Consider the following 249,067-nt stretch of genomic DNA (forward strand, 5'->3'; position numbering starts at 1 on the left):
TGCGATTTGTACTGCTTTCACAGTTCTTTCTGTGTGACTGAATGCTTTTTCTGCTTGTGTGTACAAGTGAGATTTAATTGAAATAGGTACCTTTTCTCCCTCATTAGAGGTTAGGTACGTGAATCCGCATCTTCCTGGGATGACTCGGATTACAAGATCGATCGTGTTGTCACGTGTATCTAATTTTGTTTTTGCTAACATGTCTGTTTGCAGTGATCTCAAAATTTCTGTGTGTTTTTGAGTCCAATTGATTTGTTTTAAATCAGGTTTAATTAGTTCGTAGAGAGGTTTAACCCTCTCTGCGTAATTTAGAATATAAGTTCTTCCGAAATTCAGAAAACCTAGTATTGATTGTAAATTCTTCAGCGTTTTTGGAGCTTGGAGTACAGCGCACTTCTCTAAGAAGTTGTCCGCTAGGCTTTTTCCTTCACTTGATAATTCGTACCCTAAGAACAGTACTGTCAGATGGGCAATTCGGGACTTTTTAAAGTTGAATTTGTAACCCTCTGCTGCGAACCCAAGTATAATGGTGTTCACTCTTTTTAAGTGAGTATCCAAGTCGTCATCTGTGAGATAAATATCATCTACGTAAGATAATGCTTCATCATCATAGATTTGTAGTAACTCTGTTACCCTAGCTGAGAATAGTCCTGGGCTGTTCTTGAACCCCTGTGGGAGTCGACAGAATTTTTCTGCGACCCAAATGCGGAGAAAGCGGTCAAATATCTGCTTTCTGGTGCAATGTTTTGACAAAAGAAACCATTAGAAATGTCTAATGTCGTTTTATATTTTTTCCTAACTATGTTATTCATTAGGGCTGCACTATGCGAGTTTTGTACTGCAAAAGTTTTGCAACATGTATTAAGGTGTCTGTAGTCCAAAACTAGACGATATGAATTGTCTGGCTTGGAGACAGGAAACAAAGGATTGTTCATTTGTGAGGTGCATGTTTCAATCACCCCCTGGTACTCAAGTTGATCTAAGATCTCCCTGACTTGTTTTTTAGCTTCTTGCTTTATGGGATACTGCCGTTGGGCAGTTGGTTCACTTTTTAGTTGGATTTTGTGAGGAGGTGAATCCTCATCCCATCCTACATGATTTTTATACAATGCAGGTGCCTGGGCTACTGCCCATTTCCTTGCATATGTGTATTTTTTGTGAATCGGTATGTGATTCGAGAAGGCAGGCATAATCACTTCTTCGCCACGAGGGCACTCCCTGACAAACTCCGGGGGCCAATCTTTTTCAGCTAACAGAATATCATAGCCTTTTGAGAGCTTATCCCAAAATAGACCCTTAATTTTCCTAGTCTTATCACCCTCTATACGCAATGTTATTTCGTATATTTTATGGGGCTCGCTAAGTCTGGCGTCGGCAGTTTCAACCTGAATGTATTCATTCGTGTCCACTGTCTCCAGATGACTCATCAAGATCTTGCGCGCTATACTGATCTCTGCTGCACTGTCCAACATTGTCAATGCCCACTCCCCGTTTTTCAACTGTGTCCTCAGTATTCTCGGCATGGTTGATTACTCTAATACTGGCTACCTTCTTTTTAGGAAATTGAGATTTCTTATTTTGAGCAGGTTCCTTGTCTTTGGACTTGGTGTGCTCTCCTGGGTCTGACCGTCCTCTTCTTTCCGAATTCTGTGGAAAAGATCGAGAGGGACGTGTATCAATACTTTGATATCTATCAGGTTTTTTCAGATTATCCCTATTTCTAAGGTTATATCTTTTCTCAGAGTGCTCCCGTTGGGGAGACTGGCGTTCTCGAGTCGGAGTTCTTTCCCTCCGTCGAGGAGACCTTCCTCTGGACTGGAAAACTTTTTCCTTGGGAGTGGATTGTTTATTTCCATCCCAGCTCTTTTTAGGAGTGTTTGAATTATTTTTAATAAATAATTTTTCTGGATTTTCGAGCAGTTGGGGCTTAACTGGTTTCCCACCCAAGCTGTCTCTACCTAATTCTTCATAGCATTTTTCTATGATTTTTGCAAGCTCAACAGGATCTTTTATATCTGTTTCCCTCAACTTCTGGCGAATCGCCACAGATGCTGCTTCTCCCTTTACATTGGCTAATAATATAGCCGTGACCTGCTTGAAGTCTTTCAGTAATTTCATACCTAGATTTAAAGCGGGTTCTGGACCGAATTCATTTTGAATCTGTTTTAGCACGTCTGGTATTACCGCCATAGACGGAACACCGTGTGTTTTTGTGTAAATGGAAGCAAAGACTGTACCCCAAGTGTCGCAGTCCTCCACGTGTGGTGCGATTCCCATAGGAAGGCAGATGGTCAAGATTCTGTGTTTCTCAATAGGGGTAGTATCAGGAAATACTGCCTCTATTTGAGTGATTTTCTGGGCTAACCAGAAAGGAATTTGTTCCCGTTTTACGGGTGTTTTACCAAGACATGACTGTATGTTCTGTGGTGTAATTTTATTTGTGTTCCCCTGATGAGGGGTCAGCTGTGGTGTATTAACAGCTGGCTGGACTGTTGCAGTCCGCATTACATATTGGACTAATTGCCTATGTATTTTTATTAATGTGTTTAGCTGTGTTAACAGCTCTTCTCTAGACATTCTTGTAATGTCAGGATGTGGTGTGTAGCTGGCTAGAACCGGCCACGTGGCTCCTGGTCTACCTAGTGGACCGAGCCTGGTTATGTGATCATTGTGTTTTAGGGCGCCATTAAACCAGAGCAGGTGCTCTTGAAATTTAAGTGGGATTTCAATCTCCTCGAAAGGAGCGTACTCTCCCGGAGGTTCCTCTATTTTGTAATAGTGAAACTCTTGTGTTATAGCGTTTACCGCTGGAAAGTTTATCCATGAATAGAATACCTCTGTCTGCCGATACTCGTGAGCCTCTATCACGAAAATTACTGTACCACCTTGAGGTGGCAGTCCGTTTTCTATAAGTTTTAAAGTTATAGATCTTCTTAACTGGACCGGGATGATAATAGCATCCGGGTCTGTGTATTCGGGACCTTGCTGAGTCGCATCTACTGCGGCCCTAGGGGCTCCGTTTTCTGGCATTGTAAAAATGCGAGGTTTGCAGAGTAGGTCTCCAAGGAGACAAAGATTAGATGCACAATATTTTGGAACACTGTATCCTTCAACGTTGAATAAACCAGAGCTTTACATAGGAATCTCTTCCTACTAAGGTCGGGCGGATTTTAACCTTTCACCCACTCCAGACGTCTATTGGAGTATTTACGGGAGAAAGGGGTGTGAAATATGCACGACTGAGTTACTCTATAAGTCTTGCGTTAGTTTATCGCCTTACCAAACGTTAGGGCGCCATGTAGTGTAGTTCCTAGTTTCCCACTAGGCCCTGCGCATTGGAATAACATAAACAGTAGTATCGACGTGGAACTGCTTATATTCCAGGCCTCCACTGACTATGCTAAACTTAATTGGGTTGTGTTACCAACTAGCTCAGAGGTCACTGGAAACTTTCTTCTCTGCATAGGAAGTGATCAGCTTCCTTGGCACAGACAAGAAGGGATTCAGCTTTCCAACAACCGTGCAACATGACAACTTTGCTCCTCAGATCAAGAGTCGATCTCTAGGGTCGTGTGAAACAATAGACATAGATTTCACTCAGTCAGTCTAGTGCAGTTTACTTTCACAGTATGTAGAGAATAGAGAGACGGGCGTGTATCAATAAAGGTTAACATTTATTGAACAGTCTTTCTTCTCGTACAAGAGAAATGTATTGCCACAATTGCAATAATTGTTATTATAAAAAGTACGTACAGTAAGATAAGTATTGCGAAATAGAACTGTAAAAGCATTGATATGGTTTCTTAGCCATACAATGGTTTAAAAGTAATAAAACATATATACAGTCATATATACATTAGGCTACCATACTCAACTGGTGCTTCTAACTAAGCCTACCCCAGTGTGCCTGACCTAAGCCTAACACGTGAGAAGGGGAGTAAGTAAGTAGCTTAAGTTAAGTTGGTTTTGCCAAGGTTTGTTTCAAGAATTCTCGTCTAAGGGTTTAGTCAACACCATACCTCTGAATAGAATGATGGAGGATTGGTATCTCCTTCAGGGGTATCTCTCGATATCCCAGTCACCTGCGAGGGTAAACTGGAAGCGCCGGGACTGGATTTCTCTGCACGAGAAAGGCAGCGGCTTCTCTCAGCGCGTCGAGGAAGGAGGGGTGACAGCGTCCGCGGGCAGCTGGGCTGGATGTCTTCGCAGAGGACGGCTGCACGGCTCCTCAAGCGTACTGCACCATAGGTCGCGCTGTAGCGGCGATAATGGTAATCAGTAGCTTCACCACCACAGGATAGCAGGCTGCAGCGACAGAGTGCTAGTTTTTACCAACACGGGGTCATGCAGGCAGCTGGCATCAGCAACATGTTCGCTCATTGCTTAAGGCAACGTTGGTAATATTTATACCTGACAGGTGCCGGGTTTGACGCAAGTTTGCTGGACATAAGACGTCAATTAAAGATGTCACTAGGAAGTGACAGTTATCAGTTGCTCATTAGAGTTCCATTACTAATCAAAACATAGCAAGCGGGGATTTCCAGGTTTGCTAAGTTTTTATCTTGTTGAAGAACTCGGAGTGTTATCTAGGAATATCAGATAGTGACTGCTGCTCTGTCATTGCACTAATTGGTCGCAAAGGAAGTAGCAGAGAGTCATGCTGGAATGTGGCTCTGTGGCTCTGCTCGTGTGAGGCCAGAGATGACTTTACAGAAAATCGCACTTGAACGGTTATGCCAATATAGGGAATAAATGGATTTATAGCCGAATAGGGGCATAAGGTCACAGTATCGATCAGGAACCTAGATAAGCACATGACAGGTTGACAGAATCGCAAAGCGTCATCCACGTGCATTCACATCTGTTTAACATTGAATTTATATCACCCCCCCTGGAGGGGACTGTGACCTGTTCAACCACTTGCCACTTAATGTCAGTGTCCCTGTGATTCTCCTCTCGATAATGAGGGACAAGTGGGGCCGTCGTCACTTTGCAATTTATCCTGCTTTTGAGCTGGGTGATCCTATTTTTGATAGGCCGGGTAGTTTGGCCTATGTAGACCAAGGTGCAGGGGCATTCAATGGCATAGATCCCATTGTGTGATCTCCAGTTGGTGTGGGATCTCAGGGTACGAGTTCTGTTGCTGAAGACAAATACTTTGGTATTGGTGGTAATGTCGCAGACAGAGCAGTTTTGGCATTTGAAGTGGCCCGCTACAGGAGGAAGTCCCCATGCAGCAGTGATCGTGTGGTTCTCTGTATTTTGTTCAGGCCGGGTGATGGCATGCACCAGGTGAGATGCTAAGTTGTCTCCACGTTGGTAGGAGAAGAGAGGTTCTTCCTTGAAAGCATCAAATGGACGTAGTATGGACCAGTTTTTTCAAATGATTTTGGCCACTTTGTTGCTACTTGGGCTGAATCGTGAGACGAATGGAATCCTCTTCATTGGTTGTTTGTTATGAGGCGTCAGTAGATGTTCTCTGTGGCTGTCCAAGCTCTCTTGCGAGCTCTCGAGATCAGGCTTTTGGGGTATCCTCTGTTGATTAGTTTATTGGACAGTACTTCAGCTTCTCGGAAGTAGTCGTTCTTCCACTTGCAATTCCTCCTGATACGGAGGAATTGGCCGTACGGTAATCCATCCCTCAACCCACGCGGGTGGTAGCTAGAGTATTGTAGCAGTGTGTTCCTTTCAGTGGGCTTTCTGAAGAGGCAAGTTCCCAGTTTGCCGTCCTCGGCATGTATCGTTATGTAAAAGGGTAGGTCGTTGTTTCTGTCGTCACATGTGAAGCGTAGGTGTTCTTGCGAATGGTTTAGACAGTGTATGAAGGAGGCAAGGTCCTCTTGGGTTCCTTTCCATAGCAATAGAATGTCGTCTATGTAGCGACGCCACAAAGTGATGTGGTTGAAGAAAGGGTTCAAGGTGTGAAGGATTAGTGTTTGTTCCATATTGTGGACAAAGAGCATCGCAAAGTTTGGGGCAAAACAAGCGCCCATGGATACCCCCTTGACCTGTAGGTTGAAAGTTTTGCGATAAAGGAAATAGTTGTTTTGTAGGGCAATCTCGAGAAGATCCATGATGAACTCAGTGGGTATCTTGGCCGGTGTAGGTCTTTCAAGTAGAAGGGATTTGATCACCTGTAGGCCTTCTGCGTGGGGAATGTTGGTATATAAGGATTCGATGTCCAGTCCTGCCATAAGTTCTGTTTCAATGTCAAATGGTTGGTCCTCGATGGTATTGATGAGGTCTGTGGTGTCTTTGATGAAAGTATCAGTTAGAGGGACACATTCTTTTAGAATAGCGTCAATGTATTTCCCATGTCAATGTTACTACTAACCATATTGCATTCTTTATTATGTGGTCTCCAATCGTCCCTAGTGTGATTTTATGCACCTGTTTTTTGATAATGACTATACTGTGATCAGACAAATTGGACGCTTATGTTTAGCCAGCAATGTTCCTGTTGTTCTATTTTCCACCACCGTGCTCATCGGCCCGATTGAGGCTTTTATTTCTACTGTATTTAGAACCATCCAGATCCGCCTCCCTTTCCTTCATCCCTCCCTCTCCCTGTCGACCAACCAGATTACCTGATTCATGGCTGACACACCCGCGTCATCCCCCTCCTCCGCCCTGCCCAATCGCATTTACTCTTCCGGTTTGTTCTGCAGTCCCCTAGGCAACACAAACTCAGACTCAGTCGCCGGCAGATACCTTGCCGCTTGGAGGTACGTCCTTTGCAAGCATTCTATCTTCCCCCCACCCCCGGTACGCCTATACCGACTCAGTTGTTTATTCAGGCTCCCTTTGCTTTTTTAGATTCATTCCCTGATGGCAGCTTGTCGATCCCACAGTGGATCGATATAGCAAAACCCTATTCCGGATTCATTACCCGGTCTCCTTCCCCGCCGCGTGGATTCTCACCGTCATTGGTAAGTCCGTAGATTTCCCTAGTGCCATACCTCCCCCCCTCCCCTTTGGCCTCGCGACCGGTTCTTAATTCTTCCCCCCTTCCTTTGTCATCCCTCCCCCAGGCTTCCAATCGTTGGATTCTAACCAACTCCGGACCCCCCCAGGCTCCTGATCGTTGGATTCATACCTACCCCGGACCTGACGCTAGACCCGCGCAGCTCAAGGTATGTCCGGTATGCCCTCCAGCCCGTCCCTTATCCATCACCCTTCCTCCCCATCTCCCACCCTTCTCTCCTTTTCCGGGTACACTTCCCACCCTACGCACTGGCTCGCTTCTTTACCCAGTCCCCACGTGGTCCTTCACTCGCGTTCCCCTGAGGTCCGCATGGTTCAACATCACTTCAGGACTCACCGGACTGAATTAAGGTTGCTCGCCGCTTCTCTACACAGGCCCATTCCACTCGGTTAAATATCACTGCCTTTCTCACTACCTTCCCCACCCCTGTTCTTTTATCACTGCATGACCATGATCCACTCTCCTTGACGTCCCTGTATGACTCTGCCTGACCTACGCATCTATGGGACACCTACGCAACTGCATATACCAGCACCATTACAGACTAGTTCGGTCTTGCCTAACTATCCTGCCCGGTCTGCATAATTATTTGACCCCTTCACCATTCTCACCACGTTACTTCCCGCTCCACCCCGCCCCACACGAATTCCTCCCTGAAGAGGCGACTCCATCTCTGCCAGTCCATCCTCTACCTGTACGTTGCCCCTCCCGTGCTCCCTGGCTAACACCCTTTCCTTGCCCCTTCCTGCAGCACTGCACCCTACCCAAGTCCTGATGATGATCCTGATTTGGAAAGGATCGAAACACCGTCGACCGTCCAGCGCGAACATAGGCGCCCCAGACCATATGGTTCCTAATACAATAACTGTATCACTGAAGTTTATTTCAAACAAATGAGGAACCATTTTTTGCTGTCTTTTACTCACTGTACATAAGAATCACCAGTCACCTGCGCCGCCGTCGCTGATTATGTCACTTGTGTTGCTACCGTGTCGTTCACTCACTTGCACTGAGCACCAAGTACAATTTGGGACTCCTTATCTTCTTTTGATAATGTTTTATACATATCCTCTCTAACTGTCTCTAAGTTAGACCAGTTGGGATACTGTATGTTAATTGCATACTCTCGACCCCAATCCCAACGTGGTTGAAGGGTTCACTCCTGTTGCTTTCACTTCGATTGGAACAACGCCTCATGTCTGATCCCCAGGAGGACACCTTCCAGGTGGAGAAGTGTGGCTCAGGGGTTAGAGGCGGCAGACCCGGAATCTGAGATCAGCCCTGGACCAGGGTTCAATTCCCCGCCTCGGCGGGTCTTGGGCTCAAAAATTCCACGGACTCGATAATTCTCACTCCGGTGCCTCCCCGACTCACGGGTTCACACTCTGCGACTCTGGGCAATAGCTTGCTTAATCTCCACAACGGCCCCTCGCGGCGGGATGCCTGGCTTTCACCTTGTGGATACCCTGCCAGGGTTATCTCACAGGGGAATACCAGGACGGGTTCCCTAAGCAAGCGCCGGGAAACCCACTGCGGGTAGCTGTGCGCTATATAAGCTCAACTACATTTACATTTACATTCCATCAATTTGGTTTCCTTCACAGAGAAATCCATCAGCACTCCCTTGACGCTGCCAACACCTTTGGGTGGACCGCAGCGGCCAAGGTTTATGGCTGTGGAGACAAAAACAGGGAGATGGTATATTGGCTGGGCTCCTACCAGCAGTGAACAGGATTGTACCCAAAATTACAGATGAAAATGGTCGCCCAAAGCATACTCTCCCTGAGATTGCGCACATTTTTGCCAACCTTTGTAAAAAATTGTATAAGGCCTCTGTAGGTGGGGACATGGCTTCCCTTATGCAGTCCCTCTCCCTAGCTCTCGTATCTCGTATGCTTGATGAACCCTTCACAGCGGAAGAGGTTGGGGAGGCGCTGACTGGATTGGCGGCTGGAAAGAGTCCCAGCCCGGATGGTTTGCCTACGGAGTGTTATACCACGTTCAATGACACACTAACACCATATCTTCTGTCTTTGTATAGGGAAACATGTTTAGTTTTGCGCCTTTCCCCAGGAACTGGACCTGACCACTATAGTGATAATCCCTAAGACATAACCCCCTCCACATCATGTTCTGACTATCGTCCAATATCACTCCTTAATGCAGAAGTCAACATTTTTGCCACTATACTGGCTAACCACCTCGAACACGTCCTTACCACATTGATATGGCCAGATCAGTGTAGCTTTATGCAGTCTTGTAGTGCGAAGCATTACCTCCAGTGGCTCCATGTGGCCCTAGCCACTGTCATCGATTGCCTCATTATTTAGTACTGCTTTTTATTCATTTTGAAAATGCGTTTGACTCGGTAGAAGGAGGCTATCTTCGATTGGTGCTGGGCCGGGCTGGCTTTGGACCTCGGTTATGTGACATGGTTCATGCCCTCAATTCTAATCCCATGGCTAACGTTCACAACTTTTCCCACATGAAGAGGAACTAGACAGGGTTGTCCCCTATCCCCACTCTTCCTTGCGCTGGCAATTGAGCCATTGGCTCAGTTTGTCCATACAGATGTTCAGGTGGTGGGGTCGAATTGGGGTAATGGCCGATTAGACAGCATAGCTTTGTATGCGGATGATGTCCTTCATTGTCTTGCAAATCCCACCATAGGTGGTCCCTGGTGTCTTCAATTGCTGAAATACTTCAAGGCTGCCTCACGTCTTAGGATGAATCCCTCTGATCTGTACTGGTTCTCCTAGCCCCATCTAGAGACTGTTTTGATGTGCAGATGAATATTCCTAATCGGCGGCTGAGTTTCAGATACTTAGGCATATGGGTCACGTTACATCCGGAACTCACCTGGGCTCTCAATCTCCAGCCTTTCAATCAATGAATCAGGGTTTTGCACAGTGCACTACTCACCCGTCAGGGTCTCAAGGCGCTGAGGGGTGGGTGTGAGCAGCTCAGTTGGGGTCATTCGAATAGCCAGGTCTTGAGATCCTTTCTGAATTGGTGCAGTGTCAGGCTTTGCCGAAGGTGAAGGGGGAGATCGCTGCAGGTCTTAGCCGAAGGTGAAGGGGAGATCGCTGCAGGTCTTGAGGTCCTTCCTGAATCGGTGCAGTGTCAGGCTTTGCCGAAGGTGAGGGGGGAGATCGCTGCAGGTCTTGGCCGAAGGTGAAGGGGAGATCGCTGCAGGTCTTGAGGTCCTTCCTGAATCGGTGCAGTGTCAGGCTTTGCCGAAGGTGAGGGGGGAGATCGCTGCAGGTCTTGGCCGAAGGTGAAGGGGAGATCGCTGCAGGTCTTGAGATCCTTCCTGAATTGGTGCAGTCTCAGGCTTTGCCGAAGGTGAAGGGGAGATCGCTGCAGGTCTTGGCCGAAGGTGAAGGGGGAGATCGCTGCAGGTCTTTGCCGAAGGTGAAGGGGAGATCGCTGCAGGTCTTTGCCGAAGGTGAAGGGGGAGATCGCTGCAGGTCTTTGCCGAAGGTGAAGGGGAGATTGCTGCAGGTCTTTGCCGAAGGTGAAGGGGAGATCGCTGCAGGTCTTTGCCGAAGGTGAAGGGGGAGATCGCTGCAGGTCTTTGCCGAAGGTGAAGGGGGAGATCGCTGCAGGTCTTGGCTGTGCAGTAGGAGAAGGACCTTCCACCTGCTCTCGTCCTGTGGAAGCATGGGATGGTGGCTAGGGAGAGGTCGGCTGAGCGGAGGCTTCCCATGGGAGCATGGAAGGAGAGGCAGTCGTTGAGGTATTGGGGTCCGGTGTTGTGAAGGGCCTTGCAGGCATGCGTGAGCAGCTTGAGAGTTATTCTTGTTTTCATAGTGAGACAGTGGAGGTCGCATAGGTGTTGGGTGATGTGGTTTTGTTGTGGGATGTCAAGGATGAGTCTGGCTGCAGCGTTCTGGACAGTCTGAAGATTGCAGTGGAGTTTTTTGTTGATTCCGGCATAGAGGGCATTGCCATAATCCAGGGGGATCCACTTGAATGTCTTGCACAGTATGCAGAGGGTGTTGAAACATGCGGAGCAGACAACATTGATCTGGTGATTCATGGTGAGTGATGAGTCTAGTATGATGCCAAAATTACGTGCATGGTCCATTAGGGGATACGTTCCAGAGGGTGGGGGGGCCACCGGATGTCATCCCATGCGGAGGGGGTGGATCCGAGGATGATAACTTCTGTTTTCTCTGAGTTGAGTTTCAGTCTGCTGTTCCTCATTCAGGTTGCAACAGCCTTTATCCCTTCTTGGAAATTGTGCCTGGTGATGTTGGGTTCCTAGGTGAGGGAGAGGATGAGCTGGGTGCCATCGGCATAGTAATCGATGTTGAGTCCGTGATTTCTGATGATGGTTGCGAGGGGGGCCATGTAGATGTTGAAGAGGGTGAGGCTGAGGGAGGATCCTTGGGGAACTCCGCAGCTGATCTCTGTTGGTTCAGAGAGGAAGGGTAGGAGTCTTATACTCTGTGTTCTGCCTGTGACGAAAGATCATAACCAGTCTAGGGCCTTTCCTTGGATGCCGGCGTTGTGGAGTCTAGTGGCTAGTGTGGGATGGGAGACAGTGTTGAAGGCTGTTGATAGGTCCAGGAGGATGAGGGCTGCCGTTTGGCCTTGGTCGAGAAGGGCACAGATGTCCTCTGTGGCAGTGAGGAGGGCGGTCTTGGTGCTGTAGTTGCTGTGGGATCCAGATTGACAGGTGTGTAGGATTATGTTGGTTTCGATGAAGTGTGCTGGGTGGGTGTTGACGGCCTTTTCGATGACCTTGGCTGCGAAAGGGTGCAGTAAGATGGGCCTGAAGTTCTTGAGGTTTGTCGGGTCTGCGGAGAGCCTCTTTAGGAGGAAGTTGATTTTGGCACGCTTCCAGTTGGCATGAAATGTGGCATCTTGAGGGACCAGTTGATGGTTCGACGTACCTAGTCGATGTGCGGCGGGCAGGGGTCAGAAGGTGCTCCGGAGTGGATGCTCTTCATGGTCTGTCGTGAATGGGGTCCAAGTAAGAAGGGTCTGTTAGGTGGCATCACTGGGGGTGGAGGTTGGGGTGATGCAGCGTTCATGGTCATCGAAGTTGTCGTAGAGCGTCTTGATCTTGAGGTGAAAGAAGGAGCTGAGCCTGTTGCAGAGGTCTTGGAAGGGAAGGAAGTCAGCTGTCTCACTGTTGGGTTTGGCAAATTCCTGTTGGATGGTGAAGATTTCCTTGGAGTTATGGGCTTTGAAGAGGATTCTGTCTTGGAGGAAGTTTTTCTTTGTGGATTTGATGAGATGGTGGTGTGCTGTGGTGGCTATTTTGTAGGCGGAGCGTGCTTCCAGAGTTTTGCTGTTTCTAAACATCTTTTCTAATTGTCAGTAGGAGCGCTTGGATTCTTGGAGTACAGTGTGCAACCAGTTAGCTTTCTTGATGTGTTGTCTTGTGGTGTTCTGCGTGGGAGGCGGCACAGTGCTTGTGAGCGGTGCGCTTAGTAAAGGAGAAATGGATGCAGTGGTGGTCAGCCCAAAGCAGTTCCGTGGAGTGGCTGAAGATGTTGTTAACTCCTGCAAGGCTGATGGGGTTTAGTGTGTGTCCTGCTGTGTGAGTGGAGGCGGAGACAAGTTGCTTCAGCCCTATGTTGGTGAGGTTCTCTAGAAGGGCAGTGGTGTTGGAGTCAATGTGGTTGTCCAGCTGGAAGTGCTATGTCTCCGAGTAGTATGCAGTCTGTGGAGGCAAGGGTGTGGTGTGGTGTGCGATGAGGTCGGAGATGACGTTGGTGAACAGGGTGCAGGGGCCAGGTGGTCTGTAGGCGAGTGTTCCACAGTGCATCGTGCTGGATTTGGTCTGGATCTGGGAGTGGAAGTGTTCCATGGGGGCGAGGCGTCGTCCAAGTCGGTGGTTGTAAATCGGAGGGGGCTTTTGTGGATGATGGAGAGGTTTCCTACTTGGTAGATGGGCGGTCTTTTCTCAGGATCTTGTATCCGTCGGGATGGCATTTGCGATGTCGGGTGTGGAGCTGGCATTGGTCCAGGTCTCTGTGAGGAGGGCGATGTCTGGCATGTGAGTTTTGAGGAGGTCCCAGATTTCTATGGTGTGTCTGTGCAAGGAGCGCAGTTGTGGAGGATGCAGGTCAGTGGTTTGTTTGTGCTGGGGTCCAGAGGTGGGTGAAGGTGCGATGGCAGTGTCGACAGGAGATAGGGCCATGGGTGTTGCTCGGCGTCAAGACCTGGCAGTCATGGCATCTGGGATTGAGGGCTTGGAGACTGCTGGGGTTGTAGCGGCGGGGATCAGGGGACCAGGGACCCTGGCGCTGGTTGCAGTCGGGTCAAGGATGGGCGCAGGCATGCTTCCCTTTGTTGCGCCTTCAGTGCGGCTGCACAGCGGCCACCTTCAGTAGGGGTCAAGGGGAGGGCAATCATCTGGGAGGTGGGAGTGACAAGCTGGAGGGGAGGAGCCATGGGGGCAGCAGTGGCTGGAGCGAGGTAAGAGGGAGCAAGGAGGGCAAGAGGAAAAAGAGGCAAAAAGAGAAAAGGCAAAGAGAAAGAAGCAAAGAGAAAAAGGCAAAGAGAAAGAGGTAAAGAGAAAGAGGCAAAAATGACACAGGACAGAGAGTAATAGCAGAAGAGCAGGGTGCTATTCCACTAGACCACCAGGGATGGGCGCCGGCAGGAGCCTTTGGGTGGGGGAGGGCCTCAAGCATCTGCCTGTAAGGAGCTCGGGCTCAAGGGCAGAGCCTCAACGGTGGAGCTGTGTGGGGGAGAGCGGTGACACTGACCAAGACGGCCAGAGGTCTTGCTCTTTAGTCCGGAAAGCTAAAACTGATTACTTACAGATGACTTACTTACTAGATGGCAGTCCCTTCCCTTAAATGTTTTGAGTTGCATTGCTCTATACAAGATGATGATTCTCCCAGGGTTGCTCTACATTATTCCGAATGTACCACTCTACTTACCCAGGACGTGGTTTTGTGATCGGAATTGAATTGTCACATCATTTCTGTGGAATGGATCTTGACTGTGTTTGGCCATCACGCCTGTTCAACGAGGTCCCTATGATGGTGACCTGGACCTGGGCATGACTAATCTTTATCTTTACTGCTGAGCTTCTCGCCTACTTGTTACTCATGAGTGGTTTAATGGGCAGGGGGGGGCTGCTTACTGGCTAGAACTGTCGCTGTTGGGGTTTCCTCCCTTGCAGGCCGTGCTTTAAGATCCCCAGTTTCTACCTCCTACCTCAGGTAACTAGAGTGGTCTTCCTAGTTTGGCGGGCTTCGCGTTTGACATGTGCAATGGGATGCTAAGCTCACACAACGGCCCATTCTGGTATGGCACCTGGTTGAAGGAAGTGCCAACACTTTGACGTTTTAAGGCCTGGGAGCTTATTGACATTACACAGTTGGGAGATGTTTGGACAGAGGCACATGTACACTCCTTACAAGACTTGCAGAACCCCTATGTGCTTGCAAATACCCAATTCTATAAGCATCTTCAACTGTGGCATACTCTCAACGCTCACGTACTGACATACAGAACTCTACCAGAGTTTAGTCTTCGAGAAGCCGAACTTCTTATGGAAAATATTGGTCGTGGAGGAATTCCCCAGATCTATTGTACCCTAAACCTCAATTCACCCAGCACTCTGCAACATCTCAGACCCCTGTGGGTGAGTTGGACGGGTTCCAACGAAGACGAAGATTGGCGTGATGCTTTCATGGCCCATCGGGAGCTTAGTAATTCCTCTCGACAGGGGATTGTTCAAACATATTATCTTTATTGCGCCTACCTTTCTCTGACTGAAATGTATTGGGCGGGCCTTCGCCCCATCCTCTCCTGCCCCCGGTATGGGCTTGACCAGGAAGATTTCTACCATGAGGTACGGTCTTGACCTGTGGTGGCGAATTATTGGAGCACAGTGACTCAGGGTTTGTCAGACAAACTTGGGTGGGAGGTTCCTCTGTCCCCCTTGTTGATATTGCTTGGTGTATTTGAAGGTTTTGGAGACATGAGGTCGAGTGGTCGTTCCTGGGTATGGCTCTGCTGGTTGCTATACGGGACATGGCTGCACGGTGGATGTCCTCTGGTCCCCCTACCCTGTCGGGATGCAGCCGAGGAGTGGATTTGTGTGCAACAGGGGCTGCCAGGGCCATAGAGTGCATTCTGCGTTTCCCTGGGGCTGAGGGCGGCTTTGGAACAGTGGGGGGGCGGCTTTGTTACTGGTTCCAGTTTTACAGCGGTGATGCAATATCGGCCCCCGGTAACACTTGCCGGCACCCCCTCCACCCTCGACTGGGACCTGGTCTGACAAATTGCCAGGGTACTTAGGGTTCCCAGAGCTGCCCTGGGCGCCCCACATACATGGGAGGGTTTGGGAGGTGGGTGGGTGAATTTGTTTGAGATTGTGATGGACATAGAATCTTGGGCAGTGTCTGCCAGGATGGAGCTGCCCTGCTTGAGAGCTGGTGGTCTACATACAGCTCTAGTCCCTTCTTTTGCATTAATTGTCACCTGGGCCAATTACTGTGGTTTAAAATCAATGCAAATGTGTTTATAAACCCCTGGCCTCTGACCTCTGCAGTGAGGTGAGAGGTGAGACGGCCTTACAAGCTATCATTGTAATGCTTAGGTAAGTACAATGTTTATAGCATAATCCACCCTCGGTTGGAGCAGAGCAAAGGAAGGATTGCAGCGCCCTCTACCGGGCAGAAACGTTAAGGAGCGCATGGCGGGGCGCGTGCCTTCGCGTCATTAGTCGGCCGCTTCCGCCCGGTCAGATCAGTGCGCAGGCGCAGCTGGGGCATCCAGCCGATCAGATCAGTGCGCATGCGCCGTGCTGGGCTTCTGACCGACGAGATCAGTGCGCACTGCAGGCTTGTGTCTGATTAAATAATACGCATGCGCACTGCTGACGGTTTGATCTGGTTGGACCACTACTGGGGCTGCCTCCTGGTTAGATCCGGGCGCACGCGCACTGCTGGAGCTTCGTCCTGTTAGATCAGTGCGCATGCGCCGTGCTGGGGCGTCCAGCCAATCAGATCAGTACGCACCCGCACTACTGGGGCTTCCGTAAGGTTAGATCAGTGCGCATGCGCCGTGCTGGGCTTCTGACTGATGACGCACTGACCCCGGCCCGGAGATATTTTGCATATATCTATAGCGCGAACTGGACCCGAAGGTCTCGGAGCGCTTTACATTCAGGCGGATGCAGTGATTTGCAAAGGATCACAGGGTGCGTTTCGGACCCGCACTCATCTCTCATGTTCTGCTTATATCCCAACATTCTAATTGTGACGTCATTCTCACTGTTTTTTGTTTTATTTTATTGAAATATCATGAAAAATGTGTATGAGGCAGATACGAGTTCAGATTCACTGCTGGCTCAGGCTCCATCCACAGTTCGAAGGACAACACACGAGCAAAGCCTCACGCGCATCCTTTCCCTGCACAGCTCTGGGGATGCACGTGTGCAAAGCAAGCCACTCACGTGCATCCTTTCACTGCACAGCTCTGGGGATGCACGTGTGCAAAGCAAGCCACTCACGTGCATCCTTTCCCTGCACAGCTCTGGGGATGCAGCAAACCTCTCACGTGCATCCTTTCCCTGCACAGCTCTGGGGATGCAGCAAACCTCTCACGTGCATCCTTTCCCTGCACAGCTCTGGGGATGCAGCAAACCTCTCACGTGCATCCTTTCCCTGCACAGCTCTGGGGATGCAGCAAACCTCTCACGTGCATCCTTTCCCTGCACAGCTCTGGGGATGCAGCAAACCTCTCACGTGCATCCTTTCACTGCACAGCTCTGGGGATGCAGCAAACCTCTCACGTGCATCCTTTCACTGCACAGCTCTGGGGATGCAGCAAACCTCTCACGTGCATCCTTTCACTGCACAGCTCTGGGGATGCAGCAAACCACTCACGCGCATCCTTTCCCTGCACAGCTCTGGGGATGCAGCAAACCTCTCACGTGCATCCTTTCCCTGCACAGCTCTGGGGATGCAGCAAACCTCTCACGTGCATCCTTTCCCTGCACAGCTCTGGGGATGCAGCAAACCTCTCACGCGCATCCTTTCCCTGCACAGCTTTGGGGATGCAGCAAACCTCTCACGTGCATCCTTTCCCTGCACAGCTTTGGGGATGCAGCAAACCTCTCACGTGCATCCTTTCCCTGCACGGCTCTGGGGATGCAGCAAACCTCTCACGCGCATCCTTTCCCTGCACAGCTTTGGGGATGCAGCAAACCTCTCACGTGCATCCTTTCCCTGCACAGCTTTGGGGATGCAGCAAACCTCTCACGTGCATCCTTTCCCTGCACGGCTCTGGGGATGCAGCAAACCTCTCACGTCCCTGCACAGCTCTGGGGATGCAGCAAACCTCTCACGTGCATCCTTTCCCTGCACAGCTCTGGGGATGCAGCAAACCTCTCACGTGCATCCTTTCCCTGCACAGCTCTGGGGATGCAGCAAACCTCTAACGTGCATCCTTTCCCTGCACAGCTCTGCGGCTGCACGTGTGCAAAGCAAGCCACGCATGTGCATCCTTTCCCTGCACAGCTCTGGTGATGCAGCAAACCACTCACGTGCATCCTTTCCCTGTACAGCTCTGCGGCTGCACGTGTGCAAAGCAAGCCACTCATGTGCATCCTTTCCCTGCACAGCTCTGGGGATGCAGCAAGCCTCTCACGTGCATCCTTTCACTGCACAGCTCTGCGGCTGCACGTGTGCAAAGCAAGCCTCTCACGTGCATCCTTTCCCTGCACAGCTCTGGGGATGCAGCAAACCTCTCACGTGCATCCTTTCCCTGGACAGCTCTGGGGATGCAGCAAACCTCTCACGTGCATCCTTTCCCTGGACAGCTCTGGGGATGCAGCAAACCTCTCACGTGCATCCTTTCCCTGCACAGCTCTGGGGATGCAGCAAACCTCTCACGTGCATCCTTTCCCTGCACAGCTCTGGGGATGCAGCAAACCTCTCACGTGCATCCTTTCCCTGCACAGCTCTGGGGATGCAGCAAACCTCTAACGTGCATCCTTTCCCTGCACAGCTCTGCGGCTGCACGTGTGCAAAGCAAGCCACGCATGTGCATCCTTTCCCTGCACAGCTCTGGTGATGCAGCAAACCACTCACGTGCATCCTTTCCCTGTACAGCTCTGCGGCTGCACGTGTGCAAAGCAAGCCACTCATGTGCATCCTTTCCCTGCACAGCTCTGGGGATGCAGCAAGCCTCTCACGTGCATCCTTTCACTGCACAGCTCTGCGGCTGCACGTGTGCAAAGCAAGCCTCTCACGTGCATCCTTTCCCTGCACAGCTCTGGGGATGCAGCAAGCCTCTTCCGTGCATCCTTTCCCTGCACAGCTCTGGGGATGCAGCAAACCTCTCACGTGCATCCTTTCCCTGGACAGCTCTGGGGATGCAGCAAACCTCTCACGTGCATCCTTTCCCTGGACAGCTCTGGGGATGCAGCAAACCTCTCACGTGCATCCTTTCCCTGCACAGCTCTGGGGATGCAGCAAACCTCTCACGTGCATCCTTTCCCTGGACAGCTCTGGGGATGCAGCAAACCTCTCACGTGCATCCTTTCCCTGCACAGCTCTGCGGCTGCACGTGTGCAAAGCGAGCCTCTCACGTGCATCCTTTCCCTGTACAGCTCTGGGGATGCAGCAAACCTCTCACGCGCATCCTTTCCCTGCACAGCTCTGGGGATGCAGCAAACCTCTCACGTGCATCCTTTCCCTGCACAGCTCTGGGGATGCAGCAAACCTCTCACGTGCATCCTTTCCCTGCACAGCTCTGGGGATGCAGCAAACCTCTCACGTGCATCCTTTCCCTGCACAGCTCTGGGGATGCAGCAAACCTCTCACGTGCATCCTTTCCCTGCACAGCTCTGCGGCTGCACGTGTGCAAAGCGAGCCTCTCACGTGCATCCTTTCCCTGTACAGCTCTGGGGATGCAGCAAACCTCTCACGCGCATCCTTTCCCTGCACAGCTCTGGGGATGCAGCAAACCTCTCACGTGCATCCTTTCCCTGCACAGCTCTGGGGATGCAGCAAACCTCTCACGCGCATCCTTTCCCTGCACAGCTCTGCGGCTGCACGTGTGCAAAGCAAGCCTCTCACGTGCATCCTTTCACTGCACAGCTCTGCGGCTGCACGTGTGCAAAGCAAGCCTCTCACGTGCATCCTTTCCCTGCACAGCTCTGGGGATGCAGCAAGCCTCTCCCTTGCATCCTTTCCCTGCACGACTCTGGGGATGCAGCAAACCTCTCACGTGCATTCTTTCCCTGCACAGCTCTGGGGATGCAGCAAGCCTCTCCCTTGCATCCTTTCCCTGCACGACTCTGGGGATGCAGCAAACCTCTCACGTGCATCCTTTCCCTGCACAGCTCTGGGGATGCACGTGTGCAAAGCATGCATCCTTTCCCGGCACAGCTTTGCGGCTGCACGTGTGCAAAGCGAGCCTCTCACGTGCATTCTTTCCCTGCACAGCTCTGGGGATGCAGCAAGCTTCTTCCGTGCATCCTTTCCCTGCACAGCTCTGGGGATGCAGCAAGCCTCTCCCTTGCATCCTTTCCCTGCACGACTCTGGGGATGCAGCAAACCTCTCACATGCATCCTTTCCCTGCACAGCTCTGGGGATGCAGCAAACCTCTCACGTGCATCCTTTCCCTGCACAGCTCTGGGGATGCAGCAAACCTCTCACGTGCATCCTTTCCCTGCACAGCTCTGGGGATGCAGCAAACCTCTCACGTGCATCCTTTCCCTGCACAGCTCTGGGGATGCAGCAAACCTCTCACGTGCATCCTTTCCCTGCACAGCTCTGGGGATGCAGCAAACCTCTCACGTGCATCCTTTCCCTGCACAGCTCTGGGGATGCAGCAAACCTCTCACGTGCATCCTTTCCCTGCACAGCTCTGGGGATGCAGCAAACCTCTCACGTGCATCCTTTCCCTGCACAGCTCTGGGGATGCAGCAAACCTCTCACGTGCATCCTTTCCCTGCACAGCTCTGGGGATGCAGCAAACCTCTCACGTGCATCCTTTCCCTGCACAGCTCTGGGGATGCAGCAAACCTCTCACGTGCATCCTTTCCCTGCACAGCTCTGGGGATGCAGCAAACCTCTCACGTGCATCCTTTCCCTGCACAGCTCTGGGGATGCAGCAAGCCTCTTCCGTGCATCCTTTCCCTGCACAGCTCTGGGGATGCAGCAAACCTCTCACGTGCATCCTTTCCCTGCACAGCTCTGGGGATGCAGCAAACCTCTCACGTGCATCCTTTCCCTGCACAGCTTTGGGGATGCAGCAAACCTCTCACATGCATCCTTTCCCTGCACGGCTCTGGGGATGCAGCAAACCTCTCACGTGCATCCTTTCCCTGCACGGCTCTGGGGATGCAGCAAACCTCTCACGTCCCTGCACAGCTCTGGGGATGCAGCAAACCTCTCACGTGCATCCTTTCCCTGCACAGCTCTGGGGATGCAGCAAACCTCTCACGTGCATCCTTTCCCTGCACAGCTTTGGGGATGCAGCAAACCTCTCACGTGCATCCTTTCCCTACACAGCTCTGGGGATGCAGCAAACCTCTCACGTGCATCCTTTATCCTGCGCAGCTCTGCGGCTGCACGTGTGCAAAGCGAGCCTCTCACGTGCATCCTTTCCCTGTACAGCTCTGGGGATGCAGCAAACCTCTCACGCGCATCCTTTCCCTGCACGGCTCTGGGGATGCAGCAAACCTCTCACGTGCATCCTTTCCCTGCACGGCTCTGGGGATGCAGCAAACCTCTCACGTGCATCCTTTCCCTGCACGGCTCTGGGGATGCAGCAAACCTCTCACGTGCATCCTTTCCCTGCACAGCTCTGGGGATGCAGCAAACCTCTCACATGCATCCTTTCCCTACACAGCTCTGGGGATGCAGCAAACCTCTCACGTGCATCCTTTCCCTGCACAGCTCTGGGGATGCAGCAAACCTCTCACGTCCCTGCACAGCTCTGGGGATGCAGCAAACCTCTCACGTCCCTGCACAGCTCTGGGGATGCAGCAAACCTCTCACGTCCCTGCACAGCTCTGGGGATGCAGCAAACCTCTCACGTCCCTGCACGGCTCTGGGGATGCAGCAAACCTCTCACGTCCCTGCACAGCTCTGGGGATGCAGCAAACCTCTCACGTGCATCCTTTATCCTGCGCAGCTCTGGGGATGCAGCAAACCTCTCACGTGCATTCTTTACCATCGCAGCTCTGGGGATGCAGCAAGCCTCTCACGTGCATCCTTTCCCTGCACAGCTCTGCGGCTGCCGTGTGTTCAAAGCAGCCTTTCAGGCACATACATGTCTGGTCCAGCGTGTTCACTGTTCAGAGGTTCAAATTCACCAAATAATTGCACTCAAGTCGTCAAGAGGACCTGAAAATAAATAACTAAAACACTCCGCGTCTGACACACCTCCAGACGTGCCCCGTGCTCTGTGACCACCGCCCTCCAGTCCCCGCCCCACCACTCCTGAGCCAATCCTTGCGCTGCTCCCTTGACGTCTATGTTACAGAGCAGCATGGGTGTAAGACTGTGCGATGCAGTCTAGTGTTTAGGGGGCGGAGTAAAGACAGGAAAGGGAACAGGAGGGGTCAGAGACACAAAGGAAGTTAGTAAGGATAAGGACAGGGTAAGGAGCAGATGTGCAGAATAAAGGCTCCGTAATAAAAGTGATAAGTGTCTGTCGTAATTCCACAGAGGATACTACAGCTGGCGACGAGAGTGGGATGGCACACTATGCCACTTCCCAAACCCATGGAGACGAGCGACCCTGTCCTGTGAACACGTGAAAGAAATCGCCGTCGCGACGCGTGTCTGGAAGAAACATCGCCGCCTAGATTACAACGGCCAGTGGTGAATGTCGGCAGCTCCGCAGTTAGTCTGCTGCGTGGAGCAGAATCGCAAAGTTGCCGCTGAGTTCATAGCGGCCAGTGAGGAACGACCGCAGCTCCGTGGCTGGCCGGTCGCGTGGAGCAGAACTGCAGCAGCGCCGTCGAGCGCTAAGATCGAATGCTCACCCTGGATGCGTGAGTGAAATCATTGTCGGGAGCCCACCCCGATCTTACCTTTCGCCGCGGAGAATGGTGATGTCTGGAGCATAGTCTGCAGAGAAGACTGGCTTGTCGGTGAGTGTTTGAAGACTGCCGTTAGTTGAGTTTCATTAGAGGGAGCCAAATCTCGTGAGAAGCGAGATTTCAAGTGCGGCGGCCATCTTGAGGTCAGGCTGTTCCCACCACTTCCCTGTTAAGGCCAAGGAGCGGCCATTTTGAAGTCAGGCAACCTCCAGTTTTGCTATCAAGCACAAGCAAGTGCAAGAGTTCATAATAAACAAGCACGAGTAAATGCAAAAGGGACATATGCACAAGCCAATGCAAGAGGCTGAACAAGTAAACAAGCACATGCAAAGGGAAGGGTGAAAGCACGAGCAAGCACAAGAGCCAACATAAGCAAGCACGAGTAAATGCAAGAAGTGCAATATATAAGCAAGCACAAGAGCTGAAACAAGTAACCAGGCATAAGCAAGGACAACAGTAAGCACAACAAGCATTGGTAAAGGCAAGAAACACAAATGAAACAAGCACGAGCAAGCACCAGTAACATAGACGACCTTGAGCACAATCAAGCACTGATACAAGCAACAAGAAGTGTGATGAATCGAAGTGACTTTAGCAACAAGCAAAAGCCAATTCCACGATAAACACAACAAGCACAAGCCAGTACAAATCTCGAATGCGACAAACACAAGCAAATGTAGAGCCAGAACGTAACAAGCACGAGCAAAGGCAGGTACAAAAGTAAACATTAGCACCATGTGAAAACAAATGATCCAGAAGCAGGAGTAAACAAATATCAAAGAAGCCTTCCCTCATCAACTAAGTGACTGGATAACCTGCACTAGTCTGAAACGAAACGCAAGAAGAAGATGTCAACGTTGCCACGTATCATTGCGGAAGCGCCACCGACCACCTGCAGTTAGCAAGCAACACCAAAGAAAGCGGGAATTCGCAGAGCCACGAATCACGCATGGTACAGCTGAATAGTGGCCATTTGAACTCAGGAAATCCAAGCTTAACTCACTGATGCATACTGAGACAGTCGCGCCAAGGGTGGACAACATACAGTAGTCACCCGGGAGCGGCGAATCTTACCAAAATCAAAGGAAACGACCAAACAAAGGCTCTCGGCCGAGGAGGGTCAGCAAAAGAAGACAGGAAGCAAAGTGAACAGTCCTGTGACATTGTCATACTAGCACATTCCACCATCATGTCAGTGAGAAAAGAAACACACAAATCTAACCCCTGCATTGGAGTACCACCCCCAGTGGCACAGACCAGCAACCAGAGTTTGGGTCCCAAATGGAACCGGTGGTTGAAATCACTGGATGCATTTCTTGACACAACCGGAGAGCAAAGAGATAGCAAATGTCTACTACTACTACTTTAACTGGTGGGTCACGAAGGCCGACGCCTAATCAGAACATTTTCAGCAAAGGACACAGAGACATATAGAAAACTCAAAGAGACGATACACGCCCATTTCACCACAAAGGAAGACGTAGATCATGAACGCATTGTCTTCAACGCAGCACGACGGGAACCAGGGGAATCATTACCAAACTTTATAATGAGGTTACAAAAGTTGGTACGGTACTGCCAATTCAATACATTCACAAATGAGGAAGCGATTCGTCTCCGGGCAATTGAGAGCTGTTCAAAACCAGACACACAGCGCAGGATACTTCGAAGGCAATTCTCGTTAAAGTAAATCATCATGAGGGCTGAAGCTGGAGAGCGAGGCAAAGCAAGAGAATTGTCAAGGGAATTGCATTTCAATGCAAGAAAGAAAGACCAGAGAACGGAGACATCACTTATGTCAGAGCATAAAACCCAGGAGGTAAACGAAACCAGAAAGAGGGAGGGCAAAGGCAAACTAGAGACAAGACAGCAGGAGAGACAAAGTGACATGAAATACTCTGGGTCAACAACGCGAAGACAAAAGACTGGGATGATCCAGGATTACGACAGCTCCACTGACATAACCTCAAGGAGTCACTCAACCTCAAGGAGTCACTCAACCTCAAGGAGTCATTCAACCTCAAGGAGTCACTCAACCTCAAGGAGTCACTCAACCTCAAGGAGTCATTCAACCTCAAGGAGTCACTCAACCTCAAGGAGTCATTCAACCTCAAGGAGTCATTCAACTTCAAGGAGTCACTCAACCTCAAGGAGTCATTCAACCTCAAGGAGTCACTCAACCTCAAGGAGTCATTCAACCTCAAGGAGTAACTCAACCTCAAGGAGTCACTCAACCTCAAGGAGTCACTCAACCTCAATGAGTCACTCAACCTCAAGGAGTCATTCAACCTCAAGGAGTCACTCAACCTCAAGGAGTCACTCAACCTCAAGGAGTCATTCAACCTCAAGGAGTAACTCAACCTCAAGGAGTCACTCAACCTCAATGAGTCACTCAACCTCAAGGAGTCACTCAACCTCAAGGAGTCATTCAACCTCAAGGAGTCATTCAACCTCAAGGAGTCATTCAACCTCAAGGAGTCACTCAACCTCAAGGAGTCACTCAACCTCAAGGAGTCACTCAACCTCAAGGAGTCACTCAACAAATGGTACAAACTATTCTGAAGAAGAGTCAAGTGGGACAGATCGCACGGATGGAACCGATGACAGCCTACTCAACAAATATGAAGGAAAGACAAGCTACAGAAGACCGGACCAGTCATGTCAACTCTGGAAGCCGGTACACAAACACACCCGAGCAACCCGCGGTTCACCAATCTTCATAGACGAGTCAGAAGAAATATGCAGCCGTGGAAAACACCACTCCCATGACACAGACACCAGGGCCTCCAACAAGCGAGAAGAAGAAACAAGCCGCATAAGACGGGGTGATTCACTCAGACACCAGAAAGGCATAGGTAAATACAATAAGGACACCTGTGACAACGAGGAGACTCAGAGGAGACAATTAACTTCATACGAGTGGGGCAGCGAAAGGCCTTGGGGTCGAACAAAAGAAATAAACGCTTGGCTGTCAGAAAACCTTTCCACTGAAGCAGCGCGGAAGACATGGCGCGAGACGTACCCCAAGAAATATCCCAAAGACAGCTCCAACTCTAAGAGCAGTTCGTCACGGACTACCAGTTCAAGAAAGGTATCAGTCAAAACACACTTGAAAGGAGGGTCCCAAAGGAAATCAGCAAGAGACTCCCCTGATTCAGAAGGCATGTCGGTACGATCACTCGGGTCAATAGACTCAAGTTCACGACAACGCCCATGGTATCAATCTCCTGAACGGACATTGGACGCAGAACATTCGATCACCCCATCAAGCAACTTGTCCCGTCAGTTGCCGTCATATCCAGACCTGCGTAGGGTACCGTCACCCCTGACTGGGTCTGCGAGGTTGACTCCAAGGGTTTTCAGAAGAAAAACAAACATATGGGATGCTACACATTGGTTTGGGAAAGGACTGTTCCATCACTCTGTCAGGAAGGTAGAACATGGTGACACAGATAGATCTTCATCAAGAAGACAAAAGGGGATGAGAGCGGAGATTGCACATACCCGAGTGGTCAAAGAGTTCAACAATCCTGAGCGCGAGTGGGAGCTGTTAAGACAAATAGAGCCAGCAAATGAGTCTCAGAATCGAACTAGGACCCTCAGTTCGGATAATGCCTTACTGTGTTACTACCTTACGATGGAGTGCAAACGTGAGGACATTATTGCTCTTGACCGGAAAGACAACAGAAGCGAAACTACAAGCGGATGCTCAGAAATCAGTTCAGATAGTGCCTTACTGTCTGATGCGATGGAGTGCGAGCATGAGGACATTGTTGCTCCTGACCGAAAGGACCAAAGAAGCGAAACTACAAGTGGATGTTTAGGAAACAATCGCCACAAAGGAAGACAGACTGCTACCACCGAGCCGAGCCATTAGCAGCCACACTTCAAGAAGGAATCGTGATGACTGAGGAATCTGAGAATAAGAGGCTCACACGCAACGTCTCGCATTCTCAAAGGTCCACTCCCGCGGGCAAGGACGTTTGTGTTAAGACAACAGAAAGATCGGCCGAAGACGGGCCCACCACCGACTCTACACTATTGAAGCTTGAAGAACGAACTGAACCTGAGCTCATACCTAGAGACGTATCTTTGTGGCCTGAACAGACTGTCCGCCAACTGGTGCGACTGACTGAAGAATTACGAACACAGTGGAAATTAAGTTCATGTTGTCAAGAAAGGGGGAGATGCAAGACTGTGCGATGCAGTCTAGTGTTTGGGGGCGGAGTAAAGACAGGAAAGGGAACAGGAGGGGTCAGAGACACAAAGGAAGTTAGTTAGGATAAGGACAGGGTAAGGAGCAGATGTGCAGAATAAAGGCTCTGTAATAAAAGTGATAAGTGTCTGTCGTAATTCCACCGAGGACACTACAATGGGGATTGGCTGGGGCAGGCACTGCCAGCACCCACCAGGAGCCTTGGGGGTGTGGCAGCAATCTCCAGGGCTCCTGCATTGCGCAGGTAGCTCTGGTCAGAGCAAGGCACCCGCCCACCCTGACATGAGCGTTTCACCCGAGGAGGCCAGGTGGCTGACCTGTGTAACTGTCAATTATTCAAGGAGACCCAGGAGGTTGCCCTGTGCAACTGTCAATCATTCAAGGAGGCCCAGGCGGCTGCCCTGTGCAGCTGTCAATCATTCAAGGAGGCTCCACCCACGTCAGCCGCCCTCTGTCACTGACTTCCTTTGCCTTATAGAAAGGCAAACTTTGCCTAAGCCATACCGCGCACTGCAGCAAAAAAAAATGGAATCGCCCTGGGGCAACAAAACAAACATAGAGGCAACACCCCTGTGCCCTAATGAAGGCACCACCGCTGCCTCACACTCAGGGGGCCTCTGCCCTCATGCTCAGAGGCATGTGCCCTCACACTCAGGGGACCTATGCTCTCACGTTCATGGAACCTGAGCCTTCACTCTCAGGGCAACTCTGCTCTCACACTCAGGGGGCCTGTGCCCTCATGCACTGGGGACCTCTGCCCGCAGGCTCACAGGAGCAGTGCCCACAGGGTTAGGGGACCTCTGCCCTCACACTCAGGGGACCTCTGGCCTTATGCTTAGGGGACCTGGGGGCTCAAGGAAGCAGTGTCATCATGCTTAGGGGACCTCTGTACTCAGGTTCAGGGGACCTCTGCCCTCACTCTCAGGGCACCTCTGCCCTCACACTCAGGAGGCCTGTGCCCTCACGCTCAGGTGACCTCTGCCCTCATGCTCAGGGCACCTCTGCCCTCACACTCAGGGCACCTCTGCCCTCACGCTCAGGAGGCCTGTGCCCTCACGCTCAGGTGACCTCTGCCCTCATGCTCAGGGCACCTCTGCTCTCACACTCATCTCAGGGCACCTCTGCCCTCACGCTCAGGGGACCTCACACTAAGAAGGCCTGTGCCCTCACACTCAAGGCACCTATGCCCTCACGCTCAGGGGACCTCACACTAAGAAGGCCTGTGCCCTCACACTCAGGGCACCTCTGCCCTCACGCTCAGGGGACCTCACACTAAGAAGGCCTGTGCCCTCACACTCAGGGCACCTCTGCCCTCCCGCTCAGGAGGCCTGTGCCCTCACACTCAGGGCACCTCTGCCCTCACGCTCAGGGGACCTCACACCAAGAAGGCCTGTGCCCTCACACTCAGGGCACCTCTGCCCTCACGCTCAGGGGACCTCACACTAAGAAGGCCTGTGCCCTCACACTCAGGGCACCTCTGCCCTCACGCTCAGGGGACCTCACACTAAGAAGGCCTGTGCCCTCACACTCAGGGCACCTCTGCCCTCCCGCTCAGGAGGCCTGTGCCCTCACACTCAGGGCACCTCTGCCCTCCCGCTCAGGAGGCCTGTGCCCTCATGCTCTGTGGACCTGTGCCCTCGCGCTCAGGGTACCACTGCCCTCACCATCTCTGGTGCACGCCAATGGCATGGCTAAGATGTTTAACAAAAGATACAAGAGGCAGCAGGTATTGTAAAACAGTTTATAAAGGTCACATATTGTGCTGGTGACGATCCAAAGACACTTTACTTCATAAATAATGATTTGTCATTACATTCTGAGCGCCCTGAAGCTTCCGTAACAGAGAAAAGCACTGGGCAGCAGTGAGGATGCCGTATAATGAGTAACTGGGAGGAACGGGTAAGCATGGAGAAGTGAGTACTTGGATTAGGAGGGCACAGGAGGGTATGATGTACTGAGTACAGGGAGAGCATGGGAGGGCACGATGCAATGAGTGCTGGAAGATATGGGGAGGGTGTGATGCCATGAGTGCTGGAAGAGATGGGCAGGGTACGATACACCGAGTGCTGGAAGAGATGGGGAGGGTACGATACACCGATTGCTGGAATAGATGGGGAGGGTACGATACACCGAGTGCTGGAAGAGATTGGGAGTGTATGATACACTGAGTGCTGGAAGAGATGGGAAGGGTACGATACAATGAGTGCTGGAAGAGATGGGGAGGGTACGATGCAATGAGTGCTGGAAGAGATCGGGAGGGTACGATACACTGAGTGCTGGAAGAGATGGGGAGGGTACGATACACTGAGTGCTGGAAGAGATGGGGAGGGTACGATACACCGAGTGCTGGAAGAGATGGGGAGGGTACGATACACCGAGTGCTGGAAGAGATGGGCAGGGTACGATACACTGAGTGCTGGAAGAGATGGGGAGGGTACGATACACCGAGTGCTGGAAGAGATGGGCTAGGTACGATACACCGAGTGCTGGAAGAGATGGGAAGGGTACGATACACTGAGTGCTGGAAGAGATGGGGAGGGTACGATGCAATGAGTGCTGGAAGAGATTGGGAGGGTACGATACACTGAGTGCTGGAAGAGATGGGGAGGGTACGATACACTGAGTGCTGGAAGAGATGGGGAGGGTACGATACACCGAGTGCTGGAAGAGATGGGGAGGGTACGATACACCGAGTGCTGGAAGAGATGGGCAGGGTACGATACACTGAGTGCTGGAAGAGATGGGGACGGTACGATACACCGAGTGCTGGAAGAGATGGGCTAGGTACGATACACTGAGTGCTGGAAGAGATGGGCTAGGTATGATACACTGAGTGCTGGAAGAGATGGGGAGGGTACGATACACTGAGTGCTGGAAGACATGGGGAGGGTACGATACACTGAGTGCTGGAAGAGATGGGAAGGGTACGATACACTGAGTGCTGGAAGAGATGGGGAGGGTACGATGCAATGAGTGCTGGAAGAGATGGGAAGGGTATGATACAATGAGTGCTGGAAGAGATGGGGAGGGTACGATACACCGAGTGCTGGAAGAGATTGGGAGGGTACGATACACCGAGTGCTGGAAGAGATGGGGAGGGTACGATGCAATGAGTGCTGGAAGAGATGGGGAGGGTACGATGCAATGAGTGCTGGAAGAGATGGGGAGGGTACGATACACTGAGTGCTGGAAGAGATGGGCTAGGCACGATACACTGAGTGCTGGAAGAGATGGGGGGGTATGATACAATGAGTGCTGGAAGAGATGGGGAGGGTACGATACACCGAGTGCTGGAAGAGACGGGGAGGGTACGATACACCGAGTGCTGGAAGAGATTGGGAGGGTACGATACACCGAGTGCTGGAAGAGATGGGGAGGGTACGATACACCGAGTGCTGGAAGAGATGGGGACGGTACGATACACCGAGTGCTGGAAGAGATGGGCTAGGTACGATACACTGAGTGCTGGAAGAGATGGGCTAGGTATGATACACTGAGTGCTGGAAGAGATGGGGAGGGTACGATACACCGAGTGCTGGAAGAGATGGGGAGGGTACGATACACCGAGTGCTGGAAGAGATTGGGAGGGTACGATACACCGAGTGTTGGAAGAGATGGGGAGTGTATGATACACCGAGTGCTGGAAGAGATGGGCTAGGTACGATATACTGGGTACTGAGGGAGCTGGGCAGGATCTGAGCAGCAGGAGCAGGGGGAGAATACATTAGAGAAATACTGGGAGGCGAAGGGGTGAGATGCATTGAATCGCAGTCTAGTGGTTCATAACAGGGTATTTCAGTGAATACCTTTCAGTTTAAGTCCCGAGTCTAGACGAACATATCTCACATTCTGACCGAATACAATGAAAGTGGTCAAGAGCTCAGGGGCTGATGGAGACACCGCAGAGGCTCCCGCCATGGCAATGGATAAAAGATACATAGATAAGTTGAGAACCAGGAAGACAAGTTGTAAGATCTTGACGATGGTGCACGCCAAATCGCTGGAGGACTCTGAGTAAAGGCAGTGCTGACAGAAGACCCCTAAACACCGCAGACCTCCAGCACTCGAAGAATTGAGGTCTCCGTTGAAGAGACAGTTTGAAGAGTCTTCAGTTTAGTGGTTATTTTTGACAATAAAGTTGCATTTGTGGTGGGGCAGGTGCAGGGCAAGTGCGCTGTATTCTTTGTTTCTAAGCTGCTCCCTTGATATCCGGCTCCAAACAGGACCACTCTTGTGGCCCTGGACCTGGTGGCGGACATCCCTGCAGGCGTTTACCTCCCCCAGAAGGTCCAAAGACACCGGTGGAAGTGATCTCCGAAGGGCACCACTGCATCAGGTCCGTCAGTCGTGACCTCAAGCTGGTGCACAAACGTGAGGAAGACTGTGAAGAATTGATGGTGGGCACTGTGCCTCGGTCTCCAGAGAGTACTCGGGAGGCCATGGTCTCTCTCCGTTCTTCGGAAACTTATAATGAAGCATTTGTTGAGGTAGAGACAAAATGTTCCTGATTCATCTATTACTCTTCAATTATTAGAATTGTTGATATTTCTTCTATCGACTTTAGTCAAAATCCTAACGTCTTGAAAAAGTGTGTGATTCTGGGTGCTAAATAATAACAGATGCACAAAAGTAGAGTTCAAACGGGAGAGAGCCACACATATAATATATCTCCAGAGAGAGAGAGAGCTGACCGCCAAAGCCCGCAGCAGCAAGGGAGAGTAAGGGGAAGGATCTCGACTCTGGGACCGCAGAGAGATGGGACCAACAGACTCTTGATCCCAGAGAGAAGAGACCGACAGACTTTGGGATCCCAGGTAGAAGGGACCAGTAGACTCTGGGATCCCACAGAGAAGAGACCGACAGACTCTGGGATCCCACAGAGAAGAGACCGACAGACTCTGGGATCCCACAGAGAAAAGACAGACAGACTCTGGGATCCCACAGAGAAGAGACAGACAGACTCTGGGATCCCACAGAGAAAAGACAGACAGACTCTGGGATCCCAGGGAGAAGGGACCAACAGACTCTGCAATCCCAGGGAGAAGGAACAAACAGACTCTGGGATCCCAGGGAGAAGAGACCGACAGACTCTGGGATCCCACAGATAAGAGACCGACAGACTCTGGGATCCCACAGAGAAGAGACAGACAGACTCTGGGATCCCACAGAGAAAAGACAGACAGACTCTGGGATCCCAGGGAGAAGGGACCAACAGACTCTGCAATCCCAGAAAGAAGGAACCAACAGACTCTGGGATCCCACAAAGAAGAGACCGACAGACTCTGGGATCCCACAGAGAAGAGACCAACAGACTCTGGGATCCCAGGGAGAAGGGACCGACAGACTCTGGGATCCCAGAGAGAAGGAACCGACAGACTCTGGGATCCCAGAGAGAAGAGACCAACAGACTCTGGGATCCCAGAGAGAAGGGACCGACAGACTCTGGGATCCCAGAGAGAAGGGACCGACAGACTCTGGGATCCCAGAGAGAAGGGACCGACAGACTCTGGGATCCCACGGAGAAGGGACCAACAGACTTTGGGATCCAAGGGTGAAGGGACCGACAGACTCTGCAATCCCAGAGAGAAGATACCGACAGACTCTGGGATCCCAGGGAGAAGGGACCAACAGACTCTGGGATCCCAGGGAGAAGGGACCACAGACTCTGGGATCCCAGGGAGAAGGGACCGACAGACTCTGGGATCTCAGAGAGAAGGGACCAACAGACTCTGGGATCCCAGGGAGAAGGGACCAACATCTTTAGGATCCAAGGGAGAAGGGACCAGTAGACTTTGGGATCCCACAGAGAAGAGACCGACAGACTCTGGGATCCCAGAGAGAAAGAACCGACAGACAGACTCTGGGATCCCAGGGAGAAGAGACCGACAGACTCTGGGATCCCACAGAGAAGAGACCGATAGACTCTGGGATCCCACAGAGAAGAGACCGACAGACTCTGGGATCCCACGGAGAAGAGACCGACAGACTCTGGGATCCCAGGGAGAAGGGACCAACAGACTCTGGGATCCCAGAGAGAAGAGACCGACAGACTCTGGGATCCCAGAGAGAAGAGACCGACAGACTCTGGGATCCCAGAGAGAAGAGACCGACAGACTCTGGGATCCCACGGAGAAGAGACCGACAGACTCTGGGATCCCAGGGAGAAGGGACCGACAGACTCTGGGATCTCAGAGAGAAGGGACCAACAGACTCTGGGATCCCAGGGAGAAGGGACCAACATCTTTAGGATCCAAGGGAGAAGGGACCAGTAGACTCTGGGATCCCACAGAGAAGAGACCGACAGACTCTGGGATCCCAGAGAGAAAGAACCGACAGACAGACTCTGGGATCCCAGGGAGAAGAGACCGACAGACTCTGGGATCCCACAGAGAAGAGACCGACAGACTCTGGGATCCCACGGAGAAGAGACCGACAGACTCTGGGATCCCAGGGAGAAGGGACCGACAGACTCTGGGATCCCAGGATCCCAGAGTGAAAGGGTCACCAGATTCCACCTTGCAAAAGAGATCCCTTCTCCCAGATTGCAAGGTGGGATGAATCGTGACCTACAACCAAACATGCTGCCAGCAGAGATCCCCCAAATCTCAGAATCATGGGATGAAGAGTGCACCAGATTCCAGGATCCAGTAGTGATCGCTTGAACCAAATCAAAGAGGGGATTGAATACAGCTTGTGATCTACCGCAAAGCGCGCTGCCAGCAGAGATCCCTCAAGCCCCAGGATCCCAGAGAGATCCCTCAAGCCCCAGGATCCCAGAGAGATCCCTCAAGCCCCAGGATCCCAGAGAGATCCCTCAAGCCCCAGGATCCCAGAGTGAAGGGATCCCTCAAGCCCCAGGATTCCAGAGTGAAGGGATCGCCGGCCACTAGGATCCAATGAGAGGGAAGATTTCTAACTCACGGAAAAGACACTTCTGGCATCGAGGCACTGGGGTCTCCATTTCGAGCAGACCGCCTCTCTAAACCTTAGCTCAAGTACAGTAGCACCTGGGTTGTAGCGGTGTGACAGGAGAGGTCAGGGCAGGGTTCATCGGGGTGTGTGGTTGCTACTAGGACTTGGGGGTAGGAACAATTGTAGGGTCGTATTGGAAACTTATTGTTACTGTCACAGTGTGAAGAAGGGAAGCGTTTCAGATAAAGGGTTGGGACATATTTGAGAGGTGGTTTGGGAGGGGGCTAGTGAATGTAGGGTTATGGTAAAGTGTAGGGTTTTGGAGAGGGCACTTATGGCCAAGAAAAGAACCTCACGCAGCCAGTCCTGGTGGCCAGAAAGTGGCCAGCATCCCTCACGACGCTGGCCCAGTCTGACATCTAATGACTACGTGCCAATCTCGGCTGACGCCCAGTGCTCCCACTCACCGGCTCCTATCAGCCCTGTCCCTACATGATTGCACTGCCGAGTGTTATTCAAGGTTCAGCCAAGCGCTTAATAAAATTGATTCGGAAAATTGACCTGATTATATGACTGATCGACTAACATGCGATTTGTAAAAAAATACTGTTAAAAAGTGTCCTCCATGCAACCATTTCCATATATTTAAGCCACATATGTCCGTGGCCTTATTTTCTCCTGAGCTTTTGCCAGTGAAGATGTTTACAGCTGTGTGTGTCAAAGACATTATAGGCCACACTGTAACCTAAAATAAAACATATTAGTCAAACCCCACCCCATCAGAAATTGCTTAACAATCACTGACATGAAAGTAAAAATACTAAAAGTTGGAGAGCGGCCAGGATCTCAGGGCAACAACGGGTGAAAAGACAATCCCTTCTGGCACAAGCGGTCTCCTTCGATGAAGGTCCAAGGCTCATCGCCTGAAGGTGCCCAGACTGTGTGTCTGCACAGAGAGAGAGAGAGAGAGAGAGAGAGAGAGAGAGAGAGAGAGAGAGAGAGAGAGAGAGAGAGAGAGAGGGGGGGGAGAGAGAGAGAGAGAGGGGGGGGGGAAAGGGAGGGCGAGAGAGAGGGAGAGAGGGAAAGGGACGGGGAGAGAGAGAGAGAGGGAGAGGGGGGGAAAGGGACGGGAGACAGAGAAAGGGAGAGAAAGAGAGAGAGTGTCCCTGATTCCATAAAGGTGTCCCGTCCACACCATGACTCTGTGCAGAGAGCGAGAGAGAGAGAGAGTCCTTGATTCCACGAGGTGTCCAGACTGTGGCTCTGTGCAGAGAGGGAGGGGTGTCCTTAAGTCCATGTCATCACCCACAAAAGTTCACCCATTGCACCAAGACTGAGGCACTTTGCAGTAGGAGCCGCCGGGGCTGGCTCAAGCTCCTTCTAGTCATTCTTCCAGGACGGATGAGTAAAAACAATGTTCCTCTTCTTGGCCCACTTGGAGAACACAGCCTTCTCGGTGATGAAGCGATGGGCCCCGCGGGGGGCTCTCTCGTGCACCAGGTACATGCTGCACTCCGTCATCTTCCCCTTCTCAAAGTAGTGATAAGGCACTGGCTGCTGGCTCTTGTCCCTGAGGGAAACAGGAAGACGACAACCAAGAGCAAGATGTGAGCAAACTCTGCCACAAGTACAAGGGAGCGGAGAGGAGAAAGACAAGAAAGAGCGACCGCGCTGCAGAAAAGGAAAAGAAAGCGATAAAAAATGGGAGACTCAACATTTGAAAGAAAGAAAGAAAGAAAGAAAGAAAGAAAGAAAGAAAGAAAGAAAGAAAGAGAAAGAAAGAAAGAAAGAAAGAAAGAAAGAAAGAAAGAAAGAAAGAGAGGAAAGAAAGAAGGAAAGAGAGGAAAGAAAGAAGGAAAGAGAGGAAAGAAAGAAGGAAAGAAAGAGAGGAAAGAAAGAAGGAAAGAAAGAAAGAAAGGCTGTAAAAAAAAGAAAGAAAGAAAGAAAAAAGGAAGAAGGAAAGAAAAAAGAAAGAAAGAAAGAAAAAGGAAGAAAATAGAAAGAACAAAGACAGAAAGAAAGGAAGGAAGGAAGAAGGGAGGAAGAAAGAAAGAAAGAAAGAAAGAATAAAGACATAAAGAAAAAAGAAAGAAAGAAAGAAAGAAAAAAGAAAGAAAGAAAGAAAGAAAAAAGAAAGAAAGAAAGAAAGAAAGAAAAAAAGGAAGAAGGAAAGAAGGAAAGAAAAAAAGGCTGTAAGAAAAAAGAAAGAAAGAAAGAAAAAAGAAAGAAAGAAAGAAAAAGGAAGAAAATAGAAAGAACAAAGACAGAAAGAAAGGAAGGAAGGAAGAAGGGAGGAAGAAAGAAAGAAAGAAAGAAAGAATAAAGACATAAAGAAAAAAGAAAGAAAGAAAGAAAGAAAAAAGAAAGAAAGAAAGAAAGAAAAAAGAAAGAAAGAAAGAAAGAAAGAAAAAAAGGAAGAAGGAAAGAAGGAAAGAAAAAAAGGCTGTAAGAAAAAAGAAAGAAAGAAAGAAAAAAGAAAGAAAGAAAGAAAAAGGAAGAAAATAGAAAGAACAAAGACAGAAAGAAAGGAAGGAAGGAAGAAGGGAGGAAGAAAGAAAGAAAGAAAGAAAGAATAAAGACATAAAGAAAAAAGAAAGAAAGAAAGAAAGAAAAAAGAAAGAAAGAAAGAAAGAAAAAAGAAAGAAAGAAAGAAAGAAAGAAAAAAAGGAAGAAGGAAAGAAGGAAAGAAAAAAAGGCTGTAAGAAAAAAGAAAGAAAGAAAGAAAAAAGAAAGAAAGAAAGAAAAAGGAAGAAAATAGAAAGAACAAAGACAGAAAGAAAGGAAGGAAGGAAGAAGGGAGGAAGAAAGAAAGAAAGAAAGAAAGAATAAAGACATAAAGAAAAAAGAAAGAAAGAAAGAAAGAAAAAAGAAAGAAAGAAAAAAGAAAAAAGAAAGAAAGAAAGAAAGAAAGAAAAAAAGGAAGAAGGAAAGAAGGAAAGAAAAAAAGGCTGTAAGAAAAAAGAAAGAAAGAAAGAAAAAAGAAAGAAAGAAAGAAAGAAAGAAAAAAGAAAGAAAGAAAGAAAGAACGAAAGAAAGAAAGAAAAAAGAAAGAAAAGAGGAGGTATCTAGCCACAAAAATGAGAAAGCAAGAAAATACACAAATGCTGGGAAGGACTGAGGGGCATATTATCAAGAACGGCATTAAAATTATCACCGGTTTAGCGGCAGAAAACTGCTACTAAAGCGGCAATAATGGGCAGAACCTGGGCTTCTATGGGAATTCACAAGGGCCTATTATCAAGCCCATTATCGCCGCTTTAGATGCAGTTTCCTGCAGATAAAAGCGGCGATAATGTATCACCCTTTCTTGATAATATGGCCCAGCGTCCTTTATCCCTCTAGATGATCTCAAGACGGTGGAACCTGCCTTCGAGCAGCTATTGTGGAAAGCCCTCTGCAGCTCGCCTTAGCCCTGCCACAAAATGATCAGACCCCTTATCCCCAATGAGAACTGAACGGACTCACGTGGAGGAGAGCGGCTTGTTGCACTGGCCTGCTTGGGGCCCAGGTCTAGTCACACAGACCCCCCTAAAGAGATCATACCAAGAAGCTGGTAAACTCAGGGGGTTCACGCTCACTTCCAAGTGCAGATCCCTCCCCTCCCCCGGAAACGCCACCATTACCCCCTCGTAGGAGCCCCTGGTCCCAGTCTTTAGTGTATCACCTCCCAACCGGTCCCTTGTTATGTTTTTCTGTAAACGCCCCTCCGACCGCCTCCATGACCGCTGGCTTCTTGTCCCTCGTCAGGCGAGAGGACTCTCTATGGCGGCCAGTCACACATTATGTGTTGCTATAATGTTCTGGGTGTGAATGTCTTTGGTGTTTGTTTATGGGGTGGGCGCTCCATTAACACGGTACTGTTCCTGGCGGTAGGTCAGGTATGCCCCATTTTTCTCTGCTCGCAGCCGCACGCCCCGCACATTTGCTGGGCTGGGGCGGGGAGCGTTGTTGGTGGTCAGAGGTGGCCTGGACAAGTGGTGGGAGGTCCTGGCAGTCGGGTGACCAACTGGCATGGGTGCGCGTTCAGGACGGTGAGCGTACAAATTCAGGACAAAAATTCAGGACAGAAGGTAAAAACTCAGGACAAAACTTTGGAACAAAAGGTACGTTTTACAGACACATCAGAGGAAGCGCTGCAATAGTATATAAGTAAGTAAATAGACAAGCACTTAGGAACAAGTCAAAATAAGTTTATATTTGGTTGAGACAATTGTGCACTCCACGGTTTTTCAGAATGCGTGCAGCTTCGAGCAACTGTGCAGGTCTTTTCATGGTATTTCATATGAACACAATCTATTTATATGGTTACTGCACTGGGTTGTCCAGCCTGATATTTTGTTTACAACTCACGGTCCTGAGCAGGCGTGTTTGCTGAGAGAAGGTCTGCTCGGATAGACTTTGTTACTAGCATCTCATATCAGAGCGCCATTGTGAGATGTAACACGGCATACATAGCTGAACTAAAGGGAGGATTGCTGTGATGAACCCACTGTAGGGAACGCACTACGGGTGTTTAAGCAAGTGGAACTTAAAATATGGAATCTGACTTTTCTTATGGGGGCTTCGCAGAGAGTTGCACTGGCTGTCGGAAGTCACAAAGGGGCTTTTCCCTGCAGCTTCCTTAAGGAAGGCACTGTCGATACACTATTACATCGTTTATTTTTGATGCCTTGCCTATTGTTTTTTTTGTAATTTTTTTTTATTGCAGAGTTCAATGTAAGGATCACAACATATATGCATTACCTTGTTGCGGGACCTTCGGTCCATAGACTCCATCCGGTTATCATGTACACAGCCGTACAACCCACATCCCAAAGGCCGGGCAGCGTTTCTCGTATAAATAGCATCTTCCAAACCCCGTTGGTCTGTGCAGTCATCTCTAGAGGTCTACCGCTCTCTGCTTTTAATTTTTCACCCCCCCACCCCAACAACCCTGGGATGTTTACTGTGTCGTCTATTGGTACCGAGAATCACTTCACCCTTCACCCCCCCCTCCCCTCCCCCCTGGTGTCTGTACCCGTGCCTGGTGTCGGGAGATCCGGTTGCAATGGGAGTACCAGGAGTTTTAAGTCGACTGATGTGGTTGTGTGTCCTGTGTTGGTGATGGAGCAAGGATTCGCATGTAAAGCGACTTGCTCACATTCATGAACCTCGTCTAACCTTTAATAAGCATTAACCAATCCTGTCCGTCTTAAATTTTCACCTTTTCCAATACACGCGGGTGCCCGAGAGAAGCTCGCATCTATGTTTATTAATTGTAATGATGCTTGCACTACTGAATGGCCGCTTCGCAGAAATCCAGTCTGCGCATGCGTCGGTCATACCCACGTGATGTGACGCACTCGCAATTTGGAGGGATATTGTTGCTCATGCGCATTGTCGCTAAATATGGCCGCTTGTCTTTAACCATGCTCTCTGCTAGCTCATGCCGCTTTTGCATATCTGTCTTTTCCGCATTAACCCTCAATGCTATAGATATTACGCAGTAAGGGGTGCAGTGAAGCTTATTCATGGTAGACAGTGTATTCATTTTTTCTGTGTTTCTAATTTGTTTTCGCTTACTTTTCATGTACCGCGTATTTGGGGCCTGGGAGTGGGGAGCGACGCCATCTTTGAAACCTCCCACAACCCTGTCACGTGATGAGGGAAAAGCCGAACCGCGCAGAAGCAAAACCAAGCCAGCTGGCTCCTGAAGCTGAGATGCGCCTGAGAACCTCTTCCATGCACTGGGAAGAGAATTCGGCTGTACCTAAATTTGATACAAATGTATAAGTCTTATGTGTGTTCTATTGTTTTACACCTTTCTCATACCCTGGGAACTGGAATGTAAGGGGTGGGTACTGAAAAATGAATATTAATTATGAGAACATAGAATTTAGGGGGTGACTATGACCTAACCACCTCTCTCGACCAATCATAAGTTTGGACCTTGTCACTTGCAACATTTGTGGGTAGTCTAGGGGTCCCAAAACAGTATAACTAGTCTAGTTTAGCTTAGAGAAATTGTCCGACTTGTCCGAGTAGCTGACCTGTCACTGACCCTACGAACTCTATAGGTAATTGATACAGAGCGCTGCGGAGCACTCTGTCCGTATTTTCCACAAACTCCAAGGGGTGGAAATAGTCTTAAGTGCTGGCGAAGCACTTTGCTGGGCGATTCGAAAACCCAATCGGGGTTACTGGCGGATTCCGTGCAGCGGGGGAGTAACGCAGGCCTTGCATCCGAAGCTGCAGGTGTTGGTCGTGCCCTTTGATGAGCCCAGTCCTGACCCACAACCTGAGGGGTATCCTGTCCTGACTGTCCTGAGCTGTACCTGCTCGCCTACTGGCATTCCGAATCCTTGAGGGTCCTTGTCCCCATCTGTTCCCAAACTGACCCGTGGCCAGGGTTAGTCCTCATTCTGTCCTAGGTAAATATATATGTGGGTGTCTGTCTAACTATACTCTTACGTTTCCTTTTTCCTTAATAAAGCACTCTTGCCTGTGAATATTTTCCTATCACCTTTTCGAAGTAACTTTATGAAACGGTTTATGTAGTAATGTTCCATTTTTCCCCCTACCTATAGGATATTATTAAAACTGACTGCATATTTTAGCTTGTTCCAATATCCCTTCCCTTTAGTATGGTTGATGTGATTTTAGTAAGAATAGCATAAGGTTTAGGAATTAGTTTAAGAATAAGTACACATATTAGGTCTGTTCCACGCCCCTGCCTTAGTATAAATTCGTACTGAATAGCATGTTCCCAAATGCATACCCAGTAGTTTTTCTTAGTAATCTATGGTGCTTGCCTTAATCCATAGCTATATTTTTGTAATGATCTTTATCATTGATGTTCTAATTTGTATCTGCCGGTTACTTATGGCATATGTATTCTGAAAAAAACTAACTTCCTATATAAACCCTTTAAACTCCATCAGGTGTCTGTGGTCATTACATATCACTAAGTGCCAATAAATATACTGAATGTGTAAGGTATTTCTACTCTGATAGGAAACTTGTTGCCTGTCCACTGCTAGCTCCTGATCCATCAGGAGTAATGTGCCTGTGGTAAGTCAGGTACATGAATAGTAAGTGGTGAAAGAGTCACCCCCTGAATTACTCATAGTAGCGTGTGGAAAATCACCCGGTTTACGCAAAACACTGTCATTCGTATGCACGCCAGAGCCCAGTGCGTGGAAATTGGTAAAAAGGTGACCCGGGTGAACTGCGCGCTCTATCATTGGTGCCGGGCTCGGGTCTGCTCCCCCCAGGGTCTCTGGTACTACAGCCTCTTCCTCCTCTTCACTACCCACTGCACTATCTCTGAGAGCCTGAACCAGGACCTCCCACGCCATTGCTGCTTCCTGAGCTTTCTCATCTGATCTACGTCGGGCCAGTTGGTATCTAATTGTACTCTCCGCCGCAGCCCATTTCAGGAATTCATTCAGCCATCTTCTGTGTGTCGGCGCCACCTTTGATTTCCACCCCCTAGTCAGTTCTCTCTTTGCAATAAGTAAGCCCATGTCAATGAATTTGCTTGATAGTTTGTTTTTGCGTGTGTGCGGAAACCAGTGTAAGATTGCAACCGCGCCGTCATATTGCAGTTCCCTGTCTGCCACCTCATTCAGGGTGTCGCCCACTTCCCTCCAGTAGTCCTGCAAATGGGGACAGTCCCTAAGCATATGTAGGAGGTCTGCACTTAGTGGCGCAAATCTGGGGCATGCTGCGTCCTCCGCGCCGAAATACGTTGCTATTTTAAGTGGGGTGAGGTAGGCCCTATGGATAATGTATAGATGTATTAACTGGAAGCGGGCATTTCTGGTGCTTTTCCTGGCCCTCTGAACCAGTTGGGACCACGTTGTGTCTGGGATTTCTTTCTGTAGATCAGCCTCCCATTGAGTCTTGAGGCACGTAAGAGGTTGCATATTCTCCGTATGCATTCTGGAGTAAAGGCATGTGACCGCCTTGACTGTCCCCGCGGCCATCATCGTGTATTGGCACGCTGATGTTGTCTTGGGTTCCATCAGTCCCTCCCTCCAGTGAGCCTGTACAGCCCTCACCGCGGCTGCGTGTAATAAATAGTCTCCTCTGGGGAGGTCGTAGCGCTCCTGCAGGGTCTGGTAGGGTGTTAGAACTCCGTCGTCAAAGAGGTCCCCCACCATCTGCAGACCAGCGTCCTCCCAAAGTTGGAGTCTTGACCAGTCACCACCATGCGGTAGTGCTGTTAACATGCCTATCGGGATTTCGGGCGCATAGGGGTGTTCAGGACCGGCTCGCTTTTGCATTCGGTTCCAACATAATCTCATCGTCCGTTCTTCTTGGGACAGCCCTCCAAGTACTAACCTTTGTTGTAAGGTTATATATGCCAGTACGTGGCGGGGGGTGCCAATGTCCCTCTCCTGCTCAGGGCCCCGGTACACTCTCGCTACCTCCTGCGTGAAGAACTGTAGTTGTGCTGCCAAGTAATATAACTCGAAGTCAGGGACTGCCAGTCCCCCCTCGTTTTTGGAGTGGGTCAGAGTCGTCAGCGCTATTCTCCGCCTGCCTGTTCCCCACAGGAAGGACACTATCTGGGATTTTAGGCGTTTAAAGATCGCTCCCGGTATCCACATGGGAAGGGTCCTAAAGAAATATAACAAACGTGGTAGGGCTATCATTTTGAGCAATGACACTCGGCCTGTCATGGATAAAGGGAGGGTGGCCCAGAAGGACATGTTGCCTTGCAGCGCTCGGATACAGCGGCCTATATTGCCATCCAATAGGTCTGCGGGCTCATGATAGATATATACCCCGAGGTAGTGCAGGCAGTCAGCCTCCCAGCATAGTCTGGGGCAGACCAGGGAACACCGTTCCGTTTTTCGGATGGGGAAGAGGCAAGATTTCGCCCAATTTACCCTTAAACCCGAGACTTCCCTGAATCGCAGTAGGAGCTCTTCCGCCCCAGTCACTGCCTCCTCAGCGTTGTCTAGAAACAACAGGAGGTCGTCTGCGTATAGGGATATTTAGTGGCGGGCCCCTCCAACCTCCAAACCGCGGTAGTATTCACCACTTCTAGCCAGTGCCGCTAAGGGCTCCACCGCTAGAGCGAACAATAGGGGGGAAAGTGCACATCCCTGTCTAGTGCCCCTGTGTACCTCATACCGATCCGATATCAGAGCTCCCACTTTTACTCTAGCACCCGCTGATGCATAGAGTATCTTCGTCCATCGTATGTAACCCTCACCCAAGCCGAAACTTTGCATCACCTTATATAAGTAGCTCCACTCCAGGCTATCGAAGGCTTTCTCTATATCGCTAATACCATGGGGGCTCTCGCAGTCGGTGGAGGTTCCGCTATTAACCGGAGCAGTCTGCGGATGTTGTGCGATGTTTTCCTGGTAGGGATGAATCCCGACTGGTCTCTATGGATCAGGCCTTGCATGTGGGCTACCAGTCTAGTGGCTAGGATTGTGTTTAAGATTTTATAATTCGTCGTCAACATTGACAACGGTCGGTACGAAGCCGGGTCAGTGCTTTCCCGACGAGGTTTTAAGAGGGGGATCATGATCGCCTCGCGCATCGATTGGGGCAACGTGCCCTTCGCTTTGGCTTCGGTATACATTATTTGGAGTCTTGGGGCTAGTAGATCTATAAATTTCCCATAAAACTCGATGGGCAGTCCGTCCATTCCTGGCGTTTTATTGTGCGCCATTCCTTTTATTGCTCCCCTGATTTCTGTCAAGCTGATCGGGCCTCAAATGGCATCAGTTTGCTCCTGGTCTAGGTGAGGTAGCTGCACCTCGGCCAACAAGGCCTCTATCGCCTCGTGTCGGTTACCCAAGTCCCTCCTATATAGCCGTTCATAATATGCCCTAAAACAATTTAATATGTCCGGTTGAGTGTTATAAACTTCGCCATTCGATCCCTTTAGGGACAGGATCAGGGTATTGCCCCTGCAAGGGCTGGCCAGCCAGGCCAGGAGAGTCCCCGTTTTGTCCCCCTCAGCTAGTGTTTTAGTCAGGTACGTTTTGTAATCAAAGCTACGGAGGCGTTCCACCTCCACAGCTACCGCCTCCCGTGCTGTTCGTACCCTTTCCTGGAGTTCGGGGTGGTTAGGCCGTTCTTTTTCTGCCACTCTCAGTTTCCGCTCTGCTTTATCCAAATCGTCTATTAATGTCCTCCTCGCGCCCGCAAACTTCCCTATACAGTGTCCCCTCACCACTATCTTGAGCGCGTCCCATTCTGTAGCTCTGGAGGAAGCAGTGCCTTCATTCTCCGCAAAGTATTGGGAGATCCTGTCCTCTAGTGCTGCACGGAACGGTGGGTCATCCAACGTGTCAGGCCGAAGCCGCCACGTCGGGATCTGCGTAATTACGTTCATCCAATCTAGTGTTAGGAGCAAGGGATTGTGATCCGATATCGTGCGTGCTAGATATTCAGTCTGGGCTACCATCGACAGTACCGGTTGGGAGCACAGGAAAGCATCTAAGCAGACGTGGAGGTCATGTAAGCTGGAGTAGAAGGAATAGTCCCTCTCAGTTGGGTGTTGTAGTCGCCATATATCTGTCAGGCCCCACTGCCCTTGCCAGTCTGTTCTATGTTTCGCTAGACGGTGTATAGGGGATGTGTGCAGTAGTGGGTGCGACCTATCCAACGTGGTGTCCTCGATAGAGTTGAAGTCTCCTCCCATCAGTACCGGCCCTGTGAAATAGCTAGCCAATATCCCGGATAGTCTAGTGAAATATGCTGCCTGCTCTACGTTTGGTGCATAAGTGCTGCAGAGTGCTATATGGCGACCTCTGAGTAAGCCCTCGACCGCTACAAATCTCCCATCCGGATCTACCGAGTGCCTAGTGACCTGGAAGGGAGCTCCCGCTCGAACCCAAATCAGCACTCCCCTAGCGAACGCTGAGTATGAGGTGTAGAACAGGTGACCCCTCCACCTCCTTTGCAAAGCTATACCTTCCTTTTTGGTTAGATGGGTTTCTTGTAAAAAGGCTATATGAACCCCCCTGCGGACCAGGTAGGAGTGTATTTTGTATCTCTTTGCCATCAAATTCAGACCCCGCACATTCCAGGACACACATTTTAAAGATCCCCCATTATCCATTGTCCCGCAGCATTTGGATCCAGTTCATCTCCTTTTGTGACCAGACTACAGGTTTGACACCAACCCGCTCATCCCCAACAAAACTTCAAAACCCCTTCCCTGAGCCTTATTTCCCCTCAGCCCAGTTCTTCCCCCCTCCCCTCCTGCCACGCCCTGAGACACCCCAACCTCTCCGGGTCCCCCCCCCACCCCAGAACAGGACCTAACTGCGAAAGAGTTATCCCTGTGAGAAGGTGGCCTGATATGCAGTGCTCACTATTCTAGTGAACACTATGTATCAGTCCAGCAACCCTTATTGATGATTGGTTGTAAGTCAACCTTATAGACCAGCTATCCTAGTAGCGTGGATACGAGCAGTCTAAGGCTAAAGACTCGAGAGGGCGTGTTAAGCCAGCTGTTTACCACACATATACCCCTTGAATACCAAGTGAAAGGACACCACACAAGTGTTATGAAAATAAACAGTTATTTATTTAAAGATCACAACAGCCCTGTACTCTTTATGAGGACAGGGTACTAAGCCCAAACCAAAACTCTTACGAAAATACTTAAGTTAGCACAGTATATACAAATGCCCGAGGGGCACGGAAAACCATATACTCTGAAAGTGGAATGCGAAATTCCTAGCAGGTAAGTACAGTACTAATAGCTTTTGGAATCGCTAGGACTTGACTAGGGAATCGTTAGATTACTTCTAGGAGGCCTAGGGGACTCGGGTGCAGTGTGTGCACTCTCACGCGAGATGCGGGACAAAAGTCTATGGTAGCTAGGAATTAGAAAGTTAGTGTTCTCGGGCGAACCCGACCTGGTAGGGAGAAAACGAAAGTAGATTCTGACCCTTGGATAGTGAGGCTATGCTGGGGCACCGAAATGCCGAAGTTACCTAGCCCAGGGGCTGCAGCTGCATAGGTCTGAAAAGACGTCGGGAATCCTCGTAGACGGACCAGGAGCCGGAAGAAAAGATGCTGGCCGGTGACCAGTGAAGAAAGTTCAGTTGGATCCAAGCCTGGATCTCGAAGACAGATGACACCTGAAAGCAGAGGGGACCAAGTTCGAGACTACTAGCCAGTAGTCAGTGGGCACCAGGAGGGCACCGGATGGTAGCCACCTCGACAAGGTGAGTGGGTGACGCTTGACTCGAAGATCTCACGGACCAGGAGGCGTTGTCGGCGACCAGGATGGAGGATCGAGCTGTCCCACGAAGATGGAAGCTGTCGGCGTCGCTGGACCCAGGATTGGGCAACAAAGCCTTGGCAAATTCAAGCCCACGCGGTGGACCTAAAATGGCGTCTGGGGTGGACCAGGAGGGTCCGAGGTGCCTCTCTTGAACAAGGAAGCAAGGGCCAGCCTGGAGCAACCAGACCAGCAGTCGTGAAGTCGTTGGGCGTCGTTCAGAAGGCCACAAGCCAGCCGGCTAGTAGCCAAACAACGCGGTGCACAGCAAACAGCAGAAGGGCCCCACGCCGATCGTGGAGATGCAGGGAGGCTGATCTTGGATGCTGGAGCTGCGCAGGGTCGGGGCTTCTCGGACCCCAAAGCACTCACCAGTGGAGGACACGGTGGGCTTGCAGTAAAGATGTCGTGCAGTCTTGGCGATCGTCGGTCCCTTGAGGTCTCGTCGCACTCACGGTTCTCAGCTTGGCTGTAGAGGTGAGTAGAGGTCAGAGGTGCCAGGGAAGCCGGGTCTCGTCGAGCTGGGTCGTCGGATTCGTGATGAAGGACTTGCAGCAGACCGCAGTGTTCTTTAGGATGGTGCCCGCTTGATGCAGGGTGACTACTCCTTAGCCACAAGGGAGAATCTTGAAGAAGAAATCGTGAAGTCCTTTCGAAGAAAGTGGTATCTTGATTCCAAAGATGATCTAATTTGAACAGGGGGCCCGCTCCTATCTTTATACTAAAAAAGGGGGCTGACCCGGTGACTAGGTCCTGCCTATGGGTGGGACTAGGTGGGGGGTGGTTACACCCCTCTGCCATGCCGGACTTCCCCAGGCCAGGGGCTGGTGTGCCCCTGGAACTGGTTCAGACCGGCCTATGCGTAGTGAGCACCGGGGTGCCACTCAGCAGTCACCTTCCTGTAAAGCCCTGCCTACCCAGGATACACAAAACCATGTCTGGGACGGTGCTAGCACCGCCCCTGACAGGAAACCCTTTGTCCAGGCTCCCCTCACTGGGAGGACTCCCAGCTGCAAGGGGTCAGACTCGTGTCTGTGGTGGCAGCATCCATTTTGTGGAGCTGAGGCTTCAGTTAACTTTAACCGGGGTTCACAGTTACATACATGTCGTGTCCCTCTAGAAGGGTGGAATGCTAACCCCGTCGCCAGAATTGGCGAGGGGTTAGTATTCCAATTCGTATGACACCTTACTCGACATGTTTTGATAAAGCAATACCAAAGTTAGCATTTAACCGCGAGGATTATAATGCACTTAAGAGTATATGGTATGCGTTATCATGGAACAGCTATTAGGACTTGATTCCGCAAGCTGCAGACAGGCTCAGCTCATGCCAGAGCACCATCTCACACGATTCCAAGCACTCTGCCTTCAGGATTGTCAAGGCCTGCCATAGGAGTGACTGATAGGAATCTGTGTGTCCATTTTAGGGTTAGGTATAGGTATACTACACCTACAGCAAAGGGTGATTACACGACTTTGCCCCAGCTGTCATGCAGCCAGTTGTGTCAAATTTAAGAGGCCAGCCAGGGGTGGCATAATACATGCTGCAGCCCCTGGCAGCCCTGGGTACACCCATGCCCTGAGTTACAGGGTCTGATAGGGTGGCCCAGTACCAATTGGAAATGTACCTAGGGTACATGGAATCCATTTTAAAGAGAGAGCAGTAGGCCTGGGGTCCTGATTGGCAGGGCCCCAGGTCGACTATGTCAAAAACCAGCTAAAACACAGGGCAAAAAGTTGGGGGCAACCATAGTCAGGATGTACCTTCCTACACAACCCCCCCCCAAACGAAAGGAGATAAGGCTATCCTTGTCCAGGTAAGCCTCTATTACCTAAGTGGCCATATAAGGAAGGACCAGCTCTGGCTTGGTTTCCCCCTGTGTCATGGTCCACTAGGCAACCCCTCACCCTAAGGGTATCTGAGGGTCTCCACCATAGGGAATCTCTGTCTCTGGTGTGTCTTGGGAAAGTAAAAGGCTGATGCTGGGATGGAGTACTGAAGTGAGGCTCCTCTACCTTTGGGCTCAACTTCCTCCAATCACCATCCATCATATGTGCCTTTCTTTCTTTAGCTGAGATGCACTGAGCTCTCAGGGTCAGCCTCTGGCTACCTAAAGCTGGAGGCTGAGTCCCTCTGTTTGGCTTACTGGAGGGACAGGTCAGGTCTGGGGTTTTTAGGCCCCATGTTTGGCTGTGCCCAACAGTGTCCAGCTGTGGGAGTTCCCTAACTACTTTTAAGGGGGATCCCTCAGGGGTCTGTTCTATTTTCACTTGGCTAGGTTTACCAGCTTCAGTGATCCTAATCTGCTGATTAAGGGGTTCTTTTGGACAGGGGGCCCTTTGGGGTCCACCACTGGCCTCCCTGGTCTCTTCAGCCCTGGGCTGACTGAGGCAGGGTAGAGAGGTGCAGGTTACCTGCTCCAGACTGGGTCCCACCTGGGAAGGGTCCACTGCCATCAGGGGCTCTGCCAGGCTAGGCCTGACTACCTCTGGGGCAGTTCCTTCAACAGGGGTAGAGTCAGTTCCCTGAGGAGGCTGGCTCTCACCTAGTGTCTGGGAGGGGGAAGACTCTTCTTCCTCCTCAATGCTCTCTGTTTGAGTGGAGTGATCCATTGTTTCAGGCTTCACAACCTCACTATCTGTCTGAGTAGAGGCTGAGACCATTTCAACCTTGCCAACCTTTTCAGGAGGGCACTCAGTTTGTGTTTGGGCTGTGACTGTCACAGCCCTCCTATCCTGTTCTGGAAAGTCTGTCTGAGCCTGGGCAGTGGCTACCACTGCCCTTCCAACCTTTTCAGGGAGGACTGGTGCTTGGACTGGGGCTGTAGCTATTACTGCCCCACTAACCTGTCTGGATAGGCCTATCATTCTGGAATGAGTTTCTTGTTCCACCTCAGCCCATGCTGAGAGTTCTAGGTCATTCCCCAGTAAGCAATCTACAGGTAGGTTATCTGTCACTGCCACTCTCATGGGCCCTGTGACATTACCCCAGCTGAGCTTGACTACTGCCATGGGATGCCTTCTCTTCATTCCATGAATGTCTGTCACCTGATAAGTAAAACCAGGGGTCAGTTGAGCAGAGGGGACCAGATGGTCACTCACCATGGTGAGGCTGGCCCCTGTGTCTCTGAATGCCTCAACTTTCTGACCATTCACTAAAACTTCTTGTCTATACTTGCCCAAAATGTGGGGTCCAGTAGTGAAGTTGGCAAACCCCATGCCAGTCTCACAGACAAGAGTGTGGTCAGGGAACCTGGCTAAGCCATAGTCCTCCTGATTGCCCAAAGTAATGCCCACCACATTCTTGGGGGCACTCCCACCACCTGGGGGATTACCACTAGTGGTAACAGGAGGTTTAGGAGTATTACCTGGGGGTATATTTCCCTTATTACCATTTTTAGGGCAACTGGCATCACTTTTGTAATGGCCCACCTGTTTACAGGTATGGCAATAAGGTTTCTTTTGTTCAGAAGGAGTGATCTGGGACCCACCACCCTTGTTGGAGTTTTGGGGCCCTTGGGAAGTCTTCTCTGTGGATTTATCCCCACCCTTCTCTTGAGGCTTGGTTGATTCCTTTTTCTGGTCACCACCCTGGTTTTTAGGCCTAACCCTGGTTCTGACCCATTTGTCTGCCCTCTTACCCAATTCCTGTGGAGAGGTCAACTCAGAGTCTACCAGGTGCTGATGTAATAGCTGGTTCTGACAATTATTTAAGATTTGCTCCCTCATAATTAGATTATACAATCCTTTAAAATCAGTAACCTTACTACCCAGTAGCCAGCCTTCAAAAGCCTTAGTGGCACAATCAACAAAGTCAGTCCAATCTTGAGACTGAGTTTTCTGGGTGTCTCTGAACAGCATCCTGTATTGTTCAGTGGTTAAACCAAACCCATCAACCAGTACATTCTTCAAGACTTGGTAATTGTTAGCATCCTCCACCCTTGTGGTGAGGAGCTTATCTCTACCTTTACCATCAAAGGAGAGCCACAAGATAGCTGCCCACTGACTTTGGGGAACACCCTGCACAGTGCAGGCTCTCTCCAAAGCAGTAATCCATTTGTGGATGTCATCCCCTTCCCTAAAGGGGGGCACTATCTTATTCAGGTGCTTTTTATCAAAACTCCTTTCCCTATTGCTAGGTTTATTGCTGCCACCAGTGGGAACTAGCCCACATAATTCTTGCTCTCTAGCAAGGGCAAGTCTCTCTTTGGCCAGGGCAAGTTCTTCCCTTTCAATCCTCAGTTTGACTGCCCTTTCTTCAGCTTCATACACTCTCCTCTTAGGGGAAGACATTCCTCTGTGAGAAGAGTTGAGAGAGCCATTGGTTCGAAAGGATCTGCTAGAGCCTCTTGATAGAGACCTAACTCGTCCATTCCCAATGTTAAGCTGACCTGAGAGTGGGCCCAGGAGTCCCCCAGTACCAAGCTCATGTCTGCTTAAGTTGGACCTGCTTAGTCTACTGACTTCTAGCTGTCCCTTATCTGCCTCATCCCCAGACAACTCATCCTCCTCCTCAGCATCATCTGCCTCATGGAGGGGATGGATATCAAAGGGACCCTGTAAGGAGGGCATACTTCCTTCTGGATTAGAAGGGTCTGGGTTACCAGCCCTACTGGCATCATAGGCCTCTAAGAGACCAATCAGAAAGGAAGTGGTGGGGTTAGACCCCTGTTTTAGTTTCCTGAGAGTACACACTTGTCTCATCTCATGGAAGCTAAGAGCAGTATATTTTGAAGGTATGACCTGTGGGGGGTCAACTGACACAAGGGGAGACTCAGTGTTTCCTCCTGTGACCGACATACTGCTTCTAGTGTGGTGTAAGTGATGCACCTACCTACACTATGTGTTACCTACTGGTCCCTTGCTAGAGTTGTAGCCAAGGTGTGCTAAGCCTTGAGGAGCTACAACAGCTGGTTCAGTAGAACTCAGAGTATTCTAAGCTTTAGTTATATGTACCTAACAGTACTTATGTGATCTTTCAACAAGATATTCTTAGGATACGTGTGGTAAAACAACAGCAAGCTCAAATCCCAACCGCTGCTCACCAATGTGAGAAGGTGGCCTGATATGCAGTGCTCACTATTCTAGTGAACACTATGTATCAGTCCAGCAACCCTTATTGATGATTGGTTGTAAGTCAACCTTATAGACCAGCTATCCTAGTAGCGTGGATACGAGCAGTCTAAGGCTAAAGACTCGAGAGGGCGTGTTAAGCCAGCTGTTTACCACACATATACCCCTTGAATACCAAGTGAAAGGACACCACACAAGTGTTATGAAAATAAACAGTTATTTATTTAAAGATCACAACAGCCCTGTACTCTTTATGAGGACAGGGTACTAAGCCCAAACCAAAACTCTTACGAAAATACTTAAGTTAGCACAGTATATACAAATGCCCGAGGGGCACGGAAAACCATATACTCTGAAAGTGGAATGCGAAATTCCTAGCAGGTAAGTACAGTACTAATAGCTTTTGGAATCGCTAGGACTTGACTAGGGAATCGTTAGATTACTTCTAGGAGGCCTAGGGGACTCGGGTGCAGTGTGTGCACTCTCACGCGAGATGCGGGACAAAAGTCTATGGTAGCTAGGAATTAGAAAGTTAGTGTTCTCGGGCGAACCCGACCTGGTAGGGAGAAAACGAAAGTAGATTCTGACCCTTGGATAGTGAGGCTATGCTGGGGCACCGAAATGCCGAAGTTACCTAGCCCAGGGGCTGCAGCTGCATAGGTCTGAAAAGACGTCGGGAATCCTCGTAGACGGACCAGGAGCCGGAAGAAAAGATGCTGGCCGGTGACCAGTGAAGAAAGTTCAGTTGGATCCAAGCCTGGATCTCGAAGACAGATGACACCTGAAAGCAGAGGGGACCAAGTTCGAGACTACTAGCCAGTAGTCAGTGGGCACCAGGAGGGCACCGGATGGTAGCCACCTCGACAAGGTGAGTGGGTGACGCTTGACTCGAAGATCTCACGGACCAGGAGGCGTTGTCGGCGACCAGGATGGAGGATCGAGCTGTCCCACGAAGATGGAAGCTGTCGGCGTCGCTGGACCCAGGATTGGGCAACAAAGCCTTGGCAAATTCAAGCCCACGCGGTGGACCTAAAATGGCGTCTGGGGTGGACCAGGAGGGTCCGAGGTGCCTCTCTTGAACAAGGAAGCAAGGGCCAGCCTGGAGCAACCAGACCAGCAGTCGTGAAGTCGTTGGGCGTCGTTCAGAAGGCCACAAGCCAGCCGGCTAGTAGCCAAACAACGCGGTGCACAGCAAACAGCAGAAGGGCCCCACGCCGATCGTGGAGATGCAGGGAGGCTGATCTTGGATGCTGGAGCTGCGCAGGGTCGGGGCTTCTCGGACCCCAAAGCACTCACCAGTGGAGGACACGGTGGGCTTGCAGTAAAGATGTCGTGCAGTCTTGGCGATCGTCGGTCCCTTGAGGTCTCGTCGCACTCACGGTTCTCAGCTTGGCTGTAGAGGTGAGTAGAGGTCAGAGGTGCCAGGGAAGCCGGGTCTCGTCGAGCTGGGTCGTCGGATTCGTGATGAAGGACTTGCAGCAGACCGCAGTGTTCTTTAGGATGGTGCCCGCTTGATGCAGGGTGACTACTCCTTAGCCACAAGGGAGAATCTTGAAGAAGAAATCGTGAAGTCCTTTCGAAGAAAGTGGTATCTTGATTCCAAAGATGATCTAATTTGAACAGGGGGCCCGCTCCTATCTTTATACTAAAAAAGGGGGCTGACCCGGTGACTAGGTCCTGCCTATGGGTGGGACTAGGTGGGGGGTGGTTACACCCCTCTGCCATGCCGGACTTCCCCAGGCCAGGGGCTGGTGTGCCCCTGGAACTGGTTCAGACCGGCCTATGCGTAGTGAGCACCGGGGTGCCACTCAGCAGTCACCTTCCTGTAAAGCCCTGCCTACCCAGGATACACAAAACCATGTCTGGGACGGTGCTAGCACCGCCCCTGACAGGAAACCCTTTGTCCAGGCTCCCCTCACTGGGAGGACTCCCAGCTGCAGGGGGTCAGACTCGTGTCTGTGGTGGCAGCATCCATTTTGTGGAGCTGAGGCTTCAGTTAACTTTAACCGGGGTTCACAGTTACATACATGTCGTGTCCCTCTAGAAGGGTGGAATGCTAACCCCGTCGCCAGAATTGGCGAGGGGTTAGTATTCCAATTCGTATGACACCTTACTCGACATGTTTTGATAAAGCAATACCAAAGTTAGCATTTAACCGCGAGGATTATAATGCACTTAAGAGTATATGGTATGCGTTATCATGGAACAGCTATTAGGACTTGATTCCGCAAGCTGCAGACAGGCTCAGCTCATGCCAGAGCACCATCTCACACGATTCCAAGCACTCTGCCTTCAGGATTGTCAAGGCCTGCCATAGGAGTGACTGATAGGAATCTGTGTGTCCATTTTAGGGTTAGGTATAGGTATACTACACCTACAGCAAAGGGTGATTACACGACTTTGCCCCAGCTGTCATGCAGCCAGTTGTGTCAAATTTAAGAGGCCAGCCAGGGGTGGCATAATACATGCTGCAGCCCCTGGCAGCCCTGGGTACACCCATGCCCTGAGTTACAGGGTCTGATAGGGTGGCCCAGTACCAATTGGAAATGTACCTAGGGTACATGGAATCCATTTTAAAGAGAGAGCAGTAGGCCTGGGGTCCTGATTGGCAGGGCCCCAGGTCGACTATGTCAAAAACCAGCTAAAACACAGGGCAAAAAGTTGGGGGCAACCATAGTCAGGATGTACCTTCCTACAATCCCCATCCAAACCAGAGAGCAACGAGCTCTCAAATCTTCCTACTCCGCAGTCTGTACTACGGTGACCTTATGGGCCTCTGGGTACGTGTGCTAGCTACTACTACGGTCAGTTGCCTACTCCGTTCCCTCGCCCTGTACTGTACATCAAGACTCACGTAGTTCAGTCTTACAGCCTCCTGCTCAATTGTTCGTGCGCGCCGCAGCAGCCATGTTCGTCATTGCCAGACCTTTATGTTCCATATTCAGCAGCTGAAGATTTCCTCCGTCGTTTGTGGCGTGACGTTCGGACCCTTTGCGCTGCCCACCTCCGACAATTCAGTCTCCAAGCCCGTTCGCAGCTCCTCGGAGTCAGATTCCCTCTCCAGTGGCGCCGATGTTGTGCCAGAAACCTCCTTCACTGCTTGCAGTGCCGCTTTCCGCTCCTCTCCTGTCTGAGATTCCGTCGGTTTTTTCGATTCTCGTCTATACCTCCGGAGTCTCTTGGATTGTCTTGCTGGGCGTTGTTGGAGTTCGCTCTCGGCTCTGAAGCGGGCCCCGTCCGTCCCAGCTTTGTAAGTGTCCCACCAGGCCCACGCCTCTGCTGATGTCGTAAAGAATAAAGCCTTCTCATCCACTATTATCCGGAGTTTGGCCGGGAATAAAAGCGAGTATTGCAGACCCTCCGTGCGTAGTTCTTTTTTAAGGGACAGGAATGAGGCACGTAGTTTTTGAGTTTCAAAGGTGTAATCCGGGAACAGTGTGACATTTTTATTGTCGACTTGGAAGGGACCCACTTCTCTCGCTCGCTGTAGCAACCAGTCTCTGTCCTTGTAATGGAGCAGTTTGATCACCACTGGGCGAGGGGGCAGACCCGGCTTCGGGGGCCTGGCTGGGACTCGGTTCGCCCGTTCTATGGTGAAGAAGGGGGACAGGCCCTCCGGGGCCACCACTGTTCTCAGCCAGTCGTCCAGGAAACCTATCATGTCCGCCCCCTCCTTTTTCTCCGGAAGGCCTACTAGGCGCACATTATTCCGCCGACTGCGATTTTCGGCGTCTTCCGCCCGTCTCTCCAGTGCTTGTATGCGGTCCAGTGCTTCGGCAAGTTTCCCTTTCGTTGCTTTATGTTCCGGCACAATGTCCTTCAGAGTGATTTCTGCCTCCTTGACCCTGTCTGCCAGTTTCCCATGGTCAGCTCTCAGGAGCCCCAGCCCTGTCGATACCTGGGCGATGTCCTGGTGTAAGGCGTCTTTTGTGGCTGCGATGGCGTCGAGGATCCTGTCCTGCATCAGCTGCAACTCCGACGGGGGCTGCTGAGTGTTCTCCGGAGGCTCCGTGGACGGGCCCCCTTCTCCCTTTGGTCCTCGCGGCTTCCCCATTTCGCCCCTGCAGGATCCACTGGTCTCACCGAGGTAGGCGTTGGCAGCCGTTCTCCCAGCAGGCGGCCGGCTCGCGCTCCGCAGGGATGTGCGCGTTGACTAGGTGGCGGCGTTTCTTGTTTCGCGGATGCCGGCGCCCCCCTTCTGGCGGTGCCCGTCGGGTCCCCGGGATCTTGCCGCAACAGCAGTGCGTTCACCTCTCAGGGAGGCAGCAGGGGTTTCTGTGGGTGCTCTTTTCAGCGACAAGGCCTAACTGCGCCCGGCTCCTTCTCCCTGCTCGGCTCGGGGGTCTCGGTCACCTATTTTGGACACCCCACCTCCAGGTGGTTTCATACCTCGGTCGTATGACACAGTGGTTGCTGCACTGGACCCCCGGCCGTATTCCTGTGCGCATGGGGGGGGGAATAGCAGGCCCCAAAGCCGGGGAGTCTAGTTACCGTCTCCGGGGCGGGCAGCCCTTCCCCTCTGCTGCCAATCCTCTGGGTTTCACTCCGGGCAGTGCAGGGGCTCCACACCGGTGGCGTCACCAGCAGCTTGAAGCGTTTGTGTGGGTCTTTGTAGTTTACCCCCACTGTTCTGCCAGGTGCATAGTCCGATGTCCCCCCCCCCGCCGGCAGGAGGTCTCGAAGTCGGGGTCTGGGCACAACGTTCGTGGGTGAGGTGGGGTCCCCGTTTGTCCGTGCTCCCCACGCCCTATGCTCAGTTCTCGTCACCCGGCCACCGCTCCGGCCGCCTCAAGGACCAGGGTGTATGTGCAGGGCGAACGGTCCCAGCTCCGGGGCACACAGTGCAGCTCCCAGCCGAGCAGGGCCCCGCAGATGATGTCCAGTCTTCCCACCAGCTGTCCCCGAGTAGGCCAGGCGGGTCCCCAGGCAATCCCTGCGTGTTTTCCCAGCTGCTCCCTCACCTCTCGGTCACTGGGCCTCAGGGCCGGAGCCACCAGCAGCCGCCGATCGTCGCGGTGTCTGCCAATTATCGGTCTTGCAGCAAACCCCCCGCTGGTGTTGCGGGTTCTGCTGCCAGTGTCCCCTGCACTCGCGGCTCCTTTCCTGCTGCTCGCTCACTCGGTGGGGCTCCGCCGTCAGGGCCGCTGGCCCCGAAGCCGGAGTGTACATTTTGGTCGCTCTGGGCTGGGGGCTCCGCTAGGCCGCCTGAGCCCCTCACTGCCGCATCCGAAGTCCGGACCCACCGGAGTGCCAAGGCGGGTGGAGATCTTTGCCCGTTCGTTCGGAGGGCTGCGATCACTGGTCAGCTGGGCACTGGAAGAGTTCCGCCGTCCGTCGGTAGCTGCCGACGATTCTCAGGCCGCCATTTTGCACACCTCCGACCTGGGCACTTTCTGCGGCTCGTTCTGCTCCTTACGGGTGTTCCGCCAGCTCGCCACTCGACCTGAGCAGGCACTGACAGTAGTCGTGGGATCGACCCGAGTTTCACGGGGATCCCACGCCTGGTTCCGGATACAATCAGGATAAACGGGCTGAGGGTCGGGAGCCTATCTAGGCTGCGTCCGTCCCCATCGGCTGCTAGCCACGCCTATTGTTACAAACACAATATACATCTCACGCACAGCTCGTGGCACTGTGAGGCTCTCCCTAAAACCTTATACCTAAAACAAAACGTGCAAACATTTACAATTACTAGAATAATACTCAGGTAGCAGTGGCTGGCACTCAACATGTCACATGCATGATCTATAGAAGAGCTCTCTTGTCCAAAGAGCTAGCCATTCATCCTCCCATCAAACCCCTAATATCCACCATTTCAAATGTATATTCTGTCATCCATTCATTTTTCATCCATCATTCAGTCTTTCACCATTCATTCTGTCCTTCCATCTGTGTGCCCATCCATATCGAAACCTTTTCAACCATTTGCAAACCTATCCATCACCTATCCTTCCATCTACCCTTTTGCTCATCCATCCATCCTCCATCCATCCACCTTTTCACCCAATCCATCTGTTTACTTATCCATTCACTCTTCCACCTATCCATCCATTCACTCATCCATCCAAACAGTTACCCTTTCACCCATACAGCCATCCTTTCCCTTACTCATGCATCCACCCAGTCACTCATCCGTTCACCCATTCACCCTTTTACTCATCCAACCATCCATCCATCCTTTCTCCAGCTCTCCACCCTCCCTTTCACTCATGTATGCATTTTTTCACTCATCCATCTTTACATTCTTCTTTTCACTCGTACATGCACCCATTTGTCCATGCATTCTGCCAATTATTCATTCATGCTTTCACTCATCCATCCAATCTCCCTTTTTCTTTCTATTCCCATTTCAGTTAGCCATCCATCCTTCCATCCACCCTCCACCCATCCACCCACCCATTAATTTACTCATCAACTCATGAATCGATCCATCAACACTATCACTCATCCATCCTTTCACTCATCCATCCATCATTTCTTTCATCCATCCACCCATTCACTCGCTCATCATTCACCCTTTCAATAATTCAGCCATCCTTCCACTGATCCATCCTCCCTTTTACCCATCCATCTACCCTTCCACCCATGCATCCCTCTTTTTACCCTCATCCATCCTTCCACTCACTCATCCATCCATGCTTTCTCACATTATTCATCCATTCTTCCTTTCACTAATCCATCCATGTACCCATTCCTTCACTTACTCACTCACACAGCTTTTCACATTAATTATGAGCCGAGCCTTTGTCTGCTGAGTTGCAGACAGAAGAGGCCTATGAAGGACTTCACCCTCGCTGTAGTTCCTAAAGCAAGTGGTAGGTGTCAGGATCTGAACATTCATGGGCCACTGATCGGCATCGGCGAGGACACAAACCATCGTAAACTACAGTTCCCGGCATGCCCGGGGAGAACGTTGCGTGCTTGACGTAAGGCACGCAATATCGGAAGTAAAACTATGCACCTTAGGTGATGGCGGAGGCTGTGGTTTGTACGTTGCTGCTTTGCGGGTGAGCGCTACATCTGTGTATGGTATATAGTCTCCGGTGAACCCTGCACCGGGTCTGGGCTCAAGTCCTTTGGGAGGCGAGGCGAATCCCGCCTCGTGCAAGTAACGCAACCTGGGGTTGCTCTCTCGGCAGACAGACACTCTGCTGTTTTGCTACGGGGAGCAACAAGGCATCGTCTGCACTCCGTGTATTCGGGAGACCTGAGCCGAGCCAGTATTAAGACAGTTCATTTGGTGTTCCAGTGAGTGGATTGAGGATTGGTGGGGGCTCCAGCCATACTCATTTGTCTACTTGTTTCCTAACCTGGGAGTGCGGTTTGGGGAGCTTTGAAACGCCAGACCTTTCAGGGCTGTTTTCTACAGCTGGCAAGGTTAAGAATCGATGAACCCAGGCTTGATATATTTTCTTTCGCTGTCTTCCTTTGCTGTTCATCTTTATGTTCTAAATACAGGGGAGCAGGGGAGCCGTACTGGGGGAGACTCAGAGGGATTTATCTATCTACAAGACGTGAACTCATGTATGTATAGGTATGTTGTGGTTATGCTAACAGGAATTGTTTTGCACCAAAGAATAGGAGAATCACAAACACCTGCCTTATGTCTTTCTGTTACAGTGGATGAATCTCTGATCTCACCTCATTCCTCATCCCTGGTTCACGCCTTCAATATTTGTCTTTACAGGTAGCGAAGAGGATTGTGCAGAGGTTCGAAGTAGAGTGTTCTTGCTGATGTTAAACTGAGTGCTGGCTGGAGATATATACTTGGTGTCGGCTCTGATCGTTTCAGGTCTCCTTCCCCGCCGTCCCCTTCCTTTCCTTCCCTCGCCTGACTATCCTAGTAGTCTGTGCATTTGCTCCTGACTCTTGGGGACGTCGTGTGGGGGAAGCCAGAGGAAAGGCAGCACAATCCTGAAGAAGCAAGTGGTGGAGCCTGACAGTAGGGTGGGGGCGGAGAAGGTTTCCTATACCCCTACACATAGGCAATCTGGAAAGTTGGGAATCATGACTCATGCGTGATGCACAGTGCCAGAACCTGAGGTGACTGAGACATGGTATTGTTTTCAGGGCTTTAAGTGGGATGAAAATAACTGGGGGTCTCTCCAGGGGGCGTGTGTGATGTAATTGACAGACCAGACAGTGCTTCATGAACGTATTGAGGGAGGCTCATGTAGCCGCCTGACCAGGACAGGACCTCTGCATGTGCTGAAGCAGTGGTAGCAGCTCGAGCTCTGGTGCAGTGAGCACTGTCCCTCCGGAGGCTGCGGATTGGCCAATGCGTAGCAGATCTTAATACAGAACGCGATTCAGCAGGAGATGGTCCGCTTCTGACAGCCGTGCCTTTTTGCGCTTGAGCGAAACCGACAAAGAGCTGATTGCCCACCTTGTGGTCTTTGGTGCAACTTATGTAGGTCTCCGCTTTCTCTTGGGGTTGAAGCAATGAAGCCTCTCCTCCTTAAAGGGGTAAGCGGAGCTTAGACCACTGGCAGGGTGATACTCTGACCAATGTGAAACAGCAAACACAACAAAATAGTCAAGGTGTGGCTACAACTCCCACACTGGTTGGGAGGAGCTCTTCGGATATTTTAGTACGCCCCTATGAAGTAAATTGAGTAGTAAGTAATGTAGAGAGCATTGAGTGCTGACGTGTAGCAAAAGAAGCAAAAAGTAAGGTAAAATCTAACGCCGAAACAGAAGTTAGGCTTTACTGTTGTGTGTGCGGGTCAGGATTAAAACTACACATAAGTGAATACGCAGGGAGGGTTTTATCTAACCCTGACAATGTTCACTATATTGGTGAACATGTTTCGGCCCTCGCAATAACCCTTATCCAAGGTCTGTGAGCATTCACCAGAACCTACATGAATTCACTAATGCACATAATAATTGAAAGTGCCACCATCAACCAGTGTGGGGGAGAACGGGTCCCTCCTGTGAGGTGTCCGCGTGCCGTCCAGTGATCGCGATGAAGCCCACTGACTAGGCTTACCCGTAAAAGTCGAGAATAGAAACTGAGACAGGATCCTAGAAAGGATGCATTCTTAACCACCGCAGACCGTTTGCAGTCTCCTCTGATATCTGAACATGTTCAGAGAGACCTCCTTGATATTGAGCTCACTGAGACTTCAGACCGGTCTGCAGACCCCGCGTACGCCACTGGCCGCGCTTGACCAGCAGGATGCAGGAGGCCATCAGTCCCAGCAGCATTGGAGCGGACCTCACTGAAACCCACGACCCACTCTGAACATCAGTATGTTAGACTAAATGCCCTACACTCTCTGTCCTTGTGAAAGCCACAGAACCGAACTGTGCCGAGAATGACTGCGATAGAGGGAGGCATCTAGATGCAAAGGACATGGGTGCTTTCGAGACTGTTGCCGTACCTGCAGAAGTGCCTGCTCATTGTGCTCCTGTCCAGGGCACACCCTGTCCTCTGGTACAGTAATGCTCCTGTCTGCAGCACACCCTGTCCTATGGAACAGTAATGCTCCTGTCCGCAGGCACAGCCTCCCCTCTGGTACAGTAATGCTCCTGTCTGCAGGCACACCCTCCCCTCTGGTACAGTAATGCTCCTGTCCGCAAGCACACCATGTCCTCTGGTACAGTAATGCTCCTGTCCGCAGGCACACCCTCCCCTCTGGTACAGTAATGCTCCTGTCCGCAGGCACACCCTGTCCTCTGGTACAGTAATGCTCCTGTCCTCAGGCACACCATGTCCTCTGGTACAGTAATGCTCCTGTCCGCAGGCACACCCTGTCCTCTGGTACAGTAATGCTCCTGTCCGCAGGCACAGCCTCCCCTCTGGTACAGTAATGCTCCTGTCTGCAGGCACACCCTCCCCTCTGGTACAGTAATGCTCCTGTCCGCAGGCACACCCTGTCCTCTGGTACAGTAATGCTCCTGTCCGCAGGCACACCATGTCCTCTGGTACAGTAATGCTCCTGTCCGCAGGCACACCCTGTCCTCTGGTACAGTAATGCTCCTGTCCGCAGGCACACCCTGTCCTCTGGTACAGTAATGCTCCTGTCCGCAGGCACACCCTGTCCTCTGGTACAGTAATGCTCCTGTCCGCAGGCACAGCCTCCCCTCTGGTACAGTAATGCTCCTGTCCGCAGGCACACCCTGTCCTCTGGTACAGTAATGCTCCTGTCCGCAGGCACACCATGTCCTCTGGTACAGTAATGCTCCTGTCCGCAGGCACACCCTGTCCTCTGGTACAGTAATGCTCCTGTCCGCAGGCACAGCCTCCCCTCTGGTACAGTAATGCTCCTGTCCGCAGGCACACCCTCCCCTCTGGTACAGTAATGCTCCTGTCCGCAGGAACACCCTCCCCTCTGGTACAGTAATGCTCCTGTCCGCAGGCACATCCTCCCCTCTGGTACAGTAATGCTCCTGTCCACAGGCACACCCTGTCCTCTGGTACAGTAATGCTCCTGTCCGCAGGCACACCCTCCCCTCTGGTACAGTAATGCTCCTGTCCGCAGGCACACCCTGTGCTCTGGTACAGTAATGCTCCTGTCCGCAGGCACACCCTCCCCTCTGGTACAGTAATGCTCCTGTCCGCAGGCACACCCTGTCCTCTGGTACAGTAATGCTCCTGTCCACAGGCACACCCTGTCCTCTGGTACAGTAATGCTCCTGTCCACAGGTACACCCTCCCCTCTGGTACAGGAATGCTCCTGTCCGCAGGCACACCATAACCTCTGATGCAGTAATGCTCCTGTCCACATGCAAACCCTGTCCTTTGGTACAGTAAAGCTCCTGTACGCATGCACACCCTCCCCTCTGGTACAGTAATGGTGCTGTCCGCAGGCACACCCTGTCCTCTGGTAAAGTAATGCTCCTGTCCGCAGGCACACCCTGTCCTCTGGTACAGTAATGCTCCTGTCCGCAGGCACACCCTGTCCTCTGGTACAGTAATGCTCCTGTCCGCAGGCACACCCTCCCCTCTGGTACAGTAATTCTACTGTCCGCAGGCGCACCCTGTCCTCTGGTACAATAATTCTCCTGTCCACAGGCACACCCTGTCCTCTGGTACAGTAATGCTCCTGTCCACAGGCACAGCCTGTCCTCTGGTACAGTAATGCTCCTGTCCGCAGGCACACCCTGTCCTCTGGTACAGTAATGCTCCTGTCCACAGGTACACCCTCTCCTCTGGTACAGTAATGCTCCCGTCCGCTGGTACACCCTCCCCTCTGGTACAGTAATGCTCCTGTCCGCAGGCACACCCTGTCCACTGGTACAGTAATGCTCCTGTCCACATGTACACCCTGTCCTTTGGTACAGTAGTGCTCCTGTCCGCAGGCAGACCCTGTCCTCTGGTACAGTAATGCTCCTGTCTGCAGGCACACCCTCCCCTCTGGTACAGTAATTCTCCTGTCCACAGGTACACCCTACCCTCTGGTACAGGAATGCTCCTGTCCGCAGGCACACCATAACCTCTGATACAGTAATGCTCCTGTCCACATGCAAACCCTGTCCTTTGGTACAGTAAAGCTCCTGTACGCATGCACACCCTCCCCTCTGGTACAGTAATGGTGCTGTCCGCAGGCACACCCTGTCCTCTGGTAAAGTAATGCTCCTGTCCGCAGGCACACCCTGTCCTCTGGTACAGTAATGCTCCTGTCCGCAGGCACACCCTGTCCTCTGGTACAGTAATGCTCCTGTCTGCAGGCACACCCTCCCCTCTGGTACAGTAATGCTTCTGTCCACATGCAAACCCTGTCCTTTGGTACAGTAGTGCTCCTGTCCGCAGGCACACCCTGTCCTCTGGTACAGTAATGCTCCTCTCCACAGGCACACTCTCTCCTTTGGTACAGTAATGCCCCAGTCTACATGCAAACCCTGTCCTTTGGTACAGTAGTGCTCCTGTCCGCAGGCACAGCCTGTCCTCTGGTACAGTAATGCTCCTGTCTGCAGGCACACCCTCCCCTCTGGTACAGTAATGCTCCTGTCCACAGGCACACCCTCTCCTTTGGTACAGTAATGCTCCTGTCCACAGGCACACCCTGTCCTCTGGTACAGTAATGCTCCTGTCCACAGGCACACCCTCTCCTTTGGTACAGTAATGCTCCTGTCCACAGGCACACCCTGTCCTCTGGTACAGTAATGCTCCTGTCTGCAGGCACAGCCTGTCCTCTGGTACAGTAATGCTCCTGTCCACAGGCACACCCTCCCCTCTGGTACAGTAATGCTCCTTCCACATGCAAACCCTGTCCTTTGGTACAGTAATGCTCCTGTCCGCAGGCACACCCTGTCCTCTGGTACAGTAATGCTCCTGTCCACATGCAAACCCTGTCCTCTGGTACAGTAATGCTCCTGTCCACAGGCACACCCTGTCCTCTGGTACAGTAATGCTCCTGTCTGCAGGCACAGCCTGTCCTCTGGTACAGTAATGCTCCTGTCCACAGGCACACCCTCCCCTCTGGTACAGTAATGCTCCTGTCCACAGGCACACCCTGTCCTCTGGTACAGTAATGCTCCTGTCTGCAGGCACAGCCTGTCCTCTGGTACAGTAATGCTCCTGTCCACAGGCACACCCTCCCCTCTGGTACAGTAATGCTCCTGTCCACATGCAAACCCTGTCCTTTGGTACAGTAGTGCTCCTGTCCGCAGGCACACCCTGTCCTCTGGTACAGTAATGCTCCTGTCCACAGGCACACCCTCCCCTCTGGTACAGTAATGCTCCTGTCCACATGCAAACCCTGTCCTTTGGTACAGTAGTGCTCCTGTCCGCAGGCACAGCCTGTCCTCTGGTACAGTAATGCTCCTGTCTGCAGGCACACCCTCCCCTCTGGTACAGTAATGCTCCTGTCCACAGGCACACCCTCTCCTTTGGTACAGTAATGCTCCTGTCCACAGGCACACCCTGTCCTCTGGTACAGTAATGCTCCTGTCCACAGGCACACCCTGTCCTCTGGTACAGTAAGGCTCCTCTCCACAGGCACACCCTCTCCTTTGGTACAGTAATGCTCCTGTCCACAGGCACACCCTGTCCTCTGGTACAGTAATGCTCCTGTCTGCAGGCACGCCCTGTCCTCTGGTACAGTAATGCTCCTGTCCACAGGCACACTCTGTCCTCTGGTACAGTAATGCTCCTCTCCACAGGCACACCCTCTCCTTTGGTACAGTAATGCTCCTGTCCACAGGCACACCCTGTCCTCTGGTACAGTAATGCTCCTGTCTGCAGGCACGCCCTGTCCTCTGGTACAGTAATGCTCCTGTCCACAGGCACACCCTGTCCTCTGGTACAGTAATGCTCCTGTCCGCAGGCACACCCTGTCCTCTGGTTTAGTAATGCTGCTGTCCACATGCACACCCTGTCCTCTGGTACAGTAATGCTGCTGTTCACAGGCACGCCCTGTCCTCTGGTACAGTAGTCCTCCTGTCCGCTGGCACACCCTGTCCTCTGGTACAGTAATGCTGCTGTTCACAGGCACGCCCTGTCCTCTGGTACAGTAATGCTCCTGTCCACAGGCACACCCTGTCCTCTGGTACAGTAATGCTCCTGTCCACAGGCACACCCTGTCCTCTGGTACAGTAATGCTGCTGTTTACAGGCACGCCCTGTCCTCTGGTACAGTAATTCTCCTGTCCACGGGCACGTCCTGTCCTCTGGTATAGTAATGCTCCTGTCTGCAGGCACACCCTGTCCTCTGGTACAGTAATGCTCCTGCCCGCAGGCACACCCTGTCCTCTGGTACAGTAATGCTGCTGTCTGCAGGCACACCCTGTCCTCTATTACAGTAATGCTCCTGTCCGCAGGCACACCCTGTCATCTGGTACAGTAATGCTCCTGTCCACAGGCACACCCTGTCCTCTGGTACAGTAATGCTCCTGCCCGCAGGCACACCCTGTCCTCTGGTACAGTAATGCTGCTGTCTGCAGGCACACCCTGTCCTCTGGTACAGTAATGCTCCTGTCCGCAGGCACACCCTGTCCTCTGGTACAGTAATGCTCCTGTCCGCAGGCACACCCTGTCCTCTGGTACAGTAATGCTCCTGTCCGCAGGCAAACCCTCCCTGTTGGACTTGGCCTTTTCTGCAGGGTCATCCCTAAACTTTTTGCCTTCCTCCAATACTCTCTCTGACCTATTTTGTTTGGTTTAATGACTCTGGGCACTTTACCACTGCTGACCAGTGCTAAAGTGCATATGCTCTCCCTATGTAAAGTGTAACTGTGATTGGTATACCTGATTGGTTCATTGGATTTACTGTCAGTCCCTAGTAAAGTGCACCAGGAGTGCCAGGGCTTGTAAATACAAATGCTGCTGGTGGGCCTGCAGCGCTGGTTGCGCCACCCACAGAATCAGCCTTAAAATGTGTCTAAGGTCTGCCATTGCAGACCCTGCGTGCAGTCTGGTACTGTCATGCTGATTCCGCAAGTGCACACACTTGCCAGCCCCTAAACCTTCCCTTAACTTCATATTAGTCACCCCTATGGTAGGCCCAAGGGCAGGGTGCATTGTAAGTGTAAGGTAGGACATGCTCTGATGTGTGTGGCATGTCCTAATAGTGAATTACTGCCAAATTCGTTTTTCACTATTGTAAGGCTACCTGCTCCCTTTAGGCCAGAATGGGCTGCTGGAATTATTACGCTCTATAATCCTAGCAGGCTCAGGGAACATGGTAGAAAATAATGTTTAGTATGCCTGAACTCAGAATAATAAAATAAATCTTTTAGTAAAGTTTATTTTAATATCCTGTGTTTGCAAATGCTACTTTTAGAAAGTTAGCATTTGCTTGCCTAACCATTGCAGCCCGCCTCTGCTTGGATGTGTATCTGACTGTCTGGGTTGTGTGAGTGACAGGGCTGGGGGATGACAGGTGGTGAATGCAAGGATTACACCTTAGTGGGAGGTAGGAGTGGCCCTGGACTTCTAATCTGGCTGTGCTCTGCCACCACAATGCTGGCTCCGCCCCCTGGGGAGCGACTGATGACTCAGCCGGCACCTGGCCCAGGAAGGGCGAAGCACCATCATCAAGGTACTCCTGGCTGCCCCTGTCCACACAATGCTGGCTCCACCTCCTGTGGAGCGTCTGATGTGCCTGCCCCTCACACTGAAAGAAGACACCAGAGTACACCCAACAAGTGCTCATAGACTGAATGGAGTTATGCAAAGGCCCCCCTGGTCTGGGAGAACAAAGAAAACTCTGTATAAAAGTAGGAGCCCTACTCCTTGTAAATTAGATCCTGTTTGCGCAAAGAAGAAGCTCTGCCTGAAGAGGAGGACCCTGGAAGCTGCATTGAGAAGTACTGACTCTGACCCCAAGAGACTGGCCTGTGGTGGGTGCCTTGCTGCTGAAGGAGAGCAGGAGAAGAAAGACTTTGCTTTTATTCAACTTGTGCCAAACTTTTACCAAGATCTCCAAGGGCTTGCTGTGGAACTTACCCCCTGAACTGCGCCCCAGGAACAGTGGGCACTACCCCCCTGGAAGAGGATCTGCTGCTGAGGATTGTGTCCCTGCATCGCTGCCCCTGGAAAGCTGAGTGCGCTTTGCCCCATCGTGCCCTCTGACAAGCCTGCGCTGCCCCTGTCCTGCCAAGCACCGTGAGCTCCTGCCGCCGAGCCGCAGCTCGCACAGCAAAGGTCAGCGCCGCCTGACCCCAGCACCGTGACTGCCTCCCTGGGCCGAAGCTCCCAACGCAAAGCAGAGGACTCGTCCGGTCCAATCACCACGATCTGCTGGCCCCCGCCGGTGGAAAGTACAGAAAAGACGGACCAGAAGGGTGGGCTCGCCTGCCTTCCGTGAGAAGCCCTGCTGTAAGCGATCATCCAATCTGCTGCACCCCTCTCCAGGACCCCAGGACTCTGCCCTTGTGAGCCTGTGTCCCCCGGAGCACCGCCAGCCTGAAGACAAGCGACCCCATGGCCCCCGCGTCACCCCGCCCTCCAGGACAGCACCGCCCCGCCGGACGACAGCCTAGAGCCGTCCGCACCGAACCAACATCAAGATAAGGTACTGTGCGCCTCGCTTAAGGACGTGTACATCATTGAGTGCACCTCACATTGCCCCCTTGAAAGGAGAAAGTCTGGTGCGCTGCGCTTCGAGGCCCGGACTGTGCGCCGCGTACACCGGCTGCTGAAGTGAACTGTTCCCTTCCTGAGAACGTCTTGCATCGCCAGAAGCGTGAGGCGTAGTGGGGCTCTCCCCGTGTATCAAGAAGAACTGTGCGCTGGTGGTACGACTCGAACCCCCCATCAGGAAGTCCAGGTACCTTGGTTCGCTGCCCCATAGACTGCGCGCACAAGCTTGGTACGGCTCGTACCACTGTTAGCATTGCAGGAAGAGTACGCATCTCACGCGAGATGCGCGAGAGTTGGTAGGGTCGGGGCTAAGAATCGTACAGAATGCACCGGAGCGTTCTAAGAGGCCCCGACTTGGGAAATCACGGTACCGGGCTCCTAAAAACAGTACCTGACGTCAGAGCAGGGGTTCGGAAGACACTTAACCCTTTAGTAAAATGAACATTGCATAATAAGAACTGTGGCATATTTACAAGCAACTGGAACCTTGCATTCAAAGTAACAAGACTGTATTTACAAGCCTGATATAAAGATATATATAAAGAAGATTTTTTTTAGAAATACAGTCTAGTGTCATTGTGTGGTGGGTTGATGATTATTGTGTGTGATACTGCAAGTGTTTAACCCTATGTACTCCAGAGTTTAGCCTAGACTGCTTGCGCCACACTACCTAGAGGGTGAGCAGGGGTTATTTCTGGGAATAATCCTTTGCCCTGACTTAGAGGAGAGGGTCCCTGCTTGTCGCCAGTGTTGCACTGCGCCAACCAGAGACCCCCAATTCTAACACTCCCCTTTGGTAAAGTAATGCTCCTGTCCACAGGCACACCCTGTCCTCTGGTACAGTAATTCTCCTGTCCACGGGCATGCCCTGTCCTCTGGTATAGTAATGCTCCTGTCTGCAGGCACACCCTGTCCTCTGGTACAGTAATGCTCCTGTCCGCAGGCACACCATGTCCTCTGGTACAGTAATGCTCCTGTCCGCAGGCACACCCTGTCCTCTGGTACAGTAATGCTCCTGTCCGCAGGCACAGCCTCCCCTCTGGTACAGTAATGCTCCTGTCCGCAGGCACACCCTCCCCTCTGGTACAGTAATGCTCCTGTCCGCAGGAACACCCTCCCCTCTGGTACAGTAATGCTCCTGTCCGCAGGCACATCCTCCCCTCTGGTACAGTAATTCTCCTGTCCACGGGCATGCCCTGTCCTCTGGTATAGTAATGCTCCTGTCTGCAGGCACGCCCTGTCCTCTGGTACAGTAATGCTCCTGTCCGCAGGCACACCCTGTCCTCTGGTTTAGTAATGCTGCTGTCCACATGCACACCCTGTCCTCTGGTACTGTAATGCTGCTGTTCGCAGGCACGCCCTGTCCTCTGGTACAATAATAATGCTGTCTGCAGGCATGCCCTGTCCTCTGGTACAGTAATGCTCCTGTCCGCAGGCACACCCTGTCCTCTGGTACAGTAATGCTCCTGTCTACAGGCACACCCTGTCCTCTGGTACAGTAATGCTCCTGTCCGCAAGCATATCCTATCCTCTGGTACAGTAATGCTCCTGTCCACAGGCACACCCTGTCCTCTGGTACAGTAATGCTCCTGTCCACAGGCACACCCTGTCCTCTGGTACAGTAATGCTCCTGTCCACAGGCACACCCTCCCCTCTGGTACAGTATGCTCCTTTTCCCCAGGCACACCCTGTCCTCTGGTACAGTAATACTCCTGTCCGCATGCATACCCTATCCTCTGGTACAGTAATGCTCCAGTCCACAGACACACCCTGTCCTCTCGTACAGTAATGCTCCTGTCCGCAGGCACACCCTGTCCTCTGGTACAGTAATGCTCCTGTCCGCAGGCACACCCTCCCCTCTGGTACAGTAATGCTCCTGTCTGCAGGCACACCCTGTCCTCTGGTACAGTAATGCTCCTGTCCACAGGCACACCCTGTCCTCTGGTACAGTAATGCTCCTGTCCACAGGCACACCCTGTCCTCTGGTACAGTAATTCTCCTGTCCACGGGCACGTCCTGTCCTCTGGTATAGTAATGCTCCTGTCTGCAGGCACACCCTGTCCTCTGGTACAGTAATGCTCCTGTCCGCAGGCACACCCTGTCCTCTGGTACAGTAATGCTCCTATCCACAGGCACACGCTCCCCTCTGGTACAGTAATGCTCCTGTCCGCAATCTGCTGCACCCCTCTCCAGGACCCCAGGACTCTGCCCTTGTGAGCCTGTGTCCCCCGGAGCACCGCCAGCCTGAAGACAAGCGACCCCATGGCCCCCGCGTCACCCCGCCCTCCAGGACAGCACCGCCCCGCCGGACGACAGCCTAGAGCCGTCCGCACCGAACCAACATCAAGATAAGGTACTGTGCGCCTCGCTTAAGGACGTGTACATCATTGAGTGCACCTCACATTGCCCCCTTGAAAGGAGAAAGTCTGGTGCGCTGCGCTTCGAGGCCCGGACTGTGCGCCGCGTACACCGGCTGCTGAAGTGAACTGTTCCCTTCCTGAGAACGTCTTGCATCGCCAGAAGCGTGAGGCGTAGTGGGGCTCTCCCCGTGTATCAAGAAGAACTGTGCGCTGGTGGTACGACTCGAACCCCCCATCAGGAAGTCCAGGTACCTTGGTTCGCTGCCCCATAGACTGCGCGCACAAGCTTGGTACGGCTCGTACCACTGTTAGCATTGCAGGAAGAGTACGCATCTCACGCGAGATGCGCGAGAATTGGTAGGGTCGGGGCTAAGAATCGTACGGAATGCACCGGAGCGTTCTAAGAGGCCCCGACTTGGGAAATCACGGTACCGGGCTCCTAAAAACAGTACCTGACGTCAGAGCAGGGGTTCGGAAGACACTTAACCCTTTAGTAAAATGAACATTGCATAATAAGAACTGTGGCATATTTACAAGCAACTGGAACCTTGCATTCAAAGTAACAAGACTGTATTTACAAGCCTGATATAAAGATATATATAAAGAAGATATTTTTTTAGAAATACAGTCTAGTGTCATTGTGTGGTGGGTTGATGATTATTGTGTGTGATACTGCAAGTGTTTAACCCTATGTACTCCAGAGTTTAGCCTAGACTGCTTGCGCCACACTACCTAGAGGGTGAGCAGGGGTTATTTCTGGGAATAATCCTTTGCCCTGACTTAGAGGAGAGGGTCCCTGCTTGTCTCCAGTGTTGCACTGCGCCAACCAGAGACCCCCAATTCTAACACTCCCCTTTGGTAAAGTAATGCTCCTGTCCACAGGCACACCCTGTCCTCTGGTACAGTAATTCTCCTGTCCACGGGCACGCCCTGTCCTCTGGTATAGTAATGCTCCTGTCTGCAGGCACACCCTGTCCTCTGGTACAGTAATGCTCCTGTCCGCAGGCACACCATGTCCTCTGGTACAGTAATGCTCCTGTCCGCAGGCACACCCTGTCCTCTGGTACAGTAATGCTCCTGTCCGCAGGCACAGCCTCCCCTCTGGTACAGTAATGCTCCTGTCCGCAGGCACACCCTCCCCTCTGGTACAGTAATGCTCCTGTCCGCAGGAACACCCTCCCCTCTGGTACAGTAATGCTCCTGTCCGCAGGCACATCCTCCCCTCTGCTACAGTAATTCTCCTGTCCACGGGCATGCCCTGTCCTCTGGTATAGTAATGCTCCTGTCTGCAGGCACGCCCTGTCCTCTGGTACAGTAATGCTCCTGTCCGCAGGCACACCCTGTCCTCTGGTTTAGTAATGCTGCTGTCCACATGCACACCCTGTCCTCTGGTACTGTAATGCTGCTGTTCGCAGGCACGCCCTGTCCTCTGGTACAATAATAATGCTGTCTGCAGGCATGCCCTGTCCTCTGGTACAGTAATGCTCCTGTCCGCAGGCACACCGTGTCCTCTGGTACAGTAATGCTCCTGTCTACAGGCACACCCTGTCCTCTGGTACAGTAATGCTCCTGTCCGCAAGCATATCCTATCCTCTGGTACAGTAATGCTCCTGTCCACAGGCACACCCTGTCCTCTGGTACAGTAATGCTCCTGTCCACAGGCACACCCTGTCCTCTGGTATAGTAATGCTCCTGTCCACAGGCACACCCTCCCCTCTGGTACAGTAATGCTCCTTTTCCCCAGGCACACCCTGTCCTCTGGTACAGTAATACTCCTGTCCGCATGCATACCCTATCCTCTGGTACAGTAATGCTCCAGTCCACAGACACACCCTGTCCTCTGGTACAGTAATGCTCCTGTCCGCAGGCACACCCTGTCCTCTGGTACAGTAATGCTCCTGTCCGCAGGCACACCCTCCCCTCTGGTACAGTAATGCTCCTGTCTGCAGGCACACCCTGTCCTCTGGTACAGTAATGCTCCTGTCCACAGGCACACCCTGTCCTCTGGTACAGTAATGCTCCTGTCCACAGGCACACCCTGTCCTCTGGTACAGTAATTCTCCTGTCCACGGGCACGTCCTGTCCTCTGGTATAGTAATGCTCCTGTCTGCAGGCACACCCTGTCCTCTGGTACAGTAATGCTCCTGTCCGCAGGCACACCCTGTCCTCTGGTACAGTAATGCTCCTATCCACAGGCACACGCTCCCCTCTGGTACAGTAATGCTCCTGTCCGCAGGCACACCCTCCCCTCTGGTACAGTAATTCTCCTGTCCACGGGCACGCCCTGTCCTCTGGTACAGTAATGCTCCTGTCCGCAGGCATACCCTGTCCTCTGGTACAGTAATGCTCCTGTCCGCAGGCACACCATGTCCTCTGGTACAGTAATGCTCCTGTCCGCAGGCACACCCTGTCCTCTGGTATAGTAATGCTCCTGTCTGCAGGCACGCCCTGTCCTCTGGTACAGTAATGCTCCTGTCCGCAGGCACACCCTGTCCTCTGGTTTAGTAATGCTGCTGTCCACATGCACACCCTGTCCTCTGGTACTGTAATGCTGCTGTTCGCAGGCACGCCCTGTCCTCTGGTACAATAATAATGCTGTCTGCAGGCATGCCCTGTCCTCTGGTACAGTAATGCTCCTGTCCGCAGGCACACCCTGTCCTCTGGTACAGTAATGCTCCTGTCTACAGGCACACCCTGTCCTCTGGTACAGTAATGCTCCTGTCCGCAAGCATATCCTATCCTCTGGTACAGTAATGCTCCTGTCCACAGGCACACCCTGTCCTCTGGTACAGTAATGCTCCTGTCCACAGGCACACCCTGTCCTCTGGTATAGTAATGCTCCTGTCCACAGGCACACCCTCCCCTCTGGTACAGTAATGCTCCTTTTCCCCAGGCACACCCTGTCCTCTGGTACAGTAATACTCCTGTCCGCATGCATACCCTATCCTCTGGTACAGTAATGCTCCAGTCCACAGACACACCCTGTCCTCTGGTACAGTAATGCTCCTGTCCGCAGGCACACCCTGTCCTCTGGTACAGTAATGCTCCTGTCCGCAGGCACACCCTCCCCTCTGGTACAGTAATGCTCCTGTCTGCAGGCACACCCTGTCCTCTGGTACAGTAATGCTCCTGTCCACAGGCACACCCTGTCCTCTGGTACAGTAATGCTCCTGTCCACAGGCACACCCTGTCCTCTGGTACAGTAATTCTCCTGTCCACGGGCACGTCCTGTCCTCTGGTATAGTAATGCTCCTGTCTGCAGGCACACCCTGTCCTCTGGTACAGTAATGCTCCTGTCCGCAGGCACACCCTGTCCTCTGGTACAGTAATGCTCCTATCCACAGGCACACGCTCCCCTCTGGTACAGTAATGCTCCTGTCCGCAGGCACACCCTCCCCTCTGGTACAGTAATTCTCCTGTCCACGGGCACGCCCTGTCCTCTGGTACAGTAATGCTCCTGTCCGCAGGCATACCCTGTCCTCTGGTACAGTAATGCTCCTGTCCGCAGGCACACCATGTCCTCTGGTACAGTAATGCTCCTGTCCGCAGGCACACCCTGTCCTCTGGTACAGTAATGCTCCTGTCTGCAGGCACAGCCTCCCCTCTGGTACAGTAATGCTCCTGTCCGCAGGCACACCCTCCCCTCTGGTACAGTAATGCTCCTGTCCGCAGGAACACCCTCCCCTCTGGTACAGTAATGCTCCTGTCCGCAGGCACATCCTCCCCTCTGGTACAGTAATTCTCCTGTCCACGGGCACGCCCTGTCCTCTGGTATAGTAATGCTCCTGTCTGCAGGCACGCCCTGTCCTCTGGCACAGTAATGCTCCTGTCCGCAGGCACACCCTGTCCTCTGGTTTAGTAATGCTGCTGTCCACATGCACACCCTGTCCTCTGGTACTGTAATGCTGCTGTTCGCAGGCACGCCCTGTCCTCTGGTACAATAATGCTGCTGTCTGCAGGCATGCCCTGTCTTCTGGTACAGTAATGCTCCTGTCCGCAGGCACACCCTGTCCTCTGGTACAGTAATGCTCCTGTCCACAGGCACACCCTGTCCTCTGGTACAGTAATGCTCCTGTCCGCAAGCATATCCTATCCTCTGGTACAGTAATGCTCCTGTCTGCAGGCACACCCTGTCCACTGGTACAGTAATGCTCCTGTCCACAGGCACACCCTGTCCTCTGGTACAGTAATGCTCCTGTCCACAGGCACACCCTCCCCTCTGGTACAGTAATGCTCCTTTTCCACAGGCACACCCTGTCCTCTGGTACAGTAATACTCCTGTCCGCATGCATACCCTATCCTCTGGTACAGTAATGCTCCAGTCCACAGACACACCCTGTCCTCTGGTACAGTAATGCTCCTGTACGCATACACACCCTCCCCTCTGGTACAGTAATGCTCCTGTCTGCAGGCACACCCTGTCCTCTGGTACAGTAATGCTCCTGTCCACAGGCACACCCTGTCCTCTGGTACAGTAATTCTCCTGTCCACGGGCACGTCCTGTCCTCTGGTATAGTAATGCTCCTGTCTGCAGGCACACCCTGTCCTCTGGTACAGTAATGCTCCTGTCCGCAGGCACACCCTGTCCTCTGGTACAGTAATGCTCCTATCCGCAGGCACACGCTCCCCTCTGGTACAGTAATGCTCCTGTCCGCAGGCACACCCTCCCCTCTGGTACAGTAATTCTCCTGTCCACGGGCACGCCCTGTCCTCTGGTACAGTAATGCTCCTGTCCGCAGGCATACCCTGTCCTCTGGTACGGTATGCTGCTGTTCGCAGGCACGCCCTGTCCTCTGGTACAGTAATGCTGCTGTCCGCAGGCACACCCTGTCCTCTGGTACAGTAATGCTCCTGTCCGCATGCATACCCTATCCTGTGGTACAGTAATGCTCCTGCCCACAGGCACACCATTCCCTCTGGTACAGTAATGCTCCTGTACGCATGCACACCCTCCCACCTGGTACAGTAATGCACCTGTCCACATGCACACCCTGTCCTCTGGTACAGTAATGCTGCTGTCCACATGCACACCCTGTCCTCTGGTACGGTATGCTGCTGTTCGCAGGCACGCCCTGTCCTCTGGTACAGTAATGCTGCTGTCCGCAGGCACACCCTGTTCTCTGGTACAGTAATGCTCCTGTCCACATGTACACCCTGTCCTCTGGTACAGTAATGCTCCTGTCCGCAGGCATACCCTGTCCTCTGGTACGGTATGCTGCTGTTCGCAGGCACGCCCTGTCCTCTGGTACAGTAATGCTGCTGTCTGCAGGCATGCCCTGTCCTCTGGTACAGTAATGCTCCTGTCCGCAGGCACACCCTGTCCTCTGGTACAGTAATGCTCCTGTCCACAGGCACACCCTGTCCTCTGGTACAGTAATGCTCCTGTCCGCAAGCATATCCTATCCTCTGGTACAGTAATGCTCCTGTCCACAGGCACACCCTGTCCTCTGGTACAGTAATGCTCCTGTCCACAGGCACACCCTGTCCTCTGGTACAGTAATGCTCCTGTCCACAGGCACACCCTCCCCTCTGGTACAGTAATGCTCCTTTTCCACAGGCACACCCTGTCCTCTGGTACAGTAATACTCCTGTCCGCATGCATACCCTATCCTCTGGTACAGTAATGCTCCAGTCCACAGACACACCCTGTCCTCTGGTACAGTAATGCTCCTGTCCGCAGGCACACCCTGTCCTCTGGTACAGTAATGCTCCTGTCCGCAGGCACACCCTCCCCTCTGGTACAGTAATGCTCCTGTCTGCAGGCACACCCTGTCCTCTGGTACAGTAATGCTCCTGTCCACAGGCACACCCTGTCCTCTGGTACAGTAATGCTCCTGTCCACAGGCACACCCTGTCCTCTGGTACAGTAATTCTCCTGTCCACGGGCACGTCCTGTCCTCTGGTATAGTAATGCTCCTGTCTGCAGGCACACCCTGTCCTCTGGTACAGTAATGCTCCTGTCCGCAGGCACACCCTGTCCTCTGGTACAGTAATGCTCCTATCCGCAGGCACACGCTCCCCTCTGGTACAGTAATGCTCCTTTCCGCAGGCACACCCTCCCCTCTGGTACAGTAATTCTCCTGTCCACGGGCACGCCCTGTCCTCTGGTACAGTAATGCTCCTGTCCGCAGGCATACCCTGTCCTCTGGTACAGTAATGCTCCTGTCCGCAGGCACACCATGTCCTCTGGTACAGTAATGCTCCTGTCCGCAGGCACACCCTGTCCTCTGGTACAGTAATGCTCCTGTCCGCAGGCACAGCCTCCCCTCTGGTACAGTAATGCTCCTGTCCGCAGGCACACCCTCCCCTCTGGTACAGTAATGCTCCTGTCCGCAGGAACACCCTCCCCTCTGGTACAGTAATGCTCCTGTCCGCAGGCACATCCTCCCCTCTGGTACAGTAATTCTCCTGTCCACGGGCACGCCCTGTCCTCTGGTATAGTAATGCTCCTGTCTGCAGGCACGCCCTGTCCTCTGGTACAGTAATGCTCCTGTCCGCAGGCACACCCTGTCTTCTGGTTTAGTAATGCTGCTGTCCACATGCACACCCTGTCCTCTGGTACAGTAATGCTCCTGTCCGCAAGCATATCCTATCCTCTGGTACAGTAATGCTCCTGTCCACAGGCACACCCTGTCCTCTGGTACAGTAATGCTCCTGTCCACAGGCACACCCTGTCCTCTGGTACAGTAATGCTCCTGTCCACAGGCACACCCTCCCCTCTGGTACAGTAATGCTCCTTTTCCACAGGCACACCCTGTCCTCTGGTACAGTAATACTCCTGTCCGCATGCATACCCTATCCTCTGGTACAGTAATGCTCCAGTCCACAGACACACCCTGTCCTCTGGTACAGTAATGCTCCTGTACGCATACACACCCTCCCCTCTGGTACAGTAATGCTCCTGTCCACAGGCACACCCTGTCCTCTGGTACAGTAATTCTCCTGTCCACGGGCACGTCCTGTCCTCTGGTATAGTAATGCTCCTGTCTGCAGGCACACCCTGTCCTCTGGTACAGTAATGCTCCTGTCCGCAGGCACACCCTGTCCTCTGGTACAGTAATGCTCCTATCCGCAGGCACACGCTCCCCTCTGGTACAGTAATGCTCCTGTCCGCAGGCACACCCTCCCCTCTGGTACAGTAATTCTCCTGTCCACGGGCACGCCCTGTCCTCTGGTACAGTAATGCTCCTGTCCGCAGGCATACCCTGTCCTCTGGTACGGTATGCTGCTGTTCGCAGGCACGCCCTGTCCTCTGGTACAGTAATGCTGCTGTCCGCAGGCACACCCTGTCCTCTGGTACAGTAATGCTCCTGTCCGCATGCATACCCTATCCTGTGGTACAGTAATGCTCCTGCCCACAGGCACACCATTCTCTCTGGTACAGTAATGCTCCTGTACGCATGCACACCCTCCCACCTGGTACAGTAATGCACCTGTCCACAGGCACACCCGGTCCTCTGGTACAGTAATGCTGCTGTCCACATGCACACCCTGTCCTCTGGTACGGTATGCTGCTGTTCGCAGGCACGCCCTGTCCTCTGGTACAGTAATGCTGCTGTCCGCAGGCACACCCTGTCCTCTGGTACAGTAATGCTCCTGTCCGCATGCATACCCTATCCTGTGGTACAGTAATGCTCCTGCCCACAGGCACACCATTCCCTCTGGTACAGTAATGCTCCTGTACGCATGCACACCCTCCCACCTGGTACAGTAATGCACCTGTCCACAGGCACACCCTGTCCTCTGGTACAGTAATGCTCCTGTACGCATGCACACCCTCCCACCTGGTACAGTAATGCACCTGTCCACAGGCACACCCTGTCCTCTGGTACGGTATGCTGATGTTCGCAGGCACGCCCTGTCCTCTGGTACAGTAATGCTGCTGTCCGCAGGCACACCCTGTCCTCTGGTACAGTAATGCTCCTGTCCACATGTACACCCTGTCCTCTGGTACAGTAATCCTCCTGTCCGCAGGCACGCCCTGTTCTCTGGTATAGTAATGCTCCCGTCCACAGGTACACCCTCCCCTCTGGTACAATAATCCTTTTGTTCACGTCACACATGTATCCACGTGCACCAGGCATAGGTGCTTGTGCAATGCGGCCATACCTGCAGTAGCTCTCGCTCACCATGCCGTACACCGAGATCTTCTCACACAGCTCCATGGCGAGGATCATGGTGAACCAGCCGGTGCTCAGGAAGGAGCCGGACTTCATCCTAAGAGTACAGAAGAACAGAACCCATCAGCCACCTCTGTCCACCTCTGTCCGCCTCTGTCCGCCTCTGTCCGCCTCTGTCCACCACTGTCCAGCATGCATATGAGCACCCCTGACGGTGTGACGGTTCCAGCACAGACCCCCTCTGCTCCAATGCTGTAATGCACAAATCATATGACCCCCCTTATGACTTAATATGCCCCTAGCAGGTGCAAACATCACTTTAATACCATATTCCACCCAAGCACGTGCTACCACCCCTCTGATGCAGTAATGCACCCCCGCACATGCACCCCAGACCTCTGCTACCACAGTAAAACTACAACATGTGCACCCGCGTCTAATGTCATAACCCACCTGTTGGACTTGGCCCTTCTGGCAGGTTCACCCCTGAACTTTTTGCCTTTTAATATTACACAATTATAGTGACTTCTGGTCTTGGCGCACTTTGACACTGTGTCCCAGTGTAAAGTGTGTGCGTATGTGAGATTGGCCTGCCCTCCCATAGGAATGCATGGTGAATGTGTGTGTCCATGGTAGTTCCTGATGTGTGGGGAGTGCAGGCTCGAGTTTGGTATGTGTGGACTCGTGTGATTAAATAATGCGCAATGATGTGCATGGATTTATTGTGCCTAGTGTGGAAGTACCACTTCTAGAAGTTGGCATGTCTGTGCAGTACATGTGAATTGACTGTCTGGCTTGTGATTGGCTGGAGCTAGCTGGTGTGCCTGGCTCCAGGAGTCAGGATGGGTCTGCCCCGATGGTGAATGGAGATATCTGCATGTTGATGGCAGGGAGGAGTGCATCTGGGACCTGAATAGGGCTAGGCCTTTCCTCCACAATGCTGGCTCCACCCCCTGTGGTGTGTCTGATATCCCTGGCCTGTCCTGTGAATAGGGAGAGGGGCTGAGCAAAACAAAGTGCTCAGGAACCAGTTGCATCTGGTTCGCCCCTTGCCTGCACCGATGACAGCAAAGGAAATGTGTGTATAAAAAGAGGCTGTGACCTCATGAAAAATATTCTTGTTTCCTGACTTGACTCCACCAGGGGTGTGTGCCGCTGGGGCCCAGTGGAAGTCTTGCCTCCCTGGGCCCTGCCCAGCCCCTGGATACCTGGAGTTCCTGCTTGGGTCCTAACTGGAGGGGGCTTGCTGCTAGTGGGGCCCAGGAGGGACCGCGATGGGGGCTGTCTCCTGGCTGGAGTGCCCTGTGTACTGGCCCCTGGGCCCTGCATTGCCCCTCCTGATGCTCAGGACTGCTGGGACCCTTTGCTCTGGGGGATCCTTCTTTGGGGGCTTTGTAGTTGCTGTCCCCAGCGCCAGGTGAGCGCTTTATCTTTCATTTAGGGGCAGAGCGCTTTCGTTTTCCCTTGGGGGGAAGCGCTCCTGCCCTCTGGTGGCTATCATGGGTGCCCACCTCACTTATTTAAATAATTCCAGAGCGGGTGCCCACCCCGCTTATTTGTGTGCCTTAGCGGGTGCCCACCCTGCTTCTACGTTTTATTTTGCGTACCGGGGGTGCCCACCCCTCCTTTATGCCCGAAAAATCACTGTCGCGGCCCTCACGGCGAAAACAGGAAGTCAGGCACCGTAGTGTCTCTATCGCTGGGTGGGACGTCCGGTTTTGAAGGGAAGTCCCGCCCGCCGCCGCGCTGGTATTGGCTAGAGTGTCGGCGCCATGCCGGAGAAGGAGAAAAGCCGGCCAGGGCTCTTGTGATTAATGGAGAACCCCGGGGCCACCAGCAGAACGCAGCACCAGTGTCGCGGGGCTCCCATGCGGTGGAGGGAGCCCCGGCCGAGGAGTCAGCCCGGAGCCGCGAGGGCTCCGCCTCCCAAAGTCCCGGTCCCGAGATGGGGGACCGGGTGAAGTATGGTGCATGCCCCTGCCGCCCCCGGAGAAGCAGCCGGTGAGTGGAGCATGCCCAGAGGGTGGGGGGGAGAGAGAGAGCCAAGTGAGTCTCACCCAGAGCGGGGGTGGGCCGGATGGGTGCCCCACCATTTGTACAGAGCCAGATGGCTCCAACGATGGCCCTAATTATCTCGAAAGCCCCAGTGGGGGCTCCCGAGGGCCAGAGAGGGGCCCATGTTCTTGCCCCTGAAGGCCCCAGTTATTCCTAGAGCCAGAGGGCTCCACCGTTGGGGCATTTATTTCTTTGAGGAGCCAGAGTGCTCCAGAGGGCACATGTGTGTTCAGAGCCTAGAGGGCTCCACCGTACGCACAATAGGTATTTCTAGAGCCAGAGGGCTCCAGCAATTGGCGCATGTTTTACTCCTAAGGGCCAGTGAGGGCCCCTGTCGCAGTTTGCATCACAGCTGCCCAGCAGGTAGTGGGCAGCTTCACTGTTTAGGTTTTTCTTTCTAGGGACATGTCTTTGGACTCAGGAGTGAGTAGCACTCCTTTGCCCCTACTTTGGCCTTCCCCAGCTGAGCAGCACTTAGTGCCAGCTGCATCGTTTAGGCCCCTTGCTATTGTCCCCAGCTGCCCAGCAGGTAGTGGGCAGCTTCACTGTTTAGGTTTTTCTTTCTAGGGACATGTCTTTGGACTCAGGAGTGAGTAGCACTCCTTTGCCCCTACTTTGGCCTTCCCCAGCTGAGCAGCACTTAGTGCCAGCTGCAGCGTTTAGGCCCCTTGCTATTGTCCCCAGCTGCCCAGCAAGTAGTGGGCAGCTGCTACGTTTAGGTTTTGGCGCAGTGGTGCAACCTGGACCTTGATGTGAATTATGTGCTAATGCTCTGGGTGTTAGGAAGTGTGCTGTGGGTAGTATGTTTTGCGCATCCTGTGTATGATGACCTACTTTACTTGTATGTTTTAGTTCACAGTTACCAAGTTCCCTTTGTGATGATCCTGGCAGTGGTCCATGTGGCCCTGTCGGGTGTACATAATCCCTTGTAAATATTGCCTGTGCCAGTTGGCACAATGTACATCCTGTGATTATTATTCTGATGTGTTTTTGATAATACAAAGGCTATTTTTGATATAACCTTGTGTGGAGTTCCTTTTGTGGGGGGCCTGGGATGTTGTTGTTGCTGGGTGCGTGTGCAAATGCTTTACACGTTGCCTCTGGGATCAGTCTTACTGCTCGTGTCACGTTGCCAAGGGGGTGAGCAGGGGTTATCTTTGAAGTGTAACTCCCTTGTCCTAACTAGAGTGGTGGGTTTTGCCTGGCTTTGGCACAAGCCTCAGCCAACCAGAATTCCCTTTTCTAACACCACCCAAATGTGCATTCCACCCCACCTCTCTAATGGCGTAACACACCCAATGCTGTAATGAACGTGCAGATATAAACCAGCATGCACGTAGCCCCTCTCATGCAGTAGTGCACCAGCACGCACACAGGCCCCTCTTGTGCCGTAGTACACCAGCACGCACACAGACCCCTCTCATGGCGTAGTGCACCAGCACGCACACAGGCCCCTCTCGTGCTGTAGTGCACCAGCACGCACTCAGGCCCCTCTCGTGCCGTAGTGCACCAGGGTGAAAATTGCAAAAAACACAGTTGATGGACAGAATGTAGAACAATGTCATACATTCACCCCAGTACAAGGATCTGGGCCTAAATCCATCGTTTTTTTGCACTCCACACCACCCCGGGTTAGACACTGGCTATATGCAAATCAGCTCTGACCCTGTGCCTCATGGGAACAGTCCAGTCCGAACTACCAAGCCATGTCTTTCCCAGACCGGAATCAAGCATCCAAGGACCGGTTTCCGGCTATCAGCCTTCATCAGCCTGGATAGCTTGACTCCAGTGGTGTGGAGAGCCCCTCTTGTGCCGTAGTACACCAGCACGCACACAGACCCCTCTCATGGCGTAGTGCACCAGCACGCACTCAGGCCCCTCTCGTGCCGTAGTGCACCAGCACGCTCACAGGCTACTCTCATGCAGTAGTGCACCATACACACAGGCCCCTCTGGTGCCGTAGTGCACCAGCATGCACGCAGCCCCTCTCGTGCCATAGTGCAGCAGCACGCGCACAGGCCCCTCTCGTGCCGTAGTGCATCAGCACGCGCACAGGCCCCTCTCGTGCCGTAGTGCACCAGCACGCGCACAGGCCTCTCTCGTGCAGTAGTGCACCACCATGCACACTAGCCCCACTTGTGCAGTCAGTCACACTCTGCTTTTCACGGGCAGTTCCCAGGAGCAGTATTGTTGTCTTTTCTGGGGAGGCTCACCTGTCCTTTCCGGTTTCGTTTTTGAAGATCTGGTCACAGCGCTCCATCATGGCCTCGGTGAGCGTGTACACCTGCGTCCGGGGGTACATGTCTTTCACCTTGAGCAGTCTCCGGTAGGTGCCCCCCTTGTCATGGTTCAGCACCTTCTCTGGCCCCCAGATGACGTACAGGGTGTCCGGGGACTGCTGGAAGAAGTAAGTGGCGTTGCGGACCAGGAGTGGGACGCTGGTGTGGGACACCACCCGCACAGAGCTCCTGCTGCCCACATCCGCCTCGAAGCCCCAGGTGGGCGCTTGGTTCATGCGCAGCACGCACTCCGCAGAGTCGATCTCCGGCCCCTTCTGGGCCCCCAGCATCTGGCCCGAGCTGGACACCACCGCGCAGTGCTGGCACCGCGCCCTGGACAGCGCCTGGTGAGACAAGAGGGGGAGAAGCATGAGTAGGGGCTACAGTCCCCTTCCCACTGAGAACCTCAGAAAACAAACCCAAGCAGCGCACACTACACAAGAATCTGGATGTCAGACACAAGGAGTCCTGGTGGTGAGCGAGGACACCAGAAAGGGGTGAGTGGTCTTCACAGTGATTAAAAAGCACAGCATCCCCCACCAGGGGCTTCATGGCGCTGAAAACTCCACTAAAGGCACAGTACGAACTGAATGAGGAGTGCGTGAGTCCGGTCGCTGCACTTAGTGGAAAAGTAAGGACAGAGGTTAAAGCTCCAAAAGAGTAAGATTCTAAAAGCAAGAAAGCAGTAAAATACATTTCTAAGGCCATTAAAATGAAAAGGCTACCTCAGAACTCATTAAAATTAAACCTGGGCGGAGTTCGCAGAGTCCTGCTATGAGGAACTCCGCGAAGTGCAAACAAAACTCTGCTGAGCTACTCGGAGCTCCGCAAGTGGTGGAGTGTGTTAGATAAATGCTGTTTGCAATGATTTTCAGTGCCGGATGCATATGCACACTGTGCAATCATCGCAAACAGCGCCATGCACAGGGGAAGCTTTCTCAACGCGAACGTTGTCGTTTCTGAATGCGAGTGGACTCGAGCATACGCGGCAACTCAAAATGAGAAATCTGACCGCCCGGGTTGAGAAATCTCGCCAGGAGGTTAATTTTCCACGCTGGCGATTGCCAACTTGATGTCGACAATTGCGAACGAGGAAAAATCTTGCTGGGAAGTGGATGTTCCTCTCTTACACTCGACAACTTGACGTTGACGAACACAGGCGAGGAAAAAAACTGCGCTCCGCTACGTGAAGCGGAGTTTTTCGGAACTCCACAAGCTCCGCATAACACTGTGTGCAGAAAACTCTGCAAACTCTGCGAGCGGAGTCGACCGCCCAGACTTAATTAAAATTCAGCATTCTGCATATTCGTACAACTTGAGAGTGAATAAATTAAAGTCAGCAGAAAGATTTTAGTGTGATTTGATCATTGCGGAAGTGCGGAGAATCCCAGACTTTTCTGGGAATCAATTGGAAATGTTTTAGAAACTAACACAGTCTAACAGCTCAGGAGCGGGTTTTGCACCTTTGAAAACATGTCCCGGTTTTAAAAATTTTAAACCCTCTGGGAAAAAGCAGGGTGAGCCAGCTAAGCACTGGATCCAGGGAATCCGGTGCGATCCAGAGAATCCAGAGGCATCAGGGAATCTGGAAGGATCAGGGAATTTGGTAGGATCCAGGGAATCCGGCGGGAACAGGGAATCCGACGGGGTGTACAACGACTGTCGTGGTCTGGCGCCGATGTGTGACGCAGTGGCAATGATTCGCACGCAGTATCTTAAAAAGAACTGCAACATTGTGAGGGTATTTCAACCAGTCATTGCACTGAGTGAGGAAATCAGTATTTGGTAACCAACCCCCGCTCCCCTTCCCAGGCCCAGCTAAGCTTTCCTAGCACCAAAGGTGCCTTTTTAAGCTCCTGGCATGGCCCCCGCCTGCGTACCTTAGCTCAGCAGTTTAGTATTTCTTCATTTTGCTTCTGTAGGAGAAGGAGCCACCCAATTCAGGAGGAATCTGAAGACTGGCTCTTTGTCTGAACCCCAGCGGCAGGGCTTTAAGTGGGCCGGGTCCTGCCTGTGCTCAGCACCAGCATTTCTAAAAAGCAGGTACTGAGATGGGTTCCTATTGGACTCTCCATTTTTGCCTTCACCCTCGGGGTGAAAAATAAATCTTACCTCTGCAGCAGCGCCACCCTTCACTGCCTTTGAGGTAACTTCAAAGAGACTCGTTATGGTTCTTTCACAGTCTCATCATTTCAGAACAGAATTATTTTCAATTATTAGTTAGCATTTGTTAAGCGCACAGCTACCCGCAGGCATCCCAGTGCTAGTGACAGCAAGCAGACAGAGTCAGGGGATCTAAGACATATTCTGGTGTAGCCAGGTCTCCGATTGCTTTCGAAAGGATAGATGAGGGGCCGTTGATCGAAGAGGACTAAGAAGGGTGTTCCATAGTCTAGAGGCGTTGTAAGAGAAAGAGCGGCCCCCGGGCGGGCTCCCTTTGTAGATCTGCATCTGCCTGATGGTGAGGAAAGAGAAGGAAGCTCACTTCTGGCGATACACCATGCCTGCATCAGGCCACGGGAGCCCTTCTTGTCACTCATAATTCAGGGTCAATGACCTCGGGTAGTGGCAATCCACAGTATCATGGAACGTTTAACAGCATTATATACGCAACGGAGCTATAGTTGTTGATTATACATCTTACGCAACTAACAGCCCTTGGCAAAGCCAACAGTCCTGGCTTGTTGTAGGTAATCTTACTTGTGTATTATATATCTGGATGCAATCACAGAAGCAGCAGAATGCCAGTCGAGCGGCGCACTGTGCTCTGCACAGATTTTTAGCTTTCACATTTTAAGCCACGCCCTTAACTGCATCGACCACGCCCCTTTGAGAGACCCCCACTTTTTTCATCCCACTTAAAGCCCTGCCCAGCGCAGCCCTTCCTCCTCCTCAGCGCCTTGAGACCCTCAGGGGTGAGTAGCCGTGCTATACAAACCCCGATCGAGTGTCTCCGTCCTGATGCTCCTGAAGGGTAAGGACGCGGCTTTGAGGAGCGATCAATATGTGTCCCTAACAGACTTAAGTGCACGTGTCTGATTAATCTATTAAAGAGCTGACCTTGTGATGATGTAACATGCGAGGATTAGAATACCAATTCTGTTGTTTCTTCACTAAAGGCGATCCTACAATGAAAACAAATCAAGACATATATATATAGTTAGTATCCCGACAAGGTTTTCCCTGGTGTGACATCAATATGTAGAAAAAATGTCACAGGTTGTCATATGCTACTATAGCAGCAACATATTGTACATTTATGATGATGTTTTTATGTATGATTTTTTAAATTATTTATCATATGTATTTATTTGGGGAAATGCTTTTAACTTTTTTTTAAAAAAGTCCATTCAATGCTGTTTTTTAAAGTGTATGACTCAATGACGCTAGGAAAGTATTTTGTCTATATTGGTTAGGACGTGGATTACCCAATTGTGCACTGCCGCTTTAAATTTCGTTCTATCACTCCAAGGCGCTGTCATGTGATCAAGGGTCGAGGAAGAGCCGAAACGCGTCATGGCTATGGTGCGGGGGCGCTTTTGCACTAAATAAAACTTTGCACCTTAAATTCCTGGGTCCGCTGTCGTCCTTCTGCATGCTACAAGGTTGCGACTTCCTGAGTTATATATATATATATATATATATGTATTGATTTGTTTTCATTGTAGGATATATATATGAATAATTGACTCGCTATTAAACTAGAATAAAGCAAATGTTATATGCTGTACACGTGCAATCAATACTAAATGTAGCGCACATTCATGAATGAAGCACGCGTCCAGGTGCACGACTCTACGAAATGCAGGGGGTGCATAAGCAGACGAACGCAGGGAGCCTGGGGGCTCCACCAGGGCCTGGAAAGGGGTGGGTCCGATATGAAACTGAGATGAATACATCAAACAGAAATGGTGGACAGGATGCCCCCTTGGCCTGAGGATCCGGATTAATGAAGGTAGAAGAAATACAGCTGCTTGGGTCCAGGCCTGACATCCATCCGGTCCGCGCCTGAGGGTCGTGGGTGCACTTATGCAACACTCCACACCCTGACCCGTGCACAGGAAGGACCAGAGGTCCAGCCAATAACAAGCATTTGCAATGCAACAGGTATTGTATTTGTCAGGGTTAGAGCTACTGGCGTTATACATGATAATGTCTTTTAATCTATCTGTTTTGGTTTAGAGCGGAGTGGATTTATGAACAGAGACATGGCTGCAGCACTGACGAGAGGTCAAAGAATGAGGAATAACCACTGGGAACAGAGACGCAGCTGCAGCACTGACGAGAGGTCAAAGAATGAGGAATAACCACTGGGAACAGAGACGCAGCTGCAGCACTGACGAGAGGTCTAAGAATGAGGAATAACCACTGGGAACAGAGACGCAGCTGCAGCACTGACGAGAGGTCAAAGAATGAGGAATAACCACTGGGAACAGAGACACAGCTGCAGCACTGACTAGAGGTCTAAGAATGAGGAATAACCAATGGGAACGGGGACACAGCTGCAGCAGTGACTAGACTAAGAATGAGGAATAACCACTGGGAACAGAGACACAGCTGCAGCACTGACTAAGGTCTAAGAATGAGGAATAACCAATGGGAACAGGGACACAGCTGCAGCACTGACTAAAGGTCTAAGAATTGGGAATTAGCAATGGGAACAGGGACACCGCTGCAGCACTGACTAGAGGTCAAAGAATGAGGAATTACCAATGGGAACAGGGACACAGCTGCAGCACTGACGAGAGGTCAAAGAATGAAAAATTACCAATGGGAACAGAGACGCAGCTGCAGCACTGACGAGAGGTCAAAGAATGAGGAATAACCACTGGGAACAGAGACGCAGCTGCAGCACTGACAAGCGGTCAAAGAATGAGGAATAACCACTGGGAACAGAGACGCAGCTGCAGCACTGACTAAAGGTCTAAGAATTGGGAATTAGCAATGGGAACAGGGACACCGCTGCAGCACTGACTAGAGGTCTAAGAATGAGGAATAACCACTGGGAACAGAGACGCAGCTGCAGCACTGATGAGAGGTCAAAGAATGAGGAATAACCACTAGGAACAGAGACGCAGTTGCAGCACAGACGAGAGGTCAAAGAATGAGGAATAACCACTGGGAACAGAGACGCAGCTGCAGCACTGACGAGGTCAAAGAATGAGGAATTACCAATGGGAACAGGGACACAGCTGCAGCACTGACGAGAGGTCAAAGAATGAGGAATTACCAATGGGAACAGGGACACAGCTGCACCAATGGGGACAGGGACACAGCTGCAGCACTGACGAGAGGTCAAAGAATGAGGAATTACCAATGGGAACAGGGACACAGCTGCACCAATGGGGACAGGGACACAACTGCAGCACTGACTAGCGGTCTAAGAATGAGGAATAACCACTGGGAACAGAGACGCAGCTGCAGAACTGACTAGAGGTCTAAGAATGGGGAATTACCACTGAGAACAGAGAAGTAGCTGCAGCACTGACAAGAGGTCAAAGTATGAGAAATTACCAATGGGAACAGGGACACAGCTGCAGCACTGACTAGAGGTCTAAGAATGGGGAATTACCACTGAGAACAGAGAAGCAGCTGCAGCACTGACAAGAGGTCAAAGAATGAGGAAATACCAATGGGAACAGGGACAAAGCTGCAGCACTGACTAGAGGTCTAAGAATGAGGAATTACCAATGGGAACAGGGACACAGCTGCAGCACTGACTAGCGGTCTAAGAATGAGGAATAACCACTGGGAACAGAGACGCAGCTGCAGCACTGACTAGAGGTCTAAGAATGGGGAATTACCACTGAGAACAGAGAAGCAGCTGCAGCACTGACGAGAGGTCAAAGTATGAGAAATTACCAATGGGAACAGGGACACAGCTGCAGCACTGACTAGAGGTCTAAGAATGGGGAATTACCACTGAGAACAGAGAAGCAGCTGCAGCACTGACGAGAGGTCAAAGAATGAGGAATTACCAGTGGGAACAGGGACACAGCTGAAGCACTGACTAGAGGTCTAAGAATGAGGATTAACCACTGAGAACAGAGACGCAGCTGCAGCACTGACTAGAGGTCTAAGAATGGGGAATTACCACTGAGAACAGAGACGCAGCTGCAGCACTGACTAGAGGTCTAAGAATCGGGAATTACCACTGAGAACAGAGAAGCAGCTGCAGCACTGACGAGAGGTCAAAGAATGAGGAATTACCAATGGGAACAGGGACACAGCTGCAGCACTGACTAGAGGTCTAAGAATGAGGAATAACCACTGGGAACAGAGACGCAGCTGCAGCACTGACTAGAGGTCTAAGAATGGGGAATAACCAATGGGAACGGGGACACAGCTGCAGCACTGACGAGAGGTCAAAGAATGAGGAATAACCAATGAGAACAGGGACGCAGCTGCAGCACTGACGAGAGGTCAAAGAATGAGGAATTACCAATGGGAACAGGGACGCAGCTGCAGCACTGACGAGAGGTCAAAGAATGAGGAATAACCACTGGGCACAGAGACGCAGCTGCAGCACTGACTAGAGGTCTAAGAATGAGGAATAACCACTGGGAACAGAGACGCAGCTGCAGCACTGACTAGAGGTCTAAGAATGGGGAATTACCATTGAGAACAGAGACGCAACTGCAGCACTGCCTAGAGGTCAAAGAATGAGGAATTACCCTTGGGAACAGAGACACAACTGCCGCACTATCTAGAGGAGTACAAATGTGGAATTATCACTGGGAACAAAGAAGCTGCTGCAGCACTGCCTACAGGTCTAAGAATGGGGAATTACCACTGCAAACAGAGAAGCAGCTGTAGCACTGGCTAGAGGTCTAAGAATGGGGAATTACCACTGGGAACAGAGACACAGCTGCAGCACTGATGAGAGGTCAAAGAATGAGGAATTACCAACGGGAACAGGGACACAGCTGAAGCACTGACTAGAGGTCTAAGAATGAGGATTAACCACTGAGAACAGAGACGCAGCTGCAGCACTGACTAGAGGTCTAAGAATGGGGAATTACCACTGAGAACAGAGACGCAGCTGCAGCACTGACTAGAGGTCTAAGAATCGGGAATTACCACTGAGAACAGAGAAGCAGCTGCAGCACTGACGAGAGGTCAAAGAATGAGGAATAACCACTGGGAACAGAGACGCAGATGCAGCACTGACTAGAGGTCTAAGAATGAGGAACAACCACTGGGAACAGAGACGCAGCTGCAGAACTGACTAGAGGTCTTAGAATGGGGAATTACCACTGAGAACAGAGCCTAGAGGTCAAAGGATGAGGAATTACCCTTGGGAACAGAGACACAACTGCAGCACTATCTAGAGGAGTACAAATGTGGAATTATCACTGGGAACAAAGATGCAGCTGCAGCACTGCCTAGAGGTCTAAGAATGGGGAATTACCTCTGGGAACAGAGACACAGCTGCAACACTGATAAGAGGTCAAAGAATGAGGAATTACCAATGGGAACAGGGACACAACTGTAGCACTGTCTAGTAGTCTAAGAATGGGGAATTGCCACTGGGAATAGAGACACAGCTGCAGCCCTGACGAGAGGAGTAAGAATGTGGAATTACCACTGCAAACAGAGAAGCAGCTGCAGCAATGCCTAGAGGTCTAAGAATGGGGAATTACCACTGGCAACAGAGACACAGTTGCAGCACTGTCTAGAGGTCTAAGAATGGGGAATTACCACTGGGAACAGAGACACAGCTGCAGCACTGTCTAGAGGAGTAAGAATGGGGAATTACCACTGGGAACAGAGAAGCAGCTGCAGCACCGTCTAGAGGAGTAAGAATGGGGAATTACCACTGGGAACAGAGACACAGTTGCAGCACTGTCTAGAGGTCTAAGAATGGGGAATTACCACTGGGAACAGAGATACAGCTGCAGCACTGTCTAGAGGTCTAAGAATGGGGAATTACCACTGGGAACAGAGAAGCAGCTGCAGCACCATCTAGAGGAGTAAGAATGGGGAATTACCACTGGGACCAGAGAGGCAGCTGCAGCACTGTTTAGAGGAGTAAGAATGGGGAATTACCACTGGGACCAGAGAGGCAGCTGCAGCACTGTCTAGAGGTCTAAGAATGGGGAATTACCACTGGGACCAGAGAGGCAGCTGCAGCACTGTCTATGTTAGACGGATCATGTAAGGCGCACAGCTACTCCATTGACTGTCCCGGCGCTGGGCGTGATGACAGTTTATCGCTGTGCAGTAGTGACCCCCGAACTGAGCGTTAAAGCTGAAACAACCAAGTTTTCAGTGATTTCCTGAATGCCAGAATATCCTGCATCATCCTCAATTCCACCGTCAAGGTATTCCACAGTTGCGCCGCCTGAACGTGGAAGCAGCGCCCCCCAATCCCTGCTCAGAGGTATCTGCGGGTTCCTGCCAGTTGAAGTGCTGAAGACCTTAGTGTGCGGTGAGGGTGGCAGTATTGGACTCTCTTTGCAATGTACCCGGCGCTAATGCCGTGGAGGGCTTTAAAAGCAAGAACCATGGCCTTAAATGGGTTCCTCTTTCGGACTGGGAGTTCAACTGTGTGGACATACGAGCTCTGGGGCCGAGCATGAGTACTGCTCTGGCTGCTGCATTCTGGGCCCCCTGCAGCCTTGCCAATTCATACAACCCCAGGTACAGTACATTCACGTAGTCCAACCTGAAGACTATCAGTGCTTGGACCACCGGTTTTCTGTGGCAGATAGGCACGAGAGGCAGAAACTGCTTCAGCATCTTCAGCATGCCAAAGCAGGGCCCAGCCACCGTCTGGACCTGTGCCTGCATGGAGAGGTTTTCATCCAGCTTCACCCCCAGATTTTTCACTGACTTTACGGATGTTGTAGGGGGACATGTCGACTGGCCACCAACTGCGCCAGGCATTGCTGGGACGGTGGCCCAAGAAGATGATCTCCGACTTACCAGGATTGCATTTTAGCTGGTTGCACTGGAGCCAGGAGAACACTTCTGTTAGACAGCTGCCGATCATGTCTCCATTAAAATCCATATCTTTTTTGCAGGTGAAGAGCAACTGCATATCGTCCGCGTATGATAAAATTTTTGCTCCATGGCCCTTGGCCAGAGTCGCTAAGGGTGCCACATATATTTTAAAAAGGGTAGGGCTCAGGATGGACCCCTGAGGCACACCCACCTCTAGGGGAGGGATAGGGACGGCGAAAGGTGGAGACCATGATTCTAGGACTCTAGTAAATATTCCCGATTTCATGCCCTTATGTGGTTATATCAAATCATATCCTTATATAGGCATAAGAATCATACCCATATTAAGACATAGCCAATGCATTCCAAATACGGCAAGGCTACTCCCATAGACTCCTAGAAAGCACAACGCGTTCTTAAACAAACCAAGCCTCCAGCAGCCCGGGAATTCCCCCTGCTTCTGTATTGATTTGTCCTAGAACTCCTGGAGTCCTGAAAGAACTGCGAGTTCTTTGTGACGTCTTATGTCCAACCTTACGTCAAACTCGGCACCTTCCAGGTATAAATATACCAGCATCTGCCTTAAGCAACACACGGTGGTTTGGAGCAGATCAACTATCTACTTGCCCGACGCCCTGCTGATACGAGTGCCGAAGGAAGCCGACCCTCCCACTGACGCACTGAGAGAGACGCTGTCTTTTCTCCTGCCGAGAAATCCAGCTCCAGTGTTTCCCTGTCACCCTTGCGGGTTGCTGGGAGATCGAGTCCTGAGAAAGAGATACAGGACCTCCTTCATTCTATAACCAAGGTACGGAGTTGATTAGACCCTTCGAGAATTCTTGATTCAGATTCTTGGCAAAACTGTAACTCATCTACTCCTTCCCTGTACTAAGCTTAGGTTAGGTACACTGGGGTAGGAGTATCTTAGAAACACCAGTTGAGTACGTTTAGTCATTATTTTATCATTGTATGTATTTTATCCATTTTAAGTATCTTATGGCTTAGAAACCATATAAATGCTTTAACAGTATTATTTCATAATACTGTTTTACTGTACGCACTTTACTTTATGACAAGTATTGCAATTGTGGCATTTCACTTCTCTTGCATGAGAAAGTAGACTGCTCAATAAATAACCAGTTTTATTGAAAACGCCCGTCTCTCTATTTCTCTGAACACCTGTTGAAACTAAGCATGCACGATTAACTAGGTGAAATAGCTATCTATTGTTTCCGCGACTCTGGAGATATACTCCTTATTCTGGGGGAGCAAAGTTGTCATGTTTATGCGGTTTTCAGAAACTAATCCCTTCTTGTCTATTCAGGAAAGTTAGCACCTTCTTGTTTACTCGATAAAGTTTCTAGTGACCTCTGAGCTAGCTGGCATTTCATAATTAAGTCTAACATATTCAATAGAGACCTAGTCAACCTCAGTCTACGTCTACACTGTTGTTTATGTTATTCCAATGCTCAGAGCCTATTGGGAATATCAGAACTACACTACAACATACTATTTACTGGTGGTCCTTGAAAAAGGAGGCAAACCAGTTTAATACCGTGCCCCCAACCCCACACTCCGGAAGTCTCAACAGGAGTCGGTCGTGGGGGACGGTATCAAAGGCTGCAGATAAATCCAGCAATATGAGTACGGCCTTGCCGCCCTTATCCACAACCTCTTTTATGGCTTCCGATACTTCCAGCAACGTCATCTCTGTTCTGAAATTTGCCCTGAATCCAGACCGACTCTGGTGAAGTAGTGCATTAGTCTATAGGAGTAAGAATGGGGAATCACCACTGGGGAATGGGGAATTACCACTGGGAACAGAGCTACGGCTGCAACACTGCCTAGATGTCTTAGAATAAGGAATTACCACTGGAACCAGAGAAGCAGCACTGCCTAGAGGTATAAGAATGAGGAATTACCACTAAGACCAGAGAAGGAGCTGCAGCAGTGTCTAGAGGACTTAGAATGAGGAATTACCACCGGGGCCAGACAAGCAGCTGCAGCACTGTCTAAAGGTGTTAGAATGAGGAATTACCACTGGGAACAGAGACACAGCGGCAGGAGTATCTAGAGGTCTTAGAATGAGGAATTACCACTGAAACCAGAGAAGGAGCTGCAGCAGTGTGTAGAGGTCTTAGAATGAGGAATTACCACTGGGAACAGAGTAGCAGTTGCAGCACTGTCTAGAGGTCTTAGAATTAGGAATTACCACTGGGAACAGAGTAGCAGCTGCAGCACTGTCTAGAGGTCTTAGAATGAGGAATTACCACTGGGAACAGAGACACAGCGGCAGCAGTATCTAGAGGTCTAAGAATGAGGAATTACCACTGAAACCAGAGAAGGAGCTGCAGCAGTATCTAGAGGTCTTAGAATGAGTAATTACCACTGAGACCAGAGAAGCAGCTGCAGCACTGTCTAGAGGTGTTAGAATAAGGAATTACCACTGGGAACAGAGACGTAGTTGCAGCAGAATCTAGATTTCTTAGAATGAGGAATTACCACAGGGAACTGAGATGCAGCGCCAGCACCATCTAGAAGACTAAGAATGAGGAATTACCACTGGGGCCAGACAAGCAGCTGCAGCACTGTCTAAAGGTGTTAGAATAAGGAATTACCACTGGGAATAGAGTAGCAGATGCAGCACTATCTAGAGGTGTTAGAATAAGGAATTACCTCAGGGACCAGAGATGCTGCGGCAGCACTGCACAAGGAGGGACCACAAAGTGGAGGGCACACCACCCTTGACGACTGTGTGACTACAGGGGTCACCCGCTTCCGTTGTGCCAGTTGTAGCGATGTACACAGTGAAATTCAATCCTAATAGTAGTGTGTGTACTGGACCATGCCACATAACACAGGTGCAGTAATCGTGAGTGTATTGATATAGGCTGGGAGAGAGACGGATTCTGGCAGAAACATGTCGACCATTATGCAGAACGGAGGTGTGATGGGTTCCTAGTACACTCACCTCACCACACCACCATCCTAGGATATGAGTTACCTTTGCAATCCAGACAGGGGAGTCCAGGAATGAAACTATTGTTAGGATATCCCTTAGTTAGTTTTAGATTTGTTATCTGCACCTTTCCTTCTTGGATCCTTTTTTCCTTTTCTGTGTGTTTGTATTGTCTCCCCCACCCTTTTCCTCCACCTGAGGCGTCACAGCACCCTATGATGAAGTATGCCACAATGCGTTGTGGGTGAAGGCAGTTTTTACAAAGTATTTTACTTTGTCATACATTTATTTTAGATTAACACTGAATAAAAGTTGCGACTACAGTAACCTTACTTCTTTCTGTGTGTTGATACTTACCCTGAGGAAGTCAAAGTAAGGTGTTATCCTCCCCCCTTCTTTTTGTGTAAAGTCACTCACCTGTCTATCAGGCATCCCTGCCTGCCCCTCACCTGTCCATCAGGCATCCCTGGCATCACTCACCTGTCCATCAGGCATCCCTGCCCGCCACTCAGCTGTCCATCAGGCATCCCTGCCTGCCACTCACCTGTCCATCAAGCATCCCTGGCGTCACTCACCTGTCCATCAGGCATCCCTGCCTGCCACTCAGCTGTCCATCAGGCATCCCTGCCTGCCACTCACCTGTCCATCAGGCATCCCTGCGTCACTCACTTGTCCATCAGGCATCCCTGCCTGCCACTCAGCTGTCCATCAGGCATCCCTGCCTGCCACTCACCTGTCCATCAGGCATGCCTGGTGTCACTCACCTGTCCATCATGCATCCCTAACGGTCACTCACCTGTCCATCATGCATCCCTGACCGTCACTCACCTGTCCATCAGGCATCCCTGGTGTCACTCACCTGTCCATCATGCATCCCTGACAATCACTCATCTGCCCATCAGGCATCACTGCCTGTAAATCACCTGTTCATCAGTTGTACCTAACTGTCACTCACCTGCCCATAATGCATCCCTGACTATCACTCACCTGTCCATCCCTGCCCATCACTCACCTGTTCATCAGGCATCCCTGACCATCAGTCACATGTCCATCCCTGACCATCACTCACCTGTCCATCAGGCATTTCTGACCATCACTCACCTGTCCATCATGCATCCCTGACCATCACTCACCTGTCCATCATGCATCCCTGACCATCACTCACCTGTCCATCATGCATCCCTGACCATCACTCACCTGTCCATCATGCATCCCTGGTGTCACTCACCTGTCCATCCCTGACCATCACTCACCTGTCCATCATGCATCCCATTGCTGTTTGATTCTCCTCCTGAGGCGGAAAGCCGGGAGGTGTGCTGTGAGAACTGGCAGACTTGTGTGTGTAAACCCCTTATGTAGTGTTGTGCCACGGATTTATCGCGGCGCTTTCTCCTTTTTTAATACATAAAAAATGTATTCACTGGTAATTTTACCTTGCACTCTGCTCTAATTTAGGCAGTAGTTTTAAACCTGCATTTCCCCGCTCTCCGGGCGGTACTCAGCCGAGTTAGGTGCGGAGTCCCTTGGTCCCGGGCTGTGCATTTCGGCAGCCGTCATCTTGGGTAGGAGGTATTACACTCTGCACTGTAGTCGTCAGTACTTAAGTAGACGGCTATGTCTCCGCGCAGCAGACGCGGTCAGCGGACGCGCCGTATTAGCGCCGGAGTCATGCCAGAGTCCAGCCCGTCTGCGCCCGTCCGTGCACCGGCCGGGCATAGGGCCAGAAATGCTGCCTGTTTAGCTAATACCAGGAATTTCAGTAGGGAGGAGCTCCTATCTTTACAGTCTGGCTCCCACATCTGTAGGCATCGACTCGATATATCACGATGGAAGGGCCCTGCGAGCTGCCGGGGATGAAAGAAAACCTTTCTCTGGACACAAATTGCGGCACTCACGGTTTGGAAAAATGAACTAAAGGGGCGGTTGATTAATGCGAGATCACTGCCCAAACACGCGCTACATATTTATGATTTAATAATTGAAGAGAATTTAGATTGTCTTTTTGTCACGGAAACATGGCTCAAATTATGCACCCCCGATATAGTACACGCCCTACCACCAGGATACTGTATACAAAGGGCAGACAGAGGGGAACAACGGGGGGGAGGGGTGGCCCTTATTTACAGGGACTCACTTAACTGCACCGTGGTTGAATTACAAGAGCTGAAGGAGGCCGAAGGGATGGGCTTTCACATCAAGATCAATGATACTTTTTCGTTAGCGGGTGCTTTGATATATCGCCCCCGGGCCCGTGCAAGGGCTTCCTTGAGAGTATTGGGGAGGCTCCGAGCACCCTGGCACTCCGGGTCTCTAATTTCACGATACTCGGGGACGTTAACATCCACCTGGAGTCTCCTACAGATGCGGCAGCAATTTCTTTTAGGGACACTATGGATGTGCTGAGGCTAGAGATTCTTACCACACAGCCGACCCATGAGGCCGGCCACACTATTGACTGTATTTCTACCAATCTTTATGCACTTAAGGCCAAATACCCCATGGTCCAAACATGGACAGACCATGCTGCTACCCTTTACCCTATCAGTAGAAGGGACTAGGAAGGGCAAGCAGTCGGGAAAAAGCACTCAGGGTAGACAGGAGGAATGGAAAGCCGTGATGGGCCATGCGGATTTGGCGGGGATGGCTAGGGATTGTAGGCCCCAACTTACAGGACATCCGGACACGGATAACAATATTTTTTGTGAATGGATGTCCAAACTTAAAGACATAGTAGGCCCCATGAGAATCAGAAATAGGCTACGCCAAAAGAGACAATCAGCTTCATGGTTCGACCGGTTGCTTAAACCCAAACAGGGTGGCCAGAGAAGGCAGAAATACCGCCTCACACCACCGACTTGGCTCGTAATTTGGGGATCAACTTTGACACCGCCCTGTCATTCAAGCGACAGGCTCTGAAAGTAGCAGGGACATGTTTCAGTATCATCAAGGGACTATGGAAGTTTTTCGATCTACTTCCATTGGAGGCGAGGAAAACGGTAACAGTTGCCCTGGTGACATCAAGGATCGACTATTGTAATAGTCTATATGCAGGTACTAACAAAATGGTCACCCATAAACTTCAGATGGTGCAACACGCAGCAGCAAGGCTGGTGCTGAAATGGCCGCAGAGGTCATCAGCAACTGCGGCATTAAACACTCTCCACTGGCCACCAATAATCAAAAGGGTCCTTTTTAAGATACTGATCATTACCTTCAGAGCCATCCACTCCCTAGGGCCCAAGTACCTACGGAGGAAGTTCTCTAGGTATCACCCAACACGCACCCTACGTTCCTCAAATGCTAATCTGCTGTCTGTGCCGGCTTTCAGACTCAGTTCGAGAGGAGGTAAATCATTACCAGTTTTAGAGTCAGAAGTCTGGAATACCCTTCCCCCCCAACTTCGGGCATTAGAGAGGGAAACTGAGTTTCGAAAGGCACTTAAAACCTGAATTTTTAAGCTACAGGACACCCACGCTAGAGCACTAGTGTGAAAGTCGGACCAGTTGACATAAGCAGCCTGACCGCTTTATACATCTCTGGGTCATTCAGTGGCGCCTAGATGCTCCTTGCAGCGACAGTTGTGCGGTATAAAAAATGCATTACATTACATCCCTGAACGTCACTCACCTGCCCATTAGGCTTTCCTGATGTCACTCACCTATCCATCAGGCATCCCTGACCATCGCCTCACCTGTTCATCCCTGACAATCGCCTCACCTGTCCATCATGCATCCCTGACCATCACTCACCTATCCATCACGCATCCCTGACCATCACTCACCTGTACATCAGGCATTCCTGATGTCACTCACCTATCCATCAGGCATCCCTGACCATCGCCTCACCTATTCATCCCTGACTATCACTCACCTGTCCATCCCTGATGTCACTCACCTGTCCATCAGGCATCCCTACCCATCACTCACCTGTCCATCAAGCTTCCCCGACTGTCACTCACCTGTCTATCCCTGGCCTTCACTCACTTAACAGTTCATCCCTGACCATCACTCACATGTCCATCCCTGACCGTTGCTCACCTGTCCATCAGGCATCCCTGACCATCACTCACCTGCTGATAATGCATCCCTGCCATCACTCACCTGCCCATCCCAGACCGTCACTCACCTGTCCATCAGGCATCACTACCCATCACTCACCTGTGCATCCCTGACCATCACTCACCTGTCCATCCTTGACCATCACTCACCTGTTCATCCATGACCATCACGCACCTGTCCAGCCCTGCCTGTCATTCACCTGTCCATTCCTGCCCATCACTCACCTGTCCATCAGGCATCCCTGACCATCACTCACCTGTCCATCCCAGCAGGTCCCTCACCTGTCAATCCTTGACCTTCACTCACCTATACATCCCTGCCTGTCACTCACCTGTCCATCCCTGCCTGTCACTCAGCTATCCATCTTTGACCATCACTCACCGGTCCATTCCTGCCTGTCACTTACCTATCCATCCCTGATCATCACTCACCTGTGCATCCCCGACCATCACTCACCTGTGCATCCTTGACCATCACTCACCTGTCCATCCCTGCCCTTTACTCACTCACCTGTCCATCCCTGACTGTCGCTCACATGTCCATCCCTGATCATCACTCACCTGTCCATCCCTGACCATCACTCACCTATCCATCACTGGCCATCAATCACCTGTCCATTCCTGACCTTCACTCACCTGTCCATCCTTGACCATCACTCACCTGTCCAGCCCTGCCTGTCACTCACCTGTGCATCCCTGCCCTTCACTCACTCACCTGTCCATCTCTGACTGTCACTCACATGTCCATTCTTGACCATCACTCACCTGTCCATCCCAGCACATCCCTCACCTGTCAATCCCTGACCTTCACTCACCTGTCCATCCCTGCCTGTCACTCACCTGTTCATCATCCATTCCTGACTGTCACTCACCTGTCCATCCCTGACCATCCCTCACCTGTCTATCCTTGACCATAACTTACCTGTCCATCCCTGACCATCCCTCACCTGTCCATCCTTAACCATAACTTACCTGTCCATCCCTGACCGTCACTCACCTGTCCATCCTTGACCATAACTTACCTGTCCATCCCTGACTGTCACTCACCTGTCCATCCTTGACCATAACTTACCTGTTCATTCCTGACCGTCACTCACCTGTCCATCCCTGACCATCACTCACCTGGCCATCAGGTACGCTGCTGTATCCAGTCAGGCGGACAATGGGGGGCACCGATGGCCCCTGGTTGGGTGTCTCCGGCCACTGGTCGCACTGGGCCCAGCACAGCTTCCAGCAGTAGGAGCAGGACAGGCGGAAGAGAAGCGAGCAGAGGCCGAGGAGCAGACACAGCAGGGACAGGCGGATCTGTGGAGGAGACAAGAGCGCACGGGTCATCCCTCGGAGTGGGGTGCTGTCGAATGTTCACAACTACTCACTAGCAGACCAAGTCCCATCTGAGGAGCTTCAGAAGCCATGAAGACCACTAGATCCAAGCCAGGACCACTAGCCGGCAACCAGATCATACTAAGAGGATCTGAGCTACATCTGCGGGACACATCTGCCCATGGAGAGGTAGTGGTGGATCATCGCACTGGGATCCCCAATGATCTCCAAAGAGAAGGGACACAAGGCTTTCCCAGACCTCCAGAGCCACCAGGGCTTCTCTTGCAGCCACTCAGAGCACTCTAGGTGGGCACACAAGGCTCTCCAGACCTCTGGGAGCCCCTGGGCTTCTCTTGCAGCCACTCAGAGCACTCTAGGTGGGCACACAAGGCTTCACAGACCTCTGAGAGCCCCAGGGCTTCTCTTGTAGTCACTCAGAGCACTCTAGGTGGGGACACAAGGCCTTCCAGACCTCAGGGACCACCAGGGCTTCTCCTGCAGCCACTCAGAGCACTCTAGGTGGGCACACAAGGCTCTCCAGACCTCTGGGAGCCCCAGGGCTTCTCTTGCAGTCACTCAGAGCACTCTAGGTGGGGACACAAGGCTCTCCAGACCTCTGGGAGCCCCAGGGCTTCTCTTGCAGTCACTCAGAGCACTCTAGGTGGGGACACAAGGCTCCCCAGACCTCTGGGAGCCCCTGGGCTTCTCTTGCAGTCACTCAGAGCACTCTAGGTGGAGACACAAGGCTCCCCAGACCTCTGGGAGCCCCTGGGCTTCTCTTGCAGTCACTCAGAGCACTCTAGGTGGAGACATAAGGCTCCCCAGACCTCTGGGAGCCCCAGGGCTTCTCTTGCAGTCACTCAGAGCACTCTAGGTGGGGACACAAGGCTCTCCAGACCTCCAAAGCCACCAGGGCTTCTCTTGCAGTCACTCAGAGCACTCTAGGTGGGTACATAAGGCTCCCCAGACCTCTGGGGGCCCCTGGGCTTCTCTTGCAGTCACTCAGAGCACTCTAGGTGGGTACATAAGGCTCCCCAGACCTCTGGGGGCCACCAGGGCTTCTTCTGCAGTCACTCAGAGCACTCTAGGTGGGCACACAAGGCTTCACAGACCTCTGGGAGCCCCAGGGCTTCTCTTGCAGTCACTCAGAGCACTCTAGGTGGGCACACAAGGCTTCACAGACCTCTGGGAGCCCCAGGGCTTCTCTTGCAGCCACTCAGAGCACTCTAGGTGGGCACACAAGGCTTCGCAGACCTCTGAGAGCCCCAGGGCTTCTCTTGTAGTCACTCAGAGCACTCTAGGTGGGGACACAAGGCCTTCCAGACCTCGGGGAGCCCCAGGGCTTCTCCTGCAGCCACTCAGAGCACTCTAGGTGGGGACACAAGGCCTTCCAGACCTCAGGGACCCCCAGGGCTTCTCTTGCAGTCACTCAGGGCACTCTAGGTGGGGACACAAGGCCTTCCAGACCCCAGGGACCCCCAGGGCTTCTCTTGCAGTCACTCAGAGCACTCTAGGTGGGGACACAAGGCTGCACAGACATCTGAGAGCCCCAGGGCTTCTCTTGCAGCCACTCAGGGCACTCTAGGTGGGGACACAAGGCTTCACAGACCTCTGGGGGCCACCAGGGCTTCTCTTGCAGTCACTCAGAGCACTCTAGGTGGGCACACAAGGCTCCCCAGACCTCTGGGAGCCCCTGGGCTTCTCTTGCAGTCACTCAGAGCACTCTAGGTGGGGACACAAGGCTCTCCAGACCTCTGGGAGCCCCTGGGCTTCTCTTGCAGTCACTCAGAGCACTCTAGGTGGGCACACAAGGCTCACCAGACCTCTGGGAGCCCCAGGGCTTCTCTTGCAGTCACTCAGAGCACTCTAGGTGGGTACATAAGGCTCCCCAGACCTCTGGGAGCCCCAGGGCTTCTTTTGCAGTCACTCAGAGCACTCTAGGTGGGCACACAAGGCTCTCCAGACCTCTGGGAGCCCCTGGGCTTCTCTTGCAGTCACTCAGAGCACTCTAGGTGGGCACACAAGGCTCTCCAGACCTCTGGGAGCCCCAGGGCTTCTCTTGCAGTCACTCAGAGCACTCTAGGTGGGGACACAAGGCTCTCCAGACCTCTGGGAGCCCCAGGGCTTCCCTTGCAGTCACTCAGAGCACTCTAGGTGGGGACACAAGGCTCCCCAGACCTCTGGGAGCCCCTGGGCTTCTCTTGCAGTCACTCAGAGCACTCTAGGTGGGCACACAAGGCTCTCCAGACCTCTGGGAGCCCCAGGGCTTCCCTTGCAGTCACTCAGAGCACTCTAGGTGGGCACACAAGGCTTCCCAGACCTCGGGGAGCCCCAGGGCTTCTTTTGCAGTCACTCAGAGCACTCTAGGTGGGGACACAAGGCCTTCCAGACCCCAGGGACCCCCAGGGCTTCACTTGCAGCCACTCAGGGCACCCTAGGTGGGCACAAAAGGCTCTCCAGACCTCCAGAGCCACCAGGGCTTCTCCTGCAGTCACTCAGAGCACTCTAGGTGGGCACACGAGGCTTTCCCAGACCTCAGGGAGCCACCAGGGAGGGCTTCTCCTGCAGTCACTCAGAGCACTCTAGGTGGGTACACAAGGCTCTCCAGTCCTCTGGAAGTGACCAGGGAGGGCTTCTCCTGCAGTCACTCAGAGCACTCTAGGAGGGCACACGAGGCTTTCCCAGACCTCAGGGACCCCCAGGGCTTCTCTTGCAGTCACTCAGATCACTCTAGGTGGGCACACAAGGCTCTCCAGACCTCTGGGGGCCCCTGGGCTTCTCTTGCAGTCACTCAGAGCACTCTAGGTGGGTACATAAGGCTCCCCAGACCTCTGGGGGCCACCAGGGCTTCTTCTGCAGTCACTCAGAGCACTCTAGGTGGGGACACAAGGCTCTCCAGACCTCCAGAGCCACCAGGGCTTCTTTTGCAGTCACTCAGAGCACTCTAGGTGGGCACACAAGGCTTCACAGACCTCTGGGGGCCACCAGGGCTTCTTTTGCAGTCACTCAGAGCACTCTAGGTGGGCACACAAGGCTTCGCAGACCTCCAGAGCCACCAGGGCTTCTCTTGCAGTCACTCAGAGCACTCTAGGTGGGGACACAAGGCTCTCCAGACCTCCAGAGCCACCAGGGCTTCTCTTGCAGCCACTCAGGGCACTCTAGGTGGGGTGGGGTGGAAGCCCTAATGTGCCCATCTGGAAGTAAGAAAAGGAAGGCCATGGAGAGGAGAGATGGTGCACCACAGAGGGAGGGCAACCAGTGTAAGGAGGCCAAGGAGGAGACAGATGGTCTCCCTGCTTCTCCTGTTGAGCGAGGAGGGGGGCCAGGCTGGTCTGTACATGGATCAGGGGCGCTCACAACTGTTCGGTGGTACCCTTCTCCAATGTCTAATTTATCCATTAGTACCAGCTCCTCGAAGAGCTTTAGGGAAGACCCCACCAGTACTCAGACATTTGTAAATTTAGAGGACCCCACCAGTACTCACAGACATTTGTACAATTAGAGGACGGCCACCACTACTCACAGACATATGTAAATTTACAGGATCCCACCAGTATTCGAAGACATTTGTAAATTTAGAGGACCCCATCAGGACTCAAAGACATTTGTAAATTTAGAAGACCCCACCAGTACTCACAGTCATTTGTATATTTAGAGGACCCACACCAGTACTCACAGACACTAGTACATTTAAAGGACCCCCACAAGTACTCACAGGAATATGAAAATTCAGAGGACCCCCACCAGTACTCACAGACATTTGTACATTTAGAGGACCCCCACCAGTACTCACAGACATTTGTAAATTTAGTGGACCCCCACCAGTACTCACAGACATTTGTAAATTTTGAGGACCCCCACCAGTACTCACAGACATTTGTAAATTTAGTGGACCCACCAGTACTCACAGACATTTGTACAATTAGAGGACGGCCACCAGTACTAAGAGACATATGTACATTTAGAGGACCCACACCCGTACTCACAGACATATGTACATTTACAGGATCTCACCAGCACTCACGGACATATGTACATTTAGTGGACCCCCACCAGTACTCAGACACTTGTAAATTTAGAGGACCCCACCAGTACTCACAGACACTAGTAAATTTAGAGGACCCTCACCAGTACTCACAGGCATTAGTAAATTTTGAGGACACCCACCAGTAGTCACAGGCATTTGTAAATGTAGAAGACCCCACCAGTACTCACAGACATTTGTAAATTTAGAGGACCCCACCAGTTCTCGCAAACATTTGTACATTTAGAGGACCCCACCAGGACTCACAGACATTTGTAAATTTTGAGGACACCCACCAGTACTCACAGTCATTTGTAAATTTAGAGGACCCACACCAGTACTCTCAGCCATTTGTACATTTAGATGACCCCCCACCAGTACTCACAGACACTAGTAAATTTAAAAGACCCCCACAAGTACTCACAGGAATATGTAAATTCAGAGGACTCCCACCAGTACTCACAGACATTTGTACATTTAGAGGACCCCCACCTGTACTCAGACATTTGTAAATTTAGAGGACCCCCACCAGTACTCAAACATTTGTAAATTTAGAGCACCCCCACCAGTACTCACAGACATTTGTAAATTTAGAAGACCTCCAACAATACTCACAGACGTTTGTGAATTTAGACGACCCCACCAGTAGTCACAGACATTAGTAAATTTTGAGGACCCCCTAAAGTACTCGCAGACATTTGTAAATTTAGAGGACCCACACCAATACTCTCAGCCATTTGTAAATTTAGAGGACACCCACCAGTACTCACAGACATTTGTAAATTTAGAAGACCCCATAAGTACTCACAGGCATTTGTAAATTTACAGGACCCCCAAAAGTACTCACAGACATTTGTAAATTTAGAGGACCCACACCCGTACTCACAGACATAGGTAAATTTAGAGGATCCCATCAGTACTTGCAGACGTTTATAAATTTAGAGGACACCCACCAGTACTCACAGGCATTTGTAAATTTAGAAGACCCCACCAGTACTCACAGGCATTTGTAAATTTAGAAGACCCCACCAGTACTCACAGACATTTGTCCATTTAGAAGACCCTCACCAGTACTCGCAGACATTTGTAAATTTAGAGGACCCCACCAGTACTCACAGACATTTGTAAATTTAGAGGACCCCATAAGTTCTTGCAGACATTTGTCCATTTAGAGGACCCCCACCAGTACTCGCAGACATTTGTAAATTTAGAGGACCCCCACCAGTACTCACAGTCATTTGTAAATTTAGAGGACCCCCACGAGCACTCTCAGCCATTTGTACATTTAGAGGACCCCCACCAGTACTCACAGACACTAGTAACTTTAAAGGACCCCCACAAGTACTCAAAGGAATATGTAAATGCAGAGGACTCTCACCAGTACTCACAGACATTTGTCCATTTAGAGGACCCCCACCAGTACTCAGACATTTGTAAATTTAGAGGACCCCCACCAGTACTAACAGACATTTGTAAATTTAGAGGACCCCCACCAGTACTAACAGACATTTGTAAATTTAGAGAACACCCAACAGTACTCACAGTCATTTGTGAATTTAGACGACCCCACCAGTACTCGCAGACACGAGTAAATTTAGAGGACCCCCAAAAGTACTCGCAGACATTTGTAAATTTAAAGGATCCTCAGCAGTACTCGCAGACATTTGTAAATTTAGAGGACCCCACCAGTACTCACAGACATTTGTCCATTTAGAAGACCCTCACCAGTACTCGCAGACATTTGTAAATTTAGAAGACCCCACCAGTACTCACAGACATTTGTAAATTTAGAGGACCCCATAAGTTCTTGCAGACATTTGTCCATTTAGAGGACCCTCACCAGTACTCACAGACATTTGTAAATTTAGAGGACCCCCACGAGCACTCTCAGCCATTTGTACATTTAGAGGACCCCCACCAGTACTCACAGACACTAGTAACTTTAAAGGACCCCCACAAGTACTCAAAGGAATATGTAAATGCAGAGGACTCTCACCAGTACTCACAGACATTTGTCCATTTAGAGGACCCCCACCAGTACTCAGACATTTGTAAATTTAGAGGACCCCCACCAGTACTAACAGACATTTGTAAATTTAGAGGACCCCCACCAGTACTCACAGACATATGTAAATTTAGAGGACCCCACCAGTATTCACAGACATTTGTAAATTAAGAAGACCCCCACCAGTACTCGCAGACACGAGTAAATTTAGAGGACCCCCAAAAGTACTCGCAGACATTTGTAAATTTAAAGGATCCTCAGCAGTACTCACAGACATATGTAAATTTAGAGGACCCCACCAGTATTCACAGACATTTGTAAATTAAGAAGACCCCCACCAGTACTCGCAGACACGAGTAAATTTAGAGGACCCCCACCAGTACTCGCAGACATTTGTAAATTTAGCGGACCCCCACCAGTACTCGCAGACATTTGTAAATTTAGAGGACCCCCACCAGTACTCGCAGACATTTGTAAATTTAGAGGACCCCCACCAGTACTCGCAGACATTTGTAAATTTAGAGGACCCCCACCAGTACTCACAGGCATTTGAAAATTTAGAGGACCCCCACCAGTACTCACAGGCATTTGAAAATTTAGAGGACCCCATCAGTACTCACAGACATTTGTAAATTTAGAGGACCCCCAAAAGTACTCGCAGACATTTGTAAATTTAAAGGATCCTCAGCAGTACTCGCAGACATATGTAAATTTAGAGGACCCCCACCAGTACTCACAGGCATTTGAACATTTAGAGGACCCCCACCAGTACTCACAGGCATTTGAAAATTTAGAGGACCCCATCAGTACTCACAGACATTTGTAAATTTAGAGGACCCCCACCAGTACTCACAGGCATTTGAAAATTTAGAGGACCCCATCAGTACTCGCAGACATTTGTAAATTAAGAAGATCCCACCCATCCCACAGACATATGTAAATTTAGAAGACCCCACCAGTACTCACAGGCATTTGTAAATTTAGAAGACCCCAACAGTGCTCGCAGACATTTGTAAATTTAGAGGACCCCACCAGGACTCACAGACATTTGTAAATAAAGAAGACTCCACCAGTACTCGCAGACATTTGTAAATTTAGAGGACCCCCACCAGTACTCACAGACATATGTAATTTAAGAAGACTCCACCAGTACTCACAGACATTTGTAAATTAAGAAGACTCCACCAGTACTCACAGGCATTTGTAAATTTATAGGACCCCCACCAGTACTCACAGACATTTGTAAATTTATAGGACCCCCACCAGTACTCGCAGACATTTGTAAATTTAGAGGACCCCCACCAGTACTCGCAGACATTTGTAAATTTAGAGGACCCCCACCAGTACTCACAGACATTTGTAAATTTATAGGACCCCCACCAGTACTCGCAGACATTTGTAAATTTAGAGGACCCCCACCAGTACTCGCAGACATTTTTAAATTTAGAGGACATCCACCAGTACTCGCAGACATTTGTAAATTAAGAAGACTCCACCAGTAGTCACAGACATTTGTAAATTTAGAGGACCCCACCAGTACTCGCAGACATTTGTAAATTTAGAGGACACCCACCAGTAGTCACAGACATTTGTAAATTTAGAGGACCCCACCAGTACTCACAGACATTTGTAAATTTAGAGGACCCCCACCAGTACTCGCAGACATTTGTAAATTTAGAGGACCCCCACCAGTACTCACAGACATTTGTAAATTTATAGGACCCCCACCAGTACTCGCAGACATTTGTAAATTTAGAGGACCCCCACCAGTACTCGCAGACATTTGTAAATTTAGAGGACACCCACCAGTACTCGCAGACATTTGTAAATTAAGAAGACTCCACCAGTAGTCACAGACATTTGTAAATTTAGAGGACCCCACCAGTACTCGCAGACATTTGTAAATTTAGAGGACACCCACCAGTAGTCACAGACATTTGTAAATTTAGAGGACCCCACCAGTACTCGCAGACATTTGTAAATTTAGAGGACCCCACCAGTACTCGCAGACATTTGTAAATTTAGAGGACCCCCACCAGTACTCGCAGACATTTGTAAATTTAGAGGACCCCACCAGTACTCACAGACATTTGTAAATTTAGAGGACCCCACCAGTACTCACAGACATATGTAAATTTAGAAGACCCCACCGTACTCACAGACATTTGTAAATTTAAAGGACCCCCACCAGTACTCACAGTAATTTATAAATTTAGGGGACCCCCACCAGTACTCACAGTCATTTTTAAATTTAGGGGACCCTCACCAGTACAACACAGTCATTTTTAAATTTAGGGAACCCTCACCAGTACTCACAGACATTTATAAATTTAAAGGACCCCCACCAGTACTCGCAGTCATTTATAAATTTAGGGGACCCTCACCAGTACTCACAGACATTTATAAATTTAAAGGACCCCCACCAGTACTCGCAGTCATTTATAAATTTAGGGGACCCTCACCAGTACTCACAGTCATTTATTAATTTAGGGGACCCCCCTCCAGTACTAGAAGACATTTGTACTTACAAGAATTTTCATTCTCTGAGCTCCGCACATTGGACTATTCTCCCCTCTGCAGGTCTGGAGTCGAGGCCTGAGGGAATCAAACAGAGAGATTACCCAGAATTCAACACTAGGCGCATACTCTGTTTATGTACAGGAATCTTATTGCCTGAGAGCAAAAATCAAAAGCTGGGCCTACTTCCCAGTGCACCTGGAAACATGCCTGCAACCACGCCTGCAACAATACCTGAACCCATAATGCAAACACGCCTGCGACCGCACCTGAAGCCACACTTTCAACCATGCCTGTAATCATGTCTACAGTAACGTCTGCAACCTCACCTGCACTTGCATAGAATCCTATGGGAAAGGTAGGCCTCACAGTAGTGATAAACAAAACTGTGTGAGTTTTTCACCACCGGGACATGTAAAACTTAAAAGTACATTTCTAACTCTTTAATTATAATGCACACTGATTCTGGGCTGTCTAGGCTCTACCGTAGGGGTGACTTACATGTAATAAAAGGGCGTTTGAGACTTGGCAAGGGGTTTATTTTGCCAACATGAATTTGTAGTTTAAAACTGCATACAGGCTGCAGTGGCAGACCTGGGGCATGTTGTAAGGAGATGTTTAAGTGGGTGGCACAATAAGTGCTGCAGGCCCACTCGTAGAATTTAATTTACCAGCCATGGGTGTATGATATACCACTTTAGTAGGGAATTGTAAGTTAATTAAATATGCCAAGCAGGTGTAAGCCAATGTTACCATGTTTTAGGGCGTGAGCACAAGCACGTAACAACTGGTTATCAGTGGTAAAGTGCACAGAATCCTAAGGCCAACAAAAACTAAATCCAACAAAAAGTGGAGGTAAGAAGGCAAAACGTTTAGGGGAGACCACCCTAAGGCTGACGGGGCTAAGAAAAAGCAACAACATTTTGATGGATTTGATCCGTTCTGTGTAGGAGGCTTCAGAATAGAATTGAACGCACGGGTGTTGTTAATATTTTTTTAACACATCTTCTCGGCATTTAACATTACCATGGTGCAGCAAGAACAGAATGACAGGGTATCGCTCCCAAGTAGCTGATCCAAGCTCAAGAGAACCTATAGTATAGCACACACTGCTAACTCACAGGCCATAAGAACGATGTTGCACCTGACCTGCTCCACGTCCCGCCACCTCTACCCCCTCCAACCCATCAACGCTTGGAAGTGCACACTTTGTCCAAAGGCCAGGGTCATGTGTCGCGAGGCTCAAGTTGAGTCCTCTACTGAGCTCAATCACTGCAGACAATGCCAGGCATATGTGGGAAGTGCCTAACGATATCATCTTTGGTGGCCACCACCAATCCAATCCACCAGAGGGCTCCCCGGTACCCGTTGCCTTCTGCTGTGCTGGTGAGGTGCAGAAGGACTGATTTGGGATCAGTGGGGAGGAACCAATCTAGTAACCCCCGAGGCGTGTCAAAACCCCTCCCAAAAGGAAGTGAGGACTCGGCAGCCCCAAACAGCATGTAAATGTAAATGTAAATGTATTTGAGCTTATATAGCGCACAGCTACCCGCAGTGGGTTTCCCGGCGCTTGCTTAGGGAACCCGTCCTGGTATTCCCCTGTGAGATAACCCCGGCAGGGTATCCACAAGGTGAAAGCCAGGCATCCCGCCGCGAGGGGCCGTTGTGGAGATTAAGCAAGCTATTGCCCAGAGTCGCAGAATGTGAACCCGTGAGTCGAGAAGGCACCGGAGCGAGAATTATCGAGTCCGTGGAATTTTTGGCCCAAGACCCGCCAAGGCGGGGAATTGAACCCTGGTCCAGGGCCGATCTCAGCTTCCGGGTCTGCCGTCTCTAACCCCTGAGCCACACTTCTCCACACTAACCAGCATGGAGAAAGTCTCCCCGATGGTTAGTGCAGACAAAGCTATGAAGTGATCACATCCATTTTGCACAACTTGTACCTCATGCAATGGAACAGTATAAAGCAGATCTGGGCCGTAAGAGCCTCCTGTGGGACCCCAAGGCTTCCCGCCAATCATCGTCCATCCGTTGGCAAGGTTGTGGGCCTAAGCGGTGCGCAGTCTAAGGAAGGAATTGGGGATATGTGTGACAGGAGATTTATATATGTATGAAAGTTTGTTCGCTAAGTAATACCTGTGCCTCGAGTGGACTGAACTCCGGAAGCTTCTCCAAACCAGAAACAGAGGGCAGGAGCGCATGTCGGAGTTGCAAATATCGATATGATCAGTTCCCTTTCGCGGCAGCACTCTCTTTGCAACTTTGCGGCATATTTATGAGCCCCTTAGTGTCACTCGTACGTCACACAACGTGGTGCAAGAGCGACTCAAATGAAAAATGTGATTTATGAAGCTACGCGAGCCCTATGTGGCGTCATCGATCTCGAGTAAAATGACTCGAGATTCACTGCGTTGCGCCAGGGAGGGATTTCCATGGTGCTGCTTGGGAGCCGCCATGCAACATCCATGGAGATTGACGCATTCACACATTTACAGGAGCAAGTAAAACTGGGAACGTGCCGAAAAGATAGACCTCCCCACTCGAGGTGTAACCAGGGAAAACAGCTTTGTTTCTCCTTGTTTGTTTCTCTTTCTATGCGAGCTGCATTCTGCATCACACTTCCAAAGCGGACAAATCCTCGCAGGATCGGTTTCGAGCAGGAAGGTGTCCCCTCCTGCACTGCAGCAGTCCTGCATGTAACGCCCCGGTGCAAGGGAACTGCGCGGGCACGAGCCAGCCCATAGTCGCCAGCGCACGGGAAAGGACGGGAATGCGCTGTTTCCATAAATACGCCGCAATCCAGCCCTTTCCCAAGTGACGCAGCGCACAGGTTGACGCGCTGCACGACTCCTTCATAAATATGGCCCTTAATTGTTATAATTCCATCTCCTATGAAGAACCTCATCTTCTCTTTCTTTTCGCTTAATTCTCCGAGGGCATCGCACATCAGACACACATTCTTTATGTTCCGAAGCTTCAAGGAATACTTTCACCCTTTGTATGAATGAACACAATTGATTGCAAAGTTATTTCAAGGAAACTCGATTTTACGTCAGTTCTTCAGGCCTTGTGGGTTCGTGTGTGACTTTGGGTTCCTCATTCCATACGAGAGCTTCTCCGCGTGGCGAGCTAACATCAGCTCTTTATTTTGGAAAGTGCAGATTCCTGGCAGAGAAATGTGTAGGTGGTAACATTGCCAACGGATTTTCACTCACTTATTCAGTCTCAGAAAGAAATCAAAAGCATCATACAAGCTCACTGCCATTTCACAGAAGGAACTGGAAAAGGTTGTCTTGAAATGTTATATTATGTTAATATAAATCTATAAAGCGCATTATCACCCAGGGGTCTCTAAGCGCCATCAACGGACGTCCAATACTAGTCGAGTACGAAGAGACCTGCTCAGAGTGATCCCCACGCCTCTAAAAACAGTACCGTTGTCAAACTCTTCCTGAATTGAAGGAGATTCGTTCCCTTACGTAGTTCGACAGGGAGGCGGGTCCATGCCTGGGGGACTATGGTCGAGAAAGCTCTACCGCCCAGGGTCGAGCGATTAAACTGGGCGCAGGGCAGGTAGCAGGCACCAGCCGACCAGAGAGCCCTCCTCGGGCTGTAATTGGTCAGTCGGTCTTTAATGTAGCTGGGAGCTAAGCCATGAACGGCCTTATGCGCAATACAGAGGCTTTTAAATGTAGTTCTCTTACGATCGGAAGCCAATGTAGGGCCTGCAGTAAGGGGGTAGCATGTGCATGTCTAGGTTTTTTAAAGATTAATCTCGCCGCGTCATTCATTACCACCTGGAGCCTGGCCCGAAGGTTCTTTGGTAGGCCACGATATAAAGAGTTACGATAATCGAGACGCAACAGGATCAGGGCTGAACCTGCCAGTCAAAGGGTGGCAAAGGACAACCGTGGAGACCGTTTCCGAAGCTGACGCAATAGGCCCACAGTGGTTCCGACCACAGCCGACACTTGCTCTGACATGGATAGCAAGGCATCAATCTGGATACTGATGGAGCGAGATATTGAATAAGATTTTGTTCAAACTCGCAAAGTTAAACTTCCATAATAAAAATAATAGTACTAATGGCATGGGTTGAAATAAATAATCAATCTAGTTTTAAAATTGCAGACACTACACGCGGGACTAATGTGCTTTTATGTTGCACTTGCAAGTACGTGGAAAAATAATAAATTAACCTTGTCTTTTGTTTTTGTCAGTATTAAATGCGGCTGTTTAATTAATGGCATGGGCTTTATTATTTATGTGCAATGTGTTTTGTCGTGTCTTTTCTGTGGCAAAAGCTCGTGGAGAATCCTTATGGCCTGAAAGAAGAAGGTTTTTATAAAGCCGCTTTTTGTGCTTTGGCTAGATAACATAATTAACTTGGTTAATATTTAGAAGAGGGGGTGGGTAACAGAATGGGTCTCAATTCTCTAATTAATTACTGTCTTGTGTTTGTTTAAATCCTAGTTTCCTGAGAGGCCTTTTGGGCCTATAAAAGATGGCGCTTTGAAACCTGTCCAGAGAAGAGCCTTGCACACACGAGAAGTGGAAAGTTTTACCACGTTGACAGAAAATATTGTTGAATAAAAGACGTGCATATTGTGCTCATGGAGTTATGTCCAAAGACAGGAAGCGGCAGGATTGCCAATGTGAGGAAGCTGAGAAATGTAACTCGAACCAACTCAATTTTGTAACATTCTCGAGGAAGCGAAATATCATGAACAATAGGGCTAAAGAAGAGCCCGTTCTTGGTTTGAAAGCGATGATGACATGGATGGTCTGACATAAGTCAGCCAATGAAAACACTGATGGTAACGAAAGAAGACACTTTTTAAGGAGATTAGCTAGTTAGAAAGGTTTAAAAACGGGCCCTACAGGCAGGAGGGGGCTCTTGCTCCCCGATTCCTGAATGCCGTGCTGATGGACTTCTGGTGCACGTAAGGACAGCTGTCTTTGTTAATTATTTCTTTAGGTGAAGTGAGTTTTAGGCAGGGAAATAGAATTTAGGGAATGGAAACTTTATTTTGCTTTAATTCATGCTGATTGATTTACCTTTTAAAATGTCAGACTAATGTTTCTTTCCTTGATCGATGCTTTCAAAATTGCTAATAAAATAAGGATCGCTCTTTCCTTGCATAAAATAAAGTTAATAAAAATAGATGTTTGAAATAACAAGCCGGTCTTGTTTATTTATGGTCTAGTTATCATTATTAGATCCATTCGCCTTAGTGACTTAATTAAATGACGTATGATTAAAATCATGATGAGGTATAATAAACTGCAGTTGTATATATCCTTGTAAATAATTTATGAATAGTGTGTTTAATTAGGTCACATGATTCAGTCGCTCAAAATTGTCTCTTCAGTTTATGGGCCTTAGTAGTGATCCATGATTAATGGTGAGTATTGTGAAGATGAGTAGTGGTATTGAGACAGTTTTTCATTAGGAGCGCTGGATCAATACCAAGTTTTTTTACGGCCACGGCAGATTCGGGAAAGGGCCCCAGTTCTGAAGGCCAGAACAGATCATTCCAAGGGTTTGAGACTGTGGTGACCGCTAGGACTTCCGTTTTATCAGGGTTGATTTTTAGCAAATTGGCCGATATCCAGGTAATGGTGAACTTGAGAATATCTTGCATTCGCAGGTGAGCCCTAGGTGTATGGTCAATCTGGATTATAATTTGAGTGTCGTCGGCATAGTTATAAACCCTGCAATCCAACTGGTTCAGTGCTGCAATCAATGGCTGTAGATAGGCATTGAAAAGCAGAGGAGATAAAGCTGAACCCTGAGGCCCCCGGCGTACCAGCGTGGCTGGATGGGACTCGCTGGGAGCGGTCCCCAAGGAATGAGGTCAGCCAGGCCAGAGCCGTGCCCTGGATGCCTAGAGCCCTGATCCGCGATGGTAATTGGCCATGATCAACAGTATCAAACGCCACGGATAGGTCCAGAAGAACCAGAGCACACGGCACTTTATATTCAGCCTTAAGTCTCGTCCAGTATGGAAAGCATGACCAATTCCGTACTGTGATGGGCTCTGAACCCAGCCTGATTAGACTCGAGAAGCTGGTTTGATTCCAGGTGACGAGTGAGGGAGGGTAGTAAATGTTGTTCAAGGAATTTAGCCAAAAAAGGCAACTGGGAGATTGGCCTGAAATTCTTAAGGTTTTTAGGATCGTCACCTGGTTTCTTTAAGAGTGGGATGACCTGTGCTTCCTTAAAATCAGACGGAACAAGCCCTGTTACTAAGGAGCGATTCAGAAGGGAGAGCACTTTGTCCTCGATGCCCGGCCAAGCCATCCTGAAGATTATAGGGGGGCATGGGTCAGCTGGGGAGCCTGATTTCACACGACCCACTAAGATGGACAGAAGCTCCTTGGTGAGTAAGGGCCGGGTAGTCAGTACATTTGTTGGCCTAGGGGAGGGGTAAGGGGGCTCCAATGAGCAGTGCAGGGTAGGGGTGCGATGGATTTCTGTCATCAGATCTTTTATCTTACCCAGAAAAAAAGATTGGAAATCACAGCAGTCCTTTTGACTGAAAGTAGTTTCTAGCCACCTAACCTTCCTTAACTCGTTTAGGACCCTGAAGACCTCTTTCTGAGGGTTACCGCCGGTGCGATGGCAGCCTCATAGAATTCGGCCTTCCGTAATTGGATGGCTTTTTTGTAGGGGCAAACTTCAGTACATAGGCAGAGTGGGCACTGGGTTCATGGGATTTGCGCCATGCTCTCTCACACTGAGGAAGTGCTTGTTTTAATTCCCTCAGTGCTGGGTTGAACCAAGGTGATCCCTTACCCTTGTCTACTAGTCTAATCTTGCGGGCCGGTGCCACAACCTCAATGGCTTCCCTGAGTTTGGACAATAGGGTGGCGCACTCCGACTCCAGACTATCTTAACCGAGTGAGGCATTATCTGCATGTGGTAGGATGGCTGTCAGGTTAGTCACGTTGACCTGCTTCCAACAGCGCAGTGTTTTCCATTCAGGCATGGCGGTGATCTTTTTTGTAGAAAGGGGATATTGGCCGGCAATTAGATAGTGATCCGACCAGTAACACAAAGAGATAACTATAGGGCCAATTAGCGGGCAGGAAGACCAGACCAAATCTAATATGTGACCTTTCTCATGAGTGGACTCACCCACCATTTGGCCAAGTCCTACTGAGTTTAAAACCTCTTCTAACTGCTTAGCCTGGCCGTCCTTTGGGATTGCTTCCCAGTGAAAATTGAAATCTCCGAGTACCATCATTCCTTGGTAACGTGCACGGAGAACATGAACTAGTTCCAGGAAGGGCTCCTTAAACCTAGTTGCGGTAAGTGGCAGGCGGTATACTACGAGAAACACAGCACAGTCTGTAGGGGAGCAGAATTTCACTCCCAATACATCGGCGACTTCTATATTTTCAGAGCAAAGAGTTTCAGTTTTCAGGGTATAATTAAAGAGGAAAGCTATACCCCCCCTCCTATCATTAGGTCGGTTAAAATGAATAGCAGCGAAGTTAGGGGGCATCACCGCAACCAGATCCGGCACAGCCGACTCTTTAAGCCACGTTTCTTTGACACATGGGAGATCCAGGCTGTCTTCTTGAAGGAGTGAAAAGACCTCAAGGCAGTGCCTTTGTAGTGAACGGGCATTCAACGGTGCGAACCTGCACCCATGATGGCTCCCCTGCTGAACCGGCTTTACCGATAGTGGGGCGTTATTTGACTTCCTTGGGTTTATGTGTCAATGCAGCAAGCCCTCGCGCCCAAGTTTTGCTAATAATCTATCAGGCAATAAGTGAACTCCATTCTTCAGGGAGAGCAGACAATAAGGGGGCCAGGGGTCGTGGCCCCTGGTCCCGGCCGGGCGCGGACAGGCGTAGACGGGCTTGCAATGGGTACGCCGGTGTCGGAGCCGGCATTCCCCTAGAATAGAGGGTGACAGAGGGAAGGCCCGTCTTCGCTGTCCCTGGAAGTGCGTCACACCGAGGGGAGCCCCAGGCTATTGGTCAATGAAAGCCCTCCACTCAAGCTGCACAAGCCGCCGTGGACCGAATCGATCTGCGAAAACTAGTGTTAAAGTTCTTCATATTGACATCCCTTGTTCCCCTTTTATAGAAAGAGCTCCGGGCCGGATTTATATTTTGGTGGCTGGACCATTTCTCTGCCAGGGCAACGGAGTAAGTTACCCCATCACCCTGAATGCACCGTATGCCAGATTTAGGAACGCCTGCCAAGCTGGTGGTCATTTCTAAAGCATTGCCAGGAACTGTCGTCACAGCGGTCGCGGGCACAGCTTCTTGCAGTTTGGTGCAGGGCTCTATCAACACAACAGTGCCTGGCACCAAACTCTTTTTTATTTTTGAAAAGAAAATGCCCCCCGTGCCCTGGGGGTCATCTCCCATGTCGAGGGGCATTCGTTGTTTTTACGGTTCTTTACCACCAGGGTTTGCCTAGTGGGGACTGACAGTAAGAACGGTATATGTCTGCCCGCTTCAATTGGGCAGACAAACACATCGCCAGTTCTACGATGGCCCTCACTCCACGGGCCATGAAAGGCGGTTGTCTACGTCAGTGATGGAGTAGCCACCGCTGTAGCCAAACCTATGGTCTGCCTGCATTTAAAGCAGATAGGGGGGGGGACACTTTTTTTTTTTTTGCATAGTTATATATAGAGCGAACTAGACCTGAACCGAATCAGGTATCAGAGCGCTTTACATATCACCAGTTACGTTACATGAGGACACACATTCATTTTAGGCACGGGGAGATTACGTGATTTGCCCAGAATCACAGGAGGTTTTGGCGTCGTTACCGAGACTCGAACCCAGATCCCCAGGTCCGAGGTCGAGCGCTGGAGAACCCTCACCATGGAGAACCCTCACCACAGCATCGAACCCCAGCGGCACCGCGATGGAAAACCCTCACCACAGCATCGAACCCCAGCAGCACCGCGATGGAGAACCCTCACCACAGCATCGACACCCCAGCGGCACTGCGATGGAGACCCCCATCACAGCATCGAACCCCAGCGGCACCGCGATGGAGACCCCCATCACAGCATCGAACCCCAGCGGCACCGCGATGGAGAACCCTCACCACAGCATCGAACCCAAGCGGCACCGCCATGGAGAACCCTCACGACAGCATCGAACCCCAGCGGCACCGCGATGGAGAACCCTCACCACAGCATCGACACCCCAGCGGCACCGCGATGGAGAACCCTCACCACAGCATCGACACCCCAGCGGCACTGCGATGGAGAACCCTCACCACAGCATCGAACCCCAGCGGCACCGCGATGGAGAACCCTCACCACAGCATCGAACCCCAGCGACACTGTGATGGAGAACCCTCACCACAGCATCGAACCCCAGCGGCACTGTGATGGAGAACCCTCACCACAGCATCGAACCCCCGCGGCACCGCGATGGAGAATCCTCACCACAGCATCGAACCCCAGCGGCACCGCGATGGAGAACCCTCACCACAGCATCGAACCCCAGCGGCAACGCGATGGAGAACCCTCACCACAGCATCGAACCCCAGCGGCACCGCGATGGAGAACCCTCACCATGGCATCGAACCCCAGCGACACTGTGATGTAGACCCCCATCACAGCATCGAACCCCAGCGGCACCGCGATGGAGAATCCTCACCACAGCATCGAACCCCAGTGGCACTGCGATGGAGAACCCTCACCACAGCATCGAGCCCCAGTGGCACCGCGATGGAGAACCGTCACCACAGCATCGAACCCCAGCGACACTGTGATGGAGAACCCTCACCACAGCATCGAACCCCAGCGACACTGCGATGGAGAACCCTCACCACAGCATTGAACCCCAGCGGCACGGCGATGGAGAACCCTCACCACAGCATCGAACCCCAGCGGCACCGCGAGGGAGAACCCTTACCACAGCATCGACACCCCAGCGGCACCGCGATGGAGAACCCTCACCACAGCATCGAACCCCAGTGGCACCGCGATGGAGAACCCTCACCACAGCATCGAACCCCAGCGGCACCGCGATAGAGAACCCTCACCACAGCATCGAACCACAGCGACACTGTGATGGAGAACCCTCACCACAGCATCAAACCCAAGCGGCACTGCGATGGAGACCCCCATCACAGCATCGACACCCAGCTCCGTCAGGGGAGGATTGTCAAATGCATGAGAACGTTTGTTGTACTCGGTTTGACAAGAAGTTTAAAATGCGCGGTTTACCACTCTCCTTTCTAATAGGGGCTCTAAGGATAGCTGGGCCCACAGTTTGAAGTGTTAGCTCCATCTCCATTGGTTAAGATGTTAGACCCCTTCCCCCCACCCTCCTGCCCCCCGATGTTCAACACCTGGGTCCATCTACTTTATCCGCACCCGGTCCCTCTCCCAGTAGCCCCTGGCAGGGTAAAAGCAATTCTTTGTAAGAAAACCCGTTCTCCTGGGAGGTTCTACATCACTCCAACAACCGACGTCATCACCTCAAATGCTTCTGATATTTACACCGACTGCAAGTCGAGAAAATTGGTCACATATTGTAGTATGATTGCATTTATATATATCAGAAGGCTTTGAAGCACTATAGGGAAATTCAGTGGCAACTCGAGCAACATTCCATGCCACACAATGTCACTCCGCTCCACACCATGCAACACATTGCCACTCCGCACTGTGCCACACTCCACTCCATCCCACACAATGCCACGCCACACAATACCACTCCGCACTGTGCCACACTCCACTCCATCCCACACAATGCCACGCCACACAATAACACACCACAAAGTGCCACTCCATCCCACACAATGCCACACCACACAATACGACACCACACAGTGCCACTCCACTCCATCCCACACAATGCCACGCCACACAATAACACACCACAAAGTGCCACTCCATCCCACACAATGCCACACCACACAATACGACACCACACAGTGCCACTCCACTCCATCCCACACAATGCCACACCACACAATAACACACCACACAGTGCCACTCCACTCCATCCCACACAATGCCACACCACACAATAACACACCACACAGTGCCACACTCCACTCCATCCCACACAATGCCACGCCACACAATAACACACCACACAGTGCCACTCCACTCCATCCCACACAATGCCACGCCACACAATAACACACCACAAAGTGCCACTCCACTTCATCCCACACAATGCCACGCCACACAATAGCACACCACAAAGTGCCACTCCACTTCATCCCACACAATGCCACGCCACACAATAGCACACCTCAAAGTGTCACTCCACTTCATCCCACACAATGCCACACCACACAAAACCACACCACACAGCACCACTCCACTCATCCCACACAATGCCATGCCACACAATACGACACCACACAGTGCCACTCCATCCCACACAATGCCACACCACACAATACGACACCACACAGCGCCACTCCACTCCATCCCACACAATGCCACGCCACACAATAGCACACCACAAAGTGCCACTCCACTTCATCCCACACAATGCCACACCACACAATACGACACCACACAGTGCCACTCCACTCCATCCCACACAATGCCACGCCACACAATAACACACCACACAGCACCACTCCACTCCATCCCACACAATGCCACGCCACACAATACGACACCACACAGTGCCACTCCATCCCACACAATGCCACGCCACACAATAACACACCACACAGCACCACTCCGCTCCATCCCACACAATGCCACGCCACACAATAGCACACCACAAAGTGCCACTCCACTTCATCCCACACAATGCCACACCACACAAAACCACACCACACAGCACCACTCCACTCATCCCACACAATGCCACGCCACACAATAACACACCACACAGCACCACTCCACTCATCCCACACAATGCCATGCCACACAATACGACACCACACAGTGCCACTCCATCCCACACAATGCCACACCACACAATACGACACCACACAGTGCCACTCCACTTCATCTCACACAATACGACACCACACAGTGCCACTCCACTTCATCTCACACAATGCCGTGCCACACAATACTATGCCACACAGTGGCACTCCAACGCAATCGTTACGTCCATGGGACACCAACACAGTATCTCTCTTCTGTTTTCATATAGGGATTTCCTTTTTTTTTGGCCTTGGGAGGTGGGGAAGAACTTCGTCAACCGCCAGAGGCATTTATTTCCATATGAAATGACGATCGCGCGCATGTCGCTCTGACGTCATTACATATGAAACTGAAATGAGCCGATCGGCACATTTGACTTTCACTGCTTCGGTGCTCGCGAGACTATCTCAGCCCCTCGAGCACTGAAACACACGGGCGAGGTATCGTTGCAAAGGGGAGACTCTCCCTTTTCCATTGGTACCCCTCCCTGGTGCATCCCTGCTTGGGCATCACCCCAGGAGGACGACCCCCAAGCACAGTAAATTGGGCAAAGTCAGTCTTTCTGCCCTCCCTGGGAGGCAGATGGGGGCAGTAGCCCCAATCTGCCCCATGAAGGGCAAGAAGCACAATAGACACCAGGGATTTATTTTTTTTCTTTAACGCCTACTTATTGTGCCCTAAATGGGCACAATAATGCCCCACCCCTCCCAAAAACTAGCAACTGTCTTTCTGCCCCCCAGGGTGCAGATGGGGGCAAAATCCCCTGAACTGCCCCCAATAGGCATCCTAATGCTCCCACGCCCAACACAAAAGGGGCAGTCTTTCTTCCCCCTGGAGGCAGATAGGGGTTATTACCTCTGATCTGCCCCTTAGGGGAGCAGAAAGCCCACTACACATCAGGGACTTAAGGGTGGAGGCTGCCCTGAATGGCACTATAATGCCCCCCCCCCCCCCGGATGCAGATAGTGGGGGTGGCCCCCATCTCCCCTACCGGGGGCAGAAAGCACACTAGACTTCACCAGGGATTTATTTAATTATTTATTATGAAAGAGGGGTTGGACTGTCCGCAAAGGACACACCAGGGCCCCTACCCCAACATTTTTATTGGGAGACCAAGGGGAACACTGCATGGTAGGAAATTTGTCTTGGCGTGTTTATCCCAGACAGAAATGTAAGGAAAATATGATAGTTGGGGGATCCACGCAAGCCATACCTCTCTGGAGTCCCTCGGGTGTCTAGCTTTCAAAAATATCTGGGTTTGTAGCAGGTGTGGCCGGCATGACTCGCGGGGGTGTCACACAGGTTCATGCAGGGGTTATTAAACAAATATAAACGTACCCTACTGGGTCCTGCACCGCCTCAGCTCCTGGCCGGACCCAATGTTTTCAAGCCGAGTGGCTATGGGGAGGCCTTTTTCTCAATATAGAAAACTCAGAGTGCGCATGACAGGTTTGGTCCGCCCCAGAGGGCCGACCAAACAGTCACTCCCCACAGCATTGGGCAAGCCACTCCTCCCCGACTCGCCCACCCGCCCGCCCTGAACCAGGCATACCCAAGTATTTTGAAATACCATTTTATGTTTCTGCTTCTTGCACTGCGAGAAAGCAGGCGCTCCTCCGTGCTAATGGAGGAGCCGCCCCGGGTTCGTAAGTTTCCCTAGACGGCTGCCTTGCCCGGTGCCAAAAAAGCAGGTGACCCCCTTGAAAATCCAGGTCGTTTTGTGATACATAATTTTGATGTCTCCACAATACGTTTTGAGCCCTCCACTATCGTGGGTACTTGGCCCGCCCATGTGAGTGAGGCACCATTTGTATTGGGAGACCTGTGGGAATGCTGAGTAGTAGGAAATTTGTGTCGGCCCGGTGATGCCACAACTTTACCAAGAAGAAATGTGAGGAACATGTGATTTTTTAAAGATTAATTTGAGGTTTGCAGGGAATTATGGGTAAGAAAACATTGGGGGATCCACACAAGCTACACCTCCCTGGACTCCCGAGAGTATCTAGTTTTCAGAAATATCTGGGTTTGGCACATTTCCCTGGATTGCCGTCGAACCCGGGACCAAAAACTCGGATTACTCCCTCAAAAACCAGGTGGTCTCATGATAAATAATTTTGATGTCTCCACAATATGTTTTGGGCCATTTCCTGCTGCAGGCACTAGGCTTACCCATTTTCATCGACAAACTTGGGGGAATTCTGGGTAGGTAGAAGTTTGTGGCTTCACACTGATTCCAGAACTTTCAATCACAGAAATGTGAGGAAAACATGTCTTTTTTTCACATAATTTGAGGTTTGCAAGGAATTCTGAGTAACAGACCCAGATGAAAGCCACACAAGTCGCCCCATCCTGGATTCCCCTGGGTGTCTAGTTTTTAAAAATGTACAGGTTTTCTAGGTTTCTGTCGGTGTCGGCTGAGCTAGGGTTCAAAATCTACAACTAGGCACTTTGCAGAAAAAGGCTCAGTTTTCACTGGAAAAGTTGGGTGAGTCCATGTCGCATTTTGGGCTGTTTCCTGTCGCGGACATGAGGCCTACCCACAACAAGTGAGGTACCATTTTTATCGGGGGTCTTAGAGAAACACATAATAGTAAATGTTACTACTGATTGTCTTTCTATGTATTTCTGTCTTCCAAATGTAAGACAGAGCGGAAAAGGAAGTACATTTGAACAATACCCTCTAATTCACCTGCTAAGACGGGTGCCCACAAATCCAGAGATGCACAAATGACCGTGGCTTCTGAACTCCACATCTTCATCCATTTTAGAAATACATGGGGTGACTTGATATTGATTTTTCACTCTTTATATTTTACCAAATTAATATCTGTTTACCAAAAAAACATTGCAAGGTGCAACTCAGTTATTGACTCTGGGTCCCTCGGGATCTTGGTGAAGCTGCGAGCCTCATATAACACCGCAACCAGAAGGGTCCGGCAGGACGTAATGATATAACGCTTTAAAAAATCTACCATAGTTAGAAGTTGTTTAATGTTAAAATGTAGGCACAAATGGCTAATTTTTCAACTGAATTTCAATATTCTTTTATTTCAACTGTTACTTTTCATAGGAAAACCTTGAAGGATAAACATAAATGACCCCTTTTTGAATTCAGAATTTTGTCTACTTTTCAGAAATGTATAGCTTTGCAGGATCCATTATTGGTTTCACACCCATTCCTATCGCTAACTGGAAGGAGGTTGATAGGATAAATAGGCCGCATCCCAGTAAAATGCCAAAACTGTGTAGAAAGTTTTGGTTTTCTGTCGAAAGTCGGCCTGTTCCCGATAGCTGGGAATTTGGTGATTTTAGCATCGCAAACCCTCCTTTGATACCATTTGTAGGGAAAAAACAGATGCTTTCTTCTGCAGCACTTTTATCCCATTTTCCCCCCAAAAAAACAAATGTTGCTGTATTTTTCCTAGTTTCTCAGTCCCCTCCAAGGGAACCCACGGTACCTTTATGATCCTCAGGATGATGGAAGAAAGGGACGCAACGTTGGCGTGGATACCTTATGTGGTCAAAAAGTTATGGGGGCCTAAGCGCAAAATACCCCAAATAATCAAAAAAGGGCGTGGCACAAGGGGGGGGCTGGCATCGAAGGGGTTAAGCATGTATTGCACTCACTCAATGAGGGACTGATTACACACATTCAGAGACAGAATCCAGACTAATTGGGTAAGTATAGAAAAAGGTATACCTATAGCTTATTTCTAGAACCGAACAGGACTTGAGACAGGTAGGCAATGGTGGAGGAATGAATGAAACAGCACTTATTAAGCGCGTAGCTACCCGGAGGCATCCTGGCACTGGGGCGCCGCTCGAGATTGCAATTGCCAACTTTGGAGGATTCCATTACCGTGTGGAGTCGCTGGAGGTCCCCGTTTCCTCAGGACCCTGTTGCTTTGTGGAGAGCCTGTGCTGCGTGGCTCTGAGAGGAGAGAGAAGCCGAGACCGGGACTGCGAGGACCAGCATTCAGCTGAACACCCGCAGCTGGTTCCTCTTCCCGGACGTGCCGCGCCCTCTCTCAGTGACTCGCGGCCCCTGCTTCGCGGGAGCCGCTCGAGATTGCAATTGCCGACTTTGGAGGATTCCATTACCGTGTGGAGTAGCCGGAGGTCCCCGTTTCCTCAGGACCCTGTTGCTTTGTGGAGAGCCTGTGCTGCGTGACTCTGAGAGGAGAGAGAAGCGGAGACCGGGACTGCGAGGACCAGCATTCAGCTGAACACCCACAGCTGGTTCCTCTTCCCGGCCGTGCCGCGCCCCCTATTACGTATATGATTGGCTGCCCATCGCGCAACGCGGGACGCGCACGGGACTCAGCCCGTAGATAAGCCCGGGCAAAGGGCGGGCCGTTTGAGGCCGTTAGAGACCGGACCGGGCCACCCCCTTTCACCCTTTTTCCTGGAATTCATTGCTTCTTATCGTGCCCAAGGATGACTACGATGGAAACAAGGAGCAAAAGTACGCAGGCGGCTACTGGAGCCAATAAAGGTACTTTGGACAATTATTTTGTTAAAGCGGGGTCACTATTGATCGACGAAATTACAATACTTGAAAGGCGCATTTCCAAAGAAATTGACTGGGTGAGAAGGCCTTCTATGGGCCCCCTTGCACAAGCCAAGACCCCAACCAACATACCCAATTGTACTGAGCCAACTGGCACTACCAATGGGGCAACTAGGAATAGCGAGCACAATATGGATTTAGACGTGTCCATCTCTAGCTCCCACACTAGTCTAAAGGAAGTAAGTGACTTTGATGACCTGAGCCTGTTAAACCTCCCACTAGTCCAACTCCAGCCAGCCCAAATTTCCAACCCCGAACATGACCTAGCCGTGGTAAATACGAATGACAGAGTTACACCGCAGGGGTTAAGGGAAGGAGCAGTGCCTAAAGTGAAAAATAGGGCACAGAAAAGTGGTGGGAGGAAGACAAAAACAACAAAGAAAAATCCCAACCCGAAGACAAACAGTCTTGGATCAAGCATGATGGGGACTACGCCTACCGAGGGAGCTGAGGCAATCCCACCAGAGACTCAGACCGCTGTGTCTTTAGATCATACCACTATTAATCCCCATGACACCTCGGGCGAAGACATTACTTTGGCCGACATAGGATCACTTCTGAGAACCTTATTGTGCCCTTTAGAAGCACGGCTTATTAAAATGGAAGCCAGGCTAGTGAACATTGAGAAATGTACGCCCCTATTAGCCAAAAATCCCAAAACTGACAGTAAAATAGAGGACAAGGGCGGCAGATCAGGGACAGTGACTAAGACTAATACTAAGAGCGGTGCCCCAGCCAACAGCAAGACGGGGAAAAGCACAGGTCCTTTAGCACCCCAGGATAAATCAACTGCCCCCCCAAATAAGATCACGCAGTCTAGTACTGGCATAGCAACTCCCAACCACCCACAGGTCCCCCCTCCCAAAACCATTCCTAACCAGTCTAAGGCTAACCTTCCTGCCTCTAGCTTACCCCAAAAAGCAGCTACACTGACAGATGGGGCTCAAGTGAACAAAAAAAAGCCAAGAGTGGTGCACTTGCCGCCGGAGGCCAGCCAGTACACAGTAATCTTAACGGGGGTGCCAGAGCTAAAAACAACGCTGATAGAATCCACCGCCTCTCTCAAGAACAAGGCCTTGGACTGGCTATCCAAGTATAGACCTTTACCGCAGGGTATAACTAGTGATGTCCTTATGGTAAGAAGGGTCCCATGGGTGGGCACTACTAGAAAAACTATCAAAGGCGATTGTGTCCTAGTCAGCTTCAGAGACCCCATGACCGTTTCTCATATCTGTGGCTGGCATTATGAGGATCAGGGAACCAACATTCAGCCCATCTTTTTTCTATCCCCGGCCGCCGTATACCTATGAGGAAGAGGGATGGGGGAGTCCCCCTGAGGCAGGTGGGAGAGGAGACTTTTACTATCCAAGTCGCCACCAACAGGTGTATTATCCTCCAAACACCGAAGAAGAGGGATGGGAAATTTGTCAAAGAGGCGGAGGCGGTTGGAGGAGAAGAGAGAGAGTTGATTTTTGCCACCCCAGATTACAGCACCATACATGTCCCCCCCTGTCTAATAGGTACAGCTACTTGGATATGATAGATTGACAGTCCAGGCAGAATGTCACCGGGGATAGCTCGTATCTCAGGGAGAGTGCGGAGACAGATTTTATTCTCCCTGGACACACATCTGCCCCAATGTTAGATTTGGGCCAGTCTGTCGAGAAAAGTCGAACTAATGCAGACACCCCCCTATAAACTCAGAGATAAGGGTTCCAAGGGACACTCAGTCCCCTAGCGGTGATCAGACTCCCTTGGTAACATTTGTGGTCAATTCAAGTAATAACGATAGGTCCCCAAAACTGGTCCCGACTTCAAAACCACCACTCTTGAAGCTAATTTCGTGGAATGTGGCTGGCCTAGGCAATAAGCTAGATCTACAGGAATGGACCGCCTTTGTGGATACCGGGGATGTATGTATGTTCCAGGAGACCTGGGCGAGGGAAGAATATTCCCAACGGGGTTACCTGGCATTTTCCATTCCCGCAAAGTGGGTGGGAAGGGGCTGTCCCTCTGGCGGACTCACAACGTGGGTGGCGACCCATTTGGGCTGTCAGGCAGTATGTCTCCCACTGGCATCTGAGGACATACTAGTGGTTTTGTTGTTATGGCCTAACTCAGCCAGACTTGCCGTGATAAATGTTTATTCAAGGCCGGTCAACATTACACGTGAATCACCCACCATTGAGGAATTATCGTCTTACCTCAGTGAAATTCCGAGGGGCACCCCATTTTTGGTTGGAGGGGACTTGAATTCACATTTTGAGCCCCTAGCAGGCCTCTTGGATGGTTTTTCCATGGAAGAGGATGGAAGGTGGGCGGTTCCCCCCGCAGTGGCACCTCCTCCCTGAGCTTGGACACCTCTAGCCTTACAGATCACTGCCCTGACCCTTAACCACGGAGTTAGAGACTGCAACGGGCGTATCAAATCTGACATACCGAGCAGACACACCTGCAACAGAGTGGGAAGGGAGTCCCGCTTGGACTACGTCCTTGGACAACTCTCTGAATGGTCGCATATCATTGACTTTAGAGTGGCAGAAAGAGCTGACAGCGACCACAATGCCCTAGAACTCGATTTTGCCCACCCTGGTATGGAGGGTGATCAAAGCATGGCGGCGACCAAACCTGAGCTCCTCCTTGAAAACAACAGGAGAATCAGGTGGGAAAAACTAGTTGCTAGCCGAGAGAAGCTCCCAAAGCTCTATGCTGGAATAATCCCAATCTTGGAAAAAGTGGGCGACTTAACTGATGAAATCTGCAATGAGGACACCCGCAAAGTAATATATCTGGCTCATGAGGATCTTATTAGGACCATGGCAGATGACCTCTCTACCAAAACCCAATGCAAAAGGGGGGGACCACATTGCAAGTCCTCATGGTACAACGCCGCATGGCGCAAGGCAAAGGGAGAACTCCCCTTATGTATTAAGGAGGGCAAAGGCAGAGGGGAGATACAGGCCAGTAGACGGACATATAAGAAACTGGTCGCCCGGGCCAAGATTGAATGGGAGGAGGGCCAGTGGGAGGAACTCTCTAGTTCCCTAGCTACCAGGGATTATCGCACGTTTTGGCGAATTGTCAATGGGGGCTCTGGGCTCTTTCAGCAATTGAACCAAACATTGCAGCAGGGTTGTGGCAGGCGCACTTTCAGTCGCTCTACACCTCGGATGCTGGGGATACTTGTAACCCACTCCCAAGTACGCCCATCCACTGTAGGGGTGACTTGTTTACACTAAAGGAGGTGCGAGCAGCCATTGTGGGACTGGCATCTGGTAAGGCCCCCGGATTGGACGGTGTTAGAATTGGGAGTCTCTGGTTGGCGCAAGTATGCACTTGTGACAAGCAGGGACCCTCTCCTCTAAGTCAGGGCGAAGGATGACCCCTTAGAATTACCCTTGCTCACCCTCTAGGTGCGTGGCGTGAGCAGCCAAGGCTATTCTTCAGGCGTTAGTTAGTTAAGCATTTGTAATCACACACACAGTAAAATACACCAATCCCCCCACAAATGGACACCAGCAAAAACAGCAAAACATCTGAGGCACATCAGCAAAAAGTGGAAGGGAAACTCACGCCAAGGTGCCAGGTCTAACAGACGGTCTCCCAGGTGACCTGTTTAAACAGGAGCCTGATGTTTGGGCCCCCTATCTCGTCACAATATTTAATGCTGTTCTGTTGGGCATGGAGATTCCTAGTACTTGGCTGGGGGCAGAGGTGGTTCCTATATTCAAGAAGGGCTCGCCTCTGCTCCCAGTCAACTACAGGCCCATCAGCTTAATAGACGTGTCCCAGAAGCTTTTTGGCAGGCTTGTGTTGGATCGCTTCAGGCCTGGTTGGAAGAAACTGACACTCTCAGTCCGTACCAGGCTGGATTTAGAAAGGGGGTGTCCAAAATAGATCAGATTTTCCGCCTAAACCTCATCTATTGGAGGACGGCGCTATTCGAGGGGGGCAGCTTGTACACGGTTTTCATGGACTTGCGAGCCGCCTTCGACTTGGTGCCCAGAATGAAACTGTGGAGTGTGCTTGCTGAGATGGGGGTTCCACCTGATATCCTTGTAATCCTACAGAGACTCCATCGGAACAACTTTGCACGTGTCAGGTGCGGCAGAAATGGCGAATTAACAGACAGATTCCCCGTTGACAGAGGGGTGAGACAGGGCTGTGTGCTCGCACCGACCCTGTTCTGCCTCTTTGTCAACGGGGTAATCGCCCACCTGAATGGGACTGAACACACCGATGCCCCCAAATTGAATGGCAGCAGGGTGCCCGCAAGCAATGCCCGGCATGTGCTCTTGCTGTGGAAAGTGATTTACACGTGGTTCTATTTTGTAAGGCCTACCAAGTCATCAGAAAATACTGACTTGTCCCCCTTATCAGAAACTTTGGTTGCAGACAGTTCTCCCCCATGTACAGAATTTTAAAAACTGATGTTTCACCTCCAACTGTCTTTGCACTGGCGAAATACCTCACAGCCATGTGGTTTATCCGCACCCGCATCTTGAATGCGGAGCTGGGCCCATAACAGTTTCATTACATTTTATTCATCTTTCTCAGCTTATTGCTGATGGACTATTTTCATATTGTCAGGCCTAATTTTTAACCAATATCTATTTGAATATCGTTGATGATCTAATTGATCTTAATAAAGATTGAAACTGGAACTTGGTTAAACAGAAGCAGGAATAGCTGTGGGGCAGGAGTGGCTGTGGGGCCGGAGTGACTGTGGGGTAGGAGTGAGGAGTGACTGTGGGGCAGGAGTGACTGTGGGGCAGGAGTGAGGAGTGACTGTGGGACAGCAGTGACTGTGGGACAGCAGTGACTGTGGGACAAGAGTGAGGAGTGGCTGTGGGGCAGGAGTGGCTGTGGGGCAGGGGTGACTGTGCGGCAGAGTGACTGTGAGACAGCAGTTACTGTGGGACAGGAGTGGCTGTGGGGCAGGAGTGACTGTGGGGCAGGAGTGAGGAGTGACTATGGGGCAGGAGTGGCTGTGTGGCAGGAGTGGCTGTGGGGCAGGAGTGGCTGTGGGGCCGGAGTGACTGTGGGGTAGGAGTGAGGAGTGACTGTGGGGCAGGAGTGACTGTGGGGCAGGAGTGAGGAGTGACTGTGGGGCAGGAGTGGCTGTGGGGCCAGAGTAGCTGTGGGGCAGGGGTGACTGTGCGGCAGAGTGACTGTGAGACAGCAGTTACTGTGGGACAGGAGTGGCTGTGGGGCAGGAGTGACTGTGGGGCAGGAGTGAGGAGTGACTATGGGGCAGGAGTGGCTGTGTGGCAGGAGTGGCTGTGGGGCAGGAGTGGCTGTGGGGCAGGAGTGAGGAGTGACTGTGGGGCATGATGGACTGTGGAGCATTAGTGAGGAGTGACTGTGGGACAGGAGTGACTGTGGGACAGGAGTGGCTGTGGGGCAGGAGTGACTGTGGGGCAGGAGTGACTGTGGGGCAGGTGTGACTGTGGGGCAGAGTGACTGTGGGGCAGATTGACTGTGGGACAGCAGTGACTGTGGGACAGCAGTGACTGTGGGACAGGAGTGGCTGTGGGGTAGGAGTGAGGAGTGACTGTGGGGCAGGAGTGGCTGTGTGGCAGGAGTGACTGTGGGGCAGGAGTGAGGATTGACTGTGGGGCAGGAGTGACTGTGGGGCAGGATGGATGTGGGGAAGGAGTGACTGTGGGGTAGGAGTGAGGAGTGACTGTGGGTCAGGAGTGACGGTGGGACAGGAGTGACTGTGGGACAGGAGGGACTGTGGGACAGGAGGGACTGTTGGACAGGAGTGGCTGTGGGGCAGGAGTGGCTCTGGGGCAGGAGTGAGGAGTGACTGTGGGGCAGGGTGGACTGTGGAGCATTAGTGAGGAGTGACTGTGGGACAGAAGTGACTGTGGGACAGGAGTGACTGTGGGGCAGAGTGACTGTGGGACAGCAGTGACTGTGGGACAGGAGTGACTGTGGGGCAGAGTGACTGTGGGACAGGAGTGACTGTGGGGCAGGAGTGCCTGTGTGGCAGGAGTGGCTGTGTGGCAGGAGTGACTGTGGGGCAGGAGTGAGGAGTGACTGTGGGGCAGGATGGATGTGGGGCAGGAGTGGCTGTGGGGCAGGAGTGAGGAGTGACTTTGGGGCAGGATGGACTGTGGAGCATTAGTGAGGAGTGACTGTGGGACAGGAGTGACTGTGGGACAGGAGGGACTGTTGGGCAGGAGTGGCTGTGGGGTAGGAGTGAGAAGTGACTGTGGGGCAGGAGTGAGGAGTGACTGTGGGACAGGAGGGACTGTGGGGCAGGATGGACTGTGGAGCATTAGTGAGAAGTGACTGTGGGACAGGAGTGACTGTGGGACAGGAGTGGCTGTGTGGCAGGAGTGACTGTGGGGCAGGAGTGAGGAGTGACTGTGGGGCAGGAGTGGCTGTGTGGCAGGAGTGACTGTGGGGCAGGAGTGAGGAGTGACTGTGGGGCAGGAGTGTCTGTGGGGCAGGAGTGAGGAGTGACTGTGGGGCAGGAGTGACTGTGGGGCAGGATGGCTGTGGGGCAGGAGTGGCTGTGGGGCAGGAGTGAGGAGTGGCTGTGGGGCAGGATGGACTGTGGAGCATTAGTGAGGAGTGACTGTGGGACAGGAGTGACTGTGGGGCAGGAGTGACTGTGGGGCAGGAGTGACTGTGGGGCAGAGTGACTGTGGGGCAGGAGTGAGGAGTGACTGTGGGGCAGGATGGACTGTGGAGCATTAGTGAGGAGTGACTGTGGGACAGGAGTGACTGTGGGACAGCAGTGACTGTGGGACAGGAGTGACTGTGGGGTAGGAGTGAGGAGTGACTGTGGGTGAGGAAGCGTGGAACACAACCCCGGTAGTGAGCACCTTCTAGGCGCTCCTCCCTGAGGGAGCTGTTGCAGTTATCAATGAACAGCGTTTATTAATGAGTGACACCACTCAGCATCCGAGCGGACTCGTCTCTCTCTTGACATTCAAGGGTAGTTGGTGACTGGCCTCTGTTAGCCTCCTCGGGGCAGATCAACAAGCCGTTGCGATAAAATTATTGCCGCTTTAGCGTCTGTTTTTGGCCGTAAATCGGCGATAATGAAAAATTTCCTAGCTAACGTAACGGAAAGTTTCAATTCTATTAAGGACAAGGAGGCGAGGATTATGCAGTCCTCTTTCTTCTCTGCTCGTCAGATAAGTGACATTTATTTTTCTGACGTGTTTATTTATTGTGGCCTTATTGATTGTTAGCAGGGGACGTTGGCAGGACGGACGCCTTTCGGCGGACGCTGAGGACCTCATCCTTAGAGCCTGGGCTCCAGGAACTGTCAAGAGGTACCGCTCGGCTTGGCAGCGGTGGCGTCGTTGGTGTCTGGGAAGACACGCCGATCCCGTGGGGGCGGACGTTAGCCACATCCTAAATTTCTTGGCTGAATTGCATCGGTCGGGTATGGCCTACCGGTCTATTAACTCTTTCAGATCCGCCATTTCGGCGGGGCATGCCCACTTCGATGGGAAACCGGCGGGCGAGCACCCCTGGGTCTGCAAACTGATGAGAGGTGTTAGACTTTCCAAACCCCCGGAACCCAGGTATGAAGGTCTCTGGGATGTTAACATTGTTCTGCATTTCCTCTCCTCCTGGGGGGATAACCAGTATCTTTCTAGGAAGGAACTGTCAGCCAAACTGGCGATCCTTTTGTGTCTGGTTTCGTGCAAGCGCGTCTCGGATGTGAGGGCGCTGGATGTCACAACTCGAATGTTTACTCCGGAAGGGGTCACGTTTACGGTGACAAGAAGGACCAAGACCAATATCAGATCTGTGTCGTATCCCTTTTTCCCGGACCAGCCCAAGCTCTGCGTGGTACGGTGTCTCAAAACTTACGAGGACATGACGTTGGAGTATCGCCCTCCTGGAGAGCGTCAACTCCTTATTGCCTTGCAGAAACCCTTTAAAACGGATTCCTCTCCAACCATCGAGAAGCGGCGCCCCACAGAGCCGGGAAAGAGCGCGAAGCGCTCCTGACACGGTCCGCGATATGCGGGAGAACGCGCAGGCAGAGCCTGTCGCGTGTCAATTCGGCCGCGCGAAGAAGCGCGCGTACAGAGCAGGGAAAAGCACGGGCAAAACCAGGCTAACAATCAATAAGGCCACAATAAATAAACACGTCAGAAAAATAAATGTCACTTATCTGACGAGCAGAGAAGAAAGAGGACTGCATAATCCTCGCCTCCGTCCTGACATAGAATTGTATCGCACTATTAGGAAGGTCACGCTTTCGCGTGAATCCTTGATTCAGCGCCCTTTCCCTTAACACCCAAAAAAACACATTCTGCTTTGCAAAGCAGGCCATGGCCCCAGAGTGCAGGCAGCAGAAAGACTCCGGGTCCCCACAGGCAGACTCCAGAGCAGGCGAAGACTCAGGTTCCCCCACAGGCAGACTCCAGAGCAGGCGAAGACTCAGGTTCCCCCACAGGCAGACTCCAGAGCAGGCGAAGACTCCGGGCCCCCACAGGCAGACTCCAGAGCAGGCGAAGACTCAGGGTCCCCCCAGACAGACTCCAGAGCAGGCAAAGACTCAGGGTCCCCCACAGACAGACTCCAGAGCAGGCAAAGACTCAGGGTCCCCCACAGACAGACTCCAGAGCAGGTGAAGACTCAGGGTCCCCCCCCGACAGACTCCAGAGCAGGCGAAGACTCAGGGTCCCCCCAGACAGACTCCAGAGCAGGCAAAGACTCAGGGTCCCCCACAGACAGACTCCAGAGCAGGCGAAGACTCAGGGTCCCCCCCAGACAGACTCCAGAGCAGGCGAAGACTCAGGGTCCCTCACAGACAGACTCCAGAGCAGGTGACGACTCAGGGTCCCCCCCAGACAGAATCCAGAGCAGGCGAAGACTCGGGGTCCCTCACAGGCAGACTCCAGAGCAGGCGAAGACTCAGGGTCCCCCACAGGCAGACTCCAGAGCAGGCGAAGACTCCGGGCCCCCACAGGCAGACTCCAGAGCAGGCAAAGACTCCGGGCCCCCACAGGCAGACTCCAGAGCAGGCGAAGACTCAGGGTCCCCCCAGACAGACTCCAGAGCAGGCGAAGACTCAGGGTCCCCCACAGGCAGACTCCAGAGCAGGCAAAGACTCAGGGTCCCCCACAGGCGGACTCCAGAGCAGGCCAAGACTCAGGGTCCCCCCCAGACAGACTCCAGAGCAGGCGAAGACTCAGGGTCCCTCACAGACAGACTCCAGAGCAGGTGAAGACTCAGGGTCCCTCATAGACAGACTCCAGAGCAGGTGAAGACTCAGGGTCCCCCCCAGACAGACTCCAGAGCAGGCGAAGACTCGGGGTCCCCCCCAGACAGACTCCAGAGCAGGCGAAGACTCAGGGTCCCCCCCAGACAGACTCCAGAGCAGGCGAAGACTCAGGGTCCCTCACAGGCAGACTCCAGAGCAGGCGAAGACTCAGGGTCCCCCACAGGCAGACTCCAGAGCAGGCGAAGACTCAGGGTCCCCCACAGGCAGACTCCAGAGCAGGCGAAGACTCCGGGCCCCCACAGGCAGACTCCAGAGCAGGCGAAGACTCTGGGCCCCCACAGGCAGACTCCAGAGCAGGCGAAGACTCAGGGTCCCCCACAGGCAGACTCCAGAGCAGGCGAAGACTCCGGGCCCCCACAGGCAGACTCCAGAGCAGGCGAAGACTCCGGGCCCCTACAGGCAGACTCCAGAGCAGGCGAAGACTCAGGGTCCCCCCAGACAGACTCCAGAGCAGGCGAAGACTCAGGGTCCCCCACAGGCAAACTCCAGAGCAGGCAAAGACTCAGGGTCCCCCACAGGCAGACTCCAGAGCAGGCCAAGACTCAGGGTCCCCCACAGACAGACTCCAGAGCAGGTGAAGACTCGGGGTCCCCCCCAGACAGACTCCAGAGCAGGCGAAGACTCGGGGTCCCCCCCAGACAGACTCCAGAGCAGGCGAAGACTCAGGGTCCCTCACAGACAGACTCCAGAGCAGGTGAAGACTCGGGGTACCCCCCAGACAGACTCCAGAGCAGGCGAAGACTCAGGATCCCCCACAGGCAGACTCCAGAGCAGGCGAAGACTCCGGGCCCCCACAGGCAGACTCCAGAGCAGGCGAAGACTCCGGGCCCCCACAGGCAGACTCCAGAGCAGGCGAAGACTAAGGGCCCCCCAGACAGACTCCAGAGCAGGCGAAGACTCAGGGTCCCCCACAGACAGACTCCAGAGCAGGTGAAGACTCAGGGTCCCCCCCAGACAGACTCCAGAGCAGGCGAAGACTCGGGGTCCCCCCCAGACAGACTCCAGAGCAGGCGAAGACTCAGGGCCCCCCAGACAGACTCCAGAGCAGGCGAAGACTCAGGGTCCCCCCAGACAGACTCCAGAGCAGGCGAAGACTCAGGGTCCCTCACAGACAGACTCCAGAGCAGGCAAAGACTCCGGGCCCCCCAGACAGACTCCAGAGCAGGCGAAGACTCCGGGCCCCCCAGACAGACTCCAGAGCAGGCGAAGACTCAGGGCCCCCCACAGGCAGACTCCAGAGCAGACGAAGACTCGGGGTCCCTCACAGACAGACTCCAGAGCAGGCGAAGACTCCGCCCCCCCCCCCCAGGCAGACTCCAGAGCAGGCGAAGACTCGGGGTCCCCCACAGGCAGACTCCAGAGCAGGCGAAGACTCGGGGTCCCCCACAGGCAGACTCCAGAGCAGGCGAAGACTCGGGGTCCCCCACAGGCAGACTCCAGAGCAGGCGAAGACTCCGGGCTCCCACAGGCAGACTCCAGAGCAGGCGAAGACTCAGGGTCCCCCCCAGACAGACTCCAAAGCAGGCGAAGACTCAGGGTCCCCCCCAGACAGACTCCAGAGCAGGCGAAGACTCGGGGTCCCCCCCAGACAGACTCCAGAGCAGGCGAAGACTCAGGGTCCCTCACAGACAGACTCCAGAGCAGGTGAAGACTCAGGGTCCCCCCCCCCGACAGACTCCAGAGCAGGCGAAGACTCGGGGTCCCCCACAGGTAGACTCCAGAGCAGGCGAAGACTCGGGGTCCCCCACAGGTAGACTCCAGAGCAGGCGAAGACTCGGGGTCCCTCACAGACAGACTCCAGAGCAGGCAAAGACTCAGGGTCCCCCACAGACAGACACCAGAGCAGGCAAAGACTCGAGGTCCCTCACAGGCAGACTCCAGAGCAGGCAAAGACTCAGGGTCCCCCACAGGCAGACTCCAGAGCAGGCCAAGACTCAGGGTCCCCCACAGACAGACTCCAGAGCAGGTGAAGACTCGGGTCCCCCCCAGACAGACTCCAGAGCAGGCGAAGACTCGGGGTCCCCCCCAGACAGACTCCAGAGCAGGCGAAGACTCAGGGTCCCTCACAGACAGACTCCAGAGCAGGTGAAGACTCGGGGTCCCCCCCAGACGGACTCCAGAGCAGGCGAAGACTCAGGATCCCCCACAGGCAGACTCCAGAGCAGGCGAAGACTCCGGGCCCCCACAGGCAGACTCCAGAGCAGGCGAAGACTCCGGGCCCCCACAGGCAGACTCCAGAGCAGGCGAAGACTCCGCCCCCCCCCCCCCAGGCAGACTCCAGAGCAGGCGAAGACTCGGGGTCCCTCACAGACAGACTCTCCAGAGCAGGTGAAGGCTCCGGGCCCCCCCCCCCCCAGGCAGACTCCAGAGCAGGGGAAGACTCGGGGTCCCCCACAGACAGACTCCAGAGCAGGCGAAGACTCAGGGTCCCCCACAGGCAGACTCCAGAGCAGGCGAAGACTCAGGGTCCCTCACAGACAGACTCCAGAGCAGGCGAAGACTCAGGGTCCCCCCAGACAGACTCCAGAGCAGGCAAAGACTCAGGGTCCCCCACAGACAGACTCCAGAGCAGGCGAAGACTCAGGGTCCCCCACAGACAGACTCCAGAGCAGGTGAAGACTCGGGGTCCCCCACAGGCAGACTCCAGAGCAGGCGAAGACTCAGGGTCCCCCACAGGCAGACTCCAGAGCAGGCGAAGACTTCGGGCCCCCCAGACAGACTCCAGAGCAGGCGAAGACTCAGGGTCCCCCACAGGCAGACTCCAGAGCAGGCGAAGACTCAGGGTCCCCCACAGGCAGACTCCAGAGCAGACGAAGACTCGGGGTCCCTCACAGACAGACTCCAGAGCAGGTGAAGACTCAGGGTCCCCCCCAGACAGACTCCAGAGCAGGTGAAGACTCAGGGTCCCCCCCAGACAGACTCCAGAGCAGGCGAAGACTTCGGGCCCCCCAGACAGACTCCAGAGCAGGCGAAGACTCAGGGTCCCCCACAGGCAGACTCCAGAGCAGGCGAAGACTTCGGGCCCCCCAGACAGACTCCAGAGCAGGCGAAGACTCAGGGTCCCCCACAGGCAGACTCCAGAGCAGGCGAAGACTCAGGGTCCCTCACAGACAGACTCCAGAGCAGGCAAAGACTCAGGGTCCCCCCAGACAGACTCCAGAGCAGGCAAAGACTCAGGGTCCCCCACAGACAGACTCCAGAGCAGGTGAAGACTCAGGGTCCCCCCCAGACAGACTCCAGAGCAGGCGAAGACTCAGGGTCCCCCACAGGCAGACTCCAGAGCAGGCGAAGACTTCGGGCCCCCCAGACAGACTCCAGAGCAGGCGAAGACTCAGGGTCCCCCACAGGCAGACTCCAGAGCAGGCGAAGACTCAGGGTCCCCCACAGGCAGACTCCAGAGCAGACGAAGACTCGGGGTCCCTCACAGACAGACTCCAGAGCAGGTGAAGACTCAGGGTCCCCCCCAGACAGACTCCAGAGCAGGTGAAGACTCAGGGTCCCTCACAGACAGACTCCAGAGCAGGTGAAGACTCAGGGTCCCCCACAGGCAGACTCCAGAGCAGGCGAAGACTTCGGGCCCCCCAGACAGACTCCAGAGCAGGCGAAGACTCAGGGTCCCCCACAGGCAGACTCCAGAGCAGGCGAAGACTCAGGGTCCCCCACAGGCAGACTCCAGAGCAGACGAAGACTCGGGGTCCCTCACAGACAGACTCCAGAGCAGGTGAAGACTCAGGGTCCCCCCCAGACAGACTCCAGAGCAGGTGAAGACTCAGGGTCCCCCCCAGACAGACTCCAGAGCAGGCGAAGACTTCGGGCCCCCCAGACAGACTCCAGAGCAGGCGAAGACTCAGGGTCCCCCACAGACAGACTCCAGAGCAGGTGAAGACTCAGGGTCCCCCACAGGCAGACTCCAGAGCAGGCGAAGACTTTGGGCCCCCCAGACAGACTCCAGAGCAGGCGAAGACTTGGGGTCCCCCCCAGACAGATTCCAGAGCAGGCGAAGACTCAGGGTCCCTCACAGACAGACTCCAGAGCAGGTGAAGACTCAGGGTCCCCCCCAGACAGACTCCAGAGCAGGTGAAGACTCAGGGTCCCCCCCAGACAGACTCCAGAGCAGGCGAAGACTTCGGGCCCCCCAGACAGACTCCAGAGCAGGCGAAGACTCAGGGCCCCCCACAGGCAGACTCCAGAGCAGGCGAAGACTCAGGGTCCCCCACAGGCAGACTCCAGAGCAGACGAAGACTCGGGGTCCCTCACAGACAGACTCCAGAGCAGGTGAAGACTCAGGGTCCCCCCCAGACAGACTCCAGAGCAGGTGAAGACTCAGGGTCCCTCACAGACAGACTCCAGAGCAGGTGAAGACTCAGGGTCCCCCACAGGCAGACTCCAGAGCAGGCGAAGACTTCGGGCCCCCCAGACAGACTCCAGAGCAGGCGAAGACTCAGGGTCCCCCACAGGCAGACTCCAGAGCAGGCGAAGACTCAGGGTCCCCCACAGGCAGACTCCAGAGCAGACGAAGACTCGGGGTCCCTCACAGACAGACTCCAGAGCAGGTGAAGACTCAGGGTCCCCCCCAGACAGACTCCAGAGCAGGTGAAGACTCAGGGTCCCCCCCAGACAGACTCCAGAGCAGGCGAAGACTTCGGGCCCCCCAGACAGACTCCAGAGCAGGCGAAGACTCAGGGTCCCCCACAGACAGACTCCAGAGCAGGTGAAGACTCAGGGTCCCCCACAGGCAGACTTCAGAGCAGGCGAAGACTTCGGGCCCCCCAGACAGACTCCAGAGCAGGCGAAGACTTGGGGTCCCCCCCAGACACGCTCCAGAGCAGGCGAAGACTCAGGGTCCCTCACAGACAGACTCCAGAGCAGGTGAAGACTCAGGGTCCCCCCCAGACAGACTCCAGAGCAGGTGAAGACTCAGGGTCCCCCCCAGACAGACTCCAGAGCAGGCGAAGACTTCGGGCCCCCCAGACAGACTCCAGAGCAGGCGAAGACTCAGGGTCCCCCACAGGCAGACTCCAGAGCAGGCGAAGACTCAGGGTCCCTCACAGACAGACTCCAGAGCAGGCAAAGACTCAGGGTCCCCCCAGACAGACTCCAGAGCAGGCAAAGACTCAGGGTCCCCCACAGACAGACTCCAGAGCAGGCGAAGACTCAGGGTCCCCCACAGACAGACTCCAGAGCAGGTGAAGACTCAGGGTCCCCCCCAGACAGACTCCAGAGCAGGCGAAGACTTGGGGTCCCCCCCAGACAGACTCCAGAGCAGGCGAAGACTCAGGGTCCCTCACAGACAGACTCCAGAGCAGGTGAAGACTCAGGGTCCCCCCCAGACAGACTCCAGAGCAGGCGAAGACTCAGGGTCCCTCACAGACAGACTCCAGAGCAGGCAAAGACTCAGGGTCCCCCCCAGACAGACTCCAGAGCAGGCGAAGACTCAGGGTCCCCCACAGGCAGACTCCAGAGCAGGCAAAGACTCAGGGTCCCCCACAGGCAGACTCCAGAGCAGGCAAAGACTCAGGGTCCCCCCCAGACAGACTCCAGAGCAGGCGAAGACTTGGGGTCCCCCCCAGACAGACTCCAGAGCAGGCGAAGACTCAGGGTCCCTCACAGACAGACTCCAGAGCAGGCAAAGACTCAGGGTCCCCCCCAGACAGAATCCAGAGCAGGCGAAGACTCAGGGTCCCCCCCCAGACAGACTCCAGAGCAGGCGAAGACTCAGGGTCCCTCACAGGCAGACTCCAGAGCAGGCGAAGACTCAGGGTCCCCCACAGGCAGACTCCAGAGCAGGCGAAGACTCAGGGTCCCCCACAGGCAGACTCCAGAGCAGGCGAAGACTCCGGGCCCCCACAGGCAGACTCCAGAGCAGGCGAAGACTCTGGTCCCCCACAGGCAGACTCCAGAGCAGGCGAAGACTTGGGGTCCCCCCCAGACAGACTCCAGAGCAGGCGAAGACTCAGGGTCCCTCACAGGCAGACTCCAGAGCAGGCGAAGACTCAGGGTCCCTCACAGACAGACTCCAGAGCAGGCGAAGACTCGGGGTCCCTCACAGGCAGACTCCAGAGCAGGCGAAGACTCAGGGTCCCTCACAGACAGACTCCAGAGCAGGTGAAGACTCGGGGTCCCTCACAGGCAGACTCCAGAGCAGGCGAAGACTCAGGGTCCCCCACAGACAGACTCCAGAGCAGGCGAAGACTCAGGGTCCCCCCCAGACAGACTCCAGAGCAGGCGAAGACTCAGGGTCCCCCCAGACAGACTCCGGAGCAGGCGAAGACTCAGGGTCCCTCACAGGCAGACTCCAGAGCAGGCGAAGACTCAGGGCCCCCCACAGACAGACTCAGGGTCCCTCACGGGCAGACTCCAGAGCAGGCAAAGACTCGGGGCCCCCCAGACAGACTCCGGAGCAGGCGAAGACTCAGGGTCCCTCACAGGCAGACTCCAGAGCAGGCAAAGACTCAGGGCCCCCCCCAGACAGACTCAGGGTCCCTCACGGGCAGACTCCAGAGCAGGCAGAGCCGCCTCGGGGCGATTGGCAACAGGTGACTTTAGTCCCTCATTTCTGTTCTGCCTCAATTCTCATTGGGTGCAATCAGCAAATCTCATCAAACTGCTCAACACCGTGGACTTTCTCCTTCCTTTGATCTTCTCGCGTTCTGTACTTGCAAGACAGACCTGGTATTCATAGCGTCTACAAATGAAAACGTGAGGTATAAGGCGCTATATATTCACATTAGTTGAACAGCATCATGAAGAAGCAGAAGTCTGCGACCAGTGTCACGCTCTGGGGTGCATCCACGCGACAGGTCATTGCAAACGGCGCGTCATCCGTGGAAAGTGTTCAACCGACTTCAGAACAAGTGTGGCTGGAACGAGGGCGATTACGTCACAACACATTGAGGTATTGTGTAACAAAATCTACACACAGGGAAAATAACGCTACCGTGAAAGAGAAAACACACAGGACAAGGAGGAATCGACTTAAGAGGGCGAGAGACAGACCATTTAAAGGCATGACTGACAGCGGCACCCCCCCCCTCCCCTGTTTGAAATGCGGGTGTGGCCGAATCAAAGAGGGGACTCATGTGGAACTCATCCGCTGCCTCCACCGGTCCGTGGCTTTGCTGAAAACCAGGAATGAGGCGCAGGCACGTGATAATCAGAACATGCCCTCTCAGCGCTGCCTCCGTTCACAGAGAGCGCCTCGATGTCCTCTCAGCGCTGCCTCCGGTCACAGAGAGCGCCTCGATGCCCTCTCAGCGCTGCCTCCAGAGAGCGCCTCGATGCCCTCTCAGTGCTGCCTCCGGTCACAGAGAGCGCCTCGATGCCCGCTCAGCGCTGCCTCCGTTCACAGAGAGCGCCTCGATGCCCTCTCAGCGCTGCCTCCGTTCACAGAGGCGCCTCGATGCCCGCTCAGCGCTGCCTCCGTTCACAAAGAGCGCCTCGATGCCCTCTCAGCGCTGCCTCCAGAGAGCGCCTCGATGCCCGCTCAGCGCTGCCTCCATTCACAGAGAGCGCCTCCGTTCACAGAGAGCGCCTCGATGCCCTCTCAGCGCTGCCTCCGTTCACAGAGAGCGCCTCGATGCCCTCTCAGTGCTGCCTCCGGTCACAGAGAGCGCCTCGATGCCCTCTCAGCGCTGCCTCCGGTCACAGAGAGCGCCTCGATGCCCTCTCAGCGCTGCCTCCAGAGAGCGCCTCGATGCCCTCTCAGTGCTGCCTCCGGTCACAGAGAGCGCCTCGATGCCCGCTCAGCGCTGCCTCCGTTCACAGAGAGCGCCTCGATGTCCTCTCAGCGCTGCCTCCGTTCACAGAGAGCGCCTCGATGTCCTCTCAGCGCTGCCTCCGGTCACAGAGAGCGCCTCGATGCCCTCTCAGCGCTGCCTCCAGAGAGCGCCTCGATGCCCTCTCAGTGCTGCCTCCGGTCACAGAGAGCGCCTCGATGTCCTCTCAGCGCTGCCTCCGGTCACAGAGAGCGCATCGATGCCCTCTCAGCGCTGCCTCCAGAGAGCGCCTCGATGCCCTCTCAGTGCTGCCTCCGGTCACAGAGAGCGCCTCGATGCCCGCTCAGCGCTGCCTCCGTTCACAGAGAGCGCCTCGATGCCCTCTCAGCGCTGCCTCCGTTCACAGAGGCGCCTCGATGCCCGCTCAGCGCTGCCTCCGTTCACAAAGAGCGCCTCGATGCCCTCTCAGCGCTGCCTCCAGAGAGCGCCTCGATGCCCGCTCAGCGCTGCCTCCATTCACAGAGAGCGCCTCCGTTCACAGAGAGCGCCTCGATGCCCTCTCAGCGCTGCCTCCGTTCACAGAGAGCGCCTCGATGACCTCTCAGCGCTGCCTTCGGCCACAGAGAGCGCCTCGATGCCCTCTCAGTGCTGCCTCCGGTCACAGAGAGCGCCTCGATGCCCTCTCAGCGCTGCCTCCGGTCACAGAGAGCGCCTCGATGCCCCACAGTGCTGCCTCCGTTCACAGAGAGCGCCTCGATGCCCCACGGCGCTGCCTCCGTTCACAGAGAGCGCCTCGATGCCCTCTCAGCGCTGCCTCCGGTCACAGAGAGCGCCTCGATGCCCGCTCAGCGCTGCCTCCGTTCACAGAGAGCGCCTCGATGCCCGCTCAGCGCTGCCTCCGTTCACAGAGAGCGCCTTGATGCCCTCTCAGCGCTGCCTCCGGTCACAGAGAGCGCCTCGATGCCCCACAGCGCTGCCTCCGTTCACAGAGAGCGCCTCGATGCCCGCTCAGCGCCGCCTCCGGTCACAGAGAGCGCCTCGATGCCCGCTCAGCACTGCCTCCGTTCACAGAGAGCGCCTCGATGCCCTCTCAGCGCTGCCTCCAGAGAGCGCCTCGATGCCCTCGCAGCGCTGCCTCCAGAGAGCGCCTCGATGCCCTCACAGCGCTGCCTCCGGTCACAGAGAGCGCCTCGATGCCCCACAGTGCTGCCTTCGTTCACAGAGAGCGCCTTGATGCCCTCTCAGCGCTGCCTCCGGTCACAGAGAGCGCCTCGATGCCCCACAGTGCTGCCTCCGTTCACAGAGAGCGCCTCGATGCCCCACGGCGCTGCCTCCGTTCACAGAGAGCGCCTCGATGCCCTCTCAGCGCTGCCTCCGGTCACAGAGAGCGCCTCGATGCCCGCTCAGCGCTGCCTCCGTTCACAGAGAGCGCCTCGATGCCCGCTCAGCGCTGCCTCCGTTCACAGAGAGCGCCTCGATGCCCGCTCAGCGCTGCCTCCGTTCACAGAGAGCGCCTTGATGCCCTCTCAGCGCTGACTCCGGTCACAGAGAGCGCCTCGATGCCCCACAGCGCTGCCTCCGTTCACAGAGAGCGCCTCAATGCCCTCTCAGCGCTGCCTCCATTCACAGTGCCGCCCCGCACTTTATTTAAGTGCCCGTCCTCGGTACTGCACGGGTCGTGTATAAATGCCCCTCTGCAGTAAAAACAACCCCCCCTTTAGATTCTTAAAAGCGCCTCTCACTTCTCTTTTGCCTCCCCTTCTTAAAGCGCCTCGTTCGTTGCCATGGCCACGCGCAGTGTGCAGACGCAGCGCCTCTGCCTTCCGATGGCGCTAGAGGAGCGACCTTGAACGCAGCGCCTGAGGGTGCAGGAGGCGCCAACTGTGGAAATTGGAGACTGACCTCAAACCCGAGGACTGGCCTCAAAGTTGGAGACTGGCCTCAAACCAGGAGACTGACCTCAAACCCGGGGACTGGCTTCAAACCAGGAGACTGACCTCAAACCTGGGGACTGACCTCAAACCCAGGGACTGGCCTCAAACCGTGGGACTGACCTCAAACCCAGGGACTGGCCTCAAACCGTGGGACTGGCCTCAAACCGTGGGACTGGCCTCAAACCGTGGGACTCGCCTCAAACAGGAGACTGGCCTCAAACCCAAAGACTGGATTCAAACCAGGAGACTGACCTCAAACCTGGGGACTGACCTCAAACCCAGGGACTGGCCTCAAACCGTGGGACTCGCCTCAAACCAGGAGACTGGCCTCAAACCCAAAGACTGGCTCAAACCTGGGGCCTGACCTTAAACCTGGGGACTGGCCTGAAAGCTGGGGACTGGTCTGGAAGCCACGGACTAGCCTCAAGCACCGGGACTAGTGGTACAAGCCGAGGCCACTTGTACTGAGGGTCCTTGTGGTACAAGGGGTTCCAGTCTGAGTCTATGGTAATTCTTCACTTCACCACCACAGCCACAACAATGCACAGTACCAGCCAACACCCCCCACAGGGAATAGCTAAATCCAGAGAAGTGCACCAGTCTTCAGCCAATTGGATCGCTGCATTAGGGAACTCTTGGGATGGCAAACATTCCTCTGTGCCCTGTGATGTAATCACCCCAAAACCCCCCAAGATGACCAGCCGGCCCTGAGTACCACTCTCCACAGTGCACACCCCTACAAGGCTCAGCCTCTTCGTCATCTCACCACATACCTGCTCCACCCCCACAATTGCCCCAAGCACCCCGTCTTACCTCCAACTTGTTCACAGACGACCCCCCCAAACAAAATGGTGGTTAAATATCGGATCTTTCCAGCTGCTGAGAACCCGCAAATGGTCCACCTCCCAAACCCCACCAGAGCAGCCCCCCCAGATCCAACTAAACTCTCAGTGTCTAACGCTGCACCCTGAGCTTGACTCACTGATGTAAACACGCAGAGGGGACTGTTTCTGGGAAGTGTCCTCATCATGTGTGTGTGTGTGTGTAGTCAGCAGTACCACCGTCGTGACGTAATATATCAAGATTCTGTACCCACATCTGTAACTCAAAGGGGTGCACATGTACTATCAACTTCAGACACCTTGTACGTTCTGTCTGTTGTGGCTATGTGCACAGCTTCTCACACCAGGAGTCCTTACAAAGGAACCCAATAAGGATACTTACAAGAACATGGGGTAGACCTGCTGCCACTGCATCCACTGACCGTCTCTTCAGTGCCGCTGCATTCGTTGTTTACCATCTTCCTTATTTTAACCCGGTATCTGCAGGCTGGAGGAGAGTCTGTACCTCGCAACAGACTTCACAATGCCTACACTACAGACAGAAACACCCTTCCAGTGAAACGACCCGACTCATACTTATAGGGTCCACAAAACACGGCCTCCCCTTTAATCCCAAAGGTAAGTAAGCATAATCGAAGCCTGGACTTTGGCCTCTGTCATGGAATGAGGAAATAAGAGTCAGACATAATGGGATTAACAATAATCAAAGCATTATGTTACCTTCTTTATCCCAGTCCAGTCTTAACAAGAAACTAAAGAATCTGATACCTGCTTCACCTCAAAACACTCTGAAATATGAGACCACAACTCACACCCCGCCTGAAGGTCTCTGCCCCACCCTATCCCGATAGTGACCCAGTCACTTGTATTCACTCCAGACACTCTGAAGCAGGGATTCACCCTGGACACTCTGGGGCAGGGATTCACCCCGGACACTCTGGGGCAGGGATTCTCCCAGGACACTATGGGGCAGGGATTCACCCAGGACACTCTGGGGCTGGGATTCACCCCGGCCACTCTGAGGCAAGGGTTTCACCCAGGACACTCTGAGGCAGGGATTCACCCAGGACACTCTGGGGTGGGATTCACCCAGGACACTCTGGGGTGGGATTCATCCCAGGACACTCTGGGGCAGGGATTCACCCAGGACACTCTGGGGCTTGGACTCACCCCGGACACTCTGAGGCAGGGATTCACCCAGGACACTCTGGGGCAGGGATTCACCCAGGACACTCTGGGGGTTGGACTCACCCCAGACACTCTGGGGCTGGGATTCACCCCGGACACTCTGGGGCAGGGATTCATCCCAGGACACTCTGGGGCAGGGATTCACCCAGGACACTCTGGGGGTTGGACTCACCCCAGACACTCTGGGGCTGGGATTCACCCCGGACACTCTGGGGCAGGGATTCACCCCGGACACTCTGATGCAGGGATTCACCCAGGACCCTCTGAGGCAGGGATTCACCCCCGACACTCAGGGGCTGGGATTCACCCCGGACACTCTGGGGCTGGGATTAACCCTGGACACTCTGGGGTGGGATTCACCCCAGACACTCTGGGGCAGGGATTCACCCCAGACACTCTGGGGCAGGGATTCACCCCGGACACTCTGGGGTGGGATTCACCCCGGACACTCAGGGGCAGGGATTCACCCCGGACACTCTGGGGTGGGATTCACCCCGGAAACTCAGGGGCAGGGATTCACCCCGGACACTCTGAGGCAGGGATTCACCCCCGACACTCTGGGGCTGGGATTCACCCCGGACACTCTGGGGCTGGGGTTCACCCCGGACACTCTGGGGTGGGATTCACCCCGGACACTCTGGGGTGGGATTCACCCCGGACACTCTGGGGTGGGATTCACCCCGGACACTCTGGGGCAGGGATTCACCCAGGACCCTCTGAGGCAGGGATTCACCCTGGACACTCTGGGGCAGGGATTGACCCCGGACACTCTGGGGCAAGGATTCACCCCGGACACTCTGGGGCTGGATTCACCCGGGACACTCTGGGGCAGGGATTCCACCCAGACACTCTGGGGCAGGGATTCACCCAGGAGACTCTGGGGCAGGATTCACCCCCGACACTCTGAGGCAGGGATTCACCCAGGACACTCTGAGGCAGGGATTTACCCTGGACACTCTGGGGCAGGGATTTACCCAGGACACTCTGGGGCAGGATTCACCCCGGACACTCTGGGGCAGGATTCACCCCGGACACTCTGGGGCTGAGATTCACCCCGGACACTCTGGGGCTGGGATTCACCCCGGACACTCTGGGGCTGGGATTCACCCCGGACACTCTGGGGCTGGGATTCACCCAGGACACTCTGGGACAGGGATTCACCCCGGACACTCTGGGATTCACCCTGGACACTCTGGGACAGGGATTCACTCCGGACACTCTGGGGCAGGGATTCACCCCGGACACTCTGGGGCAGGGATTCACCCCGGACACTCTGGGGCTGAGATTCACCCCGGACACTCTGGGGCTGGGATTCACCCCGGACACTCTGGGGCTGGGATTCACCCCGGACACTCTGGGGTGGGATTCACCCAGGACACTCTGGGACAGGGATTCACCCCCGACACTCTGGGGCTGGGATTCACCCCGGACACTCTGGGGCTGGGGTTCACCCCGGACACTCTGGGGTGGGATTCACCCCGGACACTCTGGGGTGGGATTCACCCCGGACACTCTGGGGCAGGGATTCACCCAGGACCCTCTGGGACAGGGATTCACCCCGGACACTCTGGGGCTGGGATTCACCCTGGACACTCTGGGACAGGGATTCACTCCGGACACTCTGGGGCAGGGATTCACCCCGGACACTCTGGGGCTGGGATTCACCCCGGACCCTCTGGGGCAGGGATTCACCCCGGACACTCTGGGGCTGGGATTCACCCCGGACACTCTGGGGCTGGGATTCACCCCGGACACTCTGGGGCAGGGATTCACCCCGGACACTCTGGGGCAGGGATTCACCCCGGACACTCTGGGGCAGGGATTCACCCTGGACACTCTGGGGCTGAGATTCACCCCGGACACTCTGGGGCTGGGATTCACCCCGGACACTCTGGGGCTGGGATTCACCCCGGACACTCTGGGGTGGGATTCACCCAGGACACTCTGGGACAGGGATTCACCCAGGACACTCTGGGACTGGGATTCACCCCGGACACTCTGGGGCTGGGATTCACCCCGGACACTCTGGGGCTGGGATTCACCCCGGACACTCTGGGACAGGGATTCACTCCGGACACTCTGGGGCAGGGATTCACCCCGGACACTCTGGGGCAGGGATTCACCCCGGACACTCTGGGGCTGGGACTCACCCCGGACACTTTGGGGCAAGGATTCACCCCGGACACTCTGGGGCAGGGATTCACCCTGGACACTCTGGGGCTGAGATTCACCCCGGACACTCTGGGGCTGGGATTCACCCCGGACACTCTGGGGCTGGGATTCACCCCGGACACTCTGGGGCTGGGATTCACCCCGGACACTCTGGGGCTTGGACTCACCCCGGACACTTTGGGGCAAGGATTCACCCCGGACACTCTGGGGCTGGGATTCACCCTGGACACTCTGGGGCTGAGATTCACCCCGGACACTCTGGGGCTGGGATTCACCCCGGACACTCTGGGGCTGGGATTCACCCCGGACACTCTGGGGTGGGATTCACCCAGGACACTCTGGGACAGGGATTCACCCCGGACACTCTGGGGCTGGGATTCACCCTGGACACTCTGGGACAGGGATTCACTCCGGACACTCTGGGGCAGGGATTCACCCCGGACACTCTGGGGCTGGGATTCACCCCGGACCCTCTGGGACAGGGATTCACCCCGGACACTCTGGGGCTGGGATTCACCCCGGACACTCTGGGGCTGGGATTCACCCCGGACACTCTGGGGCAGGGATTCACCCCGGACACTCTGGGGCAGGGATTCATTCTGGACACTCTGGGGCAGGGATTCGCCCTGGACACTCTGGGGCAGGGATTCACCCCGGACACTCTGGGGCAGGGATTCACCCAGGACACTCTGGGGCAGGGATTCACCCCGGACACTCTGGGGCAAGGATTCACCCGGACACTCTGGGGCAAGGATTCACCCCGGACACTCTGGGGCAAGGATTCACCCTGGACACTCTGGGGTTGGGATTCACCCCGGACACTCTGGGGCTAGGATTCACCCCAGACACTCTGGGGCAGGGATTCACCCAGGACACTCTGATGCAGGATTCACCCAGGACACTCAGAGGCAAGGATTCACTCAGGACACTTTGGGGCAGGATTCACCTCGGACACTCGGGCAAGGATTCACCCCGGACACTCTGGGGCAGGATTCACCCCTGACACTCTGGGGCAGGGATTCACCCCGGACACTCCGAGGCAGGGATTCACCCAGGACACTCTGGTGCCGGGATTCACCCAGGACACTCTGGGGCAGGGATTCACCCTGGACACTCTGGGGCTGAGATTCACCCTGGACACTCTGGGGCTGGGATTCACCCCGGACACTCTGAGGCAGGGATTCACCCAGGACACTCTGGGGTGGGATTCACCCCGGACACTCTGAGGCAGGGATTCACCCAGGACACTCTGGGGTGGGATTCACCCCGGACACTCTGGGGCTGGGATTCACCCCACACACTCTGGGGCTGGGATTCACCCAGGACACTTTGGGGCTGGGATTCACCCCGGACACTCTGGGGTGGGATTCACCCCGGGCACTCTGGGGTGGGATTCACCCCGGACACTCTGGGGTGGGATTCACCCAGGACACTCTGGGGTGGGATTCACCCAGGACACTCTGGGGTGGGATTCACCCAGGACACTCTGGGGTGGGATTCACACAGGACACTCTGGGGTGGGATTCACCCAGGACACTCTGGGGTGGGATTCATCCCGGACACTCTGGGGTGGGATTCATCCCGGACACTCTGGGACAGGGATTCACCCAGGACACTCTGAGGCAGGATTCACCCCGGACACTCAGAGGCAAGGATTCACCCAGGACACTTTGGGGCAGGATTCACCTCGGACACTGGGGCAAGGATTCAACCCGGACACTCTGGGGCAGGATTCACCCCTGACACTCTGGGGCAGGGATTCACCCCGGACACTCTGAGGCAGGGATTCACCCAGGACACTCTGGGGCCGGGATTCACCCAGGACACTCTGGGGCAGGGAATTCACCCTGGACACTCTGGGGCAGGGATTCACCCTGGACACTCTGGGGCTCAGATTCACCCTAAACACTCTGGGGCTGGGATTCACCCCGGACACTCTGGGGTGGGATTCACCCCGGACACTCTGGGGCTGGGATTCACCCCGGACACTCTGGGGCTGGGATTCACCCAGGACACTTTGGGGCTGGGATTCACCCAATACACTTTGGGGCTGGGATTCACCCCGGACACTCTGGGGTGAGATTCACCCAGGACACTCTGGGGTGGGATTCACCCAGGACACTCTGGGGTGGGATTCATCCCGGACACTCTGGGGCAGGGATTCACCCAGGACACTCTGGGGCAGGGATTCACCCCGGACACTCTGAGGCAGGGATTCACCCAGGACACTCTGGGGCAGGGATTCACCCAGGACACTCTGGGGCAGGATTCACCCCAGACACTCTGGGGCAGGGATTCACCCAGGACACTCTGGGGCAGGGATTCACCCAGGACACTCTGGGGCAGGGATTCACCCAGGACACTCTGGGGCAGGGATTCACCCAGGACACTCTGGGGCTTGGACTCACCCCGGACACTCTGGGGCTGGGATTCACCCCGGACACTCTGGGGCTGGGATTCACCCCAAACACTCTGGGGCTGGGATTCACCCCGGACACTCTGGGGCTTGGACTCACCCCGGACACTCTGGGGCTTGGACTCACCCCGGACACTCTGGGGCAAGGATTCACCCCGGACACTCTGGGGCTGGGATTCACCCCGGACACTCTGGGGTGGGATTCACCCAGGACACTCTGGGGCTGAGATTCACCCCAGACACTCTGGGGCTGGGATTCACACAGGACATTCTTGGGCTGGGATTCACCCCGACACTCTGGGGCAGGGATTCACGCAGGACACTCTGAGGCAGGATTCACCCAGGACACTCTGAGGCCGGGATTCACCCAGGACACTCTGGGGCAGGATTCACCCAGGACACTCTGAGGCAGGGATTCACTCAGGACACTCTGGGGCAGGGATTTACCGAGGACACGCTGGGGCTTGGACTCACCCCGGACACTCTGGGGCAGGGATTCACCCAGGACACTCTGGGGCAGGGATTCAACCAGGACACTCTGGGGCAGGGATTTACCCAGGTCACTCTGGGGCTTGGACTCACCCCGGACACTCTGGGGCAGGGATTCACCCAGGACACTCTGGGGCAGGGATTCACCCAGGACACTCTGGGGCAGGGATTCACCCAGGACACTCTGGGGCTTGGACTCACCCCGGACACTCTGAGGCAGGGATTCACCCAGGACACTCTGGGGCAGGGATTCACCCAGGACACTCTGGGGGTTGGACTCACCCCAGACACTCTGGGGCTGGGATTCACCCCGGACACTCTGGGGCAGGGATTCACCCCGGACACTCTGATGCAGGGATTCACCCAGGACCCTCTGAGGCAGGGATTCACCCCCGACACTCAGGGGCTGGGATTCACCCCGGACACTCTGGGGCTGGGATTAACCCTGGACACTCTGGGGTGGGATTCACCCCAGACACTCTGGGGCAGGGATTCACCCCAGACACTCTGGGGCAGGGATTCACCCCGGACACTCTGGGGTGGGATTCACCCCGGACACTCAGGGGCAGGGATTCACCCCGGACACTCTGGGGTGGGATTCACCCCGGACACTCAGGGGCAGGGATTCACCCCGGACACTCTGAGGCAGGGATTCACCCCCGACACTCTGGGGCTGGGATTCACCCCGGACACTCTGGGGCTGGGGTTCACCCCGGACACTCTGGGGTGGGATTCACCCCGGACACTCTGGGGTGGGATTCACCCCGGACACTCTGGGGCAGGGATTCACCCAGGACCCTCTGAGGCAGGGATTCACCCTGGACACTCTGGGGCAGGGATTCACACCGAACACTCTGGGGCAAGGATTCACCCCGGACACTCTGGGGCTGGATTCACCCGGGACACTCTGGGGCAGGGATTCCACCCAGACACTCTGGGGCAGGGATTCCACCCAGGAGACTCTGGGGCAGGATTCACCCCGACACTCTGAGGCAGGGATTCACCCAGGACACTCTGAGGCAGGGATTTACCCTGGACACTCTGGGGCAGGGATTCACCCAGGACACTCTGGGGCAGGATTCACCCCGGACACTCTGGGGCTGAGATTCACCCCGGACACTCTGGGGCTGGGATTCACCCCGGACACTCTGGGGCTGGGATTCACCCCGGACACTCTGGGGTGGGATTCACCCAGGACACTCTGGGACAGGGATTCACTCCGGACACTCTGGGGCTGGGATTCACCCCGGACACTCTGGGACAGGGATTCACTCTGGACACTCTGGGACAGGGATTCACCCCGGACACTCTGGGGCTGGGATTCACCCCGGACACTCTGGGGCTGGGATTCACCCCGGACACTCTGGGGCTGAGATTCACCCCGGACACTCTGGGGCTGGGATTCACCCCGGACACTCTGGGGCTGGGATTCACCCTGGACACTCTGGGGTGGGATTCACCCAGGACACTCTGGGGTGGGATTCACCCAGGACACTCTGGGACAGGGATTCACCCCCGACACTCTGGGGCTGGGATTCACCCCGGACACTCTGGGGCTGGGGTTCACCCCGGACACTCTGGGGTGGGATTCACCCCGGACACTCTGGGGTGGGATTCACCCCGGACACTCTGGGGCAGGGATTCACCCCGGACCCTCTGAGGCAGGGATTCACCCTGGACACTCTGGGGCAGGGATTCACCCCGGACACTCTGGGGCAAGGATTCACCCCGGACACTCTGGGGCTGGATTCACCCGGGACACTCTGGGGCAGGGATTCCACCCAGACACTCTGGGGCAGGGATTCACCCAGGAGACTCTGGGGCAGGATTCACCCCCGACACTCTGAGGCAGGGATTCACCCAGGACACTCTGAGGCAGGGATTTACCCTGGACACTCTGGGGCAGGGATTCACCCAGGACACTCTGGGGCAGGATTCACCCCGGACACTCTGGGGCAGGATTCACCCCGGACACTCTGGGGCAGGATTCACCCCGGACACTCTGGGGCTGAGATTCACCCCGGACACTCTGGGGCTGAGATTCACCCCGGACACTCTGGGGCTGGGATTCACCCCGGACACTCTGGGGCTGGGATTCACCCCGGACACTCTGGGGTGGGATTCACCCAGGACACTCTGGGACAGGGATTCACCCCGGACACTCTGGGGCTGGGATTCACCCTGGACACTCTGGGGCTGGGATTCACCCTGGACACTCCGGGACAGGGATTCACTCCGGACACTCTGGGGCAGGGATTCACCCCGGACACTCTGGGGCTGGGATTCACCCCGGACACTCTGGGGCTGAGATTCACCCCGGACACTCTGGGGCTGGGATTCACCCCGGACACTCTGGGGCTGGGATTCACCCCGGACACTCTGGGGCTGGGATTCACCCCGGACACTCTGGGGTGGGATTCACCCAGGACACTCTGGGACAGGGATTCACCCCCGACACTCTGGGGCTGGGATTCACCCCGGACACTCTGGGGCTGGGGTTCACCCCGGACACTCTGGGGTGGGATTCACCCCGGACACTCTGGGGCTGGGGTTCACCCCGGACACTCTGGGGTGGGATTCACCCCGGACACTCTGGGGTGGGATTCACCCCGGACACTCTGGGGCAGGGATTCACCCAGGACCCTCTGGGACAGGGATTCACCCCGGACGCTCTGGGGCTGGGATTCACCCTGGACACTCTGGGACAGGGATTCACTCCGGACACTCTGGGGCAGGGATTCACCCGGACACTCTGGGGCTGGGATTCACCCCGGACCCTCTGGGACAGGGATTCACCCTGGACACTCTGGGGCTGGGATTCACCCCGGACACTCTGGGGCTGGGATTCACCCCGGACACTCTGGGGCAGGGATTCACCCCGGACACTCTGGGGCAGGGATTCACCCCGGACACTCTGGGGCAGGGATTCACCCTGGACACTCTGGGGCTGAGATTCACCCCGGACACTCTGGGGCTGGGATTCACCCCGGACACTCTGGGGCTGGGATTCACCCCGGACACTCTGGGGTGGGATTCACCCAGGACACTCTGGGACAGGGATTCACCCCGGACACTCTGGGACAGGGATTCACCCCGGACACTCTGGGGCTGGGATTCACCCCGGACACTCTGGGACAGGGATTCACTCCGGACACTCTGGGGCAGGGATTCACCCCGGACACTTTGGGGCAGGGATTCACCCCGGACACTCTGGGGCAGGGATTCACCCTGGACACTCTGGGGCTGAGATTCACCCCGGACACTCTGGGGCTGGGATTCACCCCGGACACTCTGGGGCTGGGATTCACCCCGGACACTCTGGGGCTTGGACTCACCCCGGACACTTTGGGGCAAGGATTCACCCCGGACACTTTGGGGCAAGGATTCACCCCGGACACTCTGGGGCTGGGATTCACCCTGGACACTCTGGGGCTGAGATTCACCCCGGACACTCTGGGGCTGGGATTCACCCCGGACACTCTGGGGCTGGGATTCACCCCGGACACTCTGGGACAGGGATTCACCCCGGACACTCTGGGACAGGGATTCACCCCGGACACTCTGGGGCTGGGATTCACCCTGGACACTCTGGGACAGGGATTCACTCCGGACACTCTGGGGCAGGGATTCACCCCGGACACTCTGGGGCTGGGATTCACCCCGGACCCTCTGGGACAGGGATTCACCCTGGACACTCTGGGGCTGGGATTCACCCCGGACACTCTGGGGCTGAGATTCACCCCGGACACTCTGGGGCAGGGATTCAGTCTGGACACTCTGGGGCAGGGATTCGCCCTGGACACTCTGGGGCAGGGATTCACCCCGGACACTCTGGGGCAGGGATTCCCCCAGGACACTCTGGGGCAGGGATTCACCCCGGACACTCTGGGGCAAGGATTCACCCGGACACTCTGGGGCAAGGATTCACCCCGGACACTCTGGGGCAAGGATTCACCCTGGACACTCTGGGGTTGGGATTCACCCCGGACACTCTGGGTCTAGGATTCACCCCAGACACTCTGGGGCAGGGATTCACCCAGGACACTCTGATGCAGGATTCACCCAGGACACTCAGAGGCAAGGATTCACTCAGGACACTTTGGGGCAGGATTCACCTCGGACACTGGGGCAAGGATTCACCCCGGACACTCTGGGGCAGGATTCACCCCTGACACTCTGGGGCAGGGATTCACCCCGGACACTCCCGAGGCAGGGATTCACCCAGGACACTCTGGTGCCGGGATTCACCCAGGACACTCTGGGGCAGGGATTCACCCTGGACACTCTGGGGCTGAGATTCACCCTGGACACTCTGGGGCTGGGATTCACCCCGGACACTCTGAGGCAGGGATTCACCCAGGACACTCTGGGGTGGGATTCACCCCGGACACTCTGAGGCAGGGATTCACCCAGGACACTCTGGGGTGGGATTCACCCCGGACACTCTGGGGCTGGGATTCACCCCACACACTCTGGGGCTGGGATTCACCCAGGACACTTTGGGGCTGGGATTCACCCCGGACACTCTGGGGTGGGATTCACCCCGGGCACTCTGGGGTGGGATTCACCCCGGACACTCTGGGGTGGAATTCACCCAGGACACTCTGGGGTGGGATTCACCCAGGACACTCTGGGGTGGGATTCACCCAGGACACTCTGGGGTGGGATTCACCCAGGACACTCTGGGGTGTGATTCACACAGGACACTCTGGGGTGGGATTCACCCAGGACACTCTGGGGTGGGATTCATCCCGGACACTCTGGGGTGGGATTCACCCCGGACACTCTGGGGCTGGGATTCACCCCGGACCCTCTGGGACAGGGATTCACCCTGGACACTCTGGGGCTGGGATTCACCCCGGACACTCTGGGGCTGGGATTCACCCCGGACACTCTGGAGCAGGGATTCACCCCGAACACTCTGGGGCAGGGATTCACCCCGGACACTCTGGGGCAGGGATTCAGTCTGGACACTCTGGGGCAGGGATTCGCCCTGGACACTCTGGGGCAGGGATTCACCCCGGACACTCTGGGGCAGGGATTCCCCCAGGACACTCTGGGGCAGGGATTCACCCCAGACACTCTGGGGCAAGGATTCACCCGGACACTCTGGGGCAAGGATTCACCCTGGACACTCTGGGGTTGGGATTCACCCCGGACACTCTGGGGCTAGGATTCACCCCAGACACTCTGGGGCAGGGATTCACCCAGGACACTCTGATGCAGGATTCACCCAGGACACTCAGAGGCAAGGATTCACTCAGGACACTTTGGGGCAGGATTCACCTCGGACACTGGGGCAAGGATTCACCCCGGACACTCTGGGGCAGGATTCACCCCTGACACTCTGGGGCAGGGATTCACCCCGGACACTCCCGAGGCAGGGATTCACCCAGGACACTCTGGTGCCGGGATTCACCCAGGACACTCTGGGGCAGGGATTCACCCTGGACACTCTGGGGCTGGGATTCACCCCGGACACTCTGAGGCAGGGATTCACCCAGGACACTCTGGGGTGGGATTCACCCCGGACACTCTGAGGCAGGGATTCACCCAGGACACTCTGGGGTGGGATTCACCCCGGACACTCTGGGGCTGGGATTCACCCCACACACTCTGGGGCTGGGATTCACCCAGGACACTTTGGGGCTGGGATTCACCCCGGACACTCTGGGGTGGGATTCACCCCGGGCACTCTGGGGTGGGATTCACCCCGGACACTCTGGGGTGGAATTCACCCAGGACACTCTGGGGTGGGATTCACCCAGGACACTCTGGGGTGGGATTCACCCAGGACACTCTGGGGTGTGATTCACACAGGACACTCTGGGGTGGGATTCACCCAGGACACTCTGGGGTGGGATTCATCCCGGACACTCTGGGGTGGGATTCATCCCGGACACTCTGGGACAGGGATTCACCCAGGACACTCTGAGGCAGGATTCACCCCGGACACTCAGAGGCAAGGATTCACCCAGGACACTGGGGCAAGGATTCACCCCGGACACTCTGGGGCAGGATTCACCCCTGACACTCTGGGGCAGGGATTCACCCCGGACACTCTGGGGCAGGGATTCACCCCGGACACTCTGGGGCAGGGATTCACCCCGGACACTCTGGGGCAGGGATTCACCCCGGACACTCTGGGGCCGGGATTCACCCAGGACACTCTGGGGCAGGGATTCACCCTGGACACTCTGGGGCTCAGATTCACCCTGGACACTCTGGGGCTGGGATTCACCCCGGACACTCTGGGGTGGGATTCACCCCGGACACTCTGGGGCTGGGATTCACCCCGGACACTCTGGGGCTGGGATTCACCCAGGACACTTTGGGGCTGGGATTCACCCAGGACACTTTGGGGCTGGGATTCACCCCGGACCCTCTGGGACAGGGATTCACCCTGGACACTCTGGGGCTGGGATTCACCCCGGACACTCTGGGGCTGGGATTCACCCCGGACACTCTGGGGCAGGGATTCACCCTGGACACTCTGGGGCAGGGATTCACCCTGGACACTCTGGGGCAGGGATTCACCCCGGACACTCTGGGGCAGGGATTCACCCTGGACACTCTGGGGCTGAGATTCACCCCGGACACTCTGGGGCTGGGATTCACCCCGGACACTCTGGGGCTGGGATTCACCCCGGACACTCTGGGGTGGGATTCACCCAGGACACTCTGGGACAGGGATTCACCCCGGACACTCTGGGGCTGGGATTCACCCTGGACACTCTGGGACAGGGATTCACTCCGGACACTCTGGGGCAGGGATTCACCCCGGACACTCTGGGGCTGGGATTCACCCCGGACACTCTGGGACAGGGATTCACTCCGGACACTCTGGGGCAGGGATTCACCCCGGACACTCTGGGGCTGGGACTCACCCCGGACACTTTGGGGCAAGGATTCACCCCGGACACTCTGGGGCAGGGATTCACCCTGGACACTCTGGGGCTGAGATTCACCCCGGACACTCTGGGGCTGGGATTCACCCCGGACACTCTGGGGCTGGGATTCACCCCGGACACTCTGGGGCTTGGACTCACCCCGGACACTTTGGGGCAAGGATTCACCCCGGACACTTTGGGGCAAGGATTCACCCCGGACACTCTGGGGCTGGGATTCACCCTGGACACTCTGGGGCTGAGATTCACCCCGGACACTCTGGGGCTGGGATTCACCCCGGACACTCTGGGGCTGGGATTCACCCCGGACACTCTGGGGTGGGATTCACCCAGGACACTCTGGGACAGGGATTCACCCCGGACACTCTGGGGCTGGGATTCACCCTGGACACTCTGGGACAGGGATTCGCTCCGGACACTCTGGGGCAGGGATTCACCCCGGACACTCTGGGGCTGGGATTCACCCCGGACCCTCTGGGACAGGGATTCACCCTGGACACTCTGGGGCTGGGATTCACCCCGGACACTCTGGGGCTGGGATTCACCCCGGACACTCTGGGGCAGGGATTCACCCCGGACACTCTGGGGCAGGGATTCAGTCTGGACACTCTGGGGCAGGGATTCGCCCTGGACACTCTGGGGCAGGGATTCACCCCGGACACTCTGGGGCAGGGATTCCCCCAGGACACTCTGGGGCAGGGATTCACCCCGGACACTCTGGGGCAAGGATTCACCCGGACACTCTGGGGCAAGGATTCACCCCGGACACTCTGGGGCAAGGATTCACCCTGGACACTCTGGGGTTGGGATTCACCCCGGACACTCTGGGGCTAGGATTCACCCCAGACACTCTGGGGCAGGGATTCACCCAGGACACTCTGATGCAGGATTCACCCAGGACACTCTGGGGCCGGGATTCACCCAGGACACTCTGGGGCAGGGATTCACCCTGGACACTCTGGGGCTCAGATTCACCCTGGACACTCTGGGGCTGGGATTCACCCCGGACACTCTGGGGTGGGATTCACCCCGGACACTCTGGGGCTGGGATTCACCCCGGACACTCTGGGGCTGGGATTCACCCAGGACACTTTGGGGCTGGGATTCACCCAGGACACTTTGGGGCTGGGATTCACCCCGGACACTCTGGGGTGGGATTCACCCCGGACACTCTGGGGTGGGATTCACCCAGGACACTCTGGGGTGGGATTCACCCAGGACACTCTGGGGTGGGATTCATCCCGGACACTCTGGGGCAGGGATTCACCCAGGACACTCTGGGGCAGGATTCACCCCGGACACTCTGGGGCAGGGATTCACCCAGGACACTCAGGGGCAGGGATTCACCCCGGACACTTTGAGGCAGGGATTCACCCAAGACACTCTGGGGCAGGAATTCACCCAGGACACTCTGGGGCAGGAATTCACCCAGGACACTCTGGGGCAGGGATTCACTCAGGACACTCGCGGGCAGGGATTCACCCCAGACACTCTGGGGCTTGGATTCACCCAGGACACTCTGGGGCAGGGATTCGCCCAGGACAGTCTGTGGCAGGGATTCACCCAGGACACTCTGGGGCTGGGATTCACCCAGGACACTCTGAGGCAGGGATTCACCCAGGACACTCTGGGGCTGGGATTCACCCCGGACACTCTGGGGCTGGGATTCACCCCGGACACTCTGGGGCAAGGATTCACCCCGGACACTCTGGGGCTGGATTCACCCGGGACACTCTGGGGCAGGGATTCCACCCAGACACTCTGGGGCAGGGATTCACCCAGGAGACTCTGGGGCAGGATTCACCCCCAACACTCTGAGCCAGGGATTCACCCAGGACACTCTGAGGCAGGGATTTACCCTGGACACTCTGGGGCAGGGATTCACCCAGGACACTCTGGGGCAGGATTCACCCCGGACACTCTGGGGCAGGATTCACCCCGGACACTCTGGGGCAGGATTCACCCCGGACATTCTGGGGCTTGGACTCACCCCGGACACTTTGGGGCAAGGATTCACCCCGGACACTCTGGGGCTGGGATTCACCCTGGACACTCTGGGGCTGAGATTCACCCCGGACACTCTGGGGCTGAGATTCACCCCGGACACTCTGGGGCTGGGATTCACCCCGGACACTCTGGGGCTGGGATTCACCCCGGACACTCTGGGGTGGGATTCACCCAGGACACTCTGGGACAGGGATTCACCCCGGACACTCTGGGGCTGGGATTCACCCTGGACACTCTGGGACAGGGATTCACTCCGGACACTCTGGGGCAGGGATTCACCCCGGACACTCTGGGGCTGGGATTCACCCCGGACCCTCTGGGACAGGGATTCACCCTGGACACTCTGGGGCTGGGATTCACCCCGGACACTCTGGGGCTGGGATTCACCCCGGACACTCTGGGGCAGGGATTCACCCCGGACACTCTGGGGCTGGGATTCACCCCGGACACTCTGGCGCTGGGATTCACCCCGGACACTCTGGAGCTGGGATTCACCCCGGACACTCTGGGGTGGGATTCACCCCGGACACTCTGGGGTGGGATTCACCCCGGACACTCTTGGGCTGGGATTCACCCCCAACACTCTGGGGCAGGGATTCACCCAGGACACTCTGGGGCAGGGATTCACCCAGGACACTCTGGGGCAGGATTCACCCCGGACACTCTGGGGCAGGGATTCACCCAGGACACTCAGGGGCAGGGATTCACCCCGGACACTTTGAGGCAGGGATTCACCCAGGACACTCTGAGGCAGGGATTCACCCAGGACACTCTGAGGCAGGGATTCACCCAGGACACTCTGGGGCTGGGATTCACCAAGGACACTCTGGGGCAGGGATTCACCGAGGACACAAGGGAACGTGATAAAACACACAGGAGCATGCCTATGCGAGATTGGTGGGCATTTGATGGTGGTGGGGTGATGGGGTGTGTTGGACTTGGCCCTTCTGGCAGGTTCACCCCTAGACTTTTTGCTTGTAATGGTGACCTGGTGATGGTGATTTTTGGGTTCTGCGCACTTTCACTGTGTCCCAGTGGAAAGTGCGTGCGCACTCTGAGTGCATGTGATGAGATAGGCCTGCCCTCCCATAGGAATGCATGGGGAATGTATGTGTCCCTGGTAGTTCCTGATGCGTGGGGTGTACAGGTTCGAATTTGATATGTGCGAACTCGTGAGGTGAATGCTTCGCAGTGATGTATGTGGCATGAGTGTGTCTTGTGTACAAATGCCACTTCTAGGAGTTAGCATATTAGTGTAAAATATGCTTAGCGTGTGATTGGCTGGAGCTGGCTGGTGAGCCTGGCTCCAGGAAGGCTGGATGGGTCTGCCCGGTGGTGAGTGGGAGATTAGCATGCTGATGGCTGGGGAGGAGTGTAACTGTGTACTGAATGAGGCTGGGTTTTCCCCAGACAATGCTGGCTCCGCCCCCACTGATGACCCTAGCACTGCCAGTGAATGAAATGGGTGGTTGAGCCATCAAGAGTGCTCCAAAACCAGCTGCGACTGGTTTCTCCCCCACCCTGCACCCTTAGACAAAGGAATGTGGTGTATAAAAATGGGGCTGTGTCCCCACAGAGGTTGTTCTCTTCCAGGATCCTGCCTGAGGGGGCTGCTGCTGTTGCTGGGCCAGAGGACCGCCACTTGGATTGTCTCCCTGCCTGGAGACCCAGTGAGCTGGCCTAGCTTTGCCCCCCCCCGCCTACCTAAGGACTTGCTGGAACTCTGCCCTGCTGAGGGCACCTGGGAGCGCTTTGGTCTTTCCCTGTAGCGCCTGGAAGCGCTGGATTTCCCCTGTAGCGCTTGGGAGCGCTGTATTCCTTTGCCTAGCGCTGGGAGCGTTTTGTTTGCCCCTCTAGCGCTGGGAGCGCTTTATTTGCCGTTGTAGCGCTTGGGAGCGCTTTTTGCACAGCCGGTGCCCACCCGGCATTTGCCCGTCTAATTTGCCGATTTCGAAGCCCCTGGCGAGTGCCCACCTCGCCAGGGACCGTGCCGCTATTGTCGTGGCTATAGCGAGAGCCCACCTTGCCTTATATTTAAATTAGAGGGTTCACCGCCGCAGCCCAGAGTGTTTATAAAACGTTGCCGGGCCGCTGCCAAGTGCGACCCGGAAGTGCCCGCCTCCCTGCTCGGGGCCGCGCTGTCATTGGCGGACACCCGAGGCAGGAAGCCAGGCAAGCTGCAGCAGGACGTGGCCAGGTCTGTGGCAACCCGGAAGTCCCGCCCCGGCAGCCCGAGAGAGGAAGCCGGGAGCTGCTGTCTGCCAGGGCTCCCATGTGAAGGGAGAGCCCCGGGGAGAAGAAGAGCCCCGCAGAGAAGGACCCCAACGCCTGCAGAGTCCCCCGAGGATAGCCCGGTGAGTGTAGAAGAGCTGGGGACTCCCGCGGGGTATTTTGCTGTCTCGAGTCCGGGAGGGACTCCAAGCAAGGCGGCATTTGTTTTTGGGGCCACGAGGCTCAGGGGCCATTGCTGATTAAGAGCCCGGAGAGGCTCCAGAGACGGCCGCATTTTGTGTTGGAGCCTGAAAGGCTCAAGGGGGCATTTTGATCAACTGAGAGCCCACGAGAGGCTCCAGGCGCCACATCTATTCCTGAGAGCCCCGAGAGGCTCAAGAAGGCGCCCCAGTTGTTGGCAGAGCCACAGAGGCTCTAGAGGGCATTTCTTTGTTCAGGAGCCCAGCGAGGCTCAAATGGGGCCAGTCATTTGTTTAGAGCCCTGAGAGGCTCAGGGGGACATTTTATTTCTACAGAACCTGCGAGGCTCCAACGTTGGCCCCAGCAGCTTCACACAGCTGCCCAGCACTTCGTGGGCAGCTGCAACGTTTAGGCCCTGACACTGGGACGCAGGGCATCCTAGCCCTAGAGAGGCCAGTTGGCCTAGGGACAGTCACAGGTGGTGACTAATGTGAGTTCTGGCGCATTTATGATTTATGTACCAATGTGATTACTGCGCAATTGTTATTGCTACACCTCTGAATGTTTTAGGCATCATGTGTTTTCCTCCCCTGCACCTCTGAATGTGTTTTTATACGTCATGTGCCTGGTTCTACACCGCTGAATGTTTTTATGCATCATGTGCCTTGTTTCTTACACCTCTGAATGTATGTTATGCATCATGTGTTATATGTTTACACCCCTACAGGTATTGTGATACTTAGGTGGTTGTTCTCCTAGTACAGGCGGTGCTAGTGAGGTCTTGGTTACCAGTAGTTACTGGTTGTGTACACTATGTTCTAAGTTCTAGGTCTACAAGTATTGTATTCTAAGATCTAAAAGTGCTTATTCCTGATAATGGTCCATGTGGCCCTGTCTTGTACATATCCCCTGTAAATTCTGCCCGTGCCTGTTGGCACATTGTAAAGTGTGTGTTTTTATCTAATGTGTTTTGGTAATACAAAGGCTATTTTTATATAGAACCTTGTGTGGAGTTTCCTTTGTGGTGGGCCTTGGGTGTTGTTGCTGGGGTGCGTGCGCAAATACTTAACTCACATCGCCTCCAAGTTTAGCCTTGCTGCTCGCGCCACGTTACCTAGAGGGTGAGCAGGGGTTATCTTGGCGTGTAACTCCCTTGCCCTGACTTGGGAGTGGTGGTCTCTGACTGACTTTGGCGCAAGCCCTGGCCAGCCAGGGATCCCATTTCTAACAGGGTGGAACCATGAGAGAGTGGTGGGGGTGGCACAGATGGTGAGGACGTGTTAGAGCTGCCTCATGGGAAGAGGGTGAAGGGAGAGAGAGAGAGCGGTGAGGAGATGAAATAAGAACGCAGGCAAAGGGAAAATATGGAGGAGAAAAAGAAGAGTGTCGGTGAATTTCAGAAGTCACGAGGGGGCAGGAACAGCACCATTGGTTGTGGCGGAACAGACAGAAGGTGCTGGTCTAAGGGCAGAAACGTGGCCACCGGGCAGGTGTCGAAGCTGCAGAAAGGTAGGGGGCAGTAGTCATTGGTTGGAGAGGCTGTAATTGACCTCGAAAAGAAAGACAAAGCAGCATCAAAGGAGAACCTGGCAAAGGAAGAACGTAAGATGGGGATAATGTAAAAAAAAGGCAAAACAATGTTTGATAAGGAAATGCAAAGCAAGGACAGGAACCGCAAAGAGAAAAGAGAGGGTAAAGAGGATGACGAGGAGGTGATGTCATAGGAAAACATTGCCATATATGCGGTTTGCAATGCCATTGGGGTCACATTTATCGTGCAAAAAACGAAAACTTCGGAAGCATGAATATGTGGATGTTTTTAGGTCTCGGAGTAGCGTACACTGCGCAAGCATTGTCTCGCAACCGAGAAATTTTGTTTTACAGTACAGGCCTTTATCCCGCCTCTCTCTTCCATTGGCTAGCTCCATAAATGGAGGCTAGCCATTGGAAGAGAGATGTGTCAATCTTAGCGGGAGCAGGTTCGTGGGCGTTTCTGTCGTTTTTTTAAGTCCCGCCCCTTTTCTCTCCGTCATTCGGAGGTGGGCGTTTACTTTTTTTTTTTTTGCCGGCGCTTTTGGTTTCCATTTCCCCCGACCGCCGCCGTAAGAAGTCTTCCTCGGGTGAGTGCTTGTTTGTTTGTGGTAGGTAAAAAAGATAGGTGCTCTGGAAAATGCATTATAACTAACTACAGTTAACTAGCTTGGCTTTCAGCAGAGCTCTCTGAGTGAGGTGCACGTACATTTTGTTCCAATTCACAGGTTGTAATTTTATTGTGCGGTGCAGGGCCCACAGTGCAAGCGAAGGCAGAGGCAGGCCTCAGCAGCTGACGCACAGCGGCGGGGGGGCGGGGGAGGCTCACCGTACTCGCAATGCCGGCTTCAGTCTGTGAGACTCCCGCGGCTCTTCGCGGCTCATGGCGGCGGCAAAGGCAGGCCCCCAGCGGGGCTCTCCCAGTAGCAGAGGCAGAGGCACCCCCGGCGAGGCTCAACAGCTGACAACACAGCGCAAGCGGCGGGGCGGCTCGCGGCGACTGCGGCAGCTTGCTATGCAGTGGTGGCCCAGGCAGTAAACACTGAATATAGAGCAGCCGTTTTATTAGCCCCACTTGCGGGCCATCTACTCCTCAAGAGAAAAGTTAATCAAAGCAAGTCAAGGAGCTACCGGAGCAGAGCTGGTATTTATTGCACGTTTAGGGCGGAGAGGCGGTGAGAGCAAAACGGGTGCAATGAAAAACAATTGACGCCTCATCAGCTGGGCACTCAGTATGGACAAATTAGACTAACAAACCAGAAGAAGGCAGCTGGAGAATCACAGACTGAACACAAACTAAGGAAGCCAGTACCCTAAGGCACGAGGCACCATACCAGGGAGGACAGCATTTGCAGAACTGCACAAGCTCTTGTCGAGCACTGACTTCCATATGGAACTTTGGCCCGGTCGAGGCAGTGTCCCGTAGGGCCGTGTTACCAAGGGAACTTGTTGCAGGTGCTTGAGAGGCAAGGGGGAGTGACACCTACTCAGCAGTAGCGGACATCTGAGCATGCGCACTACGGAACGCATGGCAGAGTAGCTTATGCTTACTCTGAACACCGTGGCCTAAAGGAGGTACGCCAGCGGTGACATCTTCCAAAAATCACCCTGAGAGCTGCAGTGTTCATAGCCTTACAGGTTTCTTGTGAGCCCGGTGGCTTCCTAGAAATGCAGTCACTCCAGAGTCCAGCCCAGTGTGTGTGCGTTCTCCCGGCTCCTCAGGCCATGGTGCTGCTCGCCTTTGACCCTGGTGCTGCTCGCCTTGAGACCCTGGTGCTGTGGTCACACAGGGACAGTGGAATGTACCCAGCTGTGGTCTTTCCCATATCGTGCTGTAGTCTCACGAGAACCACTGGTATCAGACTCTGCAGTGGACACGTTTGGAAGGTAAGACCCTGGCCTAGACTACCAAAATGGTTGTACAATGCCACAGTCAAGGCTTTAGTGGATTGAAAAAACTGGGGGGGCTCTCAAAGGGGCGTGGCCAGTGTAATTAGGGGCGTGGCTTGAAAACACTTACGCTAAAAATCTGTGTTTAGCATAGTGTGCCGCCCGGCTTGTATTTTGTTGTTTCTGTCATTGCATCCAGATATGTGTTACCAGTAACATCACACCTCCAACAAGTCAGGACTATTGGCTTTGTCAATGGTTTTTAGTTGCTTAAGATAAATGAGCTGCAACTATGGCTTCTTCTATGTTGTTTGCAATTCACACTTCTAGGAGCGCTTCAATGCGCTGTAAGTAAACAGCTGCACCTCGCTGTCATCGCAAAGTGACAGAAACCTTTTTAAAGTAGCATCAGCTGCAAACACAAACAACGTGCTCCTTCCAGCGACTCCATGTTTTCAGGATGGAACTGGAAATATATATAACTTAACCTTGCAAGCTACTGATCTCGCTTGAGAAACCGAACACACTTTTTCTGCGGCTTGTTTTTCTTCTTAGCAATAAACTTGCTGGATAATTAAACCAAATTAAGGAAACCACTGTGTTTGCATTTTGACTTCCTGACTGTCGTGGATGTGTTGCCAACATTTCTTATGAAGCACATCCGGGTGTGACTAAGAAAGGCCACAGCCTCCGAAGCAGGATGTTTCCTCCTTCCGACGATCAGCTGAGCTGCACTGAAATGCCACGAACCTGTTGTCTCCTCAGCCGACGGGGCTGGAGCTTTAACAGATTCAGAAAAGGGGGGTGGTGATGGACAGATTATCTGAATTAAGCAGAAAGCTCTCACCCAGTCAACAGATCAGGGCTTGATCCATCACCGTTTTTTAGCTCAATGCACCATCCCAGCTCAGAACCTGGCTACATGCAAATTAGTCTGTCCCTGGCCCAGTGCATCATGGGAACAGGGCAGACCAAACTACAAAGCCAATTCTTATACTGAGAAGGAAACAAGCTTCCGGGGACCGGTTTCTGGCATTACAGCCGTCTTCGGCCCGGCTTGCTTGAATCCTGATAGTGTAGTGAGCAAGGGACTCACGTCTGAGTATACCCTCCCACACTCAGTGTGGATAGAATCAATTTTGGAAAAGGTGATGGACAGAGTTTCTGAATGATGCAGAATACTCCTACCCAGTCAAGAGATCAGGGCTTGATCCATCACCGTTTTTTAGCTCACTGCACCATCCCAGCTCAGAACCTGGCTACATGCAAATTAGTCTGACCCTTTCTCAGTGCATCATGGGAACAGGGCAGACCAAACTACCAAGCCAATTCTTATACTGGAAAGGAAACAAGCTTCCGGGGACCGGTTTCTGGCATTACAGCCGTCTTCGGGCCGACTTGCTTGAATCCTGATGGTGCAGTGAGCAAGGGACTCATGTCTGAGTATATCTTTCCACGCTTATGGTGGACAAAACGATTCAGGTGGGTCTGTGTGGGTGGCTCTGTGTGTGTGTAGGTGGGTCTGTGTGAGGGTGGCTCTGTTTGTGTGAAGGTGGCTCTGTGTGTGTGTAGGTGGCTCTGTATGAGGGTGGCTCTGTGTGTGTGTAGGTGGGTCTGTGTGAGGGTGGCTTTGTGTGTGTGAAGGTGGCTCTGTGTGGGTGGCTCTGTGTGTGTGAAGGTGGCTCTGTGTGGGTGGCTCTGTGTGTGTGTAGGTGGGTCTGTATGAGGGTGGCTCTGTGTGTGTGTAGGTGGGTCTGTGTGAGGGTGGCTCTGTGTGTGTGAAGGTGGCTCTGTGTGTGTGTGTAGGTGGGTCTGTATGAGGGTGGCTCTGTGTGTGTGTAGGTGGGTCTGTGTGAGGGTGGCTCTGTGTGTGTGAAGGTGGCTCTGTGTGGGTGGCTCTGTGTGTGTGAAGGTGGGTCTGTATGAGGGTGGCTCTGTGTGTGTGAAGGTGGCTCTGTGTGAGGGTGGCTCTGTGTGTGTGTAGGTGGATCTGTATGAGGGTGGCTCTGTGTGTGTGTAGGTGGCTCTGTGTGGGTGGCTCTGTGTGTGTGAAGGTGGCTCTGTGTGGGTGGCTCTGTGTGTATGTAGGTGGGTCTGTATGAGGGTGGCTCTGTGTGTGTGTAGGTGGGTCTGTGTGAGGGTGGCTCTGTGTGTGTGAAGGTGGCTCTGTGTGGGTGGCTCTGTGTGTGTGAAGGTGGCTCTGTGTGTGATGTAAATAATTAATTTACTCTCTTAATTTCTATGCAGGTAAGTACTTAATCAATAATAACTCAATCGAAATGAAGGAAAACAGAGTCCGTGGTGTAAGAGTTTCTAAGGGTTTTATTCCTCATAAAGGAATCAGGATATCATGTTCTGACCACCACACAGGATGTCAGAAGGGATAGATGAGCGCGCCGTCGTTTATTGACAATACATAGCTTATATACTTGATTTACATCATAATGTTCAATGTAAGAGGCGTAACAGCTGAGAGAAGACAAGATAACAGTATACACGTGGTGCTAGTACATCATCAAGAGGCGTAAACTAGGCGTGTGTGCTAGAAACGTCACTGATAGGTGACGCAAGTGGGTGGCACCAAGGGGTGGTGCTAACAGAATGTTGCAATGTCAGCGGAAATCGGAAGCTTGGTTGCGCGCGCAGCTGCATGACGTGTGATAGACGGGGTGCAGGGGACTTGACATTTACACTGGCGGAAAGAGACAGAAGTCTGGCATGTCAGATCAACTTGTGCTTCTATCATATCCGATATCTGATGTTTAGGAACTAAGCTATCTGGGCAGAAAGGTCTCTAGAGCAGAAGCTATTCTATACTTGCTGTGAGTGCGTGTATAAGCGCCTGAGTGTCTGTATGAGAAGCGTGGGGGCATGGGGCCTTCCATGGAAGCATGGCAACAGAGGCTATGAATTACTTGCATAAAGACAGGTCGGCCCTTTAGCCCTGTAGCTGAGGAAGGATGTTTACTGAAGCTAGCAGGCCGGAATGTCTCTTCGGGGAGGAAAACAGATAACTCGAAGGTTATAGTCAATCTTGGCAGGCAGCAGGCCGAGCTGAGCACGGAGGGCCGCGCTAGAAGTAAGTCAGAGTTCACGGGTACGGGGGCTGCTTGGGCAGAGGCCCTCGCAGTCAGAAGCCAGAAAAGAGGCTCGGTGGCAGAGATTCAGGGCCTACTTTCAGCCAGGCTGAAAAACGTAGGAGTACACTTCAAAAAGACGTTGGCATAGCATACTTAGGAACGGACCATCAAACCCATTCATGGTGGGTCTGAAAGAGGACAAGTTAACGTTGGACGCAAATGTATTTGCGTCTTCATAGCTGGTACAGGAGGGAAGTTACATGCACTTTTAACTCGTACATGGAGTCGGTGGGGTACTCGCTAGGGAACACAACATGACCATAAAATTTATATTACCTCATTCCCTCCTTGTTCCCTACGGACCCTTCATGATATATCGATCCTCATAAATCGATCAGTTTGTTCTTGTAACATTATATGTTCGTCTTTCTTTCTTTGACTGTTTGAGAGGCAACTGGAATGCTCAATGCAGGATGTGGCACACAGTCCACATATCGCTGGCCCACACTGCAGGCACAGGCAACAACTGAATACTATAACAAGGCCAATGCCTAGGAACGATAAGATCTTCCATCCCCAAGCTGTCAACGTAGTCCAGAACCAACCGGACCAAGTCCAGGTGCCTGGATTCTGATGTATCTGATTTGCAATTTTATGTAAACGGGTGATAGCTTGATAGACAGATGGTGCGTTTTGTGGAATGAAAACACAGCAACTTGACCCGATGACCTTACAAGCTCCACCTCTATCTGCCAAGATGACGTCAATCACAAGACGATTTTGAAGGACAACAGTCCGTATAGCAGACTGCTCCTCTGTTAAGTTACCTAGAGCGGAGGCAGTTTCGTTCACTACTGCTTCGAGTGTTCTCGTTAATCTGCGTATTAATTTACTGTTTTGGACAGGTCCTAGGAAGAAAAAGAATCCTTTATTGAAATCAGTGTACTGTTCCCATGCCGTTTCTGTGTAGTCGACAAGGGGAATATCTCTTTTGGGTCTATTCGGTGCTAGATTCGTATTTCTATGGTAATCAGGAGGAGCTAGGAAAACAGGTGGCAGAAGGAAGGCAATGTAACAGGTACCATCCCAATCTGGAGGCAAACGTATGTATGCGGTATGACCACAAACAAAGTAGGAATGACTGATAGCTTTAAAGGACGATTTACCATGGTCACTGAACTCGACCACAGTAGTGCATTTACTATGACCTACGTGTACTGAACCTTTCTTGCTAACACATAATTCACCTGTGACTGGTAGTACTAACATATGGGGCAGAACTGGAGCAGTTTCAGATTCAACAGTGAGGATCATAAGGCTAATTGTGTAATTACCTAATCCATATACTTCATTTTCTAGATCAGTTCCTATTCGAGTGGGAAGTCCTTCTTGATCAGGATAACAGACGTTGAGCAGGACTAAGTTCAAGTTTCCCCAAACCCAGCCCCCATCGAAAACAGCAATATCAGGATCTAAAGAATTAATTATTTTAAACCATGCTCCACAGGAGCCATTGTGAGTGAATGGGTACGGAAAGAGAGGCAGAGCTCCCTTGTAATTCTGGTAGGGAGGGAGTCGGCCACATATCCAACAGTCTGTAGCATTATTTGTCTGATGGGAATGGTGTAACATACTAATGAATGTATTGTTGCGCAGCGCAAGTCTGTAAGAGAGTTCATGTGCAGGAAGTTCACTAAAAGTGTGTTCAGCAGAGACATTGTAAGCAGATTGTTCACGCCTGAAAATAGGCCAGTACATAGGAAGCAGAATGCTGGCAATAATAATTAGAATACTCAGAATAAACATGATTATTAGTGTCACTATGCAGTGACTACGAAGTGATTTGCAATATGTTCTTCTCTTTTCCTCTCTCTCTCTAACTCGATCTAGGGGATACATGTCAGAAACTATTTAACCGATTCACCTAAGGGAGGACTTAAACAATTAAACTGTCTGACTTGCTAGATCGAAGCTTCATTCGGTAAAGTTCTTGAGGAGTCTTTTCTCTTTTAGGCACAGTAACGTCTTGTGCTTCAACACAGTCTTTGGTGGGGGTGGACGAGTCAGAGTCCTGTTTCAGTCCGTTTTTTAGTTCATTGCATAGTTTGATGTGACTCGTGTGGACCCACCCCTTTCTCCCCTCGATTTTCACGGCGGTCCTAGTGGTAAGCAGAACGGTCTTTGGAGACTTCCAGCGGGGCTCCAGCGGACTTTTCCGGTCGAAATTCCGGACGACTACCAGGTCACCTGGGCGGACCTCATGCGCCTTTACATCGGTGTTGTCAGGGAAGGCTGCGGCAACCTGTGAACGACATGATTGGAGTGCAGACATCAAGGAGGCAAGGTAATCTGTCAACATGTTACAATCAATATCAGTGATCTTTTTCGGAACGGGCGTCCCCCACATATTCGGCGGTCTGCCAAAGACCACTTCGTACGGGGATAGCCCTGATCTCGAGTGGGCGACCATCCTCATGTAGAATAGTGCCACGGGCAGGGCGACTATCCAGTCGACCCCTTTTTCCTGACAGATCTTGGCAAGACGGATTTTTAGTGTCTGATTATGCCTTTCTACAAGGCCAGCTGCTTCGGGATGTCGGACACAGTGGAACCTCCACTGATATCCTAGCAAGAGGGAAACTTGTCTCATCAGCTCGGACGAGAACGGCTGTCCGTTGTCTGAATACACGACACGGGGCAAACCGTACCGTGGGAAGAATTCACGAACCAACTGTCTGGCAGTGGTCGGAGCAGTGTAGTCTGGGACTGGGTATGCTTCGGTCCAGCGGGACAGAGCACAAACAATTACAAGGACATACTTAAATCCTCTACAGCTATTCATCTGGATATAATCCATCTGGAGGACTTCAAAAGGGTGATCGGGAGGATGAAATCCACCTTGCTCAACAGGGACGCTTTTACCTGGATTGAACTGACAACAGATCATGCAAGTACGCACTTTCTGTTTTGCTGCTGCTCGTAAGTGTTTGTTGTACCAGAGATTCTGTAAACTGTCTAACATGGCTTTCTCTCCAAGATGGGCAGGACTATGTGCTGTATTTATCATGACTTGAACCATTGAGTCGGGGAGAAACCATATAGATTTTCCCTTCGTCACCCAACCTTGATCTGTCTGAATCCCTCCTAGTTCAGTCCATTTCTTTATCTCCTCTGGAGTAGCATGTGTCTGGATATCAATTACATCTAGGGCGGGATCTCTAACTGCCATACACTGGGTCTGGACTATTGTCTTTGTCACATCAGTAGTCTGGGTGTAAGTCAATGCTGTATATTTTGCTGTCTGGTCTGCCAGGTCGTTACCCTGGGAAACAGAATCTGTGACTTTAGTATGTGCCTTACACTTCATGACTGATATGCCCGAGGGCAAATGTATTGCTTCTAACAGTGCTTGAATGAGGGGGCCATGTTGTATCTTGGCCCCATGGGAAGTCAGAAAACCTCGTTCTTGCCAGAGGACTCCGAAGTCGTGTACAACTCCGAAGGCATAGCGGGAATCTGTGTATATGTTAACATTTCTGTTCTTGGCTAGAATACAGGCTCGAGTCAGAGCGATGAGTTCTGCTGCTTGAGCAGACAGGGTGTCAATACGATGTGTTTCTTTAATTTCAGTTTCAGTGGTCACGGCGTACGCGGCCACTAATTCTCCTGTACTTGTTCTCATGCATGAACCGTCCACATAAAGTGTCAGGTCTGGATTTGTCAATGGGACATCTGTTAAGTCTCGTCTAGGCTTAGTTACTGCATTAATTATTTCTATACAATCATGCGGAGCTGGATCTGTCATAACTGTAGGTAACAGTGTTGCGGGGTTCAGGATGCTGCAACGTCTGATTTCTATGTGTGGCTGGAATAGTGTTAATTCATAACCTGTCAGTCGTGCTATAGTTAAGTGTTGAGTCTGGGTTCTGTTTAACAAAACCTCTACAGAATGTGGTACTTGAACTGTTAACTGATGACCTAAAACAATTGAATCACTTTGTCTTATTGCTAACGCTGTTGCTGCTACTGACTTTAAGCACGCAGGGAGTGCTTGAGCTACTGAATCCAATGTACTAGAAAAATAAGCACAAGGCTTATGTGAACCTGCTTGGTCTTGAGTGAGGACAGACAACGCTGTGCCATCACGTTCTGTAACAAAAAGTGTAAACGGTTTGCTGTAACATGGTGTCGCTAAAACTGGTGCTTGGCATAAAACTTTCTTTAATTCTTCAAAAGCTTGTGTGTGTTCCTGAGTCCAAGGGAGGACAGTCGAAGTCGCTGCCTCCTGTGTCGTTAACTGGATGAGTGGTTTAGCTAGAAATGCATACTGGGGAATCCATTGTCTGCAGTACGAGGTGAGGCCTATGAAGGCCCGCACTTCCTTTTGTGTCTTGGGTTGCGGCATGTTCACAATTAACTGAATGCGATCGGGAGTGAGCTGTCTCCCCACTTTGGACAGCAAGTGACCCAAGTACACAACTTGCTGAACACAGAATTGTAGCTTCGAAGGAGACACCTTGTGTCCCTTGTCGGCCAGGAAATGTAAAACTGTCAGTGATGCTTTTTCACATTCGGGCTCACTTCGTGCGGTGATCAGCAGATCATCGACGTATTGTAGTAAAGCGGTGTTAACTGGCATTTGAATACAATCTAGTTGTCTTTTCAGTGCTTGACTATAGATGCTGGGGCTTTCTGTGAATCCTTGAGGTGCGCGCGAAAATTTGAAACTGCGTCCATTTAAACAGAATCCGAAGAGATATTGGCTCTCTGGATCAATAGGCACGCTGAAGAAGGCGTTCTTGAGATCAATTACAGTAAAGAACGTTGCTTCTGAATCAATAGCAGTCAAGAGAGATGATATATCGGGAACCACAGGATACTGTGGGATAATGCATTTATTCAATTCTCGAAGATCAATCACCAGCCGATATACTGGCGGTGCATTGGGATCAGTACGTTTAAGAATCGGAATGATGGGTGAGTTACAGATATTGGAGTCGGTCTCGACGACCACTCCTTGGGCAATGAGCTCTTCAATGATTTTCAGTAAAGCCGCTACAGCATCGGGTGGTAACTTGTATTGTCTGATTCTGGGTAATACAACACCTGCCTTGAGGGTAACGCGGTATGGTGTAATGTGCATACATCCTACATCAGTTGGGCCTTTTGCCCACAAGTAATCAGGTACATTTTTCAATCTGACGTCAAACTCACGAAGGACGTAATGACCCTTGAAATCCCGCAGAAAGAGTCTAACTCCCTCCGGGGAGCAGCATATTATAGCCCCTAGAGCCTTCAGTGTTTTAATTCCTAACAGATTTTCCGGACATGATTTTGTTAGTAACAGGTCTGTAACGCGTGATAATGGACCCACAGCCAGGGGAACTGGTTCTGAGACTTCATTTACAATAGGTTGTCCTGAAAAACCAAGGGAAACATTTTGTGAGCCTGAGAGGGGTGCCCCTGGAACTTCGTCATGACTTATTGTAGTGCGACTTGCCCCTGTGTCAATTAAAAACTTTCTATCTTTCCCCAATACTTGACTGTGTACATAAGGACCTTCTTGATCAACAGGAATCTCGATAAGAGGCAAGCCACCTTCCCTCTCTAGGCTGTTTCATGTATATCGGGAATATTCGGGGTAAGCAGACTGGGCATACTGGTACATCTGTTGTGAGACTTGCTGAGTTGCAGCAATGGGCTGTGGCTGTGGTACTGCTACGGTCTGTGCTGTCTGTGCGGATGCATGCATGGGCTGTGTATTCTGTGTAGACTGATGCTGGTTATGGTCTTGTCTAGGCGGATGCGGTCTCTCTTTAGTTTTACCTGTCGCTATGTTATGTTTCAGAACTGCACATTCGTGTACGTAGTGACCTGGCTGCTTGCAATAATTGCATGTCCCTTTAACAGGAGCTGCAGCGTGACTTGTCTGGGTCGTACCTTTCCTGTGACTGTCGGATGGAACCGTCTGGGCTACTAACATTTTCATTTTCGTGTCTTTCATGCGCTTCTGTTCCTGATCTTGTTCTTCCCTAATTCTATTCTGGTGATATTGTAACATTTGTAACATCTGGGATGGCGTATTTGCTTGCCATGTACTCTCGACTTTATACACTCTATTTTTAACTAACGGTAGGGAATTCTCGACTAACTTTGATACAAAAAGATGTGGGTACGACTCGCTACTTGGCTGGAGGCCACTATTGATAATAAAACATTTCTCGAATCTTGAATAAAAGTCGCTAGTATCTTCATCATGTTTCTGTTTACAGGACGAGATTGCATCCCAATCCTCCTTTCTAGTTGTCAATAATCTGGGCAGGACCTGTACTATTAAACCTGGTAATGCTTTAGTTTTGTCCCCAAGGCCTAACCCTGGAACCCGTTTCTTTTCTTCATCCTCTATTTCTGCCCAGGCAATCTTTGCGTCTCCCACCTCCCAGTCCTTTTCCTTTAATTTCTCGAATATACCCGTAGGCAATAATACTTTCAACATTTTCATGATATCATCATATGTGTAGTCCCCCATCAGTAACATGTCTTTGAGCTCTCTATGAAAACCTGCAGGGTCTTTATCATGGCACGGTACTAATTTCTTCATTTCTAACAGTTCTAATTTAGTTAGAGGCGTGTGTACATACACGCGTTTCAAAATTTTATCCTCACCCATAACAGGGTGCACTTCTCGCAAGGGGTTCTGACTTTCAATACCACCCCCGCACTGCATATGGTACATTTTCCTTTCTGGAGGTGGGGCGGGAACATATTCAGGACTTACAAAGGTGTCATATCTGCGTCGTTGTTCTAGAATTATTTGAACTAATTTAGTGCTTAGGCCTCTCCATCTATCCATCAGTAGTGCTTCTAGTGTCTCATGTAAGGGACCTGGATCGGAATAATGTTTTCTGTACTTAATGAGAAGGTGCTGAATCATATATATACCTGCTAATTTCTGTTCGTCGGGGGAGAGGTTCAGAAATGTCTGTGCTACGGTGTCATCATTATATATGTCTGCATTTTCGGCCCATGATACCGCTGATCGGGCTAATTCTTGTTCATCCATAGAATTGAGTACATGGTACCCAACTCGATCTCGAAGCCGTTTATCAGTTTCCTGGAACTGATGTTCAGCAGAATTCGGATTCGTTAAGGCAGAGAAGAAAACTCTCTTGCTTTCTGGACGGATACCCTTCCTAAGATAAGTTCCCTTACCTACATATGCTATAGTGCTTGTAGTCGGTTCTAGTTCTTCAGATTCTTCTTCCTCCTCGGAGGGAGCCTTTTCTTTCTCTTTCTCGTGTACTGCTATCACTGCTTTCTTAATCTTTTTATACATGGCCTCTATGCAATTTTGTCTGTCATGTTTTCCATCGGCTATATTTTGACCCCACTTGTTCAATGCATCCAATTCACTCTGCTCTGTTCCGGGCCTGTCTCGTTCTCTTATTAGACAATTTATGAAAAATCGTAGTATCAGTGCTTGCATGGTAACTTTCTGTTTCTCCAGGGCATCCTTAATACTGTCGGGGTCCTTTCCCGTTTGAACGAACTCATATATTCTATCTAGGTGCTCCTTCATTCCTGCATAACATAACAAACTATCAGTAGCAGATCTTAACCGTAAAGACGCTAATACCATTAAGTCGTCCTGTCCAGGTTCTGGATCATATCTACAAACTGACATATTTTCTTTTAGTGCATCAAGACGGGATGAATTAGAAGAACGGGGGGATCTGTGCGTAAAAGGACTCTGCATACCTCTGAGATTTAATCTGTGAGTCGGTGGCGGGGTCTGGAGACCCGCGGTCGCACCTCCTGAAGCGGAAACTTGGGCATTATCTCTGTGTGTAGTCAGTATCTGAATTTGTCTTTTAGTAGGATCTGATTGAAGTGGTTTCGGCAGATCAGTTTTAGGTGAGGGAAGTGGCGGAGCTGGCGGAACGGGACTAGTCTTTTTCGGTGTCGGCTGAGAGTGATCTTGGGGGGCAGTACCACCCCCGGCCCTGTCAGTAGGCAGGGCACGAACAGGCAGATTGGTGTAAGCTGGCGCTACATCTTCGAGATATGAATTTAGGAATATGTCTTTAGTAGTCTTATGCATTACTTTAGTTGGAACTAATGGTGACGGCAAATTTTTCGGTATTTCTGAAATGGCGTCAGGGGTACCATCGGCCAAAAGATACATGTTGTTCACTTTGCCATTTAGGATACGATCTATTTGTTCTACTTTTACTCGAATTCCCTCAGTAACTAATTCGTTTTCTTGGGCCTTTTCTGATTCTTTAAGCCTGTCTTCTCTACGGAGTGCTCTATCAGCACGCTTACGTGATTCCTTACGCCAAAATTCTATGGCGTCTTTCTGAGATTGTCTAGCTTTCTTTTTCCGTAATATTTCTTCTACCTTTATGATGCACTCGGCATCCCATGTTCCGTTAACTGGCCATCGGTATCTTTCCTCTAGGTGCTTGGTATAATCTGTCCATAACTCTAGATACAAGATGGCGTCTATGCCATGCTTATTATACATGAAATTACCTGGAGTGTCCCTAGGGGGGATTGGAATTTCTTCCTCTAACATCCCTTTCCTAGTTCCTATCTGCTTTAATTTGTTAAAAAACGGCATTGTGCCTACTTGATACTGAAATGCTTGATCCTTAATACTTAATTTCGCCTGTAACTATTTAAACAAAAAAAACACAATAATACACAAGAACAATCACATTCATACCACGACATTAATCACATGAAACATTTAAAGACATAGCTAACTTCCCCCTACTCTGAATGTACCGCTCAACGATACAGATACACTGCTGTAACAGTGCAGAAATTCGGAATACTTTATATACTGCTAAACAGTACAGATACACTGCCTAAAAACAGTGCAGACCGGACTTGCGTACCCAAACCCGTCTAGATACGACCCAGCAATGGTACTCACCGGGAAGCACGGAAAACAGAAGGCCTCGGAAAACTCGACTGGACTCGACTCGGAACTTCGGAAAACTTCGGAAAACTTCGGAAAACTTCGGAAAACTGGTGGGCCTCTTCACACCTCGGACCTTGCTTCCTTCGGCTGGGCTCTGGTCGGGATCCTCCGCACTCCTCACCGCCTCGTCTGGGCACTGATCGCAGTCTTCGTCACCTCCGTGTGTCAGAGGGGGATGCAGGAAATCCTGCCAGTACACGTGTTGTCCGTCTAACTGATGGCAGGGGACACGGATTGCAACGCACCTTCCGGCGCGTGAGGTGGGGGAGGGGTCCCTATTCGGGCGCCAAAATGATGTAAATAATTAATTTACTCTCTTAATTTCTATGCAGGTAAGTACTTAATCAATAATAACTCAATCGAAATGAAGGAAAACAGAGTCCGTGGTGTAAGAGTTTCTAAGGGTTTTATTCCTCATAAAGGAATCAGGATATCATGTTCTGACCACCACACAGGATGTCAGAAGGGATAGATGAGCGCGCCGTCGTTTATTGACAATACATAGCTTATATACTTGATTTACATCATAATGTTCAATGTAAGAGGCGTAACAGCTGAGAGAAGACAAGATAACAGTATACACGTGGTGCTAGTACATCATCAAGAGGCGTAAACTAGGCGTGTGTGCTAGAAACGTCACTGATAGGTGACGCAAGTGGGTGGCACCAAGGGGTGGTGCTAACAGAATGTTGCAATGTCAGCGGAAATCGGAAGCTTGGTTGCGCGCGCAGCTGCATGACGTGTGATAGACGGGGTGCAGGGGACTTGACATTTACACTGGCGGAAAGAGACAGAAGTCTGGCATGTCAGATCAACTTGTGCTTCTATCATATCCGATATCTGATGTTTAGGAACTAAGCTATCTGGGCAGAAAGGTCTCTAGAGCAGAAGCTATTCTATACTTGCTGTGAGTGCGTGTATAAGCGCCTGAGTGTCTGTATGAGAAGCGTGGGGGCATGGGGCCTTCCATGGAAGCATGGCAACAGAGGCTATGAATTACTTGCATAAAGACAGGTCGGCCCTTTAGCCCTGTAGCTGAGGAAGGATGTTTACTGAAGCTAGCAGGCCGGAATGTCTCTTCGGGGAGGAAAACAGATAACTCGAAGGTTATAGTCAATCTTGGCAGGCAGCAGGCCGAGCTGAGCACGGAGGGCCGCGCTAGAAGTAAGTCAGAGTTCACGGGTACGGGGGCTGCTTGGGCAGAGGCCCTCGCAGTCAGAAGCCAGAAAAGAGGCTCGGTGGCAGAGATTCAGGGCCTACTTTCAGCCAGGCTGAAAAACGTAGGAGTACACTTCAAAAAGACGTTGGCATAGCATACTTAGGAACGGACCATCAAACCCATTCATGGTGGGTCTGAAAGAGGACAAGTTAACGTTGGACGCAAATGTATTTGCGTCTTCATAGCTGGTACAGGAGGGAAGTTACATGCACTTTTAACTCGTACATGGAGTCGGTGGGGTACTCGCTAGGGAACACAACATGACCATAAAATTTATATTACCTCATGTGGGTGGCTCTGTGTGTGTGAAGGTGGCTCTGTGTGGGTGGCTCTGTGTGTGTGAAGGTGGCTCTGTATGAGGGTGGCTCTGTGTGTGTGTAGGTGGGTCTGTGTGAGGGTGGCTCTGTGTGTGTGAAGGTGGCTCTGTGTGGGTGGCTCTGTGTGTGTGAAGGTGGCTCTGTGTGGGTGGCTCTGTGTGTGTGAAGGTGGCTCTGTGTGGGTGGCTCTGTGTGGGGGTTTCTGTATGTGTGTGTGTCGGTGGCTTTGTGTGTGTTTGGCTCTGTTGGTGCAAATGCAATAGGTCTCGCATTTGCAAGAGATTAAGCTATTAGCATTGTAAATGACAATGCCATTTATTTATATGTTTTAAAAACATAAATAAAAATAATGTCATGAGCAATGCCAATAGCTCTAACTTTAACAATGCCGAGACCATTGCATTGTAAATGCTTGTTAAAATACTGCACAGGCTAAGGAGGGATCGAAGGAGGGAACTAGCAAGAAGGCCTCGGGGCTGGTGGCAGTGGACGACTGGACATCAGCATTTCTAATCGATGTCAGTACGTACTGTGAGAAGTATGGGCACAGGGTGGACGATGACTCCGAATTATGGCTTCAATGGATGTCATCAAGTGGCCTTTCTGTATCGTCCCGTCCAGTGAGAGGGCTGTCAGGCAGGGACAAGTTCTCACCACATGCTGGGGTACCACCGAAGGGTACTTCCCAAGACAGTTCTGCCGGTTTGAGCAGGAGTGCTCCAAATGTGGCGGTAGACATCCGTGGTTAACACCGGAGAACAGCGCAGAACGCCGAGGGGTAGGCGCCAACCATCACAACCAGTGCCAAACACCCGTGGTTAACACCGGAGAACAGTGCAGAGCGCCGAGGGGTAGACGCCAACCATCACAACCAGTGCCAAACACCCGTGGTTAACACCGGAGAACAGTTCAGAACGCCGAGGGCTAGACGTCAACCATCACAACCAGTGCCAAACACCCGTGGTTAACACCGGAGAACAGCGCAGAACACCGAGGGGTAGACGCCAACCATCACAACCAGTGCCAAACACCCGGAGAACAGTGCAGAGCGCCGAGGGGTAGACGTCAACCATCACAACCAGTGCCAAACACCCGTGGTTAACACCGGAGAACAGCGCAGAACGCCGAGGGGTAGACGCCAACCATCACAACCAGTGCCAAACACCCGTGGTTAACCCCGGAGAACAGTGCAGAGCGCCGAGGGGTAGACGCCAACCATCACAACCAGTGCCAAACACCCGTGGTTAACACCGGAGAACAGTGCAGAGCGCCGAGGGGTAGACGCCAACCATCACAACCAGTGCCAAACACCCGTGGTTAACACCGGAGAACAGTTCAGAACGCCGAGGGCTAGACGTCAACCATCACAACCAGTGCCAAACACCCGTGGTTAACACCGGAGAACAGCGCAGAACACCGAGGGGTAGACGCCAACCATCACAACCAGTGCCAAACACCCGGAGAACAGTGCAGAGCGCCGAGGGGTAGACGTCAACCATCACAACCAGTGCCAAACACCCGTGGTTAACACCGGAGAACAGCGCAGAACGCCGAGGGGTAGACGCCAACCATCACAACCAGTGCCAAACACCCGTGGTTAACCCCGGAGAACAGTGCAGAGCGCCGAGGGGTAGACGCCAACCATCACAACCAGTGCCAAACACCCGTGGTTAACACCGGAGAACAGTGCAGAGCGCCGAGGGGTAGACGCCAACCATCACAACCAGTGCCAAACACCCGTGGTTAACCCCGGAGAACAGTGCAGAGCGCCGAGGGGTAGACGTCAACCATCACAACCAGTGCCAAACACCCGTGGTTAACACCGGAGAACAGTGCAGAGCGCCGAGGGTAGACGTCAACCATCACAACCAGTGCCAAACACCCGTGGTTAACCCCGGAGAACAGTGCAGAGCGCCGAGGGGTAGACGCCAACCATCACAACCAGTGCCAAACACCCGTGGTTAACACCGGAGAACAGTGCAGAGCGCCGAGGGGTAGACGCCAACCATCACAACCAGTGCCAAACACCCGTGGTTAACCCCAGAGAACAGTGCAGAGCGCCGAGGGGTAGACGCCAACCATCACAACCAGTGCCAAACACCCGTGGTTAACACTGGAGAACAGTGCAGAGCGCCGAGGGGTAGACGCCAACCATCACAACCAGTGCCAAACACCCGTGGTTAACCCCGGAGAACAGTGCAGAGCGCCGAGGGGTAGATGTCAACCATCACAACCAGTGCCAAACACTCGTGGTTAACACCGGAGAACAGTGCAGAGCGCCGAGGGTAGACGTCAACCATCACAACCAGTGCCAAACACCCGTGGTTAACCCCGGAGAACAGTGCAGAGCGCCGAGGGGTAGACGCCAACCATCACAACCAGTGCCAAACACCCGTGGTTAACCCCGGAGAACAGTGCAGAGCGCCGAGGGGTAGACGTCAACCATCATAACCAGTGCCAAACACCCGTGGTTAACACCGAAGATCAGTGCAGAAGGCCGAGGGGTAGACGTCAACCATCACAACCAGTGCCAAGGACACATAATCCGGTTGACACAGATCCTTTGGGTTGTGACTGCAATAATACTCTGGGAAGCAGCCACAGAGCTGGACTGAGGCTTGAGGGACGGGTTTCCGTGGGTTTATCAGGGACCCAGAGTGAAGAGATGGGTGGATAACTCGACCTCAGCAAAAGAGCTGCCTGGAAGTGTAGGGGGGGGGGAGTTGAGAGAGGAGAGAACGGTGGCGGTATTTTGTCAGTGGCCTTTACTTGACGTCATGATTTCACCCCTTGGAGTGGTACCGAAGAAGGCAAAGGGCGAGTTTCGGCTGATACATCACCAATCTTTGGAATGTTTACCTTGCGGAACGGGATGCCACAGTGACGTACACATCTGTTGACGATGCAATCAGATTAGTGCAGTGTGAGGGAGCGGTTCAGAGTTGCAAAAGAGTGACATCAAGTCGGCCTTTCATTTGTTGTCAGTATCCCCAGCTGCTTCCTCTCTGTTAGGGATGCAAATAGGACGCAAACATATGTGCACAGGGTCCCCCCGATGGGCTGTGCGACTTCTTGCTCTTTTTGAAACTAAGCCCTTTCCTACAGTGGCTTTGACATGGACCAGTCCTTATTTTGAGGATTTACTGTTTGAACCGAGCAAAGTTACACGAGAATGTGCAAAGGCTTATTGGGTTTCGAGCAGCTGGCGCATGAACTGGGTGTGCCGACAGCCCCAGAAAAGACTGAAGGCTTAACAACATGTCTGACATTCCTGGGCATTGAACTGGACACAGAACTGATGCTGACAAGACTTCCTGACAGCAAGGTGTGAGGAATACGATATTGTTTGGATAGTTGGGTTGGAGTGAGAAGCGCAGAATTAAGGCTGATTGCGAAACTGGTGGAGAGCTGAACTTTGCCTGCAGAGCTGTGCGGGCTGGAGGGGGGACTTTCTGCAGGTGACCGGGCTTCACTATGTCAGGGGCGCGTTTACCACATCGCAGGGTGCATCTGGCCATGGCAGTGATGGTGGATTTATGTGCACGTAAGATGATTTTGGAAGAGTTTAATGGAGGTGCAGACTGCTTTGGCATTTTTAGGTCTCGCTAAAGCCATCGCGTTAGCGATACTTTGGCGAGATATTAAGTAGGGGCTTTCAAAAATGATCCCAAAGTCTGCAGGCGGATTGGGTATAGTGCATGTGCATCGGGTGCGCGCACCTTCTGTCCGCCTGCAGCCTTTAGGAGCCCTTTCGCGGCCGCTTTGATGTTCTCAGTGAGCCGCGCGGCCACTGAGAACTTCAAAGCGTCTGCGAAAATGCACACCATTTGCCACCCCCCCTTATCCCACTTCCTGCTTGTTTAACTTTCACCTGCACTTTCATCTGAGGCATTTGTTTCTGCCTTGTTCTGCCAGCACACGACCCCTGATGAGGTCTGCTCTCGGTGCCTTCGTACCCCAGAGATCCCTGCGCTGCCAGTAAATCCAAGTGCGCCTCCAATAGAAAGTGCAGCAGTGCCTTTCATTCTAATCAAGAGAGAGGCCTTCAACGTACGGTGCCATCCAGGGTATTACATTACTCCCTCTGACACTTGCGGCTGTTACGTTCATCCTTGTTGCCGTGGATTGCTCGTGGTGTTTCCCTGGTGGGACGAGGTCCCAGGGTGGGAGTTGCTGCATTGCCGAATTTCCGCTGCCCCGCTGCACTCGGGAGGAGGACTACATCTCCCAGAGTGCTACCCTTTGCCATCAGCTGCCGCGAGTGAGGGGGAGGCGTGTCAACGCGCATATAGCGCTGACTCTCCCTCCGTGGCACGGGTCCCTCTGACACTTGCTGCTGTTACGCTCATCCTTGTTGCAGCGGATTGTTCCTGGTGTTTCCCTGGTGGGACGAGGTTCCAGGGTGGAAGTTGCTGCATCGCCAAATTTCCGCTGCCCCGCTGCACTAGGGAGGAGGAGGACTACATCTCCCAGAGTGCTACCCTTTGCCATCAGCTGCCGCGAGTGAGGGGGAGGTGTGTCAACGCGCATATAGCGCTGCCTGTCCACTGTGTCGCGGGACGTAGACCGGACGAAGCCCGGATCAAGGGTGGGCCCGTCTGCGCCCGTCCGTGTCAGGACAAGGCAGGGCAGGGCCACTCCCCTAACATTGGGCCTAATTTCGACCGAAGAGAACTGTCCTTAGTACTAGAAGGGGTGGACGCAGACTGCAGGCCCTCACCATCGGAGTCATAATGAGTAAGCGTAAGTCTGTAGGCCTTGGTACAGGAGGCAGCGTAGCAGGCACCCTGGACGCATTTATTTTGAGAGCTGAATCTCTCTAAGCGCACAAAATTCAATTAACAGAAAAAAGATTGTCCATGGACTCAACCCTCCGTCAAGACGTTCTTCACTTGGCCCTATAGCATTATCTAAATCCCCGCTTCTGAGGCACTTGGTGCAGGGTACGGTTGCGGACGCAGAAGAGGTTGATAATGAGGGTTACACGCTGGGCCCTGTGATAGCCGATTCAAGGATGGATGTGCAGGTGGAAATGGCCCAGATTGTGCTCCATAGGGAAGAATTAGTCACAGATATGAGGGACACAGGTCGGTGTCCGGGCTTGAGAGAAGCAGCTGAAGCTTTAATCCCGGATCCAGAAGTTATTACTGTATCGCCTGTGGACTTATCGGAGTCAAATACTGGCCAAAATGATGGGACTGTGATTACACGATCCAAAAACAAGGCATTACTGGGAAACAGCGGAAAGAATATTGCGAAGGCCAGGCCCGTAACGAAATGTGTAAGGGGTGGGGGTTTTACTGGAACTAAATCCAAATGTAAACAAAAGAATATCTTGCCCCCCCCCCCCCCAAGTCTATACCATTGAGGGCTGAGCCCAATATTAAGATCAGCGCTGATTTGTTCCAATTTGGGAAGTCTTGCAGTGAGACGGAGATGAAAGAAACGGGCACTGACTGTGATATTTTGGCCAAATTCCAGAGGCTTATAGACAGGGCCCTCGAACCTCTGCTGGAGAAATTAGAGACCATTGAGGATAAACTTAATGAACTGGGGATATTACCTGAGGAAAGGGGCATTGTTAATGGTGGAGGAAAGAGTCCCTATGAGGTGGAAGGTCGACACTCTGACCCCGTTGGGACACTGCACCCTGGCACTGAAGAGTCACTGGGGGAAGGGGGGGGGGCGGGGAGAGCCACAGAAGAATGTTAGAATTAGTGCGGGAGCGGCGGGATCAGCCAAACAGTGCGAAACGCAGGGGGGAGGAAGAAGCAGGGGTAGGGAACAGAGGGGTGGAAATGGCGAAGTACCCAAGGGAAGGGGGGCAGGGCTTGATCCCAAAACAACAAAGGGAGATGAGAGGATGCCTTCTGTGAGCAATGTAGAGGTAAGCAAACATGTGGGTGGGGCCGAAGGAGCTGAAGGGCTGTTGTGCTTCGATCTCCCACCGGCTTCTGGGCCTTATACGTTAGTTCTGGTTGGTGTGCCCACCCTGAAGGGGTACACTGTTGAATCTACAAGAATGCTGATTAATAAGGCAGCCCACTGGCTATCTAGATATGCAGGCTTTAGCATGGCAAACCACAGTCAGATCGTCACGGCCAGAAGAGTAGCCTGGATAGGCAAGGCTGGTAAGACCTTTGAGGGGGGCTGTATAGTTGTGAATTTTAGACCTCCCTGGCTCAATGATTAGAGCGGCCGACCCTGATGCAGAGGTCTAGCCCGGGACCAGGGTTCCATTCCCCGCCTCAGCGGGTCTTGGGCTCAAAATTCCATGGACCTGATAATTCTCGCCTCGGTGCCTATTCCAATCATGGAGTCCCACTCTGCAACTCTGCGCAATAGCTTGCTTAATCTCCACAACGGCCCCCACAACACTAAGGATGCCTGGCCTCCACCTTGGGGGTGCCCAGGAGTGGACACCCCACGGGGAAAGCCAGGATGAGTTCCACAGCGGTATTCGTACAAGCGCCTTGAGACCCTTGCGGGTGAGTAGTGCGCTATACAAGTATCAATTTATATTTACATTTACTCCACCTTTTCAGAAGTCGACCGTGGGAGGGAGGCTGCTCAAGTATTGGCCTGTTACCACTGGGGTTCTTCTATAGACAGTGTCCAAACGGTCCAGGGGGAGGAGACTTACACGGCCGACAGATAGCCCCCCGAGGGAGGGGGTGGGCTGGCACTCCCACTATCTAATAAATATGCCCCACTATACCTGGGAAGAAATCTTAGAGAAGTGGACGGACTACAGGGAGAGGAATTAGAGCAAGAAAATGTGTCAAATGTGGCTTCCTCATACTCAACGCCACAGGCGGAGGAGCGCTCCAGACGTGATCCAGCGGGCGGCGGAGGAGCGCTCCAGACGTGATCCAGCGGGCAGCGGAGGAGCGCTCCAGACGTGATCCAGCGGGCAGCGGAGGAGCGCTCCAGACGTGATCCAGCGGGCTGCAGAGGAGCGCTCCAGACGTGATCCAGCGGGCTGCAGAGGAGCGCTCCAGACGTGATCCAGCGGGCTGCTTCTAAAATAAGGCTACCTCAGACAGACGTCTTTCAAAGTAGTGATAGGATTATTACAGGCATCTGCCCCTCTCTAAATCCCCCAGGGAGCCCTCTCAATTTAGTCTTCTGGAATATAGCAGGTCTGTCAGCTAAGTAACAAAATCAGGAATGGTTGAAATGTATTAGTAAATTTAAAATAATTTGTGTACAGGAAACATGGGCTGTAGATTGCACTAACTTCCACCTTGCTGGGTATAAATCGTTTGGGGTTCCGGCAAGTAAGTCTATGGCCGGAAGAGCGAGGGGAGGCCTTCTAATATTTATAGGCTTGTGTTTGGAAGGGGTTTGGAATGATCTAAAATGGAATTCAGATCACATGATGGGCCTCCGGTTTAGGAATAGGGGCCTTAATATAATTTTGGTCAATTTTTATATTGCAGGAGGCTCTAGAGTGAGAGAGCTAGACGAAAGATTAAGGTTGTTGATGGAGGAGAAGCAGGGTACCACGGTAGCCATGCTTTTAATAGCTGAGGACTTCAACTGTCATTTGTGCCCAAATCTGTCACCCATTAGAGAGGACTGGGCCGCTTGCAGTTTGGAGGAGGGACCACACTATGAGCACGCGTTGGAGGGCAGGGAATTGAGTAGGGTGATGAAAGATCACACGCTTGAACATACGAAGGATCTAATTACCTTGGAGCCTTACAAACCGGTTCACCCGACCTTTAACGGAAGGGGCTGTCGTTCCTTTATTGATTTTATACTAGTGTCTTAATTGCGTAAGGAGTGGCTATTGGGATTTTCAATAGAGCTGAGTGGTTTTAGTGACCACAACCCCCTAACATTGTCGGTAGCAGAGATAAATACAAGTAGGGGGGGTGGGCTAAACTTAGAGAAGGTCACAGATCGGGGTAGGCGTTTGAAATGGTCATGAATTAATGGTAAAAGTTTTTATAGGTCTTTTGTAATAGAAGGGAAACAGTTTTTAGAGGAATGTCTAGATTTATTAGAGGTATGACCATCCTTAGTGGAGGCATTTGAGGAAATAGGCCGCTCGATAGATGGGCTTTTGCAGACGACAGGGCAGGGCAAGCCAGAAATGATTCTAGATGGTTCGACAGAGGGTGCTCCCTTGCACAGAGGAATTTTAAGAGCTGCCCTAAGAACTAACCCAAGGGATAAAAACAGGGTCACATAATGTAGGATAATTTATAAGCAGACAGTAAAGCGTAGGAAAAGTGCACTCCAAACACAAACTTGGGAAGACCTGAGAGGAGCTGCCGAAAGGAAAGACATGACCACCTTTTGGAAGATAGTTAATAACCCCTGTTTTCAAGATGCAAATAGCCCGCAGATTGGATCCAATGTTCTACCCGAACAGTGGTTGGACCACTTTAGAGGGCTTTATAATCGGGGGAATAACGAGATACAGGTTAACGAGGAGCGGGAGGGGCGGTGGAATGTCACACTAGAATTCATCCTGGAAGAGATTACTATTGGTATCCTGGGTCTCACTAGAAATAAGGCACCGGGACCGGACGGGCTCCCCCCGGACCTTTTTCTAAGTAAGGGGGGTCTATGGGCACCAATTTTAACAAGAGTAATAAATGCTGCTGTAGCTACGGGGCTGCCCCGCTCGTGGTCATCTGCCATAATAGTTCCCATTTTTAAAAAGGGAAATAGAGATAGTGCTCGGTGCTATCGGCCTACCTCCCTTATAGACGTAACTGCCAAAGTGCTGGGCCGTGTCGTTTTAACTCGCCTGATGAACTGGGCTGAGGAACGACATATTATAACTGACGTCCAGTACGGATTCAGGGCTAAAAGATCCACAACAGATCAACGCTTGCATTTGTATTTACTGGTGGCTAAATACACCATTGCCAATAATGAAGCGGTTTACTTAGCCCTTATGGACCTCACCGCAGCGTTCGACTGTGTTAATAGGGAGAAGTTGTGGGTTCTAATGAGTAACTCAGCGGCAGATCAAGATCTTATCAAGATTCTGAGAGCCCTACATTGGAACGCCTCGGCCAAAGTTAGGTATGACCTAGAGGGCGGGACCACTGAGCCTTTCCTTTGCACTAGCGGTGAGCAACAGGGGTGCATTTTGGCACCGTTTTTGTTTTCTCCGTATATAAATGGCTTAGATCAAGCCCTAAGAAGCTTAAATGTGGATTCACTCAGAGTAGGCAGAAGAGCAATGCCTGTCCTGCTTTACGCAGATGATGCGGTCTTGCTGGCACGCACTCCACTGGGACGACAGCGACTGATAGATGGTTTCGTGGATTTTATGAACAATTTAGATCTGTCTGCCAACTTGACTAAGTCGTTTGTTATGGAGGCAGGGACTAAATCACGGAATCATTTTAATTATAGAGTAGGTGAACACATTCTAGAGAAGGTGCAGTCCTTCTCGTACCTGCGCATTTTATTTGACGGCCGTTTACATTTTAAAGCACTCATTGAGGAGCGTTGCAATAAGTTAGTGTCCAGCACAGGGACAATCATGAACTTCGGCCGCAGACTAGGACGGTGGTCCCCGGAGCAAATGATTAATCTGTATAACTCAATCTGCTGCTCCAAAGCTGTATATGGTGCGGAACTTTGGGGGTTCCTCGATTCTGATAAATTGCAGGTTGAGGAGAATAAATATTTGAGAAGGCTTCTCAAAGTCCCACAGTGCGTTCGTTCCCTCTCACATCGCTCACGAAGAACTGGGTGTTGCCTTTATAGGGGACAGGGTGCAGGTCAGGCCTTTGCAAGCATGGCTAAAGATCTGGGTCAATCCAGAGGCCGCGCTGACCAGGCATATAACCATGGACTGCCCGGGAAGGGACAGGGTAAGGAATATCCGATGGTTGAAGCATATCAAGGTCACTTTTGAAAACATTGGCTGTAAGGATCTCTTCCTAAAGCCGACCGGCATTATAGGTCGGGATCAGGACAGGGTGAAGGAGATGTTTTTTAACTATAAAACCTCATGTAGAGAAGAGAGGGAATGGGGCAAACAGTCAGTCAAAGCTCACGGCTTAGTGAGGACCTGTGAAGGAATGGAACCGTATCTTGCCCTTGTATACAACGCCCAGGACAGATTTTTAATCAATCGTTTTAGGCTCAACCGTTTACATCATCTACTGGCTGATCCGGTAGGTTTTACTAGTTCTGTTGAGCTTAAGGGTCCCCGTGGCTGCAATCAACGATCTCCGCAGGATACCCTTCATTTTGTAATATTATGCCCTTTTTATTCATTACCCAGGTGCCGTTTTTAGGTCTCGCGACCTATCAATGCGCATGCGCATTGAGCGGAGCGAGATATAAAGGGGCTTAAACAGAGCTTACCGAGATCGGGCGATTCCATGAAGTGCCCGTGAAAAGCTCTCTCAATACGCATGTGCATTGCCATAAAAAGCGCGTGCACAGACACCAGCCTCCCTCCCACAGTCATCCCCCAGCGTGCGCTGTGCCAACAAGCCTTTGAAGTGAAGCTTAGCTTCACTTCAAAGGTATCTGCTCCTCGCCCCCTGCTTCACACGTCTCACGGCCGGCAGGCCGGCTCGTATTTTTCCTCCCTCGCCTCCCTCCCTCAGCACTGACGACGTGAAAGATTTACCTCCAGCAGAACGTGTCTCATCGAAATCACATTTGAAAGAAGCCTGCAGGGCCAGGCAGAGATACCTGAATCGTGCACCAACACAAGCAAACATCCAACAATTAGCTGCCATTTTTTTCTGTTAAGTGAGGCGAGTTTCATGTGACCGACACCGAGCCACCGTGAAACCTGCTGGACGGTAAGTTCCAGTTTTAAATCCACGGGCACTTCAGGGGCGTGCACCACTCTCTGTACACAATAACAGAAGCACGCATGCACTGTGGGTCGCGCGCCTCTCCACGCCTGACTGCGAGGCCTGTTTACGTGCATCCTCTTACCTGCGCTCACCCCGTCTCGTGGCGCTTTGTTTTTCTGCCCATCTGGCGCCTTCCTGTCCAAGTACTTTGTGATGTGCTGGGGCAATCCCTTCAAAGGGGCGACAGGTGGAACCAGAATGAAGATTGAGCGTTGTCTGATTGCGCTTAACCCACCTCATCACGGGAAGGTGTTTTTGACGCTATTTTTTTAAAGGCTTGTACAGACTTCCCGTTCAAATCCTCAAGTTACAATACATTATGTGGAGGTTAAATATGAACTGCTATGGTCTAATTTGAAAAGGTATATTTTTAATATTGGTTATTCGATTCTTAATTTATGAATAGTTCTACCAAATGCTTTGATACCTAGGTGCACCCAGGGCTCACATAATGTGTGTCCTTCATTTATATGTGCAGTTTGCATCCCATGAGCTGCAGCATTTGATGCCCTAATGTTTAATTTTGGAGCACAAACTTTGTTTGGTTAACAAACCCCAAGGCTCCCCAGTCTTGATTCCACAGCTTGTATCTTTGAATGGGTGTTGCTGAACAGTCCTCAGATCGGCATGTTGTGGTTCCTGCTGTAATTGTAGTTACGCATCCACCATGACATCCACCGCCACATCCAACACCACATCCACCACATCCACCACCACCACATCCACCACCACCACATCCATCACCACATCCACCATCACCACCACAACCACCATCACCACCACATCCACCATCACATCCACCACCACCACCACATCCACCACCACATCCACCATCCCCTCCACATCCACCATGACATCCACCACAACCACCACCCCATCCACCACCACCACCGCATCCACCACCACCACATCCACCGCACCCACCACCACATCCAGCATCACCATCACATCCACCACCACAACCACATCCACCATCACCTCCACATCCACCATGACATCCACCGCCACATCCACCACCGCATCCACCACATCCACCACCACCACATCCACCACATCCACCTCCACCACATCCACCACATCCACCACCACCGCATCCACCACCACACCCACCACCACTACATCCACCACCACATCCACTACAACCACCACCCCATCTACCACTACCACCACCGCATCCACCACCACCACCGCATCCACCATCACCATATCCACCGCATCCACCACCACCACATCCACCGCATCCACCACCACATCCACCATCACCACCACATCCACCACCACCACCACATCCACCACCACATCCACTACAACCACCACCCCATCCACCACTACCACCACCACCGCATCCACGACCACCACCGCATCCACCATCACCATATCCACCACATCCACCACCACCACATCCACCACATCCACCACCACATCCACCATCACCACCACATCCACCACCACCACCACATCCACCACCACATCCACCACCACATCCACCATCACCTCCACATCCACCATGACATCCACCGCCACATCCACCACCACATCCACCACAACCACATCCACCACCGCCACATCCACCACCACATCCACCACCACCACCACATCCATCACCACCACCACCACCACATCCACCACCTCATTCACCACATCCACCACTTCCACCACCACCTCATCCACCACCACCACATCCACCACCACCACCGCATCCACCACCACCGCATCCACCACCTCATCCACCACCGCATCCACCACCACCACATCCACCACACCCACCACCATCACTTTCACCACCTCATCCACCACCACATCCACCACCACTTTCACCACATCCACAACCACCACATCCACCACCACCACATCACCACCACCTCCACATCCACCACCACCACCACATCCACCACCACATCCACCCCCTCATCCACCACCATCACCACCACATCCACCACCACATCCACCACCACCATATCCCCCAGATCCACCACTACCAAATCTATATGTATGTGTGTGTGTGTGTGTGGCTCTGTGTGTGTGTGTAGGTGCACCCACCACCACCACATCCACCACACCCACCACCACTACATCCACCACCACATCCACCACCCCATCCACCACCACCACCGCATCCACCACCACCACCGCATCCACCATCACCACATCCACCGCATCCACCACCACCACATCCACCATCACCACAACATCCACCACCACCACATCCACCACCACCACATCCACCATCACATCCACCATCACCTCCACATCCACCATGACATCCACCACCATATCCACCACCACATCCACCACCACCACATCCACCACCACCACATCCACCACATCCACCACCACCACCACACCCACCAGCACTACATCCACCACCACATCCACCACAACCACCACCCCATCCACCATGACCACCGCATCAACCGCCACCACCGCATCCACATTCACCACATCCACGCATCCACCACCACCGCATCCACCACCACATCCACCATCACCACCACATCCACCACCACATCCACCACTACATCCACCATCACCTCCACATCCACCATGACATCCACCGCCACATCTACCACCACATCCACCACCACCGCATCCACCACCACCGCATCCATAACCATCACCACACCCACCACCACTACATCCACCACCACATCCACTACAACCACCACTACCACCACCATCGCATCCACCACCACCGCATCCACCATCACCACATCCACCATCACCACATCCACCGCATCCACCACCACATCCACCACCACATCCACCATCACCACCACATCCACCATCACATCCACCACCACCACCACATACACCAACACATCCACCATCACCTCCACATCCACCATGATATCCACCACCACATCCACCACAACCACCACCCCATCCACCACCGCATCCACTACCACCGCATCCACCACCACCACATCCACAGCATCCACCACCACCGCATCCACCGCATCCACCACCACATCCACCATCACCACCACATCCACCATCACATCCACCACCACCACCACATCTACCATCACATCCACCATCATCTCCACATCCACCATGACATCCACCGCCACATCCACCACCACAACCACCACATCCACCACCACCACATACATCACCACATCATCCACCACCACCGCATCCACCACCACCTCTACATCCACCACCACATCCACTACAACCACCACCCCATCCACCACTACCACCACCACCGCATCCACCATCACCACATCTGCCGCATCCACCACCAGCACATCCACCGCATCCACCACCACATCCATTATCACCACCACATCCACCATCACATCCACCACCACCACCACATCCACCATCACATCCACCATCACCTCCACATCCACCATGACATCCACCGCCACATCCACCACCACCACCGCCACATCCGCCACCGCCACATCCACCACCACATCCACCATCACCACCACATCCACCATCACCATCACATCCACCACCACATCCACCATCACCTCAACATCCACCATGACATCCACCACAACCACCACCCCATCCACCACCACCACCGCATCCACCACCACCACATCCACTGCATCCACCACCACCGCATCCACAGCATCCACCACCACATCCACCATCACCACCACATCCACCATCACATCCACCACATCCACCATCACATCCACCATCACCTCCACATCCACCATGACATCCACCACCACATCCACCACCACCGCATCCACCACCACCGCATCCACCACCACCACCACACCCACCACCACTACATCCACCACCACATCCACTACAACCACCCCCATCCACCACTAACACCACCACCGCATCCACCACCACCATCACATCCACCATCACCACATCCACTGCATCCACCACCACCACATCCACCGCATCCACCACCACATCCACCATCACCACCACATCCACCATCACCACCACATCCACCACCACATCCACCATCACCTCCACATCCACCTCCACATCCACCGCCACATCCACCACCACATCCACCACCACCACATCCACCACCGCCACATCCACCACCGCCACATCCACCACCACCACCGCATCCACCACCACTTCCACCACCACCGCATCCACCACCAGCACATCCACCACCACCACATCCACCGCATCCACCGCCACATCCACCACCACATCCACCACAACCACATCCACCACCGCCACATCCACCACCACATCCACCACCACCACCACATCCATCACCACCACCACCACCACATCCACCACCTCATCCACCACATCCACCACTTCCACCACCACCTCATCCACCACCACCACATCCACCACCACCACCGCATCCACCACCTCATCCACCACCACATCCACCACCACCACATCCACCACACCCACCACCATCACTTTCACCACCTCATCCACCACCACATCCACCACCACTTTCACCACATCCACAACCACCACATCCACCACCACCACATCCACCACATCACCACCACCTCCACATCCACCACCACCACCACATCCACCACCACATCCACCCCCTCATCCACCACCATCACCACCACATCCACCACCACATCCACCACCACCATATCCCCCAGATCCACCACTACCAAATCTATATGTATGCGTGTGTGTGTGTGTGGCTCTGTGTGTGTGTGTAGGTGCACCCACCACTACCACATCCACCACACCCACCACCACTACATCCACCACCACATCCACCACCCCATCCACCACCACCACCGCATCCACCACCACCACCGCATCCACCATCACCACATCCACCGCATCCACCACCACCACATCCACCATCACCACCACATCCACCACCACCACATCCACCATCACATCCACCATCACCTCCACATCCACCATGACATCCACCGCCACATCCACCACCACATCCACCACCACCACATCGACCACATCCACCACCACCGCATCCACCACCACCACCACACCCACCAGCACTACATCCACCACCACATCCACCACAACCACCACCCCATCCACCATGACCACCGCATCCACCGCCACCACCGCATCCACCATCACCACATCCACGCATCCACCACCACCGCATCCACCACCACATCCACCATCACCACCACATCCACCACTACATCCACCATCACCTCCACATCCACCATGACATCCACCGCCACATCCACCACCACATCCACCACCACCGCATCCACCACCACCGCATCCACCACCATCACCACACCCACCACCACTACATCCACCACCACATCCACTACAACCACCACTACCACCACCATCGCATCCACCACCACCGCATCCACCATCACCACATCCACCATCACCACATCCACCGCATCCACCACCACATCCACCACCACATCCACCACCACATCCACCATCACCACCACATCCACCATCACATCCACCACCACATACACCAACACATCCACCATCACCTCCACATCCACCATGACATCCACCACCACATCCACCACAACCACCACCCCATCCACCACCGCATCCACTACCACCGCATCCACCACCACCACATCCACAGCATCCACCACCACCGCATCCACCGCATCTACCACCACATCCACCATCACCACCACATCCACTATCACATCCACCACCACCACCACATCCACCATGACATCCACCGCCACATCCACCACCACAACCACCACATCCACCACCACCACATACATCACCACTTCATCCACCACCACCGCATCCACCACCACCACCACACCCACCACCACTACATCCACCACCACATCCACTACAACCACCACCCCATCCACCACTACCACCACCACCGCATCCACCATCACCACATCCGCCGCATCCACCACCAGCACATCCACCGCATCCACCACCACATCCATTATCACCACCACATCCACCATCACATCCACCACCACCACCACATCCACCACCACATCCACCATCACCTCCACATCCACCATCATCTCCACATCCACCATGACATCCACCGCCACATCCACCACCACCACCGCCACATCCACCACCGCCACATCCACCACCACATCCACCATCACCACCACATCCACCACCACCATCACATCCACCACCACATCCACCATCACCTCAACATCCACCATGACATCCACCACAACCACCACCCCATCCACCACCACCACCGCATCCACCACCACCACATCCACTGCATCCACCACCACCGCATCCACAGCATCCACCACCACCACCACATCCACCATCACATCCACCACCACCACCACCACATCCACCATCACATCCACCATCACCTCCACATCCACCATGACATCCACCACCACATCCACCACCACCGCATCCACCACCACCGCATCCACCACCACCACCATGCCCACCACCACTACATCCACCACCACATCCACTACAACCACCCCCATCCACCACTAACACCACCACTGCATCCACCACCACCATCACATCCACCATCACCACATCCACTGCATCCACCACCACCACATCCACCGCATCCACTACCACATCCACCATCACCACCACATCCACCATCACCACCACATCCACCACCACATCCACCATCACCTCCACATCCACCTCCACATCCACCGCCACATCCACCACCACCACATCCACCACCGCCACATCCACCACCGCCACATCCACCACCGCCACATCCACCACCGCCACATCCACCACCGCCACATCCACCACCACCGCATCCACCACCACTTCCACCACCACCGCATCCACCACCACCACATCCACCACCACCACATCCACCGCATCCACCACCACATCCACCACTTCCACCACCACCTCATCCACCACCACCACATCCACCACCACCACCACATCCACCACCGCCTCCACCACCACCACATCCACCACCACATCCATCACCTCATCCACCACCGCATCCACCACCATCACATCCACCACACCCACCACCATCACTTCCAACCCCACATCCACAACCACCACATCCACAACCACCACATCCACAACCACCACGTCCACCACATCACCACCTCCACCACCACCACATCCACCACCACCACCACCACATCCACCACCACATCCACACCCTCAACCACCACCATCACCACCACATCCACCATCACCACCACCACCACATCCACCACCACATCCACCACCACCATATCCCCCAGATCCACCACTACTACATCTATATGTGTGTGTGGCTCTGTGTGTGTGTAGGTGCAAATGCAATGTGCTTGGATTTTCGTCACAATAAAATACACTGAACATAATCTTCACAAAAGTTATTTACAAACGTTTAAGCTATTGCCATTATAAACTACAATAACTTTTATTTAAGTATTAATTATTTACAAAATTAAAAGCCACTGTTATTTGTAATATCAAGACATCTAAGTCTCGTAAATACAACACACATTGCATTGCAAATGCTATAGGTGTCACATTTGCAAAAGTTAAAACTATTGACATTGTAACTGACAAAGCTATTCATTTTGCTACTTTCAAAACCAACACATAAATAAAAAAAGTGTCATTTACAAGACCAATAGCTCAAACTTTCCTAATGCGAGACCTATTGCATTTCCAATGCTTGTTTAGTTAGTCTGCTGAAAAAACTAATTTAAGCATGCTAAGGTGGCCCTTTTATATTTACAAATGGCCCAAGACCCCCTGACCCTGTTATGTATAACGAATGTTTAAGGTTAGCAGTTAAATTGAGAAAGACAGAGGATTGAACAACGAGGAGGTGGGGTCGCTATCATCCACAAGGACAGCTGGAGCATCACAGAAACCGCCTCCTTCGAGTATGACTCCTTTGAATGCCTATCCACTGTCATCAAGACAAAAGACAATGACTCTCTACTGTGCCACCTACTCTATCACCCCCCGGGCAGAAATAACGAGTTCGGAGACCAATTATCAAACCTGATTGCACAAGACACACTGGGCGACTCCAAAAACTTAATTCTTGGCGACCTGAACATCCGGTGGAATGAGACCCACAACCCTCTAATCAAATCGCTATCTAGCCTCCTTGATGAGAACAACCTCACCCAACATTGTACTGAGGAGACTCACTACAAGGGAGCCACACTGGACGCCATCATTGCCCAAAAGAATTCTATCACGGTCAACCACATACTACCAGTTGACTGGTCAGATCACCACATGATCTTATTCCACATCAATCACCCCATCTTCTCGCTTAAACCTCCGCAAGACCCGCCTAAATGGTCGAGAAACCTCTCCCAAGTACCCCAAGACATCTTGGAAGGTCAACTAAGCGCTCTTCTTTCAAATAACACTATGCACCTCTCGACCAACGACCTCGTCGACCACTATAACTCGGGGGTAGTCGCCATACTTGACAATCTAGCTCCTCTTAAACTCAAAAGAAGCCGAGCCACTCCATCCAGAACCTGGTTCACTGCGGACCTCAACGCAGAAAGAAGAAACCTGAGAACCAAAGAAAGAAAGTGGAGAAACAACCCAACCGCCATTCTCCGCCTTCAACTAAAATCAGCCCGTAGGAAGTACAACAACCATATCAAAAACAAGAAATCCAGCTTCTTCCGTGAGGCATTGGTCAAATCCAAAAACAGACCCAAAGAACTCTACAACATAATCAGACAACAAACAACAAAGCCCCTGCCCTCAACCCTACAGGCTTCCAAAGAACTCTGTGACAACTTTGCCAACTTCTTCAACGTCAAAGTCCAAAAAATCGAACTATCTCTAGACATCAACAACCCACACCTCCAGAAGAGCTACTCGACCTCCCCAGTGGCACTCCCATCCGACTCCTTTCCCTCCCCCTGGCTAAGCTTTCGCCCCATCCAGGAAACTGAGATAATCGCGCTGATCTCGACCTCCAAACCTTCAGCACACATCTCAGACCCCATCCCCCCATCTTTAATCAAACAAATGAAGCTTACCTTAGCGCCTATCTGGGGAAGAATCATAAACAGCTCCTTACAAAGCGGTGTGGTCCCCGATTGTCTAAAAATGGGACAAGTCACTCCCCTCCTGAAAAAACCCGGTCTCGACTCAACTGACCTGAACAATTTCAGACCAATATCTAACCTCCCTTTACTCTCGAAAACACTTGAACGCTGTGTACTCCTGCAACTGACGCAACACCTGGACAACATCAATCTCCTGGACCCCCTCCAATCTGGCTTCAGACAAGGCCGCAGCACTGAAACCGCGATGTTGAACATCATAGATGACATCCATGGATCTCTTGACGCTGACAAGTGCTGCCTCCTCATACTCCTTGATCTCTCAGCAGCGTTCGACACGGTGGACCACAAGCTCCTCATCACGACTCTCCAAGAAAGAGCCGGCCTTGGCGAGGTAGTTCTCAAGTGGTTTTCCTCCTTTTTACACAACCGTTCGCAACTAATAAAAATCAAGAACTTCACCTCCGATACCCAGCAAGTCAACAAGGGTGTCCCTCAAGGATCGGTGCTCTCCCCCCAGCTCTTTAACATCTACATGGAGCCACTCGCTAAGTTACTCAGGAACGCCAACATCAACTTCCACCTCTACGCGGACGACACGCAGATTTACCTGGAAATCTCCTCTCTTAAAGACATCCAGAGACTCAACGATATCCTAAATGAAGTTCAAGACTGGCTGACAAAGAATCACCTGAAACTCAACCCCGATAAGACAGAAACACTCCTCATCTCAAACAAAGAAGATAACCCTCAAATCACCGAGTGGCTAAAGTCGATCGATGCTCTCAAGGGTAACCTCACGCTAGCCGACTCCGTTAAATCCCTGGGCTTCACCTTAGACCCTAAACTAACCCTGACAAATCACATTAAGAACTCGGCGAAAAGCGCATTCTTCAACCTCAGACTTTTGAACAAAATTAAACCTTACATTCCCAACAAGGACCTCAAACTAGCCACGCAATCTCTAGTTCTATCAAGACTGGACTATGGGAACTCAATCCTAACAGGCATCCCCAAATCCCACCTGGCTCCACTAAAAACAACACTTCACGCGGCAGCAAGAATGATCACAGGCTGCAAAAAATATGATCGCATCTCCCCGGCTCTTAAAGAACTCGAATGGCTCCCTGTGGAAATGCGAAGTACCTTCAGAACGGCCTGCCTAACCCACAAGGCCCTCCACACCGGCAAACCGGAATACCTGGCTAACAAGCTCAAAAAAGCAGGCCAAGCCAGAAATTTGAGAAGCTCTAATTCCCTACTGCTCATCCTACCAAAAACCAGAAGGAAGAGAACTGCGGACTGCTCTTTCTCAGGAAATGCCCCCAAAATATGGAACGCCATCCCCCCACACATCAGAACTCTACCGTCCTATGCAGAATTCAAGAGCCAACTTAAATCCTTGTGCCTGATCCGCTCCCTTGGTTATGGATAACTTGGAGCTGCAAACGTCTCAGAATCCATGCGGTATTGTTGAATCCAGTACTGAGAAGCCCTGCTGTCCGAACTTTTCTTCTTTCCAAATTGTCTGTCGCCGATTGCTTTTATTGGGTTTGTTTCATGTTGTTCTCTTTTTCATGCCCACTACTGTGAAGCGCTCTGATACCTTCGGGTCTTGTTAGCGCTATAGAAAACTTCTAAATAAAATAAATAAATTAAGTGTTACATGTGAGGGTTGGATGGGGGATTAATGAATTGTAACTGGAATAGTTTATGTATTCTTTTGAAAAAAAATTACATTATTGTTATTTTAAATTGTACTTTCATGGTGTTTTTGAAAAATGTCGAAAAAAGTAAAGTTTGATTTGATTTGATGTACTCCCTACTGATGCTTCTAATGAAGCAGTGTGATTGAAATGCTGCTTTACTAATGCTATTATGTGACTGCAGCTAGTGACAGTCGTGGAACAAGGTTCCTGTGGCAGCTCCAGGGTGTCTGTGCCCAGCCCCTCCCCCCCTTCCAGCTCCCCACACTCCCCTGACGCCACTCAAAGCAGAGCTCAGTGCAGGCAAATGAGGGTGCCCTAGTGTGGGTGCCTTGTCAGACTGAGCAGGGTGGAGCTCTTATTAAGCAGAGATAGAGCGCCTTAGAATTCACGCTAACTGTTTTAATGTTAAACGCCGTATTTTATTATCATTAAATCCCTTTCATCTATTGGAACTGCCCTTGTGGGGCCATGCACAGCCTGGCGTAACTCGTGCACAGCTTGGCGTGCCTCGTGCACAGCTTGGCTTGCCTCGTGCACAGCTTGGCGTGCCTCGTGCACAGTTTGGCGTGCCTTGTGCACAGCCTGGCGTGCCTCGTGCACAGCTTGGCGTGCCTCGTGCACAGCCTGGTGTACCTCGTGCACAGCCTGGCGTGCCTCGTGCACAGCTTGGCGTGCCTCGTGCACAGCTTGGCAAGCCTCGTGCACAGCCTGGCGTGCCTCGTGCACAGATTGGTGTGCCTCGTGCACAGCTTGGTGTGCCTCGTGCACAGCTTGGAGTGTCTCGTGCACAGCCTGGTGTGCCTCGTGCACAGCCTGGAGTGCCTTGTGCACAGCCTGGCATGCCTCGTGCACAGCCTGGCGTGCCTCGCACACAGCCTGGCGTACCTCACGCACAGCCTGGCGTGCCTCATGCACAGCCTGGCGTGCCTCGTGCACAGCCTGGAGTGCCTCGTGCACAACCTGGCGTGCACGATACACATACGATACACGATACACAATACAGGGTCTACGCGTTTCGAACTCTTCCTATTTTTCGAGTTCTCATCAGGACCACACTGTAAAAATGAAAATGGAGGGAGATCTTTATAACAGTGTATCTCTCCCCCCCCCGCGCGAGCACAGGAGAGCGTACGGACCCCCAGGAGCCGGAGCACGGAAAAACTAAGTCTTGACTAACGGACACCACGAAATGATTCACTCCGGATCCCATGAATGACTCCTTATCCATAAGGAGGTACAGCAATTTATTCTACACTATCCTCCGCCAACACCAGAACTAATTGAGAGAGGTGGTACACCAAACAAGATACACCGGTGGTTACACGCCGGATACCAAGACGAACACGATTTAGTGATTGAGATACACTGTTATAAAGATCTCCCTCCATTTTCATTTTTACAGTGTGGTCCTGATGAGAACTCGAAAAATAGGAGGAGTTCGAAACGCGTAGACCCTGTATTGTATGATGCCATAAGAACTTGAAAGAATTGTTTAATTGCTTATAAAACTTTACAAATAGGCCGAATAAATGTCTATGGCACTATCGGAGATATGATTTATATTGAACTGTATTGAATTGTTGGTATTTTTGTATTGTAGAGAGTGTGTGAGAGTGGTTGACTGTGATTGTTTGATATTCACAACTGAGTGTATGTGAGAGTGTTGGTTGGGGAGTGTTTTAAATGTATATAATGTGTTCCATATTTTGTATGTCATATGTTTTTTCAAACTGAAAAAAAGAGATTCAGAAAAAAACTAAAAAAACTCCAAATGAAGAAATATAATCAATAAAATTGAAGATTCATTCAAGAGACATTGATCTCCTCACTTTATGTTTAAATCGATTGTGAGATGTTAAGATATTGAGAATCATTCAAGGGCAGCATTGGCGTTCTTTGTTTTTTGATACATTAGGCTGTGGCTTGGCCTTGCTGCTTGGGAGCCCATACCCAGTAGTTTTCATTTGCTCCACCTATTGTTGCACATTTTTAGCGAGTTTGGGTACATGCTCCATGGAAGCGTGTAGAAGTTTTAGCTATTAAGCAGTCTTTGCCTGATCCGCGCAAGAATCCAGCAAAGTTTTTCCAGAAAAAAATAGACGATATCTATCTTGCCTTTTTCCCACCTAAACCAGATTCCAAACCCATGGATAATAGTGATGGACAACCAGTCCTTGATACTACCCTCAGTCCCTTTCCTGACATGACACCAGAGAATCTCTCTGCGATTTTAAATAAAGTCAAATCAGGTTCTCGCTGGATCCTGCCCCGTCGGTCATCTTAGCCAAAGTCTTAGATCAGGTTCTGCCTCTCCTAGTCGGCATTTTTAATATCTCTTTAGCCGAAAGAATCATCCCAACATCTTGGAAACAAGCTATGATGAAGGCCCTCCTCAAAAAAACAAATGTTGACCCAATTCATTATAGGCCCATCTCTCAGCGGTCTGGACTAAGCAAAGTTCTCGAGAGTCGTGTTAAGAAGCACCTCTCAGAGTATCTAGAGATCCACGATATTATCCAACGTACCCAGACTGGGGTTAAACCGAAACACGACGGCACAGAGACTGCACTCCTGGCAGTTGCTGAGGAGGCGAAAATGCTTCTGAGTTAACGAGGAGCCGTCGCCATCGTCCTCCTCGATCTCAGAGCAGCGTATGATACTGTCAGTCATGACACTCTTATTGAGAGAATTCGCAACATGGGCGTGCCCTCTCCTGGCTCCGATCTTTTCTTACGGACAGGATCTTTCAGGTTTTTGAAGGATGCCGTGCCTCAGACACCTTTTGATTGAACAGCGGAGTTCCCCAAGGCTCCTCAATAAGTCCTACGCTCTTCAGTTTATATCTGCGTCCTTTGGCCGATATCCTTCTGTCATTTGGGATTCTATAATCTCATATGCAGAAATACGCAACTGGTTTTTGCGCTTTCTCACAAGCAGGATCGCTGCTCCCCGGCCTTAGGCAAATCTTTAGAAGCTGTGGCAAAGTGGATGAACAAACCTGCCCTGAAATTAAACAGAGACAAGACCAAACTCATGATTCTTGGGAATTCCCGAACTCTCGGCTGGACCTGGCATGGATTACCCTTTTGGGCACTACCCCCTCTCCCAAGTCGACCATAAAAAGTCTAGATTTCATGTTAGACACACCACTGACCATGGATACCCAGGCCACAAAACTACTGCAACACGTTATGGCATCCTACGGACTCCCAGGAAAATCCTTCATCTGCTCACCCCGCTCCCAAAAGAGTAACAGTCCAGGCACTGGTTTTATCACTCTTCAACTACGGACATTCCCTGTATCTAGGAGCCCCTAAATCTGTTGTACGGAAACCGCCGGTGGTACAGAATTCAGTGGCTCGGCTGCTCTATAATGTTTCCAAATGCGAAATGAACTATTGATGGACAGAATGCAGAACAATGTCAAACATTCACCGAAGTACAGAGATCTGGGCCTAAATCCATTGTTTTTATGCTCACCATGCCATTCCAGTTTGGACCCATCCATATGCAAATCAGTCTTGACCCCGTGCCTCATGGGAACAGTCCAACCCAAACTGCCAAGCCAGGTCCTCCCTGGACTGGAAACAAGCATCCTAGGACCGGTTTCGGGCTTTCAGTCTTCATCAGCCAGGATAGCTTGATTTCAGTGGCATGGAGAGCACGGGACCCACGTCTGTGCATACCCAGCCCACTCCGGGTGACAAATGCAAAAAGAACAAGCAATGGAAATGCAATAGGTCTCGCTTTTGATCAAGTAAGAGTCATTTGCTTGATGGGGTTTCAGAACCTGTCAAAGCTGGAGCCCACGAGTGAACACAGGGCAACCAATGATTGGCTGTAAAGTGGACTGATTGACGGCGTCACATATTCGAGGCAGCTATGTCGGGGTAGGACACCCGGCAGATTACTACCCCGGCCTCAGAGAGCTGCTTGCGAGCTACAAAACACAGTTTCTCTTTTTTTTCTTTGTGCTTCATATTGGGACTTTGCGACTTTCAAAGTGTTTTCTTGAACATGTTAGGAAAGCCTCACTAGACGGATACATTGGCATGATTTTAGTAGCGCTATGAAGAAACAAGTACTGTTGCAGCAGGCGCTATACAAACAGAAGGCATTCAGATACACTGTTTACTAGGGTGCCAGCTTGAACCAGCAACACCAGGGAGGAGGGAGGGATGTTGATGGAAATTAAAGATGGACGGGAGGAAGGAAGGGGGTAAAGGAAGCAGAAACAGCTGGGAGGAGGCCGGGGGGTAAAGGAAGCAGAAACAGTTGGGAGGAGGGAGGGGGGTAAAGGAAGCAGAAACAGCTGGGAGGAGGGAGGGGGGTAAAGGAAGCAGAAACAGCTGGGAGGAGGCCGGGGGGGTAAAGGAAGCAGAAAGAGCTGGGAGGAGGGAGGGGGGTAAAGGAAGCAGAAACAGCTGGGAGGAGGGAGGGGGGTAAAGGAAGCAGAAACAGCTGGGAGGAGGCCGGGGGGTAAAGGAAGCAGAAACAGCTGGGAGGAGGCCGGGGGGTAAAGGAAGCAGAAACAGCTGGGAGGAGGCCGGGGGTAAAGGAAGCAGAAACAGCTGGGAGGAGGCCGGGGGGTAAAGGAAGCAGAAACAGCTGGGAGGAGGCCGGGGGGTAAAGGAAGCAGAAACAGCTGGGAGGAGGGAGGGGGGTAAAGGAAGCAGAAACAGCTGGGAGGAGGCCGGGGGGTAAAGGAAGCAGAAACAGCTGGGAGGAGGCCGGGGGGTAAAGGAAGCAGAAACAGCTGGGAGGAGGCAGGGGGGTAAAGGAAGCAGAAACAGCTGGGAGGAGGCAGGGGGGTAAAGGAAGCAGAAACAGCTGGGAGGAGGCCGGGGGGTAAAGGAAGCAGAAAGAGCTGGGAGGAGGGAGGGGGGTAAAGGAAGCAGAAACAGCTGGGAGGAGGCCGGGGGGTAAAGGAAGCAGAAACAGCTGGGAGGAGGGAGGGGGGTAAAGGAAGCAGAAACAGCTGGGAGGAGGGAGGGGGTAAAGGAAGCAGAAACAGCTGGGAGGAGGCCGGGGGGTAAAGGAAGCAGAAACAGCTAGGAGGAGGCCGGGGGGTAAAGGAAGCAGAAACAGCTGGGAGGAGGCCGGGGGGTAAAGGAAGCAGAAACAGCTGGGAGGAGGGAGGGGGGTAAAGGAAGCAGAAACAGCTGGGAGGAGGCCGGGGGGTAAAGGAAGCAGAAACAGCTGGGAGGAGGGAGGGGGGTAAAGGAAGCAGAAACAGCTGGGAGGAGGCAGGGGGGTAAAGGAAGCAGAAACAGCTGGGAGGAGGCCGGGGGTAAAGGAAGCAGAAACAGCTGGGAGGAGGGAGGGGGGTAAAGGAAGCAGAAACAGCTGGGAGGAGGGAGGGGGGTAAAGGAAGCAGAAACAGCTGGGAGGAGGGAGGGGGGTAAAGGAAGCAGAAACAGTTGGGAGGAGGGAGGGGGGTAAAGGAAGCAGAAACAGCTGGGAGGAGGCCGGGGGGTAAAGGAAGCAGAAACAGCTGGGAGGAGGCCGGGGGGTAAAGGAAGCAGAAACAGCTGGGAGGAGACCGGGGGGTAAAGGAAGCAGAAACAGCTGGGAGGAGGCCGGGGGGTAAAGGAAGCAGAAACAGCTGGGAGGAGGCCGGGGGGTAAAGGAAGCAGAAACAGCTGGGAGGAGGCCGGGGGGTAAAGGAAGCAGAAACAGCTGGGAGGAGGCAGGGAGGTAAAGGAAGCAGAAACAGCTGGGAGGAGGCCGGGGGGTAAAGGAAGCAGAAACAGCTGGGAGGAGGCAGGGGGGTAAAGGAAGCAGAAACAGCTGGGAGGAGGCCGGGGGTAAAGGAAGCAGAAACAGCTGGGAGGAGGCCGGGGGGTAAAGGAAGCAGAAACAGCTGGGAGGAGGCCGGGGGGTAAAGGAAGCAGAAACAGCTGGGAGGAGGCCGGGGGGTAAAGGAAGCAGAAACAGCTGGGAGGAGGCCGGGGGGTAAAGGAAGCAGAAACAGCTGGGAGGAGGCCGGGGGGTAAAGGAAGCAGAAACAGCTAGGAGGAGGCAGGGGGGTAAAGGAAGCAGAAACAGCTGGGAGGAGGCCGGGGGGTAAAGGAAGCAGAAACAGCTGGGAGGAGGCCGGGGGTAAAGGAAGCAGAAACAGCTGGGAGGAGGCCGGGGGTAAAGGAAGCAGAAACAGCTGGGAGGAGGGAGGGGGGTAAAGGAAGCAGAAACAGCTGGGAGGAGGCCGGGGGTAAAGGAAGCAGAAACAGCTGGGAGGAGGCAGGGGGGTAAAGGAAGCAGAAACAGCTGGGAGGAGGCCGGGGGGTAAAGGAAGCAGAAACAGCTGGGAGGAGGGAGGGGGGTAAAGGAAGCAGAAACAGCTGGGAGGAGGCCGGGGGTAAAGGAAGCAGAAACAGCTGGGAGGAGGGAGGGGGGTAAAGGAAGCAGAAACAGCTGGGAGGAGGGAGGGGGGTAAAGGAAGCAGAAACAGCTGGGAGGAGGCCGGGGGGTAAAGGAAGCAGAAACAGCTGGGAGGAGGGAGGGGGGTAAAGGAAGCAGAAACAGCTGGGAGGAGGCCGGGGGGTAAAGGAAGCAGAAACAGCTGGGAGGAGGCCGGGGGGGTAAAGGAAGCAGAAACAGCTGGGAGGAGGCCGGGGGGTAAAGGAAGCAGAAACAGCTGGGAGGAGGCCGGGGGGTAAAGGAAGCAGAAAGAGCTGGGAGGAGGGAGGGGGGTAAAGGAAGCAGAAACAGCTGGGAGGAGGGAGGGGGGTAAAGGAAGCAGAAACAGCTGGGAGGAGGGAGGGGGGTAAAGGAAGCAGAAACAGCTGGGAGGAGGCCGGGGGGTAAAGGAAGCAGAAACAGCTGGGAGGAGGCCGGGGGGGTAAAGGAAGCAGAAACAGCTGGGAGGAGGCCGGGGTAGGAGCAGCAACGGCAGGAGTGAATTAGGGACTGCAGAGACATGTAAAAAGGTACACAACATGTGCCTAGTGAAAGAAGCTTGGGGCATATTAACAAGCCCCTTATCGCCGCGGTATTGGCACTTTTCTGCCGATAACGCGGCAATATCTGCATCGCCCTATTATCAAGGCAGCGTTAAGTCAATTAACATGGCTTAAAGCCACGTTAATTGACTTAACGCTGCCTTGGTAATAGGGCCCCTTTCACGATAAACTCATCGTGAAAGGGGGCGTGCAGTGGGTGATGCAGTGGGCGTTCCACCGCAACACCCATTCACTTCGACGCTGCCACCTATTATCAAGCTTGGCGATAATAGGTCGTAGCGCCGAATTTAAGGTGGCGAAACGAGGAGAAATGCTTCATTTCTCCTCGTTTTTGCTTTTTCCATGTGTGCTGCCTTGTGCAGCTCAAATGGAAAAAGCAAAATGCCAAGGTTTGTTTATGTACAGGAAGGTGTCCCTTCCTGTACATAAACAAACCTCTTTTTAAAAATGCCAATTTGTAACTTACATGTGTGTTGCATGAAGCAGCGCACATGTAAGTTACAAAATGGCATTTAAGCTTTGTTTATATGCAGGAAGGAACTCCTTCCTGAACATAAACAAACCTTCCCTGCCTGCGCTGGCGTTAAGTTGTAAAACTTACCGCCATCGCAGGGGGAAACGCTAGGCTGCGCCCTATCCTTGGTAATACGGTGCAGCCTGGCGTTTCCGAAGTGGCGAAGAGAGGCGTTCAGCCAAGGCGGCTAACACCACTCTTCGCCACTTTGTTGCTAATATGCCCCATATTTTTCAAAGGTTTGCGCCGCTGCAAAACAAACCATTGCTGCGGGCATTCACTAAATGTAGTACAAAGCCTTATTAACCCTTTGCAATGGGATGTAAAGGGTCACGGAGCCCACAGCAGGGGGGTGTCGTGGACACTGCATCGGCCTGGGCTGAGACGAGGGGCTGCTAAAGCCTGCTGTGCGGGAATGGCAAGAAGACAGCAGACTGCCAGAGAGGAGAGCAGCGGCTGTTAGCACATGTGCGACCCATAGGGGTCGGTAACTAAAGCAAATAGGGAGGAGCGATCTGTAATCCATGAGCTAGGGGAGATTAAAGTGATTACTCACGTGAGCAGCCATTTAATGAAATTACAAAGATGCAAGTGTTTGTGATAATACATTTAAAATAAAGATGTTGACGCTTACATCAGGAAGAATAAATAAACAAGTCTGAAGTGTTTTCTTCTGAAGCAGCATGTGCGTTTTTCAATCAATCAATCAAAGACATTTATAGAGCGCACTACCTACCCGTAGGGTCTCGAGGCGCTTTGGGGGGGGGCGCTACTGCTCGAACAGCCAGGTCTTGAGCTTCTTCCTGAAGGAGAGGTGGTCTTGGGTCAGGCGCAGGTCGGCCGGGAGGGAGTTCCAGGTCTTGGCGGCCAGGTAGGAGAAGGACCTTCCTCCTGTGGTGGCTCTGCGGATGCGTGGGACGGCGGCGAGGGCGTGGCTGGCGGATCGGAGGTGGCGTTAGGGAGCGTAGAAGTTGATTCGGTTGTTGAGGTAGCTCGGGCCTTGGTCGTGGAGAGCTTTGTGTGCGTGGGTAAGGAGGCGGAAGGTGATTCTCTTGTTGACCGGGAGCCAGTGCAGGTCTCTTAGGTGTCCGGAGATGTGGCTGTATCGTGGGATGTCAAGGATGAGTCTGGCTGAGGCGTTCTGGATGCGCTGGAGTCTCTTCTGGATCTTGGCGGTGGTTCCGGCGTAGAGTGCGTTGCCGTAGTCCAGTCGGCTGGTGACGAGGGCCTGGGTGACGGTCTTCCTGGTCTCTGTGGGGATCCACCAGAAGATCTTCCGAAGCATGCGCAGGATGTTGAAGCACGACAAGGAGACGGCGTTGACTTGCCTGGTCATGGAGAGGGAGGAGTCCAAGATGAAGCCCAGGTTGCGTGCGTGGTCCGTCGGTTTGGGTGCGGTGCCCAGGGCGGGGGGCCACCAGGAGTCGTCCCAGGCGAAGGGCGAGGAGCCCAGGATGAGGACCTCCGTCTTATCTGTGTTCAGCTTCAGGCGGCTCGTCGTCATCCACTCAGCTACCTCTCTCATCCCTTCGTGCAGGTTGGCTCTGGCGGCGGCGGGCCGTTGGTCAGGGAGAGGATCAGCTGGGTGTCGTCGGCGTAGGAGATTATGTTGAGGTTGTGTTGGCGTGCGATGGCCGCGAGGGGGCTCATGTAGACGTTGAAGAGAGTCGGGCTCAGTGAGGATCCTTGAGGGACGCCGCAGATGACTTTGGTGGCCTCTGACTTGTACGGTGGTAGGCGGACTCTTTGTGTTCTTCCGTCGAGAAAGGAGACGATCCATTCCAGCGCCTTCTCCTGGATTCCGACGTTGCTGAGGCGCTGCACTAGGGTGAGGTGGCAGACCGTGTCGAAAGCCGCGGAGAGGTCTAGGAGGATGAGGGCCGCTGTTTCCCCGTTGTCCATCAGGGCTCGGATGTCGTCGGTGGCGGCGATGAGGGCGGTCTCGGTGCTGTGGTTTCAGAGTAAACAAGGCAGGTTTTTAGGTCTTGCCTGAGCCAGCACATGCGCTGTATGGCGAGACATTTAGTAAGTGGGTTTTCAAAGTGCTACCACAAGCTTTAGCTGGCCTCAAACTTGCGGTTACGCACGCGGGCACACACGCAGCTGCCATCTGGCTTTCCTCCGTCATGGGTCATTAAGTGCATCGCTCGCAGGCACCCTTACAGCCCGCGATCGTGATCACTTTCGCAGACGCGTCAATTTCACAGCTGCGCGGCCAATGCTTGTTTGGCTTTAATCTCTGCTTGTTAAACCTCCTTTAACTTTCACGCATTAGTATCCTAACCCCTGTAGTCGAGCAAGCTTGCACTCACAACAAATCACTTTGATTCATACATTTTCTACTAATTACGATAAAAGTCCAACGCCATTCTATTCGTTAAGAGAAATATTGTCAAGGAGTTGGCTGGCAATCTCTTGTCAGTTGTGCATTGGCTACCACTCGCTACATGTTGTCCTATGTCAGTGGGTAGTTTACAGTACAGAACCGCAGAGAAGCTGACTTTATAGTAGTTGGTGTTTGCCTGTACGTTGGTGGCCAGTCCGATACAGAAAGGAGATGTCAGTAAACACAGTGAACTGGGTCGGTGCTAATGAGTAGGCTCTTCTCACCACCTCAATTTTATTTTGCATTTAACTCCGCCCTGCAGCAACTTCGATGGTGCGATCAACTGCAGAGAGCTACTCGTTCTTGTTTTTTCATCATGAGCGTGTCACCTTCTGCGCGTACTCCTCGGGCAGCTACTCCACCTCCATTGGGTTAGGCTCCACCTCGTTCCACTGACGCATGTGAATGGGAAAGTATACACATAGTACCATAAACAAATTAGTTTTAGTATATATATTTTCTAACAAGGTTAGTGACTCCCCCTTTCTTTTTTAGGAATGCCCTGCATTTGCATAGCTTGCTTTGTCTCTAATGTTTACTGAAAGTTTATAGGGAGAGAGGAAACTGGAGCTCGTGCATAATTTTTGACCTAGTTTTTTGTTGGAAATATTCACCGCTTTACAATGAATTACAAAAGAGTTGTTCATTTCCGCAGAACTAGTGGACATTTGAGAACAGAACTGCGTATAAAGCCCACATTTTTTCAGGTTAGCAGCCCCAGGCCGTCTTGATTCCTACTGTTTGTATTAACAGTATCTGAAACGGCTTCTAGAAGGTTTATTTTGTGATTCACTAATAAAATGAGAAGCAATTCAATTAGAATCCAATTCATTTTTTTCTTAGTTTGTGTTCTCAAAAAACCTTTTGTTGTTGAATTCTGTGGACCTCTTTGGTTATTCAACAAAGATCAAGTTTAAATGTTACAAATAAATATACCTTTTTTGATTTTGTTAAGCAAACACCATTTAGTTTCCACGGTTAGTTTCCATATCAATATTGACAGTGAGGTCAGCAAGAAGCATTGTTCTCCGCTTCTCCACACTCTCTAATGGAAATATATGGAATTAATTTATCGCTATTTTATCCATTTGTTAATTGACTTCTAAAATTGATATGTAAACAACAGACTGCTTTAAAAAAAATCTTGTAACCAAGCAAATTAAACGTAAAACGTTGAAAGTGCTTTTCTATTGTACATAATTTCTTGCTCGCATCAAAATCAACATTTCTCGATACTGTATTACTGCAAGACTAGCGACAAATTACGGAGTGTGATTCGTTAATAATGACCCATGACCAAGAACTAAAAGTAGTGGCAAACATTGTAGGTAGAATCTCCCTGGCTTCATTAACAGAGACTGCTCAGGCAAACGTTTGTTTTTATCCGTTATATGGATTGAACATTGAAAGCTGCTGGCTTATAGGCTGATAGGAGCAAATCCCTCCTATCTTAAACATAGGTTGAATAACCAGACAAGTCTGGAGCTTCTAAAAGCCTGGACCGTGAGACTGTTCTATTGTTGTCGAAGATTCAATGATGTCCCTCATCTTAAGGGTTTGACTCGAGTCTGTTTAAAGCGGCTATGAAGCGAGGAAACTATAGTGGAAGAATTTCATTTGTTAAGAAAACATATTATTTCCTGAATCCTTAACTTCATCAAAGTTCCTGTAAAATATGACGCATTCCTATTTTTTTAGGCTGTGGATGTGATAGGTTTGAGTCGATACTCTTGTTAGACCCTAGTCAGACATTGAGGTGGGCAGCTTGTGGGGTGCAGAACACACGCAGAGAACATGAAGGAAGGATAGTTTTCAGCCAGGAACAACAAAGATATGTCAGCTGACATGGAGATGTGGGTGCACAACAAATCCTGCTGATACATCCTATCGCTCTAATGCTATCGACGTGGAGCACACGCTGCCAGGATGCTGTGACTGCCCTGCTCAGCGGCACAACGAGGACATTACAAACATTTCTGTTCTCAGCAGGTTCTTTTATCTCCTTAAAATGTAAAGAGCTAACCCCCCCTTCAAAGTGACCTTCACTGAAGTTTGGATACAATTTGTTTGCAATTGTATTTGAAGACTGTGTTTAAATTGGGTGAAATGAAGGCGGAGGTTACTTTCTATCCAAGGCCCAATCCCTGGACCCGACGCGCCCCTGGCTTTGCAAACTCTCTGCGTGAAGGTGGCGAGTGATGAATATCACACTTGGAACTCGTTTCCAGACTCCGGAGAGGCCTCGGTTCAGCGGAAGCAGCTCAAAGAGGCGACTCCTTTCAACTTTCCATTCAATGTAATTTATTTATGATTCGGACCTCCACGGAGGTCCACATAAATATGCAAAAGAGAGGTCGATTTCCATGATATCAGATCGCACTATTCTTAATAACAGAACAAAATAGAATCGGGGGCCGAACAAATTATGATTTCACTGTGCAATACAAATTTAAAAACAGTCTTTAAGGAAAAGCTATAAAGGACTCTATTGATAGTCACAATACATAATGTATAAAGTGCAAGTGCACATATGTAAAAACCTTTACACAATCAGTTATAATATAGCGCAAAATCCACTCCATTTATGCAATTTAAGTCCCCTAGGTTTCAGTTTATAAAGTGAAAATTATGCTCACAGCAGTGACCATGTTTTACAGGCCAGAGCTAAACATCAGGGCCCTTATTTATGAGGCCTTGCGTCAGTTTTGCGCCCCCAGTGCTTCACTTTTTGTGACGCACCAGCGGTGTAAAAAATGCGCCCTGTTGCGCCATATTTAAAAAGCGACGTATCTAGGTAGATGCGTCACTTTTTAAACCCCTGCGCCACATTATACCTGCGTCAGGTACAATGTATGTAGAGGGGGCGTTCCCCCGCAAAAAGCCTCGTAATAGTGATGCAGTGAAATCTATGATATTTCACTGCGTCACTTTTAGGACGCTGTTGCGTCAAAATCTTGCGCATGCCTCACAGCAGGCGTAAGACTGACGCAAGCCCTTTCACATGGGGCTTTCCCCATGTGAAAGGACGCATTGCTGGAGTTGCGTCACTTTTGTGACACACTCCAGCAATGCGTCCCTTTTGCGCTTACAGATACGTCAGAAATACTGACATATCTGTAACTCCTTGCGACATGATGCGTCATACATTAAATATGACGCATCAGGAATGTCGCAAGGAGTGCGCAGTGAAAAGTGACGCATCGCTGTTTTCACGCAGCGATGCGTCACTTTTCATAAATGAGGCCCGTAATGGGGGCAGACAAATAACACATGGGTCATGAAGTCCCCGCACATCCGCTGCCTGCCACCGCCTAGCGCCCAGAGTTCACAAACTCTCAGGTGCACAGATTAGGAAACAAGCATTGGCACAGCCAATAGGTCTCGCTTTTGGGACCTTATAAGTATTTAGTTGGGCAGCACAATATCCTTGGTGCAACATCATCAACTGTTGCCTGGCTGAACCTTATACCTTGTAAGTGTTCAGCCAGGCAACAGCTGATGTTGCTGCACCAAGGATATTGTGCTGCAAAACTAAATACTTATAAGGTCCCAAAGGCGAGACCTATTGGCTGTGCCAATGCTTGTTTTTTTAGTTAGCCAGCCTCGATATTTTCTTTTATCCTTTTCCCCCCAAAGAGCCTAAGTGTGGAGGAGGGGAGTGAAGAGAGCTGAGATGAAAGGATGCCTGGGCTTCGGAAGAGGTGCCTGCTGGGAGCTCGCCTCGCATTCCTTCTGCTGGCGTCTCTTGTACATGGAAGCTGCCTCAAAGGATGCTGGGTAGAGACAGGGACAGCTGAACAGCCACCCCCCCACCCCCCCAACTGTTTTTACTTTAAGAGTCAACTGACAACAGGTAAAAGATGCCTGGAGAGAGCAGGCATCGCATCATGTGACTTGTGGTATGCGGAACACATGGATTGTTTTGTAACCCCGTGAACATGCTTAGGGATGTGTTTTTTCTAAGTGGCCGGACCTGCTTTCTAGAACGGACACGTTTTCAGCGGGTCGAGGGGAAGGGTGGTTCCGCTTTCATGAGACCTGGTTCAAAGCAATCCTCCCAAAACGTGATCACGCGCTTAAACAGGGCTACTGTGCGCATGTTTTGTTGACGTCCCTACTGCAAGCGAGTTAGGGTTCTATGTAGGTAATCTACATTTACCGATTCCAAAATACCGAATTTCACTGATTCAGTATTTCAGAATCGGTAAATGGTATTTAGGAAACAATTCGGTAAATACTACCGAATCGGTACGATTCGGTATTTAAGAATCGGTATTTACCGATTCGGTAATTCCCATTCATTCCTATGGGCCCGAAGGCCCATAGGAATAAATGGGAAGCCATTCACTATTACCGATTCGGTAAATACCGCATCGGTAATAGGGGGCACATATTCAAGGGTGGCAGGGTGTCACATTGACAGGATGTATGACGTTACAACACATTCTTTTACCACGCATGCCTTTACAACGCGGTTTTTACAACGCATGCCTTTACAACGCATAGTGCTTTGGGGCGCTGGATAGTGAATAGTTTAATTTACTATTCCAACTCCAGTTCCCGTGGATAGTAGGGAAGGTGTTGGATAGTAAATTAAACCTATTCACTATCCTAGAGCGCCCCCCAGCGCAATGCGCTGTAATGGTTTGCGTTGTAAAAGTTGCGCTGTAAAGGATGTTTACCCATTGACACCCTGTTGCACCCCTGAATCGTGCATGTGTGCACATGTGGCACAAATACATGCCCTGAGGGCATGTATGCCTGCCACATAAGGAATCAGTATTTTACCGATCCCTTAAGGAATCGGTAATTACCGAATCCTTAAACCTGCCTCCTACATCTCAAACCCTAAATACCGGTCGGTAACCGCCAAAATTCGGTCATTTCGGCCGTTACCGACCGGTATTGGGCTACCTACATCTGGCCCTTAATGGTTTAAATTTAAAGACACAGATAAAGCTTTATCACCAACTTGACTGGTTGCCAGACACACAGTCACAACACTGCACCGGACCCTAGGAGAATTATTCTCGCATCACTAAGTATAAGAACAAATCGTGGAATCCCCCAAGGGGAGTATTTGGATAGAACCCCCACGTACCTCTAAGATCCGACGACATGATCGCCCGTGCTGCTGCATGCTCTGCAGTTCCTGCGATTGTCTCGGCAAGATCTCGGCTTGTGCACTCTACCTCCCCCACCCCCCTGTCTCCATCGCACATGGAGCGGAGTCTCAACCATGGGAGGAGGGCAGACACAGGCACACACAACTTAACAAGCATTTGCAATGCAATAGGTCTCGCATTAGGAAAGTTTGCGCTATTGGTATTGTAAATGACACATTTTTTATTTATATTTTGTTTTTGAAAACAGCAAACTTAATAGCTTTGTCATTTACAATGCCAATAGTTATAACTTTCGCAAATGTGACACCTATAGCATTGGTAATGCAATATGTGTTGTATTTACGTGACTTACATATATTGATCTTACAAATAACAATGGCTTTTATTTTTTTTAATAATGAATACCTAAATAAAAGTTATTGTAATTTATAATGGCAATAGCTTAAACTTTTGTAAATAACTTATGTGAAGATTATGTTCAGTGTATTTTATTGTGACGAAAAATCCAAGAACAGAAGTGAAATATTAACATCTTTTTTTTACATTTGTAATAAAGCGTGAAACAATGAGAGAACATATTTGAACCAGTTGTTGTTGAATGGTTGCACAGTTGTGGTGGCGCCGAGTGATGTTGTGATGGCGAACGAGTGATGCTGTGGCGTTCAGTGAGGCCGACAATACACAGAGTACTGGGGATGTAGTGCCTTGTGGGGGTTGTGTGGCGCTGGAGGGATCGAGCCGGATGTCGCGCGGAGGCAGGAGCCTGTCTTCGGGATTCTCTCGTTGCTGAGAGTGCTGCAGGAGTGAGGCGGTGCGGGGCAGTGTGCGGGCCCCCCTCGGCAGGAGATGTGCGGGGGAGGGCGCATCCTGCATCAAGTGGTTTGGGCAGCATTAGTGAACGAGTAGGAAAAGGCGGCAGGGGGGCTAAGTACAAAGTGGAGGGGGTGATCAGCCAACAAGGGGAGGGGGGGGGAGTATCACCTGTGAGTCTATTTGTGCTCCTTGGTCCAGAGAGGTCTGGCGCGCCCCAGGGGAAGGTGGCAGACTGGAGGCCAGGGGGTCACTGCGGGTGCAGAGTACGGTGCATGGATGGTGGTGTAGGCAGGTAAGGGAGGGCAAGAAACGAAGGCTGAGCAACGGCGGTTTGGGTGCTAGGGATAGTAGAGGGAGGGCGATGGCGTTTGGCTCAGAGCACCTGCTTGTGCGGGGGAGGGGGTAGAGTAAAAATTAAATCATTAAATAAAGTTTCTTCCGTATAGCGGAACAGGCGAGTTGCAGGCTGTGCTGGGATGGGCGGAGATCGGAATTAAGAGAGGAGACGGACACTTCTTCACAGCTGGACCGGTCAGTGTAGTTCCGCTCTTTTCATGCCCTAAGAGCCCGTTATAGCGCCTTCATTACATAAGGAGCAGAAGATGGTAGAGCAGCAAGAAGGGGGTTGTAGGTGAACGCCAGCTGCGGGGATAGGGCATTATTTATTTATTTATGTCCCTTGTGGCCGGCGGTCCTGGTCAGCTTTGGGCAAAGCTGTGGCCGGAGGTCCGGATAGCCCGTCAATTGCTGGCTATTAATGGGGGCGTAGCATAAAGTGCTGCCCCGCCCCTTCAACATTGGGGTTTGTTGCGGTTTGGTAATGCCCCGGCATTTTGATAAATAAATAATAAATAAATAAATGTTACGGTACAGCCTTTATGAGCCGACAATATCGGAGCCTGCCATAGGATGCTTCTCCTCCAGACTCCCAGTCATGCTGCTAACCCTTGGCTCCCATTGGGCCTGGTTCCCGCCTCTATTCTGTTGCTGCTCGCTGGCCTGAAGTTTCTCAATATTCTTGCTCCCGGAAGCCCTGCTTGAGTTTGGCGGTGGAATTGCTGAGGGCCATCTACAAGATGTTGCTGCCCGGTGGGGGTTTTGCCCACGTGCTGCACAATGCACCGCTGCGACCCAGGAAGTCGGCAATGTCGTTCAGAGCCAGGAGGTGGAAGGATAGAAGGCTGCATACGAGGTGTGTAAAAAAAAAGAAATATATAGGTGTGTGACTGTGTTAAAAAAGTTTGTGAGGGATGCAAAGGCAGCGCGGCGTAGTGCAGCCCCTGTTTAAAAAGAACACCTTCGTAAGCTGCTGGGATGCTTTCCACCCAGCCGGCACTTGAAGGTCGAGGAGCGCTCTATACTAAACAGATAAGATATGGCCGGGTTATGAGAGTAGTAGTATATTGCTGTGAGAGAAACCACAACGAGCTGACAGTCTTAGGGTACTAGACGCTGAACATCTGTAAGAAAGGGGATCACATAAGCATAAGCCGAGAATAAAGGCTAGAACGGGTGGGCGTGTAATTAGAGTACCCTACAAAACAAGCAATGTTCTGAGCAAATGGTGGGGGCCTGAAGCAGTGGAGTGGGAGAGTTGAGGTGGGAGTCACGGGGAGATTAAGGGACAGAAGGCAAGCAGATGAAGCGACAGGGGCACGGCCTGGCGGCCGTGAAGTGCAGGCGGGGGGCGGGGAGCAGCGCCTTTGAAGAGCCAGAGTCACGGCCTGCGGCCGTGAATAAGTGAAGTGAATAATTAGGGGAGTAGAACTGGCAGGCTGATAAGGCAGAAGGCTCAGGCAAGCTCGTGCACGAGGCGTGCACTTCCCAAAATCCGCTTTTGGGGAGAGCCCTTGGCCTTAAGCAGTGATTTAGCTGCATTAGGGCTCTTTTTCCTATTCTTGCGGAATAGGAAAGGGGCGAGCCCTAAAAAGGACCCTTAAATGGCATAACTGCTAATGGAGGCATGGGCCACTCCTTTCATAAAGAAACCATAGTAATCAGATGTGCACAGATACAAACCAGGTAGAGTACAACACTGTAATTTGACAGCATGTGATATACGATAATAACGCATTTGTTTTAAGTATTAATTGATTGTGCCTTATGTACACATTTATGTTGCTTGTCCCTAGGCACACGTGTTTTTGGTTCCAATAGATCAGCATGCTTGCACTTAGAGAGACCACTTTTCTGAAAGTGAAGACACCTTTAACCCTTGCCTTAAGGACCTAATGGAAGCTCCAAACTGTGGAGATCACACTGGTTTTTAATTCCTCCGTGTAAGGTTGGGTTTTAGTCGGAGTATGGCAGCAGACAGGAAGAGTTACAGAGCTGCAAGAAGGCATGCTCTTACTGGGAATACAATCATCAAAGAGCAACAATGGCTTGGAGCACCTCTCAGGGCACCTGTAACCTCCATGCGTACTTCATGTACAAGTATATCACTGACTGCTTCACTGAATTCCTTTTGTGAATTTAAAGTTAGTTGAGTCTGCAGATCTGTGTAAACCCGGTAGTGGGCAGAGTCAATTGGTGAAATGATGTATGTGTGCATCAGTGTGTGTGTGTATGTGTGAGACTGAGGTTGTGCCTGTGATTAAGCATATGTACACACTTGTATGTAGGATCTGACCTGGCATGGGGAGCAGGGTCAAGACTCATTTGCATATGGCTAGGTTCAAACTGGAGTGGGGTGGTGAGCAAAAAAAATATGGGTTAAGCCCAGATCTGTGACTTGGATGAGTGTTTGATTTATTCAGCATTCTGCCCATTATTTATTTGTTGTTGCTTTTATTGCCCCAAGTGGGAAGGGTATGGCCAGATGTGGGTCCTGAGCTCACTGTGCCACTAGATTCAAGCTAGCCTGGCCGATGAGTATTGATACCCCAAAACCGGTCCCAGGATGCTTGTTTCTGGTCCAGGGAAGACCTGGCCTGGCAGTTCGGGCTGGACTGTTCCCATGAGGAGCAGGGTCAAAACTGATTTGCATATGGCTGGGTCCAAATTGGGGTGGCTTGGTGAGCAACAAAATTATGGTTTAAACCCAGATCTGTGACTGGGGTGAATATTTGATTTGTTCAGCGTTCCAAACATCATTTGGTTTTTTCTTCGCTTCACCCATTGGTCTGCTGTTCTGTCACTCACATTTTTTCTTCATGGCCACTAAAGCATACAGCATGGCCAAAGGGTCCACCCATCTCAGCCACTGATTAACTTCACTGAGTGACAGCCTTATGATCTTTCACAAGAAGCACAAGCGCACAAAGAGTAGTCCCCTTCAGTGCTACTACTATGGCAATGTGTGCTTTTTGAGACAATAAACATATTTTTTGTTTTAGCCAATTGGTGAGAGCCCAGCAGGTCCCTCAACAATAAAGTTTAACAAAATAAAAATACGAGCATTTACAAAAACCAAAATGTTGTTAGCCAGTGGCAGAACAATTGGCTTTACAAATGCCTGTTTCGCCTTAGCATGCAATAGAAAATCTTCAAATAGTTTAACAAGTTTGTTATGAACACTATAAAAACTAAAGGGATGTTGTGGGATACACAGCATCTTAAATATTATGTATTTATTGATATTCATTCAAATGATAAAACCCTAGAAGAATTTCTGACACCTGTTTGCAAGAGAGTCAAACTTGTACGTGAATGTCTGCAGTCAATAAGGAAAGTCACCATTCCAATATGGCCCTTTAATTTAAAGTAATAAACCAGCTAGAGGCAAACCACTTCTGTTAGGGTACAATTTGGTTCATAGCCCCACTGCAGCTTCCTCCCCAGCACATGCACAGCATATCTTCCCTAATCCTCCCATCCGCGGCACTTACACAGCATTCCGTGCCAGCATGGTCTCATAGATACAGCAAAATGTTTCACACCTTAAGCTGTCACCCAGAATTTCTCTGCTCACTCAATGCCATTGGACAGCTACACCTTTCTCCCTCTTACCTCTAAACAAAGACAGAGTCTATCTATTCTGATTGATTAGTGAATATAGTGTACTTTTGTTTGTAAATACAAGCACCTTGCCTCATTGACTGCAGATGTGGGTTAAGATCAGGCCTCTCAGTAATTTCATTTAGTAATTATAGAACATAAGGGTGACACTGATGGTCTAATTTCACAGAGCGGCTGACTTATCCCTTAAGAGTTGAGCTCAAGCCATACATTGCTCATGTCGCCACATTAGCCAAAGCCATTCCTAAGTGTTGCTCGTAGAATTTCCATACCGACAGGACACCAAGCAGGCATATTTGTACTGAAGACAACTGAGAGACTGTATTCACACTCAACTGAGAGTCCTAACTCCCATTCCACCAACCCAACCCAGATCCTGGATGTTTTGGGAGTTTCAGGCTTCAAGGATTGCCAAGGGGGCTTTGGAGCTCACAGTTGCCTACCCTCAAATTTAGCATGCTTACTCTGTTCACTGTGGGTTTTAGATATCTGCATACTTACAGTGTCCCTAAGGACTCTTACGTATCCAAAATGTCTATATATACTATTGCTAATTAAAATACCTAAACAAACAAACCCAAGCCCTTCCCCAAAATGAGACACAGGATCTAGGGTTGCAAACAAAATAATGGTAACTGAAGGGAAATGCTTCTGCCAGGATGTCTGGCTCCCTCAAACCGAAAGCCTAGATGCCAGGAACACCCTCCTCTCAGAAGTCCCACCTCAAAGGGTCTTCCACCCTATGACTTCCTGAGATATAGGCCTGTCTGTGGGGAAACTTGGAGATTTCTGGACGGTGGTGCCGCCGAAAGGCAGAAAGGGCTTTGGTAGTGTCGGACTGAACATGTTGTTCACTACAGCCCAGCACTGCTGGCCTCTCAGAGGTAACCAGACTGCAAGTAAATATATTCATTTCACTTAAAGTCAGCCCACGTCTTCTGTCTGACCTTGGCTCTCTAGCGCAACCTGGCATACACTGCATGAAATGTGCCCAACTTGTGGTCACTTCCTGGGCTCTGAAGAGACTTCCGGCAGCCCCTGGCTCTCTACAAACAGACCTGCAAAGTCAAACGTAAGACGGTGCAAAAAAAGAAATTAAAAAAAACACTACCAAATAAATCGAAAAGCTGGGATACGATTTAGAAAGGGGGAAATAGACGATAGCACCCCAATTTGTTTATCAGGCCCTCCAGGGCAGTGCCATCGGTTCAGCATCCCCCGCACAGCTTCCATGCGCCGGCACAGACTTTCATTAAGACTTATTACAGCAACCGCTACAACACATGGAGACAGTTTTGTCTGCTTACGAGCCGGCTGTACAATTGTCAATTGTCATTAGCTGATGTAATTTAGAAGAAGAAAGGTAATTAAATGCAAGCCAGACTCTTCTGCAGTGTGCTAGGTACTACCAGAACTGATTATTATTTTGCTAAAATGCAGAACTAGCAATGTGAGTGCCAGGCAGGACAGCGAGGAGGGAGAGGCTTCTCAACCCGAAGGCACTTTAGAGGAAAGGCTACTGTTCACCTTTCCGGGTACTTAATGCACATCAGTGTGCTGAGCAGAGGGTTAAGAGACAATTCAAACATTGTTTTTCTCTCCCTAGAGCGGCGAATTCTTCCATTGCTTCTCTATCACTCTGTTTATGCTTCCACCAGCAAAAGTCTCAAAAATGGGGGTCCTCGTGTGTTCTGTACTGTGTTAATCTGTGATTTTAAAGGTAAACCCCATGGATCAGACAGTTCCCTATTTCTCTAATCTATGACTTCCCTGCCCACTTTCACATTTCGTAGGATAACGGCTTCTTTCTCCACGTAGGATCTAAATCCGCATTCACTCTTGGAGGGCAGCGAGAACAGCAGGATCTACTCTGAGAAATCCTGGGTTAAGGTCCCACCCATACCTTAAATATCCCTGGGGAAGATGGTGTGTGGTTCTTTGGATGATAAAGCCTGTATGTTGCTACTCCTCTGGCTGAGGAAACAGTGAACAAAATGTTATCTTTTTAAGCATGATCAATTTCAGAATAAACTAGCGAGGCTGGCTGCGGAGTGCTTGCCCCACTACCATTGTCCTGCCTGCTTTGTCCTGCCGCGAGAGTGCGCTGCCCGCGGCAACCCGGAAGCTCTTGGCCGGCCGGCCAATCCGCTCGCGGCCGACCGGAAGTCCCGCCTCCCGAGGTCCGCGAGCTGCCGGCGCATGGAGCGCCCTGCCGTCCGAGGTAGCCCAGGTCCCCAGGAGGGGGCCAGGGAGAAGGAGGAGTGTGGCGCCTGTTGCGGGGCTCCTTTGACCTGAGGAAGCCCCGATTTAGATGGGGAGACGCGCCGTGAGGAGCCCCGCCGGAAGAGCGCAGTCGGTGAGTGGGGCCCAGGGCTTGCCTGTGTGTATGCCTGGGTGGGGGGAGTGTGTGCGCGCGTGTGTGCGTGTGTGCGCGAGGGAATGTGTGTGTGCATGCGTGACTGTGTGTGATTGAGAGAGAATGCGAGGTAGGGGATAGTGTGCCTGTATGTGTGCCTGTATATGTGCCGTATGCCTGCGTGTGCATGCGCGCGCCTGTGTTTGTGTGTGTGTGCGTGCGTGCGTGCATGCAGAGGGGTGGGGGCTGCCTGTGTCTGTGTGAGAAAGGGCTTTGCACCGCGCATGCGCAGCTACCAGACGCTCACTCCCGAGGTGAAATCTGACCTCGTCAAAGCACGCGTCTGGTAGCTGTCCACATTCCTAAATACGGGCCACAATAGTTCTGAAGCAGACACCTACAATGCTCACGCATTGAGGGTAGGTCTGCTCGACCTAAAAAACACAATTGCGGTACCGCAAAGTCAGCCGCGTGTTTACTTTCGCATTGCGATGCGAAAGTAAACATGGGACTGACTTTACTAAAGCCGAATGCAAAGAAAAAGTGCATCGGAAGTAATAAAGGGGAGAGTGTCACGTCACCGGTAAAAGATCAGATCCCGGTAGGCTTGGCCAAAAGGAGACAAGGCCGCAACAAGGAGGGACTAAGAAGCCTCCCTTACAATGAGAAGCCATGGTATTGCATGCAAGATGACGCTGGCCAATAAAAACGATGGGCGGGGATTCAACTCCACCTCCGAGAGCTTCAGAATCTGTATTGATTCCAAGAAGCTCTCGAATGCCGAGAGAAGCTCATGCACTGCTTTAGACAGCCGAGACTTAAAAATTGGTGGACAGAATGCAGAACAATGTCATACATTCACCCCGGTACAGAGACCTGGACCTAAATCCATTGTTTTTTTGCTCACCATGCAATTCCAGTTTGGACCCAGCCATAGGCAAATCAGTCTTGACCCTGCACCCAATGGGAACAGTCCAGCCCGAACTGCCAAGCCAGGTCCTCCCTGAACTGGAAACAAGCATCCTAGGACCGGTTTCGGGCTTTCAGCCTTCATCAGCCTGGATAGCTTGATTTCAGTGGCATGGAGAGGACGGGACCCACGTCTGGGCATACCCTTCCCACTCGGGGTGACAAATGCAAAAAGAATGATTAATGGACAGAATGTAGAACAATGTCATACATTCACCTCAGAACAGAGATCTGGGCCTAAATCCATTGTTTTTGCTCACCATGCCATTCCAGTTTGAACGCTGCCATATGCAAATCAGTCTTGACCTTGTGCCCAGGGGAACAGTCCAAACTGCCAAGCCAGGTCCTCCTTGGACGGGACCCACGTCTGGGCATACCAGTTCCAAAACCTGTCCTAGGATGCTGTTTCCGTCCAGGGAAGACATGGCTTGGCAGTTCGGGCTGGACTGTTCCCATGAGGCACAGGGTCAGACTGATTTGCATATGGCCATGCCTGAACTGGGGTGGCGTGGTGAGCAAAAGAACAATGGATTAAACCCAGATCCTTGTGACTGGGGGTGAATGCTTTGATTTGTTCTGCATTCCATCCATCAACTGAGAGTATTTTGCTATAATGTCCCCAGACACAAGTCAGCCGAGCAAGCTCTTCTGTTCCTTCATGGCTCCCGGTGGCCCGAAGGGTCAAATTCAAATCCTTTTGTGAAGCCCACAGGGCATTGCTGGACAAAGGCCATTTGATTTCTCAAACTCTGCTTGCTCTCTGTACCCGACTGTAAATCTGCGCTCAGTAACTCCCCACTTGCAGTGGCCCCCGCCATTAAAAGAGCTAGAAGAGGAGGTCGGTCTTTCCGATGCAATGTTGCAGTGGCGGCTCCTCAGCTAAGGCGGAGAAGCTTCGCCTCACCGCTTTTTTGCAGTGAAAGAAAGAGAAAATAAAATGATAATTACTCGCTATGCTCCCCTCACACCAAACCTTCAGCTAATACCGTAGACCCTTCCCCTTCATTCCAGGCCTTCACCACTGGACACATGATGATGGACTTGCCGCGCCTGCCGCATAATCAGCCATTTACTGCTTAGTTTGCAGATTTCAGCACAAAAAAAGTGTTCCTAGATCGAACAGACCAAAAGTTAGAATAAACGGTGCAAGAGTGAACCAATCGGTATCAGTTTCACGGGGATGTGGGTGTCAGGCAGGTAGTAATCACTCACTTCACCGCGGGGCGGGCTTTCCTCTGCAGTCTGTACCATCCCAACATACGTATTTGCAACTCCTACATTCATGTAAATTCAAGATACACCACAAACACTGATCTTTATGCTGCAATAATTTCCAGAAGGCACAGAACATCCCAAACCTTTCTCGTTCCTTTTTAAAGTGCTTCGAATCTTCGAGGTACATTATCCTTCAATAATGCACACAGGCGCTCTGCGGAGATCTTCCTCAGGGGCAGCGGCGCTGACCCGATGGATGGGTGGGTGGGTGATGGCTTCCAGGGGCCCTCTTGGAAACGCTGCCAAGCGCAGTCTATTCTTACTGTCTGATGTCCCATTAATGCCCTGTCCCTCTGGGTGTTAATTCACAGATACCTATATTGTTCCCTCTCCTCACTCTAGTTAGTGTCTCTATTGTCTTGTGCTCACAACCTGCTATTTTCATGGTACCCTTACAGATCTGTTAACCGGTTATTGCCCTGTCCATAGGGTTATTGCCCAATACATGCTACCTGCTATTTCCATGTTACCCTTACAGCTCTGTTACCCGGTTATTACCCTCTCCAGAGGGTTATTGCCCGGTCCATGCTACCTGCTATTTCCATGGTACCCTTACAGCTCTGTTACCCGGTTATTGCCCTCTTCAGAGGGTTATTGCCCGGTCCATGCTACCTGCTATTTCCATGGTACCCTTACAGCTCTGTTACCTGGTTATTGCCCTCTTCAGAGGGTTATTGCCCGGTCCATGCTACCTGCTATTTCCATGGTACCCTTACAACTCTGTTACCCAGTTATTGCCCTCTTCAGAGGGTTATTGCCCGGTCCAAGCTACCTCCTATTCTATGGTACCCTTACAGCTCTGTTACCCAGTTATTGCCCTCTCCAGAGGGTTATTGCCCGGTCCATGCTACCTGCTATTTCCATGGTACCCTTACAGCTCTGTTACCCAGTTATTGCCCTCTCCAGAGGGTTATTGCCCGGCCAATGCTACTTGCTATTTCCATGGTACCCTTACAGCTCTGTTACCCAGTTATTGCCCTCTCCAGAGGGTTATTGCCCGGCTAATGCTACCTGCTATTTCCATGGTACCCTTACAGCTCTGTTACCCAGTTATTGCCCTTTCCAGAGGGTTATTGCCCGGTCCATGCTACCTCCTATTTCCATGGTACCCTTACAGCTCTGTTACCCAGTATTTGCCCTCTCCAGAGGGTTATGCCCGGTCCATGCTACCTCCTATTCCATGGTAGCCTTACAGCTCTGTTACCCAGTTATTGCCCTCTCCAGAGGGTTATTGCCCGGTCCATGCTACCAACTACTCCATGGTACCCTTACAGCTCTGTTACCCAGTATTTGCCCTCTCCAGAGGGTTATGCCCGGTCCATGCTACCTCCTATTCCATGGTAGCCTTACAGCTCTGTTACCCGGTTATTGCCCTCTCCAGAGAGTTATTGCCCGGTCCGTGCTACCTGCTATTTCCATGGTACCCTTACAGCTCTGTTCCCAGTTATTGCCCTCTCCAGAGGGTTATTGCCCGGTCCATGCTACCTCCTACTCCATGGTACCCTTACAGCTCTGTTACCCAGTTATTGCCCTCTCCAGAGGGTTATTGCCCGGTCCATGCTACCAACTACTCCATGGTACCCTTACAGCTCTGTTACCCAGTTATTGCCCTCTTCAGAGGGTTATTGCCTGGTCCATGCTACCTCCTATTCCATGGTACCCTTACAGCTCTGTTACCCAGTTATTGCCCTCTTCAGAGGGTTATTGCCCGGTCCATGCTACCTCGTATTCCATGGTACACTTACAGCTCTGTTACCCAGTTATTGCCCTCTCCAGAGGGTTATTGCCCGGTCCATGCTACCTCCTACTCCATGGTACCCTTACAGCTCTGTTACCCGGTTATTGCCCTCTCCAGAGGGTTATTGCCCGGTCCATGCTACCTCCTACTCCATGGTACCCTTACAGCTCTGTTACCCGGTTATTGCCCTCTCCAGAGGGTTATTGCCCGGTCCATGCTACTAACTACTCCATGGTACCCTTACAGCTCTGTTACCCAGTTATTGCCCTCTCCAGAGGGTTATTGCCCGGTCCATGCTACCCTTGTTACTACTGCGCCAAGACGTTGCTACTGTTGGTTGGGTTTAAGCTGTTGCCCTAATATTCCCTGCCTTGGCACCTGCTATTGCCCAAGTGCCCTGTGTCTGCCCTTCTTGTTCTCCTAATGTCCTAGTGTCATTATAGCCCGGCCTTCCGTACCTGCTGTTAACATAATGCCATGATATTACCTTGTCTGTTGCCCGGGGGCGTGCCCTGCCCCGCCCTCACAGTCTGCTGCAGCCCGGCTGCTTGTTTTTGCCACAGTGCAGTTACTGCCAAGTTCCTGCTAAATGCTGTCGCCACGATGCCCTGCCGTGTAGACTTGTTACTGCCTCCATGCCTGGTTTGCCATCTGACCAGTATATCACAGGTCTGGCTGGTAAAAAGAAAACAAGCATTGGCATAGCCAATAGGTCTCGCCTTTGTGAGGTGTAAGTAGTTTTGGTGAATATGAGTGATTTATAAGTAATATTTTGCAAAGTGTCGTCTAAAAGAACATTTTGTGCCAGTTGCAGCGGTTCACAGTTGTAGTGCAGTTGAAGGCATTTAAAAGGTTTGTTTGGGCAAGGCCCTAAATCTCTGCGTACTCGATACATCGGAGGCTGTTTCTGGAATGTCAAATGACAGGTCGCTGCGCCTCAATGATTAGAATCCACAGAGGAAAGGCACAGGCAGTCCACGGAGGAGAGGGCGAGACGCAGCTCGCTGGAGGGCGAGTGAGTTCAGTGGAGGAATAGAGTTAAAGTAAAGGAGGAGGAGAGATATAGAAAGAGGGGATGAGACAGGGAGAACGCGAGAGACGAAGGGGCTAGATTTAGAGCTGGCGACAGAAACGCATAGGAGGGGTGTAGGGGAGAGAGAGTAAGTGAGCTTTAGAAAGAGAAAGGCAGCCACCTGGAGTGGTGAGGGGGAAGAAGAAGCGCAGTCCAAGTCAAGGTAAGTTGTGATGAAATAAGGTTACGGACAGGCCATGTGGTGTGTTATGAAGCGGGTGAATTAACATTTCTGATGTCGTCCTTGACATGTAATATGTTTTTGTTGTTGACTCTTTTGAACTGGAAGTAGCTGTGCACCGGCTTAAATTAAGCCCCCTGCAGGGGCCTTCATTATGTCCTTGTGTGAAGCGAATTGCTACAGCTTTGTGTAGTAAACTGAGAAACAGACTGAAAAGAGTTGTGATAGACGGTGTGGTGGGAGAGAGGAGGGGCAGAGGTGACTGCGATACCTTTGGGTCAAGTTCGCGCTAAACAAAACTGTAACAAAAAAAACCCGTAAACTGTGATCATAGGTGTCAAATGGCGGAGGTGAGCGAAAGGCGAGGCAGGACTCGGCTGCGCCACCTGGGGTTCAGCCATATGAGCCGTCGTACCCGTGTTATGGCAAAGTGCTTCAGTGCTGCACACGTCAGAAACAGTTATATCACTCCATCATTTACCAGAATTCATTATTCACTGCGGTGGGATGATAGGGCGCGTTTGCCAGGGCTGAGTTTGAACATTTGGGGTCAGATTTACAAGAAAGTGACGCATCTATAGAGATGCGTCACTTTCATTGCGCCACCCTAAAAAACGCTTGCACCACCATAGATTCGCCGTATTTACAATACAAAACCAAAGGGGATGATGGACGGAGTGTTGAACATTGCAAGCACTCACCCCCCGTTTACAATACGGCGCACCATGGGGGAAGGATTGACAGATGCGTCAGAAATTCAGACGCTTCCGTTGGGGAAAAGTCACGCATTGCTGGAGTCATGTCAGAAGCACGACGCAACTCCAGCAATGCATTTTATGGCCTATTCCCACTACACTGCGTCACCCCTCACGCCTGCTTGAAGCCGGCGTAAGGTTTTGACGCAGTGGCGTCCTAGAAGTGGCGCAGTGAAATGTTGTAGATTTCACTGCGTCACTTTTACGAGGCTTTCCTGCGTGGGAACGCCCCCTGCATATATTAAACCTGATGCAGGTATAATGTAACGTAGGGCTTTACAATGTGACGCATCTCCCTAGATGCATCACGTTGTAAATAGGGCGCATTGTTTGCACCACTGTGGCATCAAGAAAAGTGACGCAATGGCAGCACAAAGAGGCGCAAGGGGCTTGTAAATTTGCCCCTTGATCTGCAAGTTTCCACATATCTTCCTACCAGACGTTCAAATCAATTATCTTGAAGCCGATGTTTACTTTATATGTTTTAATTCACGGGTAAAATGCACAGGCTGTTGATACGGATTTGTGCTATAGACATTCCTAAGTGTCCAAGCGATATTGTGCATCTTTTGATCTTTTGACCGACAGATTTTGTTTCAGGTTGTTCTGCCAAAAAAAAATAATTTAAAAGCCATTCTTCATAGAACCCCGAACATTTAACGTAACGTCATTAAAAGGAAACACAGCACTAAAAAATTAATGTGCAATAGCGCCACCTAGTGCAATATTTGGAAATCGTCAATATTAAATGAGAAGGTTGAAACTGTGATCACTTTCAAAACAAAACAAAACAAGCACGCTGCTGATTAAAACCAGATGGCCCTGCGTGCCGCTGCTGGCTCCCAAGAGCAAAACCCTCTGGGAGTAAACCTTTCAAAAGAAGCTGGGACACACACACGCCTTTGGCCAATTGTGTGCTGAAGCCAGACACAAAGGCCAATCGCATGTCACACGCTTTGAAGAAAGCTGAAGTGATTCCAAGAGGTCGATTTCCTATGCAGCGTATACGCGCTGCCATAGGCTCGACCGAAAAAAAAACACAAGAATGAGCAAATACTGTCTCAATTTGTGCCAAATTACATCACATCATTTGCCTTTTCTTGCTGCATATTTTAGTAAATTCTGTTCCATATTTGGTCCAACCCTGCTGCATAATGCCAGTGGCTCTGCCTATAACATTCAAAATCACTGTCTTGAAACTTAAAACAACACATGCCAGGTGCAAACAGTGCAAAGAAAGTTCATAATGTCGACACAATTCCGAAATGTTTTTAAAGCAAACAGAGGCAGAATTGCAGAATTCAAAAATAATCCAAAGCTGGCACAGACTGTCACTCCGGCTCCTGCCCACCCAGGCCACACCCACATACGATCGGGTTTATTCCCGACAAACATGGCAGACCTACTCGGTGCCCACATGCCCAGCCCCTCAGGTGCCACCGCTGCCCTCTCTGATGCCCTGCTGCTGCCCTCGCCGCTTCGATGTTATTGCCCCTTGATGCGGTATTTACCTCTCTGATGCCCAGATATTGCCCTGTCTGTAGCCTTGCTATTGCCCCTCAGAAGCCCTGTCTATACCATGTGATTGTCCCCTCTGACGCCCTCTTTTTGCAGTAACCTTCTTTTCGCCCCTCTGATGTCCTGTTATTGCCCCCTCTGATGAGCTGTTATGTCTCAATCTGATGCTGTTATTTCCCATCTGCCCTATTATTAACCCCTTTGATGCCCTGTTATTGCCCTGCCAGTAGCCTTGCTATATCCCCCTCTAATGCGCTATTATTGCCTGTCCGGTGCCTTGTTCTTGCCCGCGCTGATGCCAGATTATTGTCCAGTTTGATGCCTTGTTGCTGCTGTCTCTGGTACCATATTAATGTTCCCTCTGATGCCCTATTACTGCCCCCTTTGGTGCTCTGTTTTTTCTGGCCCTGATGCTCTGTTATTTCCAAAACACCCTAGTATTGTCCCCTCTGATGCCCTGTTATTGCCCCCTCTGACGCCCTGTTGTTGCCACCTCTGACGTCCTGTTGTTGCCCCTCTGACGTCCTGTTCTTGCCCCCTCTGACATACTGTTCTTGCCCCCTCTGACGCCCTGTTCTTGCCCCTCTGACGTCCTGTTCTAGCCTCCTCTGACGTCCTGTTCTGGCCCCCTCTGACGCCCTGTTCTTGCCCCCTCTGACATCCTATTCTAGCCTCCTCTGATGTCCTGTTCTTGCCCCTCTGACGTCCTGTTCTAGCCTCCTCTGACGTCCTGTTCTGGCCCCCTCTGACGCCCTGTTCTTGCCCCTCTGACGTCCTGTTCTAGCCTCCTCTGACGTCCTGTTCTGGCCCCCTCTGACGCCCTGTTCTTGCCTCCTCTGACGTCCTGTTCTGGCCCCCTCTGACGCCCTGTTCTTGCCCCCTCTGATGCCTTGTTCTTGCCCCCTCTGACGCCCTGTTCTTGCCCCCTCTGACGTCCTATTCTAGCCTCCTCTGATGTCCTGTTCTTGCCCCCTCTGACGTCCTGTTCTAGCCTCCTCTGACGTCCTGTTCTTGCCCCCTCTGACGCCCTGTTCTTGCCCCTCTGACGCCCTGTTCTTGCCCCCTCTGACGTCCTGTTTTAGCCTCCTCTGACGTCCTGTTCTTGCCCCTCTAACACTCTGTTCTTGCCCCCTCTGACGTCCTGTTCTTGCCCCCTCTGACGTCCTGTTCTTGCCCCCTCTGACGCCCTGTTCTTGCCCCCTCTGACGCCCTGTTCTTGCCCCCTCTGACGCCCTGTTGTTGCCCCCTCTGTTGTCCTGTTCTTGCCCCCCCTGACGCCCTGTTGTTGCCCCCTCTGACGCCCTGTTCTTGCCTCCTCTGACGACCTGTTCTTGCCCCCTCTGACGCCCTGTTGTTGCCCCCTCTGACGCCCTGTTCTTGCCCCTCTGACGCCCTGTTCTTGCCCCCTCTGACGCCCTGTTGTTTCCCCCTCTGACGCCCTGTTCATGCCCCCCCACGCCCTGTTCTTGCCCCCCCTGACGCCCTTTTCTTGCCCCCTCTGATGCCCTGTTCTTGCTTCCTCTGACGTCCTGTTCTTGCCCCCTCTGACGCCCTGTTCTTGCTTCCTCTGACGTCCTGTTCTTGCCCCCTCTGACGCCCTGTTCTTGCTTCCTCTGACGTCCTGTTATTGCCCTCTCTGACGTCCTGTTCTTGCCCCTCTGATGCCCTGTTCTTGCCCCCTCTGACGCCCTGTTCTTGCGCCCTCTGACGCCCTGTTCTTGCCCCCACTGACGTCCTGTTCTTGCCCCCTCTGACGCCCTGTTCTTCCCCCTCGGACGCCCTGTTCTTGCCCCCTCTGACGCCCTGTTCTTGCCCCCTCTGACGCCCTGTTCTTGCCCCCTCTGACGTCCTGTTCTTGCCTCCTCTGACGTCCTGTTCTTGCTTCCTCTGACGTCCTGTTCTTGCCCCCTCTGACGCCCTGTTCTTGCCCCCTCTGACGCCCTGTTCTTGCCCCTCTGACGCCCTGTTCTTGCCCCCTCTGACGTCCTGTTCTTGCCCCCTCTGACGCCCTGTTCTTGCCCCCTCTGATGCCCTGTTCTTGCCCCTCTGACGCCCTGTTCTTGCCCCCTCTGACGTCCTGTTCTAGCCTCCTCTGACGTCCTGTTCTGGCCCCCTCTGACGCCCTGTTCTTGCCCCCTCTGACGTCCTATTCTAGCCTCCTCTGATGTCCTGTTCTTGCCCCTCTGACGTCCTGTTCTAGCCTCCTCTGACGTCCTGTTCTGGCCCCCTCTGACGCCCTGTTCTTGCCCCTCTGACGTCCTGTTCTAGCCTCCTCTGACGTCCTGTTCTGGCCCCCTCTGACGCCCTGTTCTTGCCTCCTCTGACGTCCTGTTCTGGCCCCCTCTGACGCCCTGTTCTTGCCCCCTCTGATGCCCTGTTCTTGCCCCCTCTGACGCCCTGTTCTTGCCCCCTCTGACGTCCTATTCTAGCCTCCTCTGATGTCCTGTTCTTGCCCCCTCTGACGTCCTGTTCTAGCCTCCTCTGACGTCCTGTTCTTGCCCCCTCTGACGCCCTGTTCTTGCCCCTCTGACGCCCTGTTCTTGCCCCCTCTGACGTCCTGTTTTAGCCTCCTCTGACGTCCTGTTCTTGCCCCTCTAACACTCTGTTCTTGCCCCCTCTGACGTCCTGTTCTTGCCCCCTCTGACGTCCTGTTCTTGCCCCCTCTGACGCCCTGTTCTTGCCCCCTCTGACGCCCTGTTCTTGCCCCCTCTGACGCCCTGTTGTTGCCCCCTCTGTTGTCCTGTTCTTGCCCCCCCTGACGCCCTGTTGTTGCCCCCTCTGACGCCCTGTTCTTGCCTCCTCTGACGACCTGTTCTTGCCCCCTCTGACGCCCTGTTGTTGCCCCCTCTGACGCCCTGTTCTTGCCCCTCTGACGCCCTGTTCTTGCCCCCTCTGACGCCCTGTTGTTTCCCTCTCTGACGCCCTGTTCATGCCCCCCCACGCCCTGTTCTTGCCCCCCCTGACGCCCTTTTCTTGCCCCCTCTGATGCCCTGTTCTTGCTTCCTCTGACGTCCTGTTCTTGCCCCCTCTGACGCCCTGTTCTTGCTTCCTCTGACGTCCTGTTCTTGCCCCCTCTGACGCCCTGTTCTTGCTTCCTCTGACGTCCTGTTATTGCCCTCTCTGACGTCCTGTTCTTGCCCCTCTGATGCCCTGTTCTTGCCCCCTCTGACGCCCTGTTCTTGCCCCCTCTGACGCCCTGTTGTTGCCCCCACTGACGTCCTGTTCTTGCCCCCTCTGACGCCCTGTTCTTCCCCCTCGGACGCCCTGTTCTTGCCCCCTCTGACGCCCTGTTCTTGCCCCCTCTGACGCCCTGTTCTTGCCCCCTCTGACGTCCTGTTCTTGCCTCCTCTGACGTCCTGTTCTTGCTTCCTCTGACGTCCTGTTCTTGCCCCCTCTGACGCCCTGTTCTTGCCCCCTCTGACGCCCTGTTCTTGCCCCTCTGACGCCCTGTTCTTGCCCCCTCTGACGTCCTGTTCTTGCCCCCTCTGATGCCCTGTTCTTGCCCCCTCGGACGCCCTGTTCTTGCCCCCTCTGACGTCCTGTTCTTGCCCCCTCTGACGTCCTGTTCTTGCCTCCTCTGATGCCCTGTTCTTGCTTCCTCTGACGCCCTGTTCTTGCTTCCTCTGACGTCCTGTTCTTGCCCCCTCTGAGGCCCTGTTCTTGCCCCCTCTGACGCCCTGTTGTTGCCCCCTCTGATGCCCTGTTGTTGCCCCCTCTGACGTCCTGTTCTTGCCCCCCTGATGCCCTGTTGTTGCCCCCTCTGACGCCCTGTTCTTGCCCCTCTGACGCCCTGTTCTTGCCTCCTCTGACGTCCTGTTCTTGCCCCCCCTGACGCCCTGTTGTTGCCCCCTCTGACGCCCTGTTCTCGCCCTCTCTGACGCCCTTTTCTTGCCTCCTCTGACGTCCTGTTCTTGCCCCCTCTGACGCCCTGTTCTTGCTTCCTCTGATGCCCTGTTGTTGCCCCCTCTGACGCCCTGTTGTTGCCCCCTCTGACGTCCTGTTCTAGCCCCCTCTGACACCCCTTTCTTGCCCTTTGATGCCCTGTTCTTGCCCCCTCTGACGCCCTGTTCTTGCTTCCTCTGATGCCCTGTTCTAGCCTCCTCTGACGCCCTGTTCTTGCCCCTCTGACGTCCTGTTCTAGCCTCCTCTGACGCCCTGTTCTTGCCCCTCTGACGCCCTGTTCTTGCCCCCTCTGACGTCCTGTTCTAGCCTCCTCTGACGTCCTGTTCTTGCCCCTCTAACACTCTGTTCTTGCCCCCTCTGACGTCCTGTTCTTGCCCCCTCTGACGCCCTGTTCTTGCTTCCTCTGACGTCCTGTTCTTGCCCCCTCTGACGCCCTGTTCTTGCCCCCTCTGACGCCCTGTTCTTGCCCCCTCTGACGCCCTGTTGTTGCCCCCTCTGTTGTCCTGTTCTTGCCCCCCCTGACGCCCTGTTCTTGCCCCCTCTGACGCCCTGTTCTTGCCTCCTCTGACGACCTGTTCTTGCCCCCTCTGACGCCCTGTTCTTGCCCCCTCTGACGCCCTGTTCTTGCCCCTCTGACGCCCTGTTCTTGCCCCCTCTGACGCCTTGTTGTTTCCCCCTCTGACGCCCTGTTCATGCCCCCCCCCCACGCCCTGTTCTTGCCCTCTCTGAGGCCCTGTTCATGCCCCCCGACGCCCTTTTCTTGCCCCCTCTGATGCCCTGTTCTTGCTTCCTCTGACGTCCTGTTCTTGCCCCCTCTGACGCCCTGTTCTTGCTTCCTCTGACGTCCTGTTCTTGCCCCCTCTGACGCCCTGTTCTTGCTTCCTCTGACGTCCTGTTATTGCCCCCTCTGACGTCGTGTTCTTGCCCCCTCTGACGCCCTGTTCTTGCCTCCTCTGACGCCCTGTTCTTGCCCTCTCTGACGTCCTGTTCTTGCCCCTCTGATGCCCTGTTCTTGCCCCCTCTGACGCCCTGTTCTTGCCCCCTCTGACGCCCTGTTGTTGCCCCCACTGACGTCCTGTTCTTGCCCCCTCTGACGCCCTGTTCTTGCCCCCTCGGACGCCCTGTTCTTGCCCCCTCTGACGCCCTGTTCTTGCCCCCTCTGACGCCCTGTTCTTGCCCCCTCTGACGTCCTGTTCTTGCCTCCTCTGACGTCATGTTCTTGCTTCCTCTGACGTCCTGTTCTTGCCTCCTCTGACGCCCTGTTCTTGCTTCCTCTGACGCCCTGTTCTTGCTTCCTCTGACGTCCTGTTCTTGCCCCCTCTGACGCCCTGTTCTTGCCCCCTCTGACGCCCTGTTGTTGCCCCCTCTGATGCCCTGTTGTTGCCCCCTCTGACGTCCTGTTCTTGCCCCCCTGACGCCCTGTTGTTGCCCCCTCTGACGCCCTGTTCTTGCCCCTCTGACGCCCTGTTCTTGCCTCCTCTGACGTCCTGTTCTTGCCCCCCCTGACGCCCTGTTGTTGCCCCCTCTGACGCCCTGTTCTTGCCCCTCTGACGCCCTGTTCTTGCCTCCTCTGATGCCCTGTTGTTGCCCCCTCCGACGCCCTGTTCTTGCCCCCTCTGACGCCCTGTTCTCGCCCTCTCTGACGCCCTTTTCTTGCCTCCTCTGACGTCCTGTTCTTGCCCCCTCTGACGCCCTGTTCTTGCTTCCTCTGATGCCCTGTTGTTGCCCCCTCTGACGCCCTGTTGTTGCCCCCTCTGACGTCCTGTTCTAGCCCCCTCTGACACCCCTTTCTTGCCCTTTGATGCCCTGTTCTTGCCCCCTCTGACGCCCTGTTCTTGCTTCCTCTGATGCCCTGTTCTTGCCTCCTCTGACGCCCTGTGCTTGCCCCTCTGACGCCCTGTTCTTGCCCCTCTGACACCCTGTTCTTGCCCCCCTGACGCCCTGTTCTTGCCCCCTCTGACGCCCTGTTCTTGCCGCCTCTGACGCCCTGTTCTTGCACCCCCGACGCACTGTTCTTGCCCCCTCTGACGCCCCGTTCTTGCCCCCCCTGACGACCTGTTCTTTCCCCCTCTTACGCCCTGTTCTTGCCCTCTCTGATGCCCTGTTCTTGCCCCCTCTGACGCCCTGTTCTTGCCCCCCCGACGCCCTGTTCTTGCCCCCCTGACGCCCTGTTCTTGCCCCCCCGACGCCCTGTTCTTGCCCCCCCGACGCCCTGTTCTTGCCCCCCCGACGCCCTGTTCTTGTCCCCCCGACGCCCTGTTCTTGCCCCCCGACGCCCTGTTCTTGCCCCCCTGACGCCCTGTTCTTGCCCCTCTGACGCCCTGTTCTTGCCCCTCTGACACCCTGTTCTTGCCCCCCTGACGCCCTGTTCTTGCCCCCTCTGACGCCCTGTTCTTGCCGCCTCTGACGCCCTGTTCTTGCACCCCCGACGCACTGTTCTTGCCCCCTCTGACGCCCCGTTCTTGCCCCCCCTGACGACCTGTTCTTTCCCCCTCTTACGCCCTGTTCTTGCCCTCTCTGATGCCCTGTTCTTGCCCCCTCTGACGCCCTGTTCTTGCCCCCCCGACGCCCTGTTCTTGCCCCCCTGACGCCCTGTTCTTGCCCCCCCGACGCCCTGTTCTTGCCCCCCCGACGCCCTGTTCTTGCCCCCCCGACGCCCTGTTCTTGTCCCCCCGACGCCCTGTTCTTGCCCCCCGACGCCCTGTTCTTGCCCCCCTGACGCCCTGTTCTTGCCCCTCTGACGCCCTGTTCATGCCCCCCCACGCCCTGTTCTTGCCCTCTCTGACGCCCTGTTCATGCCCCCGACGCCCTTTTCTTGCCCCCTCTGATGCCCTGTTCTTGCTTCCTCTGACGTCCTGTTCTTGCCCCCTCTGACGTCCTGTTCTTGCCCCCTCTGACGTCCTGTTCTTGCCCCTCTGATGCCCTGTTCTTGCCCCCTCTGATGTCCTGTTCTTGCCCCCTCTGACGCCCTGTTCTTGCTTCCTCTGACGTCCTGTTATTGCCCCCTCTGACGCCGTGTTCTTGCTTCCTCTGACGCCCTGTTCTTGCCTCCTCTGACGCCCTGTTCTTGCCCCCTCTGACGTCCTGTTCTTGCCCCTCTGATGCCCTTTTCTTGCCCCCTCTGACGCCCTGTTGTTGCCCCCACTGACGTCCTGTTCTAGCCTCCTCTAACGTCCTGTTCTTGCCCCCTCTGACGCCCTGTTCTTGCTCCCTCTGATGCCCTGTTCTTGCCCCCTCTGACGCCATGTTCTTGCCCCCTCTGACGTCCTGTTCTTGCCCCTCTGATGCCCTGTTCTTGCCCCCTCTGACGTCCTGTTCTTGCCTCCTCTGACACCCTGTTCTTGCTTCCTCTGATGCCCTGTTCTTGCTTCCTCTGACGTCCTGTTCTTGCCCCCTCTGACGCCCTGTTCTTGCCCCCTCTGACGCCCTGGTCTTGCCCCCTCTGATGCCCTGTTGTTGCCCCCTCTGACGTCCTGTTCTTGCCCCCCTGACGCCCTGTTGTTGCCCCCTCTGACGCCCTGTTCTTGTCCCTCTGACGCCCTGTTCTTGCCCCCCCTGACGCCCTGTTGTTGCCCCCTCTGACGCCCTGTTCTTGCCCCTCTGACGTCCTGTTCTTGCCCCCCCTGACGCCCTGTTCTTGCCCCCTCTGACGCCCTGTTCTTGCCCCTCTGACGCCCTGTTCTTGCCCCCTCTGACGTCCTGTTCTAGCCTCCTCTGACGTCCTGTTCTTGCCCCCCCTGACGCCCTGTTGTTGCCCCCTCTGACGCCCTGTTCTTGCCCCTCTGACGCCCTGTTCTTGCCTCCTCCGACGCCCTGTTGTTGCCCCCTCTGACGCCCTGTTCTTGCCTCCTCTGACGTCCTGTTCTTGCCCCCTCTGACATACTGTTCTTGCCCCCTCTGACGCCCTGTTCTTGCCCCTCTGACGCCCGGTTCTTGCCCCCTCTGACGCCCTGTTGTTTCCCCCTCTGACGCCCTGTTCATGCCCCCCCACGCCCTGTTCTTGCCCTCTCTGACGCCCTGTTCATGCCCCCAACGCCCTTTTCTTGCCCCCTCTGATGCCCTTTTCTTGCCCCCTCTGACGTCCTGTTCTTGCCTCCTCTGACGTCCTGTTCTTGCTTCCTCTGACGCCCTGTTCTTGCTTCCTCTGACGTCCTGTTCTTGCCCCCTCTGACACCCTGTTCTTGCCCCCTCTGACGCCCTGTTCTTGCCCCCTCTGACGCCCTGTTCTTGCCCCCTCTGATGCCCTGTTGTTGCCCCCTCTGACGTCCTGTTCTTGCCCCCCTGACGCCCTGTTGTTGCCCCCTCTGACGCCCTGTTCTTGCCCCTCTGACGCCCTGTTCTTGCCTCCTCTGACGTCCTGTTCTTGCCCCCCCTGACGCCCTGTTGTTCCCCCTCTGACGCCCTGTTCTTGCCCCTCTGACGCCCTGTTCTTGCCTCTTCTGATGCCCTGTTGTTGCCCCCTCTGACGCCCTGTTCTTGCCCCCTCTGACGCCCTGTTCTCGCCCTCTCTGACGCCCTTTTCTTGCCTCCTCTGACGTCCTGTTCTTGCCCCCTCTGACGCCCTGTTCATGCCCCCCCACGCCCTGTTCTTGCCCTCTCTGACGCCCTGTTCATGCCCCCGACGCCCTTTTCTTGCCCCCTCTGATGCCCTGTTCTTGCTTCCTCTGACGTCCTGTTCTTGCCCCCTCTGACGTCCTGTTCTTGCCCCCTCTGACGTCCTGTTCTTGCCCCTCTGATGCCCTGTTCTTGCCCCCTCTGATGTCCTGTTCTTGCCCCCTCTGACGCCCTGTTCTTGCTTCCTCTGACGTCCTGTTATTGCCCCCTCTGACGCCGTGTTCTTGCTTCCTCTGACGCCCTGTTCTTGCCTCCTCTGACGCCCTGTTCTTGCCCCCTCTGACGTCCTGTTCTTGCCCCTCTGATGCCCTTTTCTTGCCCCCTCTGACGCCCTGTTGTTGCCCCCACTGACGTCCTGTTCTAGCCTCCTCTAACGTCCTGTTCTTGCCCCCTCTGACGCCCTGTTCTTGCTCCCTCTGATGCCCTGTTCTTGCCCCCTCTGACGCCATGTTCTTGCCCCCTCTGACGTCCTGTTCTTGCCCCTCTGATGCCCTGTTCTTGCCCCCTCTGACGTCCTGTTCTTGCCTCCTCTGACACCCTGTTCTTGCTTCCTCTGATGCCCTGTTCTTGCTTCCTCTGACGTCCTGTTCTTGCCCCCTCTGACGCCCTGTTCTTGCCCCCTCTGACGCCCTGGTCTTGCCCCCTCTGATGCCCTGTTGTTGCCCCCTCTGACGTCCTGTTCTTGCCCCCCTGACGCCCTGTTGTTGCCCCCTCTGACGCCCTGTTCTTGTCCCTCTGACGCCCTGTTCTTGCCCCCCCTGACGCCCTGTTGTTGCCCCCTCTGACGCCCTGTTCTTGCCCCTCTGACGTCCTGTTCTTGCCCCCCCTGACGCCCTGTTCTTGCCCCCTCTGACGCCCTGTTCTTGCCCCTCTGACGCCCTGTTCTTGCCCCCTCTGACGTCCTGTTCTAGCCTCCTCTGACGTCCTGTTCTTGCCCCCCCTGACGCCCTGTTGTTGCCCCCTCTGACGCCCTGTTCTTGCCCCTCTGACGCCCTGTTCTTGCCTCCTCCGACGCCCTGTTGTTGCCCCCTCTGACGCCCTGTTCTTGCCTCCTCTGACGTCCTGTTCTTGCCCCCTCTGACATACTGTTCTTGCCCCCTCTGACGCCCTGTTCTTGCCCCTCTGACGCCCGGTTCTTGCCCCCTCTGACGCCCTGTTGTTTCCCCCTCTGACGCCCTGTTCATGCCCCCCCACGCCCTGTTCTTGCCCTCTCTGACGCCCTGTTCATGCCCCCAACGCCCTTTTCTTGCCCCCTCTGATGCCCTTTTCTTGCCCCCTCTGACGTCCTGTTCTTGCCTCCTCTGACGTCCTGTTCTTGCTTCCTCTGACGCCCTGTTCTTGCTTCCTCTGACGTCCTGTTCTTGCCCCCTCTGACACCCTGTTCTTGCCCCCTCTGACGCCCTGTTCTTGCCCCCTCTGACGCCCTGTTCTTGCCCCCTCTGATGCCCTGTTGTTGCCCCCTCTGACGTCCTGTTCTTGCCCCCCTGACGCCCTGTTGTTGCCCCCTCTGACGCCCTGTTCTTGCCCCTCTGACGCCCTGTTCTTGCCTCCTCTGACGTCCTGTTCTTGCCCCCCCTGACGCCCTGTTGTTCCCCCTCTGACGCCCTGTTCTTGCCCCTCTGACGCCCTGTTCTTGCCTCTTCTGATGCCCTGTTGTTGCCCCCTCTGACGCCCTGTTCTTGCCCCCTCTGACGCCCTGTTCTCGCCCTCTCTGACGCCCTTTTCTTGCCTCCTCTGACGTCCTGTTCTTGCCCCCTCTGATGCCCTGTTCTTGCTTCCTCTGATGCCCTGTTGTTGCCCCCTCTGACGCCCTGTTGTTGCCCCCTCTGACGTACTGTTCTAGCCCCCTCTGACACCCCTTTCTTGCCCTTTGATGCCCTGTTCTTGCCCCCTCTGACGCCCTGTTCTTGCTTCCTCTGATGCCCTGTTCTTGCCTCCTCTGACGCCCTTTTCTTGCCACCTCTGACGCCCTGTTCTTGCCCTCTCTGACGCCCTGTTCCTGCCCCCCTCCCCCTGTTGCCCTGTTCTTGCCCCTCTGATGCCCTATTCTTGTCCCCTCTGACGCCCTGTTCTTGCCCCCCTGACGCCCTGTTCTTGCCCCCTCTGACGCCCTGTTCTTGCCGCCTCTGACGCCCTGTTCTTGCCCCCCCGACGCACTGTTCTTGCCCCCTATGACGCCCCGTTCTTGCCCCCCCCTGACGCCCTGTTCTTGCCCCCTCTTACGCCCTGTTCTTGCCCTCTCTGACGTCCTGTTCTTGCCCCCTCTGACGCCCTGTTCTTGCCCCCCTGACGCCCTGTTCTTGCCCCTCTGACGCCCTGTTCTTGCCCCTCTGACACCCTGTTCTTGCCTCCCCTGACACCCTGTTCTTGCCCCTCTGACGCCCTGTTCTTGCCCCCTCTGACGCCCTGTTCTTGCCCCTCTGACGCCCTGTTCTTGCCCCCTCTGACGCCCTGTTGTTTCCCCATCTGACGCCCTGTTCATGCCCCCCACGCCCTGTTCTTGCCCTCTCTGACGCCCTGTTCATGCCCCCGACGCCCTTTTCTTGCCCCCTCTGATGCCCTGTTCTTGCTTCCTCTGACGTCCTGTTCTTGCCCCCTCTGACGCCCTGTTCTTGCTTTCTCTGACGTCCTGTTATTGCCCCCTCTGACGCCGTGTTCTTGCCCCCTCTGACGCCCTGTTCTTGCCTCCTCTGACGCCCTGTTCTTGCCCCCTCTGACGTCCTGTTCTTGCCCCTCTGATGCCCTGTTCTTGCCCCCTCTGACGCCCTGTTCTTGCCCCCTCTGACGCCCTGTTGTTGCCCCCACTGACGTCCTGTTCTAGCCTCCTCTAACGTCCTGTTCTTGCCCCCTCTGACGCCCTGTTCTTGCCCCCTCTGACACCCTGTTCTTGCCCCCTCTGACGTCCTGTTCTTGCCCCTCTGATGCTTTGTTCTTGCCCCCTCTGACACCCCTTTCTTGCCCCCTCTGACGTCCTGTTGTTGCCCCTCTGACGCCCTGTTCTTGCCCCCTCTGACGCCCTGTTCTTGCCCCATCTGACGTCCTGTTCTTGCCCCTCTGATGCCCTGTTCTTGCCCCCTCTGACGTCCTGTTCTTGCCTCCTCTGACGCCCTGTTCTTGCTTCCTCTGATGCCCTGTTCTTGCTTCCTCTGACGTCCTTTTCTTGCCCCCTCTGACGCCCTGTTCTTGCCCCCTCTGACGCCCTGTTCTTGCCCCCTCTGATGCCCTGTTGTTGCCCCCTCTGACGTCCTGTTCTTGCCCCCCCATACGCCCTGTTGTTGCCCTCCCTGACGCCCTGTTCTTGCCCCTCTGACGCCCTGTTCTTGCTTTCTCTGACGTCCTATTCTTGCCCCCCCTGACGCCCTGTTGTTGCCCCCTCTGACGCCCTGTTCTTGCCCCTCTGACGTCCTGTTCTTGCCCCCCCTGACGCCCTGTTGTTGCCCCCTCTGACGCCCTGTTCTTGCCCCTCTGACGCCCTGTTCTTGCCTCCTCTGACGTCCTGTTCTTGCCCCCCTGACGCCCTGTTGTTGCCCCCTCTGATGCCCTGTTCTTGCCCCTCTGATGCCCTGTTCTTGCCTCCTCTGATGCCCTGTTGTTGCCCCCTCTGACGCCATGTTCTTTCCCCCTCTGACGCCCTGTTCTCGCCCTCTCTGACGCCCTTTTCTTGCCTCCTCTGACGTCCTGTTCTTGCCCCCTCTGACGCCCTGTTCTTGCTTCCTCTGATGCCCTGTTCTTGCCTCCTCTGACGCCCTGTTGTTGCCCCTTCTGACGCCCTGTTGTTGCCCCCTCTGACGTCCTGTTCTAGCCCCCCCTGACACCACTTTCTTGCCCTCTGATGCCCAGTTCTTGCCCCCTCTGACGCCCTGTTCTTGCTTCCTCTGATGCCCTGTTCTTGCCTCCTCTGACGCCCTTTTCTTGCCCCCTCTGACGACCTGTTCTTGCCCTCTCTGATGCCCTGTTCTTGCCTCCCTCCCCCTGACGCCCTGTTCTTGCCCCTCTGACGCCCTTTTCTTGCCCTCTCTGACGCCCTGTTCTTGCCCCTCCGACGCCCTGTTCTTGACCCTCTGACACCCTGTTCTTGCCCCCCCTGACGCCCTGTTCTTGCCCCCTCTGACGCCCTGTTCTTGCCCCCTCTGACGCCCTGTTCTTGCCCCCCCTGACGCACTGTTCTTGCCCCCTCTGACGCCCTGTTCTTGCCCCCCCTGACGCCCTGTTCTTGCCCCCTCTGACGCCCTGTTCTTGCCCCCTCTGACGCCCTGTTCTTGCCCCCCCTGACGCACTGTTCTTGCCCCCTCTGACGCCCTGTTCTTGCCCCCCTGACGCCCTGTTCTTGCCCCCTCTTACGCCCTGTTCTTGCCCTCTCTGACGCCCTGTTCTTGCCCCCTCTGACGCCCTGTTCTTGCCCCCCCGACGCCCTGTTCTTGCCCTTCTGACGCCCTGTTCTTGCCCCTCTGACACCCTGTTCTTGCCCCCCCGGATGCCCTGTTCTTGCCCCTCTGACGCCCTGTTCTTTCCCCCTCTGACGCCCTGTTCTTGCCCCTCTGATGCCCTTTTCTTGCCCCCTCTGACGTCCTGTTCTTGCCCCCCCTGACGCCCTGTTGTTGGCCCCTCTGACGCCCTGTTCTTGCCCCTCTGACGCCCTGTTCTTGCCTCCTCTGACGTCCTGTTCTTGCCCCCCCCTGACGCCCTGTTCTTGCCCCTCCGACGCCCTGTTCTTGCCCCCTCTGACGCCCTGTTCTAGCCCCCTCTGACGCCCTGTTCTCGCCCTCTCTGACGCCCTTTTCTTGCCTCCTCCGACGCCCTGTTCTTGCCCCCTCTGACGCCCTGTTCTTGCCCCTCTGACACCCTGTTCTTGCCCCCTCTGACGTCCTGTTCTTGCCCCCTCTGACGCCCTGTTCTTGCTTCCTCTGATGCCCTGTTGTTGCCTCCTCTGACGCCCTGTTGTTGCCCCCTCTGACGTCCTGTTCTTGCCCCACTCTGACGCCCTGTTCTTGCCCCCTCTGATGCCCTGTTGTTGCCCCCTCTGACGCCCTGTTCTTGCCCCCTCTGACGCCCTGTTCTTGCTTCCTCTGATGCCCTGTTCTTGCTTCCTCTGACGCCCTGTTGTTGCCCCCTCTCACGCCCTGTTGTTGCCCCCTCTTACCTCCTGTTCTTGCCCCACTCTGACGCCCTGTTCTTGCCCCCTCTGATGCCCTGTTGTTGCCCCCTCTGACGCCCTGTTGTTGCCCCCTCTGACGCCCTGTTGTTGCCCCCTCTGATGCCCTGTTCTTGCTTCCTCTGACGCCCTGTTGTTGCCCCCTCTCACGCCCTGTTCTTGCCTCCTCTGACGCCCTGTTCTTGCCCCCTCTGACGTCCTGTTCTAGCCCCCTCTGACACCCCTTTTTTGCCCCCTGACGCCCTGTTCTTGCTTCCTCTGATGCCCTGTTCTTGCCCCCCTGACGCCCTGTTCTTGCCCCCTCTGACGTCCTGTTCTAGCCCCCTCTGACACCCCTTTTTTGCCCCCTGACGCCCTGTTCTTGCTTCCTCTGATGCCCTGTTCTTGCCCCCCTGACGCCCTGTTGTTGCCCCCACTGACGTCCTGTTCTTGCCCCCTCTGACGTCCTGTTCTTGCCCCTCTGATGCCCTGTTCTTGCTTCCTCTGATGCCCTGTTCTTGCCCCCTCTGAGGCCCTGTTGCCCCCCCCCCTCATCTCTGTCTCTGGTTTGTTTATTTTGAGGCCTGGGGGGGCGATGTGGGCAGCAGAGCACATTACAATGCGGGGGGGGGGGGAATATAAAATAACGGAACATGCAAGGGCGGTGTCAGGCGGGGGGGGGGGGGGGAGGTGCGAAGGAAGAAGCATTCCCCCTCCCCCCTCCCGGTACTCCTCATCCGTCCTCCCCCCTCCCGCTCCTCACCGGGGCCTCTCCTCCTCTCGGCGCTGCTCCTGGGCCCGCCCCGGATCTGAAGTCAGCGACCCCCCCACCCCCAGAGATGGCGCCAGACACCACTCCCCCTCCACCAGATGGCCCCCCCTTCGGCATCCGACTCCGCCCCCCGAGATAGAGCTGCCGCCCCCCTCCCTCCCTGGGGGGGGGGGGGGGGGGGGGGGGGGGCACAAGGCCCTCCCAGGCATTCTCATCAGAGTCCAGCCCCCTCAATAGCAGAGTCCAGAGTCCAGCCCCCCAGTCACAGCAGAGTCCAGCCCCCCCCCCGGTCACAGCAGAGTCCAGCCCCCCCCCCCCCCCCCGGTCGCAGCAGAGTCCCCCCCACCCCAGTCACAGCAGAGTCCAGCCCCCCCCCCCCCCCCCCTGGTCGCAGCAGAGCCCCCCCCCCCCCCAGTCACAGCAGACCCTGTAAATATGTAATATACAATTGTCCAAACCTAGTCGCTGTTAAAGTGTAATCTTGAGTGAACTTGATATTCGTATATATATATATATAACTCTAACCACTAGTATCCGAAGTAGACCTTTGTACTTGCTGCCATTCCTATGTGATTTTAGAGTTTATAACTTGTACATTTGCAATTTCTTTCTGTTTGTATCTTTTATGTAACTCATGTAATCCAAAGTCCTTATGTAACGCAACTGGTTCTTATGTAAAGCGCTCTGACACCTTCGGGTGAAGTTCCCGCTATATAAAATCGCATTAAATAAAAACAAAATAAAATAAACAGCAGAGTTCAGCCCCCCAAGTCACAGCAGCCCCCCCCCAGACACAGCAGAGTCCAACCCCCCAAGTCACAGCAGAACCCCCCCGTCAGCCCCCCTAGTCACAGCAGAGCCCCCCCAGTCACAACAGAGCCCCCCTAGTCACAGCAGAGCCCCCCCAGTCACAACAGAGCCCCCCCAGTCACGGCAGAGCCCCCCCCAGTCACAACAGAGCCCCCCCAGTCATGGCAGTGCCCCCCCCAGTCACAGCGGAGCCCCCCCAGTCACGGCAGTGCCCCCCCAGTCACAGCAGAGTCCAGCATATACCCCCTGAATCACACACCCTCCCCCACCTTTGCCCCTGTGTCTGCCCCCGTCTTTAATCTTTTTAATTTTTTTTATTTAATGCTATTTTATATAGCGCGAACATTAGCCAAAGGTGTCAGAACGCTTTACATAAGAACTAGTTGCGAAACATAAGGACTAAGGATTACATGCGTTACATAAAAGATACAAGCAGAAAAAATTGCAAATGTACAAGATGTAAAGTCACACAAGGAAGAGATACAAACAGAAAGAAGAGGTACAAATGGATATACTCTAAAGTTCAAGTTCAAGTTCAAAATTTGTATAGCGCACTACTCACCCAGAGGGTCTCAAGGCGCTTGAGGGAGGGGGGAGGGAAGGGGGGGAATTTACTTATCGAATATCCAAGTTTTTAGTTGCTTTCTGAAGGAGAGGTGGTTCTGTGTAAGGCGGAGGTCGGAGGGGAGAGAATTCCAGGTTTTGGTCGCTAAGTAGGAGAAGGATCTTCCCCCCATGGTGGATCTTTGGATGCGTGGAATCGCGGCGAGGGCTTGATTGGACGATCGTAGTTGGCGGGTGGGGGTGTAAAAGGTCAGGCGCGTGTTGAGGTATTCGGGTCCTAGGTCGTAAAGGGCTTTGTGTGCGTGAGTGAGGAGACGGAACGTTATTCTCTTGTTGACACAGAGCCAGTGGAGGTCTTTCAGGTGACCGGAAATGTGAGCTTGGCGGGGGATGTCTAGGATGAGTCTGGCTGAGGCGTTCTGGATGCGTTGGAGTTTTTTCTGTAGTTTGGCTGTGGTTCCGGTGTAAAGGGTGTTTCCGTAGTCCAGTCGGCTTGTGACTAGTGCATGGGTGACCGTCTTTCTTGTTTCGTTGACTTGTCTGGTCATCGAGAGGGAGGAGTCCAGGATGAAGCCCAGGTTGCGTGCGTGGTCCGTTGGTTTGGGTGCGTTTCCCAGGGCCGGTGGCCACCATGAGTCGTCCCAGGCGGAGGGGGATGATCCTAAGATGAGGACTTCCGTTTTGTCTGAGTTCAGTTTTAGGCGGCTGTTCTTCATCCATTCGGCCACTTCTTTCATCCCGTCGTGTAGGTTGGTTTTGGCGGAGTTTGTGTCTTTGGTGAGGGAGAGGATCAGCTGGGTGTCGTCTGCGTAGGAGATGATGTTGAGGTTGTGTTGGCGCGCGATGGATGCGAGGGGACTCATGTATACGTTGAAGAGGGTGGGACTGAGTGATGATCCTTGTGGAACACCGCAGATGACTTCAGTGGCTTCCGATTTGAAAGGGGGGAGGCGGACTCTCTGGGTTCTTCCAGCGAGGAACGAGATGATCCAGTCCAATGCTTTTCCTTATATTCCGACATTGCTGAGGCGTTGTATGAGGGTGCTATGACAGACTGTGTCGAAGGCTGCGGAGAGGTCAAGTAGGATGAGGGCAGCTGTTTCTCCGTTGTCCAGTAGAGTTTGAATGTCGTCTGTTACTGCGATGAGGGCGGTCTCGGTGCTGTGTTTGGCTCGGAAGCCGGACTGTGAAGGGTCGAGGGATTTGTTGGATTTGAGGAAGGCGGCGAGCTGACTGTTGACGGTTTTCTCAATGACTTTGGCAGGGAATGGGAGGAGCAAAATGGGGCGCTAGTTCTTAAGTTCGGTGGGGTCTGCTGTGGGTTTCTTCAGGAGGGCGCTGATTTCGGCATGTTTCCAGCTTTCCGGGAAGGTAGCGGAGTTGATGGAGCAGTTGATGACATCTCGGAGATGGGGTGCGATAATGGAGTCTGCTTTGTTGAAAATGTGGTGGGGACATGGGTCGGTTGGTGATCCTGAGTGGATGGAGTTCATCAGACGGATGGTGTCTTCGGTGGTGATTGGGTTCCAGGCGCAAAGGTTGTTGGAGGGGGGTTTTTGTTCAGAGGTGGGTGGGTAGGACTGGTCACCAAAGCTGTTATGTATCTCAGCAATCTTGTTGTGGAAGAACGAGGCTAGAGAGTCGCAGAGGTCTTGAGAGGGAGTGACGTCGTTGGTGCCGGCAGTGGGGTTGGTAAACTCTTTGACGATGTTGAATAGTTCCTAGCTGTTGTGGGCATTGTTGTCGAGTCGATCCTTGAGTGCTGATTTCTTGGTGGTTCTGATCAGTTTGTGGTGTTTGCGGGTGGCGTTCTTGAAGGTGGCCAAGTTGTCAGTGGTTGGATTTTTTCGCCATGCTTTCTCGAGGGTGCGACAGAACTTCTTGGATTTCTTAAGGTCATCATTGAACCAGGGGGCTTTTTTGCTACCTTGTATGATTTGATTGTTTTTCAAGGGTGCTAATTCGTCAGTGCTGTGGGTGATCCATTGTGTGAGGTTGATGGCTGCTTGGTTTGGGTCCAATGATTTGGTAGGGGGGTTTTGGTGAAGCGATGTGAGGAGCTGGTCGGTGGTAATTTTATTCCAGTTTCTGTGGGGGATTCGTTGTGGGTGGTTGTGGGTCGTGGTCTTTTTGTTGTTGAAGTGAACGCAGCTGTGGTCCGTCCAATGGAGTCCTGTGGCGTGGTTGAAGGAGATGTGCTTGCTGGAGGAGAAGATTGGGTCGAGCGTGTGCCCGGCGTGGTGGGTGGGGGTGTCTACAAGTTGTTTGAGTCCAAGATTGGCGAGGTTGTCCAGAAGGGTGTTGGTGTTGCTGTCGTTGTTCTTTTCCAGGTGGAAGTTGAGGTCTCCTAGTAGAATGTAGTCCTTGGAGGGGAGGGCGTGTGGGCTGATGAAGTCAGTGATGTCTTCGCTGAATTGTGTGCGGGGGCCAGGTGGTCTGTAGATGAGGGTGCCTCTGAGAGGGGGGGACGCCGTCACAGCACCAAGGGAGCCATTTTGCTGCTGATCTCGGCCGCTTTTCTCTGGACTCTGACCCGCCATCTAGTCCATTCCCACGTCCTTTTACCCTTTTCCCCCCTGACGATCCTCAAATGTTTCTTCCCTTTTCTGATTTGCCTTTTCTCCATACCCTTGTATCCCTCCCACCCGCCCTTGGTGCTGTGACTGCACCCCCCTTCGACCCTATTTAAAGGAACTCTGCCTGAGAAAATCTACTTTGTGTGTATATCTATGTATATAGAGATAACTCTAATCACTAGTATCTGCAGTAGACCTTTGTATTCTCTACCATTCCATGTGACTCTTAGAGTATATCCATTCGTATCCCTTCCCTATGTATATAGAGATAACTCTAATCGCTAGTATATGCAGTAGACCTTTGTACTCTCTACCATTCCATGTGACTCTTAGAGTATATCCATTCGTATCCCTTCCCTATGTATTTAGAGATAACTCTAATCGCTAGTATATGCAGTAGACCTTTGTACTCTCTGCCATTCCTTTGTGACTCTTAGAGTATATCCATTTGTATCCCTTCCCTATGTATATAGAGATAACTCTAATCACTAGTATCTGCAGTAGACCTTTGTACTCTCTACCATTCCATGTGACTCTTAGAGTATATCCATTCGTATCCCTTCCCTATGTATATAGAGATAACTCTAATCGCTAGTATATGCAGTAGACCTTTGTACTCTCTGCCATTCCTTTGTGACTCTTAGAGTATATCCATTTGTATCCCTTCCCTATGTATATAGAGATAACTCTAATCGCTAGTATATGCAGTAGACCTTTGTACTCTCTGCCATTCCTTTGTGACTCTTAGAGTATATCCATTTGTATCCCTTTCCTATGTATATAGAGATAACTCTAATCACTAGTATATGCAGGAGACCTTTGTACTCTCTACCATTCCTATGTGACCCTTAGAGTATATCCATTCGTATCCCTTCCCTATGTATATATAGATAACTCTAATCACTAGTATATGCAGTAGACCTTTGTACTCTCTACCATTTCTATGTGACTCTTAGAGTATATCCATTCGAACCTCTTCTTTCTATTTGTATCTCTTCCTTGTGTGACTTTACATCTTGTACATTTGCAAATTTTTTCTGTTTGTATCTTTCATGTAACGCATGTAATCCTAAATCCTTATGTTTTGCAACTTGCTCTTATGTAAAGCGCTCTGACACCTTCGGGTAAAGTTTGCGCTATATAAAATCGCATAAAATAAAAAAAATATATATATATTTCTTCTACTCGCTACCCTAGTGGCGCCTTCCCCCTCCCCCTCTCACTCTCCAACTATGGCTACCATTCGAGCTAAGTCTGGAGTCAACTGTTTCAAGATCATCTATCCCCCTAATCTGTCCATTGCTTCAGCTAAACGGTTCAAACATAACACCCTTGTACAACTTTCTGATTCCATCTTTGTTGACCAATTCCATAGTGGCTGTCGTGAGCAGGGACCCAGACAATGGATGGCGTTGGATGGTGACGGTTGGGCAGGCCGGGACAGTCAGGAGCACTGATCGAGCCGTCTCGAACATGGACGCCATTTTAGGGTCTATACAGCGATACTGAAAATACCCCGTGGTGTCAGATCAGCAGTAGCAGTGATAGAGCGCGCAGGTCACCCGGGTGACAAGTTTACCAATTTTCCCCGCGCACTGGGCCCTGACGCGAGAGACCAAGAC

At 52.6% G+C, this 249,067-nt stretch overlaps 1 protein-coding gene across 1 annotated transcript; it reads right to left on the reverse strand.

Annotated features, from left to right (window-relative positions):
• Positions 1 to 27,969: 27,969 nt before the first annotated feature.
• On the reverse strand, positions 27,970 to 243,568 carry ST6GALNAC4 (ST6 N-acetylgalactosaminide alpha-2,6-sialyltransferase 4). Its single transcript, XM_086924946.1, has 6 exons — positions 243,487 to 243,568; positions 107,157 to 107,223; positions 98,399 to 98,581; positions 81,249 to 81,658; positions 76,970 to 77,077; positions 27,970 to 34,724 (listed from the first exon to the last, which is right to left on the reverse strand). Exons 2-6 carry the CDS (start codon positions 107,184 to 107,186, stop codon positions 34,535 to 34,537), a joined length of 921 nt encoding a protein of 306 aa, XP_086781072.1. The 5' UTR covers positions 107,187 to 107,223; positions 243,487 to 243,568; the 3' UTR covers positions 27,970 to 34,534.
• Between the last annotated feature and the right edge of the window lie 5,499 nt (positions 243,569 to 249,067).

This window comes from Lissotriton vulgaris, chromosome 5 (genome assembly GCF_964263255.1).
Source record: "Lissotriton vulgaris chromosome 5, aLisVul1.2, whole genome shotgun sequence".
NCBI classification, from domain to species: domain Eukaryota; kingdom Metazoa; phylum Chordata; class Amphibia; order Caudata; family Salamandridae; genus Lissotriton; species Lissotriton vulgaris.

Excerpts from the sequence above, each read along its gene's own strand:
- ST6GALNAC4 (XM_086924946.1), bottom strand. The coding sequence starts at position 107,186 with ATGTGCGGAGCTCAGAGAATGAAAATTCTT. Across the intron at positions 98,582-107,156 it reads CTCAGAGAATGAAAATTCTT|ATCCGCCTGTCCCTGCTGTG; the intron begins GTAAGTACAAAT and ends TCTCCTCCACAG. Across the intron at positions 77,078-81,248 it reads AACGAAACCGGAAAGGACAG|GATGAAGTCCGGCTCCTTCC; the intron begins GTGAGCCTCCCC and ends CTGTACTCTTAG.